The sequence below is a fragment of the Lissotriton helveticus genome, chromosome 5_1 (assembly GCF_964261635.1).
Source record: "Lissotriton helveticus chromosome 5_1, aLisHel1.1, whole genome shotgun sequence".
Taxonomy (NCBI): domain Eukaryota; kingdom Metazoa; phylum Chordata; class Amphibia; order Caudata; family Salamandridae; genus Lissotriton; species Lissotriton helveticus.
This window is the reverse complement of record NC_136065.1, coordinates 1,132,799,230-1,133,087,587: the sequence shown is the minus strand read 5'-3', so window position 1 is coordinate 1,133,087,587 and position 288,358 is coordinate 1,132,799,230. Positions and strand designations below refer to the sequence as shown.

The 288,358-nt window shown below is 46.1% G+C and overlaps 1 protein-coding gene and 1 pseudogene across 1 annotated transcript; both read left to right on the top strand.

Annotated features, from left to right (window-relative positions):
• The first annotated feature begins 142,627 nt into the window (after positions 1–142,627).
• SMNDC1 (survival motor neuron domain containing 1) lies at positions 142,628–255,999 on the top strand. Its single transcript, XM_078643759.1, has 7 exons — positions 142,628–142,760; positions 182,624–182,743; positions 204,697–204,839; positions 214,767–214,928; positions 249,533–249,686; positions 253,077–253,190; positions 254,976–255,999. Exons 2-7 carry the CDS (start codon positions 182,624–182,626, stop codon positions 255,054–255,056), a joined length of 774 nt encoding a protein of 257 aa, XP_078499885.1. The 5' UTR covers positions 142,628–142,760; the 3' UTR covers positions 255,057–255,999.
• LOC144753520 (ferritin heavy chain, oocyte isoform pseudogene) lies at positions 157,012–157,545 on the top strand (annotated as a pseudogene).
• Positions 256,000–288,358: the final 32,359 nt, after the last annotated feature.

Sequence of the window (288,358 nt, the reverse complement as noted above, 5' to 3'; positions counted from 1 at the left end):
ACTTTTAAAAAAAGCCTTGACGTTTTTCAAGACATTTTGATTGCGTAGCCGCACACCATTTCGACTTTGATGAGCTACAGTTTCATGTTCCAATTTCACTGATATAATTTTGAATACTTGTTTGAGGGCTTCTGATTACTGAATCCTTAAATGCGAGATGGCCAAACATAAGACCACTCACTGCATGCCAGTTAAAGTCTACATATAAAAGCGATTTGACTTTGTGCAACACTGCCATCTAACGGGCAAAGTGGTAATTTCATGCTAACATTGCCGAACACCTTTAATTGCGGTTGAGTATTGATTGATATCACAGAAGTGTAATTCTAATAATAATATAGCTATATAGCGCTTGCTACCCCGGATTAGGCCTTAACCCTTAAACCCAGCAGCTCGCTGCTTCTGAAAGAGGGTTCGTGGGCTGCATTCACAGAAAGCAGTAATTGCACACCATAGCAACATGATAAAATACATGTGCAAATGAGGTACAGATTGAAAGGAGTTTTTGCAAATTCTGAGATTGTCTTCTGATGGCCATCCTCAAGTTTGTCTCACATTTGGATGCCTAGGGTTTGCATTAGCACAAGATAGAGGGCGAAGGCAGCTTCACAGACAGTAGAAATATATTGCCTACATTTCAGTGTCTGTAGGGTGGATATGCAGACACTGGTGTGAGGAGGATGGTGGCAGGGTTACCTTTACAAATGTAATGAAGAATTTACTAGCAGAGGACTGGTGGTTAGAGTTTCTGAAGCCCTACCCTTTTGTAGATGGCCAAGTCTGGGGTGGAACTGCAGATTTCCTTTTGCAAGTTGAAGGAGGGTCTTTTAGGTGAGGGAAAGCCTTTTGTCTTACTCAATCACACTTTCAGTGCAGAAAACTCACATTTTGTTGTGCTTCTGTTGTTGGCGATCCAGACTGGAGGCTACCATGCTGTGTGGGGCATCGCTACACGAGGGCCTTATCCGGACAGCACCTATTATCAAAAAGAGGGAACAGAGGGGAGGGGGGGGGGCATCAAAGATTGGATCCTCCCAATCGGTTACTAGAACATGGCAATCTGGACATCAGAGTAACCACTAAAATTTCGAAGACTAAGAATGGATACCTTAAATTAGTGGTTCTGAACCTGTGGTCCGAAGACCCCTGGGGGTCCACGCCAACTACTCAGGGAGTCAGCGATTGCTTAGAAAATTAAATAATATTAACAGATTACTACAGCATGTATAAATAAAGAAGCAAATATAAAATTTAAAAATGTAAAACATTTTGTAACTGTAAAGGAATTCACAATTGAAGTCAAAACAAGTAAGTTTGTACCTTTAGATTGACTAGTGGGGTCAGTGCAAGTGCATCAAACAGAATGTTGTATGGATGATGAGTGGCCTCAATTGAATTCAGAAGGGCTCCAACCTTCCTATTTAAGGCAATTTTTTTTATTTTTACATTTGTTTGCAAATTAAATAACATATTTCATCATTTGTATATTTGTTTGATGAATGCTTGATTCTGTATTTTTTTTAAGTTCAAGAATTTTTTTATTGATATAAGAGGAAAACAAGGTGTCAATACAAAATACAAAAAATAAAAAGTATAAAATATTGAAAACAGTGGTAAACAATGCAAGCAATAAAGTTATAAATAATAATAAGAAGAAAATCCGGGCAATAAAGCTAAAGAAAGGAAAAGAAAAACATTAGTTATACAAACATGGAAGTACACAGGAAGAGTATGAAAGTGGTAAAATAAAGAAAAGAAGGAATGTAATGAGCATTTAAGGGGGTTTAGGGACTTCTTGCTGCGAGGGCAGCGGGTGAAACAAGCGATTGGCACAAACATCAAAGTAAAGCGTGACAGGAAGCCATAAGTCCATACGTCTTGCAGCCATGTGAGCTGGGAAAACTAAAGCAGTATCAAGTCTGTGATTATGGCAAACGTTATACCACCACGCCTTAAAGGAAATATTGGAAAAGTTCTTCCAATTGGCTGTGATCTGTTGAAATGCAGTAGCTAGCAATAAATCAATGATCTGAGGTTTTAGTTCAACATCTTCCCAACAAGGGGAAAGACTTCCTAGAAAAACGTTAGTATGAGAAAAAGGAATACAAGTATGAACAAGCATTGGAAATGCAATAGGTCTCGCATTAGAAAAGTTGGAGTTATTGGTCTTGTAAATGACATATTTTATTTATTTGTTGGTTTTTAAAATTGCTAAATTGATGGCTTTGTCATTTACAATGCCAATAGTTATAACTTTCGTGAATGTGACACCTATAGCATTTGGAATGCAACATGTTGTGTATTTACGTGACTTAGATGGCAGCTCTGGTCGTTAGGCCACATCTCTAGAGAGCAGGAGAGTGCAGCAGGGGAGAGAAGCACAGCAATGCAATAGGTCTCGCATTAGGAAAGTTTGAGCTATTGGTATTGTAAAGGACACATTTTTTATTTATGTGCTTGTTTTGAAAATAGCGAAATTAATAGCTTTGTTATTTACAATGCCAATAGTTTTATCTTTCGCAAATGTGACACCTATTGTAACACAATATGTGTTGTGAGGGTGAGTGAGGGTGAGGGGTTGAGGGTGAGGGGTTGAGTGAGGGTGAGGGGTTGAGGGTGAGTGGTTGAGGGTGAGTGAGGGTGAGGGGTTGAGGGTGAGTGAGGGTGAGGGGTTGAGCGTGAGTGAGGGTGAGTGAGGGTGAGTGAGGGTGAGGGTGAGTGAGGGTGAGTGAGGGTGAGGGTGAGGGGTTGAGGGTGAGTGAGGGTGAGGGGTTGAGGGTGAGTGAGGGTGAGGGGTTGAGGGTGAGTGAGGGTGAGGGGTTGAGGGTGAGTGAAGGTGAGGGTGAGTGAGTGAGGGTGAGGGTGAGTGAGGATGAGTGAGTGAGGGTGAGGGTGAGGGTGAGGGGTTGAGGGTGAGTGAGGGTGAGGGTGAGTGAGTGTGAGGGTGAGGGGTTGAGGGTGGGTGAGGGTGAGGGGTTGAGGGTGGGTGAGGGTGAGTGAGGGTGAGGGGTTGAGGGTGAGTGTGAGGGTGAGGGGTTGAGGGTGGGTGAGTGGTTGAGGGTGAGGGGTTGAGGGTGGGTGAGGGTGAGGGGTTGAGGGTGGGTGAGGGGTTGAGGGTGGGTGAGGGGTTGAGGGTGGGTGAGGGTGAGGGGTTGAGGGTGAGTGAGGGTGAGGGGTTGAGGGTGAGGGGTTGAGGGCGAGTGTGAGGGTGAGGGGTTGAGGGTGAGTGAGTGTGAGGGTGAGGGGGTGAGGGGGTGAGGGGTTGAGGGTGAGTGAGGGGGTGAGGGTGAGGGGGTGAGGGTGAGGGGGTGAGGGTGAGTGAGGGGTTGAGGGTGAGGGGGCGAGGGTGAGGGTGAGGGGGTGAGGGTGAGGGGGTGAGGGTGAGTGAGGGGTTGAGGGTGAGGGGTTGAGGGTGAGGGGGTGAGGGTGAGTGAGGGGGTGAGGGTGAGGGGGTGAGGGTGAGGGGTTGAGGGTGAGGGGTTGAGGGTGCAGGGTTGAGGGTGAGGGGTTGAGGGTGAGGGGTTGAGGGTGAGGGGTTGAGGGTGAGGGGTTGAGGGTGAGGGGGTGAGGGTGAGTGAGGGGTTGAGGGTGAGGGGGTGAGGGGTTGAGGGTGAGGGGTTGAGGGTGAGGGGTTGAGGGTGAGGGGGTGAGGGTGAGGGGGTGAGGGTGAGTGAGGGGTTGAGGGTGAGGGGTTGAGGGTGAGGGGTTGAGGGTGGGTGAGGGTGAGTGAGGGTGAGGGTGAGAGGGTGAGGGGTTGAGGGTGAGTGAGGGTGAGGGGTTGAGGGTGAGTGAGGGTGAGGGGTTGAGGGTGAGTGAGGGTGAGTGAGGGTGAGGGTGAGTGAGGGTGGGTGTTGGACAGGCCACATGAAGGGCCGCTCTCCCCCGGCCCAACCAGGCCCGAACCAGCCACGCAAGTACCACACACCACCATTGCACGTCCACCGTCCCCGCAGGGACCCCTACACTCGAACCTGTTGACCGCGTAGGCCGACCCACTACCGGCCTGCGCGCCCATCCTGGGCGCCATCTTGGACACTCCACCACGAGGCCGCCTGGCCCCCGATCGACCTCAACCCTGGGCCTGGCCAGGCCTCAGACATTCCGGCACCAACATCCACCCAGGAGGTGAGCGGGCTACTTGGTCAGTCAATGGGAGCAGGAGGTGTCGATGGCTCTCCCCCGCCAAGTGCCGCTCGCCCATCGCCTCCCCGGGCGCTGGCTCCACCCCCCTGCTGGGTGTCTGAACCCCCTCATCCCGGACCTCCCGACCTCCAAGTGCGAGGGTCCGGACATCAAAGCACACCAGCCCTATAACTGGGGCAGCTCCAGAGCAGGAGGGCAGTTGTATCTTGGAGTCGAGAGACGCAAAGAAGAACTCATCCTTGACGGGCTACTGGCGCTGCCGTAGCTCTGCCTTGTGCACCCTCGTCTTGCCTGCTGGCGCTGCCGCGGCTTTGGGAACCACCCTATCCTTCATCATCGTCGGGACCTGCTGGCGTGGCCGCGGACCGTTTGTAACCACCACCTTCATCGGGACCTGCTGGCTCTGCCGCGGACCGTCGTCTTCCTTCATCCATCTCGGGACCTGCTGGCTCCGCCGCGGCCCGTTCATCTACACCACCGAGCTCGAGGATTGAGAGCTATTTTCCATCTTTTTGGTAATAAGACTGTCCCGCTACCCTTTTCCCAAACAGAGACCAGAATAGAGGGGACCCCTGAGTCCAGACCTCCTTGTACCATCCTACCGTACGTGAAGAATTGTCTATAAAGTATCGTTGAACTTTATCATTGTGTGGTGTCCGTCTGTGGGGGGGAAGTTGCTTGTCTGTACGATTTACTGGAGACGGCTCTCCCCGGAGACCTCTCCCCGTATCCTCGGCCGACCCTCCCGGTCCGTCTAACATTGGTGGCCAGCGACGGGATCCGAATCACCGCATAAACCGTACAGAGAGTAGCTCACCCCACGGCGAATCACGATGTCAACTAAAGACAGCGGATCAACGGAGAAATTCCAGATGGAGAAATTGGGCGAGTACAGCCATCGTGAACTTAAACAGTTCTGTATCGAATTAGGTATCGCTACCACCGGACTAAATACCAAAGATGACTTTAAGCAGGCCCTGGAATCTTGGGCAGAAACCGGGGCTGCCGGAACCCCCGATCAAGACATCGCAGCACAAACCCCCATGGCCCCTGAAGAACGAAGAACGGGTCTCTCGCCAGACGAGATCCAGGAACGAGAAAGAACCCGACTACACGAGCTGGAAATGGCCCGGCTCAAAATGGACGTTGAACTAAAGTTGGCCGAACAGAAAATCAACTTAGAGCACCTGCGTCTCCGAGAAGAAAGAGAGGAGAAACAGAGACAAAGGGAGCTCGAGGAAAAGAAACTGGCATATGAACATGAGCGGAAATTAGCTGAAATCGACCTACGCAAACAGAATAAAGAAACAGGGGTGCCCGAGCAACCCCACACTCCAGGGGCAACAGAGAAGAAGGTACACATCCCCAAGGATGTCGTTCGAGAATACTTCCGAGAGGACGACATCCAGCAATGGTTTAAGGCCTATGAAATCGCTATGACTGCACACCGGATCGATAGAAGCGATTGGGGGGCCGGTCTGTGGGGGAGATTCCTCAATGAGGGCCGCGACGCCCTGCTGCAACTCCCGGACCAGCAGATGACCTCCTATGACCATATGAAAGCTGCACTCCTCACCCGCTATGGCCTCACACCCGAGATGTACCGTCAGAGGTTCCGAGACTGCACCCGCATCCCAGGTACAACTTGGGTGGACTATGTCAATTACTTTAGCCGAGCCTTCGAGGGCTGGATCAAAGGAAGCAAGGTCACAACCTACGAACAACTGTTCAATCTTATGGTATGGGAGCATCTGTCGAACAATTGCTTCATTGAACTTCGCCAGCACCTCCTCGACAGCAAGTTAACGGATCCCCGGCAGCTCGCAGCCGAAGCAGACCGGTGGGAGATCACCAGAGTGAGTCGAAATGGGTCCTCCGAACAGAACCGGAACAACAATGGTCAGCACCGTCCCCGAGGAGGTGGAGGCCAAGGACGCGGAAGAAGCAACGCTCCGGTCACCCCCACTACCAGCCCCACCCCCCCGGCCAACCGGGGCAGCACCCCAGCGCGACCGGGACATCGAGCCAATGTTACCTGCCATCGTTGTCAACGAGTCGGACACTATGCAAACGACCCAAACTGCCCCCAGTACCAGAGCCCAAGACCCCGCCAAGTAGCCGCTGCTGCTCTGGGGGAGGAACGGATCTCAGAGGAACAAGAAGAATATGAACAGGAACACCAAGAATGGGAGCCAGCCGCCATGGCTCTCGCCTGCCTAGGGGGGAGAGACATGGTCCCGCGGGTCCCCCTACCCGCTAATACCCAGAAGTACAGCCAATGGGTGGGCATCAATGGACGCCGGGCTGAAGCCCTTCGTGACACTGGGGCCAGTGTAACAGCGCAGCTAAAAATTGCCGCCATCCAGTCCTGGCAGCCCCCCACTACCCAGACCGAGGTACGAGCCTTCCTGGGCCTCACGGGCTATTACCGAAGGTTCGTGAAAGACTATGGTACTATCGTGAGGCCCCTCACAGAGCTCACGTCAAAAAATCAGCCCCAGAAAGTCAACTGGACCCCAGAGTGTCAAGCTGCATTTGAACAATTGAAAGCCGCCATGTGCTCCGCCCCTGTGCTCCAGGCCCCCGACTACAGCCGGGAGTTCATCGTCCAGACGGATGCCTCCGACCATGGCATTGGGGCAGTCCTGTCCCAAGTGAACACCGAAGGCCATGACCAGCCGGTGGCCTTCATCAGCCGGCGACTCCTACCACGGGAACAACGCTGGAGCACCATAGAGAGGGAGGCCTTCGCGGTGGTATGGGCCCTCAAGAAGCTCCGGCCCTACCTTTTTGGCACACCCTTTCGGGTACAGACCGACCACCGACCCCTGCAGTGGCTGATGCAGATGCGGGGGGAAAACCCGAAGTTGCTACGCTGGTCCATCTCCCTACAAGGGATGGACTTCACAGTTGAACATCGGCCTGGGCCCGATCACGCCAACGCAGATGGCCTGTCCCGGTTCTTCCGCCTCGACGAGAAGAGTCCCCAAGAGAATGGGTAACTCTCCCCGCCTTCAGCTGGGGGGGACGCATGTTGGACAGGCCACATGAAGGGCCGCTCTCCCCCGGCCCAACCAGGCCCGAACCAGCCACGCAAGTACCACACACCACCATTGCACGTCCACCGTCCCCGCAGGGACCCCTACACTCGAACCTGTTGACCGCGTAGGCCGACCCACTACCGGCCTGCGCGCCCATCCTGGGCGCCATCTTGGACACTCCACCACGAGGCCGCCTGGCCCCCGATCGACCTCAACCCTGGGCCTGGCCAGGCCTCAGACATTCCGGCACCAACATCCACCCAGGAGGTGAGCGGGCTACTTGGTCAGTCAATGGGAGCAGGAGGTGTCGATGGCTCTCCCCCGCCAAGTGCCGCTCGCCCATCGCCTCCCCGGGCGCTGGCTCCACCCCCCTGCTGGGTGTCTGAACCCCCTCATCCCGGACCTCCCGACCTCCAAGTGCGAGGGTCCGGACATCAAAGCACACCAGCCCTATAACTGGGGCAGCTCCAGAGCAGGAGGGCAGTTGTATCTTGGAGTCGAGAGACGCAAAGAAGAACTCATCCTTGACGGGCTACTGGCGCTGCCGTAGCTCTGCCTTGTGCACCCTCGTCTTGCCTGCTGGCGCTGCCGCGGCTTTGGGAACCACCCTATCCTTCATCATCGTCGGGACCTGCTGGCGTGGCCGCGGACCGTTTGTAACCACCACCTTCATCGGGACCTGCTGGCTCTGCCGCGGACCGTCGTCTTCCTTCATCCATCTCGGGACCTGCTGGCTCCGCCGCGGCCCGTTCATCTACACCACCGAGCTCGAGGATTGAGAGCTATTTTCCATCTTTTTGGTAATAAGACTGTCCCGCTACCCTTTTCCCAAACAGAGACCAGAATAGAGGGGACCCCTGAGTCCAGACCTCCTTGTACCATCCTACCGTACGTGAAGAATTGTCTATAAAGTATCGTTGAACTTTATCATTGTGTGGTGTCCGTCTGTGGGGGGGAAGTTGCTTGTCTGTACGATTTACTGGAGACGGCTCTCCCCGGAGACCTCTCCCCGTATCCTCGGCCGACCCTCCCGGTCCGTCTAACAGTGGGTGAGGGTGAGGGTTGAGGGTGGGTGAGGGTGAGTGAGGGTGAGGGGTTGAGGGTGAGGGTGAGGGGTTGAGGGTGGGTGAGGGGGAGGGGTTGAGGGTGGGTGAGGGTGAGGGGTTGAGGGTGGGTGAGGGTGAGGGGTTGAGGGTGGGTGAGGGTGAGGGGTTGAGGGTGGGTGAGGGTGAGGGGTTGAGGGTGGGTGAGGGTGAGGGGTTGAGGGTGGGTGAGGGTGAGGGGTTGAGGGTGGGTGAGGGTGAGGGGTTGAGGGTGAGTGAGGGTGAGGGGTTGAGGGTGAGTGTGAGGGTGAGTGAGTGTGAGGGGGTGAGGGTGAGGGGTTGAGGGTGAGTGAGGGGGTGAGGGGGAGGGGTTGAGGGTGAGGGGTTGAGGGTGAGTGAGGGGTTGAGGGTGAGGGGTTGAGGGTGAGGGTGTGAGGGTGAGGGGTTGAGGGTGAGGGGGTGAGGGTGAGTGAGGGGTTGAGGGTGAGGGGTTGAGGGTGAGGGGGTGAGGGTGAGGGGGTGAGGGGTTGAGGGTGAGGGGTTGAGGGTGAGGGGGTGAGGGTGAGGGGGTGAGGGTGAGGGGTTGAGGGTGAGGGGTGAGGGGTTGAGGGTGAGGGGTTGAGGGTGAGGGGTTGAGGGTGAGGGGGTGAGGGGTTGAGGGGGTGAGGGGTTGAGGGTGAGTGAGGGTGAGGGTGAGGGGTTGAGGGTGAGTGAGGGTGAGTGAGTGTGAGGGTGAGGGGTTGAGGGTGGGTGAGGGTGAGGGGTTGAGGGTGGGTGAGGGTGAGTGAGGGTGAGGGGTTGAGGGTGAGTGAGAGTGAGGGGTTGAGGGTGAGTGAGGGTGAGGGGTTGAGGGTGAGTAAGGGTGAGGGGTTGAGGGTGAGTGAGGGTGAGGGTGAGTGAGGGTGAGGGTGAGTGAGTGTGAGGGTGAGGGGTTGAGGGTGGGTGAGGGTGAGGGGTTGAGGGTGGGTGAGGGTGAGTGAGGGTGAGGGGTTGAGGGTGAGTGTGAGGGTGAGGGGTTGAGGGTGAGGGGTTGAGGGTGGGTGAGGGGTTGAGGGTGGGTGAGGGTGAGGGGTTGAGGGTGGGTGAGGGGTTAAGGGTGGGTGAGGGTGAGGGGTTGAGGGTGAGGGGTTTGGGGTGAGTGAGGGTGAGGGGTTGAGGGTGAGTGTGAGGGTGAGGGGTTGAGGGTGAGTCAGTGTGAGTGTGAGGGTGAGGGTGAGTGAGGGATTGAGGGTGAGGGATTGAGGGTGAGGGGTTGAGGGTGAGGGGTTGAGGGTGGGGGGTTGAGGGTGAGGGTGTGAGGGTGAGGGGTTGAGGGTGAGGGGTTGAGGGTGAGGGGGTGAGGGGTTGAGGGTGAGAGGGAGAGGGGTTGAGGGTGAGGGGGTGAGGGGTTGAGGGTGAGGGGTTGAGGGTGAGAGGGTGAGGGGTTGAGGGTGAGGGTGAGGGTGAGGGGTTGAGGGTGAGTGAGTGTGAGGGTGAGGGGTTGATGTTGAGAGGGTGAGTGTGAGGGTGAGGGGTTGAGGGTGAGTGAGTGTGAGGGTGAGGGGGGGGTGTGGGTGAGGGGTTGAGGGTGAGGGGGTGAGGGTGAGTGAGGGGTTGAGGGTGAGGGGTTGAGGGTGAGGGGTTGAGGGTGAGGGGTTGAGGGTGTGAGGGTGAGGGGTTGAGGGTGAGGGGTGAGGGTGAGGGGTTGAGGGTGAGGGGTTGAGGGTGTGAGGGTGAGGGGTTGAGGGTGAGGGGTTGAGGGTGAGGGGTTGAGGGTGTGAGGGTGAGGGGTTGAGGGTGAGGGGTTGAGGGTGAGGGGTTGAGGGTGAGGTGTTGAGGGTGAGGGGTTGAGGGTGGGTGAGGGTGAGGGGTTGAGGGTGGGTGAGGGGTTGAGGGTGGGTGAGGGTGAGGGGTTGAGGGTGAGTGAGGGTGAGGGGTTGAGGGTGAGTGTGAGGGTGAGGGGTTGAGGGTGAGGGGTTGAGGGTGAGGGTGAGGGGTTGAGGGTGAGGGGTTGAGGGTGTGAGGGTGAGGGGGTGAGGGGTTGAGGGTGAGGGGTTCAGGGGTTGAGGGTGAGGGGTTGAGGGTGAGGGGTTGAGGGTGAGGGTGAGTGAGCATGAGGGTGAGTGAGGGTGAGGGGTTGAGGGTGAGGGTGAGGGTGAGTGAGGGTGAGGGTGAGTGAGTGTGAGGGTGAGGGCTTGAGGGTGGATGAGGGTGAGGGGTTGAGGCTGGGTGAGGGTGAGGGGTTGAGGCTGGGTGAGGGTGAGGGGTTGAGGGTGAGTGTGAGGGTGAGGGGTTGAGGGTGGGTGAGGGGTTGAGGGTGAGGGGTTGAGGGTGGGTGAGGGTGAGGGGTTGAGTGTGGGTGAGGGTGAGGGGTTGAGGGTGGGTGAGGGTGAGGGGTTGAGGGTGAGTGAGGGTGAGGGGTTGAGGGTGAGTGTGAGGGTGAGGGGTTGAGGGTGAGTGAGTGTGAGGGGTTGAGGGTGAGGGTGAGTGAGGGGGTGAGGGTGAGGGGTTGAGGGTGAGGGGGTGAGGGTGAGTGAGGGGTTGAGGGTGAGGGGGTGAGGGTGAGGGGGTGAGGGTGAGTGAGGGGTTGAGGGTGAGGGTGAGTGAGGGGGTGAGGGTGAGGGGTTGAGGGTGAGGGGGTGAGGGTGAGTGAGGGGTTGAGGGTGAGGGGGTGAGGGTGAGGGGGTGAGGGTGAGTGAGGGGTTGAGGGTGAGGGGGTGATGGGTTGAGGGTGAGGGGTTGAGGGTGAGGGGTTGAGGGTGAGTGAGGGTGAATGAGGGTGAGGGGGTGAGTGAGGGTGAGGGTGAGTGAGGGTGAGGGGTTGAGGGTGAGTGAGGGTGAGGGGTTGAGGGTGAGTGAGGGTGAGGGTGAGGGAGGGTGAGGGTGAGGGAGGGTGAGGGTGAGTGAGGGTGAGTGAGGGTGAGGGTGAGTGAGGGGTTGAGGGTGAGTGAGGGTGAGGGTGAGTGAGGGTGAATGAGGGTGAGTGAGGGTGAGGGTGAGTGAGGGTGAGTGAGGGTGAGGGTGAGGGGTTGAGGGTGAGGGGTTGAGGGTGAGGGGTTGAGGGTGAGGGGTTGAGGGTGCGGGGTTGAGGGTGAGGGGGTGAGGGGTTGAGGGTGCAGGGTTCAGGGTGAGGGGGTGAGGGGTTGAGGGTGAGGGGTTGAGGGTGAGGGGGTGAGGGGTTGGGGGTGAGGGGTTGGGGGTGAGTGAGGGGTTGAGGGTGAGGGGTTGAGGGTGAGGGGTTGAGGGTGAGTGAGGGTGAGTGAGGGTGAGGGGTTGAGGGTGAGTGAGGGTGAGGGGTTGAGGGTGAGTGAGGGTGAGTGAGGGTGAGGGTGAGTGAGGGTGAGTGAGGGTGAGTGAGGGGTTGAGGGTGAGTGAGGGGTTGAGGGTGAGGGGTTGAGGGTGAGGGGTTGAGGGTGAGGGGGTGAGGGGTTGAGGGTGCGGGGTTGAGGGTGAGGGGGTGAGGGGTTGAGGGTGCGGGGTTGAGGGTGAGGGGGTGAGGGGTTGAGGGTGAGGGGTTGAGGGTGAGGGGTTGAGGGTGCGGGGTTGAGGGTTGAGGGTGAGGGGGTGCGGGGTTGAGGGTGCGGGGTTGAGGGTGAGGGGGTAAGGGGTTGAGGGTGAGGGGTTGAGGGTGAGGGGGTGAGGGGTTGAGGGTGAGGGGTTGAGGGTGAGGGTGAGGGGGTGAGGGGGTGAGGGGTTGAGGGTGCGGGGTTGAGGGTGAGGGGGTGAGGGGTTGAGGGTGAGCGGTTGAGGGTGAGGGGTTGAGGGTGAGGGGTTGAGGGTGAGGGGTTGAGGGTGAGGGGTTGAGGGTGAGTGAGGGTGAGGGGTTGAGGGTGAGTGTGAGGGGTTGAGGGTGAGTGAGGGTGAGGGGTTGAGGGTGAGGGGGTGAGGGTGAGGGGGTGAGGGGGTGAGGGTGAGTGAGGGGTTGAGGGTGAGGGGGTGAGGGGGTGAGAGGGTAAGGGGGTGAGGGGTTGAGGGTGAGGGTGAGGGGTTGAGGGTGAGGGGGTGAGGGTGAGGGGGTGAGGGGTTGAGGGAGGGGGTGAGGGTGAGCGGTTGAGGGTTGGGGGTGAGGGGTTGGGGGTGAGGGGTTGGGGGTGAGGGTGAGTGAGGGGTTGAGGGTGAGGGGTTGAGGGTGAGGGGTTGAGTGTGAGGGGTTGAGGGTGAGTGAGGGTGAGGGGTTGAGGGTGAGTGAGGGTGAGGGTGAGGGGTTGAGCGTGAGTGAGGGTGAGGGTGAGTGAGGGTGAGGGGTTGAGGGTGAGTGAGGGTGAGTGAGGGTGAGGGTGAGGGTGAGGGTGGGTGAGGGTGAGTGAGGGGTTGAGGGTGAGTGAGGGGTTGAGGGTGAGGGGTTGAGGGTGAGGGGTTGAGGGTGAGGGGTTGAGGGTGAGGGGGTGAGGGGTTGAGGGTGCGGGGTTGAGGGTGAGGGGGTGAGGGGTTGAGGGTGAGGGGTTGAGGGTGAGGGGTTGAGGGTGAGGGGTTGAGGGTGCGGGGTTGAGGGTGAGGGGGTGAGGGGTTGAGGGTGCGGGGTTGAGGGTGAGGGGGTAAGGGGTTGAGGGTGAGGGGTTGAGGGTGAGGGGTTGAGGGTGAGGGGTTGAGGGTGAGGGGGTGAGGGGGTGAGGGGGTGAGGGGGTGAGGGTGCGGGGTTGAGGGTGAGGGGGTGAGGGGTTGAGGGGGTGAGGGGTTGAGGGTGAGGGGGTGAGGGGTTGAGGGTGAGGGGTTGAGGGTGAGTGAGGGTGAGGGGTTGAGGGTGAGTGTGAGGGGTTGAGGGTGAGTGAGTGTGAGGGTGAGTGAGTGTGAGGGTGAGGGTGAGGGGGTGAGGGTGAGGGGGGCACAAGTCCTAACAAGGAAGCAAAGCAAACAGCCGGAGAAGAGAGAAAACGGCAGGAATCGAAGTAAAGAGGAGGATGCAAGGAGAGGTACAGAGGGAGTTAGCATAAAAGGAGACACGGCCGGCGGCCGTGAAACTGAAAGTACGGCCGGCCGGCCGTGAATAATTAGGGGATGAGCGCCCGCTGAGAAGCTGCCTTTGATGTGGTAATGCGAGGCAGGCAGGCAGGCGGCTGGTGGCATTGTGCACGCGCTTTTTAGGGCTTGCGCTTGCGCAATGACCTAAAAAGCACATGCACTTCAAGAAATCGCCAGTGGAATCGTGCTTGGGTAAACGCTGTTTAAGCCCCTATAGAGCTTCGCCAGCTATGCGCATGCGCACAGCAGGCGAGCCCTAAAAATTACATAAATTTGAGCCCAAACCTGCAACCAGAAATCATGAACAGATTTACATAGGAACAACATATGAAACAAAGTCGCCTGTGGGGAGGAGCAAGACCAGCATGTATGAGGAGTGTTTGGAAAGCGCTTATGAAGGTCAGAGGGCGTAAAAAGAAGCCTGTTGTAGATGAAGAACAGGGACTGTGTTAAGGTCGCCGCTCTCGAGGATTTGAGGATCTTAGTCCATATCTTGTCCCATAAAGAAATTGGCCAGGATGTGGTGAAATCATGTTCCCAACACTCCTCCACTTTAGAATTGGGCCTAACGGAGTCATTAGTATGAAGATATTGGTAAATGGAGGAAGCCCGGGGAGTAGTGCATAAAAAGGAGTGGAGTGATGAGGTAGGGGTGGGAGAGATAGGAGAAGAGTGCATCTGAGAAAGGCAAATGTAAGTTGTCAGTGCGGCTTCCTTAAGTAAGAGGTAATTACGGGTAAAGGAAGTAGGTAGACCATAGAGGGAGCGAAGAGTAGTGAAAGGTATGAAGGAAGATTGGGAGAAAAGCTGGGAAATCCATATCAGCCCCCTTCGGTGCCATGCCTTCCAAAAGAAGGGTTTGTTACGAATAAGGAGGGCAGTATTATGCCAAATGGTAGAGGAGAGAAAATCAGCAACAGTCGTAGGGGAGGTGGGAGAAGAAGATAAGAGCAATTTAGTAGGAATGGAAGAGGGTTTAAGTGAAAAAGAAAGATATTCAGCAAAAGAAAAAGGAGAGAGAAGAAGGCACTCAAATTTAGCCCATAAAGGACAAGGAGAGCTGGGATCTTGCAACCAGAAGGAAGCTTGTCGTAACAGGAACGCTTTGTGGTAGGCAGGGAAATCTGGGAAATTGACCCCGCCTTCTGATTTGGGGCGAATCAATCGTGCGAGGGACATTCTAGATTTTTTGTTATTCCAAAGAAAGGACATCAAAATGGAGTTCATCTTTTTGAAAAATTTAGAAGGAATGGGCACTGGAATGTTAGAGATAGTATAGAGGACTATGGGGGACAATATCATTTTAATAGTGTCGAGGCGACCCCACCAGGATAAGTAAAGAGGGTGCCACCTGGACGTTAAGTCCAACAATTTTTGAGTACATTTAGATAAACAAAGGGAAACAGTGTCTGAAATAGAAGAGGTAACATGCAGACCAAGATATTTAATATGTGAGGAGCTCCATGTGAAATTAGAGGCAGTAAAATCGGGTTTAAATGTGAACTTCGTCAAGGGTAAGATCTCACACTTATCATTATTACGTTTGTAGCCAGATATTCGGGAATAATCACTCACTTCAGCAAGGAAGGCAGGTATAGATTCAGCGGGATTAGAGATAAAGAGTAGGATATCGTCCACATAAGCGGCCAGCTTAACTTGGAAATCTGATATTTGAAAGCCATGAATATTAGGATTTTGACGGAGTTTAGATAAAAAGGGTTCTAAAGCCAAATGAAAAAGAAAAGGAGATAAGGGACAACCTTGACTGACCCCTCTCCCCAAAGTAAAAAAGGAAAAAACTTGGCCATTAGCACAAACCGCTGCACGGGGATTAGAATATAGTAAAGAAATTAAAGAAATAAATTTAGAACCAAAGCCAAACCATTGAAGGGTATGAAAAAGATAAGTCCATTCAACCCTATCAAATGCTTTCTCAGCATCTAAGGCAATCGCTGCAAGGGGATGGGGTAAGTGACGAGATTTGGATAAAATATTAAATAAAAGTCTGATGTTGTCAGTGATAAATCGACCCTTGACGAAACCTGATTGTTCCTCACCCAGAAGGTCTGGGAGAAGAAGGTCAAGGCGTGCTGCAAGAGATTTAGCAAATATTTAATAGTCAATATTGACCAAAGAGATTGGTCTATAATTTTTGCAATATTGAGCGTCTTTCCCTTCCTTAGGTATCAGACAAATGTGCGCGTCAGAGAAAGAACCTGATTAGGCACCTAAAGCGAGAAATATATCTATGAGGGAGTGTAGTTTTGGGATGAGAAGCTTCGAAAAATGAAGGAAGAATTCAACAGTGAAGCCATCTGGCCCAGGGGCTTTATCTTTTTTGAGATTTTGGAGTGCTGTAAGTAATTCTTGTTGAGAAATATCAAGCTCTAAGTGAGAGAGGTCAAGAGGGAAGTGGGCAGGTTTTTGTATGGTGGAGAAAAAGCGCTCTAGGGACTGAGAGGAGGGTTGGGTTTCGGAGGAGTACAAGGTTTTGTAGAAAGCAGAGAATTCAGTGAGAATGTCCGTATCCTTATGTTTAAGAACAGAGTGTGTATCAAAGATGGATTCAATATTTAATTTGTTATGCTTGACTTTCAAATAATTAGCTAATACCTTCCCAGCCTTATTTTTGCCTCCATAAAACTTTGCACTCGATTTCAATAAATATAGGGAAGCATCTTCTGTAGATTTCTTGTTAAATTTCATTTTGGCTTTAATCAAGGCTGTTAAACTATCTTGCGAATGAGAGGTGAAATAAGAGTGCTCTAATTTCTTAATATCAAGGAGAAGATCGGCCGTGAATTTGCGGGCAGTTTTCCGTTTCTTAGCCACATAACCAATTATAAAATCTCTCGCCGCAGCTTTGAAAGCATCCCAAAAGGTATGCTTGGGGATAGAAGGGGTATCATTGAACAAAAAATACTCATCCGAAAATTCAGTAAAGGAGGTAGTAAACTTGGGATCCATGAGAAGGGTGTTATTAAAGCGCCAACGCTTGGGTCCAGCTGATTTAGGAAGGATGTCAAGTTGAACTGAAGTGAGGGCGTGATCTGAGAGTAGAATCGGGCCAATCTCGGCATGAACAAGGGTCTGGGCAATATTATGAGTAACAAAAATGTAATCAATCCGGGATTGGGAATGGTGGCATGGAGAATAAAAAGTAAATTCTTGTGCATCCGGATTACACAAGCGCCAAGCATCGGTGAGCTTATGTTGGGAAATGGCTTGGGAAAAAAGTTTATGGGACTTGTTTGGAACGTAATGGACTTTGGAGTGTCTATCAAGGAAGGGATCAAGGGGCTGATTGCAATCCCCCGCTAGGATGAAGTTATCATCAATAAATCTGGTGATATGATGGGAGAAGGTATGCCAAAAAGCGGGGTCACCACCAGCGGGGGCGTAAACATTAAGAAAGGAATTGGAACACCCTTAAGAGACAGTTTAACATACGTCCAACGACCTTCAGCATTTGACTCCTGAGCAAGCAAAGAGTGGGATAAAGTTTTGCGACATAAAATAGCCACTCCATTACGCTTACCATCGCCTTGGGAATAGTAAACTTCACCCACCCATCCTTTTTTTAGTTTAGCAGATTCTACATCAGACAAATGAGGTTCTTGCAAAAATGCAACATCAACATTTAAACGAGCAAGGTGAGACAAAATTCTCTGTCTTTTAATTGGAGAATTAATGCCCTTAACATTAACAGATTGAGAGTAGCAAAAAAAAGTCAAAAAAAGAGCCCAGAGGAGAAAACAGGCAAGAGAGAGAAGAATGGTCTAGAGAAAAGAGGATAAAGAATATGATATGAGGTAGAAAAATAGAGAAGAGGAATTGCAAGTGAGGTAGCGAGATAAGTAGTGAAAGTTTAAGAAAAAATGAAGAAAGGTGATCTGAAATAAAAGAGGTCAAAGTCCAGAACAGATGTAAATCAATAAATAAAAGATCATAGGAAAAAGGAGGAGGGAAAAGGAGAGAAAGAAATATAAGGAGAAGGAGAAAGTGTAGGTTAAAAAGATGATAGAGAAAATCATTCGAATAAGTAGACAAAGGAGAGAAATGCAAGTGACAGATAAAGAGACATAAAAAGAGAAAGGGCAAAAAGGTTGATGAAAATAAGGAAAAGGAGACACCTTTGAACAAAGTTGAAATTCGGAAAGAAGCAGGAAAAGGAGAAAAAAGGGGAAGGCAAACATTAAAGGGAGGAAGAAGAACGTACTTACGAGGGGTGGAACCAGGGGAGGACAATCAAGAAGGAGAACAAACGAGAAAACTGAGGGGTGTGGCGCCAACTGGAGGAGGCAAGACATCCAGTGCAAGCGGACCATCAGGCCGGGGGGAACAGCACGCAATGAAATGTGGATTCTGTGAAAAAAAAAAAAGACAAAAGACATGAGGAGAGGGGAACATCAAGAGACGAATCAACGGAAACATAGTACCAAACAAGGGTGAAAAACGTATGAACAGGTCATATAAATATGAGGGAACAAAAAACAAGGGAATTCATATAAGGAGAAAGTTAGCGTGACAAGCATGACAAAGTCAACATGAACTGTGTGAACCAAATAAAAAGCAATAGCAACTCAGGAAAGTCATGGAGGGAAAGAAGATGAGGAGCCGGAAAGGTCCATGTCAGATGTTTGACAAGAATTTAGGGAGCTCCGAAGGCAAACAGGATCATCGTAGGTCGTCGTCTTGTTGTTATGAGTGACTCTGAAGAGGCAAGGATGGAAAAGGCCATATCTGGCGCCAATGGAACAAAGTTCTGGCCTCATATCCAAAAAAGCTTTACGACGGTTGGCTGTAGCTCTAGCATAATCCTGCGCAAAGAACAAGGTGGAACCTGACCATGTGAGGCGAGGAGAGGCCCTGACTGCTGAGAGGACTTTAAGAAGATCAGTATATTCCAGGAAATACATGATGACGCCTCTTGGTCTTGAAGAGGTGGAGGCAGATGAAGAGATGCGACCAAGCCTATGTGCCCGTTGGATGTTAAGCACGGTACTTTCTGGTAAGTGAAGGCGCTTAGGAAGGAAGGATTTGAAGAAAGCAATAGGGTCACTCCCCTCACAATTCTCCGCCAGGCCGTAAATGCGTAGGTTGTTGCGTCGATTACGATTTTCAAGCTCCTCGACCTGCTTCTGGAGAGAAGAAATCTGCGACTGCATGTGCGTAACCTTGGAGGATGACTCCTGGAGAGAGGAAACACTGCGCTCCACCGCCGTGACTCTTGCATCCATCTGTGACCAATTATCAGTTAAAACCTGTAACTTGGTATTGGTTTCCTCCATGAAGGGCCGAAGGGCGCGTATCTCCTCCAACAACAGCTCCATAGATACAGCTGAGGAAGAGCCCGTCGGTGATGGAGGATCCTTTTTGAGGCGTTTCGTTGTAGCCTTCCCTGAGGGTTGAGCTGGATGTTCCGCATTGGTCTGTGACATGGGGACAACAGATGCCTGAGAGGCTTCCAAATGAGCCAGCGCAGAAAACACTTTTGAATTTTTAATGAAGATGCGTCGTGGAGTCTTAGAAGCACGACCTGTTGCACCCCTATCCATAAGATGAGTATCACCTCCAAAGAAAAAAGCTAGCACTTGGAGCGCTCCATTTTTGTGAAAATCAACAGATGGACGGAAGGACAGCAGAGTCTGCAGGAGCACGCAGGAGGAAAGTTGGGATATCTAAAGAAAGACACTTCAGAGTGGCATGAGAATAACAAGAATTCACACAAGGTCGCAGAGAAATGTCCAGCTGGTCAAGCTATGAAGCCCTCATATAAGGATGCAAAGCACAAAATGACCGTTGAGATGAGGAATAGCAAATTGGCAAACAGCAGAAGAGGAAACATCCAATGGAGGAAAAAGAAAAGTCACGGCAGCATAGTCATTGAAGGCATCCTGAGGTAAATGCGCACCAAAGAAAAGGCCCATGTGGTGTGAGGAGCTGCAGGTATAAAGGTAATCCAGTAATCAGAGAGTACAGTAGAGATAAATAAACTGTAGCGAAAAGCCTGCACGAGTTGCTGCCGCAAGTGACACAGGTGAGGATAAAGTGTCAGGTGAAGGTAAAATGGCCGCTAAAGTCGGAACAGCTGAGGGCGACACTCATGAAAAGCTGAAAAAACAGGTCTAATGGCAGCAGCAGCCAAAATAATCAAATATTAGCTCATCGTGAGCATTCTGAGAGGCCAGAATCAACGCAGGAGGCCAGCAGGACCAAGAGAAGGCAGCGCGCTGGACGCGCGTCAGGAGCACAAAATTGCCGAAAGAAGCCTGAAATCAGTTCTGCGATGCTCCCTCCACTCTCCGGTAGTTCATTCTGCTCTGTTAGAGCGCCGGTGAAAGACGAGAGCTGATAAATCCCCCGGCCGGCACGGAGCGCTCACGTCAGAGCTGCCATCCACACTGGGCGCCAAGCCACGCCCCTTGATTCTGTATTTTTCTGCATTGTTCTGCAGTACAAATCAACAAAATGACTGAGGCTCGGGTCCACAGGGTCCAATAATGACTCAGTGTGTGTCCCAGACTCCAGTAATTATTATGTGGGGGTCCATAGAAGTCAAAAGGTTAGAAACCACAACCTTAAATCATGAACTGTCAGTTTCAAAGAAATTGGCAACAAACCCTCACCTACCAACCTGGATTGCATGCTTCATCATCGGGTTTGTCTCACATCTGCCTAACCTTCTTAGGGGGATGAATGGGCACCAAAGTGTTGCAGGGAATACTTTGGGTGGAGTTATAGGTACCTCCTTATAATGGTATTAGGATCCCACACAAGTGGTAATACATTACATGTAACATAGCTAGTCCAGGTGATATTTATTTTCAGATTCTATGAGAATATTAAAAGCAAATAAATGTGAAAATGTTAGGGATATCTATTAATCATGCATCCCTCTGGTTGACATGTTTCAGCCATTTTATTGGCCCCTACAGAGTCCATAGCATTCTACAATACCTGGATCCGTGTATTCAATATAGCTCAATCTGGCCACAAACTTTTAACCAACAGCGTGTGTGTAAATATGCACACACATGTACATCAAAGTAATACTTATGTCAGAGGTTGAGTCATCTCTGTTTAGGAACCCATTGAGAAACATTTTTTAAAAATTCATAAACACACACATACTTAATTCATGTCCGCAGGGAGCTATGGGTACTCCATGCAAACAGTATTGCACCACAGAATCTGTGCTTCCGAGACAAATGAAGACCAATGCTGGAAAACATAACTTGAAATGCAAAGAGTTGAACACCACTTTTAGTGCCACTTTGGTGAAGCCAAACTAGCTGTTATTCTTGCCTTCCTCATTATTTATAATGGGCATCATGGAGGGACGTACAGAAGTAGCCTTCAGCAATCAAAGACTGATATAGTTAAGAATGCCTGTCATAAGTGTGGATTATGGATTGCAGACATCTTTTCCCAGTAAAGAAGAAAGTATAGACTTGGTGTCAAGAGGACGTCCCGTCTTAGACCGATTGTGTGTACTGCCTCTGGATATTATCTTGGAAATGCAATGGACTTACTTTTGAAGAGAGAAGCAACCCATGCATTTGGAGGCCATGATAGCCGTCTTGTGCATCCCATAGGTGTGACATAAGAAAGAACATCATGATGTGACACATTGGAAATCATGGAAACAAGCCACACTCCACTGCACATCTGCTACATAGGATTCCTTATGGTATACTTTCTGTATCAAATACTAATTTCTCTGGAATGTATTATGATGCGTCTTCAGCCCATATTTATTATCTATATAATTCTGCTTAGTTACCACGTTATAATAGTCAGTTCTGGTACACAGTAAGGGAATGTCTGTGTGTATGGTAACCATATTGTACTTATACTGTAAACAAAAAAGTGAATTTATTTTTGTAAATACACCCAAAATATCAGGGTTAAGTTGAATAGTAGCAAAAAAGGGGGTTCGGGGGAAACTGACTATCGGTATCCTTGGAACCACCTCAGGCAGTTGTCAGCAATAGCAGTGTAATACACATGTGTCAAAGCAATTCAAGCAAAGTATAATACTTGAAGGTACTAGAGCGGGCTACATGTAAATGCAATGCATGCTCTCAAAAGAGATGGGCTGGAGTCAAGGGGCAGCAAATGTGGAGATCGTGTCACAGTGTAATGTGTAGTCAAGGGGCACCCATGTGAAACTACAGTCTCTCATCATTTAGACCATGGATGTGAGTTTATAAGCAATCTACCTACCTTCTACCAAGAGACTGGGGGAGTCAAACAAAGCAGGAAGGGCGCATTGATTTCACTTTAACACAGAAGCAGCAGAAGCACCCCTCCCACTTTCCACATTAATTGAACAAAGTAGATTTATAACATCAGAAAAGAAGTAAGGACATTAACCAAGAAGCAATACATCTTGGGAGTGGAGATAGATCCGCCTTGATAAGGTCAAGACCCCATTTAACCTATTTATCCACGCACACGCATTATAACTGTAAATGAGCACTATGGCAAATATGGGTCAAAAACAGGCACTTTTAGCTCATCGTTGACCTGTCTGGAGCAGAACAGCTTTGCAAGAGAGATATCAAAAAACACAAATAAAAATGTCACTTGGGTGCATTTTCTCCTGAGCAGTAACATTGGGGTTAGTGCCCACTAAAAATGCATCTGGGCTTCCTTAGCTGCTACCGAAGTGTGCAATGTGCTCACTCCTGGCCCTAAACAGCTGGAACATTTTCCAAGGATGTTGAGCCTGAGGGAGTGGGGTTTTCTATATCTGTCTCTTCATATGTAACCATAGAATAACCCCCACCAAAGGTTGTATGTCTCTTTGTTCATCAACGAAGAGAAATGTGAAGCAGTCATCTACATAATTAATGAATCAGTAAAAACTTTATATACAGTCAATAAAGAGTGTTAGTGAAAGTTTTATTTTTCAAATCTTTTCGACTTCCATCTATTTATTTATTAGGCATAAATCTTTACATTTCAGCCTTAAAAGTTAATATAATCCATCAATCGATATTTGATAAACTAGAACAAAATGTTTGTTAGAATCCATTAAAATCAGAGCCAAAATAGTAATAATGCAACCAGTGTGTTCCATAAATGAAAATACTTAATCTAAGGTAAAGAGAAAAGTTGTCAGTTCAGAACCCCTTTAAAGAGTTCTGATGAGAGCAAGAAATCTAAGCGCCAGCATGAAACTTTGGCATTACAAGATAACAGCAGACAGCTCACTAAAATCTAAGTTAGGTAGCCTCTCATCAAAAGAAGACATCAGAAACTCAAAGACGAGTCTCTAGACTGACAGACCGAAAAGGAATCTTGAATCTGGGCATCTGGGATTCTGAGATCTGACCTCTACTTTAGGATCATGCAATAATATAAACACAATAATTCTATGTTACATTATTTTCTTTTGTCTTCCTCATCTTCCAATAGAATATAAGCAAACTCCTGGCAATAAGCAAACTCCCCATTTTCTCATTAAAACATAATAGACTTCCAGACAGTCCTTGAAAAGTTACAACATTGTTGTCCTGTCGTTTGGTCTCCTCCTGGTGAAATCTTTACAAAACAAGTATCTATTCACCAGCAAGCAGTAGGCTTTTTAAAGTGGCAATATCTTCTATAATAATAAAAAAAAATCTTGTACAAAAAACTATTTAATCTGATAAACAGGTCTTTCAGTGTTCATGCATTGTTTGTCCCTTAACATGGCATCAACAGTTAGGCTACTTAATTCAGCACTTTATTCATGTGCAGGCCTACAATTAAGTATGGTTACCAACTACAAAATATACATTTAGCATATGCTTCGTTTAAACGTAAACTTGTGCTCATTATTTGTATGTGTATTTTGATAGCAAATAATATTCATGGCAGGAAGCCTATGCCACTCCTCTTGGTCCAAAGGCGCAGGCACTTACATGTGCTGTAGTTGCCACAGCCCCCTGGCCGAGTACACACCCTTCAGTCTCAGCCAAAATCCATTTGACAGTATGTGGGTGGCAAAGAAAAATATTTGCTTTGATACGCAAAAACAGCATTTTCCATGGAAATAATACAAAGTATATATTTTTTAATTGGCACAAGCTTGGCAGAGTTGGCTGGTAATTAAGAAGGTTCTTCAGTACATGGCCTGCTGTTTCAACAAGAATTTATTAACAACATTTCAAAATATGTTGGTAAGTTTTGCACAATTCAGAAAGCCCTAAATGTTTTGGAAAATAGAGTTTTTTTGCAGGGCTGAGAGAAGAAAGTGTTGGTTCCATGGCTATAGACAAGGACACCAGGGTGTCTTTCTTCAGCAACAATCTTGATTGGCCCAGGCAAGTAAGTGGTGTGGGGGTAGTTGACAGACGACGAGGAAAAATTAAATATAAAATATAGAAAACCACTTACCTTGCACTCGCTGCATCGCCTACCTAGGAAAGAGAACTGAAAACACTCAGAGACGAAGTCAACACCATCATCAGGACCATCATCAGGACACATTCTGAAAGAAAAAAATAATAATACTACCTTAGAAAAATAATTCCCAATGTCATGGTACAGGTGTTGGAGTAGCTGTCATACAGGGAAGTCAAAGAAAAGCTCTGTTCTGGATAAGTATTGTAATAATTGCAACGAGGAGGGGGCATTTAAGCAGGGTGTTAAAAGGGAGCAGGATGCAAGTAACTAAGATTTGCAAAAGGAGAGAAAGAGCAGCCCGAAAACATATAATGATATATAGGCCAAGTACCAGGGGGTGTGTTTGGAGAAAATGGAGGGTGGGCCTGTGGAGGTTGAAGCTGGGAAACAAAGAACCAATCAGGGATCACATTCAGGTGAGGGTGGTGATTTTAAGTAGCAGCAGGAGTGCCTTCTTGTAAGATTCCTGCTCCACTCAGTTCATTCATCCTTAGCGTTCCTCCACCATCCCTATTTTTGTTTCCTCTACTATTGGATTCTTACATACATGGTGTAATTAATCAACATGTATTTTCACCTTGCCGTTCTCACTACTGTCTCCTGGGTCTGGAATGAGAGAGAGTCTCCTGGTACTACCTAGGTTCGTCATCAGCCCATATTTTGGAGCATGGGAAAACTACAAATGCTCTTAAATGCACTGTATTTTCACATACTTTTAGCTCTGTGAGGGACTGTCCGGGACTATGTCGGAAACACAGCGGCTTGGTCAAGGACTGGGTAGAAAACGTACACAGAAAGAGTAGTACAACGCTGCCCAGGATCACACAGGAAGTCAGAGAAGGAAAAGGGATCCAAAGGGGAAGCCTGTACAAGTGAACAAGACGGCTAAGACTCAAAGAATGGGCACTCAAGAGGCAATTTAGCATTTAGAATAACTACACCCAGCATGGACGTGCAGACATATATACATATATATATATTTTTTAGACAATGTGATCCAAAATAGCTTGATGCGAGCGCTCCACAGCGTGTGCTCCGCCCAGGGGTCGGATCCTGACCCAAATTAATTTTTAGAACAAAGGAGGCGGCACAACCGGGTACTTTGGAAGCCTTTAATCCAACGTTTCACCCCACCAACACGTTTCAGCCAAACAAGGCTTTGCTCACGGTCAGTTAGTCCTTCTACTGTTTTCATATTTATACTAGCCCATATTTAGCCATTAAGTGGCATTATGGGATACGTAGTTTGGAACATTTCATAAAATTAAAAAAGAAAAAAGAAAAGACTGGTGCGCTTTACTTTTAACATAAAGTATGTCACGTCGAATGTTCATTGCTGTCGGCAGAGTTATTTATAGTTGATTGTCCTCATTTTGGGTTTAGTACCCCTGTTAGTTTTGATTGTTATTGTATTTGGTTAGTACCCATTTCAGTTAGGAAATTAGCTCATCTATTCCAAGTGTATATGAAGTTCCTTTCCGAAGTTTATGCCTCTTGGGCTCTTAGTTCTAAGTCGGATGATGAGGCGTGATTCCATCTGACACAGTTTTCGAACAGAGTCTCCCCCTCTTTCCATTTTTGGCAACATTCTGATTCCATAGAAAGTCATTGCTCTCCAATTTCCATTTTGACATCTGCTAATGTGTTTAGCAGTTGCATATAATAGCATGTTCAGATTTTTTACAGCACGGATATGTTCGAGAATTCTTTTTTTCAGCATACATGTTGTGCTTCCTATGTACTTTTTTTCCACATCTGCACTCTATCATGTACACTACATTTTTCGAGGTACATGTAATGTATTGTTCAATCTGCATGATTTTCCCATCTGCTTCTTCAATGTTCTTCATACTTTTTCCAATTTTACATGCCTTGCAGGTTGTGCAAGGTTGAAATCCCTTTCGTTTTTGTGTCAGCCAATCTGCTTTCGATTTCATCTGGAAATGGCTTTTAACCAGGAGGTCTTGTAGAGATGTGTTCTTTCTGTAGGTTATTGAAGGTTGTTTTCCAGCAATTTCTCCTATCTCAGGGTCCCCTGATATAAGGTGCCAGTATTTTCTCATTTTTTCTGCAATTTTGCCACTTTCCTTGCTATAGGTGGTAATGAATCTTGGGGGATCCTTATCCTGGGTTATTTTTGGTTTCTCTGGGAGGGTTTCAGCTCTCGTCTTCTTGTCTGCTTTCTTCTTGCAGTTGTTTAAGACACATTGTCTATACCCTCTGGATTCAAATCTTTTTATGCTCTCATTGATTTTAATTTCGGCGTCATCCTTCTTGGAACAGTTTCTCTTCAATCGTATAAATTCGCCATACGGTATGCTATTCAGTAGGGCTTTAGGGTGGAAACTGGTACCATGTAGTACACTGTTGGTGGCTGGTTTTTTTCGGAACAAGGTTGACTCTATTTTTCCTTCCGATACATATATTTTGGTATCAAGAAAATCGATTTCTTTTTTGCTAGTTGAGCATGTGAATTGTAATCCTATTTCATTGTTATTCAACCTGGAATAATATTCTTTGAATTGTTGATCAGTTCCATTCCAGATCAGAAATAGGTCGTCAATGTAACGTACCCATAAGATAATGCGGTCCAGATCGATTTGAATGTTACAATTCCATGCAATTGTCTTTTCCCATCAGCCCATGGTGATGTTGGCGTAATTGGGGGAAAAAGAAATCCCCATGGCTGTCCCACATTCTTGTTTGTAGAGCTCATTGTTGAAGAGAAAGACATTGTTCTTTAAACACATATCAATCATTTTAAAAAGCATTGTCGTATATTCCAATTCAGTGATGTTACGTTGTTTTAGGAAATGTTGGCATGCCGTGAGTCCTATATCATGTCTTATAGAAGTATACAAGGATACGACATCTATTGTTACTAGCAGGTGCCCTGGATCCCAAGTCACATCCATAAGAATCCTCAAGAAGTCTCCTGTGTCCTTTAGGTATGATAGCATGGTTTGGGCAATTGGAGCAAGAAAGGTATCAACATATTTGGAGACATTTTCGTATAATGAGTCGCACGATGAGACGATCCGTCTACCCGGGGGATTTACCAGAGTTTTATGAACCTTCGGTAGGAAGTATATGCAAGGTGTTGTGGGAAACTCGATCATTAAAAACTTTTTTTCATTGTCGTTAAGCAATCCTTTCGCATGCCATTTGTTTATGCTTTCTTTTAGCTCATTTGTCATTTTCAAGATTGGATTATTCTTGAGCTTAGAGTAATTCTGTTCCACATTCAGCTGTCTCATAGCTTCACATATATAATCCGTAGTCTCCATTATAACGATATTGCCTCCCTTGTCAGCGGATTTAATAGTTATTTTCTCATTCTCCATGAGATTTTTGATTGCTTGTGGTTCGACAGTTGTCAAGTTTTCCCTTGTTTTCTTATTTCTTAGTTTAGTTAGTTTTTCAAATTCTTGAGTCATGGCATCTGAAAATAGATCAATTTTGTTCCCTGGTGATAGTGTGGGATATTATCTGGACTTTCTTTTAAGCCCCGTTTCTGGTCTTTTGTTTGTTTGTATGTTCATTTGTCCCAGCATTTGTTCATCTGATATTGTGTCACTCTCTTGTTCAAACAGATTCTCAAATGTACGTCGTAGATATGGTAGTTGTTCAATCGTAGTGGAGGCAATTCCCTCTTCCAATGTCTCCATAACATCGATGTTTTCAATGCTGGGTGGTTTATTAGCGTGTATTTTTGCTAATTTCAATTTTCTAATGAACTTATACATGTCTATCCTCACTTGAGTATAATCGCAATGTGAGTCTGGGCAGAATGATAGTACCTTATTAAGTACGGTGTTTTCTGTATCTGTTAGTTGATGATTGGAGAGATTGATGATCAGGTTTGTTACTTCCGGTTCCGTAAGGGATACTGTCTTCTTACGTTTTGATCTGCGGGTTTTTCTGGTGCTGGCACGGGGGCTTGTTGATTTTGTGTTTCTCTTCCTCTTCCCCTGCCTTGATACATTCTCCTTCCCCTTCCTCCGCCTCGCGTTATGTTCATTTCCAGATTCATTAATCTCACCTCCTCTAAAAAAGACATCTTTTTAGTTTGGTTTGTATCTTTTGACAATTCATTCTCGCTCACATCTGACTCACTAGCACTTGATGCCATCTTTTGCATGGAGTAATTTCTTTTAAGATTATCATAACGTCTTTCAAATGTTAAAATTCTTCCATGTAGATAATCTTGCTCATCGCGTCTAAATTTGCGTTCTTTGCGTTCTTTGCGTTCTTTTTCATAATGATCTAGTCTTGCCTCCATTTCTTTCCTTAGTTTGGTAATTTCCTCTTGGTTAGTTTCCTTAGACAGTGTTTCTTCCAAATCCTTGATTTTCAGTGTTATCTCATCAATGTCAATCTTGGCATGTTTAATCAAGATGCGCATCATATTGAGTGAGCATTCAGTATTATTTTCTACCCACTCGTTCAATAGTTCTTTTTTAGTTTCAGGGTGTGTGGGCATTGTAAAGATCCTGAGTCCACGAGGGATACGTTTTACCTCAATATAATTTTCAAGGGCTATAATTTCCCAGCTTTTGTTAATTTCCTTCTTATACTGACGCTCCAATATATTTATTTGTTGTTCGGCGTTGTTTTGTCATTATCTGGTGTCTTTGTTTTGCGGTTACTTTCACCACTAATCTGCTCGCCTGTCTTAAACATTACAGACGCTTTAGAAGCTCTTTTGGCAACACGCGCTTCCATTGCTGTGTTTGTTCACTTCTTGGCGCACCTTTAACTCATAGGGTGAACAGCTTGTTCGTTTTTGTATTCAAAGGCGTTCTTCCCGGTCTGAGATAAGCTTGTAAGCCGACTTAGAACTAAGAGCCTAAGAGGCATAAACTTCGGAGAGGAACTTCATATACACTTGGAATAAATGAGCTAATTTCCTAACTGAAATGGGTACTAACCACATACAATAACAATCAAAACTAACAGGGGTACTAAACCCAAAATGAGGACAATCAACTATAAATAACTCTGCCGACAGCAATGAACATTCGACGTGACATACTTTATGTTAAAAGTAAAGCGCACCAGTCTTTTCTTTTTCTTTTTTAATTTTATGAAATGTTCCAAACTAGGTATCCCACAATGCCACTTAATGGCTAAATATGGGCTAGTATAAATATGGAAACAGTAGAAGGACTAACTGACCGTGAGCAAAGCCTTGTTTGGCTGAAACGCGTTGGTTGGGTGAAATGTTGGATTAAAGGCTTCCAAAGTACCCGGTTGTGCCGCCTCCTTTGTTCTAAAAATTAATTTGGGTCAGGATCCAACCCCTGGGCCGAGCACACGCTGTGGAGCGCTCGCATCAAGCTATTTTGGATCACATTGTCTAAAAAGTACGAAGCGGAGATGAGCGCCCGACTCCTGATGTTAGAAGAAAATTAATTTGAGACAAACGACACCCTCGCATTGCTGGGCGGAAGACATCACCGTGTGGCGCTGCTGATTAAAGACCCGCAACGAGGTGAGTGAAGCTATGAACTTTCTTTGTGCATGAAGTCAGAAATCGAAGCGGCTGAAAGTAAGCCTGTCAGAGGGACGCCGCGCACGTGTCACAATGTAAGGCAGATTGACTAACCTTAATAATCAGATACAGCAGGAGCGATGTAGTTGCTAATTTCACTCCTCCCTAGGAGCGGCACCTCAAGTGAGTATATATGTATAAACTCCCATATGAGGACCTCACCCAGGGAAGGGGAAAAGTGGAGAAATAAAACATAAAGGACTGGCAGCCAGAAACCATCTACAATGCTTGGCGACAGGAGGGGTACCATACGTTAGGTCTGCATTCAGGTTCCTGCATAAGGATACAAAGGACACTCAGAAATACACCCCTATATGATGCAGGCAGCTACTAATTATGTGGATGTGTTAATCACTTACTGGAATATGCTGCCACAATCTCCCATAGAAAAGATCTCAACAAAAAAAAAGGAAAAAAAAAAGTAAAAGTCATAGAAACCACAAGCCACCCCCAAGGGCCACAGGTCCAGGGAGCGAAAGTCTTAGTCAAAGAAAGATGAAGCTACTTAGCTCACATAACGACGTCTCTTCCGTCTCTGCGCTGTGAGTTATAAGCCTTGGTTAATCATCCGGAAACAATACAGCTTGCATTCCATGTGATTACTTAACGTACGCAATCCGAGCCTCTCAACAGCTCTAGGTCTTGATTAATCGCCCAACAAAGTGCATAGTTCCAAAAGAACGGAATACGAACAAAAATTGAGATGAGCAACAAAAAGTATCTCTGCTACAGTGTATCACTAAAATACAAATTATTGTAGCGAGGAATAGTACTGCGAAATTCTGGTCAATGTTTGTAAGGCAGGTCGCTTTTGGCTGTAAGCGTCTCTCATGCCCTACAGCGCGGCTTCCCCAGCGCGGCTCCTCAGCGCGGCTCCCAGGGTCAAAGTACAACTTTACCGCGATCTTCAAAAGCGACTCACAGAGCTATCCCGCGCTGTTCCTCAGCGCGGCTCCAAATCGGTCGACTCGAATACTTCAGACCCCTTGGTCTCCACAGTACAGAGACAGGTAGGCAAGCAGGTGACAAGCACCGAGAGCTGCCTACGGAGAACGGATATAGGAACCCAGGAAGGAGACAGAGGCGTGATGGAAACAAACAACAGACTACAGAGCAGGCATTCTGGGAGATGTAGTCTCATGCCTAAGGGCACCTAAAATGTGACAGAACCCCCTCTCAATGACCGACGTCTCGGCGGGCCACCAGGCTTAGAAGGGTACAAGGCGTGAAAACGTCTCAAAAGCCCAGGACAGTGGAGATTGGAGTGAGGTTCCCATGAGCGTTCCTCAGGCCCATACCTCTTCCAATCAATCTGATATTGCAGGACACCCCTCACTCTCCTGGAATCAAGTACAGCCCGCACCTCGTACTCCACATCCCCCTCGACGTCCAATGGCAAAGGCCTCACAGCAGCTCGAGTACCCTGCACATACGGTTTTAGAAGAGACACGTGGAACACGGGGTGTATGTGCCAAGAAGAAGGGAGTTGCAATTTCATGGCCACTGGATTGATCACGGCCACTATAGGGTACGGACCAACGAATTTAGGTTGTAAACGAGTATTCCCCTTAAACTTCAAGTGTCTAGTACTCAACCACACCTTATCTCCCTGTGAGTAAGCTGGTTCAGGGGTTCTCTTTCTGTCTGCCTGTGTCTTGTCGCGGTTTCTGGCTGCCGCCAGATGCTCTTTGGCATCCTGCATAACAGAAAGAAGATGAGAATGGTGCTCTTGAATAGAAGGATGGGAGGATAGACTAGGTGGTTCAAAAGGTAAGGTATTAGGGTGATACCCATTCAGGCAGAAGAAGGACGAACATCCTAGAGAGGAGTGAGTAGCGTTATTGTAGGCAAACTCCGCCATCCACAACAACGTTCTCCACTCCTCATTCCACTCGAGAGTAAAACACCTTAGATACTGCTCCAACGTTTGATTGAGTCTCTCGGTTTTACCATCCGTCTGTGGGTGATAACTTGTTGACAAACAAGCATCGATTTTCATAATGTCACACAGAGCCTTCCAAAATTTCGAAGTGAACTGTGTTCCTCTGTCCGTAATGAGAACAGAGGGAACACCATGCAACCGTACTACGTTTTGCAAGAAGACTGTGGCTAATTCTCCTGATGTGGGCAATTTAGTTAGTGCAATAAAATGACCCATTTTAGTGAGATGGTCTATGACCACTAAGATGGTGTTGTTGCCAAAACTGAGAGGCATTTCTACAATAAAGTCCATGGAGACAGTGTGCCATGGAGCAGGGGGTATCGGTATGGGCCGCAGTAACCCACTGCTTCGGTGATGTTGTGCCTTGGCTTGAGTACAGATAGGGCACCTGGCAACATAATCTTTGATGTCTTTCCGCATCGTCTCCCACCAAAAGTGTCTGGATGTGATCTGCAATGTTTTTTGTATTCCCAGATGTCCACTTAAGGAGGAATCGTGAGTCCATAGTAGGATTTGAGTCTGTAGCTCTTTCTCGGGTAGGTACAGTTGTTTATCTCTAAAGAGCAGCTTATCCCTAATCGTTCTCAGTAAAGGTTCTTTAGCTATCCAAGCTTGTACATCCACTGCATCCATGTTCTCTTCGACTTGTTTCAGAAAATCGGAAGAACATGTGATTGCTGAAGCAGACGGAAGGAAGGAAGCCTTCTGGAGAATATTGGGAGGGTCTTCGATTTCTGACGTTAGACCCTTCATTACTGGTTCCGGTCTTGAAAGGGCATCTGCCTTTCCAATCTGTGGACCTGGACGATATTTGATGATGAAGTCAAAGTCTGAGAAGAACAAACACCACCGTAACTGACGTGGGGTTAATGCTTTCGCGCTTTTAAAGAACAGGAGATTGCGGTGATCAGTGAAGATTTCAACAGTGTGTTTGGCCCACAGAAGGTGGTGTCGCCATTCTTCGCATGCCCTCTTGATGGCCAGCAATTCCTTGTCCGTAATGCTATAGTTTACTTCACTGGAGGACAATTTTCTGGAAAAGTATTCCACAGGATGAAGTTGGCCTGTATCAGGGTTTCTCTGCGAAAGAATTCCACCTATAGCATAATGAGAAGCGTCTGTCTCCATCACGAAGGGCTGACTGGCATCTGGATGTCGTAAGATGGGCGCCGTGATGAAGCAGTTCTTCAAAGCCTGGAAGGCATGTTCGACAGGGTCAGTCCACTTGAAGACCGTTCCCTTCTTCAAGAGATGAGTTAATGGCTGTTTGATCCTCGAGAAGTCGTGAATGAATCTCCTGAAAAAGTTTGAAAAGCCCAGGAAACTTTGCAAAGCCTTCACACAGGAGGGAGATTCCCACTGTAAGATGGCCTGTATCTTCTTTTGGTCCATCCTTAATCCGTTAGGGCCGATGACATAACCAAGAAACTCCACTTCTGTGGTATGAAACAAGCACTTCTCTAATTTGGCAAACAGCTCATGTTGCTGCAACCGTTCCAGTACTTCCATCACATGCTTCACGTGGTCTTCTCTTGTAGGTGAATAAATCAAAATATCGTCAATATAGACTATGCATGAGACGTCCAGCAATCCCCTCAGCACCTCATCCATAAAAATTTGAAATGCCGCAGGGGCATTGCACAGGCCAAAGGACATGACCTGATACTCATAGAGCCCATATTTGGTGCGAAAAGCAGTCTTCCACTCGTCTCCACGGCGGACTCTCACCAGGTGATACGCACCCCGAAGATCAAGTTTGGTAAATATTTTTGCGTCCTTCAATTGGTCCAGCAGGACGGGTATCAGAGGAAGAGGGTACCTGTTCTTTCTGGTTACCCTGTTGATCGCTCTATAATCAATGCATGTTCTCAGTCCTTCCTCCTTCTTGGGGATAAAAAATAGTGGCGACGATGCAGGGGATGTGGAGGGGCGTGTGAACCCTGTCTCCAAAAGCTGCTTCAGATATTGTTGAAGATAGGTATTTTCTGCCTCTGTAAGGGCGTATATCCTGCTACAGGGAATACTAGCCCCGGGTTCCAACTCTATCACACAATCGTATTCTCTGTGTGGAGGCAACTTGCTGGCCTCCTTCTCGCTAAAGACATCCTGGTATTTCCTGTACACTTCAGGAAGAATGGTGACAGCGTTGACCCTCAATGTTCTCTCTCCACTTGCTGAAGCGCTCGCAGGGGTTTCCATCTGGATTTCCTCGTGCATGCATTGAGGGGTACAGTGCTCAGCACAGTAGTCCGAGCTGAGGGTGATCGTCCGAGCTGCCCATTTCACCATGGGATCATGTTGAGTTAACCACTGCATTCCCAAGATCAGTCTGAACTGGGGTGCATCGATTAGATCAAAGGAAATATGTTCAAAATGATTTTGTCCTACTTGCATGACCAATGGGCGTGTATGATAACATACCGGCCCCGACGTCAAGTCTGACCCATCTACAGCCTTCACGGCTTCAGGTATCTCCTTCTGAATGCATGGGACTCCCAACCTCTTGGCATATTGTAAATCTATAAAGTGGCCCGTAGCTCCGGAGTCCAGCATTGCGTGTACCATAACGGGTGTTTGTCCTGGCCATTTGATGGTGACACACAGATTCATGTGAGGCACAGATGGTTGCATTGTGTTCGCCACAGTATGATAGACCTCTTTCTCTGCCTTTTGGCTCAAACAAGGGGTCTCTAACTTGTTTGAGCATTCTCGTTTCCCGAAGCAGTGGAAGGATAGTCGATTGCAGGTATGGTTCTAACACTTTTGGTCTTAGATTTGCAATCCTTAATAAAGTGTCCAGACTTCCCACAATACATGCAGAGTTTCTGATTGCATCTTCGCGTTCGTTCTTCGGGACTCAAGGGACCTCTGACCTCTCCGATTTGCATAGGTTCTGCAGAATCAGGTGATGACGCGCCCTCCAATACAGGTCTAGGTTTGGATATTGGAAATCGTACTTCATAACGATATTTATCGCCTATACGTTCCTGTAACCTGTGATCCAACTGAACCGTAAGATCTATGAGCTCTGCACATGTAGTAGGCATATTCACCACATGAGCTAGTACATCCTTTAACTCTCCTCTCAATCCTTGATAAAACAAAGAGATTCTCTTCTCGGATGGCCAATCAGTTTCAACAACAAGACGGTTAAAATTAGTTATATAGGACAGAAGATCTTGTGAACCCTGTTTGAGCGTAATCAGCTCCCTATCTAGAGAAAGCATATGTGCCTTGCGGTCAAACAGTTTACGCATTTCCTCACAAAACTCATCAAAATTGTTTAGTACTGGATCATTTCTATCGATCAGAGGAAACAACCAACTTACCGCGTTGCCTCCTAAATACGACAACATAAACGCCGTCTTGGAATGATCGTCAGGAAAGATAGCGGGTTTGCACATAAAGTGCAACTTGCACTGTCCCAGAAATGTACCAAATTTCTTAGGATCCCCAGGAACCATTCTGGAGGGGCCAATGGTAACTGCACTGGTTGTATAACCTGAATGGTGGAAGGACCTTGTACTCCCGGAGTCATGGGGGACTGAGTCTGTGCAGGCGGTAGTAAAGTAGCGTCCCTAATGTACTGGGCTCCTCTAGTACTGGTGGGACTGGCCCGTGCTATTCCAGCTATCTCACGTCTAAGGTTACTCATTTCGTTCCTCATATCATGATTCTCCCCATGGACTTTATCTACTTCCACCCTTAGGGCAGTAAGGGCTTCCAACACAGAGGTCAAGACTGTGTTGGTATCCATCGCTCAGGCCGTATGTGTACGTGGGCTTGTCACTCTGTCACAATGTAAGGCAGATTGACTAACCTTAATAACCAGATACAGCAGGAGCGATGAAGTTGCTAATTTCACTCCTCCCTAGGAGCGGCCCCTCAAGTGAGTATATATGTATAAACTCCCCTATGAGGACCTCACCCAGGGAAGGGGAAAAGTGGAGAAATAAAACATAAAGGACTGGCAGCCAGAAACCATCTACAATGCTTGGCGACAGGAGGGGTACCATACGTTAGGTCTGCATTCAGGTTCCTGCATAAGGATACAAAGGACAATCATAAATAAACCCCTATATGATGCAGGCAGCTACTAATTATGTGGATGTGTTAATCACTTACTGGAATATGCTGCCACAATCTCCCATAGAAAAGATCTCAACAAAAAAAAAGGAAAAAATAAAGTAAAAGTCATAGAAACCACAAACTCCCCCCAAGGGCCACAGGTCCAGGGAGCGAAAGTCTTAGTCAAAGAAAGATGAAGCTACTTAGCTCACAAAACGACGTCTCTTCCGTCTCTGCGCTGTGAGTTATAAGCCTTGGTTAATCATCCGGAAACAATACAGCTTGCATTCCATGTGATTACATAACGTACGCAATCCGAGCCTCTCAACAACTCTAGGTCTTGATTAATCGCCCAACAAAGTGCATAGTTACAAAAGAACGGAATACGAACAAAAAATGAGATGAGCAACAAAAAGTATCTCTGCTACGGTGTATCACTAAAATACAAATTATTGTAGCGAGGAATAGTACTGCGAATTTCTGAACAATGTTTGTAAGCCAGGTCGCTTTTGGCTGTAAGCGTCTCTCATGCCCTACAGCGCGGCTTCCCCAGCGCGGCTCCTCAGCGCGGCTCCCAGGGTCAAAGTGCAACTTTACCGCGATCTTCAAAAGCGGCTCACAGAGCTATCCCGCGATGTTCCTCAGCGCGGCTCCAAATCCGTCGACTCGAATACTTCAGACCCCTTGGTCTCCACAGTACAGAGACAGGTAGGCAAGCAGGTGACAAGCACCGAGAGCTGCCTACGGAGAACGGATATAGGAAACCAGGAAGGAGAGAGAGGCCTGATGGAAACAAACAACAGACTACAGAGCAGGCATTCTGGGAGATGTAGTCTCATGCCTAAGGGCACCTAAAATGTGACAGCACGTAAACATTACGGGCGCTTACCAGCTTATCTCAGACCGGGGAAAATGCCTTTGAATACAAAAACGAACAAGCTGTTCACCCTATGAGTTAAAGGTGCGCCAAGAAGTGAACAAACACAGCAATGGAAGCGCGTGTTGCCAAAAGAGCTTCTAAAGTGTCTGTAATGTTTAAGACAGGCGAGCAGAGTAGTGGTGAAAGTAACCGTAAAACAAAGACACCAGATAATGACAAAACAACGCTCAAACAACAAATAAATATATTGGAGCGTCAGTATAAAAAGGAAATTAACAAAAGCTGGGAAATTATAGCCCTTGAAAATTATATTGAGGTAAAACGTATCCCTCGTGGACTCAAGATCTTTACAATGCCCACACACCCTGAAACTAAAGAAGAACTATTGAACGAGTGGGTAGAAAATAATACTGAATGCTCACTCAATATGATGCGCATCTTGATTAAACATGCCAAGATTAACATTGATGAGATAACACTGAAAATCACGGATTTGGAAGAAACACTGTCTAAGGAAACTAACCAAGAGGAAATTACCAAACTAAGGAAAAAAATGGAGGCAAGACTAGGTCATTATGAAAAAGAAATTTAAGAACGCAAAGAACGCAAATTTAGACGCGATGAGCAAGATTATCTACATGGAAGAATTTTAACATTTGCAAGACATTATGATAATCTTAAAAGAAATTACTCCATGCAAAAGATGGCATCAAGTGCTGGTGAGTCAGATGTGAGCGTGAATGAATAGTCAAAAGATACAAACCAAACTAAAAAGATGTCTTTTTTAGAGGAGGTGAGATTGATAAATCTGGAAATGAACATAACGCGAGGCGGAGGAAGGGGAAGGAGAATGAATCAAGGCAGGGGAAGAGGAAGAGAAACACAAAATCAACAAGCCCCCGTGCCAGCACCAGAAAAACCCGCAGATCAAAACGTAAGAAGACAGTATCCCTTACGCAACCGGAAGTAACAAACCTGATCATCAATCTCTCCAATCATCAACTAACAGATACAGAAAACACTGTACTTAATAAGGGACTATCATTCTGCCCAGACTCATATTTCGATTATACTCAAGTGAGGATAGACATGTATAAGTTCATTAGAAAATTGAAATTAGCAAAAATACACGCTAATAAACCACCCAGCATTGAAAACATCGATGTTATGGAGACATTGGAAGAGGGAATTGCCTCCACTACGATTGAACAACTACCATATCTACGAGGTACATTTGAGAATCTGTTTGAACAAGAGAGTGACACAATATCAGATGAATAAATGCTGGGACAAATGAACATACAAACAAACAAAAGACCAGAAACGGGGCTTAAAAGAAAGTCCAGATACTATCCCACACCATCACCAGGGAACAAAATTGATCTATTTTCAGATGCCATGACTCAAGAATTTGAAAAACTAAAGTAAGAAATAAGAAAACAAGGGAAAACTTGACAACTGTCGAACGACAAGCAATCAAAAATCTCATGGAGAATGAGAAAATATCGATTAAACCCGCTGACAAGGGGGGCAATATCGTTATAATGGAGACAACGGATTATATATGTGAAGCCATGAGACAGCTGAATGTGGAACTGAATTACTCTAAGCTCAAGAATAATCCAATCTTGAAAATGACAAATGAGCTAAAAGAAAGCATAAACAAATGGCATGCTAAAGGATTGCTTAACGACAATGAAAAAAAGTTTTTAATGATCGAGTTTCCCACAATACCTTGCATATACTTCCTACCGAAGGTTCATAAAACTCTGGTAAATCCCCCGGGTAGGCCGATCGTCTCATCGTGCGACTCATTATACGAAAATGTCTCCAAATATGTTGATACCTTTCTTGCTCCAATTGCCCAAACCATGCCATCATACCTAAAGGACACAGGAGACTTCTTGAGGATTCTTATGGATGTGACTTGGGATCCAGGGTACCTGCTAGTAACAATAGATGTTGTATCCTTGTATACTTCTATAAGACATGATATAGGACTCACGGCATGCCAACATTTCCTAAAACAACTGAATTGGAACATACGACAATGCTTTTAAAAATGATTGATATGTGTTTAAAGAACAATGTCTTTCTCTTCAACAATGAGCTCTACAAATAAGAATGTGGGACAGCCATGGGGATTTCTTTTTCCCCCAATTACACCAACATCACCATGGGCTGGTGGGAAAAGACAATTGCATGGAATTGTAACAATCAAATCGATCTGGACCGCATTATCTTATGGGTACGTTACATCGACGACCTATTTCTGATCTGGAATGGAACTGGTCAACAATTCAAAGAATATTTTTCCAGGTTGAATAACAATGAAATAGGATTACAATTCACATGCTCAACTAGCAAAAAAGAAATCGATTTTCTTGATACCAAAATATATGTATCGGAAGGAAAAATAGAGTCAACCTTGTTCCGAAAAAAAAACAGCCACCAACAGTGTACTACATGGTACCAGTTTCCACCCTAAATCCCTACTGAATAGCATACCGTATGGCGAATTTATACGATTGAAGAGAAACTGTTCCAAGAAGGATGACGCCGAAATTAAAATCAATGAGAGCATAAAAAGATTTGAATCCAGAGGGTATAGACAATGTGTCTTAAACAACTGCAAGAAGAAAGCAGACAAGAAGACGAGAGCTGAAACCCTCACAGAGAAACCAAAAATAACCCAGGATAAGGATCCCCCAAGATTCATCACCACCTATAGCAAGGAAAGTGGCAAAATTGCAGAAATAATTAGAAAATACTGGCACCTCATATCAGGGGACCCTGAGATAGGAGAAATTGCTAGAAAACAACCTTCAACAACCTACAGAAAGAACACATCTCTACAAGACCTCCTGGTAAAAAGCCATTTCCAGATGAAATCGAAAGCAGATTGGCTGACACAAAAACTAAAGGGATTTCAACCTTGCACAACCTGCAAGGCATGTAAAATTGGAAAAAGTATGAAGAACATTGAAGAACCAGATGGGAAAATCATGCAGATTGAACAATACATTACATGCACCTCGAAAAATGTAGTGTACATGATAGAGTGCAGATGTGGAAAAAAAGTACATAGGAAGCACAACATGTATGCTGAAAAAAAGAATTCTCGAACATATCCGTGCTGTAAAAAATCTGAACATGCTATATGCAACTGCTAAACACATTAGCACATGTAAAAATGGAAATTGGAGAACAATGACTTTCTATGGAATCAGAATGTTGCCAAAAATGGAAAGAGGGGGAGACTCTGTTCGAAAACTGCGTCAGATGGAATCACGCCTCATCATCCGATTTAGAACTAAGAGCCCAAGAGGCATAAACTTCGGAGAGGAACTTCATATACACTTGGAATAGATGAGCTAATTTCCTAACTGAAATGGGTACTAACCAAATACAATAACAATCAAAACTAACAGGGGTACTAAACCCAAAATGAGGACAATCAACTATAAATAACTCTGCCGACAGCAATGAACATTCGACGTGACATACTTTATGTTAAAAGTAAAGCGCACCAGTCTTTTCTTTTTCTTTTTTAATTTTATGAAATGTTCCAAACTACAAATCCCATGATGCCACTTAATGGCTAAATATGGGCTAGTATAAATATGGAAACAGTAGAAGGACTAACTGACCGTGAGCAAAGCCTTGTTTGGCTGAAACGCGTTGGTGGGGTGAAACGTTGGATTAAAGGCTTCCAAAGTACCCGGTTGTGCCGCCTCCTTTGTTCTAAAAAAATAAAAATAAAAGCATATATATATATTACCTACTGGCGGTCGCCAGTAGGTATATATAGTTAGGATTTTTTCTCTATGGGATTTTTGAAAATTCTATGTCTAATAACTTTGGCGTTTGTGGACGGAATTGGCTGAAATTTTCAGGAAAATGGCACATTTTGTTTCTGAGCAGCCCTTGAAAATTTGGGGGGGGTTCGTCAAGGGGGGGCCGAGAAAAAAGGGGGGTCCCAAAACGTGTTTTTAACATTGAGTTTTCCATAGGGCGGTTGGCCTCACTTTTAGCCCGAACGGCTGAATGGATTTGCACGAAACTTGGCAAAATTGTAGGGACTGGTAGCCCGATGTGCCTTTTGTAGGTCTCAATATATGTGCTCCAGTGGATTTTGAGAAATTAACGTTTAAAAAAAGATATATATCTGTAACAGCGGACCTGGCAGCGTCCCAGGACGCGTACTTTACGCGCAACGGAGCTTTGTGAAGCGAAGCTGATTGGTTCTCCGGCGTCTGTCAACATTCCAAACAGTCCGTAGCGGCCGCCATCTTGTCTCTCGGTAGGATCGAGAGACAAGAGGAGGCCAAAGCGAAGGGGCAAATGACCATAAGGGGGCATAGTACATTGTCGCTCACCCCCTAGGTTTGATGTGGAGGTTTTAAAAGGGCCCCGCGGGGCAAAAAAAAATAAAAATAATAATAATCGAACAGCTGAATGGATTTGCACGAAACTTGGCAAAATTGTAGGGACTGGTAGCCCGATGTGCCTTTGCTAGATCTCAATATATGTGCTCCAGTGGATTTTGAGAAATTAACGTTCAAAAAAAGATATATATCTGTAACAGCGCACCGCTTCGCGTACTTTTCGCGTTACGGAGCTTTGCGAAGCGAAGCTGATTGGCTCTCCGGTGTCTGTAAACATTCCAAACAGTCCGTAGCGGCCGCCATCTTGTCTCTCGGTAGGATCGAACAGCTGAATGGATTTGCACGAAACTTGGCAAAATTGTAGGGACTGGTAGCCCGATGTGCCTTTGCTAGGTCTCAATATATGTGCTTCAGTGCATTTTGAGAAATTAACGTTCAGAAACAAGATATATATCTGTAACAGCGCTCCGCTTCGCGGAGATAAAATTATATGTGTATTACCTAGCTGTTGCTAACACCAGTTAGCGACGGCTAGTAGAATATAGCGACCATCTTGGGCCCCACTTTGCATGTGAGTGATATTTATCACTAATGACATGCAAAGTGGGCATGCCAAGATGTTAGCGACTGGAAACAGTCGCTAACATCGCTATCTCCTATTATCAACTTTTGGAAATATTCGAGATAAGCGCGAATATCTCCAAAAGCTACCACCTGCCCTGAGCAGTTCTTAGCCATGTTATCCAATGGGAGGTGGATAACATGGCTAAGAGCATTAGCTCGGTAATGCATGAATATCGCTGAGTTTTCAGCGATATTAATGCATTGCGGTCGTTTTTTATCGTATTTCCGATAAACCTTGATAATAGCAAGGTTTATCTGCGATAATTTCTGACGGTAAAAAAATCGTTGCTAAGCATCGTTAGGGATAAATATCGCTTAACTTTGGTAATATGCCCCAACGTCTGTTAACGTTCGATTCGAAGGAAATCAGGAAGTGTTGAAAAACATTGTCTGCGCTATCTTGTCTTTTTTCAAATGCCACACTTTTGTCGTGCACGGCAGCCATTTTAGATGCCTTGACCAGACCCACTCTGTGCACGCTGTCGAACCTTAGCATGGCTCCCCACCCTCGCAAGCATCTCCCCCAGGCAGTGGTCACCCCCGCTCTCTGTCTTATGCATGGGTAATAAACCTTCCCCCATCTGCGCTGCTCTTCCCTGAGAATCACACCCTGTGCCCGCCCGACACCTCCCTTTCGCCCTATTCACTACCGCACCCTCTGACACTCCTTTTCCTCTGTGTCCGATTGTCCAGGCTGGTCCTAGGGTATCAGCTAGCCCTGCAGATGTAGTTTATGGCCACAGCTGTAAAGAATCACCCCTCTTCAAAGGAGTTATAGTAGATCAAGGCCCACACTCGATGAGATCCGTCACAGCAGAAGCGTTGCTATTATCTGAAAACCATCCTGTATTGTGATTGGGGAGGGGACCGAGCCTGAAGCGGAAGATTCCAGGGATGACTCTTTGTACATCAAAGTTTTTACAATTATGTGTCACATTAAAAATATATAGCACTCCGACAAAGTAGTAAGATTATAAAACTTTAATAATTTATAAATATATACAAGAAAACAAAAATAGTAATAACATATAAACATTTTTAGGGAAAAACAACGAAGTAGCGGTCGGCTGTGCGAATAGTCCCAACGCAGCACAACGTCCAGATTTCCGGCGTGGGGCGTCGCGGGGGGTGGGTCATCAGTAGCAAACTGTTGTGCGAATAGTTCCAAGGCAGCAGAACGCGCCGAAATCTAGATGACACGAAAGTGATGTCTAGTAAGTTGCCACCCAGCAAATAACGGCGTGGGGCGTCGCGGGGGGTGGGTCATCAGTAGCAAACTGTTGTGCGAATAGTTCCAAGGCAGCAGAACGATGGCACCAAGGTGATGTCCAGTAAGTTGCCGCACTGGTTTTGGTATCCTACAATGCTGCTCCGAATAACGGCGTGGGGCGCCCCGGGGGAGGCGGCGTGAACGGGCCTCTCCAGGTGGAGTGTCATCTGTTGTAGTGGGGCGCCCCTTTACCGTTTCAGTTGCCATTCCGTCCGTTTTTGGTCCACTGTGTCAAAAGCCGCAATTCAGCTGAGTTGCGCCCACTCTTGCGGTGCAGCGATAGGCGGCTGTCACAGGACTCTCAAAATGGCGGCAGGCTGTTTCCTTTTTGGGCCTGGTCCACTGAAATGGCCCTGGGACACCTTGGAAATCGGACGCTTGTCTGCTAGGTCTTGGACCCCATTCTCGAAAGCGTCCCCTCCGCCTTGAGAATTCATCAAAAGTTTTGGGGGCTCCGACTCCTGCAGGCTTCTGGTGGGGAGCGGCTGCCATGATTGCTCGCGGAATGACCACGACTGAGCTACGAGATGGTGGTGCTCTCATGCTGACGCCAGCTTCAGTCTGAAACATCCAGAAACAAGGTGGGGCTTTCATCGTTTGGGAAAAAAAAAAGTTTTCATCCAATGAAAAGTGTTGTTTTTAGGTCACATGATCAAGCCTTCCATCATTAGGAAACCAAAAGTAAAATGAACCAATGAAAAGTTTTATAAACAAGTCACATGACCTGTTATGCGGCATAGGGTGTAAAATGCGGAGAAAATACGTTGGCACGTGAGGCGGCGTCAGTAGCGGACCGATGTGCGAATAGGCCGAAGGCAACACAACGCGCCAAGATCCGGATGGCACCGAGGTGGTGTCCAGCAAGTTGCAGCACTGGTGTGGCCATCCTACAATGCTGAAAGTCGGCGTGGGGCGCCCCGTTGGCCTGTGAGTTTGCGTCAGTAGCGGACCGATGTGCGAATAGGCCGAAGGCAGCACAACGCGCCAAGATCCGGATGGCACCGAGGTGGTGTCTAGTAAGTTGCCGCACTGGTGTGGCCATCCAACAATGCTGAAAGTCGGCGTGGGGCGCCCCGTTGGCCTGTGAGTTTGCGTCAGTAGCGGACCGATGTGCGAATAGGCCGAAGGCAGCACAACGCGCCAAGATCCGGATGGCACCGAGGTGGTGTCTAGTAAGTTGCCGCACTGGTGTGGCCATCCTACAATGCTGAAAGTCGGCGTGGGGCGCCCCGTTGGACTGTGAGATGGCGTCAGTAGCGGACCGATGTGTGAATGGGGCCGAAGGCAGCGCAACAATATTTTCGGAATAGAAGACACCACTAGGCGCTGAGATTCCAAGATCCGGATGGCACAGAGGTGGTGTGTAGCAAGTTGCCGCACTGGTGTGGCCATCCTACAATGCTGAAAGTCGGCGTGGGGCGCCCCGTTGGCCTGTGAGTTTGCGTCAGTAGCGGACCGATGTGCGAATAGGCCGAAGGCAGCACAACGCGCCAAGATCCGGATGGCACCGAGGTGGTGTCTAGTAAGTTGTCGCACTTCTGTGGCCATCCTACAATGTTGAAAGTCGGCGTGGGGCGCCCCGTTGGCCTGTGAGATGGCGTCAGTAGCGGACCGATGTGCGAATGGGGCCAAAGGCAGCGCAACAATATTTTCTGATTTGAAGACACCACAAGGCGCTGAGATGCCAAGATCCGGATGGCACTGAGGTGGTGTCTAGCAAGTTGTGGCACTGGTGTGGCCATCGTACAATGGTAAAAGTCGGCGTGGGGCGCCCTGTTGGCCTGTGAGATGGTGTCAGTAGCGGACTGATGTGTGAATGGGGCCAAAGGCAGCGCAACAATATTTTCTACAATATTTTCGGAGTAGAAGACACCACAAGGCGCTGAGATGCCAAGATCCGGATGGCACCGAGGTGATGTCTAAGTTGCGGACCGATGTGCGAATGGGGCCAAAGGCAGCTCAACAATATTTTCTGAAGAGAATACACCACAAGGCGCTGAGATGGCAAGATCCGGATGGCACCGAGGTGATGTCTAAGTTGCGGACCGATGTGCGAATGGGGCCAAAGGTAGCGTAACAAGATTTTCTGTATGGAAGATACCACTAGGCGTTGAGATGCCAAGATTCGGATGGCACCGAGGTGATGTCTAGCAAGTTGTGCCACTGGTGTGGCCATCGTACAATGGTAAAAGTCGGCGTGGGGCGCCCTATTGGCCTGTGAGATGGTGTCAGTAGCGGACTGATGTGCGAATGGGGCCAAAGGCAGCGCAACAATATTTTCTGACTGACACCACAAGGCGCTGAGATGCCAAGATCCGGATGGCACCGAGGTGATGTCTAAGTTGCGGACTGATGTGCGAATGGGGCCAAAGGCAGCGTAACAATATTTTCTGTATGGAAGATACCACTAGGCGTTGAGATGCCAAGATTCGGATGGCACCGAGGTGATGTCTAGCAAGTTGGTGTGGTCATCCTACAATGCTGAAACTCGGCGTGGGTCACCCCATTAGCCTGTGAGATGGCGTCAGTAGCGGACCGATGTGCGAATAGGCCGAAGGCAGCACAACGCGCCAAGATCCGGATGTCACCGTGGTGGTTTCATAGTTGAGAGGCACTTCATCTGCAGTGGGGCGCCGAGATCCGGATGGCACCGAGGTGATGTCTAGCAAGTTGCTGTACTGGTGTGGTCATCCTACAATGCTGAAATGTAGTGGGGCGCCCATTTACCGTTTCAGTTGCCATTCAGCTGAGTTTCGGCTGCTCTTGATGCTACAGCGACAGGCGGCTGCAAGAGGACTCTCAAAATGGCGGCCTGTTCTTTGGATTTGGGCCTGGTCCACTAAAATGGCCCTGGGACACCTTAGAACTTGGACGCTCGATTTTTTTTTCCTTTCCTGTACATGCAAAAAAAGGTAAATGCCCGGTACGTTACACGCTTCATCTGCCACGATGAACTCTCCAGAGGAACCGAAAAAAAATATAGTTGTGGTAACTATACCATGCATCGTCATATGGAGAGGTGGCACCAATTAATTATAGTGCTGCATAAAAGAGAGATTTGGAGGAGAACCCCTGACCTGCTAGTACATTCATCAAAGAAGTGGCACTGAGAGCTTCAGAGGCAAGGGAAACGGTCCCAAATATTTAGAAGAACTTTGGAAAGATTAAAATGACATGTTTAGATTGTGGTAAATTAATTTCATGTGGACAGATGAGTGTTACTCTAATAAATACAGCATATGAACATCATCATAGTCGGTGGTTGGTAGAGACATTTTGACTATATCCTGGACCTGCCCGTCCTCGCCCAAAATGGCGCCGGAATAAATGGGACTCGTAACTCCTTGTTGTGTACTGGTTGCAGAACCTTGAAATCACGAGATACGTATGCAGTTTTGAAGCACATGGCGGGCGGGGACGAGAATTGATTGAATATTTCGACATCCCTATTGATATTAAGTTCTGATGTGTTATTGATTACTGTACTGTTGAAAGTTCGAATTAACGTCACCTATGGTACTTGCCCGCAAATGTATATCTAGATAATTTTATTGTAACTGGCCCTGTCGTATTTTAATTATAAAATGTACGTCCACCGATTCCGTAACTGTTAGACACCTTAGTTCTTGCAACCTAATGGCCCGCCCGTTACGTTCCTCTACAGTGTAAATGTCTATTCATCATATACGATTACAGTTTGCTCCGTGGCAGGCCCACGTGGTTATAGGCTCGTATTTGTATAATGAAATTTTCACAATAAAGGTTTTTAAAAGAAAACATGGTAGTAGTATATACATTGGTAAAGTTTTTAATAATAGTCACTGTTTTAGAATCATTAAAAGGCAAGTGAAATAAAGCAGACCAATTACATGAAGGGTAAAAGGTATAATACGAAGGAACGCAGTAAAGATAAATGGTCAAGGGCTGTTGTGTTTTCTATTCCTGCAACATAAAGTGATCGATAAGAATCTCATATTCAGGCGTATCGGCGACTAAGACAGCAGGTCGACCCTCTTTTGCTCAACGGCTCCGTCATGGGACGAAGAAACGCTCTTTTTCTCGAAAAAAGAATATATTTTACTTGCAGGACAGTTGTAAAATTTCCGGGAAAGTACATTAGCCTGGAATATTATAACATATATTTAAGAAAAAATAATGTTCGGAAGTAATTAAAAGCGTAATTTTTAGGTGATATGACCAAGGCTTTCATCATTAGAATAAGAAAAGTAAAATGAACCAATGAAAAGTTTTATTAACAAGTCACATGACTTGTTATGCTTACGTTACGCGCTGCGCGCCCCGGATGACTTCCGGATGCGCTAACGCGGCGCGTCATATGACGCATTACGCGACAACGCAGGTCCAGAATATAGTCAAAATGTCTCCACCAACCAGCGGTCGAAACACAACCCCTTTCAGCAGGCTAAATAGTTCTGTTAAATGACAACAGAAGGGACAGGCAACAAGAACCATCAGTCAAAGAGGGGAGGGCTAGTTCTTCTCTACCGGGTTACATTGGGGCGCTACCGGAACTGATCGAATTGGTAGTCTACAGTGTTTCTGGATGTTTCAGACTGAAGCTGGGGTTAGCATGAGAGCACCACCATTTCGTAGCTCCGTTGTGGCCATTCCGCAACCAATCATGGCAGCCGCTCTTTATCGTTATTTTGGGCGGGGTGGGTGGCGGAGCCGAGCTGTTTTGCAGCCATCATTGTGTGGAGTTCAGTTCATCTCACTAGTTTTGTATTTGTCATGAGGGGTTGTTCCTAATGTTTCTATTTTAGCGAGGTCAAAAAGAGATCCCATTAGTGGCCTACTGATTTTGCTCGATTCCTTTTCTTTTTTTTTACACGATTTTTCGTTATCTGCAAAGACTAAACAGAGTATTGCGACTCTGTGTTTGTTTGTAAATAGAGAATGAACCAAAGAGAACTAATTCTAAAACAGTAAATACTTGGATAACAATCAATCAAATGGAGAGAGAAGCAGGCACGACGGATTACAACGGGGGCAAAGGCCTGCGTTAACTACCTTTCACTATCTGCAAAGAGAGAGTACTCCTAATAGAAATGAGGGGGGGGGGGCACCATTCAAAGCAGATCAGTGTGCATAAACACGAAAATGTTTTCACTTACCACGTACTTGACATTCGACAGCTTATGATATTTGCTATTAAAAAACCATTGAAATTCACTGAAAAAACCATAGGTTATAGACCATATATAGTTAGGAATTAGCATTTAAAAAACCTTATTTTACTCACACAAAACCATTGAAATTCCATATATAGTTAGTTGCACTAACTATATATCGCGCACCCGCAATCCACTGCTGATCATGTCACATATTACATCATTCATGACATGGTCAGTGACATCACTGATGACATCACTGATGACATCTCAAATGACATCACTGATGACATCTCATTTGACATCATTCTTGTGCTAATACGATAAACCTCTTCAGACTCTAATATAACCTTAGATACACTCAGTGTATACAGACACTCACACACTGCCACTCATCCATGGAGTTACTCACACACCCAGTCAGTCATGCAAAGAAACAATCTCACCTCCATTTCTTCAACTATACAGTTAAACACACCTTACTTATTGAAACATATACTAACACATATTTACTCTCTTATACAATCCCTGATACAAGTTCACAATGATCGATACAACCACTCACTCATTCAGTGGCTCTCATGCACAGTTATTTATATATGCCAACTCTCACATGTACTGTGTTTTACATATGTACTTACTATGACATGTAGCATTGAGATATCCATTCACTCATCAATACACTCATGCACACAGTCAACTGCCCATGTAGCTGTTTCCACATGCACTCTTGAACTCATACACCTAGTGAATAAACTGCTCACACATCTATGCATAGAGTCACACACCTTCCAGCCACCCCCACACAAACTCAATCTGCCATAGAAATACTTGGGCAACCAATTAATAACACATATAGCCTCTCGTATAGCTAATGATCAACACATGCAGCAGTTTACAGAACAACAGACATAATGATGCACAAATTAAGACAGTTTAGTCACTAACCCATGCACTCAGTGAGACACATTTAATCACTCACTCATACATTCAGTCATGCACCTACTAAATCCTTCGTCCAGACACTTATACATCTACTCATTCTTCAATATGTAAAACATATTTAAACTTTACAGAAACACACAGTCACTGGATGACGTCATCAGTGATCTCATCAGTGATGTCATTTGAGATGTCATCAGTGATGTCATCAGTGATGTCACTGACCATGTCATGAATGATGTAATATGTGACATGATCAGCAGTGGATTGCGGGTGCACGATATATAGTTAGTGCAACTAACTATATATGGAATTTCAATGGTTTTGTGTGAGTAAAATAAGGTTTTTTAAATGCTAATTCCTAACTATATATGGTCTATAACCTATGGTTTTTTCAGTGAATATATATATATATATATATATATATATATATATATATATATATACACAAAACAACATTAACAAGTGAATTGCAGTTACAGATACTGACTGCAAATACCCACATATAGGATATGCATGCAAGGGCAGGGTCTGTGGAACTGATACCTATTGTGATGTTATAAATGTAACTCAAAGACAATACTCACAGTGAACAAGAAAAAACATTTAGGTAGTCAGCTGTGCCCACGGATCCTGGCGATCAAACAGGAACACGCACGGCAGTAACAACAACGGGGTAGAACTAAACACAAGCACAATAGACAAGGAGCTAGCAAGGAGAAGTGCTTAACAGGAAAGGAAGAAATCAGAGGGCATTCTTGGCAGAAAGCAAGTAACAAACATACAAGGTAATAGAAGCAAGAAAGCAGGAATACAAAGAAAGCTAACTAGGAACTGGAACCAAGGATGTGAGAAGAAAGGCATGGACTGGAAAAAAGTCAATACAGAAGGAGAGGCTACAAGGGTACACTAGAATAGTGCTGAATCAGGAGTAAAGAAAACAAAGTAGCATTGAAGGCTGTGCTGGAGCAAGAACAAGGATTTAGCAAAAGCCAATGTAGAACTGCAGGCTGTGCTAGTTCAGGAACAAGGAAAACTGCTGCAGGCCAGGAACAAGGAATGCCAAGTCTCAAGAGTCAAGGTAGCACTGCAGGCAGTGCTAATTCAGGAACAAGGGAAACAGCAGCAGGTCAGCAACAAGGAATAGCTAAAGCTCAGGAAGCACAGGAAACAAGGATAGATGCTAAACTGGTACTCATGATGTGAAACCTTTACCAAGACAGTGTTAACGTGCAAAAATTACGAAATTCTGATCCAATACCATCACAAAATGTGCTGAATTAGTACATATAACTTGCCTTTTATTGCCACATCATTAGGCAACCCTGGCACATACTTTGTTCCTCTCCTGCCACAAACCTTCAGTGGCCCTGGACATGTCTTTAGTAACTGGCCATAACAGTCCTGCATTTAATTATAAGAGTGACTGGGTTTACCTTTGTGATTGTTCTGTGTACCCAACTCAGTACTTTGATGAGGAACTTATTATTCCTGAAACCAAACATGGAAGAGATAGGAATCATAAATATATATTTATCAATGATTTTCTGTATGACTGAGATAACTGCTTCAAGCTTCATCACAACACACTCTCTATGGAAGATGAGTTATAGTTTCTATTTGTGAGCCACTGTTAAATGAGTTAGCAAACAATTATATCACGTGATTCCTAAATTGGCAACTCCTATATACATTAATGGAACTCTCAAAGCATTACATATAATCATAAAAACATAGCATGTGCAACTTGGTTCTGATTTAAGAATCCATCTTGTACAGTCTACCTCAGTTAACCTTATGTGACAAGGGGCAATCCTATAGTCTTAAGAAAGTTCAAGTTAAATGGGACTGAGTCTTTATTTAGCAATTGCGGAGTTCATATGATTGTACCGACATCATCGCAGACTGCATCCCCTCTCAGCCCCGGTGCCACTAAGTCTGTTCCCCGACATTCATGGACACTCTCTGGTTGAACTTTGGTGGCATCTGAGTCTCTGGACTAGGGGGGTAGTCTTCATCCTCATGTAGCTGATACAAAATTGGTGGTGGAAACGAGGCTGTAGCATTCCACTCCTCCATGTATTGCTTCCGGATGGCTACTGCCCTCTGCATCATGCCCTGGAGGACACCTTCCACTGTCTTCCGTAACCTTTGCCATATTCCCCTTGGACATCGTCGAGGACCCGCTCAATCCCCGTGGCCCTACCTCAGTGGACCGCAAGTCACCGTCCCGTGGCGGTGTGCCTGTGCCAGCCGCAGTGCATCCAGGGCCACTGACTCTGTGCAGCTCAAGTCAGGGACCCTGTCTGATTGAATATTGGATGGCCTCTGGGACGATGGCCTTGGGTTTCTCAATGCCGTGTGTCTGTGGCCCTGCGCTGTCCGCTGCCTCCGGCCTCAACTGCAGTCCACCAGGGCTCACACATCAAATCGAGTCCTGATCGGCCCAGATGTCGCATCACCGCAGAAGGCACACGCCACCATCGCCAGGACCACCTCCAACCGCCATCTACCAGAGTAGAAACTGTATTACTGGCAGACTAACAGAGTTGCTCACACCTGTCGTGAATGCCATCATCTGCCTGATACCCTGCTCAGCCCTCCAGGTGCCACTGACTCAGTGCACCGCAAACGTTACTGATTGAGTTTTGTGCTGTGGAGAGGTTGCACAGCAATGTCACCACAGGCAGTGTGGGAGACCTGGGACGATGATGAGGAAGATGATGCAGGTGTAACACACCCCACTGCAGCTGCATCAGGTATATCCCGAAGAGACACAATCCTTGACACATGTGCGCGCTCAACTCTGGTGCCTCAACCTCAGTGCACTGCAACTCACAGACACTTCTGTTTGCATATTGGGTGACCTCTGTACTTGATCTGGCTACATCCATGTTGCTCAGCAGTTGTCTATGTTATGCTGGTGTATTCAGTTTCCATTTTAATGGTGTTCACTGTTCAAGTTGTTGCCAGCACCAACCACGTCATGCGGGCTGGCTTACACTCACCCCACACACACCCAGCACAGGCGTCACTGTACATGTGGCCCTGCCAATTAGGGGGCGGGTGCACGTGCCCATAGCCAGTTCCACATACTATTTGCGTGTGTCCCTGTGGTCATGTCGTATGCATGAGGGCCCTATGACATTACATTGTGCTGTGTACAGCAGACGCAGACATGTCACCACAGGCAGCGGGTTAGAGCTTGGACATGTAGCTTTGTCATCACCCACTCAATGCGTAAGAGGAGTGGACTGGGCCGTCATACACAGAGCCAACGAGGGTGTGTGAATGATAAATGTGTGCCCCTGGACGTGGTTCTGTACTGGAAATGTGCATATGCATGTGTCACTGTAGCAGTGTGGTTCTCCTTTGCGAGGTGTGGGTGGTCCCTGAAGGGTATTAGACACCCATGTATGTGATCTAGTTTGTCTTCCCCCACCCGCACCTGTTCAGCCACCTCTTTTTGGCATTCTGACACCTGGCATTGGAAAGGCAGGTGAGGCTCGGTGAGGTGTTATGAGTCAGCCGTGCTGGTGAGTGCTTCCTGCTGTGTGGTCTCTGCAGGGGCTGGGTTCTCCTCTATGTAGCTTGGCTGCCCTGGTGGTGGGTTGCCTGGGATGTCCATGAGCTGTTGTAGGGCGTCGGTGTCGAAGGTGTGGTGGTCCGCTCCAGCATCACTGATGAGTTGTCTGGTCTGCTCTGCTGGAGGTGTTGTTTGCCCCTCTGCAATGTGAAGGGGAGATGCATGTTGACATTGCGTTGACATGTATGTTGGCGCATTGTTCTTGTTTACATGCAGACTGTATGGCAATGTACATTGTGACTGTTTGGGAGGTGCTGGATGATGGACAGTGGAAATTTGGACTACATGACGGATGTGAGGTTGTATGCGTACATTCCCATCTCACAGTTTCATCCTTTGTTAGATGTAGTTGACCTGTTTCTGCGCGTGTACAGAGCCAGTTGTGTCCTCTGTTCTGCAGTGTCGGGGTTGCACATTGTACCACATTGTCGTCAATGTGGATGTGCTGTTCTTGCTATGTGTGTGTGTGCTGCAGTGTGCGACAGGGATCAGGAACATCATCCAGGGTCATTGTGGGTGTGCTACACATCATTGAGCATGTGTGCCCCATCTCCCCCGTCCTCCCAGTCCCTGGTCATTACTCACCCTGTTGCTGTTGTGTCCAGTCCGCTGGAGCTGTGTCTGGACTCCCAGCTACTTGCACCATCTACTTGCACCAGCTACTTCCACCATGACTGTGGCCTTGTTTTCCTCATGCTCCTCCTGTGGCGCAAGACTACCTTCTCCTGTCACCATTGCTGCCTTCCTGTTGGCAGCGGGTTTGTCCTTGGTTTGGTTTACACATCATGCCAGCGCCTCTTGGCCTCCTCCATTGATCTCCTCGACCCTCCGACTGCATTCACAGTAGTCCAATTGTGGATCAGTTGATGGCAGTGTTCTGTCACCTCCGTGACGCTGATCCCACCCCGTTGTTCCTTCGTGGTGGTCTGTGGGGCTTGTGGGGTTTGCGTTGGCTTCTACACGCGGTCCGGGTGCATCCGTTTTGCTAAGCACTTTGGATTGTTTTTGGTGTGTTCTTTTTGTTGTTTTTATAGTGTATTTCCCCGCCAGAGGTGTGCGATTTGCAGGCCTGCCGCTGTTTTTCGCTGCTTTTTGTATCGCAAATGGCCTCATCGCAACTTTTTATGCGTTTGTGTTTCACATTTTTGCGGCGGCGCGTTGACTTTATCACGGACATTTGATGTGTTGTCAGGGGCCTATCGCATGGGGCCTTCGTGTTGTGAATAATTAGTTAACACGCCATAATTTTACCGCGATAGACTGCGATGTCGAAAGTTGCGTTAACTTAATTTTGCAATGGTTATCACACGTTCTTGAGAATATCCCCCTATGTGTTTAGCATTAAATATCAAGAGATGTAGGATTTATTAGGATTCATTCCTTACTGTGTTTTAACAATATCAATGTCCTAGGTGAAAATACTGTGATGTATTTCAAGCAGACAAACTTATATAAGTGATAAGAAGAGGGACTTAGTCACTAAGAACCTTTGTAATATTTTAGGGTGCTGGAAAGCCAGAAGCAAAACAGCTAACCATCGCTGGGCCCTCAGATATTTCTGGGTTAATTGGGGTAGAGTGGCGTAAAACACCTCTGCTTTATGACCTCTTTACCTGTCAACGAATCGTAGTTGTCTTGTCAGCCTGCTTTGATAGTTTGTTCACCTGCAAAGCGCACCATACTTTTGTTGGTTTTCTCCTCTCCGGTGCCCTTGTGTTTACTTCCCTGTCGCCTTGTTCAATGGAGGCTGTCTTACTTGTTTATCCAGAGTTTACCAGCTCCAGTTATGAGGTATCTGATGCCTGGGTGTCTTGGGGAGCTTCACCGGTATCCAGGTCGATGCTGGCTCTAATGACCGCCCCACTCACTCAGGATTCAGAGAAGCATTTGTGTGAAAGTAGAGAGTATATCCTAAGAGCTCTTGCCACTGCCACTAGCTCTTCCCCTACTGTTCTGTGCCTTCAGGCACACAAATCCTCTTCCCATCACTATCAATGCAAATGTGGTGATCACCTAACAATATTCAATACAGGCATCAGAGGCTTGCTATACCAGAACTCTGACCTCCGACACCAGACCTGACATTTTCTATTGTGATGCCTTGCCGTACTTGTAATATATTATCCAAAATATTAGAAAGATATATTATAAACCAAACTTATTGGATTTAATAATTAGATAATTTGGCAAATACTTGAGGATTGATGAAGCATCATTTCAGAACATAGGTCTTTGTAGATTTACTTCTAATAACAAGTTTTCTAACAACAGGCTACTTTACAGAAGAGAATATGTAAACGCTTATATTCTTATTACCAGGAGGAAGGAGATCTTTCTCTTGATGACCAGACTCTGCCTGTGGAATTTGAAAGTTCCTGCTCTTGGGCAGTTAATGAGGCTCTAAAGCCTATCAATGAATGGCTAATCTTTGCGGCCTGAGTACATGAACCCCTTGGGAACAGAGGAAGTGATACATGACGCAAAGAACCAAGTTAATTTAGGGCCATATGTATCAAGCTAATTTTTACTCGCAAACTCTGCGAAACGCAAAAAACAGCGTTTGGGAATAAAAATTCGCTATTCGGAATGTATGTAGCCAACTTTCAATGCAAAATAAGAAATCGCAAAAATAGCGATTCCTTACGTTACGAGAGGCAGAATTCTGCGATTTTCCATGCGATTCTTTATTTTGCGATTAGCTAAGTTTGCGAAAATCGCAAATCGGGTAATCGCAAAATAAGGAAACGCAATGAAATGTATCAAAAAATCGCAATTTGCTAATTCTGGAAAATCGCAATTTGGAGAATCGCAATTACCACCAAGTGGGAGCAGGTGGTAACCAGGTGCAAAGTATAAAAGGAGGCCCACAATGCAACTGACTTTTTCCACAATGTCTGGGCTTTACGTGATAGCGAGGAGGCTGCGACTGAGAGCTGCTGCACAGAGGAGGAGACGCCAGGAGAGGATATTCCGTGCACGCATTTCCATCTTCCAGCGCACAGAGGAGGACCTGTACACGCACTACAGACTGGATGAAGAGAGTATCCTTGACTTAATTGAGGAACTCAAACCCTTCCTTGAACACCCCACACACAGGACACAATCCATCCCCACCCACATCCAGGTCCTGTGCTCCCTGCACCTCTTGGCATCAGGCAGTTTCTAGGGGGTGATAGCCACAGCAGGAGGGGTTTCACAAAGTGCTCTTTCGCGTTTTTTCCATGCATTCCTTGATGCCATGGTACAGAGGATGCCCCACCACATTTACTTCCCAAGCACCCCACAGGCACTTCACCAGACCAAACAGGACTTCTGTCAAATTGCCCAATTTCCCCATGTCATTGGATGCATTGATGGGACGCACGTTGCAATATCCCCCCATCCCACAATGAGTATGTGTTTAGGAATCGTAAATCTTACCATTCCCTGAACATACAGGTGGTGTGTGATGCTAAACACATAATCACGGACATTGTAGCTAGATATCCTGGCAGCACGCATGACTCATACATCTTCCGCCACAGTGGGATACACCGTAGACTCACTAATGGGGAGTTTGGCGAGGGCTATCTACTAGGTAAATGCATTTGAACAGTGGGCACACTTGTTAAGAATCGCATGTGCACTACAGTGTCTAACCATATACCTTCCTCCACTCAGGTGACACTGCGTATGCAGTTCGTGACTTTATACTGCGCCCTACCTCAATCCAGCCAATGCAGCAGAGTGGCGGTACAACAGCACACACAGTGCAACAAGAGGCACCATTGAGAGGACATTTGGGATTCTCAAAAGCAGATTTAGGTGCATACACAAGAGTGGAGGGGCACTGCAATACAGCCCAGAAACCTGTTGCAAAATAGTGGTCGCATGTGCCATCTTGCACAACATCGCCACCAGGAAAGGCACACCGGTGGAGATCAGTGAAGCAGCTGCTGGGCGCCAGAGGCGGGATGAGATTACGCGCAACTATTTTTAGGTAAGGAAAAATGACACAATGCTAAATTACAATTGTCAGACTGTGTTTTTAATCCTTAACATCAGGATTGTTACCGTCACACAGGCTGAGTAAAAAACAATGTCCTTCATAATGTCCAGCACATGTTAATGCACAGTGCAAATATCCCTTCATGGGCAAGTGCAGTAGTTAGCTGCACCCATCCGGTGGTCCCATGTATGTCTCCTTACAAGCGGCGCTGGCAGGAGGAAGCTCCTGTTGGTGGATGCACAGTGCCTCCTTCACTTGTTTCAGTAGCCCTACTGTTACGTCCACTACGGCGCCTATCCATGGTTGGTGGGGGGGTGGCGCTGCTCCGTACTGATAGGGCATCCTCATCAGTTGGAGTTAGGACTCCTGGCCCTGTAGTGCGGATTGCGCGCAGCTCATCTACCGCCGTAGAGATTTGGAGCAGGGCCCTTGCCACATCCTGGTTGTTGTGCGCCACCTCGCGCTGCATGCAGATGCTGTGTCTAGCAAGAATGTTGTTGGAAGAGGCGAGGCGGTTCACTGCACGTGTGAATAGGTCCAGCCGCTGCATCTCCCTACGTCTGGCCGCACGGTCAGCCCTGAGTTCGCCACAGAGTGCCTCCATGGCACATGTCATGCTCCTGTAGCCTGCCCTGACTTCCCTTTGTAGTGACTTGATGTTTTTTGCTTGCAGGCGCTGTACCTGCAACATGTTTAATTCAAGCCCGGCAAACACGGACCTATCCCCTGGATCTACACCACTTGGGGCAGCACGGGACCTGCGCCTGTTTGGGACATCTGGATTTGGCTCTGCACGGTGGCGCTGTTGTGGTTCTGGCTGTGTATCATTGGTTTGGGCAGCATCATCAGTGCCCTGGCCCTGGTCCTCCAAAGGGGGTAGTGGTCTCACAAAAATCCTCCTGCGGCGCTTGGGTTGGTTGACTGGACTAGCCTCGTCCTCACTTTCATCCTCCTGCGCAGCTGCTGGTCTGGTGGGGGAATTGCCCTGTCTCCCACTGCCTGTTGCCTGATTTGCATTAGATGCTGTGGACGTAAAAGCACACATTTAATTTCTATTCTGACTACCACTTGACAATAATTAAATTTCACTTTTTGGGATTACATGTATCTTGTTTTTCACTTTCCTGATGCGCACATGCTTTTGGGGACTGGCTGGGTGTATATGTACAAATGTGATGTGCATATGACTACATCTCCCAGAATGCATTGCAGTGTGTGTTTGTGGACCTGCACTGGATTACTACTTTCATCTTGCCCCAGGCTCGCTGTTGGGTGCGTGGGGGTAGTTGGGGAGGGGTCAGGGGTGTGATGGCATGCCTCTTACCTTGTCCTGGTCCTGGGGGTCGGAGCTGTCCAGGTCAGCCACACCCATTACACTCTCAGGAAGTAGTGTTGCCTCCACAAGTTCCTCCAAAGGTGTTGAGTCTGTGGCAGTGGAGGTCCCTGCACCAGTCTTCCTTGCTTGCTCCAACCTGGTAGCCACCTTCTCTTTGGAGCGCTGGCGCAAGTCGTACCAGCGCTTGCGCAGGTCCTCCACACTCCTATGTGTCACCCCAACAGCATTCACCTTTTCTTGGATGTCTGCCCATATGCGCCTCTTCCTTGTCTCAGTCACCCTCAGAGATTTTTTTTTCCAAAAAGCATCTCATGGCTTGTAACCATTTCCTGTATGAGGACTTCCAGCTCTGCTTCTGAAAACTTTTGTTTTCTCTTCCTCTGATTTTCTGCCTGCTGCTGCTGGGGGGTGTCCTGGCTGGGCATGTCTCCTGTGTCCTGCTTCTTGCAAATTCACAACAGTGTTCCCTCACAAACACTCCTTCACTCTGTGATTCAGAAACTCAGGTGCAGCATGGGTAGTCACACTTCCTGGTTGTGATGTCATCAAGCTGCACCTGGGTTTCTGTGGACTAGGGGTATGGGCGGACCGGAATAACAGGTGTGGAGGCCGGATGTATTGCGCTATTTCAGCTGTTTTTATTGTTCTGTAGGCAAACAAGAGGGGTTGCAAGGAGGTGAGGCTGGATGTCTCGTAGTCCGTTCTCGTCGTGTAGGCCGAACAGGGTTCCACTCAGCTGAGCTGTCCGTCCGGGTGAGGAGGTTTTCAAGTCTGCTTCTGGTCAAGGGTCGGGATCGGGTTTCGCCTCGGAGGGGAAGGAAAGAGAACAGGGCAGTTAGTCCTTATCGGCTTTTGTTCCGTTGGAGTACTGTCACCAACCACCGGGATGTGAGGGGACCAGAGAGAACGTGAGGGCAAGGATGGTATGGGAGGATTCAAAGAGGGGGGGGAATCGAGAGAGAGGAATGGGAAGAGCGTGCTGAGGTGAGAGGGGTGTGCAGGGGCTATAATACAAAGGGCTAAGTGTAGTGAAATGACCAACTATATACAGTGCAGGGGTGTACTGTCCGTGAGGGGATCTATATACAGCTAGTTTACAACGATCTACAGGGAGACACGGAGAAAAGATAACAATGTACTCACGTGCCCCGCCACAACTCTCCCGCGAGTTGCGGCCGCTCTCCAGCAACTTCCTGAGGACTCCACCACTCTTCGGTCCAGACGTCCTCCTCTTCTTCGCTTCCGCTCTTGCTCCTTCCGCTCTCCGTCTCGAGTTCTCCGCACGCTGTCTCCTGCCACGAGTCCGCCGCTTTGAATGCTCTCCTCTCTTCGTCGTCGGCTTTTCTGTGTGTCGGGCTGATGATGGGGGCGGGACTTCCGGTGTCACAGGTGTTCACTTCCGGTTCGTCGCGCGACCCCGCTGGTCGTTCCGTTTCCTGTAGGGAAAGAGAGAGAGTAGGATTCCTGGTCGTCAGGGACGCTGGAGGGTCAGCAGTCGTGGACTCCCTGCTCGGGCGTCGCCCTGTCGAGGTGAGAGGCACTCCCCTTCCACATCCCCTTTCCCTAGCTGTCTTTCTTGTGGGGGAGGCAGGTAGTGGATATCGAGAGAGATAGTCCGCATTGCCCTGTTCTGCCCCTTTCCGGTGTAAGGTTTTGAACCTATAGGGTTGTAGGGATAGGAACCACCGAAGCACTCGATCGTTGTGACCCCGGTTTCGGGCCATCCATTCCAATGGAGCGTGATCTGTGTATCGAATAAACTCACGCCCCTCCAGGTAATATCGAAGGCTTTCCACTGCCCATTTAATGGCCAGGGCCTCCTTTTCCACTACGGCATAATTCATTGCCCGAGGGAAGAGCTTTCTGCTGAGGTAGAGGATAGGCCTCTCCACCCCTGTCTGATCTTTCTGGGATAGGACGGCTCCCAAACCCTGGTCTGAGGCATCAGTTTGTAGGATGAAGGGTTGTGTGTAGTCGGGGCTAATCAATACCGGCTCGGAAATCAGGGATCGCTTGAGTTTGTGAAAGGCTTGCAACATCAGGGGAGTGGGCTGTTGTAGCACAGCCTCTGTTTGTGTGCTTTTCTTAAGCAGGTCTGTCAAGGGGACTGCGGTTTGGGAAAAGTTGGGGATGAACCTCCTATAGTAGCCTAACAGCCCGAGGAAGGCACGGAGGTCTTTTTTAGTTTGTGGGAATGGGATGGCCTGTATGGCCTCTATGTTGTTGTCCTGAGGTCTGATAACGCCCTCCCCAAGCAGATACCCCAGGTATTTTACGGTTTGGGCAGCGAGAGTGGTTTTGGCTGGGTTGATGGTAAACCCGTGTTTTCCCAGGGACGTGACTACTTGTTTCAAGTGGGCCAGGTGCTCTCGTGAATCGTCGCTATAAATGACGATGTCGTCCAGGTAGGCTCCTGCGTATTGGGCATGTGGTTGTAGGACTATGTTCATGGCCCTCTGAAACGTCGCAGGGGCCCCATGAAGCCCGAAGGGCATTGCTCTGAATTGGAACAGGCCATCCGGCGTGGAGAATGCCGTTTTTTTCTTGTCTTCCTCTTTCAGGGGAATCTGCCCGTATCCCTTGCAGAGATCCAAGGTGCTAATATATCGGGCTTTGCCTATCCGTTCTATCATCTCGTCTACCCTTGGCAAAGGATAGGTATCGAAACTTGAGATTTTATTGACCTCTCGAAAGTCTATGCAGAATCTCGTGGAGCCATCCGGTTTGGGGACTAGGACTATGGGTGAGTTCCAGCTACTGATAGACGGTTCTATGATGCCCATGTGCAACATCTGGTTGGTCTCTTCCCTGATAACGTTCCGGCGTGCTTCAGGGACCCGATAGGGCCGTTGCCTCACGGTTTTCCCGGGTTCCGTGTGGATGGCATGTTCTATGACCGTCGTGTGCCCAGGTAGGGAGGAAAAGACCACCTGTATTGGGGATAAGGCGGTTCTTAAGTCATGTCTGTTGCTTTTGGGCAAATCAAGGTCCAGACAACACTCAAACGGCAGGGGTTTTTGGCACTGTGTACTGGCCAGTACTGGCTGGGGTCCCTCCTACTTCTTCATGAGGTTTATGTGGTATATCTGTATCTGGTTGCGATTGTGGTCCAATTCAACTTCGTACATGACCGGAGTCACCTGTCTTAGTATGGGATATGGCCCTTGCCACTGGCCTAGTAACTTGTGGTCAGAGGATGGAATGAGGAGCAATACTAGGTCTCCGGGGACAAAGGACCTCACCTTGGCTCCCCGGTCATACAGGCGTTTTTGGAATGTCTGAGCGGTCATCATGTTTTGCCTTACTATCTCTCTGATTTGACCTAGGTGTGTTTTAAGGTTCGCAACGTATTCCGGTAGAGGTCGGGTGCGATCCGGCTCGGCCTCCCAGGCCTCTCGGGCCATATCCAATAGTGTCCTGGGGGCCCTCCCATACAAGAGTTCATATGGGGAGTAACCAGTACTGCTCTGGACTTTGCACCGTATTGCGAATAGGGCTAAGGGTAACATTTCTTCCCAGCGACGGCTCTCCAGTCCTAATAGCTTCTTGAGGGTGGTTTTCAGGGTGGCATTATACCGTTCCACCAGCCCGTCGGTCTGGGGGTGGTAGGCAGAGGTCCTTATCTGTTTGATGCCCAGGTGGGAACATACCTGGCGCATAAGGGAGGAGACAAAAGGGGTGCCTTGGTCGGTCAATATTTCACGGGGAAAACCCACCCGAGTGAAGATGGAGACAAGTGCTTTAGCTATGTTCTGGGTGGTAGGGTGGCGTAAGGGGACGGCCTCAGGAAAACGGGTGGCGTAGTCCACGAGGACAAGAGCATATCTACACCCGCTTTTTGAGGGTAACATGGGGCCTATAAGGTCCATCCCTACACTACTGAAAGGGACATCAATGAGAGGGAGGGGTTGGAGGGGTACTTTTGGGGGCCGGTATCGACTGTTCTTCTAGCATACCAGGCATTCGCGACAGTATTGACTCACTTGTTTGAACACCTCAGGCCAGTAAAACTTCTCCAAAACGGTTTGTCCTGTTTTATCGTCTCCGAAATGACCCCCTAATAAATGGCTATGAGCCAGGAATAGTACTTTGTCACGAAAGGGACCGGGAACGAGTGGCTGAGGGGGTTGTTGGGGACCGCCTTTCCTGTACAGCAGAACGTTCTTTTTGAAGAAATAAGGACATACTTGTAGTGGGTCTTCGTTTTCTAGGGCACGCCCCCAGGCGTCCTGTAACACCGGGTCTTCTTGTTGTGCGGCTCGATATTCTCGGTCGGTTTCCCAAGGATGGTTGTACACCTGGACAGGATAGGCTGTGGTGTGGGTCCTCTTCTCTTTCTTCTTTTGGCCTCTGGATTTCGGTATTTTGGTTGTTGGCTCTACGGGGGGAGGGGTTCGAGAAAAGGGAGCTTCGGTCCACCACCTCTCTAAGGAGTCCGTAGCGTCTTGTAGCAGATGGGGAAGACCGCTGTAGTCGCTACCTAGGATCACTTGTTCCGGTAGGTTTGGCACCAGCCCCACTGTAAGCGGGCTTCCTCCGTCCGTGGTGTATTGTACTCGGACCCTGGTGGTGGGATACCTCCTTGTGTCACCGTGTACACATTGGATGTCCACTGTACCGGTCACAGGCCCGATGGGTTTGGGCATCTCCTGGGGTCTCAGGACGCTTTGCCTGCAGCCGGAATCGGCGACGGCCATCATGGGGTGAATGTCAATCTTTACTGGACACCGGAAAGGAGGAGGGCTGGCATCTGAGGTAAGGCAAACATAGTTCCTGGCAAGCCCAACCTCCATGGGCTTTTCCTTCTGTGGGCAAAAGCGGGCAATATGTCCATGCCCCCCACAGTGGTAGCATTGAGGTCCCGGAGGGCTTGGTCGAGGCATTACCGGGAAAGGAAACAAGGGAACAGGGTCCGGTTTTCGGGGAACGGCGGGCCTTTGGGCCCGAGGGTGGTTTCCATGGGGCATACGGGGAGGGTGCTCGTCCTTTTTCTGGAATTCCTGTGCTCAGCTGTAAGCACTAGCTATCTCCACAGCGCTGTCTTGGGTCAAGCGGGCGTGTTGTCGCACCCATTTCTGGGTAGCGGGATGGAGAGAGGCCAAGAATTGCTCTAAACAAATTTTGGATAGTATGTCCTCCTTTGAGGCCGTGGCAGGCTTCAACCAGCGGTTGGCCAGATCCTGGATGCGGAAAGACAAAGCCCGGGGCGTTTCTTGGGGTCCTTCGCGGGCTTGCCGTAGCCGAACCCTGTACGTTTTCTCGTCGATCCCTAATCGTTCTAGGATGCAGGTCTTTATGTCCTGGTAAGGCATTTGTCCCTGTATATTGGCTTGTTGGTAGGCCGCCTGCAGTTCCCCCGTCAGCAGGGGGCCCAAGTAATGACCCCAGCGATCGGCCGGCCAAGAAGCGGCATGTGCCAGGCGCTCAAAGTTTGTGAAGAAGAAATCCGGGTCTTCTCCCGGGACGTACTTTTGTAGGACTACAGAGGGTATGGAGGCGGCTGGTCGTTGTTGTCCCATGACATCGGCTAGTCTCCCGAGCGCCTGATCCTGAGCGGTGCCCTGATCCTTCAGGACATTGTGAAGTTGGCCACGATCGTCTTCAGCCGTCTTGAGGAAGCGCTCCATCATCTTCCCGAGTAGCTCCTGGCTTTCTGCCAGCTGTTTAACCGCGGCCTCCATGCTTCCAAGTGTGGACTAGGGGTATGGGCGGACCGGAATAACAGGCGTGGAGGCCGGATGTATTGCGCTATTTCAGCTGTTTTTATTGTTCTGTAGGCAAACAAGAGGGGTTGCAAGGATGTGAGGCTGATGTCTCGTAGTCCGTTCTCGTCGTGTAGGCCAAACAGGGTTCCACTCAGCTGGGCTGTCCGTCCGGGAGAGGAGGTTTTCAAGTCTGCTTCTGGTCAAGGGTCGGGATCGGGTTTCGCCTCGGAGGGGAAGGAAAGAGAACAGGGCAGTTAGTCCTTATCGGCTTTTGGACCGTTGGAGTACTGTCACCAACCACCGGGATGTGAGGGGACCAGAGAGAACGTGAGGGCGAGGACGGTACTGGAGGATTCAAAGAGGGGGGAATCGAGAGAGAGGAATGGGAAGAGCATGCTGAGGTGAGAGGGGTGTGCAGGGGCTATAATACAAAGGGCTAAGTGTAGTGAAATAACCAACTATATACAGTGCAGGGGTGTACTGTCCGTGAGGGGATCTATATACAGCTAGTTTACAACGATCTACAGAGAGACACGGAAAAAAGATAACAATGTACTCACGTGCCCCGCCGCAACTCTCCCGCGAGTTGCGGCCGCTCTCCAGCAACCTCCTGAGAACTCCACCACTCTTCGGTCCAGACGTCCTCCTCTTCTTCGCTTCCGCTCTTGCTCCTTCCGCTCTCCGTCTCGAGTTCTCCGCACGCTGTCTCCTGCCACGAGTCCGCCGCTTTGAACGCTCTCCTCTCTTCGTCTTCGGCTTTTCTGTGTGTCGGGCTGATGATGGGGGCGGGACTTCCGGTGTCACAGGTGTTCACTTCCGGTTCGTCGCGTGACCCCGCTGGTCGTTCCGTTTCCTGTAGGGAAAGAGAGAGAGGAGGAGTCATGGTCGTCAGGGACGCTGGAGGGTCAGCAGTCGTGGACTCCCTGCTCTGGCGCCACCCGTCGAGGTGAGAGGCGCTCCCTTTCCACAGTTTCAGATTAGCAGATTCGCGAAATTCGCAATTTTGCGATTTTTTCCGTTAAGGAATCGCAAAATTGCGATTTTTTTAACTTAAAAAATCACTACTAGGGGAATCAAACTACATTTAATAAGATTTTTAAGGAATCGCTAATTTTCTGCGATTTCTTACATACATACCAGTTAGCTATTCTGAAATAGCGATTTCTTAAAAATCGCTATTACAGAATCGCTAACTGGTACCTTGATACATATGGCCCTTAGTTCCCATGGCAGTGCATGACCCATGAAGGCCTTTAAAAGCATGACACAGGACACCTGGAGCAGTATTACAAACAGGGAAGTCTTCCATAAGAGTGCATGCACACTCAAACACCTGCCATCCTCCCGGGAGGCTATAAGAAGTACTGGGGAAGATGAAAACTCAGTTGTCCCAAATATCTTCCTGTGAAGTGGACCCTCATGGGAAGGAGACCAAAATCTATGAGGGATATTCGTCCTATGAGGAACTGGGGTCAAGTAGACCCTGGGGACGAGGACCGCCTCTGCCTGAAGGGGCAGAAGGTGATGTTACTCAAACTGATATGTTTGAATACAAACAGGTGTAGTATCCAAGAGTCTGATTCTAAGGTAGAAGGCCTCAACATTTGAAAGCCAAGAAATGGCTTTATTTTAGCTGTCTCTTGCATAAAATTGCCTGTGTTTCAATGTTAGTCATTGGCGAATAAATTGCCCCTATATTTATTATTTTCGCTATCACAACCTTTCCTGTTTCAAAATGTTGACATGTATGCTTAAAGAGTAACTCATAACAGTCAGACCCAAAGCAACACGTTAATAATATTAGTAATAGTCTCCTTAGTACTCTTTGATATTTACCACTCAAATATCAGCTTTCAACATATTTTGGAAAATCAACCATTTTTCTCCAAACATCAGCCTATTAATTATTAAACTAAACACATTTTCAATTCAGAAACACGCTTTTCAATTTTGGCATACATATATTTATTCAACCAAGCAAAAGATTCTAATTTAGATCACTGGGCTGCCCACAAGAGAGCTATTTACAAGGTGCTAGAGCTACCAATAGCTCATGAGTCTGCTATATAGCAAAGAAAGTCCTTCAGCCTCTGTAGAATGAAGTTAGAGTGAGATTGCAGGTGTCACTAAAGGGCAAAGTTATCCTAACACAAGACACTGATTCAAAAATGGGCACTTTCTTGGCAAAGTATATGAACGGCCCCAAGAAGGGAATAGACAGTTTTTTAGGGCATTTCAGCATAAACAATTGGATATGGTGGATCTCCAATGAAAATTCTCGAATTGGCGGAAGAGGTCCAGGCCTCCGGTGCCTCCATGTCCTTTGAAATACTTTATTGTTGGTCCCAGTGGGCAAGCTCCTTCCTGCACTGTCGACAAAATATCACAGACCAGTAGTGCCCAAGGTGGACCCCACACTTGGGGATGTAGCTACTTTAAAAGCTGGACAGGCTGCACAATGGTCCTTGTACTGCGATCGGTTTGTGAAGGAGGTTGGGAGATCTGTAGTGATCTTCACACCAATAGATAAGGCTCAAATCTTAATATCAAAGATCTTCAGGAAGGATTTCACATGGACTGAAATAGGCAGAGGACAGGATGGAAGACAATTTAGAACTCTCTTCCACTCAAGAAGCCATGCCAGCAGCAGAAGTGGTTTCCGAGGAGCAACCCACACCCTAGAAGGTTATTACAGTAAAGATTTTCCCCTTTCCCTTCTAAGATTAGGTCAAGGATACAGGAGGTGAAACTGACCATCAAGACAACCAAGTGTCAGGTGGGGCAGACCTCTGTAGTCTACCTTGGGCATTAGGTGGGGAATGGGAAGACCCGCCCTTTGGATGTCAATATTCAGTCTGTGATGGAGTGGGAATTGCCTCCCACCCAGACCGAAGTGAGGACCTTTTTAGGCCTTACTGGGCATTACAGGAACTTTGTGGCAAATTGCAGAAGTGTTGTTGCCCCATTGACTGCATCAACCTCCAAGAGGCAGCCCAGCAACATGATATTGAGTTTGGGTTGTCAAAAGGTATTTGAGGATCTGAAAAAGGCACCATTCAATGTCCCTGTACTAAAAGCCCCTTACTATAGCCAGACTTTCATTGTACAGACATATGCCTCAACAAGGGAGTTGGCGTGGTGTTAGCTCAACTGGATGACAAGGGTAGAGAGTATTTGGTAGCCTTTATTAGTAGGAGGATACTATCCAGGGAACAGAACGGTGGCTATTGAGAAAGAGTGTTTTGCCATAGTGTAGGCCTTGCACATGTTCAGCCTGTACTTGTATGATACAGAAGGGGCATTCAACCTGGGTGAACGGTTAAGACCCCCATATACTAGTAGGGGTCAGTGGCTGTCACCACAGGACTTCATGTAGCCCTGAAGACGGGGCAGGCTGTCACCTACAAGGCATTGACCACGATACTGCAGGACTTCACGCGTCAATTTTTATATTTTTGTGTATTTTTCCCAGACAATGAGGTAAAGGGGGGATATATGTTGGCAGGATGGGCTATCTCTGTCAGGATGATGGGGAGATGCTATCACCTACCACCCTGCACACCACAAATACTCTGCGTGAGCACACTCACGATTGGTTTCACCATAGTCTTTTGTGCCCCAAGACAAGCTGGGGCTAGGGCAGGGAGGAAGGAAATTCCAGACACCCCTGGTGGAGGAAACTCCAGATGTGTGAAATCCTGCAGTATTGCGGTCATGGCATTGACCACGATACTGCAGGACTTCATGCATTGATTTTTTTCACGCCATTGCATGACTAACAGACTTACCATTTTACACTCTTCCTCATCGGGGCCCCGGTGCAGGAAAGAGGCATGCAGACGAAAGGGACTACCCCTCGCTTCCATCTCCCCTGCTGACATTATTACAACCGGTGCCTGCTCTTCAACCGCCTGTCATGATCGTCCAAAGGAGGCTGGGGCTGAAGGCGTTAGTTGTGCCAACACTTAGGGCTTCTTTCCCTGTCTGTATGATGCCGTGACTGGCGAGAGAGTGATGCCGACTTCATTATGCACTTGGCGCCCGTTAGGGAACTACAGGTCCCAGAAACCATTGGGATACTGGGCAGGAACGAAGATTGGGCACTGCCATGGTTTCGGTCATCTATAAAGCCCCTCCCCTTCCTGGGGTCGGGGCTTGAGAATCTTTGTGTTTCCTGGCTGGAGTTCCTGCTCTCTGTTGGATTGTTTCTCGTGCTGCTCTACCGAGGTGTTTCAGCGTTTCGCTGCGGCTGGAAAACTCGATGATCAAAGTGTGAGGCGGTAGTTAAGGATGACATCGTCTACGCTGCCGTTATCAGTGGTGACCTCAAGGTATTGTGTTTGCCCAAAGTCGGGAGCGAAGCGCAGGAGCACTCCTCCCGCAACCGTGACTGTATTCAGAAGCCCAGCCCCGCTGTGAGGTTAACAGTGTGTGAGCGTGGGTATTTTACTGGTACTCGCTGCGCTGTGTTCTCTAACAGTGGACAAGTACACAACTTGAGCTGTGATTTCCAACAGCATGTACTTTCAGATTTACTTCTTGGCCTCTAGCTACTAGGGAGCCTTGCCCCGGCTCTCACTTCGCAAGGAACTGAGGATCAGATGTAGGTAATTTCCATTTACCGATTCTTAAATACCGAATTTTACTGATTCGGTATTTCAGAATCGGTAAATGGTATGTAGGAAAAAATTCGGTAAAAAATACCGAATCGGTAAGATTCAGTATTTACCGAATCGGTAATTACTGATTCGGTATTTGCCATTCATTCCTATGGGCCTTGAAGCCGATAGGAATGAATGTCAATTACCGAATCGGTGAATACCGATTAGGTAAATTTGTAAAATAGTCAAGGGTGGCAGGGTGTCACTTTAACACCCTGCTGCACCCCTGATTTGTGCAGGTGTGCACATGTGGCATACATACATGCCCTAAGGGCATGTAGGTCTGTCACATGGCAGAGGTGTAAATGCACATTTCTGCATTTACATAGGAATTTGTTATTTACCACCAAATAATAGTTGGTGGTAAATAACGAATCCTTAAAGCCCTGAAGCACTGTTTACAGAGCTTCCTACATACCATTTACCGATTCTGAAAATACCAAATCGGTAAGTGATGATTCGGTAATTTCCGAATCGTGAAATACCGATTCGGTAATTACCAAATCGGTAAAATGCCTCCTACATCTCAAAAGGCTTTTACCGGTCAGTAACGGACGAATTCGGCCGTTACCGACCAGTAAAAGCCTACCTACATCTGGCCCTGAGTATCGACTATCAGGGCTTTTGCAGTATTGGCGGGTTAACTCTATTCCTGGATGTGGCTACTGAGAACATGGTTGTGACATTGTTCCCTTATCTCACATTTCCTCTCGTTATCAGAGAATTACCCCCAGAACCATGGTCACCATATGTCTCTCTGATGTATGAAGGTCTCTATATTATTTGAGCGGATTATCGTTTCATGCCAAGACGAGTTTGATTTGCTGCATAACTGTTTGTGAGTATGCGTAGCAGTCCTGTACTTTCTAGTTTAGTAGGTATGTGTGTTGTCCACAGTACTGCATCTCACACATCTTTCTTCTTTTCTGTATACAACACTTTCCTGTTGGGTGACTTCTGAAGATATACTGATATACTTGGCCAGAGATAGGTATAAGAAGACACCAGCCTGAGCAGCATAGTTTTTCTTTGTTTTATCCACTTCCCTTTTCCCAGGAGTGTTCCCTCTCAGAGCAGTGTGATAAGTACTCTATGGGAGTTTACACTGAGGGGAGTAGGGGTGCTTCTTCGAACCATCATCCCCGCAGGTTGGCTTCAAAAGGCTAGTGACATATTGTTGGACTTGGCCCTTCTGGCAGGTTCACCCCTGAACTTTTTGCTTTTTAATGGTGACCTGGTGATAGTGATTTTTGGTTTCTGCGCACTTTCACAGTGTCCCCGTGGAAAGTGCGTGCGCACTCTGAGTGCATGTGGTGAGATAGGCCTGCCCTCCCATAGGAATGCATGGGGAATGTATGTGTCCCTGGTAGCTCCTGATGCGTGGGGTGTGCAGGCTCGAGTCTGGTATGTGCGGACTCGTGTGATTGAATGCTGAGCAATGATGTATGCGGCGTGTATGTGTCTAGTGTGGAAGTGCCACTTCTAGACATGGGTGTGCGTGTGCAGTGAGTGTGCTGGTGTGTGATTGGCTGGAGCTGGCTGGTGAGCCTGGCTCCAGTAGTCTGGATGGGTCTGCCCCGGTGGTGAGTGTTGAGATTAGCATGTGTGATGTGAGGGAGTGGTGCACCTGGGACCTGAATAGGGCTGGGCTTTCCCCACACAATGCTGTGGTGCGTCTAATGTCCCTAGCCTGGCCAGTAAAAGGAAAGGGTGGTTGAGCACATCACAGTGCTACAAAACCAGCTGCGACTGGTTTTTCCACCACCCTGCACCCTGAGACAAAGGGATTTAATGTATAAAAAGGGGCTGTGTCCCCTTGCAATTTGTTCTATTCCTGGATCCTTTTCCTGAGGGGGGGCTGCTGCTGGGCGCCAGGAGGACCGCCACTGGGGATTGCCTCCCTGCCTAGGAGGACTCTGTGAGCTGGCTCTGGGCCCAGCCTTGCCCCCCCCCCCACCTCCTGAAGAACTTTCCTGGGACAATTTGACTTATAGCTCCTGGAAGCGCTCTCTTTGTCCTCCTGTGGGTGCTGGATTCTTTAACTGCAGTAAAAGCGCTTTATTTTCCTAGGAGCACAGCGCTGCTGTTTTCCCTCGCAGCGCTGAGCCGTCTGTCTAGAGGGACTCCCCGGCGTGGGGTCCCCCTTAGTGTCTGGTTCTTTGCGGCGCGGGTGCCCACCCAGGTCAGCCTGCCGCTTATTGCCCAGATTCACTGAATATACGGGTGCTGACCCCGTGTTTGCCTCCACCTGCCGGGCCGCCGCGCTGCCTACGACGACCCGGAAGTGCCTGAGGCGCGACCCGGAAGTACTGGGCCAAAGCAGGAAGCGGACGGGAGCCGACCCCGCGCTCCTGTGAGCAGCTGCAAGCCCGGCCGGAACCGGAGCAGAGAAGAAGGCGGCCGCATCCTGACCGGGGCCCCGAGGACGAGGGAGAGCCCCGGACCGCCTGCTGGAGAGGCAGGATTGAGAGGAAGCCTTGGAGGCTCCAAGGAGACCGCAACGTAGGAGCGCCCCGAGGAGCGGGAGCTCTCCAGCCCCAGCCGCCGCGAGACCCGGTGAGTGGCTGCAAAGGAGAGGGGGCGTTGGGGCACATTGCCAGTGCCCGCCCCTCCCCTCCAGTGCGGGGGCATTTTTATTGATTTCGAGCCTTCCAAGGCTCCACGATCCTGGGGGCATTTGTTGTTTGAGCCCTGAGAGGCTCCAAAGGAGGCATATTTCTTTTATCTAGAGCCCATGAGGCTCGAAGGGCTTTCTTATTAGCTCGAGTCCCCCGAGAGGGACTCCAACAGCGGGGCACATTTTGTTTTAGAGCCCACGAGGCTCCTGGGCATTTCCTGGTTTCAAGTCCCCAGGGCGGGGGGGGTATGGGGGGGGACTCCAACATCAGGGGCACTTCTTACGAGCCCTGTGAGGCTCGGCTCCGGGCATTTCCTTGTTTTGCGAGCCCAGAGAGGCTCGTGGGGGGCATATTTGTTTCATCAGAGCCCAGAGAGGCTCAGGGCACAGTTGTTGACCTCCAACGACGGCCATTTAATTGATCAGAGCCCACGAGGCTCACCCGGGCATTTTATTGATCAGAGCCTGCAAGGCTCACACATGGTTGTGGCCCTATTGGTCCTCAAGGCCCCAGAAGAGAGCCAGGAGGCACGCTGGTGCCAGGCTCCGTTACAGCTGCCCAGCACTTAGTGGGCAGCTGCTCCATTTAGGTTGTGAGCAATCTTTCTTTCCCTGCATATTTAGTCCCCCCTGACATTGGGACACAGAGGTCAGTTGGCCAAGGGACAGTCACAGGTTGTGACCTTATGTGATTTCTGCGCAATTGTTCTTCCTGCACCTCTGAATGTGTTTTGATGCGTCATGTGCCTTGTTCCTACACCTCTGAATGTGTTGTTTATGCATCATGTGTTCTCCTGTGCTGCACCTCTGAATGTGTCTTGATGTGTCATGTGACTTGTTCTTACACCGCTGAATGTATGTTTATGCATCATGTGTTTTCCTTCCTTACACCTGACATGATATGATATGATATGATAAATGGAATTTATTGATCGCACGTTCACCTATGGTTTATTGGTGCTAAGGTGAGAGGGCTGGGCAGTGCAAAGCAGAGTAAAACTAGTTGTGAGCTAACGAGAAGAGCCAAGTTTTCAGTGACTTTCTAAAGAGGGAGTAAGAGGTAATAAGGCGGAGTGGAGGGGGAAAAGAATTCCAAATGAGGGGTGGAAAATCTCAGGCCTCCATGTTTCTTACGTCTGAAGGAACAGGGAGTAAGAAGATTGGAAGCGGAAGAACGGAGGGTACGTTGAGGAGCATATCGGTGTAGAAGAGAGGAAATGAAAGAGGGTCCTTGAGAGGAAAGGGCTTGATGGGTCAGGCAGCCGAGTTTGAAGAGGCTGCGCTGAGCAACTAGGAGCCAATGAAGATTCTTAAGGAGAGGTTTAGTGTGGCTAAATTTTGGCAGACCATAGATCAGCCTGGCTGCCTGATTCTGAATGAGTTGGAGACGTTGTAGTTGGTATGCTGGTATGCCCACATATAGGGAATTCGCATAGTCGATGCGAGATATAACTAATCCCAGAATGACCTGCACAAGGGCATCTTGGGAGAGAAGTCTGCAGATTTTGCGAATGCGACACAGGTGGTAGAAGCAAATGGATGTAACTGAGTTAATTTGGGCCCTCATGGAGAGGTCCTTGCAGATGGTGATGCCTAAACTCTTGACAGAGTCAACCGGGGAAGGGGGAGGGCCAAATGCGGGTGGACAGAAAGAGGAGTTCCAGGGATTGTTGTGGGGGCCTGTAAGAACCAGCTCAGTCTTAGCGGGATTGAGTTTGAGCTGATTCTGGTTCATCCAGGAGCTGATGAAGTTCTTGACCGAGTGGACATTATGAATAGAGGATGGGGAGGAGTCGATGTTGAAAATGAGTTGCAAGTCATCAGCGTAGTTGAAGATGATCACAGATTGTTGTTGAAGCTCCCAGATGAGGGGGCGGAGGTAAAGATTGAAAAGAAGTGTAGAAAGCGAGGAGCCCTGCGGGACTCCACAAGTGAGGCACTTTCCTGCTGAGGAAAAAGGAGGGAGGGAGCCAGCCTGAACGCGATCTCGGAGAAAGGAGGAAACCCATTTTAGTGGTTGCCCCCGGATGCCGGCGTGATCAACACGTTCGAGTAAGATGGAATGGTCAACAGTGTCGAACGCCGCCGACAGATCCAGGAGCACCAAAGCCTGGAAGATGTTCTGGTCCGCTCCCTTTCTTAGCCTCTCAGACTGTTGTGATGCATCATGTGTAATATGTCTTGCCTATACCCCTAAATGTATGGTGATACTTAGGTGGTTGTTTTTGTCCTAGTTCAGATGTTGCTAGTGAGGTCCTGGTTCCCTGCGTGACATTTTCCTAAGGTGGTTAGGGTTGCGTAGGTGGTACTTACCGGTTACCAGTGGTTACTGGTTGTGTGCTTTATGTTCTATTTTGTGCTACAGTGATTATTAATATATGTGCTATGTGCTAATTATTATTCCTACAAGTGCTAATTCTACCAAGTACTAAGCCTAAAAGTGCATATTCCTGAAAGTGGTCCATGTGGCCCTGTCTTGTACATATCCCCTGTAAATTCTGCCCGTGCCTGTTGGCACATTGTAAAGTGTGTGTTTTTATCTAATGTGTTTTGGTGTAATACAAAGGCTATTTTTATATATAACCTTGTGTGGAGTTTCCTTGGTGGTGGGCCTTGGGTGTTGTTGCTGGGGGTGCGTGTGCAAACACTTAACTCACATTGCCTCCTAGTTTAGCCTTACTGCTCGTGTCACGTTACCAAGGGGGTGAGCAGGGGTTATCTTAGCGTGTAACTCCCTTGCCCTGACGTGGGAATGGTGGTCTCTGACTGACTTTGGCGCAAGCCCTGGCCAGCCAGGGATCCCATTTCTAACACATATCGATGGTTGGCGCCCCCGACACCGCCCTACCACGGGCTACGGCCACACGACGCCGATTGTCCCCTGCATGTGCTATACCTGGATCTCCAGCGACCCTGTATAAGTAATAGTAATTTGTGTCCTGATGATAATTCCCCAATTCTAATGGGGATCGAATCGTAGCCGACCTTTACATCTTGACTCCAAAATTGTTTCATTTAGAGTTTATGATGAGGCATAAGATGTGTGTGTAATAGTGACTGCCTGAATTTGTGTTTCCTCACAAAGTCACCTTGTACTTAAATGCCTGAGGTCTGGAAACCATCTGACTTCCAACCTTTTTAATCACTTAATTTTGTATATATTGTCCTTCTGCTCGTTCAATTGTGTTATACCTAATAAATGTGCTGATCTCCACTGAGGAGAATACCACCAAAGGGCTTATTGTGGTTCAGTGTGCCTTTGTTCTGATACCCTTCCTGGAGGGACTGATGTGCCATAAAATAACTTTCTAAATGTGGCATTCTCAGAATTGTGAATTAAAATCCAACTTTACCATGAAATAAAATGAAGTGAAAAAGAAATTTATAAAGTGCGAAAAATTCACCCGAAGGTGTCAAGGTGCTAGCTCATCAGACAGGACATACCGGACAGTTTTAAAACCACACCAGAGATTAAAAAGCCACGTCTTTAACGCCTTGCTGAAGGCCAACAAGTGTGTTTTCTCTTTTGATCTCAGTGGAAATGAGTTCCAAAGTCTGGTCGTACCGTCCAGAAAGCTCCTTCTACCCCAAGAACACTTTTTGGAACCTGGGGTTATATGAGTGTGAGCTGAGCGAACATGGCGGACAGGGATGTCTGGCTGCAAGTTCTGTTTAAAAAGGCACGTCCTGTGTCGTGAATAGCTTTACAAGCTATACAAAGAGCCCTAAACTTGATCCGTCTCTTCACTGGTAACCAGTGTAACTCTTTGAGCACCGAGGACGCAGATTTATGTGTTGGAATGTTCAGCAGTAGACGTGCTGCAGCATTTAGCACAATCTGCAACTTGGTCAAGCATTTCTGCCAAAGGTTAATGAACAGACCGTTACAGTAGTCGGCTCTAGATAAAACAAGAGCCGAGACCAATAACTTCTGCAGATCAGCTGGAAAACTGGAAGAATCCTTCTAAGTAATGTTGGTATATAGAAGGATATGGATGTGACCTGGTTTACGTGACCTTCAAAGGAAAGCAAGGAGTCAAACGTTCTTTACCTTAATCGTAGGATTAGGTAGCGAGCCCAACTCCGAAGGACACAAACCAGGGGACCAGATATTAGTGCGGCTGCCAAAGAGTAAGACTTCGGTCTTACTAGAATTCAATTTCAGACAATTAGTGGCCATCCAGTCCCCCACCTAGCGAAGACAGGTATGGAACTGAGCCGCTGTGTCTGCCAATGAACCTGTCACTGAAACCACGATCTGGGTATCAACGGCATAAGAAATAGCAGAGAAACCCAGAGATCTAATTAGCCTTGCCAACGGGACAACATAAATGTTTAAAAGGATGGGCACAACGAAGAGCCCTGTAGTAGTCCACACGCTAATGTGAAGTTCGGCGACTTGAATTCTGAAAGAGCCACAAACTGTTCCCGGCCAGACAAGAATGACTTAAGTAAAGCAAAAGCTTTCCCTTTAATTCCAATCCCACTTCCAATTGTTTTTGATGATTCACAGTATCAAATGCGGCAGAGAGGTGAAGCAGCACAAATGCTGCATTGCCTCCTGCATCGACTGTCTGCCTAATCAGTTCGGATGCTGAAATCAGAGCCAATTCATACTGTGGTTTTAAATTGCAATTCTTTAGACACCAAGCTCGATATTCCTGCCTGCTCCCAATTGAAAGATTTCATACATATTAAACTTAATAAGGTAACTTAATGTTATTCTATGAGAGAGGCTGGCATTGCAGTAGTAAAAAGCGAATGTAAGAGTTTTCACCACCAGGACATGTAAAGGTTAAAAGTAAATGTCCTGCTTTTTTTAATTATACTGCATTCTGCCCTGTGGATGACATATATATATTAAAAATGAAGATTTTAGGCCTTGGGAAAGATTTGTTTTGCCAGGTCGAAATGGCATTTTAAACCTGCACACACTCAGGCTGCAATGGTAGGCCAAAGGCATGTTTAAAAGGATACTTACATGGGTGGTACAATAATAATGTGAAAAATAGAGTACGGAGTTCAGCAGTGGGTCATAGAACACAGTGGAAGAGAATGAGTGATGATAGGTTGGTCGATAGTCCTCTAAGGAGGGGGTATTCCGCCTGTTGGAACTAGGACCCTCACACACCCAGCAAGCTAGGTGGCATGCTTCATCATATAGGCCTGCTCCTCATTGGGTGTGCGCTGCAATACCGGACGGGCACCCATAAAAGGAGCTCTTATTCGGAGATCTTTTATTCCTTGCCGTATAGGTGCTGTGGGTGTAAGGGGCATAGTATGTGTAGATGTAGTAGTCAATGTGCAGGATAAAACAGGGGAGGGAATCCTCTAAATAACTTTATTCTAGGAGGATCCCAGCCTGGTTAAAAAGAGAATAAAGGAGAGGTGATAATCTGGCTACTATGTGTCAGAAATGCGCTCTACTCCTAGATGGTCGACATGTTTCTCGGCTGTTAGTTACAAATGATCTGTGGCGATTCCTTAGGACCAAAAATGAAAAGAAAAACTATCTACAACTAGCGGTAATGTGTAAAACTACGTACCATACAGTGGTTCTACGGATACTGTACCCGCAGGTTAGAAACCAACCTCATCTATGTAAGATCGTGCCTCATCAGTTGCAGCAGGATAATGGACACACCTAGTGTTGTACCACCAGGATTCTTTTGGGAGCAGACACAACACTACTAGGCCGGTCACTTTTCAGGGGCCATCTCTAAGATGCCCTCTGAATGCATGGTATAATAAATCCCACACTGGCTTCTGTGTGGGTTTATTATGCTGAGACGTTTGCTACAAAACTTTCCAGAATTCAGTAAAGCCGTTATGGAGTTCGTAATGACAAACTCACAGACCATATACTCTTTATGCCTTTACTGCACTTACAATGTCTAAGAATGGACTTAGACACAATAGGGGTACAGTGCTCATGCAACTGTACCCTCACTAGTGGTGTAGTGCACCCAACTAGAGGGGTGTCTTACCTATACCATAGGCAGTGGGTAGCAGGCATGGCACACAGGTATGTGTGCCTTGGCGACTCTTCACTTTTCTCCGCACCAAAACATGCAGCATGCAATGGCAGTGTGTGTGTTAAGGTACAGCACCTCTAAGGGTGGCACAATATGTGCTGCAGACCTTAGTGGCCTTCCCTGGTCACAGTGCCCTTGGTACCCATATTTCCTTTTACAAGGTACTTACATGTGGCCAGAGAGGTAGCAATTGGGCGTACAGTGGTACAGTTTTGGGAAAGAACACAGGCCCTGGGAACCTGATTAGCAGGGCCCCATGGCACATCAAGTCAAAGTGCATCAGAAGTCTGGCAAAAAGTGTGGGTGTTACTGCAACAGAAACCCACTTCCCTACAGTGTTGCAGGCCCAATAGTAGCAATTCATTTACAGGAGCTGGGCACATTCAGTACCACTTCACTAAGGCCTTACAGGTAAATTAAATGTGCCAATTGGGTGTAAGCAAATTTCACCATGGTAAAGGGGGAGAGCACAAGCACTTTAACATTGGTTAGCTGTGGTAGGGTGTGCAGTGTCCTAAGGCCAGCAAAAATGAAATCAGCAAACATAGGATTGAAGGCAAACCTTAAGAGGAAAACCGGTCCAAGAATGTCAAGTTCAACATGTGTCACCCCCCATCCCCCGTGGAAAGCAGAGAGAACTATCAACCCTTATGGAGAGTTCTCATCGCTAAAGCAATCAGCACTGGCGTGGTCAGTTCCAGGGTGGTGTTTCACCATCAATTCCATTCTCTGTAGGGAGTTGGACCACCTCAGCAGTTTGAGATTCTCACCCCTCGTCTGCATTAGCCATCTGAGGGAACTGTGGTCTGTCTGAACCCAGAAGTGAGCCCCAAACAGGCATGGTCTCACCTTCTTCAGTGCCCAGACCACTGCAAAACCTTCACTTTCTATTGTATGCTATTCCCTGGGAAGTAACCTCCTGCTGATGAAGGCTGATGTTGATCTAGGCCCTCTTCAATTATCCGCGAAGAGCACTGCTCCTATACCATGCTCTGAGGCATATGTCTGCACAATGGATTCTTGGGAGATGTCAGGGGCCTTGAGCACGAGTGTCATGCATGCGGCCAACTTCAGGGTGTCAAAAGCATTCTGGCACACCTCCATCCAGATTACTTGTCTCGGCTGCTTCTTGGGAGTCAGCTCTGACAAGGTAGCAACAATGCTGCCACACCACTTGACAAATCCCCTGTAGTATCAGGTGAAGCCCAGGAAGGCGCTCACCTCTGTCTGGGTCGTGGAAAATTCCAAAACCAGAATGGTGACCCAATTTGACCGCAGTGCCCTGCCCTATCTAGCACTTACTGGCCTTAATAGTCAGGCCTGACCTTTGCAGATCCTGAAGCACTTTGCTGAGGTGGCACAGGTGGTCCTCCCAGCTGGAAATGAAAACTGCAATGTTGTCTAGGTAGGTGACACTGAAGTTTTTCAAACCAGCCAGGACCTAATTGATCAACCTCAAGAAGGTGGCAGGAGTGTCTTCAACCCAAAGGGTTTCATCCAGAACTGAAAGTCGCCCTCTGAGGTAGAGAACGCAGACCTCTCTTTGGCCCCCTCAGTCCAGGCGATCTACCAGTACCCAGATATCAGATCAACTGTTCTGAGGAACTTGACATCCCTCAACAGATCAATGAGCTAATCAGCTCACAGGATGTGGTGAGTGTCAGTACTACAGATTGCATTGAGCGCCCGGTAATCCACAGAATCGGAGTTTGGGGTTGAACCTGGAGGGGTAGGCTTTGGGACCAGCACCGCTGGACTGGATCAAGGACTGCTTGAGGGCTCAATTACCCCAAGCTCTAGCATTTTTTAGACTTCCTCCTTTTTGCTGGCTCTTACCTTCTCAGATAGCCTGTAGATCTTATTGAAATGAAATGAAATGAAATTAGGTATTTGTAAAGCGCACGGATACTCACAAGGAGTGTCCCGGCGCTAATCTAAAAAAACAGAAGCAGGAAAAGAGGCCCTCCCCAATACCAGGAGTTATTGTTGGAACAGCCACATTTTCAGTTGGTTCCTAAAAGACAGCAGGCCCTGAGCAAGTCTAAGGTGTAGGGGTAGTTCATTCCACAGACGAGCAGCTATTACCTGAAATTACCTTCCTCCTATCCTCGATCTTGTGGTGTTGGGGATCACCATGAGGGATTGTTTAGAGGATCTTAGGACCCGTTGAGGCTGGTAATGTTGGATCCTATTCCTCAGATAAACTGCGCCCTTATTGTGAAACAAAAGGGGTTGGTGATGGACGGAGCATCTGAACCAATCAAACACTTACACCCGGTCAACAGATGTGGGTTTAATCCATCACAGTTCTTTAGCCCACTCTGCCACCCCAGTTCAGACATGGCCATATGTAAATCAGTCTGACCCTGTGCTTCATGGGAACAGTCCAGCCCGAACTGCCAAGCCATGCCTTCCCTGGACCGGAAACAAGCTACCGAGGACCGGTTTCTGGCTTTTCAGCCGTCTTCAGCCCGGCTTGCTTGAATCCAGTGGCAAAGTGAGCAAGGGACTCACGTCTGAGCATACCCTGTCAACTTATGGCGAACAAAGTGGTACAAAAGGGGGTGGTGATGGACGGAGCATCTGAACCAATCAAACACTTACACCCAGTCAACAGATCTGGGTTTAATCCATCACCGTTCTTTAGCCCACTCTGCCACCCCAGTTCAGACATGGTCAAATGCAAATCAGTCTGACCCTGTGCCTCATGGGAGCAGTCCAGCCCGAACTGCCAAGCCATGCCTTCCCTGGACCGGAAACAAGCTACCAAGGACCTGTTTCTGGCATTTAAGCCGTCTTCAGCCCAGCTTGCTTGAATCCAGTGGCAAAGTGAGCAAGGGACTCACGTCTGAGCATACCCTGCCAACTTATGGCGAACAAAGTGGTACAAAAGGGGGTGGTGATGGAGGGAGCATCTGAACCAATAAAACACTTACACCCAGTCAACAGATCTGGGTTTAATCCATCACCGTTCTTTAGCCCACTCTGCCACCCCAGTTCAGACATGGCCATATACAAATCAGTCTGACCCTGTGCCTCATGGGAACAGTCCAGCCCGAACTGCCAAGCCATGCCTTCCCTGGACCGGAAACAAGCTACCGAGGACCGGTTTCTGGCATTTCAGCCGTCTTCAGCACGGCTTGCTTGAATCCAGTGGCAAAGTGAGCAAGGGACTCACGTCTGAGCATACCCTGCCAACTTATGGCGAACAAAGTGGTACAAAAGGGGGTGGTGATGGACGGAGCATCTGAACCAATCAAACACTTACACCCAGTCAACAGATCTGGGTTTAATCCATCACCGTTCTTTAGCCCACTCTGCCACCCAAGTGAAAGGCACGATAGGCGAGCACTAGGGCCTTAAACTGAACCCTCTTTCTCACCGGGAGCCAGTGCAGTACCTTCGGGTATGGCGACATACGTGTTCTGGTGCTTGCCATAAAATTTGCTCTGGCTGCAGCATTCTGGACAATCTGCAGCCGGTTGAGCAAATACTCTGGCAGCCCCAGATACAAGATGTTCACGTAATCCAGCCTGGATGTCATTAAGGCTTGCACTACGATCTTGCGGGATTCCATCGGGAGGAGGGGAAGAACATTTTTTACCATTCTTATCAAGCCGAAGCAGGTGCCAGCAACCGCTTGGATGTGGGCCTTCATCGCTAGGCTTGAGTCCAGCTTGACTCCCAGGTTTTGAACCATACAGACTGGGGTCGCGGGAGGGGACATGTCGCCAGGCCACCATGAGTTCCAATCCACACATGGGGAGCAACCGAAAAAAATGATTTCGGATTTTTCTGAATCACACTTTAGCTGGTTAAGTCGCAGCCAAGAAAAAACCGCTGTTAAACATTTATTTATCTTTATCTACCTTCCACGAAAACTCTCGCCTTTGTCACAAGTGAACAGGAGTTGAGTATCGTCGGCGTAGGAGATAATCTTAGCTCCATGCCGTTCTGCCAGACGAGCAAGAGGGGCCATATAAATATTGAAAAGAGTCGGGCTCAAGATAGAGCCCTGCGGGACTCCCACTTGCATTGGAGGAGTGGCAGCTGTAAATGGTGGAGACCAGATTTCTTGCTGCCGCTCCGTGAGGAAGGAAGCAAACCAACTGTACACCGTGCCCCCGACACCACACTCTGCTAACCTGAGCAAAAGCCGGTCATGGGGCACAGTGTCAAAGGCTGCGGATAGATCCAGCAACATTAAAACAGCACTTCCCCCTTTGTCCATTTGAGCTTTAATGGTTTCTGATACCTCCAAAAGGGAAGTTTCTGTACTTAGAGTGGCTCTAAAGCCCGAAAGGCTGTCATGAAGCACGTGGTTTCCATCTATGTTGTCTGTTAACACAGAGTTAACGTATTTCTCCGGGACTTTAGAAAAAAGGGTAGCAGGGAAATTGGCCTATAGTTGGATGCAACCGCAGGGTCCGCTGTAGGTTTTTTCAGGAGGGGGGATGATTTTAGCCCTTTTCCAGCAGCTGGGTACCGTTCCATGTCCCAGTGACGAGTTAAGAACTGAAGTGACTGCAGAGTGTAAAGGTTCCACAATCTTTTTCAGAATACTTGCTGGGCAGGGGTCAGAAGGCAAGCCCTACTTCAGAGTAGCCAGGATGTCCAAGTATTTTTCTAAGGAAATGGGGGGAATTGGGAGAGTGCACAACTAGCACCAAGAGGCAGGGCACTCCCTGTCTCATCAGTTTTGGTTGTGCCCGAAAGGGCAAATGACTGTAGAATCAGGTGGATTTTGTCATGGAAGAAGCCGGCCATCTGATGAACCCAACTGGAGGTGGGAGTGAAAGCCTTGCTTACAGCACTGGGAGATGAAAAATCTTTAACAATTTTAAATATTTCTTTACTTTTATACGCAGCCCGTTTTATTTTTAAGGTAAAGAGATGTTTCTTTTCAGCCTGCACATCAATAAAATAGGCTTTCAAAGCATGCTTATATATGGCGTTATCCTTAGAGTCGTACTTGGTTTGCCAGACTCTCTCTAAACGTTTGCAGGCACTCCTGCTTTTCCTGAGGGTCTCTGTGAACTAGGGCGCAGATGAACGGTCACTTGTGGCTTTACGCGTTGAGAAAGGCACCAACGCCGCGACCCGTTCTTCAAGCCATTGCTCTAGACCAATTGGCCACCATAAGCGTGGAAGGGTATACTCAGATGTGAGTCCCTTGCTCATTGCACCATCAGGATTCAAGCAAGCCGGGCCGACGACGGCTGAAATGCCAGAAACCGGTCCCCGGAAGCTTGTTTCCTTCCCAGTATAAGAATTGGCTTGGTAGTTTGGTTTGCCCTGTTCCCATCATGCACTGGGACAGGAACAGACTAATTTGCATGTAGCCAGGTTCTGAGCTGGGATGGTGCAGTGAGCTAAAAAACGGTGATGGATCAAGCCCTGATCTTTGGACTGGGTAAGAGTGGTCTGCTTAATTCAGACACTCTGTTCATCACCACCCCCTTTTCTGAATCATTTTGTCCACCATAAGCGTGGAAGGGTATACTCAGATGTGAGTCCCTTGCTCATTGCACCATCAGGATTCAAGCAAGCCGGGCCGACGACGGCTGAAATGCCAGAAACCGGTCCCCGGAAGCTCGTTTCCTTCCCAGTATAAGAATTGGCTTGGTAGTTTGGTTTGCCCTGTTCCCATCATGCACTGGGACAGGAACAGACTAATTTGCATGTAGCCAGGTTCTGAGCTGGGATGGTGCAGTGAGCTAAAAAACGGTGATGGATCAAGCCCTGATCTTTGGACTGGGTAAGAGTGGTCTGCTTAATTCAGACACTCTGTTCATCACCGCCCCCTTTTCTGAATCATTGCTCTAGACCAGGCACATCAATTTCTGGGTTTCCACTGACGAGGATCGGATGCTTACCCAGGGCTCTCCCCAGGCTATCAGGCGTAACCCCCTTAAATGGTCTGAAGGTGACAGAGCAGAGCTTCTCCCTAGGTTCAGCATGGGATGAGAACTTAGGGATTTTAAAACTCAGGAGGAAATGGTCCCACCATACCAGTGGTTGAGGAGCATCAGTTTCCAAACTGACGCTGGAAAATAATTGGTCTAACGTGTGGCCCTTTTCATGAGTGGGAAGATGAATATAAGGGGACAAATCGAATATCGCTTAAGATTCCCACAGCCGAGTCGCCTCGGGGTCAGAGGGATCATCCATATGGATATTCAAATCACCTAGCAAAAGGCAGTGTCTGTATTTAAATGAAATGGAGGAAATAACTTGAGACAGTGGCTCAATAAACTTGCCGCCCTGACCTGGTGGCCCATAAACCAGAATACCCACAATAGATTTATGATCCGATATAGTAATCACAAAACTGAGGCTTTCTGCATCGGTGATATCCTGAGCAGGGAGAATAGCACAGGACAGTGAGGATTTGAAAATTATGCCAACTCTACCCCTCTTCCTACAGGCTGATCCTTCCTCAAGATCTGGTAGCCTGATAGGATATCCCCTGTTATCGTGGCGTTCGAGCCGTCATTCAGCCAGGTTTCTGTTACAAACATAACGTCAGGGTCGGACTCAGATAATAAGTCATGTAGTTGGACCTCATGTTTTTTTATAGAGTGGGTGTTCAGGAGGAGAAATTTCAGTGGCTCGTTTTCCCGTAACCCCGAGCCCAGAACTGACCCCGTGCTCGCCTTAATCGCGCTTCCTTCTTAACAACTAGACCATTCTGGAAAGGAAAATGGCGGACTCGGGCAGGTCGGGAAAGCACTAGCGATCCGGTGCCCCCAACCGCAGTGAGTTTAAAGTGAATGATTAAAATCAGTTCCCGAAATTCCCCACAATTTAAAAGAGCCTCTACTCAATTTGCGATATAAATTTTATAAATAGCAAGTCTCCGTAATTCACACACGATAGCAGCAAAGTAAGTTTAAAAATGACAGGCACATAAAAATGACAAATGCAAAAACAACAGTTCATGGACAGAATGCAGAACAATGTCATACATTCACCCCAGTACAGAGATCTGGGCCTAAATCCATCGTTTTTTTGCTCACCATGCCATTCCAGTTTGAACCAAGCCATATGGAAATCAGTCTTGACTCTGTGCCCCATGGGAACAGTCCAGCCCGAACTGCCAAGCCAGGTCCTCCCTGGACTGGAAACAAGCATCCAAGGACCGGTTTCGGGCTTTCAGCCCTCATCAGCCTGGATAGCTTGATTCCAGTGGCATGGAGAGCACGGGACTCACGTCTGAGAATACCCGTCCCACTCGGGGTGACAAATGCAAAAACAACAGTTGATGGACAGAATGCAGAACAATGCCATACATTCATCCCAGTACAGAGATCTGGGCCTGAATCCATCGTTTTTTGCTCACCATGCCATTCCAGTTTGAACCAAGCCATATGCAAATCAGTCTTGACCCTGTGCCCCATGGGAACAGTCCAGCCCGAACTGCCAAGCCAGGTCCTCCCTGGACTGGAAACAAGCATCCAAGGACCGGTTTCGGGCATTCAGCCCTCATAAGCCTGGATAGCTTGATTCCAGTGGCATGGAGAGCACGGGACTCACGTCTGAGCATACCCGTCCCACTCGGGGTGACAACTGTTGTTTTTGCATTTGTCACCCCAAGTGGGATGGGTATGCTCAGACGTGAGTCCTGTGCTCTCCATGCCACTGGAATCAAGCTATCCAGGCTGATGAGGGCTGAAAACCCAAAACCGGTCCTTGGATGCTTGTTTCCAGTTCAGAGAGGACCTGGCTTGGCAGTTCGGGATGGACTGTTCCCATGGGGCACAGGGTCAAGACTGATTTGCATATGGCTGGGTTCAAACTGGAATGGCATGGTGAGCAAAAAAACTATGGATTTAGGCCCAGATCTCTGTACTGGGGTGAATGTATGACATTGTTCTGCATTCTGTCCATCAACTGTTGTGTTTGCACAAAAATGAGAGGCACACAATAATTCAGACACACTAGCAGCAGAACAGATGAAACAATGTCAGTTTCAGATTTTCGAGATCAGACATACTGTTCCCAGTGTCAATTTCATGGGTACACCATGTAATGATCCTCGGGATTAGGGAAGAGAGAGCGTTGAACTACTCCAACACTTGGCGATAGTCCCTCTGTTTCTTTTGGGTCAGGATAGGGAAGAGGATGACACCCTCCACTGACCCACCTGCTCCTTGGAAGAAAGACGGTCAGGGAGTGGATCACTCTCCTCCTCTGCTCCATCATCCGAGAACAGGAGCATGGGAACTTTTTACTTCTCAAAGTGGGGTTTGAGGTGATTGACATGCAGGACTAATTGGAGGTGACTGGGGGTCTTGAGGTCCACCAGGTAGGTGACCTCCCCCTTTGACTCTCCCATCCATAGTGTCAGGGGTCTAGCAGGGTGATCTGTCAGGGGACTAGCTGGAAGAGACTAGGACAAGACTGGATAACTGGAGTGTAATATAAACAAGAGAGTACCTGAAGGCTGGAATGGATGTAGGACAAAAGCAGGGGACTGAAGTAGGTTGAAACAGGCAGTAAATGGGGAACTAGAAGTCTGCAGGGTAAATATAAGTACTTATAACAGGAAGATAAGAGAGTGAAACAATAGACAAACTATCATAAATTATAGTTTGGCTGCTCCTCGGAAATGATCTCTCTGTGAGGTGAAGAGATTTTATACGAAAGCAAGGAGCAGGTCAATCTCACTGAGTTCTGGAAGACATCCAGCAGTTCCTATGGAGAACGAGCACATGGTGGTCCTCTGTGCCAAAGGCAAAAGCCTTGGAGTCTAACTGGCACCCTTTGAAGCTAAGACAATCAGAATTACAATATAACCACAAGACAGAACAATCTGTAACAGAACAAGGAACACCAAAACAGAAATTGGGCTCAGGGAAAAGCAGGACTGGAATTAGGGTCAGGAACAGGATCAGAATGCACAGAGCTGAAAAACTGAAAACAAGAATAGGAAGGATCTACACTCAAAGAAGGCAAGACAGAATTAGGCAGACAAACTGGAACACGGATCACAAGGCAAGGAGTCTACATACAACAGGGCAGATAAAGAAGAGTGCAACCAAGAGATTATTGTAAGAAGTTGGCCTGGTATATGATGTTCACTATTCTAGTGAGCACCTTGCACCAGTCCAAACAACCCTTATGGTGATGGTTGTAAAGTCAACCTTATAGACCAGCTATCCTAGAGGTAGCATGGAGAAAGCAGTCTTAGGCTAAAACTTCAGAGAGCATGTGAAGCAAGCTGTTTTACCATATGTAACCCCTTGAATACCAAATGAAAGTACACCACACAGGTTATATATAAAATATATATGTATTTATTATAAACACAACCCCTCTGAACTCTTTATGAGGTCAGAGGCTAAAGCACATAACCAGTTACTTAATTATCATACAATAAGTTGCACAATATACAGTAGAGCCCTAGGGGCACATAAAACCATATACTAAAATAGTGGTATAAGAACCACGTCACAAACACAGGATAGGCCTAGGGCCTAGGGAATCGCTGGGGCTACACTGAGCTAACAAGAGTTAGGGAGCAGGAGGCCCACAGGATGCGTGTGCAGTGTCTATTCACACACGCGAGTTACCATAAGGAAACAATGGGAACGTAAGAGTTAGAAACTAGTTCTTTTAGGACACTTCCGGGTGTACTAGGAGAAAGCCACTGAAAACTAGGACACTAGGAGAGTCAATACCTACAGGAGCACCGGAGTGCCCGCATTACCTCACCCACAGGAGCCGGGTGCATAGGTGTCGAGTTGTGTCGGGTTTCGTCGCTGATTCCTATGGAGACCTGTAAAAAGATGCTGCAGTCGACCAGGAGAGAAGTGTCTGGTTGGATCCAAGGGCGGATCGAGGATGAAAGCAGAGGGGACAGAGTCTGGGTCACTAGCCAGTGACCAGGAAGGAACCAGGCGATGTTGTGAAGCAATCAGGTGATGTCGTGAAGCTTGACTCTGCAGCCACGTGGACCAGGAGGCGTCGACGATGACCAGGAGCTGGATACGGACTGTCCCATGAAGGATCTCGCTGTTGGCTGCGTCGGCTTCCAGATTGGAGTCAACAGGCCTTGGCAAATGCAACCCACGCAGGAATCGAATATTCGCTTCGGGTTAGACCAGCAAGGTCTATGGGGCTTCTCCTTTGTAGGGAAGCAGGGGGCCACCTGGAGCAACCAGGCAGGCAGTTCAGGTTCAAAGGTTCGTCGTCACAGAGGCCACTAGCCAACGGGAAAGTAACCGGACAGACGCGTCGAGCACAAGAACACCAGCAGGCCCCATGCGGCACTCGTGGAGTGTGGAGGGCTGTGCGTCGGTGCAGAAGGTGCTCGGGGCTGGGGCTTCTCAATCCCCAATGCACAACTTCAAGGGTGCCTCAGAAACTGCACAAGTAGCAAAGAGCAGGCTTTTCAAGATGGCCGGTCCCAAGTCACTCGTCGCCTCCACGGGTCTCAGCTTTGCTGTGGCTGTGGATTGGGGTCAAAGAAGTCTAGAAGTCTGTCTCTTATCAGACTCTGTGCTCGGGCTCCGGCAGGAGCGTTGACAAAGTAAACTGCAGGTCGCTGGATGGTGCCTGTTTGCACAGGGTGGTCACTCCTTGACCACAAGGGAGATTCTTCAGTCTTCTAGTTGCAGTAGAATGTCGAAGGTCCAGAGTTTCATTACAAGTTTCAGTTCAGCATAAATCTAAAGTCTCTTGACTCAGCTCCTACCTATATACTAATCTGAGGGGATGGATTACCTGCTAGGTCCCTCCTATGGGTGGGACCAGGGAAGGGGGTGGTTACCAGTGCTTAATTTGTAAAATATGAAGTGCAGGTGCTGAAATCTTTGTCGGATACCACAACTATTTTTATCTGGCTGGAAAAGCCAGCATGATTGTCGGAAAATCTGAAAGTCACACCCAAATCTTTCTGAACAAGATTCTGGTAAGTCACAATGCTTGCAGCAGTGCTGCCATAGATGGGCTGCGGTACTCCACTGCTGACTATTCACCCAGGAGTATGGTAATGTTAGTTGCCTTCAAAGCTGCTGTAAGACGTCAGTGCCTTCACTCCATTGCTGACCATCACTCCATTTCCTATATGAATGCTCTGGAGGGGTTGCTGCTCCCCATTGCTGGGTGGGTCCCCAGGTCTAGGGTAACGTTTCTTAGTAGCACAGAGGAGCTGGTGCGTCAATCTTACTGCTGACTACCCCAGGGCCGTGGTGATGCTCGGTGCCTGCCTCTGTCTGCTACCATGGACATGCTGCTGACTTTGTCCCAGGGCTGTGGTGATGCTAAGTTCTTGCCTGTAGCTGCTACCAAAGACATGCTGCTATATCGACCCCACTGCTGACTGTACCCAGGGCCATGGTGATGCTTTGTGCCTGTCTGTAGTTGCTGCTGCATCTATCTCACTGCTGACTACCCCACTGCTGCATCTATCTCACTGCTGACTACCCCAGGGCTGTGGTGGTGCTTGCAACCCGCAGCGGTTACTAGCACAGCTGAGTTGCTAAACCGGCTTCCTGCCAGCGATACGCAGAGGCCTCTCAGCAGGAACAGTGTTGAGAAATGAGGAGAAATGCGCGTTTTCAAGACTTGTAGTTACCTGGTGAACACTATTCTGATGCTACAATTCAAATGTCTTTTGAAGATGTATGTGCTTATTGTTCTCTTCGCTAACACACCTAGATATCTGCATGACTGTCCTTATGAGTTTCTTTTCCCACTGTACAGCACTCTGCTATCTTTTGTAGCTAGGTTGACACTCGACAAATGCATCCCATAAAATAACTAAAAATTGAACAGAGCTCCCAGGACTCTAGTTATACAGCAGTCTGAAATGTGGTGGACCTGGTTTCCCATAACTTGTCGTGTGTTTGTTTGTGGTAACACAAGTTATGTGGGCATACAAAGAATTACAAAAGAGGGGACTGAAATTGTCACAGATCTTTGTGACATGAGCTACAGTGCCTGTTCAGACCATTAACATGGTTGCATAAACTATTTGGAGAGAAAATGTAGACTTTTTTTGAGAAATTCAGGAGAGAAAAGAGACTCATGAAAAAATGCCATGACAAATAAGACAGGCAAGAGGAAGTTAAAAGTTAACTGGTTCACTGGTGCTATGTAAAGCGCTCTGATAGCCGATTCGGGTCAAGTTCGCGCTATATAAAACTCTATAAAAAATAAAAAATAAATAAATAATGGCGGAGGGGGTAGAGGCCCGGTGGAAGGAGTAGAGTTTAGAAAGAGAAAGTACTGCGAGCATCCTCTGAAGCCAGAACACTAGAAACATCCCGGGGTCAAGGCTGCTGTCTCTCAGCCTGGTATAAAATAGATATTCTTTCTTCCACAGTTTGCGAGACCATTGAGAACCCAGTATGTTTATATAACATATCTTACCTCTGGAAGGGTGGGGGCGGGGCACATCCATGCACTCACTGGTGTGTGGGGCAGCAGTGGGAGGGCCCTTCCTGTGCTCGGTCCGGACACCCCCAGGAAATCAAAGGATGGGGCTCTTTCGTCCATAGAGGTAGAGGAGCGATTCATCCAGGAAATTATAAACAGGTTTGTTTTGGTTGGGGTTTTTAAAGCTGCCCTGCAAATGTGCGGTATTTGTCTTCGAAAATATAAAAATGCCAGTGTCCAGGGCTCAGTGACTCTTCGTACCCATCACGTCTCAAGGGAATGTGAATTGTGGGGCTTTTGGCGGGGGTGGGTCGTGGATGTCAACAGAACGGAAATAGTTTTTCGAGAGTGACGAAGAGTTGCAGAGCTGGTGAGCCCATCAGATTACGTAGGAAGTATTGATCATGTTGGGAGGGTGGATATCATTTCAAGGCGTGTGACAACTTCAAAAGAGGATTAGTAAATAAAGGTTTAACTTCTTACCGCCGTTACTCGAGGTGAGCCGGCCGGCGGGCTGGCAGAGACACACACTGGCTGCACTGCCTTTTCTCAGTGAATTGTGCGATTAGGCGCCCTGATGCTGCTTGCTACCAGACAGTAGTGCACTGTACTACTGGCTGAACAATGCCTGCACAGGCGGCCCTTCTCTCAACGTGATCGGGGTCGCCTTCAACGACGATGATGACTCGCGGTGAGCAGTTAGCTGCGGTGGTTATGTTGAGGGCGGGCGTGACCATGTGAAAAAAATCTGCGCGCGCTGCGCACACAGCTCCTACCCCCCATCAGAACCAAAATCCAGCCCGCCCAAATAAATCAGTGTGTGCCCGCCGCGGCCCGCCCACCGGAAGGTGGCAACACTGCAACAGTCAACCCTGCTCTGTGAACTAAGGGCTGCGGAGCGCGGCGCAATGATAAACATATATATAATTTATGAATCTGACTTAGACTGCCCCAAGTCTAAGTCAGATTCATAAATTATATATATGTTGATCATGGCGGCCGCGCGCCGCAGCCCCCTAGTTCACAGTGCAGTGTTTCTGGGGCTCAGGGCAGGTGAAGTGATTAAGAAGTGTCAACACCAGCCGTGACCAGTCACTGTTAACCACCGTGACTCACAGCAAACACGCTAAGTACAGACACGGTAAATTTTTAAAAACATCTATGTGTGACATGCACAGCAGATGCATAGACCCGGCCCTGATTATTAAGTGCCGGTGCTAAGCACCGGAAAGCACCGGCACAAATTAAGCACTGGTGGTTACAGCCCTTTCCCTTTGTCCAGTTTTGCGCCAGAGCTGGGGCTGGAGTGCCCCAGCAACTGGTTTGAACCGGGCTATGCATGGGACACCTTGTGTGCCCCAGGCAGTGTCTCATTTCATTCAGCCCTCCCTGCCCCAATACACTATGGCCTGTCTGGGGTGGTTCTAGCACCTCCCAAGACAGGAAACCTATTGTCCAAGCCTCCCTCGCTGGAAGGACTCCCAGCAGCAGGAGGTCAGACTTGTGTCTGTGGCAGCAGCATCCATTTTGTGATGCTGAGGCTCTGGTTACCTTTAACAGGGATTAACAGGAACAACATGTCTTCTCCCTCTAGAAGGGTGGAATGCTACCCCCGTCACCAGAACTGGCGAGGGGGTAGTATTCCAAAGCGTATGACACCTTACACGACATGATTTGATAAAGCCAAACCAGAGTTAGCATTTAACCGCGAGGATTATAATGCACTTAAGAGTATATGGTATTGTCGTGTATTTCTATAGGTTCTGAATCGATCCCCCTATTCCTGACCCTATTCTGGTTAAACTACCTAGCTAGTTAACTAACAGTCAGCCCATGAGGCAAGAAATCCCCCATGATGCAGATACCGTTATCTGACGCAGTCACACTACGGCACAGGAACGTGTTATCTGATTAGGTCATAACGCTTGAGATCTAATTAGACAAGCGACATTCCTCCAGCCCCTGATAAGGCATACGACGTTCTCATAACAAATCAAACCTATGACAACCTGGAAAATCCGTGCGGCCATTGTTTTGATTTCACAGAGAACTTTTGCAAAAGAATGTGCTAACGAGCAAGTCGTATGACATCTTTATTGACGTACCTATGTCCATCCTTACGTCAATCTCGGCACCTTTAAGGTATAAATATTGCCGACCTTGCCCTATGCAAACACACGCGTGGTGACAAGACGGAGCAGCCATACTTGCCGAAGCCGAGAGCAGAAGCAGACCCCGCAGGCAGCAGCCCCGCCTTCCTGACGCGCTGAGAGACGCGCTGCTATCTCAAGCCGAGAGACCCAGCACCGGCGCTTCTGGGCAGCCCTCGCAGGCAGCCTGGAATATCGAGAGCAGAGAAAGAGATACCATTCCTCATTCATCCTAAATTCCAGGTACAGAACTGAATAACCCCTCCTAGAGAATTCTTTAGTTATTCACTTGGCAAAAACAAACTTAACTTAAACTGTAACTTTCTATTCCCGCCCACGCATTAGACTTAGGTCAGGTACACGGGGTAGGCGTATTTAGAAACACCAGTTGAGTACGTTTAGTCAAATGTATATGTGTATGTAAATATATTTTAATCATTTTAAAACATCATATGGCTCAGAAACCATATCAATGTTTTTACAGTATTATTTTATACTATTGCTTTTAATGTATGCACTTTACTTAACTATAAGTATTGCAATAATATCGATCCATTTCTCTTGTACGAGAAAAGAGACTGATCAATAAATAACATCTTTTATTGAACACGCCCGGCTCTTCCTTTTCTCTACATTCTGGTGAGACTAAGAATGCACGTACTGACTGAGTAAAATAATTGCCTTGTGCTCACACGACTCTTGAGATTGACTCTTGATTAGGGGAGAGCAAAGTTGTCATGTTCTATGGTTGTCAGAAACTAAATCCCTTCTTGTCTAATCAGGGGAGTTAATCCTTCCTTGAACATTCGAGAAAGTTTCTAGCGAACTCTGAGCTTAGCTGGCAAACCCAAAAATTAAGTCTAGTTTCAACAGTAGTAGACCTAGTTAACGTCTGGCCTAGGCCTTTACTGCTGTAGGTACTATTCCAATGCGCAGAGCCTATTGGGAAAATAGGAGCTACACTACATGGCGCCCAACGCGTTTGGAAAGGGCGATAAAACTAACGTAAGACATTTAGAGTAACTCAGTCGTGCTTTCTCACTCAGACCCCTTTTCCCAAATACTCCAAAGACGTCTGGAGTGGGTGAAAGGTTATTATATCCTCCAAAACCTCGCAGGAGGGAACTCCTATGTATGGTTCTTGGTCTAGTCAACGTTGAAGGATAAAACAGTTCCAGAATATTGTGCATCTAATCTCTGTTTCCATAAGAAACCTGATCTGCAAACAAACATAATACCATCCTGTCTGTAAAATGGCAGAGAGTGATGATGAAAGAGAGGCAATTAGATTAGCTACTGAAATAGCAGATGCTGATGCTACCATGCAAACAGCAGACCCGGATATAATACTCATCCAGGTCGCCAAAAGGAGATCTATAACCTTAAAACTTATAGAAAATGGACTGACACCTAGAGGTCACAGTCATATTCGTAATTGAGGCACACGAATATCGGCAGACAGAGGTATACTATACATGGATACATTTTCCAGCAGCAAATGCTGTAACAAAGTACTTCCACTATTACAAAGTAGAGGAACCTCCTAATGAGTACACTCCTTTCGAGGAGGTGGAAGTACCACTCAAATTCCAAGAGCATTTGCTCTTATTTGATGGCGCCCTAAAACATAACAATCACATTACAAGGCTCGGTCCTTTAGGAAGACCAGGAGCAACGTGGCCGGTCCTAGCCGGATACACACCACATCCAGACATCGAAAGAATGCCTGCAGCAGAGCTGTTAATACAGCTAAAACAACTACTAAAAATTCACAGACAATTAGTTCAGTATGTAATGCGGACTTCAACAATTCAGCCAGCGATTAAACTTCCACAGCTGACCCCTCACCAGGGGAACACAAATAAAATTACACCACAGAACATCCAATCCTGCCTAGGTAAAGTTCCAGCTAAACGGGAACAAATACCATTCTGGTTGGCACAGAAAATTACCCAAATAGAGGCGGTGTTTCCTGACACCACCCCACTAGAAAAACACAGGATTCTGACTATATGTCTCCCAATGGGAATCGCACCACACATTGAGGACTGTGACACTTGGGGTACAGTCTTTGCTTCCATCTACACAAAAACGCACGGTGTTCCATCCATTTCGGTAATACCAGATGTGCTAAAACAAATTCAAGATGAATACGGTCCAGAACCTGCTTTAACTCTTGGTATGAAATTACTAAAAGACTTCAAGCAGGTCTCGGCTATATTATTAGCCAACATAAAAGGTGAAGCAGCAAACGTGGCGATCCGCCAGAGGTTAAAAGAGACAGATATAGCAGACCAACCAGCTGAAATTGCCAGAATCATAGAAAAATCCTATGAAGAACTAGGCAGAGATAGTCTAGGTGGAATACCAGTAAAACCGCAACTGACTACAAGTCCAGAAAAAATATTTTTTAATAATAATAATTCACCGAAAAAGAACTGGGATGGAAACAAACAATCCAATCCCAAAGAAAAGAAATTCCAGTCCAGAGGAAGGTCTCCTAGGCGAAGAGAGAAATCTCCAAACCCGAGACAAAGGTCACCCCAGAGTGACCCCTCTGGGAATAGATATAACCTTAGAAATAGGGATAATATTAAAAAACCTGATAGATATCAAGACATTGATACACGTCCCTCTCAATCTTTTCAGAATTCCTCGCAGAAATCGGAAAGAAGAGGACGATCAGAAGAGCACGCCAAGTCCAAAGACAAGGAACCTGCTCAACTGGGTTAGCCCAGGGGTACAAGAACAGCCCGGGGGTATTCTCAGCGAGAGTAACAGAATTACTACAACTATATGATGATGAAGCATTATCTTATGTCGATGACATTTACTTAACAGATGATGACTTGGAGACTCACTTGAAAAGAGTGAACACCATAATACTTGGTTTCGCTGCAGAGGGTTACAAATTCAACTTCAAAAAGTCCAGAATTGCCCATCTGACAGTCCTATTCTTAGGATATGAGCTATCAAGTGAAGGTAAAAGCCTGGCAGACAATTTCCTAGAGAAATGTGCCGTTATCCAAGCTCCTAAAACACTAAAAAACCTACAGTCAATTTTAGGCTTCCTAAATTTCGGAAGAACATACATTGCAAATTACGCAGAAAGGGTGAAACCCCTTTACGATCTAATTAAACCAGACTTTAAAAGATCCAGTTGGACTCAAGCACACACAGAAATTTTGAGATCCTTACAAACAGACATGCTAATTAAAACAAAATTAGAAACACGTGATAACACATGCAACCTTGTGATCCGAGTCATCCCAGGGAGATGCGGATTCACATACCTGACCTCTAATGAGGGAGAAAAGGTACCAATTGCATTCAAATCACACTTGTACACTAAGGCTGAAATGAAATTTAGCCCAACGGAAAAAATTCTTACAGCAACACAGACAGCTATAGCAAAAGAACGAGCCCTGGCACAAGGTAAACGAATAATAATCGTGACACCAATACCAGCCTTAGAGGCGGTAACAAAGGCAAGCATTCCAAATGCTAAAGCACTCCATCCAAGATGGATACAATGGGCTAACTCTCTTGCTGCAACAGACGTGATGTACGAATTTGATCCTTATTTAAAAACACAAGAATTTCTCCAATATGAATTTGAATGTCCTCCGCCAACCGAAATTCTGCCTCTAGATGACTACGGCTGTATAATATATACAGACGGATCAGCACAACCCGCAGTAGGGGGTAAACAAGCTTACAGTGCTGCGTGCGCGATTGTTAAAGGTCGTTGGCACGAAGGGAAATTTAAACCAACCCTCACTAAAACACAATCCTTAGGAGATTGTACAGCTCAGCGAGCTGAATTACTAGCATTCAAGATGGCGCTTGAAAATACCGATCGAGAATTCCCCACGTTCATAGTGTGCGATTCGTATTATTGCGTTCAATCTTATAATGAATACTTGCAGATCTGGCTTCAGAATGGTTTCAAGGATGCGAAAGGTGGAACAATCAAGCATAAAATGCTCTGGGAACAAGTAGCTCTTTTACAAAAAGAACTACCAAAGACTCACGTGATACATACACTGAGTCATCAACGTGATGGCGTTCACGTTGCAGGGAATTCATTGGCTGATGAGGCCGCGAAGGCAGCTGTGCAAACGGCTTCCGTAGCTGCCGTCACCCGGTCAAAAACAAAAATAGACAGCGAAATATTACAAGCTGTCAGCGCTTCAGAAAAGGATTCGATAGAACCACTCCCTAAAGGCTTTCCAGTAAAATACTCATACATAACTGATACAAACAATGTTCCTTTTGCTCGAATCCCTGGAGTGGGGGATAGGGCAATTCCAAACATGGAACATAGGTTAGGACTGATAATAGCGGCACACGAAGGGCTTGCTTCTACCCATGCTGGCGTCTCAGCCACTGTATCATTATTAAAACAGAGATACTGGTGGCCACAAATGAGAAGACAAACAAGGAACTATGTTCTAGCATGTGAAATATGTCAAAAAATGAAAGTATCAACTGTGAGACGTCCAGCACAGACGCCCCTTCTAATCTCGGATAAACCATTAGCCTGTGTTTATCTAGACCACTGCGGTCCCTTACAAAGGGATGGTAACTATAAATATATCTTGGTCGCAGTGGACTCATGCACGAGATTCATATGGATGTGGCCCCAGCGAACGGCTGACGCCAGAACTGTTATAAAAGATTTGCGAGTCTTTATCGGCACATACGCAATTGGCATTCTGCATTCGGACAATGGTCCTGCTTTTAGCTCTCGGGCTTATAAGGAGGCCATGGTCAGCATGGGCGTGCAATTGCGGTACTCTTGTCCATTTCACCCTGAGGGGAACGGAATTGTTGAAAGAAAAAACCGTGACATAAAGCAATCTATAACGGCAAAGGTATTAGGTTCGGGAGCTGGGTGGGTCAAACATCTAATAAGTGTCCAACGTAGTCTAAATAACTTGCCAAGAAATTCTCTGAAGGGATTCAGTCCGTACGAATTATTATTCGGAACTAGGATGTTGATCTCTGACCTTGATAGTCAGACTTCAGTGGTAATAGAAAAAATCTTTGATGTCAAAGACCGTTTGGCTATTTTGCAGGACTTAAACAAAACAAGAAAAGACCTGAGCAACATACAGTTGAAACAACAGCCAACAACCACTGAAGAATCACCACCTGTCCCAGCAAGACCTGTCTGGATTCCAAAAGTCGGGGATCTAGTCAGGGAAAAGATCGCGGTAAAGAAGGAATTTGGGCCTTCTTACAGAAAAGCAGTTCCTGTCTTGTCTGTCAACGGGACAAGATCAGTTGTACTACCGCCACTTGCTGGTAAAAAGGAGAACCGAGTTGTATCCATCGACCTGGTAAAACCACAACATGTGGCCGATAACAAACAGTAGGCCAAGTGGACTCCCAATAAGTAGCAGAACACCAAGGTTTGCTACCAGCACAGAGGTCCTAACAAAGAGGCTCATCACATTCGAAACGCCTAAAGAAGAACAACAAGGACTATGCAACAATGCAATAGAACTCAGACCTCTGAAAACCCAAATAAAGACATTTAGCAGAGACACACCAATCTACAATGAAGTTCCAAGTGAAAATGCAAGAAACAAAAATCCTGAACCAATTGGAACAATTGACAGAACTGCATCTGGTTACTTCATCAACTTCGATGATTCCTCTGAAGGTTTCAGCGAACAAAAGACACAGCCATCATCAAAATCCTTTAAAGACAAAGCTAAGGAACTTTTGAAACAACTGAAAGAAACATATCTGGTTACTCCATGGATTGAATTTTGGGTGGGTTTTGGTGCATTTATCCTCATACTTTGGCTCATCATGGTATTTACCTTGGGACGCTTCATTGAGGGAAAATATGCTAAAATGGACACAGCAAGTCAGAACATCAACTTGGTCCTCAAACCACACACATCTTCACACGTCGAGAAACGAGAACTTTCTTCAGAACTTTCTTCAGCCAACTTCACAGCAATTCCAATACCTGGTGGGGTAGCCTGGGACAACACTGACTATGAAATTTATGGTCCGGTCGAGATCCTGAAATATCCACACCAAATCAAGATCTCCTTGAGTGACTTTGCAAAACCAAACTCATTTGCTGATGATTGGGACTTTGAAAGTATAAACAATATGATGTCTGACTTAGTAATGTCTGCTAAATTTACAAAACATGATTATTTGCAAGGTTCTACAAATTATGATAGTATGTATTGCTATAACCATTATGGTAACCATTTCTTGCATAAATCTGCACAACCTAGAAATGTTTTAAATTATAATCAATGGGAACATTGTGCTACACCTCCAAAAGGGAGCTCTAGAACCGTTTATGACAAATATTCATATTTTTCAGGTTTTAACATAACTAATGCTGAAACATTTTATTACAAATTGTCAAACAAGACAGGGATGAAAACCATGATAACCAACACGAAATTGATATATTCAGATTCATTCTTTGAAAAAATGAATACTTTTGGATTTGATTATTGGGACAAAAATGTTGATTTGAAAAGTGTTTGGGGTACAAAAGAATGGCAAGTACAGGGTATAGAAGCTTTGTTTAGAGCCTGCATGATCCCAGAACAAATGATATTTTTAAATGACACTGTTCAACAAACCACCTGTCTTGGCTTAGCCAAAATCAAAGATTTAAATAACCTGTCTATTCCAAAGCCAACAATGTTTAGCAATAACTCTGATACAGATGAAGAAATAGACATAAGCCATATACTTAACCAGAACAGAACACATCCTGATTGGAAACAATGGTTGATCTGGCCCACAGATACAAATAACTGTCAAGATAGATTCCTGAATAAAACACAGGGTTTCAAAATGACCAGGCCAGACCCTAGATATCCTCAAAGACATCACCCAGGGATAATAACAACCTACAGTGTGGGCAAATTATGCCTTCAATGGCTACAAACTTCCACACTGCCTGAAATTAAGCAACACCTAACTTTACTTACTGATGGTGCTGACTTGCGTGATTTCATACTGGGACCACGCAAACAGCGTCAAAAGCGTTTCATAGCAGCCTCTGTATATGCAGCATACAATGAGGCCTGGAAGGTTACTCAAATTGAAACAGCAGAGAGAATACGTGAAATTGATCGTATTAATTTGGAAAAATCACTTTCTGTAGTGGACAATGGGTTAATGACTCTGTCCTCCAGAATATTTTCATTGGACAGCATTGTGTCTTCAGCAATCGACATATTATCGCAAGACTTACTGTTATTACAACATGGTCAGTCGCAATTGCGTTCTATTGTACAGCTTGGCTGGACGTTACAAAATCTGCGTTCAGGCTATGTGCCTTGGCGTTTAATCAACACAACGTCACTATTCCAAATCTTTAACCTTACTGATAGACAAATCGGTATGGCGCAGAAGGGTGCTGATTATACAATCTTGAGCATTGAAAAACTAGAAAGATTACCAATGACAATGTCAGAACGACCTGTCAGTGAATGGATAATCCACGGAATCATAAATATTCCAATCTCAACCTTCAGGTTTCAATACTGCCAAAAATATATACAGGCTGGCATGTACGAGAAATTGGGAAAGGGGTACCTTAAAACAACTTGGAACCTGCCCTATTCACATGCATGTGTCAGTAACAAAGGACAGAAAGTGTTTCTTAGTGGCAACAATTGTGCTATGTCACTAAGCGGCACGCTTCTGTGTAACGGTATTAGTTTGCACGGAGCCTGTGAAGGGAATTCATACAACCTTTCATGTCACCAGCAAGGCGCACCTGCAACTGAAATAGAACCATTCTTTCAAAGACTCTATAATGGGAGTTACATTCTTATTGTAGACCGCAGATGTTGTAGTCTTATGCCCGGGACTCCTTATCTCGTCACCACGACGGCGAAGGTCAAGTGCTGTGGACGTTCTTTGTTCCCCAGCTCCTTACCAGACAGGGAGGCAAGGGCATGGCCCGGTTTGAAAATTACTTCTATTCGAATAGACACTTTAAGCAGAATGAAAACAGTGCTTCTTCAGACGCCTACAAGGCTCACGTCATCTAAAGAAACGTATGATCTACAAGTCGCAAGGACGACTGCAGAGATACATACATTATTATCAACTAATTCCCCCGTACATTTCGCGGAAATCCTGAGCGAAATCTTAAATATTTCTGATACCACTGGGGTCTCAAAGGTATTTAAGACAGTATTTTCGATGGCATTAACACCATTCAAAGCCATACTGGGTATTTTTCCAGATTTCGTCCATTCGATTTTTGGCGGACTTCCCCTGATCCTGGGACTAATTGCAGGAATCCTATTCCTAGTCCTTATTTTTCGTTATGGCAACCCATGTCACAGATCAAACTCTCGCGACAATGGAAGATACGATCCTAGCCATTGGATACCGGGACCGGATATCAAAAATCCTGGGACTCTCCCGGCTTAGAGACCTAAATATGACTTGGTTTCTATCATTTCGACCAATGTGGCAAAGGTGTGTTTTACCTGTACTAAGGTGTCTGCTATGCGGAGAAGAATGCGTGTTAGACACCTGTCTGACGCTACAATCGGATGCGCCGGTGGATGCAGATACACTGTTGGTTCCTACCAAGGTTCACGCACTGTGCTGCCCTCAAAGGCTGCCAATTCTGATGACGGCATTCCTGGAATCTTCACCACTACGATTGAAGAGTAGTGAAGTTCAAGATGAAAGCAGCATCGAACAGGTACGACCTTCTGTCAGCAATGCAAATCAGAATGTCAATGGAGACAATCATGCGCACGAATGCATGGTTACCCCTATTTCCGACTTAGTGGAACTTTCCCATGAAGCTGTTGACAGTTTTTTCGAAAGCCTGAATGATATGATGTTCTCTCCGGAACAGAAATAGAGACTTTTGAGTAAACTCGCACACGGCGTTCCCTGAATTCGGCCTTCAACCTTTAAAAATAAAAGTCACATGAACAATTACAATCCAGTTCACGGACAGCAACTTTTTTCAGCAAGCCCTTAAAATATTTTTCTATATATTTTTTCCCCGGGACACTGATCTTCTGCTTAAAGTAAGAAACTATTCCTAGAGAACTAAGATTTCTATTTTAGATACTTTATATAGACTTTAGCTGCCCGCTGGTATGTTCACAAATATTTTATTATGTGATGAAATGGTCTCGACCTTCCTTTCTGTATAGCTATATTAAGAGCCATTTCATGTGTATTTCTCATATACCAAAAAGCAATAATGCATTACAATGCGTGCTTACTTTTGCATTTAATTCATTGCTTAAGTGCATACAATATATATGACTGCAATTTTTCAGTATATTTGAAAATTTCGAAATGCATTTATGTATTTTGGGGTGGTAAGGTATACACTATACTCTATAGTATGTTGTACTATGTTATACTATGCATAGATTAGTAGATATGACCATAGTTAGCGTGGAGTGGGTGTCGTGTATTTCTATAGGTTCTGAATCGATCCCCCTATTCCTGACCCTATTCTGGTTAAACTACCTAGCTAGTTAACTAACAGTCAGCCCATGAGGCAAGAAATCCCCCATGATGCAGATACCGTTATCTGACGCAGTCACACTACGGCACAGGAACGTGTTATCTGATTAGGTCATAACGCTTGAGATCTAATTAGACAAGCGACATTCCTCCAGCCCCTGATAAGGCATACGACGTTCTCATAACAAATCAAACCTATGACAACCTGGAAAATCCGTGCGGCCATTGTTTTGATTTCACAGAGAACTTTTGCAAAAGAATGTGCTAACGAGCAAGTCGTATGACATCTTTATTGACGTACCTATGTCCATCCTTACGTCAATCTCGGCACCTTTAAGGTATAAATATTGCCGACCTTGCCCTATGCAAACACACGCGTGGTGACAAGACGGAGCAGCCATACTTGCCGAAGCCGAGAGCAGAAGCAGACCCCGCAGGCAGCAGCCCCGCCTTCCTGACGCGCTGAGAGACGCGCTGCTATCTCAAGCCGAGAGACCCAGCACCGGCGCTTCTGGGCAGCCCTCGCAGGCAGCCTGGAATATCGAGAGCAGAAAAAGAGATACCATTCCTCATTCATCCTAAATTCCAGGTACAGAACTGAATAACCCCTCCTAGAGAATTCTTTAGTTATTCACTTGGCAAAAACAAACTTAACTTAAACTGTAACTTTCTATTCCCGCCCACGCATTAGACTTAGGTCAGGTACACGGGGTAGGCGTATTTAGAAACACCAGTTGAGTACGTTTAGTCAAATGTATATGTGTATGTAAATATATTTTAATCATTTTAAAACATCATATGGCTCAGAAACCATATCAATGTTTTTACAGTATTATTTTATACTATTGCTTTTAATGTATGCACTTTACTTAACTATAAGTATTGCAATAATATCGATCCATTTCTCTTGTACGAGAAAAGAGACTGATCAATAAATAACATCTTTTATTGAACACACCCGTCTCTTCCTTTTCTCTACATTCTGGTGAGACTAAGAATGCACGTACTGACTGAGTAAAATAATTGCCTTGTGCTCACACGACTCTTGAGATTGACTCTTGATTAGGGGAGAGCAAAGTTGTCATGTTCTATGGTTGTCAGAAACTAAATCCCTTCTTGTCTAATCAGGGGAGTTAATCCTTCCTTGAACATTCGAGAAAGTTTCTAGCGAACTCTGAGCTTAGCTGGCAAACCCAAAAATTAAGTCTAGTTTCGACAGTAGTAGACCTAGTTAACGTCTGGCCTAGGCCTTTACTGCTGTAGGTACTATTCCAATGCGCAGAGCCTATTGGGAAAATAGGAGCTACACTACAGTATGGCTATATCATAGAGCAGCTATAAGGACACGGTTCCAAAAGCTACAGACAGGCTCAGCTCATGCTAGAGCCTCATCTCACATAAAACCAAGCACTCTGTCTTCAGGATTGTTAAGGCCTGACATAGGAGTGACTTATAGGTATATATGTGTCTATATATAATGGTAGGTATTGGAATACTATACCTAAGCAAGGGGTGATTACATGACCTTGCCCCAGCTGAGTGATCAGCCAGTTGTGTCAGTTTGGATGGCCAGCCAGGGGTGGCATAAGATATGCTGCAGCCCCGGGTAGGCCTTAGGTGCACCTATGCCCTGGGTACCTATGGTACACTATACAGGGACTCACAAGAGTGACCCATTTCCCAATTGGTGATGTACCTAAAGTACATGGTATGAATTTAGAGAGAGAACAGCTGGGCTGTGGGTCTGATAGCAGGCCCACAGCCACATTAAAGTTGAAAACCAGTGAAGCAAAAAGTGGGGTGACCATAGGAAAGCAGACCCTACTCTCCTACATAACCCCCCCCCCAAACACAGGGACATTAGACTAACCTTGACCAGTTGTGTCTTCATGTTCTAAGTGGAAATACCTGGAGAGACCATCTGCATTGCCATGGTCAGTCCCTGGTCTGTGTTCCACTGTAAGTCCATCCCCTGTAGGGAAATGGACCACCTGAGCAGTTTGGGATTTTCACCCTTCATCTGATTTAGCCACAAGAGGGGCTTATGGTCTGTCTGAATTTTGAAGTGAGTGCCAAACAAGTATGGCCTCAGCTTATTCAGGGCCCAAACCACAGCAAAGGCCTCCCTCTCAATAGCTGACCAACGTTTCTCTCTAGGGATCAGCCTTCTGCTAATAAAAGCAATGGGCTTGTCTTGACCATCTATATTCAATTGTGAAAGTATAGCTCCCACCCCCAACTCAGAAGCAACTGTTTGGACAATGAACTCTTTGAAGTAATCAGGACTCTTCAGAATAGGTGCAGAGCACATGGCCTTCTTCAGGTCATCAAATGCCTTTTGACAGCTTACTGTCCACTGAACTTTCTTTGGCATCTTCTTTGAGGTCAAGTCATTAAGTGGTGTCACAATGGACCCATAATTCTTAACAAACTTTTTGTAATAACCAGACAGGCCCAAGAAAGCTCTGACCTGTGTCTGGGTGGTTGGAGGAGCCCAGTCCTTTATGGTCTGGATCTTACTTTCCAGTGGTTGAACCTGACCCCCACCTACAAGGTGGCCCAGGTACACAACCTTACTCTGCCCTATCTGGCACTTAGTAGCCTTGATAGTTAGGCCTGCCTTCTGCAGGGCCTCCAAAACCTTCTTCAGGTGGATCAGGTGATCCTCCCAGGTGGAGCTGAAGACAGCAATATCATCTGGATAAGCTGCACAAAATTCATCCAACCTAGTGAGGACTTGGTTCACCAACCTTTGGAAAGTGGCAGGTGCATTCTTCAAGCCAAAGGGCATCACCACAAATTGGTAATGACCTCCTGGGGTTGAGAAAGCAGTTTGGGCTTTTGCATCCTCAGCTAACCTAATTTGCCAGTAGCCTGCTGTCAGGTCAAATGTGCTCAAAAACTTGGCAGAAGCCAATCTGTCAATGAGCTCATCTGCCCTTGGAGTTGGGTGGGCATCTGTCCTAGTGACAGCATTGAGACCTCTGTAGTCTACACACAACCTCATCTCTCTCTTACCATCTTGGATGTGAGGTTTAGGCACAAGGACTACTGGACTGGCCCAGGGGCTCTCTGAGGGTTCAATAACTCCCACCTCCAACATCTTCTGTACTTCCCTCTTAATACAATCGCTGACATGGTCAGGCTGCCTGTAGATTTTACTCTTCACAGGTAGACTGTCACCAGTGTCCAGCTCATGGGTGCACCAGTTTGTCTGACTAGGGGTCAAGGAAAACATATGTCTGAAGGACTGTAGAACTTGTCTGCAGTCCTGTTGCTGCTGGTCAGTGAGGCTGCCAGCTAAGGCCACACCATCAACTGAGCCATCATCAGGGTGCTGAGTCAGCAGGTCTGGGAGAGGGGCACTTTCTTCCTCCTGCCCCTCATCTGTAGCCATGAGCAAGCCCATGTCTGCCCTGTCAACGTATGCTTTGAGTCTGTTGACATGGAGCACCCTGTGGGGGTCCTGGGAGTTCTAAGTTCTACCAGGTAGGTGACCTATCCCTTTTGCTCAACAATTGTGTGGGGTCCAGACCATTTGTCTTGGAGTGCTGCTGGGGCCACTGGCTCTAACACCCACACCTTCTGTCCTGGCTGGTACACAGTCAGCACAGCCTTTTGGTCATGCCAAGCTTTTTGAAGTTCTTGGCTAGCCTCAAGGTTTTTAGAAGCCTTCTTCATATACTCAGCCATCCTGGAGCGGAGACCATGCACATAGTCCACTATGTCTTGTTTAGGCTTTTTGAGAGGTGACTCCCATCCTTCCTTCACCAGACATAGGGGTCCCCTTACAGGATGCCCAAACAAAAGTTCAAAAGGGCTGTAGCCAACTTCCTTTTGGGGGACCTCTCTGTAAGCAAACAGAAGACAGGGTAGAAGGATGTTCCATCTTCGCCTAAGCTTTTCAGATAAACCCTTGATCATACCCTTCAAGGTCTTGTTAAATCTTTCAAAAGGCCATTGCACTGTGGATGGTAGGGTGTAGTGAATTTGTAATTCACACCACACTCCGTCCACATTGCAGTTAGATACCCAGACATGAAGTTTGCACCTCTATCTGAGACAACCTCCTTTGGAAAACCCACACTTGAGAAAACTCCCAGGAGGGCTCTTGCCACAACAGGTGCTGTTGTGGTCCTTAGGGGAATAGCTTCTGGATACCTGGTGGCATGATCCACTACCACCAGTATAAATCTGTGCCCAGAGGCTGTTTGGGGATCCATTGGTCCAACAATGTCAATCCCTACTCTTTCAAAGGGTACCCCCCACCACAGGTAGTGGTATAAGGGGGGCCTTTGTTGTGCCACCTGATTTGCCACTGGCTTGGCATGTTATGTTATGTTATGTTATGTTAAAATATGTTTATATAGCGCTCGGCTACTCTAAAAGAGTGTCCCGGCGCTTTCCACATGAAGCTACAGTGTATAACAACATAACAAGAAAAAAAACAAAAGCCCAGGGGAGAACAAAGAAGAAAATCCACCTAAACAGAAAGGTTAAAAAGCCAAGTCTTCAAATTCCTTCTGAATTGAAGCAGGGTGGGAGTGCTGCGAAGTTCCAGTGGAAGCGAGTTCCACAGCTGGGAGGCCTTGAGGCTAAAGGAGCGCCCCCCAATCCGGGCCTTCCTCACGCGAGGGACCACAGCCGTGAAAAGGGATTCCGAGCGACAAAACTCCTGGGTATCTTCTGACATATGGGGCCAGTGAAAGTGAGGGACAACCTATCCCAAGTCTTGTTCTGGCCTAGATGTCCTGCTAAGGGAATATCATGGGCTAAGGTAAGAAGGAAACCCCTAAATGCCAGAGGTATGACCAACCTCCTGGAAGCACCAGGCTTGGGGTCTCTAGACTCTGAATAAAGGAGTCCTTCATCCCAGTAACCTCTGTGGGTACCTGTAGCATTCCCAGCAGCCTCAGAAGCAGCTTGCTGTCTGAGGGGTTCAAGAGAGGGGCAGTCTAACTGTGCCTGCCTCAAGTCTGACCTTGAAGGTCCCCCTGTCCCAAGAAACTGAACCTAGTCAGGTTCAAGTTCTTCTAGGTCAGTTCCTTCAGGGGTCTCACAATCAGCTTCCTGAGAAGGCTGATCTTCACTTGAGGGCAGGGGGAAGGCACTGCCTTAACCCTACTGCTCTTTCTCTTGGGTGGTACTTGGTCCATAGTTACAGGGTCCAAGACCTGTTCAGTTTGGTACTTTTTGGCCTGTGACCTGGTCACAGCAAGGACATGAGCTGATATGCCTAACATCTCTGCATGAGTCCTATACTCCACTTCTGACCATACTGAGGATTCAAGATCATTGCCCAACAAACACTCCACAGGGAGATCTGCACTTACCACAACTCTTTTGAGGCCAGTTACCCCTCCCCAGGAGAAGTTAACGACTGCCACACTATGTGTAGTAGTGACATTGCTTGCATTGGTCACCAGGTAATTATCACCCAGTACAATCTGTCCAGGGTCCACAAAGTTAGGTGTCACCGTGGTGACACTGGCACATGTGTCCCTGTAGGCCTGAGCCACTTTATCAATAATCTAAAGTGTTTGCCTGTACTTGCCCAGGGTACTGGGACTCACAGTAGAGGACATAGCCATGTCCACATTACAGACAAGAACAGCCTGAGTTGGAATCCTGACTAGGCCAGAATTCATCTCAGTACCCATGGTTAACCCCACTATAGCCTTGGGTTGGGAACTACCACTGTTAACTGTACTAGGGGGTGCAGATGCCTTACGGGCAAAAGTGGTAGGGGCTGTCCCCTTTTTGGTGCACTCACTGAACCAGTGAGAGGCAGATTTACATAAGTTACACCAAGGTTTCTTTTGGCCATCTTTCTTCTTTTTCTTGGAAGTTTGGGACCCCCCTCATTAGAAGTTTGTTGGGGGCCTGAAGAAGACGTCTGGTCTTTTGATTTCTGATCCCCACCTTTTTGGTCTGCCTTTTTCTGATCACCACCTTGGTTCTGGTTTTTCTGCTCAACCCTGGTTCTGGCCCACTTGTCTGCCTTCTTTCCCAATTCTTGGGGAGAGGTCAGATCTGAGTCAATCAGGTGTTGGTGCAACAACTGGTTCTGACAATTGTTAAGAATTTGTTCTCTCATGATCAAATTATACAATCCTGTATAGTCCTTAACTTGACTTCCCAGCAACCAGCCTTCTAGAGCCTTAGTGGCACAATCAACAAAATCAGTCCAGTCCTGAGTCTGTGTCTTCTGGGTATCTCTGAACATCAACCTGTACTGTTCAGTGGTTATGCCAAACCCATCAATCAGAGCACTCTTCAGGACAGTGTAATTGTTAGCATCATCATCACTAACTGTGAGGAGCTTGTCTCTTCCTTTTTCTGAAAAGGAGAGCCACAAGATTGCTGCCCACTGACTTTGGGGTACCTGCTGTACTTTGCAGGCCCTCTCCAAAGCAGTTATCCATTTGTGGATATCATCCCCAACTTTGTAGGGGGGCACAATCTTACTCAGGTGTCTATTGTCATAGGACCTGTCTTTATCCTTAGGGATATTGCTGCCACCAGTGGGTTCTAACCCACTTAACTTTTGCTCTCCAGCAAGGGCAAGTCTCTCCTTGGCGAGGGCAGTTTCCTCCCTCTGGATCCTCAGATTGACCTCCTTCATTCTTTCCTGATGTTCTCTCCTCTGAGGAGAAGTCAATCCCCTCTGAGCAGAGCCATTAGAGTGCCTAGAAGTATTAGAGTGGTGAGAGTCCCTGGAGTGGGACCTTCTCTTCCTATACCTCTGATTAAGTCCACTTGGAGGCCTGAATTGGGATAGTCCATCCTCAGCCCCATGTAGGCTTAGGTTAGCCTGGCTAAGTCTCCTAACTTGAACCTGACTGCCTACCTCTTCCTCAGAATCTTCCTGAACCACATCCTTCTCATCATCTATGACAGTGGGGTCAGGGGCATCTCTGTTGAGGGTAGTACCTCATCTGCATTACCTGAGGGGCCTGAACTAGAGGCTTTCTGAACATCATACTCTTCCATGAGTTCTATCAGGTGCTTGAGGGTAGGGTTGGAACCCTGTTTTAATCTTCTAGTTGTGCACAAGTGCCTCAACTCATGAAAATTAAGGGTGTCATATCTGGAAGGTATCCTTAAAGGATCTACCTCCACTGGGAGAGATCCACTTGGTTTTGCTCTCAGAGACATGATCCAGTGAGGTGTGGTGTGTGCACCTACCTACACTAAGTATAACCTACTAAACCTCTCTCGGAGTTGTAGTCAATGTGTGCTAAGCCCTTTGGTCTACAACTAAGTTCAGTAGAACTTAAGTTGTATAAGTCTTGTTATATGTACCTATAGGTACCTAATGCGATCTTTCAAATGATATCTTAAGATTACAATTGGTAAAACAACAGCAAGCTCTTATCCCAACCGCTGCACACCAATGTGAGAAGTTGGCCTGGTATATGATGTTCACTATTCTAGTGAGCACCTTGCACCAGTCCAAACAACCCTTATGGTGATGGTTGTAAAGTCAACCTTATAGACCAGCTATCCTAGAGGTAGCATGGAGAAAGCAGTCTTAGGCTAAAACTTCAGAGAGCATGTGAAACAAGCTGTTTTACCATATGTAACCCCTTGAATACCAAATGAAAGGACACCACACAGGTTATATATAAAATATATATGTATTTATTATAAACACAACCCCTCTGAACTCTTTATGAGGTCAGAGGCTAAAGCACATAACCAGTTACTTAATTATCATACAATAAGTTGCACAATATACAGTAGAGCCCTAGGGGCACGTAAAACCATATACTAAAATAGTGGTATAAGAACCACGTCACGAACACAGGATAGGCCTAGGGCCTAGGGAATCGCTGGGGCTACACTGAGCTAACAAGAGTTAGGGAGCAGGAGGCCCACGGGATGCGTGTGCAGTGTCTATTCACACATGCGAGTTACCATAGGGAAACAATGGGAACGTAAGGGTTAGAAACTAGTTCTTTTAGGACACTTCCGGATGTACTAGGAGAAAGCCACTGAAAACTAGGACACTAGGATGGTCAATACCTACAGGAGCACCGGAGGGCCCGCATTACCTCACCCACAGGAGCCGGGTGCATAGGTGTCGAGTTGTGTCGGGTTTCGTCGCTTATTCCTATGGAGACCTGTAAAAAGATGCTGCAGGCGACCAGGAGAGAAGTGTCCGGTTGGATCCAAGGGCGGATCGAGGATGAAGAGTACCTGAAAGCAGAGGGGACAGAGTCTGGGTCACTAGACAGTGACCAGGAAGGAACCAGGAAGGAACTAGGCGATGTCGCGAAGCAATCAGGTGATGTCGTGAAGCTTGACTCTGCAGCCACGTGGCCAGGGGGTGTCGACGACGACCTGGAGCTGGATACAGACTGTCCCACAAAGGATCTCGCTGTTGGCGGCGTCGGCTTCCGGATTGGAGTCAACAGACCTTGTCAAATGCAACCCATGCAGGAATCGAATATTCGCTTCGGGTTAAACCAGCAAGGTCTATGGGGCTTCTCCTTTGTAGGTAACCAGGGGCCCACCTGGAGCAACCAGGCAGGTGGTTCAGGTTCAAAGTTTCGTCGTCATAGAGGCCACTAGCCAACGGGCAAGTAACCGGACAGACGCGTCAAGCACAAAAACATCAGCAGGCTCCACGCGGCACTCGTGGAGTGTGGAGGGCTGTGCGTCGGTGCAGAAGGTGCTCGGGGCTAGGGCTTCCCAATCCCCAATGCACAACTTCGAGGGTGCCTCAGAAGCTGCACAAGTAGCAAAGAGCAGGCTTTTCAAGATGGCCGGTCCCTCGTCTTTCGTCGCCTCCACGGGTCTCAGCTTTGCTGTGGCCATGGATCGGGATCAAAGAAGTCTGGAAGTCTGGCTCTTGTTGGACTTTGTGCTTGGGCTCCGGCAGGAGCGTTGACAAAGTAAACCGCAGATCGCTGGATGGTGCCTGTTTGCACAGGGTGGTCACTCCTTGACCACAAGGGAGATTCTTCAGTCTTCTAGTTGCAGTAGAATGTCGAAGGTCCAGAGTTTCGTTACAAGTTTCAGTTCAGGATAAATCTAAAGTCTCTTGACTCAGCTCCTACCTATATACTAATCTGAGGGGCTGGATTACCTGCTAGGTCCCTCCTATGGGAGGGACCAGGGAAGGGGGTGGTTACGCCCCTTTCCCTTTGTCCAGTTTTGCGCCAGAGCTGGGGCTGGAGTGCCCCAGCAACTGGTTTGAACCAAGCTATGCATGGGACACCTTGTGTGCCCCAGGCAGTGTCTCATTTCATTCAGCCCTCCCTGCCCCAATACACTATGGCCTGTCTGGGGTGGTGCTAGCACCTCCCAAGACAGGAAACCTATTGTCCAAGCCTCCCTCGCTGGAAAGACTCCCAGCAGCAGGAGGTCAGACTTGTGTCTGTGGCAGCAGCATCCATTTTGTGATGCTGAGACTCTGGTTAACTTTAACTGGGATTAACAGGAACAACATGTCTTCTCCCTCTAGAAGGGTAGAATGGCGAGGGGGTAGTATTCCAAAGCGTATGACACCTTACACAACATGTTTTGATAAAGCCAAACCAGAGTTAGCATTTAACCGCGAGGATTATAATGCACTTAAGAGTATATGGTATGGCTATATCATAGAACAGCTATAAGGACATGGTTCCGAAAGCTGCAGACAGGCTCAGCTCATGCTAGAGCCTCATCTCACATAAAACCAAGCACTCTGCCTTCCGGATTGTTAAGGCCTGCCATAGGAGTGACTTATAGGTATATATGTGTCTATATATAATGGTAGGTATAGGAATACTATACCTAAGCAAGGGGTGATTACAAGACCTTGCCCCAGCTGAGTGATCAGCCAGTTGTGTCAGTTTGGATGGCCAGCCAGCGGTGGCATAAGATATGCTGCAGCCCCAGGTAGGCCTTGAGTGCACCTATGCCCTGGGTACCTATGGTACAATATACAGGGACTCACAAGAGTGACCCATTTCCCAATTGGAGATGTACCTAAAGTACATGGTATGAATTTAGAGAGAGAACAGCTGGGCTGTGGGTCTGATTAGCAGGCCCACAGCCACATTAAAGTCGAAAACCAGTGAAGCAAAAAGCAAAAAGTGGGGTGACCATAGGAAAGCAGACCCTACTCTCCTACAATTATGATCAATGGCTAACACAAGAACAGGTACACAGGTAAACAAGGGACAGAAACAGATACTACAAATTGCAAAAAAACAGGAAAATGGGTATAGGGAAAGGGAAACCGAATCAAACAAGCCAGTGAGAACAGCAGCCGAAATACAACAGAGCATAAGAAGACTCAATGGAAGACAGATGCAAGTCGAGGCACTCTGCGCTCAATATGCAGAAACACCTGGAGACTAAGGGAAGGGGCACAGGTGCAGGGAGAAAGCCAGGTGCCAGGACTTAACCAGGTGCAGGGAATCAGGGAACCACCAATGAAGGAAAAGCTGAACTGGGGCCTGGAGAAGGGAAGACCAGGGGAATCAGGAGACACAAGACAGGGAATAGGAAAACCCGGAACAGTCTGAATTGGAACAAATATAAACAAGGCTCCAGAATGCAAATATTAACGGATCGGAATAACCCTAGGATCCAGGAACAAATCTAATGAACAAGGAACCACCACCAGGATGTGATATAGGAAGGGTCTGAAGAGAGAGAGAACTACAAGTAACATAATGCATCAGGGAAGTGGAACAGAAACCTGGACTAAAAGGTGAAGCAAAACTATGATGTGTTGATGTGTATATTGACCTATCCAGATGTAAAGGCAAGTTCATAAAGGGCCCTTGTGAGTGACGTCTAGTGGCAGGATGGCAGAATTCTGATACATAGGGCCCATACCATAGGTCTTGTAGGGCCCGGGACTCCACAGGCTCCTTCACCAACACTTTTTGGCCAGGCCGAAACTCGACCAGAGTGGCCTTCTGGTCATACCAGAGTTTCATAACCTCCTAGTTGGCTTCCAGATTCTCCATTGCCTTTTTCCAGAAATGCTCAATCTGGGTGCAGAGGGCCAGCTTGATCACAGCTTGCTCCCAACACTCTTTTACCAGGCGGAGAGGCCCTCTGGTAGAGTGAACATACAGAAGTTCAAAGGGGCTGAATCCAACCTCCTTCTGTGGTACCTCTCTCTAAGCAAACAACAGGCATGCCAGGAGGACATCCCACTTTTACCTCAAGCCCTCTGATAGGCCCATGGTCATGCCTTTCAGGGTCTTGTTGAATCTTTCCACAAGCCCATTGGTCTGGAGATGATAGGATGTTGAGAATTTGTATGTTATTTCACACTTGTCCTACATGGACTTCGTGTATACTGACAGAAAGTTGGTACCGCAGTCAGGTGTTACTTCTTTACGAAACCCAACTCTAGTAAATATCCCTATCAGTGCGGATATAAGAAGTTACAACGTATGCTTTTACAACGCAGCCTTTACATCGCAACTACCATTACATTGCATGATTTTACAACACATGCCATTAAAACGCATTTTTAAAAACTACCATTACAACGCATACCATTACAACGCATAATACTTTTAGGGCAACAGTAGGGTAAGTGTTGGAAAGAGTAGGGTTGAAAATCACTATACCCACTCCAGTGAGTGTGTCACAGTAGCGGAAGTGTTGGATAGTGTAGGGGTAAAAATTACCTAGTGTTGGATAGTGTAGGGGTAAACATTACTATTCCCACTCCAGTGAGTGCAAGAGTAGGGAAAGTGTTGGATAGTGTAGGGGTGACAATTACTATTCCCATGTACCCCAAAACCTATACCCACCCTATTACTAAAAGAAATCTCCATTACTTACCTTATAATGTGTTGTAATGGCATGCTTTGTAATAGTATGCTTTGTAATGGCATGCATTGAAATGTCATGCGATGTAAAGGAAGTTGCATTGCAACAGGTGTGTTGTAAAGGTAGGTAGTTGTGATGACTGCGTTGTAATGGATGTTTCACATCAGTGCCGTGGCCACTGTGGATGCTGTCGCTATCCCAAGAGGTATAGCCTTCGGGTGGCAGGGTTCACCAAGATCAGGATGAACCTGCCCTCTAGGACTGTCTAGGGTTCTAAAAGCCCAGCAATGCTGATGCCAACCCTTTCAAAGGGATGTCAGTGACTAAAAGGGGAACTAGGGGAGCCTTAAGCTTTCCTCCTCCACTCCCACTGTCCTGGCATGAAGGACAGGGCCTTCACAAGCCACCTCAGGTCACCTTCATCCGGGGCCAAAGAAATATGGCTGACAAGCCTGCCAAATGTCATGTTGTACCCTAGATGACCTGCCAGGGGAACATCATAAGTGTTGTGGTTCCGCCCACTCAGCCCATGCACCGCAGAAACGAAGTGAAGTATGCACCAATCCCCTCTTCCTGCTCATATGATACCTCACAGACACACACAACTATAAGGATGCCAATGAACCTGAAAAGAGGGTGGTATTAAGGTGACACCAAGTCTTCCACCCTTGTTGTAGAGAAAAAGACACTGCTCCCGTCTCCTCGCCTCCGCACCTATGTACACAGACAGAAGGGAATACAATTCACCAAAAGCATGATAATCAAAGTACTCCCTGACCCCCAATAGCAATGAACATGTCCTGCCACCACAATCACCACAGCCAGCTTACCTATGGCAAATGCAGGCTTTGCCTCGATGAGACACCGGACAGCAGCTGATATTGAGTCCAATTCAACTCCAGGGACTCAGTAAAAAGACTCGAAATATTGTATTGTGTCACCCAGTCAGAAGATGATAATATAAGGGGAAAAAGGAAAAAATGCCCGTAAAAGCAGGAGCACACCAGAAAAAACCCCTTTAGAAGTGGTTTATGTAAGGGCAGATAAACAAACCCCAGCCAAGGAAAAGGATAAATATTCGGCTCTCGGCACTCGCGGAATGACCCGAAAAAAGGGTCACTTCCGCATAAGGAGGTGGTGCGGTAAAAAATAGAGGACACGTCACGAAGCCGAAGCCCCGCGATGACTCGCGTGATCTCCGGATTCACCGTAAGCACAACAACCCACTCCCGAGTGCGGAGGTCGTTAGGAGCCCCTAACTGAATTGACCTCCGGCAACGAGTGCCGAAAAACGGACTGGGACAACGGAACAAGGGACAAGGGAAAACTCCCTAACTAACTAAGAGGGGCAAAAAGCAAGAAGGGAAGGGGAGGAAAACGGGACTAAGAAAAGAGCCAAAAATACTCCAAGGGGAGTCACGAAATCCAGTCCTCACGAGCCCGTGAGGACAACTTGCCAAACAGCCAAGGAGTAAGCAAATTCTGCACACAACAGCCAGGAACCAGGAACCTACACAGGAAGCAATTACTAGCAGGGAAATAAAGGTAGGACAGGCTTTTAACCACTTCCTAGACGATCATGTGATGGCAGGCCATGAACACCAAAAAAGGACTACCCCGGCCCCGCATCCTAACAATAAGGCAGCTCCAGTAGTAAAATCCTGTAGAAAGGTCCTGTAGCACAGGGGGACCACCAACATATGGGTTTCTCCATCCTCAGGAACCTTAGGCTCACTGTACGGGAGACCATTCTTCCAGTAAACCAGGTCATCGCCAGGGGTGTCACCAGCTGCCTGTGCCTCCGCCTGCCATCATCTCTTTGGGCAGAGCACTCCTTCTGTGCTCCGCAGAACTCATCACTGGTAGGACCTCCTTCCTTCTACCAACTGAACAGTCCAAGTAAGTTTCCCAGGGTGACAATGTCCTCTCTTGTAGGTTCTAGGATGTTGCCTTCAGGCTCAGCCTCCTCCCGGACACTGGAAATTTCCAGAATGGGTTTACTGTGCCTCTTGCCCTTTGTCTTTTTGGCAGGTACCGGGGCCATTTTTCTGGCTCCAGGTTCTCCTGACTACCCTCTCAGGTGGCTAAAGACCGTATGGTTAGGCACAACCACTCATGCAACCCGGACATCTCCAGGAGGTACCGGAGCTCCACTCTTTCTAGATGCTGTGCTCCATGTCACTAGCGAGTAGACAATCCACAGGCATGGATGAACTCAGAGTTACCCTCAAGGAACCTGAGACCCCCATAAAAAGGGAATGCATTAGAGACTACCTGCTCTGAAGACAACAGATGACACCAGATTGTAGTCATACTGGCTCCTATGTCTCTCAGAGCCTCCCGCTGCACAATGATGATGACTCACTGCCTGTACTTTTTAGTGTTGCTCAGCATGTGGACCCTTGGCACCATCTTGCTGTCACCCAGGGCGCACTAGGGTACTCTCTGGACTTCTCCCCATACTAAATGGATCTATCTCCTCCCAAAATATTATGCTTGCCAGCCCAGTTGTTGACCCACCAGTGGGGGGGGCTTTCCCTCTTTGGATACTGGGCATCACCCTTGAAGTGCCCGATTGCATAACACTGGGGGGTGAACTTCCATGAGGGCTTATAATTGCAGTCTTTTCTTCTTCTGCTCAGGTGGGGAATGGGAATTCTGGCTTGTGGAACTATTTTGGGGCTCTTCACAGAACTTCTTGCTTTTATTTTTCTCCCCCTCCTTCTAATGGTGGGGACCCTGTCCACCCTTTTAGTGACATCCCCCAGATACCTTCTTGTGGACCCTGGTGCTGAGCCAGCCATCCGCTTCCTCAGCAAGCTCCCTGGGATCAGTGAGCTTACTATCAATCAGGTGTTTGTACAGCTCTGTAAAACAAGACTGAACATGTACTCATTTTCCATCAAATGATATCACCCTTGGTAATCTTTCACTTCACTGCCCTTCACCCAACCATCCAGGGCATTGCAAGTGGAATCCACACAATCCCCACCGAACAGATGGGTCAGCTTCTGACTGTCCCTAACCTCTACCTGACTTTTCTTTTAGCAAGGCCACACTTTCTGAAAAGGGTGTCCTTTATGGGGGGTGCCTCATCCTGTCCCCCTAGATATGTGCCTCCAGAGACTTGCCCCTCAATCCTCTTCAGGGACCCTATACTTCTCTAGAGCAACTGCATAGACTTCAAACTACTTATCGATATCATCCCCCCACAACAAAGTTAGGCACCAGATCCTTGGGAATGTGGACCCTCTTGTCTCCCCAGGGCACTGTGGGTACGCTGCTACCATTACTGCAGGAACCATTTGTCTTTCCTTAAGTTCCAGCTCTCTCATGCTCACCTAATGAGCCAGAAGCAATATCCATTCAGCTATGACTCTTTCTTCTTCAAGTTTTTCTTCCTCCATCTTGAGTTTGGCCATATGTAGCGTAAACTGTCTTTGAGGTGTCCTCTCTACAAGCTCCTCTGGAGGCAGACGTTGAAAGGACATACTGCTTTCCGCTCGCAGTGGGATTTCCAGTTCAGGAGACTAGTTATCACTCTCTCCAGTTACCTGTTTCGAGTTCCTCTGCTTGCTCCTCCACATCATCCTCCCCCTCCTGGTCATACTCTGCTGCTGCCAGTGATTGATGAGCTTCCACCCAGGCCCTCAGAGACTTCTGGAGCTCCAGCTTCCTAGTGTTACTTTTCGCTGGAAGTCCCCTCTCCTTACAGAACTCCTTGAGTGCAACCACAGTGCAGTTATCCAGGTTGACCAGCTCAGATTCCATCCTAGCAGGTGTAGGTTGCACTAAACGTTAAAAGTACTTTCTACTTTTTAAACACACTGCACCCTGTCCTAGGGGTGACTTATATGCATAAAAAAGAAGGTTCAGGCATGGTAAAAAGTTTGGTTTGCCAGGTACCAAGTTCATTTTTCACTACTGACGGATAGCCCATCCTGCCAAAACCTATTCCCCCTTCGTCTCACTGTCTGGCAGCAGTACACAAAGACCAACTACCAGCTACCCCTAGTCATGAGACCCAGGATACAGGTTGTAGGCAGCAAATGGTTGGGACAAGAATATTACACCTCTCTAGAACTTGCATTTTCTGGATTGTGACATAAAATCCAACTTTACCATTAAAGAAGGTTTTAAATTACAATTCTTTGGTCACCAAATTTGATATTCCTACCTGTTCCCAATTGGAAGTTATTACTTATTAAATGTAACAAGGTAACCCAATATTATCCTATAGGAAAGGCAAGCCGGGCAGTAGTGCAAAACAAACGTAGGAGTTTTTTACTACCAGGATATGTAAAAGTTAAAAGTACATGTCCTACTTTTTAAACATACTGAATGGACCATGTCGTAGGGGTAACTTATATTTATTAAAAAGGAAGGTTTAGGGATGGTAAAAAGTTTGTTTTGCGGGTTCGAAATGGCAGTTTAAAACTGCACACACATAGGCTGCAATGGCAGGCCTGAGGCATGTTTAAAAGGCTACTTAAGTGGATGTTACAATGAGTGGTGCAGGCCCACTAGCAGCATCTAGTTTACAGGCCCAGGGGACATGTAGTACCACGTTACTAGGGATTTACAAGTAAATGAAATGTACCAATTGGGTGTAAGCCAATTTTCACCATGTTTAAGGGAGAGGGCACTTTAGCACTGGCTAGCAGTGGTAAGGTGTTCAGAGTCCTAAGGCCAGCAGAAAAAGTTAGAACAAAACAAGAGGGTTGAAGGCACAAAGTTGGGGAAAACCACACCAAGGTTGTCAGTTCTAACACTATTCTTCTTGATCTTGGCCTAATGGCCATAGGGGCAATGGCCAGGTTAAGACCTCTACTTTTCGGGCGAGACTGTGGTACACCAGAGAGCTGAAGATATTCATGGAGGCAATGCACGATGTTCTGTCCTTGGTTGGTTATAAATGTTTTTATTGGTTCAGGCTCATTCGGATTAGCCATCCTCCCTGGGTCTGTCCGAACTGTGGACCTTCCCTCACTCCATCACAACTGAGGCTTCAAACATAATCAAATGCAGCTATAAGACTCCCTTCTGGAAATCATTGGTCATGGGATCTACAAGTGGTTCTCTAAGTAGGGGCTTTATTTAATCAGTTCCCATTTCTGAACAATGCCTAGACTCAATTTTTATAGCATCTGCCTGATACCTCAAACTAAGATATGAAATTCTATGTCGGGAGTAGAGTTGATGAATATGAATGTCTTTCTCTACCTTTATTAACCAGCAGACTTGAAAGAACATCATTAATTAAAAAAACATTAAACTACATCTGACACGAACCAATGGGACATAGTTATCCATAGAAATAGTCGCCAAATCACATAACAGTCCCTGGTATAGATATGTATGATATCCCTTCCTGATCCTCTTTCTTCACTGCTCATCGGTTAAGTCGAATGGCTAACTTAGCTGGGATTTTTCATAGTGCCTGGTTAGTATTCACATTTATTGTGGTGTTTGTTTATTTTACTGTTTCTCCCGCGCAGTTAGCAATTTCAGTCCAATCGCGTTTGAATTTGCTGCCATGTAAGTCTTCTAGGTGGTGCTGTTTCACGACACTGAAGAAGCCTGTCAGGACTGCAGCGGCCTGTCAGAGAAGCCTAGTGAGTACTCACTAGGAGGGAAAGTGGTTTTAACACCCAAAATAGATGCAAACATTTGTACATGTTTTAGTAAATACATGAAGGGTCTTAAAATGGGGATTTACCGCTCATTGACGGCGTGTCAAGATAAGCTCTTAGATGTAGTTGGACCCCTAACAAAAATTATAGAACTAGCGGAGTAGTTTAAGCACACAAGGACATCCATGCCTACAGACATTGTGGCACGCTGGGCACAGAGGACATTTGTCTATTAGGTAACGCAAACTGCGCATTACCAGCGGAGAGACGCAGGTTCCTTCTCATAAAGATTGACCCAAGTTGGGGGAGTTAGCTACTTCTGAAACAGGGGCAATAGCGCAGGGGAACCTCTTTGGGGAACTTTTTGTCAAGGAGTTGGGCAATTTGTGGCCATTTTCTCAGCCCTAGATAAGGCCCATACATCTATTAAAATATTGTTCCCAGAAAGGTTTTTGCCGGGGCCGGACAAAGAAGGTGCTGCTCCTCTGGCCACTCTTTTCAGCGAGGCTCGTCTAGAAGGGCAGCCCAAGTGGAACAACAATGGCATGATGGACGCCAAGGGACATTCTTGCACAACAGAGGCTCAGGGAGCTGCAGTGTGCAGGAAAGTGGAATATTACGTCGTATGGCTGGGTGGTCTTACCATGTAATATTATCACAATACCCCCAAAGATGGTCCCTGGATTCACACTAATAAATCCTTAGCTCAGTCCTGGTAGAGTGGCAAGAGTAGTTAGGCTTTAATAGAGGAACGTGTTAAGCATTTCAGAGTACCAACACGGATGCTAAGTAATTGACACGACTTAACACCAATTTATGAAAATAGACTGTAATTTCATCTTGATTTAGACACCAAAATGGATTGAATATCATACATATAATGGGAGTTATACATTTTTAAAGCAATATTAAATCAGTGCAGTAAAATATAAAGATAAAAAACATTGCAGTCAAAGGCAAAATCCAATAGTTACAATCGGGTTCTTGCATGTCGAGTAACTTGGATCCCTTATAGAGGTAAGTTCATGCAGGCCCCAGGACCAGGCCACAACAGTCAGATCAATTTTATCTAGCCTGTGGAGTCCAAGTGCAGAGTGTTCTGACTGTCGTTTGTGCTGAACGGGAGCTGGTGGTGCTGTTTTTACCGCTTACACAGTATTGCAAGAAAGAAAATGCAAAAACACAACAGGTACAGAGCTGCTGACATCAGAAGAGGGTTGCACAGTGTTCTCTGTAGCCACAGTGTGGGAGTCCAATACCGGACTGGTGACCAACGAGCTTTGGCAGCAGTAAGCACAACGAAAAACTTTGGGAACTTCACTGGGTCCAAGGAGTAATATAGCAGACTGAGACTTCGGAGCAGGAAAGACCACAACTCACACAATGCACTGGACCACTTGGATTTCAACGATTCCTCGGAGGGCTCGATGGCCAGCGATTCTTTAGATCTGGTGAGCGTTTTTACCAGTAGTTTGCAGGGTATTAGTGCCACTAGTCCAAGGAAGACTAAGGTACTTCTGGCTTCCACAAGGGTCCTTCTCTTCGGGAGTGTCAAGTTGTGGCCAAGGACGATGGTCATTCACTCAGTTCCAAGTCTGCTGCCTCAGGGACAAAAGTTCCTGCTTTTGCTTTGTGCAGGTGGTCAAAGTACTGTTGTCGGCGATACAGGTCTCCTCTTGGCCCCTCCCTGAAGCAAGTAAGTTGATCTGATGTTCTGGTAACGGGGAGGGTCTGTTAAATCCTAGATTTAAGGGAATTAGGGATGTGAGAGCTAGTATCCAATGGGTAGCTAGTCCCTGCTGATCGTCCGTCCCTGAGGTGACTGCATCCAGCAGTGTAGGTCACTTTTCCTAACCAGAACCCATTATTTCTGCCTTCATAAAGATGGCAGGTTTCAATTTTAGATGTACAGACCAGGCTGCCCACCTTAGCGGTCTGGGCCTCTGAAACAAAAGGGGCAACTCAGTAACCCAGGGACCTGTACTGCATACATTTAAAAAAAAAGTTGGCCCTTATGGGGAAAGTGTAGCCTTTGACTTCCACAGCAAAGTGTCAAGAAGGGGATACAAACACCTCTAACACAAATAACTTAGCATTACACATATTTATCTTTTTATTTTATTTTGGAAACTTTTTCTTTGATTGTTGACGGTGAGAATTAAAACTTATATTGGCTATATCAAACACAAGGTACTCCAAAAACAGGAGGTGACGGCGTAGTAAAAGTGACTATAAGTGCTGAAAGTGCATGCGTGCTATGTACAGAAATATATACATGTGGCTGACAGGAATAATAGTGTTAGAGATCAACACCCGCTAAGTGAGTGTTGATAGCCACCATCAGTTTCTTGAAAAACAGTCCTCATATAATGATATAATGTTTTTGTCGATGTTTTGACCCCTGGAATTAGATTATTTAAAATGGGGTCATCATCAGGACGCAGAAATATATAGGCGACACCAACTGATTGGGGCAATTAGTCCACCAATCAAGAGAATCTCTAAACATCAGTCTTCAACGAGTTTTCAAAATAGGTATCCATACATGCTATTCTGTATAGAAGGTATATAGGCACTGTGAAATCATGTGTACATCCCTGGGTCAGTGTGAAATGGACCTCAGGGAGGTTGCTCAAGTCAACAAATTCCCTGCAGAAAAGTGCACTATTGTATTGTATGTGACCGGAGTAGCTGAAGTTTGGAAAGGTGGCCATTAATCATCAAAATTAAATCTGTTTTCAAGTGCGCTTTAGTCTTGCACTGCAATTTCTCTTTCCTAACTTTCCAAACATAGGCATCTCTTCTGGCCATCAACTGGACTGACACATAAAATAGTGCACTTTTTTCTGCAGGGAAATCGTTGTCTTGAGCAACCTCCCTGAAGTCCATTTCACACTGACCAAGTGATGTACACATGATTTCACTTATCGTCACTTTCACTCGCCGTCACTCCCCTTTTATTGGATCACCTTGTGTTCGATAGAGCAAGTATAAGTTTTAGTTCTCACTGTCAACAATCAAAGAAAAAGTTGCTAAAATAAAATTAAAAGATAAATATTTTATGCTAAGTTATTTGCGCTAGAGGTGTTTGTATCCCCTTCTTGACACTTTGCCGTAGAAGCCAAAGGCTATACTTCTCCCATAGGGAACACCTTTTTGTTAAAAATAATCGCATCCTAGAGGTGTAGCCAGCCTTCCTGGGGGTGTACACCTCCTGCATAGCTAGTTTCTCACCTTGCTGGGGTGCAAGCTTGCACGGTCAAGGGGAGGTCTGTTTCCTCCTCAGGGGGACAGCCCAGAGACAGAAGTGGTGTAGCCTTTGAAGCTCCCGGCTCTGATGTGCCAATTCACTAGCCATCTGGGGAGGAGGGACTAGTGACCTCCTCCCTGCCCAGCCTTTGTCTCAGATTCCTGGGAGTGATCACACTACCTGGCAGGAGGTCTGAATATTGCCTTGGTGGGAGAAGGCACAGGAAAGTGTGGGCTGGTCAGCCAGAACACAGCAAAGCTGGGGGCAACCAGTGGGTAATCTCTAAGGTGGATGTATGACTAAACATCTACTGCCTAAACCACGAATTCCTAAACTACGTAGGCTAAACAACGATCAGTGCTAAACCACTACATTTTTAACAGCGAGTTCCTTTACCACGAAAAAATCCACCTCGTGCCTGTCCAATAGATGGCACTATTGTAATAACAATACAACCACAAATTATTTTTATATTGCTCATTACCCTTTTTCACCACCACTGTGTTCTTTTTAATTCGCATATTAGTTTCATTTTGTTTAAAATAAATGTAATAATAGATGATTTGAATAATAATCATTTGTCATTTGATGATGCTTTTATCAACGTATATTTTAACACCCGTCATTCTCGCTTCATTGAGATGCTTTCATCCAAAAACACAGGGAGTGAATTAGCACTTAGATTCGTTTTCTTTTTCACTTTCCCCCCTAATTCTAGTGAATTCCATGATTTTTTGAACTCCCCTCCTATTGACATACTTAAATTCCCGAGTAACCTGATCAAATAAGCCCTGGCGGTGAAACTGTCGAAGATATGTTAACAATACGAGCCTTTCTTTTTCTTGTGATTTATGACAGTATGCGCGCAGCTGCAACGCCCACATTGTGTACTAAGCAAGAAAGAGCCTATTTAAATTATATTTAACTCAAGATACTAGCGTGTTACTACTCACTGGGATGATATGTCCGCACACTCCAATGGCTTCTTGCCTCGTGAAGGTACTCGGATGTGGATGTGTTGCCCAAGCTGTGTCTCAGCTTGCCTATAGTCCCAAACTTGAGCTGAGCAGCATAACAGGAAACACTTCCGGTACAGTCAAATATCTGTGTTTGACAAACCAGGGGGGCAACAAAGACTGCAGGTTGTCTGAGAAAATAAGGGGCACATCTGTACATCGATGGCGTAAACCACAAACATGGCAGTATTTTGAGGGAAGTACGGCATGGATCACTAGTGAACCTCAGGAGCAAGGGGCGTCCGAGAGTCCGAGTCGTGTTTAAGAACGTCGTGGTTCAGGAATTCGTGGTTCGGAATTCCTCGGTGTTCTTACTTCGTTGTTCAGGTAAATTGTGATTTACACTTCGTTGTTTAGGATGTTTCCCCTCTAAGGTACCCTCTGGGTGCAGCATGTCATGTCACGCGGGGCAGGAGAATCATGTCAGAGGTGAGAAGGCAGTTCTTTGATACCAAACATGGCTTATTTTAGTGGTATCATAAAAGAGCTGCCGATCTCGAGAGTGCCCAGTTGGCATCCCATGTTATCCTATGAACCGCTAACACATATAGTGGTTTCCAATGGGAAACACCAGCAAAGGGACATATAGGTTTGCACTTACATGTCCACACCTTAAATATATTGCACCCTGTCTCCTGGGCTGAAGAGTCCTTCCTTAGGTGTGCTTTATACACACTAAAGTCAGTGTATCAAACTTTGCCACACATGGTGAGGGCACAGTCGAGTTCGAGCAGTTTGGACTGCTCCGGCAGTGTCCAATGGCAAACCTGCTGTCAGTAGGTTGAATGGGTCACCCATGGTGGCAAAAACTTGCGCTGCAGTCCTGGGGACACCTTTACCACCAATGCCTTGGATGCCACTGGTACCATACCCTAGGGACTTATAAGGGGGTAAAGCTTTTGCCAATTAGTGATTTCCAAGTCAAACATAACAGTTTTAGGAGAGAGCACAAACACTGGGGTCTGGCAGCAGACTCCAATGCACTATTAGAGTGATAAGCATCAGCATTTAGAGAAAAAAGTGGGGTGACCATACAAAAAGGGGCACTTTCCTACACAGAGGAAACAGACTGGGCAGAGGTAGAGCAAATGCTCCAGGAGGGTTTACAGGCAAGCAATTTCCTTTCTTTCCCTCAAGAACTCGGGGGCGACTACAATTGTTTGTAAATATGTGAATCACCTTGGATCCATGTGTTTTGGAGCCAGTTCAAAGGTATATCATGGAATCCAACAGCTCCCTGGTGCAGGTAGTACGACGAAGCCCTTAAGCTTTTCAACTCAGGAGATAAGCCTGAGAGATATGGAGGTGATGGATCTTTTAATCAAAGCCCCCATTTGCAGGTCAGTACTATACTGAGCAACATTTTCTTAGTAAAGAAAAAAGACAAAGGCTTCAGTCCATTCATAAACCTAAAGGAATACAACAAGTGACCGGACTTAAAGAATGTGTATCCGACCGTTCCTATCTACCCTCCTCACTGGCGGTTCCTCCAATTCTGTTGAGGGGGAGAGATTTAATAATTCCAGACACTCCCTTTCAGCCTATCCTCTGCCCTGTAGTGCTTCACTAATCTCCTCCTGGAAGTTCTCAGAATGAGAGAAACAGTAGCAGTCGGTATATGGGCAAAGTAGCGGGGAGGTGGGAACCGAGGACGGACAGCAAAATAAAATAAATAAAGAATAATAACTTACCTGCATCCACACTCTGATCTGGCTCCGTGAACTGCAGGCACAGGCTCCCAGAATCCCCTGTGACCAATCCTGACACCGCATGATAGTAGCATCAGAATTGGCCTGAGCACATGGATGTGTGCTCCCAGGTAGACTGGGAGCCTGTGCCTGCTCTCTCCAACCCAACAACGCAGCTGGGGTTGGAGAGTGCTTCAATGCGCTTGACAGTTTTGGCTTGTTTGAAACAGCTGGCCAAACCATCGAGCGTTTATTATCCTTTTATTTTTTATATTTTTGCTGCTACCGGGGGAGGGGGGTAGACACTACTCTGCCATAGTGGAGGAGCTGCCACTGGAGAGAAGTTTGCCTGATCATATATCTGGACAATATCCTATTGATGGATCAGTCTTAGCACCAATTAGTAACATATTTGACCATGACAAGTGCACTCCTGGAAGAATTGGCATTTGTAATCAACAGCCAGAAGTTGGAATTGAATCTGTCTCAGAAGATGACCGTTCTGAGTTTCTCATACATTCGAACCTAGACACTCTGAGTCTGCTGGAATTAAAAGTCTCCAAATAAAGAAGGAACTGGCGCATGTGTTGAGATGACAAAGACATTTTATCTGCCAGTATTGTGAGACTATTATCTTCAGTGATCCAGGCCATTTTCCTGGGTCCAATGCACTACAGTGCTACAATGACTCAAGGTAACGTATGTCAGGAGAGGACTGGCATACCTGGAGCTGATTTCCATGTTGCCCAATGTCAGGACGGAGCTTCAATGGTGGATAGATCACATAGAAGCCTGGAATGGCAAGGCGATTTTCAGATCCACACTGGATATGATCATAGATTTGGATGCCATCTGTCAGGCCTGGGGAGCCAGGTGCTGCAACATTTTTATGTGGGGCAGATGGATGGAGGAGCTGACATTGCTGACATTGCACATTGTTAGGAACTCCTGGTCGAATCCTTTGCAATCAAGTCCCTCATCAAGGACAGGTCTTGTGCTGTATTCTCTTTAAGTTGCACAACATGTCAGCAGTCCAATACATCAATCATGTGGGAGGCACTTGTTTGAAGGCCCTGTTGGAACTAACAAAAGATTTCTGACATTATCGCCTGCAATGACAGATTTTGGTGACAGCAGAATATCTTCCAGGAATCCAGATACAGTGGCAGACAGGAATTCCAGATATATCACAGACATCAGCGATTGGCAACTGGATTGCAGAATCTTCTTAGCCTTCATGGACAGAAGGGGACCATGCGATTTGTACCTGTTTATGTCCAAACTGAATTATCAGTTACCACAATAGGTGGAATGGCTCCTGGATCCGGAGAAATAGTGGTGAATGCTTTCCTTCAGGATTGGTTAGGTGGCCAGCTCTACACTTTTCTGCTTTTTTCTGATGATTCCCGGAGTAGTGGCTCAAGTCAGGCATCAGACAGCATTGTTGGTCTCACCAATCTAGAAGTTGCAGGCCTGGTTTCCGACTGTGTTGGAGCTCTCATGGAATCTTCCGATAGAGTTGCCCTTCTTTCCTACGATGCTATCGGGTCATCAAGGTTGCCAACATCTGTTAGTATTGCAGGTACATCTGAGACTCATGGTGTGGAGGATTTCCGGCGATGTTGGAAAACAGCAAGGATACAGAAGGATAGACACATTTTATTAAAAAAGCATTGGCCGTCGGTACCATCAAGAGGTACTGATCAGCATGGAGAAGATGGGTTTATTGGTGTGTGGAGAGCCATCTGGATCCCATGGGTTTAGAAACTGCAGATATCTTGAATTTCTTGGCAGACCTAGTGAAGTCGGGTCTAGCTTATCGCATGGTGAACTCTTTCTGGTCGGCCATATCTGCTTATCATTTCCCCATTAACAATGTTCAGGTGAAGGAACCTAGATATATAAGCTGATGAAAGACATCAGACTCACGAGACCTCTGGAATACAGGTGGTCCAGATTGTGGGATGTAAATCTAGTACTACAACTTCTCTTGAATTGGCAGGATAATCAGTGCCTTTCCAGAAAGGAACTCGCCGCTAAGCTGGCTATGCTGTTATGCTTGATTCTGTGCAAGAGTTTCAGATGTGAAAGAGGGTCTTCACTCCAGAAGGTGTAAAGTTTACCTTCTCTAGGAGGACAAAGGAGAATACTGGGTCAGTATCCTACCCTGCTTTTACTGATAAACCCAAATTGAGTGTAGTTAGATGCATTTAAGCATATCAAGACATGACGCAGAGATAGGCCAGTAGGAGAGAGACAGCTTCTTATCCCTCTAAAGAAACGTTTCAAGGTTGTTTCCTCTCCTTCCACTGCAAGGTGGTAAAATAGATCATTGTGGAAGCAGGAAACGATGTTCAAATGTTTGAAGCACACTCTACAAAGGGTGCCCTGGCATCCAAGGCCACCCAGGTATGTGGTAGATAGAGGATATTATGAACGCTGCAGATTGGTCATCAAAATCTATCCTTAAGAGGTTTTATTTCAAATGAATTTCTGAAGCCTCAGCTCTGGTGGTAAGCTTTAAACATGGATAACCCTCATCTCCAGTCCTGACATAAACTGAAAAATGTCCAAGCTATTGAAAAGGAAAGTTTCAGTTCTATTAAGGACACAGGGGTGAGGATTATTCCACCCAGAGATATCACGGAAATATCTTGCCACCGCCCCCAGGATAGTTTCAGCTTAACAGTAAGTAAAAGATGATGAATGTCTTCATAGTTTTGAGTGATAGGTTTTGACTTATTTTGATGACGCATTGGCTCTTGTTCTGGTGACGTAATGACCCTGTGAATTCCTGCAATGACTTAACAGATTGGTATACGAGCTCCTTACAGAGATATTACTTACCCTTTCTCTCATAGGTGCTGATCAGAAACTCAAATAGGGGTTGCATGAAAGGTTAACTTCCTTGCTTGAATTAGTGAAACAGAAAGGGACATCATATATATATATATATCTATATATATCTATATATATATATATATAGATATATATATATATATATATATATATATATATATATATATATATATATATATCTATATATATATATATATATATATATATATATATATATATATATATATTACCTACTGGCGGTCGCCAGTAGGTATATATAGTTAGGATTTTTTCTCTATGGGATTTTTGAAAATTCTATGTCTAATAACTTTGGCGTTTGTGGACGGAATTGGCTGAAATTTTCAGGAAAATGGAACATTTTGTTTCTGAGCAGCCCCTGAAAATTTGGGGGTGTTTCGTCAAGGGGGGGCCGAGAAAAAAGGGGGGTCCCAAAACGTGTTTTTAACATTGAGTTTTCCATAGGGCGGTTGGCCTCACTTTTAGCCCGAACGGCTGAATGGATTTGCACAAAACTTGGCAAAATTGTAGGGACTGGTAGCCCGATGTGCCTTTGCTAGGTCTCAATATATGTGCTCCAGTAGATTTTGAGAAATTAACGTTCAAAAAAAGATATATATCTGTAACAGCGGACCGGGCAGCGCTCCAGTTCGCGTACTTTTCGCGTTACGGAGCTTTGTGAAGCGAAGCTGATTGGTTCTCCGGCGTCTGTAAACATTCCAAACAGTCCGTAGCGGCCGCCATCTTGTCTCTCGATAGGATCGAGAGACAAGAGGAGGCCAAAGCGAAGGGGCAAATGACCATAAGGGGGCATAGTAGATCCTCGCTGACCCCCTAGGTTTGATGTGGAGGTTTTAAAAGGGCCCCGCGGGGCAAAAAAAAATAAATAATAATAATCGAACGGCTGAATGGATTTGCACGAAACTTGGCAAAATATTAGGGACTGGTAGCCCGATGTGCCTTTGCTAGGTTTCAATATATGTGCTCCAGTGGATTTTGAGAAATTAACGTTCAAAAAAAGATATATATCTGTAACAGCGCTGCGCTTCGCGTACTTTTCGCGTTACGGAGCTTTGCGAAGGTGATTGGTTCTCCGGCGTCTGTAAACATTCCAAACAGTCCGTAGCGGCCGCCATCTTGTCTCTCGGTAGGATCGAGAGACAAGAGGAGGCCAAAGCGAAGGGGCAAATGACCATAAGGGGGCATAGTAGATCCTCCCTGACCTCTTAGGTTTGATGTACCATTTTGCCAAGTTTGGTGTAATTCCGTTCAGCCATTCAGGCTGTAGACGTATCTAAATGTCCTATGGAAAATTGCATGGGGAAAACACATTTGAAAGTGTTGAAATTTAGAACCAATTAAAATGTTACTTTGGTTTTGTATTTGTGTGTGATGAAAGTTAATTGGTTATGTATATATCTAAAATGAGAGGAAACCACAGCCATTTTGTGATACTACTGTCTGAGGTACATTTGTGAGGAATTTTTGGTGCTCAATTTCTGGTGTTTGGTTTACACAGTACTAACACTTCTACTTTTAAAAAGGTGAGTTGTTAATTTGTAAGGGGAACTATGTTGTACACTTTAAGATAATTTGAAAAATGTTTTCTGTTATTTATTTACAGTCCTTCTGTTATACTAAATACTTGATAAAGTTAGTTTTATATTATGTATTACTAAAAACGATAAATGAAAGTGATTATTTTTTTCTGCAATTTACAGCAAGCAATTTCAAAATAAAATGGCTCACAATGAAGAGACCGTGGCAATTTCTTTTGAATTATCCACTACATTTATTGAAATTGACAGCACCAATAATGAAGTATTCTCACAAGGAGGAGATGACTTGAATGATTTTTTGGATCAATCTCTTGATGGCGAATTTATCGAATGTTTGGAGACCATAGAGTTACAAGAATCATCATTGCAGACTTTTCATGAGGAGATTCCAGATGAGATGATTGAAGAGGAAATTCCTGATGAGGACATGTTACTAGTTCTTTCAAATTTTGAAAATTCAGAAGAATAAATTTATATTTAGAAATACAAAAATTGTTTGAGACATTATTCATTTTTATTTTTAATTTATGAGGTTGTAGCGAAGTGATTGTAGTATAAAATTAGACTTATAGTATAGAGTGGAACATTTTTATGTTACATGGTAAGTTTACTCATATTTACTTCCCTTCTCCCACTATATTATCTCCAATGTGTATTTGACATCTCTTCTTCATCTCCGGCCTCCTTTCTCTCACTGTCTGTCTCTGATGCATCTTATCGCTGCCATTTTGTGTAATTACAGAAGAGAGTAAAATAAAATAGTTCGGAACGTGAAAAGGGGGCAAAGTAGAGTACCCCTCACCCCCTAGGCCTTCTCAGGCGGTCCCAAAAGGATCAGTTTCTGCTTTCCTGAGAGATTATGGTATGAGTTCCATATACCACAATAACTTGCATTACAACATGCAAGATATCTATCTCTTATTACCAACTTTTGGAGATATTCGCGCTAAGCGCGAATATCTCCAAAAACTAACACCTGCCCTGAGCAGTTCTTAGCCATGTTATCCAATGGGAGGTGGATAACATGGCTAAGAGCATTAGCTCGGTAATGCATGAATATCGCTGACTTTTTAGCGATATTCATGCATTGCGGCCGTTTTTTATCGCATTTGCGATAAACCTTGATAATAGCAAGGTTTATCTTCGATAATTTCTGACGATGCTTAGCGGTAAAAGATTCGTTGCTAAGCATCGTTAGCGATAAATATCGCTTAACTTTGGCAATATGCACCAACGTCTGTTAACGTTCGATTCGAAGGAAATGAGGAAGTGTTGAAAAACATTGTCTGCGCCATCTTGCCTTTTTTGAAATGCCACACTTTTGTTGTGCACGGCAGCCATTTTAGATGCCTTGACCAGACCCACTCTCTGCACGCTGTCGATTCGTAGCATGGCTCCCCACCCTCGCAAGCATCTTCCCCAGGCACTGCTCACCCCCGCTCTCTGTCTTATGCATGGGCAATAAACCTCCCCCCATCTGCGCTGCTCTTCCCTGAGAATCACACTCTGTGCCCGCCCGACACCTCCCTTTCGCCCTATTCACTACCGCACCCTCTGACACTCCTCTTCCTCTGTGTCCGATTGTCCAGGCCGGTCCTAGGCTATCAGCTAGCCCTGCAGATGTAGTTTATGGCCCCAGCTGTAAAGAATCACCCCTCTTCGAAGGAGTTATAGTAGATCAAGGCCCACACCCGATGAGATCCGTCACACCACACGTGTTCATACTATCTGAAAACCATCCTGTATTGTGATTGGGGAGGGGACCGAGCCTAAAGCGGAAGATTCCAGGGATGACTCTTTGTACATCAAAGTTTTTACAATTATGTGTCACATTAAAAATATATAGCACTCCAACAAAGTAGTAGGAATATAAAACTTTAATAACTTATAAATATATACAACAAAACAAAAACAGTAAAAACATTTAAACAACGAAGAGACCGTGGCAATTTCTTTTGAATTATCCACTACATTTATTGAAATTGACAGCACCAATAATGAAATATTCTCACAAGGAGGAGATGACTTGAATGATTTTTTTGATCAATGTCTTGATGGCGAATTTATCGAATGTTTGGAGACCATAGAGTTACAAGAATCATCATTGCAGACTTTTCATGAGGAAATTCCTGATGAGATGATTGAAGAGGAAATTCCTGATGAGGACATGTTACTAGTTCTTTCAAATTATGAAAATTCAGAAGATGTTGCCTGGGTGCCGCACTGATTTGGGTATCCGGCGTGGGGCGTCCCGGGGGGTGGGTTGTCAGTAGCGGTCTGTTGTGCGAATAGTTCCAAGGCAGCAGAACGCGCTGAAATCTGGATGTCACGAAGGTGATGTCTAGTAAGTTGCCGCCCAGCAAATAACGGTGTGGGGCGCCGCGGGGGGGGGGAGGCAGTCCAAAGTTCCGTTAAAAGGGCAAAGGAAAGATTCGGTGGTTTGAACCATCAGTCAAAAAGGGGAGGGGGTGCAACAATTTTTCCTACCGGGTCACACTGTGCTTTCACCGGAACTGAGGTCTGCAGGATTCTAGTCATTCAAACTGAGGCTGGCGCCAGCATGGGAGCGCCGACGTCCCGCGGCTACAGTTTCGGCACTCCACGGGCGATCATGGCAGTCATTCCCCATCGGGGGTGTCTGCGGGGGTCGGGGACTCCCGCGGCTCCTCTAGAATCTTCAAGGTCGTGGAGGACTACGGTGGTGGAGTCAACCAGTGACCAGGCCATTTCTTTATGCTGGGCCCGCTCTTGCCAGGTCGACCGCCATTTTGAGAGTTCGGTAGCTACTGGCGATCGCGGGGTCAAATGAGCGGACGGGCTCCACCCTGCCGGGCGAGACGTTGCAGCATCGCCACAGTGGAAGAACCCTTTTTCGGGCGCCTGGAGCGCTGAGGGTGCAGCTGGGAAGCCTCCACCTGGGGAGGCGGGAGAGGCCTGTTCGCACCGTCTCTCCCTCCCAGTGCACCCCACGGCGTCTCGCTTGAGATTTGTTATGGCCGGACCAGGCGATGAGGACGAGAGGGGGGGGGGGTCGGAGGCATGTGCAAGACATCCCCCCCCAGGGTTGTTGCAGCAATTATTCAAGAAAGAAGAAATGTCCCGTCCGTCTTTGGGCCGGACCTCCGGTGGATGGCGGCCGGACGCCCTTTGCTCTGGCCCCATGAACCGGTTCCTTGGCTCATCGGCTGCAGCCGGATCCCGTCGGCCCCAGCCCCCGGCCGTTGGTGGCCGGACCGGGAGAGAGTGTGGAGGGACAACCTGCAACTCTCAAGGGCCACCGCGGCCGGACTGGGAGAGAGAGGGGAGGGTCGAGGACACGGACATTCCCCCCCCTGAAACTCTCCAGTGTTGTCAATCCCCCTGGCCGGGTCCCGCTGGCCTCGGCCTCTCCTCCAGCTACACCCTACGTGATGATCTCCTGGCCGAGGCGTGGCAGCAGGACCCGCCTTATATGTGTTGCTTCCGGCTGGGCGTAGCCGAAAACCTGTTGCCCTTTGGAAGTTTCTAGAATGGGGCGGATGTCTGCTGACTTCTATCTTTCCCAGTTTGCCGTTATTTGGCCGTGGCAGGCGGTGGGACAGACACGTTTTGGGGCAGTGAGGGGCGATGTTTTCAGGTTTTTTATTACGGGCTTACTTCTAACGTTTCTTGTTTCTAGGACAATAATAGGTTTTATCATTACGTATTGTTATCGTTTCTTTGTTTGTTATTTAATAAAAAGTTCATCAGTGGCCTACTGATTTTCGTTTTCCTATTCTTTTGTTTCCAGGTTGTTTCATGCTAAAGTTTCTGTTAACAGGATACAGTGATCACTTTGTTATTATTGCATATGTCCTTTTCACTAGGGGTGCTCTCTGGTCGGGCCAGATGACCTATCTCTAGTAAATGGTCCGGGTGAAACAGGTGCATCAATGGGGAGTAGATAGGCATGACAGATTACAACGGGGGAGAAAGGTCCGCATTACGTACCCTTTCACTACTTGCAAAGATTTTCCTACGTTTATTTGCAAACAGGGAATACCTCAAAAAAGAACTAATTCCCAAACAGTCAATGTTCGGACAATCAATCAATCAATGAGGAATGAAATAGGTACGACGTGTTAAAGGCTTGCGTTACCTACCCTTCACTATCTGCAAAGGGAGAGAGAATATTCCTATTCTTCCTCGTTTGCAGGCAGAGAAGATCCTTAAGAGAACCAACTTCGAACAATTCAATGCTCGATTCAAACAATCAACAAGGGGTACTGTGAACACAAATGAACGCCGCTTATGTACATACACATTGCTATTTTCAACAGGTTGTTCCTAATGTTTCTATTTTAGCGAGGTCAAAAAGAGATCCCATTAGTGGCCTACTGATTTTGCTCGATTCCTTTTGTTTTTTTACACGATTTTTCGCTATCTGCAAAGACTAAACAGAGTATTGCGACTCTGTGCTTGTTTGTAAATAGAGAATGAACCAAAGAGAACAATCAATCAAATGGAGAGAGAAGCAGGCACGACGGATTACAACGGGGGCAAAGGCCTGCGTTAACTACCCTTCACTATCTGCAAAGAGAGAGTACTCCTAATAGAAATGAGGGGTGGGGGGCAGCATTCAAAGCAGATCAGTGTGCATAAACACGAAAATGTTTTTACTTACCACGTACTTGACATTCGACAGCTTATGATATTTGCTATTAAAAAACCATTGAAATTCACTGAAAAAACCATAGGTTATAGACCATATATAGTTAGGAATTAGCATTTACAAAACCTTGAAAATTCACTGAAAAAACCATAGGTTATAGACCATATATAGTTAGGAATTAGCATTTACAAAACCTTGAAAATTCACTGAAAAAACCATAGGTTATAGACCATATATCGTTAGGAATTAGCATTTAAAAAACCTTATTTTACTCACACAAAACCATTGAAATTCCATATATAGTTAGTTGCACTAACTATATATCGCGCACCCGCAATCCACTGCTGATGATGTCACATATTACATCATTCATGACATGGTCAGTGACATCACTGATGACATCACTGATGACATCTCAAATGACATCACTGATGACAACATCCAGTGACTGTATGTTTCTGTAAAGTTAAAATGTGTCTTACATATTGAAGAATGAGTGGAAGTATAAGTGTCTGGACAAAGGATTTAGTAGGTGCATGACTGAATGTATGAGTGAGTGATTAAATGTGTCTCACTGAGTGCATGGGTTAGTGACTAAAGTGTCTTAATTTGTGCATCATTATGTCTGTTGTTCTGTAAACTGCTGCATGTGTTGATCAGTAGCTATATGATTAACTATATGGGTTACTGATTGATTGTCCAAGTATTTGTATGGGAGACTGAGTGTGTGTGTGGCTGGCTGGGAGGTGTGTGACTCTGTGCAGATCAATGTGTACTTGTATCAATGATTGTATAACAAGGTAAGTATGTGTTAGTATATGTTTGAAAATGTAAGGTGCTCTATGTTTAACTGTATAGACAAGAAAATGGAAGTGTCATTGATTCTTTACAGGACTGACTAGGTGTGTGAGTAACTCCATGGATGAGTGGCAGACTGTGAGTGTCTGTATAGGTGTATGAGTGCATATGATAGTGTTGTAAAGATGAGTGATTGTATGTATGAATGATTGTATGGGTGAATGAGTGAAGGTGTGTGTAGACGTAGGAGTCAGTGAGTGCGTATGTAGTAACTAGTATTGGTGTGTCAATGGTTTCAAAAATTATATTCTGTATTTAACACTGGGTGAAACAGAGGTTATATTAAAATGTGAGGAGATGCATTGTATTGTCACATGAATGATATCATCAGTGATGTGGTCATTGATGTCAAATGAGATGTCATCAGTGATGTCATCAGTGATGTCATTTGAGATGTCATCAGTGATGTCATCAGTGATGTCACTGACCATGTCATGAATGATGTAATATGTGACATCATCAGCAGTGGATTGCGGGTGCGCGATATATAGTTAGTGCAACTAACTATATATGGAATTTCAATGGTTTTGTGTGAGTAAAATAAGGTTTTTTAAATGCTAATTCCTAACGATATATGGTCTATAACCTATGGTTTTTTCAGTGAATTTTCAAGGTTTTGTAAATGCTAATTCCTAACTATATATGGTCTATAACCTATGGTTTTTTCAGTGAATATATATATATATATATATATATATATATATATATATATATATATATTACCTACTGGCGGTCGCCAGTAGGTAGTTATAGTTAGGACCTAGTTTCCATAGGAAATCCGCAACATTCTATTTGGAATAACTTTGGCGCCAGTTGACGAATCTTCGCGAAATTCTGCAAAAAGATGGCCCGCTCCGCTCCTATCCTGAAAGTTTCGGGGTGATTCGTCAAGCGGGGGCCGAGAAAAAGTTTTCCATAGGGACATTTAGCCGCGGCTACAGCCCGAACTGCTGAACAGAATTACACCAAATTTGGCAAAAAGGTAGAGTTTGGTTCGCAGATCACGCTTTTTGTTAATTGGTGTAAATCCGTGTGGTAGTTCCTGAGAAAATCAAAAGTAAAATCATAGATATATCTATGGATGAAGTAGGGTACGTGTATCCACCGAGGATCATACGCGTATCCTTACGAGCACGAGCTGCATGCTAATTGGCAGTCAACTGTCTGTCAACACTCCAAACCAGGAAGTGTTAGCCGCCATCTTGTGTCTCGGCAGAACGGAGGTACAAGTAAACTGAAAAACAAGTGCGCAAAAGGCGCAAAGGGGGCAGGGTAGAAATACCCTGACCCCCTAGGCCTTTTATAAAAAATCGCGGGATGCGCGTATCCCGTGAAAAAAAAAAACCTGAAGCCGGCATTAGTGGTAATTAGCCCCCGGGGGGCCAAGTCCCGGGGCAATGTGATTCATTATAATGGGCGGCCCAGAGGGGCCCCCAGCCCCAGGTACCGCCACCCCCGGGGCTTTAACAATACGTATGCGGGGGGCGCACGGCCCCCCCGCGGCCCCAGGGACTGCCACCCCGGGGCTTCTTTTTTTTTATAATAATGGGGGGCCCAGAGGGGCCCCCCAGCCCTGGGGATCACCACACCCCGGGGCTTAAACATTATGTATGCGGGGGGCTCACTTCCCCCCCGCAGCCCCGGGGACTTTCATCCCCCCGGGCTTCTTCTTTTTTTTTAAATAGAAAAAAAAACGTGTGTGGGGGGCTCAAGCCCCCCCCCCACACGCCTCGGGGACCACCACCTCCCCGGGGCACTAACATTTTAATTTGGGAGGTCCGTGACGGACCCCCCAGCCCCAGGGACCACCACCCACCGGGGCTTTTAAATGATGGGAGGGGGCCGCGTGGCCCCCCTCCTGGAGCCTTGTGGTGGCCCTGGGGACCGCCACCCCCTAGGGCCGGCTCCTGCAGTGTCCCGGGGTGCCCACCCCCGGGACACTGCAGTTTGCTAGCAAACTGCTTTGGTTTTTGGAAGAAACCAAAGGCGATTGCTTTTCTACATGGGGAGCAGCATGTTAGCTGCTGCCATTGTAGAAATGCGATGCCGCAGGATGTGGGGAGCTGGCTGGGACCGTGGGGGGATTGGGGGCACCCACGAGGAGGGCCAGCCCCGTGGATGGGGTCCTCTGGCCTAGTAGTGGCCCGGGAGGGGGGCCACGTGGCCCCCTCCACAATTTCTTTTTTTTTTAAAACATGTAAAACGGCCCCGGGGGGTGGGGTCCCTGGGGCCATAAGAGGCCACAGGAGGGGGGCAAGGCAGCACCCCTCCAAAAGATAATTTTGTTTAAAAAAAAAGGCCATGCCCCGGGAATGGGGTCCTCGGGGCCAAAAAAGGCCTCGGATGGGGGCCACACAGCCCCCTTCCCCAAAAATACTGGAGGTTCCTGGTGGTCTAGTTGGCCCACAGGGACCCCCAGTATTAAAGAGGAATTAGTTGCCCCTCTGGAAACGCGCAAGGGGGGCTGCGTTGCAGAGAGGTGTAATGAGGCCACGCCCCTTTTTACACCTCTCTGCAACGCAGCCCCCTGGTGCATACTGGAGGTTCCTGGTGGGCTGGTTGGCCCCCAGGGACCCCCAGTATGCAAGGAGACTTAATTCCCCAACTTAGAACGCGCTACGGGGCACGTTTGCACAGTGGTGAAGGTAGGGGGCGGGGCTTGAGGTGAAATGTGTGCAAACATGCCCTGTGGCACGTTTTAAGTTGGGGAATTAATTCCTCTTCAATCCAGATGTCCCCTAGGGGCCAACTAGCCCACCAGGTACCTCCAGTAAGCGCCACGGAGCTGAGTTGCAGAGTGTTTTAAAAAGGGGGCGTGGCCTCATAACACCTCTCTGCAGCGCAGCTCCCTGTTGCATACTGGAGGTACCTTCCTTCACTATTGAGCAAAATATTCCTCTAAAATCAGCCGAACTACGAATTCCGATTTACTCACCTGTTATCACGAGAGACCTCAGTGCTGCATCTTTGAGCCCAGTACGGACCCTGAAAAGTAAATCTAAGCGTACTTACCAGTAACTTGTATTTCCTTCCATAGGAATCTATTGTGTGGTTTTCACCAGAAAAGTTTCTAAGTGTCTATTTTTGAAACGTACAAATATTCCTCTAAAATCAGCTGAACTACGAATTCCGATTTACTCACCTGTTATCAGGAGAGACCTCAGTGCTGCATCTTTCAGCCCACTACTGATGCTGAAAAGGAATTCTAACCGTACTTACAGTAACTTGAATTTCCTTCCATAGGCTAACATTGACTGGTTTCACTTGAAAATTCTTCTAAGTGCGGAGTTTTGGAACTTTTACAAAATTCCTCTAAAATCAGCCGAACTACGAATTCCAATTTACTCACCTGTTATCACGAGAGACCTCAGTGCTGCATCTTTGAGCCCAGTACGGACCCTGAAAAGTAAATCTAAGCGTACTTACCAGTAACTTGTATTTCCTTCCATAGGAATCTATTGTGTGGTTTTCATCAGAAAAGTTTCTAAGTGTCTATTTTTGAAACGTACAAATATTCCTCTAAAAGCAGCTGAACTACGAATTCCGATTTACTCACCTGTTATCAGGAGAGACCTCAGTGCTGCATCTTTCAGCCCACTACTGATGCTGAAAAGGAATTCTAACCGTACTTACAGTAACTTGAATTTCCTTCCATAGGCTAACATTGACTGGTTTCACTTGAAAATTCTTCTAAGTGCGGAGTTTTGGAACTTTTACAAAATTCCTCTAAAATCAGGGAAACTACGAATTCCAATGTACTCACCTGTTATCAGGAAAAACCTTAGTGCTGCATCTTTCATCCGACTACTGATCCTGAAAAGTAATTCTAAGCGTACTTACAGTAACTTGAATTTCCTTCCATAGGCTAACATTGACTGCTTTCACTTGGAAATTCTTCTAAGTGTGGAGTTTTGGAACTTTTAAAAAATTCCGCTAAAATCAGCCAAACTACGAATTCCGATTTACTCGCCTGTTATCAGGAGAGACCTCAGTGCTGCATCTTTCAGCCCACTACTGATCCTGAAAAGTAGTTCTAACCATACTTACCAGTAACTTGAATTTCCTTCCATAGGATATCATTGCCTGCTATATAATATATGTATAAATGTAAAAAAAATATAAAATAAAATAAACTATTATTACAATTTCAATATTTTTTAAAACATTTTTTTTCAATTCATATCAAAAATATGTAATGTAATGTAAAAAATAAAATATCTAAAAATAAATAGTTAAAAACAATGTAGTTACTCAGTATAAAAAAATATAACAATTAATACATTTAAAAATTATCATTTACAAAACCTTTGAAATTCACTGAAAAAACCATAGGTTTCAGACACGTTATAGTTAGGAATTAGCATTTAAAAAAACCTTAGAAATTCACTGAAAAAACCATAGGTTTCAGCCACGTTATAGTTAGGAATTAGCATTTAAAAAACCTTAGAAATTCACTGAAAAAACCATAGGTTTCACACATGTTATAGTTAGCTGGACATTTCACTATTACAAAACCATTGAAATTCCCCCGTTATAGTTAGTTCAGCTAACTATAACTTGTGCGCCCGCAATGCACTGCTGATGACGTCACATATTACATCACTCATGACATGGTCAGTGACATCACTCATGACATCACTGATTACATCTCAAATGACATCACTGATGACATCACTGATGACATCATCCTTGTGAAAGAGTGGCAGACCTCCTCTCACCGTAATCAAAAAACTGGAGATACCAAAACCAGTTACAACAACCTATTCAGTAATTCCAACATCTACATACACATACACTCATTCACCAACAGTTCTATATAGTCACTCATACATGTACTCACTCATCATATGTACTCATACACCTATACATCCTGTTACACACCGACACTCATCCATAGAGTTACTCACACACATACTTCCACATGCAAATAAACCATCAAACATCCATTTACTTGCATATACAGCTATACACACACCACTACACTTACTTCTACAGAAACGTACACATACTTATTCTATTAAACAATCACTTATAGAAACACATACTTATTTATACAGGAACTCTTCCAATCTCTCACTCTAACATATACTCACTTATATACATCAATTCTCACATATACTAGTTTAAAACATATGTAGTTACTCATAAAGATACTATTGAGACAGTCATTCACTCACTAACACACCCATACACACACTCATCCACCCATACAGTCCTGCACACATGCTGTCTTCAAAACACATACAGTGAGTCAGTCATTCATGCATCTATGTGCTAAGTAATACCCCCACCAAACCATACAGACACTCATACTGATACTCAAAAAACCAACTAATAATCCATATAGACACTCATGTAGCTACTCACCAACCCATGCAGCCACTTATACACAAAGTGAGACACTGATACAGATATTTACATATTTAAACATTACTCGCTAATACCTGTATTCACTAAGATACACTTAATAAGTCAGTTATATAATCAAGTTTACAAAAAAAAACATCCATTTAGACACTTATTTACCCATTTATTCTACCATCGTCCTTTAGATATACATATATAAAAAATATTTATTTTTTTAGAAAGATACACATTCACTGGATGATGTAATCAGTGATGTCATCAGTGATGTCATTTGAGATGTCATCAGTGATGTCATGAGTGATGTCACTGACCATGTCATGAGTGATGTAATATGTGACTTCATCAGCAGTGCATTGCGGGCGCGCGAGTTATAGTTGGCTGAACTAACTATAACGGGGGAATTTCAATGGTTTTGTAATAGTGTGCAGCTAACTATAACATATGTGAAACCTGTGGTTTTTTTCAGTGAATTTCTAAGGTTTTTTAACGTGGCTGAAAGCTATGGTTTTTTCAGTGAATATATATATATATGCAATAGACCGTTCTGTGATAGGACGACTGTTACTATGGATACCTATGTCCCAACGATTCATGGGAGATGTAGTTTAATGTTTTGTTTTTTAGGTCTCGCCTGTCGATGCGCATGCGCATCGAGCAAGCGAGAGTATTGGGACTTATCCACTCTTTATCCACACTGCAAGGAATCGTGGCGATTCCTTGCAGTGCCCGTGACTTTTAAGCTCAATGCGCATGCGCATTGAGCTTAAAAGCGCGTGCACGTCCGTCTTTGTTTACCCGCTCCCCTTCCCGCCGTCTCGCATTTCCCCTGCCGCATCAAAGGCTTTCACGGCCGGCCGGCCATGCTTTCAGTTTCACGACCGGCCGGCCGTGTCAATTACATTCCAATGCCCGCTCTCCCTGCTCCGCCCCCTGCTCCGGCCGAGACGCATTTCTCCTCCCCCCTCCCCTCTCTTCCCTCCGTCTTGTTTCCTTTAGCTGCCCTGGATGATCTATTCTTACTCAAACTTGCACCGCTTTTACTAAATCTTACCCTTTTAACCTTCGCGATGTTTCCCCCTTTTTACCTCCAGTGCTTGATATATCGTTCTCCCCTTTTTAACTCGGTTTTGCGAGGTCTCCGTTTATTTATCCTCTTGCTGGCTCCCCTTTTCTTTACCCCGCCCGGTCCGGAGGATCTCCTCTGCCATAGCCCGGTGCTGGATCTGTCCTCGTTAGCCCGGTGCTGTAATTGCCACGCTCCCCCTTAGCCCGGTGCTGGATCGCCCTTCTCTTATCCCACACATGAGTTGCCCGACCGTGCTAATCCTGACTGCATGAATAAAATCCAGCACAGGCAAACGCACCCGTTCTCCTACTGTAACTTCAATATACTCGCAGGCTCGCCACCTCACCCAAACGTGCTCCCCCAAACAACGCGGCCTGCCACGCAAGGACATCAAACCTGGTTGCTGGTGGTCCCTACAGCTGCTTGAACCAGGTCCCGAGCTACAAAGAAACTCCAGCATTCAGCACCTCCTCGCCTCACCGCCTCGGTCTGCCTCTCACCTTCGTCGGCATCAGGCCTCCGCCCGCATCCCATAACTGCCATCTTGGGAGCGTAGTGCACCACAGGAAGGTTAAGGCGATCTCGCCCTCCAGACTTCTCCCCCAGGACTGCCGCCTCCGCAGTTTTCCGCTGTGAGTCTGCACGCCGAATCGCCTCCCAGCCGCTCACAAACAGAGTGCACATCTCCCGTTGCCGCAGCCGGTGGAAGTCTCCCCCTCAGTGCGCTGCCGTCATTTTAGATGCGCAGCGCCCAGCGCTCAATCGGGTGATTTTGCTGCACTTACACCCTTGTAACAGCACCAATGCGCCCCAGCAGCAGTCCAGCTCATGCACCAGGATTTCCGCAACCAGTTTTGCAGTAAGGGGCCACCTTAGAATCGCCAACCCCTCACCCTCAACACCTCACCCTCACTCACTCACCCTCAACCCCTCACCCTCAAACCCTCACCCACCCTCAACCCCTCACCCTCACTCACTCACCCTCAACCCCTCACTCTCACTCACTCACCCTCACTCACCCTCAACCCCTCCCCCTCAACCCCTCACCCTCACCCTCACTTACCCTCAACCCCTCACTCACCCTCAACCCCTCACCCTCAACCCCTCACTCACCCTCACTCTCACTCATCCTCACTCACCCTCAACCCCTCACCCTCACTCACCCTCACCCTCACTCACCCTCAACCCCTCACCCTCACTCACTCACCCTCAACCCCTCACCCTCAACCCCTCACTCACCCTCACTCTCACTCAGCCTCAACTACTCCCCCTCACCCTCACTCACCCAAAACCCCTCACTCACCCTCACCCTCACTCACCCTCAACACCTCACTCACCCTCACTCACCCTCAACACCTCACCCTCAACCCCTCACCCTCACTCACCCTCACTCACCCTCACTCACCCTCACTCACCCTCACTCACCCTCACCCTCACTCACCCTCACTCACACTCACCCTCACCCTCACTCACCCTCACTCACACTCACCCTCACCCTCACACAGTGCAATAGTTCTCAGACCATTTCAGTTAGAGCTTTTAGAAATGTTTATGGCTTTTTTTATTTGTAATACTTTAGCATTGGCTACAGGAAACAAAAATGCTAAACATTTACAAAAAAAACCCATAAACAATTCTAAAAGCACTAACTCTAATGGTGCGAGACCTATTGCATTTCCAATGCTTGTTATTAATTATGTTGTTTGGAGTCTGCTTAATAAAGGCGACGGAAGAAATGCATAATCCTCGCCTCTGTGCCCATAATAGAATTGAAACTTTTTTTCTCAATAGCTAGGAAATTTGTCATTCTATCTTTGAACTATCTAAGTAACCAGTGGGGCCTAGTTATCTATCACTCAACACTGCCCTTGGTTCCAAGTCGCTATAGCCGTCAAGAATGAGATACACTTGCTCTTTTCTGCCCCACTTAGTCACTCTGGGGTAAAGACCCACTAAAATCTGCGGGAAGTGCACAACAGGGACTGCCCTAGCACTACAGAAATCCGATCCCCTCAGATGGTAGTATCGGTGCTAACACGATTTTAGCATGACGGCTGGAAACAAAGGTCATAAATAGTTTCTGAAAGAAACGAGCAGAGACAGCGAGTGACTACTATGCAACACGAGTGACCTGATTATTATTATTTTTTTAATTTTTTTTTTATCAGCTACTGTGCTGATTTGGCAATTTAAATTTCTGAGTACTATTCGATTTTAAGGTTGACTTTTTTTATTGATATATTTGGCAATGCCTATCGCATGATATTCTTTTTTATGTGTATGTTCTATGGACTGTGTTCCGAAAAAAACATCCTTAGCACGGAAGAAATTGAACATAGGAAAAAAAGAAAAAACAATAATTTATCGAGATGACCTTTTCCGGTAAACCCTGCGTCACTTTAACGCCAACACCAAACATAACAAATCGTCCTTTGTCATTGCTGCCTAGGCCAGGCAAAAAAACGTTGTTCTTCGAATAATGCTTCAGCCTGACTCTAAAATGGCCTCGGGAAAACATTGTCTCACAGGTTAGACGTACCAGCCTGACGTACTAAAGTTCATGATGTCTACCCAGAAGTACATTTGTTTGTGTCACATGGTCCGTGGAAGTCTCGCGAGAAGTACTGGAACGGAGAAATAGAGACGAAGCCACCGATTAAGGCCGGTTTCGGAGAGGAAGAAGGTGCCGTGAGCAGAGGCCAAATACCCGCAGAGGTGAGGATTATCACCGGGTAGGGTTTTGCTGTATGTACGCCAAATTACGGGGACATCTCAGTGGCTGTGGGAGGCCTCCGAATGGCTACTGCGTTTAGGCTTTGATACAAGGTCCGTAGGTGCATGCGAAATATGAACGATGGCGAGAGCCAAACTGCCGATTACACCGTCGAGTGCGGGAGTTTAGACTGTCACGGGACTTCCTGTGTCACAGTGGGTTGTGCAGGGAGCCTTCGTAATAAAAGGGGAGCCACAGGCGTTTCCTCGCTCTGTTAACTCTATTGTTATATATATATATATGTGTTACTGCTATCATAACCGAGCAGGATTTTGTCCCCACCAGAGCCCAACTAGGCTATATGAATACTCCGAGGTCTCTTTCTATGTTCATTTTATGGGGCTAAGATGACTTGTTTCTCCTAACGTCGCGACTTGTCCTAAACAAAACGTTCTGCAATCCTAATCTCTGTTTTACAAAAATTACCTGTAATTGTTTCTTTCTCCCTTAACAACAAATCTTCTTCAGTCTCGGGTGGATGAACAAGCAGGGCAAAAGCAATACTTGTACTCTGCTTCGAGACATCACCCAGTAGCAACATGTTGACCATAACATATCAGAATTGTGCACTACTAACATTTTACGTTTAATGAAAATGACTTGTAATTTCTTTATTATGTCTACTCTAGTTGTCTCTGAAATGTTAACAGTTTAATTTATTGTCATTTTGTATAAATTATGTCTTTTATTGATTTGATTGCCTTTGTAGTAGTTTGACACCAAACGGAATGTTCCATATATTGTAAAGTTAATATTTATGTATTTATTATGAGCTATCTCGAGGATATCTTAAAGTATCACGAATTTTGCTGTCCTTACATTATTGTTTGTTATCCTGGATAGTAACATACCTTAAATTCTCGATTCTGTATAGAGGGCACACTTGAGATGGTTGTCTTGCGTTAATTGTCTAGAATTTATCAACGTTAAACTTGTATTTAAAATTGATTAGATAAAATCAATACATCAGGTATGCTGCACCCCACTAACTCCAAAACCCTCCAGGCGCTGTCTTTACATGATTGCGCTTTTCCTTCTAACACGAGTTTTTAAAATCTAAATGTCACTCTCAAATGCCAGTTACCAAGGCGCATTTGTTTTTTTAATGCCTTAACCGCGTCGGTTTTTCCGCCACGGTGCGAGCGTTCTGAAGAGTGTGCGGGGCTGCGTCGGCTGACGGCAGCACTAGAGAGGTAGTTCGTTGGTCAACGGCAGCACGCAAGGGGTTAAGGCATAAATCCTGGGTTCAAAACCCAATTTAAAAAGGCCATCTATTGAGACTTTAGATTACAACTGCATAATTCCCATTAGTGTTCATGACCGACCCTAACAAAGTGCGTGACCCGACCAAGAGACACATAAGAGCACTGTTTTAAATGAAACAAGGATCCGGTCTCCAGGGTATCTTGTGTAGTATTAATTATGATGGTAAGTTCAGGAGTAAAAGTACAGAGAGCCCCACCAGGAGTAGCCTTCCTGCTGCTCAGCCCATACACCAACTGCCAGCCTCAGTCATCCAACATTCCACACCACATTCCCACTGGCTGAGCAGCAAATACAACACATCTCCTTTCTTTACGGTGAACAAGAACACAATGCAAAGACATGAAGATGGCTAAAGGTCATACAAGTTAAGATCAAAACAAAAAAGACAGTACAATGAGCGTGCAAATTAACATCCAAAGGGCAAAGCAAGCACAGAAGCATCTAACAATTTACTTGAATGTTAACAAAAGAAATGAAATGATAGAAAACAAAGCCTACTCACAATAATGAAAACAACAACTGGGCAAGATAAAAACTCACCACACATCTTCTCCCTTTCCACACAAAACCAAACAAACCTGCGTTCTACTACACCAACCGAATCCCATACGCCACAAACATACCAGCTGGCCAGGCTGAAATGAACGTGAACATACAAAGAACTAAACCTAAACGGTGCAGAAGAGATCACCCCACAGCAAAACGATTACACTAACGTGAGGCCATCCTACAACCACAAAAGTGGAAGGAATACATGAACAAACCCCACTCAAAACACCAACACAAGTGGGTGATAGCCAAAATCAACCACCAACCACAAAAACGTGACAGGCATGAGTGACTCCTATCTAGTCAACTTTAACACAATGCCAAAAGGGTGATATGCCTAAATCAAGCCGCACCCACAAAAATAGTGGGAGACCAGAGAGGCTTGGCACCTAAAAGCCTTCTCTCACACACACCACCGGGACCCTCTTACCCCACAACAACACCAGGGTGGTAACCCAGAGTGACCCAACACCTAATGTCATCTCACATACTACACCAACAGGGTGCCTTACCTAAATCAACCCATACCCACAGAAATAGTGGTAGACTTGAGGCTTAACACCGAAAAGCCTTCTCACGCACAATTCCAACGGAGAGGGATTCACCAACCCCTACAACCACGCCAAGGTGGCAACCCTGAGTGACTAAACATCAAAATCTCAACTCAAACACCATACAAACAATGGGTGATTCCAGGGCGGACTCGATCGCCACGCAGGCAGTGATCTTAGCCCTTGATGCCAAGATGGCATTTGACCTAGTGGAATGGCATATCTATTTGAGGCTCTGTCGCACCTGGGATTCGGACCCCGCTTTATTGCCTGGGTCAAACTGTTATACGCTGACCCGGTAGCCCAGGTGGTAGCGAACGGACATATCTCGCGAGTGTTCCCATTGGGGAGGGGCACGAGGCAGGGTTGCCCTCTATCGCCCTTATTGTTCGCGATTTCCTTGGAACCCCTTGCTACTCTTATAAGGACCTCGCCCCTACTTAAGGGCATATGCTGGGGGGATGGTTGGGAAGATAGACTGTCTCTGTATGCAGATGACATGCTGATCTATTTAACGGCCCTACTGCATCTCTGTGATACGCACGGCAGGATATCCGGGTATAAGTTGAATTGGAGTAAATCGGAGCTGTATGTTCTGACGGGGCAGGCCCGACCCTCGACGCGGGGTGTCCTCTAAGGTTAGCGGGTTCGTCATTTAAATACTTGGGCATCCAGGTTACAAGAGACTCCACGGAATTTATTGACAAAAATCTGAAGCCCCATTTAGACAGACTCAAACAAAATATTACCTACTGGTCAGGACTCCCGCTAACACTCCTGGGAAGGGCGGCACTTTACAAAATGATGGCACTGCCTCGTTTTTTGTATGTCCTTGAAAATACACCTTATCCGGTAGCCCCTTGGTTTTTTCAAAAAGTTGCAGCTTTGATCTCCAACCTCATGTGGGGGGCCCTCCCGGCGCGGATTGCGCAATCCAAATTGCACAGAGGGTGGTACGACGGTGGTATCGCCTTACCTAACTTAAAACTGTACTATTGGGCGGCACACCTTAAACCCATCAATCAGTGGATACACGTCTCACAGGCCGAGCCAGCGTTTCAGGCAGACAGGGCGCAGTTGGGCACTAACAGCCTACTGGGCCCACTGTACGATAAACGCAAAAGTCGCGCCTTACTTGGGCCCACCAGGCTCACGGTGCACCTTTGGCATACGGCGACGGCTGCCCTGGGTTGGAAGGGGAAGATCACCAACATGACCCCGCTGTGGGACTCTCGAATATTAGGCAACCTGAGAAATAGTAAGGGGTTCTCGCACTGGGACACCATAGGAATATCCACGGTGGGTGACCTCTGGGAAGGGAACGGGGTGATTCCCTTCGATCGCCTGAAAGAACTATATGACCTTAGCGAGAGAGAGCTCTATAGGTACATCCAGATACGACACGCACTGCTCACGACACTGCCCCCAGACACGGTCTTGCCCGAATCCTCCCCGCTGGAAGACCGCCTCCTCACTGATTTTATGATTGAACGCGCAACATCGCTAACGTACCGCAAATTACTCAACAACTTACCGGATCCGACACAGTCATTAAAAACCAAATGGGAGGGGGACACCAGTGAAATGGATGAGCATGAGTGGAACGAGGCACTCGGGTCTCCTAAGGAAGTGGGCATCTCTGCACGTTTAAGGCTCGTACAATTGAAAATACTACTCAGGGTGTATTACACTAGGACTATGCTACATCGCATCAACAGGGTACAACATCCTTACTGCCTTCGTGGGTGCGGGGAGGAGGGCACATTTTTCCACACCATATGGGACTGCCCCCGGATTCAGGAATACTGGAGACAAATACTACGAACAATCTCACAAACACTAGAACAGTCGCTGTTACCTGAACCGAAACGATGCCTCTTGAACGTGTGGGAGTCATCTGACCTCTCTAGGCACGGGCAACTCTGGGCCACAGTGGGACTGATGGTGGCTAAACGGGATGTCGCACAACACTGGGGAGTGGCAGATATGCCAACCAAGCCACAATGGTGCTTAAATATGGATAGAGTCATGATAACGGAACGGGCGGTCTATTCTAACCGTGCCTGTCCGGGAAAGTGGAATAAAATCTGGACCAAATGGAATGAATACAGAGGGGGGATCTGTGATCCCTTACCGGAGGAAGACCAAGATGAGTCAGAAGAGGAAGTGGGCTGACACCATAAGCGAAGAGTCGGGGGGAGGGACAGCTAGGGGCAAGATACATGACTTCTTTACTTTAATACAAGCGGGGGTATCTGGGTGGGGTGGGGGGTTACGGGATACACCAGTTGCAAGGAGTAGGTATTCGAGCGTACCCATGACCCCCAGGGCCCTTAGCAGCAGTGGGTGAGGGACTACCGTGGGACACTCTCATGGAACGCTTGACACTTGACTTGTGCTTCCCAGCACGCGGCCGCATTACTATTCCTAACGTTTAAGTTACTCTGTTGTTGTTTTGTTACAAAGCAAACAAGCATTGGCATTGCCAATAGGTCTCGCTTTTGGGCCCTTATAAGTAGTTATGCAGCATAATTTCCTTGTTGCAACAACATAAAATGTTGCATGCATAAACACTTAGATGGTCCCAAAAGCGAGCCCTATTGGCTATTTGCAATGCAATAAGTCTTGCATTTAGGCAACTTTAAGCTGTTGGCATAGTAAATGACAATGCCTTTTCAATTTATTGTAAAAGTAAACATTTTTGAAAGTTATTGTCATTTACAATGCCATTATGTTCAATTTAAGTAAATGGGAGACCTATAGCATTGCAAATGATTGTTATTTATGATGTGTAGCCTGGCGTTGCGCGTGTGAGTGGCGTTGCGCGTGTGAGTGGCGTTGCGCGTGTGAGTGGCGTTGCGCGTGTGAGTGGCGTTGCGTGGGTGAGTGTGGTGTTGCGTGGATGATAGTGGGCTTGCGTTGGTGTGAGTGACGTTGCGTGTCTGTAAGTGTTGCTGTGTGGGTGAAAGTGGCACAGAGCCTTTGATGTGGCCTGGCGCAGGAGAAATGCTGCTGCTGCTAATTAAATACAAGAGCGGCCGGGAAGCGGCCGGGAAACACAAGTACGGCCGGCCACATAATTAGGGGAGGAGAAGCCGCACAGCACACGCTGGGAGAAGCCCTTTGATGTGCTGTGCGGCCGCGATGCGCGCTCTGTGCTGGGGGAGGGCCATTAGCCTGAACTCGCGGCAAGATCAAACGAAGGGTGGGAGGGACATTGAGGAACAGATGGCCATGAAAGTGTATGGGCCAAAAGCGCGTGCCTGTGGCCACGTGCACTCGAAGAAAACGCCACGAAAAAATGCGGTGGTTTGACAATCAGTTCGAGCACTTGAATTCTCGCCATTTCCCATTCCTTCGGAATGGTAAAGGACGAGACCTAAAAATGAAAAACCAATAACTAACTGAGACATTGAAACGTATGATGCACCTCTGTATACCACAGCAATTTAACGGTGTATTACAATGAATATGTACATGTAGACTTTTTGCTGCTGCTCAGTACTTGACTAATCGCTATAGCGGCCAGCCCGACGGGTTGTAGGCGTTCCGCTGTGTAACTTACTGGTGCAATAAAGGTTTTTGGAAAAAAATAAAAAATAAAAACAATGGGTGATTCCTCCCACATCCACACACAAGTGGCAACTCTGAATGACTTTATGCCTAAAAGTCAACTAGCACACAACAGTCATTCTTATGAACAAACATTCTGACTGTAACCTTCCAAAAACACAGCACCAGCAGTGGTTTCAGCAAAGAATGACACCCCTTCCGTGACGTTTACAACATTCACAGCAAAGCACCCCATCCAAGAAATTAACAATTTTTTTTTTTAAACCATACCTATTCAGCTTGTAATATGGTGCATAAACTTTATTTTCATTTCCAAACATTTCTTTGTAGCGAGTTTTTCAATCTTTGTATTTCATTTTTCCATATTCTATACATTTCATTTCACATGATGTTGAGTCCCAATGCATTTCAAGCATACAGCTCTTCATCAGGGGATTTCTTTCCCTTGAAAGGTTCGCCTTGACTTTCAAACTGTCAAACCGGTGCGTATATCTGTGTTTTCCTCGCTACCTCTGCGTTCAGTTTCGCTAACTCTTCAATGATCAGTAATATTAGATCTAGTGAACATTTGTTCAGTATTGCTTGCCAACGTTCTGTGAACCTTGCATTGTTTTTACATAATGTAGATTTTAGAGAAATCCTTAGACCGCGTGGAATTCGTTGCGCTTTATGATATTTGATTAAAGTGCTTGCGTGCAATTTTTTTTTTTGTGTATATTTTTATTGATTATAACACGAGTAAAAATGTACATACCGGGTGTCATTTGGTGGTACATAGTACAGCGGTGAACGGGCGAATGAATTGAGGAAATACAGTACAATCATAGGTATCCGAAAAATATCAATACCAGCTTAGAGCTGAGGCAAAACAATACGATACAGATAACCATAAGCAAACCTCATCAGAACCCGCCCACCAGGGATACAGGATATGCAGATTGGCCATTCGACACCCGGATATGAGAGACAAAAAGATCAGGAGAAGATGCCGCATCTCTTGTGAAGAAGGGAAATAGAAAGGCCATAGAACACAATAAAGGAAAAATTAAAAAAAAAAAAAAAACCTGCACCCCTGCGGATGGCTACGACCTAACCCACTAGCAGCGTGCCTTTCGCCCCCTAAACTACACCCCAGGTAAGGAAAAAGATGGAGGAGGAGATGTATTACAAAACGATACGGGCTCCCGGACTCCCCTCCCCCCCCCGCCAAAAGCAGACATCCCCTACCGCGGTATTAAGCAAGTTATAACAGACTAATAAGCAAACCAATAGGGGAGCCACCGACAGAGAAAAGACCGTCCCGCCCAGCCCCCGGCACCACAGAGACAGCAAATCCCTTTTCGATCATAGCAGTCACACCAAACCCAGACAATAAGAATTCCATCTGGCCCTCACTCCCACAGAAACAACCCAGCTGAGCCAAAAGAAAGTCATCGTACCGAATTCAAGTCAAATTCAGTCCTGGCCCTTACGATCCATTGCACAAACCCCATCCAGTAGAACCAATATAGTAGCAAAAGAGTCAGTGTTGTTGAAAAGGGAGATAAATATAGCCAAAAAGAGTCAAAATGGTTAAGTCTCGAAGTCCATCAGAGACACGAAAGTCAATCCAAAAAATAGTAGTGGTGGTCTGCAGAAGAGAAGGAAGAAGTGAGTCCTGTGCGGGCGACGACTTTGCCGATCTTGCTAGGTGATCAGGGGCTCCAGTAACGTAGCGCTGTAATCGTGCGGGCACAATCGGCACCAGGTTCAGATCATAGTCAGGGGTTCTCCTCTCGAGGTAGATCAAGCGTCGCGGGGGTAAGCGTATGTTTCAGGTCTAACACAAGGCTGGAGTCCGGTCTCAAACAAACAGTCTCGAGGCGTGCATTCAAATTGTGGAGAGCAGCCTCCATTTGCAGGCGAAGAGCCCCGATGGCGGCCATTATGGTCCCCAGGGTCGGTCCACACATCGTCCGATCCATCTCCGCGTGGGCGATAGAAAAGCAGATCTTCAGCCCCGGAGGCCGGCTACTCCGGGGAAACCAACAGGCGCGGAGTGGACGGAAGCGACTGGCGACTCACAGGCTTGGCGACCTTTACACCACTGCCGAGAGCGGGGACCCACCCCCGGACCCCGAGGGCTGCAACAGGGTCCCGGGACCTGGCCCCCACCCACTGCGGCAACCACGTCTCGTCGCTGTTCGTCCAGTATTCGCAGGGACCGAAAACCACCACTGGGATAGAGAATATGTTCCAATCCGATGACACCGGACTCTGCCAGGCACCCGCGGCCGATTTTGTTCAACTGAAACACGGCTGGGTCAGTACTCGTGGTCCCGGCTTACACACTGGAGGAGGCCCAAAAATGAAAGACGGTGTAACTTCGTCAATAAAGGCGATAAAAACTCCGGGATTGCCCCTCTGGGCTCAGCAACCATTCAGACACACGGGAGTCTGGCGGGAGGTCAGGATGAAGTTCAGGATAAGTCCGCCAGCGAGGGAGGTCGACGGAGCCGGGAGCTTATGCGGCCATCTTGGATGCTTGCGTAGCTCCTCCCCCTGCATGCAATTTTTGATTTACGATCCTTTTTGATATGTTTTATTGTGGCTTCTTTAGACCCGGTGCTTATCGAGGAAACAGAAGAAATTATGGCCGAGCACCGGGTCTAAAGAAGCCACAATAAAACAACTTTTATACATATCAAAAAGGATCGTAAATCAAAAATTGCACGCAAGCACTTTAATCAAATATCATTAAGCGCAACGAATTCCACGCGGTCTAAGGATTTCTCTAAAATCTACATTATGTAAAAACAATGCAAGGTTCACAGAATGTTGGCAAGCAATACTGAACAAATGTTCACTAGATCTAATATTACTGATCATTGAAGAGTTAGCGAAACTGAACGCCGAGGTAGCGAGGAAAACACAGATATACGCACCGGTTTGACAGTTTGAAAGTCAAGGCGAACCTTTCAAGAGAAAGAAATCCCCTGATGAAGAGCTGTATGCTTGAAATGCATTGGGACTCAACATCATGTGAAATGAAATGTATAGAATATGGAAAAATGAAATACAAAGATTGAAAAACTCGCTACAAAGAAATGTTTGGAAATAAAATTTACAAACAGTGGTTTGAAAAAATTGAGTAATAATTGAATGAAAGAAAAAGGAGTGCAAGGAAGGAGTGGTCCCTGTGTCCGCAGGAAACACATGTCAAACTATTGCATCTTTATACCCTAAAGACTCAGTAGGGTACCTACCTATGCACCAACGACGTATATGAAAATTGAATAAATAAACTAATACAATCAACTGAACCCAGAGTGCGTTGCCACACCCCAAACATTAGTGATTCGTGAAGCCACCACTCTCAGAGCAGCTTGGAACACACGAACACGCCAGCCTCGATGAATCACTATGGCACGGCTCCAGGCATGCATGTGCGGCACAACGCTTCATAGCTTCACAGCTCCAGAAGCTCTTGAAGAAGCGGCTCACGCTGGGACAATAGTTGAGACCGCGCACAAGCAGGAACCGTGACTTAGCACCTAAAAGTCAACTCGCACACTATACTAACAGGGTGATCTGCCTCAATCAACCCACACCCACCAAAAATGGGGGTAGACCAGAGAGGCTTCGCACCTAAAAGCCTGCTTATACACAACACCAACCATGTGGGATTCATTTACTTACACCCTCAACCATACCACAGTGGTGTTAACACTGAGCGACTCTTCACCAAATGTCAACTCACACACAGTCATTTTCAGGACCAAGCATCCTGACTGCTAATTTCACGAACACCACCAAAAAGTGACTTAATCCATGCACTCATCTGGATACACCTGATAACTTAAAAACTCTCTTACAATAATTAAATATGCTTAAGCATACAGTAGAATACCCTTCCCATGAAGTTAACAATTTAACGAAGCACCCCAACCATTAAGTTTACAGTTTTCCTTTGCCCAACACAATGAAGAGTAAAAGTTGTACTAAATTTGGCTATCATAGTAAGGGGGTGCCAGGGTTCCCAGGGTGTGCTTTGACACTGACCCTTCAGTAGAGTGGTCACTACCGCAACGAAGGCTTCAGCAAATCTCCCAAAGAAACGAGGATGTTGCTCCACCATTTCAAGACAAATGCTTCAATAAACATTGAGGAAACAGTCGGGGACCCATCGATATGACACATGGAAGCGCAGTCCTCACCAAACTTCCTGGTGTATGCCAAAACAACATGCCCACCAAGTGACCTAGTTCTCTCCTCTGCCACAAATGCTCATTGCTCGCAGACGGAGGAACAAAAATATCTATGCAGACCAGGCTTCCAGACACATCACAGTTGCAAAGATGGCAGGACGTAATCTGGGAGCCTGCTGGGTGGCACCAGGCACATTGGTGCTGCACAGCGTACGGGCTTCTCGCCACTACATTTGGCTTGCAGCATAAACGTGCACCAAACGTTAATGCACTGCACGCACTCCAGAAGAGATGTTACCATCTATGCGCTTCACTCACTAGACTCGTGTTCCTCAAGCGCAAATTCGCAGCACAATTTCTGTAGACTGGTAGGAGAGATGTCACAGGTTGTCTCGCTGGAACTCCACGCACCTTTCTCGTCATTGCACCACAAGAAGACTCCGCATCCTCGAGAGTATTTTGACTAGGTAAGCTTTATTCACACTTCTTAAATAACGGTCCACTCCTCCTCCGAGTCTCTTTCCCTTTAGATGGCTGCACTAGAACACAATCCACCTGACAACTGCCAATTCTGTAAAGCGTCAACGTCCGCCAACAATGCACATAACATGTGCCAATTGATCTCTATAGGCTCCTCCATGAGCCAAACCTCTAGTAACACAGCAGCACTCCTTACTGTGAATTTCCCAGGGTCACTCAAATCTGCCGATTGATCTCTGTAGACCTCTTCATGAGCCAAACCTCTATTAACACAGCAGCTCGCCTCACAGGTTCACTACAAAAGTCCAGGAACACACAGCAGGATCTGGCACGCCTAGGTTGGGGCTGACTGGACTTAAGGTCACTGGTGGGGCTCAGGGCTGCCAGCACAAGATTTATCCTGAGCTAACACAAATATCACTTTGCATTCAAATGACAAATTACAAGTCGTTATTTGTTGTCTTCTTTTTCTTTCTTTATTTCATATGTAGGTTGTTCACAAAACCTTCCTAGCCGACACGTGTTTCGTCTGATAGGGAGTTAATCCACAGACTTCTTCAAGGCTGATATAGGTCAGTCCAATCTTTAGTTTCTTATTCAACACCCCTGCTACAGCGTCATGGGGGTGCAGCTCTCCTCTTGTTTTTTTCACGTTTAATCGGCCCGTGGATAGCAGACACGTGTTTCGTCTGATAGGGAGTTAATCCACAGACTTCTTCAAGGCTAGAACAATACAATTTTGTAATCTTTAGGAAAAGTTTCAACATGTGAATTTTTTATTTTTCAAGGTCAAACTTGCCCAAGAAAACAACTTATGATATCCCAATTAAAATAGTGAATTAATCAGCATCAGAGTGCTGTTGTGCTATCACCAAAAGACAACACAAGGTGAACTAAAACCATGTGGATGAATAGTAGTCACCACAGACAGAATGAAGATTGATGTGTAGTGAAGAGAAACCACCACCATAAACTGTTTGGTGTGTGCGGATCGCGTCAACAATCTATTAAGCGTCCGGTGTTCATGGCCCAAGAAGAATCTCAGCATGCCCCTATTAGCTCAGGCTAGAGAGAGATATAGCCCCACATGCATCATGCTCACCCAAAGTTGTGAGCAACGCATGGATACCTGATATAGGTCAGTCCAATCTTTAGTTTCTTATTCAACACCCCTGCTACAGCGTCATGGGGGTGCAGCTCTCCTCTTGCTATCAAATAAAATCACAGTTTAAAATTTAAAGTTAACTTTACTATCCACTTGCGTGTCCAAGGCCGAATCACAGTTTAAAATTTAAAGTTAACTTTACTATCCACTTGCGTGTCCAAGGCCATACTCAATCTATTTACATAAAGTACTCACTTTTTTTCACGTTTAATCGGCCCGTGGATAGCAAAAAACAGTCTCTCTCCACTTTATATTGTAAGGGTATTTTCCTCCTGTAGTTGAACAGACAAGGTCCTATTCTTTAGAAAATACTCGTTTCTATTCGCATTAAGGACAAACAATCGGTAAGTCGGGTAAAGCGGTTCTCCGCCCCCCGACCCTGCCTTGTTTCTCGTAGGGCTTAACCCTCTAAAGTAGTAACACAACGATAAGCCGGGTACAGTCTTTCTCCCCCCGCACCTAGCCATGTGTCAAGTCGGGATTAGCCCACTCGGGTAACAACAGACCATTCTCGATATAATTATATGTTACACGACCCATACCCACTAGAAAACGCTACTCGTGTACGATAAATTAACACCGTCACGGGTGCTATCCATGTACGCAGAGTCTCACCTTAGGACGGTATCTCGTCCTCCATACAGGGGTTTCTGGCGTGCAGCACCCGCGCCATGTTAGAGTTCCTTAATGTACCCATATCCGGTATGCAACATAGAAGACGGACCGGCCAACATAGAAAACGGAACGGCCGCTTGCAGTGTAGTTTTTTTACCGAAAAAGCCACGCCATCTTGAAATGTATAGGTTTGTATATGGAAACTGCCCCAGAACCTATCTGTTTCTCGTAATAATTCTTTTTATCATGTATTATAAACTCCGATATTTAAATTCTCAGATTATGTTTATTTGCATCAGGGCTGCCAGGTTGCTGTTACACACATCACGCTTAGTTTCAAGAGGAGATTCTTCATTAGGAAGTTACTTCAGGCTTCAAGTTGCAGTATATTAAGTTTCATTTAGTCTCAGGTTCCATGCAGATCTTGCACGCAGGTTCTTTTAAAAATCGTCGCCAAAATGGTGTAAATAAAACTACGATCCGGTCTCCAGGGTGTCTTGGGTAGTATTTATTATGATGGTAAGTTCAGGAGTAAAAGTACAGAGAGCCCCACCAGGAACTGCCTTCCGGCTGCTCAGCCCTTACGCCAACTGCCAACCTCACTCATCCAACATTACACAGCATCATCTCGCTCCAACATTCCACACCACATTCACACTGGCTGAACAGCAAGTACAACAAGCACTTAATGCTTGATAACAATCCAGTATCAATGTTTCTCTTAGTGTCTGCCTCCCTGTTTCTTTCGGCTTGTTGGGGCCTCTCGTGTTGATTCAGATAATACAAAATAATTCTCAGCCCTTCTCTTTCAATAGACATACCACCCAGATCAATAACTCAATTTTCGAAATGGGGCTTCTAATAAGACTATCAGTTTAAAAGTGCACAACTCCTATTGCAAATAACTCACCCTAATAAAGTGCTTGACGTTCCAGGATCTGTAGTACCTAGTTGACCCCAAAGGAGAGTACTTGATACACCAAGCTGAAAGACCGATATCCGTTTTCATAGAAGTTCCTGTCTAGAGGCCTGTTCTGTTTTGGTTTTTACTTTGAAGCTGGAGTTAAAATTATTTTTTTTTTTAAACCAACAAAATCCGACCTTTGCTAAAATAACGCTTTAAAAAAAAAGACCAAAACATCATAAATTTCTAATTTTCACTTTTTTTTCAGTTGTGAATTTTCCCAAAACAATTCTTAAAAACCTTCCCTACCTTTGCTTCATAGATGCTGTCTGAGTTTTTTCCCCTGCTGTCACCTGCTTGCATGGCACTTCCATTCTAAGCACCCCATCACTTGTTAGCAGTGTATGGTTATGACTTCTCCTTCCCTAGTGTGTTTTATTTATCTAATAATGCATGGATTTTTTGTCCATTATTTATATAATTCTTTATCTCTGATCCTCATTTTTGTTTATATTTATTTATTTACTACATAACAATTGTGTGACATGACAATCAATTTGGTGTCATAGAGGACTTGGTTACGCAGCTTACACGGGTGCTGACATCACACAATGAAATGTTCTAGATAGATGAAAGAAAGCTGCAGAAAGAACCTGTGAAGGAAAGAAGCGAATTGTAAGTCAAAAGCTTTGGTGATTAATTTCCACCTACAGAAACAGTCTTTCCTCAAGATTACATCAAAGATTTGGAGAAGTTAAATCATCAAGGACAGTAAAGGCTGCTTCCACTTTTACAGATCTGTTTTTTCTTCACATCTACTTTATACCATCAAAACGGAAACCTTCAGTCCTGTAGTCTTTCAGTGACACCACACAGTATTGTTTCCTAAACATCGTTTTCTAAATGAGTTCCCAAGTAAGACAGAACTTTCATCAGGAGTGTGAAGCTGCCATCAACCGACAGATCAACTTAGAGCTGTATGCCTCCTACGTCTACTTATCAATGTCTTATCATTTTGACCGCGATGACGTCGCACTTAGGAACTTTGCTAAGTATTTTCTAAAGCAGTCGTTTGAGGAACGTGAACATGCCCAAAAGCTGTTGAAGCTGCAGAACCAAAGAGGTGGCCGTATCTTTTTGCAGGACATTAAGAAGCCAGACCAAGATGACTGGGGGAGTGGGCTGAATGCCATGGAGATTTCCTTGCAACTGGAAAAGGACGTCAACCAGTCACTTTTGGACCTGCACAAGTTATCGAATGATCAGGATGACCCACAGTTGGCAAACTTCTTGGAAAGTGAATATTTGGATGAGCAGGTGAAGTCAATTAAAGAACTGGCTGATTATGCAACTAGTCTGCGCAGGATGGGAGCACCACAGAATGGCATGGCAGAGTACCTTTTTGACAGACACACCCTGGGTGAAGAATCCAGTTAGATGACTTTGGACTCTTTTTGATTTTCTTTCTCTCTTAACCTCAGTCGAGTGAAAGATTTGTATAGGTGTGTTACCCTGTTTGTTTAAAAATAAAATCTGTTAAACAACCTTGTACAGCTTTTGGAAGATGCGTCTGTTATTTTGCACATTACAGTTATGTTTCAGGACTAGTTTTCAGTTTGTTTATTGTGCCCACACTATAGAGCATCTTCAAACAAGTCTCCCTATTAAGAAAAAGCCATGTAGCTCAGAATTCTATATTGCATGTGTATACTACCTCAAACTCTCTCTCTAAGATTTAAGACCTCAGACCTTGAAAAGTGAAATACTTGGGAATTTTCTGTGCTTTTGAGTACCATCTTGTATTAACGGCTTTTTTGAGAACTGTTTTTGGTCTAAAATTGGTTTGTGTGAATAGTGAGTTGAAAATGGCTTTTTAGCCATTGCCACCAGTATAACCCCCCCCATCTATCTTTACTCGTACTTCTGGATTTACAGAAATTCAACAAATCTCTCCACAGCTTGCTAAGGCTAAATATTCGCAGTTCGTTGAAAATTGTATAGAATTGTGTGTTTTTCCTTTTTCTTCTGTAGATGTTCTGATTATGACTAAGAGAGATTCAACTTCCATGCTAGCAAGACCACTCCTGTTTGGAAGCTCTCAACTATTTTTAGAGCTTTGAGATTAAATGGCTTCTTCAGTCAATGGTAGAGGACAGAAATGCAGATGTGAATGTCAGATTGGAGTGACCATGAGCTTAGAGAGTTGCAGATCTTTCTGACGCGCAGTGAAGTCCCTTAGTTGAACTTTCTCTCTAAACTTGCTTTCCTGACCTTCCATACTAGTTGCAAGAGGCAATAGAAGTTTATTGAGGTGGTTAACCTGGGATCTCTTCATGGGTACCAGCTTGTCTTTGTAGACCACAGCTCAAAACATTCTTTTGTGAGTTAATGGCCCTCTTTGTACACAATGTGTTGACTTTAACAGCTGGAGAACATGGTTCTGATTCCAGAACCAAGAGATTCTTGCCCAAGAGATCTATGAGCATTCCTGATTTCCTTCTCTCAGCTTCTAAATATGTATAATATAGGAACAAGCTGCACCATGTGTTGTCCTAATAACCTGTTAGTACCCTTTGACTTCCACCCACGGAATAACCTCCAGGATTTCATATACTGCAGCACACCGCACATCTCCCATTTGGAGGCGTTGTAAATGTTCTTACTATTGCCCAATTTCATGGTGCTCTGTCTACTGTTCTCAAAAGACTAGACGGCTGAGTTTACCTGGCATTTAAACATGTACACTCCATATCACACATCAGAAGGGTTTCCGGTTCACTGTGCCGCTTTTGTTTGTGTAATCCAGGCTCCGCTGTACCCTACCTGGTTTACTGAATGGGTGATTGAATATTCCTCTTTGGACTTCCTGTGGAACATGAACGGTTAACATGGCATTGATGGATACCTGAATTGGTCTTTCAATGACCGGAACAAGGCCTTTCAAGAAAGAAATGGGGAGGGATCACCTGGCAAACCAGATTTTCAAGCTGGACAGGTTTGCCTTCACTCTACATAGACTCAGCTGGAGTTCTAAAATCGTATTCATACCGGGAGGCAGGTCTGTTTCTATAGACGTTAGAAGATTGTAGCTGCAAATTAAATTAACTTTGACTGTATGCAGAGATCGTGTGTAATGTTTGAATGCTCTACTACATTGTTCCTCCCTATCTTTGGCATTCCTCCAAAAGATTGTTTAAAAAATTGCAAAAAGGGCCAGAGATGGAGTTTTAAAAATGGTAAATGATGCACAGCAAATTGATTGGTTTCACCCAGTTGCCTTCTGTTGTTTACAGAAACTTTAACTGCACTCTGTAGCTAAGATTGGGACTTGTCCTGTCTGTTTTACAGTTTTTAATAGTCTGGCATATCAGCGTCTTCTGGATGTTTGTTCATCCTGTTTTTGAATTACTGATTATTGGTGTTCTATGTTCTAAGGAAGGTTATGCTTAGTCCAGCATAGGGATCTAAATGTCATCTGCACAATTGTAGCCGATTGTTGGCAAATGTAAATTTGTTCATACTTTTAACTCTAGCAGTTGATTTATTAATTTGGAAGGTTTTTGGCCATAGCTGTTTCCTTAATGTATTCCGATGAAATCATTTTTGAATATCTAGACTTGGTCCATTTTTTATTTTTTGGGGGGGAACTGTTGGAATATTGTTTTGGGAACTGATTCTTGACACCTCTTCAGAATAGAGAAAATCCAATACCAAGATGGTCCACAAAAACGATTGCCCTTTTCTTCGGATCATAGAAAGTATAGACTACCGGGACAACAGAGCTAAGTGCCATTAGGGTCTTTAGAGTTGTCTCTCAAAACCATATTGCAGATGAGGCGTATGACAGAAGGCATGCATAGTTAGGGTGCAAATTGGGATCACTAAGTGAGCTCAGCATGGTTTTGAGGCAGATCCAAAGACGGGGAACCTATGCGGAATAGGAATAAGTGTCTTTTCTTTTGCTCCCTTTCCATCATTCTACATGTATGAAGTAGCCCAGGGAAATCCGGCAGTTCTTGGGATTGGCTGTTCTTTTTAAGGTGGGCACTTAGTCCCAAATTGTTAGGACCGCACCTTTTTTGTAAGATCTGCAGTACTGCTTCTGAAGACTTTGTCCATTACTTTAGTGGTTAACCCAGGAGCCGGAATTTAAAAGGTTGTGACATATTAGCTGGGTTACTCTATTTTTTGTGAGCTTTTTAAGTGAGACTTAACAGACTTCCCTTTGGCTTGCACTTTGTTGTTTGGAAGGCACCACGTTTGTTGGGATGAAAATTCTCGTGCATATTGATGAACGTGTACCCCTGCCAGAGTGCCCCCAAATGTAATGATATCTTGATCCCTAGTGCTGACCCTTCCTGTCATTAGCGAACATGGATTGTGTGCTTGTGCGCACCATGATAGAGACCCATCTCGCTTATTGTGGTGTTTGTACCAGGAGGGACACCGAAATTGCTTCCCTCTCCAGGAGTTAAGTAGCACGAGCGCGCTGGTGGCAGCATTCCATGTAGTGATCCGTAGAACTGAGCATGCCTTTTTACAGGTGTCACTGTAGTGAGATTTAAATGCTTACTCGTCTAATTTCCACTGCTGTGTGCTTAACTCCTCAAGTTAGCATGTAGTGTTGTGCAGAGTGTGTTGCACCCATGTGCTGGGCATCTGTGTGCATGTGGATGATACAGCAAATAGATGATTCTGGGTTCCATTCTTGAAGACACAGGGCTGGCTAGAGGAGCATTGGGAAATAGGAGCTCCGCTCCTCTAAGACAGATATATGGATTGCAGCATTGCTCTGAGCTTGGTGGGACACATGCTGGAGAAAGGAGAGCCAGGCTTCAGAGGGTGCTCTTTGATTCAGAGAGCGGTCACTGGAAAGGAGCCCGAGTACCTCTCGGGAAGAAGATGGGGCTTATAAGAAAATCCTAAGAGTGTGCCCTGGGGTAGCCTTTGGATACACCCATCACTGTGGCTGACATCCAGTTGTGCTTCTCTAGTCACTCCAGTGGCCTGTGTTGTGGGGTTCCTGCTGTAATAGAATGCTTTCCGGAGGAAGGGCAGAGCAGGCACTTGAAAGGAAGCGGACCTCCAACACAGCCATTCCAGACTCTCACCTTCAATAAAATTTGGATCGCTAAGAAGGGGAGCTTCAGGCCTGCAAAATGTTCCTCTAATCAAGCAGTCAGGGGGGCTATGTGAGGAGGCTGAAGCTCTGTAAAATGTCTGCCTGTGAACAAGGCTAGAAGCTAAGGCCTGTCAGCCTCCAGGCTGTGTGAAGGAACATTACCCAGGGGCATCCAGGACCACATGCTCCTGGAGCATCTGTGTGCCTACATGCCAAGCACAGTGATCCCTGTGTGGACGTGGAGAGCTGGAGGAAGTGAGGTCTAGTCCTCGCTTCCTCCAGCTCTCGGTCCTGGATGCCCCTGGGTGGTGATCCTTCACACAGCCTGGATCCTGGCGAGTGGATCCTTTTAGAGGTGTGAGATAGCTGCTGCACCAATTGGGTCTTGGCTGGGTGCAGGGTTACGTTGGCAAGTCCAATATGCCAGAGGAGATCTGCTGTGAAGAGAGCCAGGACCAGTACTGCAAAGATAGGGAATTGCCTGTGTGCAGTGTGAGTTGGCCACCCCGTATGCCAAAGGGGGCAACCGTGAAGAGGAACCTGCTGTTTTGCCTATCGGGCCATCGCCCAAGCGAAGAGCAGGTGGTGTGACCCCCTTATGCCAGAGGGGGGTCACCAGAAGAAGAGTGGGAGTGCAGCCTGGTGGATGCATAATCGTGGGGAGAGGCCGCCATATTGATGCGTACGGGCCAAGTGCTGAATAAGGATTGGAACCAAAAACAGCTGACAATCCCTCCAAACTCCTTCCGCCAATTCCCACGTCCACCCGAATGAGAAGGCCAAAGGAGACCTACTGTTGCATCAGAGGAGAGGTGCAGAAGAGATTCTCTCAAAGACTTTGGTCAGACGATCCCTGCTGGTGCTGGGAATACTGAGCAACGTGCTGGAAGCCCCTAGGAGAACTTGTCTACTGAATAGTGCTCAGGTGCTAGAACACATTTGACTTTTGTAGCTGAGTCTTAATGGGATGGGACCCCTGTGACTTGGACTGCTAGAGGGGCCTAACCTAAATATTGCCTATAGTGAATGGAGAATGGCCACCAGTGAGAGGGAAGTGACACTTGGGGAACTGGCACTAAACACTAGAAGTCTGACCTGGAGGGGGGCTGAAGAGTGTGTGAATTGTTTGTGTTCCATATTTCAGTTTGTATACGTATATAAATGCTACTACTGTCAATAAGAAAGTATATGATTTTATGGCACGACACTGATGCCAATATTATGCAATCTCCTTTTATTGCCAGCTCACGCAGCAGCAACAACTAATAAGAATTTAGAACTTTGAAAACATTCTAAATATCTATATAGTCCAGCAATGGCAGCCATCTTCCTTCTTTTATTGCTGCTGATCACAAGACCAGTATCCTTACTCTCTCCTTTCAAATTATCTTATTACTGCCTTTAATATAAGCTACTATATGTCTATTTAGAATACATTAGATCATTGCGCTGTATTTTGCCTATTGTATGCCTACTTGATGCTGTTTTATTCACTTAAGGATTATCTCCCTTTCCCTTTCCTTATATCTTATGCCTTGAGCTCCCCCTTCCTTTACGCTTTTCAGCCACGTCTCCCATGTCTCCTGATCCAAGACTCTGTTCCCCTGTCTCTCAGAGACATTAATTTTACAACTTCACCGCTAAGCGGCCCAATTTTACAAGACGCGACGGGCCTCGCTCGCTCCAGCACGGCCCGCACGCTCTGCATTCTCTCAACGCGGCTCATGCAACCGGCCCAATTTTCTTGGCCCGGTTTTCTATATTTCAATGAAAGCTAACCAACATTAAGGCAATAACTAAGGTCTCTCCTCAAGACCGGTCCCTGGGTCACAACAACCCTCGTTTCTCTCCCTGTGCGGCCGCAATTCCCAACCCGACCGCCTCGGGACCATTTTCAAAGCAGATTATAAAACAAGCAAGTAAACCTGACGGATTAGAGGAAAGGCCCCTTCATAAACATCAGGCACGTCACCTTATCCTTCATTTTAACAGCAAACCGTTACAATTCGAAGGAGAGCTTCATCCTACTACAGCTACCCCCTGCTGGCCACATTTTTTTCCTAATCTTATTAAATAGGAATTTTAATTGTTTATATAGGCTCCCTATATAGTTAACCTGTATTTAATTATTTGTAACCAAAACGGTGGGTTGAGGGTCCAAGGGAATATTTAACGACCACACAGTTATAGCCCCCTAAACACGATATGTACTAGAAAAAGAATAACTGTGGGTCTACAATGAATCTAAGTGTGTCTAGATGACTATGTGTACTCCAAGTGTGTTAGTGCGATATCCTGTTGTGTACTCTACTATGTGAAGAGATATCCATCAGTTACTCTTCCTTTACCGCCCTTTCATCATTTGGACCACTTCCCAGAGTGGAGAGTCTCTGTTGTTGCCACCTCACTTAATGTTGAATGGAAATGGCTAGTTCTGTTGAATAAAGGACACAGAGAACTGGTGGCTGGTATGCATTAGTAACTGAAAGCAGTGCATGAAAAAGATGTGAAAAAGAAAAAGTGCTCTATTAAAATTGGAGAGTGAACGCAAACAATATTTTATTCTGGTGCCATCCACTTCCAAAGGGATAAAAACAATTCAGTGCAAAAGGCCAGTAGGTTCAGGAGATAGCTACTGACTGGATGTATTGGTCGACATGTTTCTGCGGTTATTTAAAGATCCAAAAGGTATCTACCGCTTCTTCAGGACCTATGTATTTGCTACTGCTTCAAACTAAAGTAGAGAAAAATTGATACAGATATCACCTGTTCAATCCTGGTAGTCCTCCTATGTGTGAAGGAGATGTCCCAGTGCGCAAGTCATCAAGACACAGACAACCTAGATAAAGACACATAAAAAAATAGAATAACAGTACTACAGTTAGTATATGTCATCTAATGTCATTAATTTTATGCGAAACAATTACTCGTTATATGGGTTCTGTTCGGCCCATCTCCAACATATCCTCTAGCTCACCTCGGATTCAAAAGGAACGTGCTTCTCCTCACCTGGCAACAGCTCAGGAAGATAGTGCACCGCTCTATGATAGAGAAATAAGTATGTAGAGTCATAACAAAAACCTTCGCGAAAGCTAGACAAGAAAGTGCTCTTATTTGGTAAATGAAAAGTGAAACAACTCATTTCCTTCCAGAAGAATTTTTTACGGTAAATTATATGCTTTTCTACTAGCTATCCCACAATCACACGTTGCCTCACCGTATTTGATAAGAGCCTTTGTCATCTCTGCAGTCTCATGATTTATCGTGAAATGCCCTCTTTCCTCTTTATGAATCTATGCGGAAAAGACTGGGGCCTTGCATATAATCCAGGCTCTTCTATTGCTTATTACAGTGTATGCCATTTCTCATGTTTGTTTCTTATTCATAGCACTCTAGCACTGCAAACGCTGTGAAGCGTGGGCGGTACATATCTGTGTTATCCTCTGTTATCTTCTTGTCTACAGAGTTCATATGTTACGATGCTTAATGAGGTTGTAAGAACCCCAGTAACCCAGTGAGTTCATTAGTAGAGTTTCCAGGATTATAAAGACTTTCCGGAGCCTGGAGACCCCGCGAGTGAAGGTTCCTCCCTGCATTTAAGTTGGGCGCGTCTTTCTGCAGGCTCCGTGTCAGATCCCAGATCTGTTAGACAGATGGAGAGAGGTCCCGACATAGCGGTCCTCGTGGCTGCACAGTGGGAAAAAATGTGGGCATCAATCATAGCGGGGCCATACTAACCTATTGCGCGCGTTAGTATAAGTGATATATTTACTGGTGGCAGCGTACACTTACCTGCCCGTCGGTACACCTAGCAGCCATCTGGGCTGTATGGGAAGGTGCCGGGGCCGCGTCAGTGGGCGTTTTTTGTTTCTTACACTCTGACATTTGATTGGTTCAGCGGAGCATCAACCCCACGCGACTGGGAATCATGGGGATTGTAGTCTGCTAGTCCTTGATTATAGGCGCGTTATCAGAAGAAGATCTGAGCCTCATGGGGGACGTAGTTTTATAATCATGCAGTCCACGATTTCAGATTTTTTGTTTCTTCAGCCCCGTCTCTATTTCACATTATTTAAGGCTAAATATCAGGCGCATATGGGCATTACGCTATTTTGAGGCGAATAGTCTTAATTTTATGGACAAAATCATGTGTGATTTCGTATGACCCTTCCTTCTACTATCTCCATCGGTAGTCTAGCGCGGATCTTTAAATTTCTGCATATTGTGATATGGCCCATCTCTAATGCCCTCTCAATACTCCCAATATGACTGGCATTTAATTGTGTGATTTTAGTAAAACATATTTGGGTCTTTTCAGGGAATCGTTATCTGTATTCAACCTGGAGACTCTTTTTATCACGTATGATTACTGGCATATCTATATTCCCTTTGTGATTGGCATTTCATTAGGTGATTTAAGCAAATCGTCTTTGGGTCTTATCAGGGAATCTTTAGCTGCATTTGACTCAGAGACTCGTTTTATCACATGGTAGTACATAGGGGCAATAAAGCTCATATAGTAGGTGTTATAGAGCAGAGTGACAATTCAATCTGGGCATCATGGTGTATAGAAAACAACTGGCATATACGCCTGTTTAATCCTACGTCGGCCGCTGATATGTGTTACGGGTAAGTGGTGGTACATTGTAAACTGTTGGTGTATATTATTAAACAAGTATACACTATAATGACATCCATGGAATGTCCTCGTTGAGGCCGGCCTTGTCAGTGTTTAATTTGTACACCCGCTTCTGTTCGATTTTGAATAGGTGTTTGGATACATCAATGATGTGGGCTGGGATGAGTGGTTGCTCCAGCACTGTCCATTGGAAGTCTGTTGGTTTGTGCCCCACCTCTAAAAAATGGTTGGTTAGTCGGGTCGCCTGTTTTCTGCAACGTATTGTACTTTTATGTTCTGAAATCCGGGTTCTGATCTTTCGCTTTGTCATCCCAACATATCTTAGGAGGCATGGGCAGGTAATCAGGTAGATCAAATTGCTGCTGTTACAGTTTGTAAAGCGTCTCTGCTCCATGGTCTGCTAGTCCCTATGTCAATGCTGGTTGATTTCTTTGTTTGGAGGCAGGCCGCACAGTTCCCACAGGGGTGGTGTCCTGTCACTGCTGGCATGTCCCAAAGTGTGCCAACTTGATAGATGTCTCCAGCACGTGGTCTTGTGTGTATCAGCTCATCTCTGATACTCGTGCCTCTTTTCAATGCAAAGAGGGGTTGCTCTAGTGTGTCGGGACCAGTATTCAGGATCTTCCAGTGTTTTCGGATTATCCGTTGAATTGCATTTGATCTGGTACTAAAGGTGTTGACACAGGTCATCCGATCGTTTTGTCTCTTTGGTGGAGAAGGTTCCAGTAATGCTTCCCGATTATTGTTGGATGCCCTTTTCTTTGACATGCGGACCAGTTTCTTGGGGTAATGTCTTTCTATTAGCTGCTCTTCTAGGTCTTTAGCATGCTTGCTGAAGCTCTCTTTCGTGGAGCTGTTACGTTGTACACGCAAAAACTGCCCAAAGGGCAGATTGTCACGGAGTGATTTAGGATAAAGTAAAGTAAAGTCCACATTTGTATAGCGCACAATCACCCGTAAGGGTCTCTAGGCGCTAGGGGCCGTCGGGAAGGTTAAGCGAGCTATTGCCCAGAGTCACATGGTGCTGGGCTAACCTGCCGCCGGAGCCGGGGATCGAATCGTGGTCCCCAGATTCCAGCGTCCGTCTCCCTGGCCGCGGCGCCACACCTCTCCCCGATGGCAACTTCCGTACTGTAAAAGTGAGTTGCGAGACATGGGCTACGTGTAGAGCTCCGATCTTAGTCCCTCTGGTGCTACAGTAATTAAAAGGTCGAGGAAAGTGAGTGAATGTTGGTCATGTTCCACAGTAAACCGTAAGAAGTTGTTCCGGTTGTTCAACCATTCATGGAAGATCATAAGGTCTGGCACACTGCCTCGCCATACCACCAGGATATCGTCGATGTATCTTTTCCAAACCCGTACTGATGTTAGATACGGGTTTGTTGCGTGTAGTACATGGTCCTGCTCGAATTTATGCATGTATAGGTTCGCCAGGCTAGGGGCAAAAATACTGCCCATGCTGGTACCAGATGTCTGTAGGTAATACCTCTCCTCATATTGAAAGAAATTCTCTTTCATGGCTATTGATGCTAAATTCATTATTGGAGAGACAGGCGTAATGGAATCCAAGTCACTTGCACCTAGAAGTTCTTCAATCACCTCCAGGGTCTCATCCTGGGGGACGGAGGTGTACAATGACTCAACGTCAAATGACATGAGTAGGTCTAACGAGGCGTCAAAGTCAATCTCCGGGAGTAGCCTCAGCAGGTCTTTGGTGTCTTGCAGATAGGTTGGCATAAGTCGCACCATGGGTCTCAAGAATACATCAACAAAAGTAGAGAGCGGTTCCAGTAGAGAGCCAATTACCGAAATTATTGGGCGGCCAGGAGGCGGCCTCTATGCTTTGTGAATTTTGGGAAGTACATAGAAGTACGGCATTACCGGATGCGTTGTGCGTATAAAAATGGATTCATTTGCAGTTATCCAGCCTTCAGAAAGAGCTTCCACCAGATGACCGATCGTCATTGTCAATCTTGGTGTTGGATCTTCTGTCAGGAGTCGGTACGACCGAGTGTCACCAAGTTGTCGTAGGCACTCATTCCTGTAGGCGGTAGTATCCATCAGGACTGTTGCTCCGCCCTTGTCTGCGGGTTTGATCGTAACTGATGAATCTTTCGTCAGTTCTTGTAATGCCTTCTGTTCAGCTTTGGGAATGTTGACAAAAGGTTTCTGTGTTTGCTGGAACAAATTGTGTACATCATGTTGGACTGCTTCTTCAAACGTTGTTACTTTTGCTGGAACAGTGGCAGCAAGAGGAGTAAAGGTGGATGGACTCCTGAGCCCTGTATTCTGTTCATTTGTTCCTCGTTCGTCATTCTTGGAAAAGTTGAAATGGAGTCGTACTTTTCTAAAGAATTTTGAAATCTCAATCTGGGTTTGAAAAGCATCTCCCGTGGTCGTAGCCACAAAACCCAAGCCTCGGTTGAGCACTTTCTCTTCAATTGGCGTCAATATCCGTGAACTCAGATTCACTATGAGCCCATCCCCGTGCCTACTTGTTCTTGGGGTATCTTTTTCCCGTTCCGTAGGTCCATCGACTGTGGGGGCAGATTCCATTGCACTTGGCCTTTCGGAGCTCGCCGTCTGCCCCGCGGTCTTCCTTGGCCAAACCCTAAAAAAGGAGGCAAATTCTGACCTGGCTGGAAAGGTGCAGGGCCATATGGTCCCATATGTTAAGGAAATGGAAATTGGCCTGGAAGCCAAGGATTCGGAGTCCACCAAGGGTTGAATTGTCCTTGGTTTTGGTTATACCCTCTTCTTTATCTTCGATTACCCCTCCCTCTGTTGTAATTCAAGGAGGATCCCTGGTTGGAAGAATCAGAATCGCTGGAGGGGGTCTTCTGATGTAGAGGTCCCATAAGTGGAACCCCCTTTCCTGCCATTCCTATTGAAAGGTGTGGGAACATATGTGGCACTCGTGTAGGGGTAAATCCTTTCTTTAGAAAAATTGGCCAAGTCTTTTTTGCATTTTTCTAGCTTTGAGAGCAAGATCGAGTCTTTAAACTCTTTGTTGGTCTTGTTGCTCTCATCTTGATGTTTGGTAAAGAGTTTTGCCGAAATTGTGGTTTTAATTTGGCCCTCTAGCGTCTGGATTTCTATCAGGATCTTATCCGCTGCTTTCTTTGCTGTTTTTGATAATTAAAACGAGCCAATCGCGCGTGCATTTCCATGCGATCAGATACCAATCTCTCTCGACTTTTTTCGATGTATTCTTGAGACCCATGGTGCGACTTATGCCAGCCTATCTGCAAGACACAAAAGACCTGCTGAGGCTACTCCCGGAGATTGACTTTGACGCCTCGTTAGACCTACTCGTGTCATTTGACGTTGTCATTGTACACCTCCATCCCCCAGGATGAGACCCTGGAGGTGATTGAAGAACTTCTAGTTGCACGTGACTTGGATTCCATTATGCCTGTCTCTCTAATAATGAATTTAGCATCAATAGCCATGAAGGAGAATTTCTTTCAATATGAGGAGAGGTATTACCTGCAGACATCTGGTACCAGCATGGGCAGTATTTTTGCCCCTTGCCTGGCGAACCTATACATGCATAAATCCGAGCAGGACCATGTACTACACGCAACAAACCCGTATCTAACATCAGTACGGGTTTGGAAAAGATACATCGACGATATCCTGGTGGTATGGCGAGGCAGTGTGCCAGACCTTATGATCTTCCATGAATGGTTGAACAACCGAAACAACTTCTTACGGTTTACTGTGGAACATGACCAACATTCACTCACTTTCCTCGACCTTTTAATTACTGTAGCACCAGAAGGACTAAGATAGGAGCTCTACAGGAAGCCCATGTCTCGCAACTCACTTTTACTGTACGGAAGTTGCCATCCTAAATCATTCCGTGACAATTTTGCGTGTACAACGTAACTGCTCCACGAAAGAGAGCTTCAGCAAGCATGCTAAAGACCTAGAAGAACAGCTAATAGAAAGACATTACCCCAAGAAACTGGTCCGCATGTCAAAGAAAAGGGCATCCAACAATAATCGGGAAGCATTACTGAACCTGCTCCACCAAAGAGACAAAACGATCGGATGACCTGTGTCAACACCTTTAGTACCAGATCAAATGCAATTCAACGGATAATCCGAAAACACTGGAAGATCCTGAATACTGGTCCCGACACACTAGAGCAACCCCTCTTTGCATTCAAAAGAGGCACGAGTATCAGAGATCAGCTGATACACACAAGACCGCGTGCTGGAGACATCCATCAAGTTGGCACACTTTGGGACATGCCAGCAGTGACAGGACACCACCCCTGTGGGAACTGTGCGGCCTGCCCCCAAACAAAGAAATCAACCAGCATTGACATAGGGACTAGCAGACCATGGGAGCAGAGACGCTTTACAAACTGTAACAGCAGCAATTTGATCTACCTGATTACCTGCCCATGCCTCCTAAGATATGTTGGGATGACAACGCGAAAGATCAGAACCCGGATTTCTGAACATAAAAGTACAATACGTTGCAGAAAACAGACGACCCGACTAACCAACCATTTTTTAGAGGTGGGGCACAAACCAACAGACTTCCAATGGATAGTGCTGGAGCAACCACTCATCCCAGCCCACATCATTGATGTATCCAAACACCTCTTCAAAATCGAACAGAAGTGGGTGTACAAATTAAACACTGACAAGGCCGGCCTCAACGAGGACATTCCATGGATGTCATTATAGTGTATACTTGTTTAATAATATACACCAACAGTTTACAATGTACCACCACTTACCCGTAACACATATCAGCGGCCGACGTAGGATTAAACAGGCGTATATGCCAGTTGTTTTCTATACACCATGATGCCCAGATTGAATTGTCACTCTGCTCTATAACACCTACTATATGAGCTTTATTGCCCCTATGTACTACCATGTGATAAAACGAGTCTCTGAGTCAAATGCAGCTAAAGATTCCCTGATAAGACCCAAAGACTATTTGCTTAAATCACCTAATGAAATGCCAATCACATGGGGAATATAGATATGCCAGTAATCATTCGTGATAGTCTCCAGGTTGAATACAGATAACGATTCCCTGAAAAGACCCAAATATGTTTTTACTAAAATCACACAATTAAATACCAGTCATATTGGGAGTATTGAGAGGGCATTAGAGACGGGCCATATCACAATATGCAGAAATGTAAAGATCTGCGCTAGACTACCGATGGAGATAGACGGAAGGGTCATACGAAATCACACATGATTTTGTCCATAAAATTAAGACTATTCGCCTCAAAATAGCGTAATGCCCATATGCGCCTGATATTTAGCCTTAAATAATGTGAAATAGAGACGGGGCTGAAGAAACAAAAAATCTGAAATCGTGGACTGCATGATTATAAAACTACGTCCCCTATGAGGCTCAGATCTTCTCCTTCTGATAACGCGCCTATAATCGAGGACTAGCAGACTACAATCCCCATGATTCCCAGTCGCGTGGGGTTGACACTCCGCTGAACCAATCAAATGTCAGCGTGTAAGAAACAAAAAACGCCCAGTAACGCGGCCCGGCACCTTCCCATACAGCCCAGATGGCTGCTAGGAGTACCGACGGGCAGGTAAGTGTACGCTGCCACCAGTAAATATATCACTTATACTAACACGCGCAATAGGTTAGTATGGCCACGCTATGATTGATGCCCACATTTTTTTTCACTGTGCAGCCACGAGGACCGCTATGTCGGGACCTCTCCATCTGTCTAACAGATCTGGGATCTGACACTGAGCCTGCAGAGTGACGTGCCCAACCTAAATGCAGGGAGGAACCTTCACTCGCGGGGTCTCCAGGCTCCTGAAAGTCTTTATAATCCTGGAAACTCTACTAATAAACTCACTGGGGTTCTTACAACCTCATTAAGCATCGTAACATATGAACTCTGTAGACAAGAAGGTAACAGAGGATAACACCGATATGTACCGCCCACGCTTCACAGCGTTTGCAGTGCTAGAGTGCTATGAATAAGAAACAAACATGAGAAATGGCATACACTGTAATAAGCAATAGAAGAGCCTGGATTATATGCAAGGTCCCAGTCTTTTCCGCATAGATTAATAAAGAGGAAAGAGGGCATTTCACGATAAATCATGAGACTGCAGAGATGACAAAGTCTCTTATCAAATATGGTGAGGCAACGTGTGATTGTGGGATAGCTAGTAGAAAAGCATATAATTTACCGTAACAAATTCTTCTGGAAGGAAATGAGTTGTTTCACTTTTCATTTACCAAATAAGAGCACTTTCTTGTCTAGCTTTGGAGAAGGTTTTTGTTATGACTCTACATACTTATTTCTCTCTCATAGAGCGGTGCACTATCTTCCTGAGCTGTTGCCAGGTGAGGAGAAGCACGTTCCTCTTGAATCCAAGGTGAGCTAGAGGATATGTTGGAGATGGGCCGAACAGAACCCATATAACGAGTAATTGTTTCGCATAAAATTTGACATTAGATGACTTATACTAACTGTAGTACTGTTATTCTATTTTTGTATGTGTCTTTTTATCTATGTTGTCTGTCTTGATGACTTGCGCACTGGGACATCTCCTTCACACATAGGAGGACTACCAGGATTGAACAGGTGATATCTGTATCAATTTTTCTCTACTTTAGTTTGAAGCAGTAGCAAATACATAGGTCCTGAAGTAGCGGTAGATACCTTTTTGGATCTTTAAATAACCGCAGAAACATGTTGACCAATACATCCAGTCAGTAGCTATCTGCTGAACCTACTGGCCTTTTGCACTGAATTGTTTTTATCCCTTTGGAAGTGGACGGCACCAGAATAAAATATTATTTGCGTTCACTCTCCAATTTTAATAGAGCACTTTTTTTCTTTTTCACATCTTTTTCAGGCACTGCTTTCAGTTACTAATGCATACCAGCCACCAGTTCTCTGTGTCCTTTATTCAACAGAACTAGCCATTTCCATTCAACATTAAGTGAGGTGGCAATAACAGAGACTCTCCACTCTGGGAAGTGGTCCAAATGATGAAAGGGCGGTAAAGGAAGAGTAACTGATGGATATCTCTTCACATAGTGCGATATCCTGTTGTGTGCTCTACTAACACACTTGGAGTACACATAGTCATCTAGACACACTTAGATTCTTTGTAGACCCACAATTACCATATATACACTTAACCTAGTTTATTTAGTTACCTAAAGAGAATGTCTGAGCAACAGTTAGACTCATTAGTTGAATGTAAATTGGAGAAACTGGTAAATAGGGCTTTAGGCAAATTGACTGGGGTCGTTGGATGACGCCATCAATACAAAATTAGAAGTCCTTACAAATAACCAATACCAACCTGCGTGCTCTTCCTGGCCCGAATAAATCTCAGAAAAAAGGCCATCAGATGACCACCCTCAAAAACAAATCGAAGAAATCTGAAGGGGTCCTTGAGGTTCTACCGGATGACGCCGGTGATCGACTCAGTGTGTTCGACACTGTGGATGGGCATGAAAGAGGCCTGGTTGTCCCTATCTCCAGTGAGTCTGATGACGACCACTCCTACCAGCCGGAACTAGAATTGTCCTGCTCTTTAGAGTTCAACTCTGACTACGAAGACTTGCCCACGACCAGAAAAGGGACATCAGATGAGGCATCAAAGGCCTCTGGGTCTAAAATGGGGATTCTTGACCAACTTGGGGACAACATGTTTGATCCCCTCATGATAAAACATTCCCTGTCACCTGAGTGGACCCCTCCCAGCATGTGGCTGACTATATTACCTTCTGGTTGAGAAGGGAGATCCCTAAAGAAATGAGGTTAGACTACGATCAGAGTGCCCCCAGCCATCCCTCCCAGATAAGATAACCGTAACGCCTGAACTCGACCCAAAGTCCTGCCGGGACAGACTCCTGGACATTCCCCAAAAATGGCCCTGCACCCTTCAGATTCTCAACATATTGCTTAAGTATTCTGAACAATGATCATATTGTATTCAATTCAACAATAGTTAATAGTTTTCCCAAGAAAAAGTGATAGAAGGCTCTTCAGTTGAAATCAATTCTTTATTCAATTTTCTGTTAAAATGGATAGCCAACGCGTTTCGTCCGCTACCAGACTTATTCAGGGCTTTATTGGCATCATAACAGTTGTAATTCTATTCTTTAGATCCTGGTAACCATCAATCAATTTTTGAATTAGTGATGAAAAAAGTTCCAAAGGAAAGAAATTATTCAAATATGGTCCCTCATGCGAAGTGTAAAGCCGCAAGTAAGCACGATCCATCTAACGTGTGGTCATCTGACCACATGTTAGACTGATCGTAATGCAATATGTTGAGAATCTGAAGGGTGCAGGGTCATTTTTTGGGAATGCTGTTGAGGGAATAGGGGTATTTTCACCTTTTCCCCTTTAGGAACGTATGGGGATTGCGCCCCTGGTTACTGGAACCTTCCTTTTGAAATCTGTGGTATTTCAGTACCGGTGCAGGCAAAATTAGCCTTGATCCCTAAATCTTTGTTGCCAGACTCCTGGACATTACCAGCCCCTTACCAAAATATTTGAGATGGCCGAGACGGCTTACCTGAGCAAAACTCGGGTCGGCCCAAAAGAGCTGCGAGAGTGGGCGCGGAGAGCTGTTTGCCTCCTTGGGAGCTCGAACACGGCTCTTTCTAAAGAGGGAAGAAAAAGCATCCTCTTGAAGCTCGACCCCCAAACTAAAAGAGCTTGCCAATAAAGAGGGATCCTTCTTCCCACGGCCATCTTTTTGGCGACGAGATGGCGAAATACTTGGAGATCTTCAGCTCCATACAGAAGTCCCAAAAGGAGATTATAGGTGGTTCATGATAGTTTTTGGAAGGGCCGGGCTAACAAGGGGTCGGTTCCCCGGCCGGGTTATACCTTCCTTAAGACCCTACATGGCACGAGGCAATAGGTCCTTCAAAAAGGGTCTATGGCTCTTATTCTAACTTCTACCCCCAAAGACAGAGAGGCCGTTTCCGAAACACCAGAAGCGACAGAAGACAGAAATTTCTCATCGGGTACGTCATATGAAAGACCTTTCAGATTCCCGTATAAAGGTGGGAGGGAGACTAGCCCAGTTCTCTGGAAACTGGAGCTTAGTGACTCAAGACCCTTGGGTGCATCAGACGGTCAGGGGATATCAAATATAATTCAGACACACCCTTTCAAGACAAAATCCCAAGGGAAATCACCTTTTCTCAAGAGCACCCAAAATTAATAACAAAGGAGGTACAGGACCTATTGGCCAAAGGTGCCATCAAAGAGGCAACCGATCCAGGGGTTGTCTTTATTAGCAACATCTTTTTGGTGGCGAAAAAGAACCAAGAGAGGAGGCCAGTTATTAACCTCAAAGATTTAAACAAATGGGTGGTCTAACGACACTTCAGAATGGAGGGTATATATCTGTTAAGAGACATTCTAAGGAAAGGGGATTGGTTAACAAGATTAGATGTCAAGGACACTTACCTTACTATCCCGCATCTGGCCTCCTCACCAAAAATACTTCCGTGTCACATGGCAAACAAAATCTGGGAATTCTCCAGCCTCCCTTTCGGACTGTCCTCAGAACCTTGGTTTTTTACAAAGGTACTCCGACCGGTAGCAGCCTGGCTCAGGGCAAAGGGTGTAAGGTTAATAATATACCTAGACAACATCCTAATAATGGGTCAGTCCAAGGACATCGTATCCCTCCATACTCATGGACAAAATAAATCTTAGAGAAACTAGGATTTGTAATAAACCTAAAAAGTCATACTTAATCCCAGCTTAAGAAACTCAATTTCTGGGTTTCATCGTATACATCCTTCACACAGAACTACGCTTACCCAAAGAAGTTTAAAAAGTTGCGCACGGAAATGAAAGTCTTATCAGAAAAAATTATTACACTAACTGCGGCGGCAATTCCGCTGCGGTGCAGCGGTTTAGCGCAGTGGGTGGGGCCACATCGGCCAACGGACGTGCGCAGCACTACGAAGGTAGTGTGCACGACGGCTGTTGGCCGACGCCAGCAGCGAATGGGCTAAAGAGTTTAGCGAGAATCTTGAGTCTCCTATCCTCAACCATCCAAGCCATATTCCCGGGCCCACTCTACTATTGAGCCCTTCAAAGACTAAACAAGAGATGCCTTCGCATAAATTACACATATTCTCAAAATGTATCCCTAGATCAGGACTCAAGGGAGGAACTAGAATGGTGGCTCAAGAACGCTCAAGCCTGGAATGGCAGGGCACTTTTCGGGGAGGAACCCAAAATTGTAATAGATTCAGATGCAAGTGTAGAGGGTTGGGGAGCGAGATGCAGAAGTTCTTCCACAGGGGAACGTTGGTCAGACCAAGAGAGGCACTTCCACATCAACTGCTTGGAACTCCTAGCGGGCTCCTTTGCAGTCCGCATTTTCACTCAAGAAAGGATGAAATGTTGTGTGATGCTTCGCATGGACAACATTTCAGCAGTCCGATATGTGAGCAAGATGGGAGGACCACATTCCAAAAGCCTAACAAAGGAATTTTGTGGTTACTGTTTGAGCAAAGGAATTTCGGTTGTAGCACAACACATTCCTGGTTTGAGCAATGGAGTAGCAGACTGGTTCTCCAGGAACTTCAGACACACCAGCAATTGGAGACTGAACAGGGAGATATTCCTACATATCCAACACATATGGGGTCCTTTCAACATAGATCTCCTTGCAGACAGATTGAATACTCAACTGACAGTTTTTCAGCTGGAAACCAGACCCTCAAGCTGCGGGGGTAGACTCCTTCCTACAGGACTGTAGAGGTCTAAGGGCATATACCTTCCCGCCATTTGTCATGCTACTCGGGTTCCTTCTACAAACACGCAGATTCAAGGAAACCGTAGTAGTAGAAACTCCTCTTTGGAGATCCCAAGCCTGGTTCACTGTGATTCTGGACATGTCAGTAGACTTCCCCTTACTTTTACCGCATTTCAAGACACTAATTCTAGGTCCTCTAGCGGAAATCCATCCTCTGATAGAAGAAGGGTCCCTCACACTGATGGCATGGAAGATTTCCGGAGACCATGGGAAATCTCTGGCCTTTCGCCAGATGCTTTCAGACTCAAATGAGTCCTGGGCACCTGGCACGAGAGGCATATAGACTGGCATGAAATAAATGGATTTGTTGGTGTGTTCAATGGGATATCAATTCCATTTCAACTGATGTAGTCCATGTAATAAATTATCTAACAGAACTATTTGAGTCAGGATTGTCTTATAGGATGGTTAATGTCTATAGATTAGCCATTTCTATTGGTCATTGCTTGATAGATGTATTACCTGTCGGTCAGAATACTTTAACAGGGATGTGAATTCCTATAGCCCGACGCCCAGGACATATTGTTTGGGGTCAAGAGCAACAAGTTTTAATATGCATTTTGTCCTTGGGACAAGCAGGCCCAACCCCCTGCAGCACAAACCCTTTGGCTACCAGTTTGCAGTACCACATTAAGGATCAAGGAAGGGCACTGCCTGCAGTTAAGTTAATATTTGTGTGCATATATTAATGCTGTTTAAACTTGTATCTATGGTTAATTAAATGAGAGCCTTTGTTATTAGGCTGAGCGCTCTCGGTAAATGTAAGTTCTGTCTGCACTACTGACAGTGGTTCCAGTATAAAAATGTGGACACGCGATTTCAAAGTTCAGCAATATGAGGCTATGCATAATGCTCCCAAAATGCTCTCTGATTAGATGCAAATATTTGCAGAAGCTTGAAAGCAAGATTAATGATCCTTTGCTTTCTATATAGAATGTTCCCAAAAAAATAAAAGTAGGTAAACATTTATTTTGCTAAACTACAGTAAAATTTCAGGTACCATTTCTTTGCAGCATCATTTAGTAACATGTGTTGATGCATGCTAGTATTTCCCCCAAATATTCATATTAGAAAATCAGTGTAACCAGTTTCAATAAGATTTTGGGAAACATACAAATAAACAAGCATTGGCAAAGCCAGTAGGTCTGAAATGGTGGTCTGCTTTTTAGTTTTGGGAATGCGTGACTTGTTTTGGCATGGTTTTTGTAAAACCTTATTGATGTGACAGCTGCCGGACCCTCACCATTATAGTAAACATTGGCAAAAGAAAAAATTGTGTTTCGCTTCCAAAATGCACACACTGCCACATTAATTACTGGCACTGAACAAAACTACTTTGTGTGCCGATATGCTCCTTGTGAAAGAGCAGAATGCTGTCACTCACCATGAAGCCAGCCGATACAGAGAGAATTTTAATAAACACAAAAGGTCATGGTTAATGCCAGACTAAATTAGGAGCCCAATTATTACAGAAAGTCTCAAAAGTGCCCCCTTGGTATATGTCCTTGCATTAAGGGCTGCTATATGGCTTTCGTGAATTCACAAGAATTTACAGCAGTAGGGCAAGAAATAGTACTCCTAGAAAATAATTGTGAACTGCATTTTAGCATGTGTAGATTTGCTCATGCGAAAACCTGAGTGTTTGCAAGTTTATTTTCCGTCCAACCGCTTTTTTCCCAACTCTGGAAGAAGGTTTACGTCTGCCATTGTCAGGAGTAAATTTCCAACATTTCTCAGTATTGGAAAATGTTAGAGAAAAGTAGTTGAAAACCCTTAAAACATGCAAGTTAGTAGGTGTGCAGAGACTCAAAAGGACATTCCAACCCTGGAACTATTGTTTACCACTACCTTCAGTCCCAGCATGTAGATCTGCGGAAACGTAGCAACATAAAGGGATTGCTAGTATTCAAACACTACTATGGTATGATCCCTGGCATAATCAGAGAGGCTATATAAGAGCTCTTATATAATGAGATTGCTGCCATAATTTGTCGCCGCACAACATGGCACCAAAGGGACAAGTGGATTTTGTTACAGGACAAGTAGATTTAGAAATCAACCTGCCCCATGGACAAGCAGATATTTTAATAAATTCCACACCCCTGCTTTAACCAGGAAGATTATGAGAAGCGTTAGGGTCCTCCAACCACCCATACCTAAATACACCTCTTTGGGATGTTAAACTGATCTTACAAATATTAGAGAACTGGGGTGATAACCAATATTTATCGCTTAAAAAACTCTCATACAGGGTGAAGGGACGGGTGAAATCGTTTGTGGACCTCAAGGCTGAGTTTGAATTGGGAAACTCTGAGTATTTTCGGTACGTTCAGATTAGGCATGCATTGACGTCTGTCTTCCCGAAAGGGGAGATGGTACCGGAGTCTACCCCTTTAGAGGATCGTATTTTGGATGGCCATATGCCTGACAGTACCATTTCCCTAGTGTACAAGAAATTGATTAATCAAAGGGCGGACCTTCACTTGCGTCTGCGAGACCAATGGACCAGTGACGGCCTTGAGCTTGATGATGAGGACTGGCAATCGGCGGTTTCTTCACCAAAAGAGGTGGCGATTCCGGCACGATTGAGATTAGTCCAGCTCAAAATACTGCATCGAATATATGCCACGGGTCCCCGAATGGTCCGTATGGGTTTTTCGGAGGAGGGTCTGTGTCGTCGGGCTGTGGTCAGCTGGGGACGTTCCTCCACATCATCTGGGAATGTCGGGAGGTATCGTATTATTGGAGAAGGGTCCATAAAACGATGCAAGAGGTCACGGGTGTGGCACTCTTGCCGGAACCCAGGCGTTGCCTATTAAATGTTTGGGAGCCCACTGATCATAATGTAGCACAAACTCAGTGGGTGACCCTAGGTGCCATGGTAGCTAAAAGGAACATTGCACAACTATGGGGATCCCCAAGGCCTCCTACACTTGATGTTTGGGTGGAAAACATGGATTGGTGCATGTTCAGAGAGAAAACAGTGTACTGGCCTCTGGGTCGCCCCCGAAAATGGCATAAGAGTTGGGCCCCTGGAACCGATATAGAGGAGATATATGTGATCCACCTGAGCCTTTGGTCCTCGATGTCTTGCTTTCCCCCTGACCCTTTGCTATTGTTGTTTCTGATGCTCCCTTTTCCTCCCCCATCACTGTAATATTAACTGTAATGATGGATGATATGACACTCTACCCTCGTTAGGTCTCTGCAATCTTGGATCCTGTATATGGCTTGCTTTGTTTTGTTTATTCAATAAAAAGAAATATAAAAAAAAACTCTTACAAACGACATCCATCCTATGTCTGGATTCCTTTAGAAGCACATCTGATAATAGAGCTTTAGATGTCACCAGTAGAGCATACCAACCTGAGGGAGTATGTTTCTATATTAAAAGAAGAACTAAGACTCTTATATCAACTATTTTCTACCCTTAATTCACAGGAAACCCAAGACTGTGTGTGGGGCTATGCTTGAAAGAATATGAAAAGAGAAATCTTATTCTGAGAAGCAGCGTTGCACAACTAATAATATCTCATAAAAGGCCTCACAAAGCAGTTTCGCCCTCTACTTTAGCTAGGTGGGTGAAAGAGGTTATGATTGAAGGGGGTGTTGACACTTCTATTTTCTGAGCACATTCACTTAGTGGTGCCTCAGCCTCCAAAGCTTTCATCTTGGGAGGAGTTTTACAGGACATTATAAGAGCGACCGATTGGCAAAACAAGAGCATTTTCAAAAGTTGTTACTTTAAACCAACGCCTAATGGGATTGATAATGTTTTGAATGCACTTTGAACTTGCATAATATTGGCCTCCGTGTCGTGCCATAAAATGTAGATTTTCCACAGCCTGATGAGCAGAAAATCTGGATTTTATTAAGGACACAGAAACTAAGATTATCCCACCACTGATACCCACCCAGGTAGAGTAACCTATTAATACTTTCTTTCAGAGTAACGAAGTTTGGACACGGAACGTTGGTTCTACTCGATAAATTCTTCAGACATTTCTTTGGGCTTAAAGTTCATCTTGTTCGCAGCACTAGAAAAGAAGGAAGATGACTGCCTGTTGCTGGACTATATAGATATTTAGAATGTTTTCAAAGATCTCAATGTTTGTTAATTTGTGCTGCTGTGTGAGCTGGCAATAAAAGTAGATTGCATAATCTTAGCTTCTGTGTCCTTAATAAAATCCAGCTTTTCTGCTCATCATCCTGTGGAAAATCTACATTGGACATTTTCATTTGGTTTGTAAGCTTGTGCTCACCCCCTGTATCTACCCTCCATGTCTTCCTTCCCAGGAAGCCTTGCATTGCTCAACCACTAGAGTAAGTGCTTTTGGGGTAATTGGCCCGATTGCTCAGGGTCCGTAGTAGGTCCGGCCCTGGGACTTCAGAAGTAAAAGGCCTCCACCTCCACAGTTGGGCCCAGTAGCTCCTGCTTACCCCATAGCCCTGTTAACTGGGTTATGACAAGTGGTCATACATGTATAGGAATATCCCTTATTTGCTGGTTTGGCTCTTACCTACATTTCCGGAGTGGAGGAGAAAGAACAAGGGAGGCAGTTAAGGGTGAGATTGAAAATCTGGACAGAGGTAGGACAGTTGAAGTGTTTTCATTGACTTAGTGCTACGATATCTGGTTTTGAAAATGCTTCCTATCCACCTGACTTGATGCATGTGTGATTTTGAAGAGCATTGCCCTTACATTCAACAGTATTTGTCTTCATTTCAGAAGCCACGTTACTACTGTATTTGTTCTTGGTTTGGAGGCAATATTTGTAATTGTTCTAATTTTGTAATTTGTTTTCCTTTTAAAACACAGCCTGGAGGTCTGCCTCATTTACCGGTCAATGCTACTTCATTAATGTGGCAAAAAACGTTTACGCACAGTTCTATTAACTATGTACATCCACACACTTAGACGGCTTACAGTTATTCCTCTGCTGTGGGTAACTAAGGTTTATATCCACTAGATTGTACTAGTGCCGCAGAGTAGGAGAAGAGTCCCAGTACTGCAGATGCCTATTCCAAGGTCTCTATTAAAATAAGCTGCCATATTTTCTTTATACATGCTGATATTCTGGTTTTCTCATGAAAAGGTAAGGTATACAAATCCCATCTATCTGCAGGGAGAGATGCCATACAGAACTTGATACTGTGCTTAGAGACTTCTGAACTGGAATTATCCGATCGGGTGGCCTTTAGTAGTCTACACTTTAATGCAGATGAAGCCCCCAGAAATAAGGAAGAATCCATATTTGGACTTCTTAAAAGAAATGTTCATTTACCATTTATATGGACCGCAGTGACAGTTTCCCCATTGTGCTGGTTAGCCTTCCTCTGCACTGCATTATTCTTTTTCCTGAGATTGGTCTGGACAGCCACATTGAGATCTTAATATGAACACTACAAAATGCCAAGGATGAGGGAAGCTTGTTGAGTTGCTGCCACCTCTGCTGTAACTATTCTGTTTCCGCCTTACTATACCTTTTCTGATGTCTAGGCGCAACCTGTTTGCTGTATCTTACTAAGGCATGTGAAAACAACTTTTCTTAAGAAGAAATGGCTTTCACCAGTGCTGTGTTGTTTCCCCACTTAAGGCGATAATAAGTGCAAGAAATTGTACTTTCATTTTGTGATAAATGGAACCGTTTTTACAGACTCAAGATAACTAAAGTTAATCTGCACTATATTGTTATTTTAGTTATTGGTTTAGCAGTATTTGTTAGGGACAACTTAAAAGGTATATTTCTAGATTGTCAATTCTATAGACTTAAATAAACACGGACATGGATCAAACAGTACAAGTTTTGTTTTTGATTCACTTGAAGTGTGTGTGTGTGTGTGTGTGTGTGTATATATATATATATAGGGTTTTTTGTTTTTTTTGTTTTTGGTTGCTTTTTCTAACACTTTTATTTGCTCATCAGATGGCAGAAGAACTTGCCAAACAGTTAGCCAGCTACAAAGCGCAGCTTCAGCAGGTGGAAGCTGCATTGTCTGCAAATGGAGAGAACGATGACCTTTTAAAGCTGAAGAAAGATTTGCAGGTGAGAACTGACGGCTTAAATGTTTTTCTTTTTCATTAATCTGTAGTGTGTTTGCACTTTAAGATGATGAATCATTTGTTTCATTCTCTACTAATCAATGACTCTTTGTTGCACCATTGCCAAATTCCTGCCCATCATTTCCTTGTAATTCCCAGCAACACAATTTATTTGGTTTTGTGAACATTCCTGCACAAGAATCCATGTTAATTTGAAACTGATCAGTGTGTGTAGAGACAAGGGAGCGGTTGAGGATCTATAGCATGATGTATCTGATTGAACCTGGATAGGAAAGAGCAACCCAGATCAGTGTGTTTTGTTTGTTTTTGGTTTAAAATCTCTGATCGGAAGAGCATGAGCCTTCACTAAGAGGGCTAAAGTTCCACATTAAAAAAAAAAAAAGTAAGCTTACAAGAACAGGACTTTGTTTAAGAGAGTAGAGATCGGTGCCCTTTCAGTTCCAGTACTTTGTTCAATAGTTCCCTTCTTCAAATGTGTACGGTTGTTCCTTTCTTATCACACTTTTGTGAACCTATTTATATGCATGTCTTCCCTTAAGATTTGCCAATCACTGATGAGCGCATTTCTTCTCCTTGCCAGGGCCCCTTTCTCCAATGCCTGTCCTGACCTATGTGCCACTAAATCTTTCCACTTCTATCGCTTGAGCTGCTATCTTTTCTGCACCTGAGAGGTACTCTTCTATCAAAAACCATAGGCAGGGCAAGCATAGCAGACTTGTATTTGCAGCTGATTTGAATCATTTGCGCCTTGGGAAACAGTTTTCTTTTTACTCTGCATTGCATGATGTCTGGATTGACAACACTTCAGAACTATTGTCAGTTAGCTCCTATTGCGAGACCCTCCTACACCACCTGTTCAGAAGGAACATTTTGGCTTTACACATTTGAAAGTGTGTTTTGGAAAGGTAATGGGAGTTGCAAGGATTTGAAGTACTGGACAACCAATTGATGCTAGCTGAAGTTCTGAATGTGTAGTGTAGAAGAGTGTGTAGACTAGCAACCCTTTGAAGCCAAGGAACATCCCTCCAGTAATAGAAAGAACAACTCTGTTCAGGTAATCTTTCCATAATAACTCCAACATTTACAGATTCCCTTTTCACCCTGATGATATCATGACCTTCATGTGCACTCAAAGGACCATGCATATCTGCAATGCAGGTATTTGAGGTCCTACTTAGATTTGCAACAATCAGTTATACATAGGACATAAAGCCATTGCAAATGGTGACATAAGATGCCCATTCCTGTATCCACTCATTGTCCTTCATGCGGGTGACCCAGTCCGAATGCAGTAGGGCAGTGGTTCCCAAACTTTTGACTCCTGAGGACCCCCATTGAGTCACCACTGGAAGCCGGGGACCCCCAAGCAATTTGTACGAGTTAAATTTCAAATATTAAAACAGTAGTTAAAAAAAAAAAAACACACGTGTTCACACAAAACAAATGCTCAAAGTACTTAGGATTTTGGGGCCAGATGTACGACCATTTCATTTAGTGCCTCGCAATTGGCGACACAATGCAAGTGGCAAATTGCGAGTCGCTAAATGAAATGTACAACAGTGTGTTTAACACTGTTTGGGATTCCCAATGGGGTCGCAAATTGCGGGGCTCATTAATATCAACGAGCCTCTCGCAATTTGCGAGCCCATTGGAAATGCCTGCCCTTCCAGGGATGGTGGCCTGCTGGGCTCAGCAGGCCACCATGTCTGGGACTGCTTTTAAATTAAGCAGTTTTTTAAAAAATGCAGCCCGTTTACCATGCATTTAAAAAAAAAAAAAGAAAATGAAATGTTTTAGTTTCATTTTTTAAGGGCAGGCAGAGGTCCCTCGGACCTCTGCCTGCCCTTAAAAAATAATTTTGCATGCATTTGCAAAGGGGAAGGGGTCCCCTGGGGACCCCTTCCCATTTGCAAATGCATTACCATCTACTTGAAGTAGGTGGTAATTGCAAGTGTTTTGCAACCGAAAAACATTTGTACATGGTTTTGAGACTCGCTATTTGGAAGGGAATACCCCTTCCAAATAGCAAGTTGCAAAACCTATTTAGCGAGTCACAAACAAATTGCGACTCGCGAAATAGGCTATGTACATGGCCCAATAGGTTTTTGCATGCGCAAATGGGTTCACGAACCTATTCGCGCATATAAAAACGGATCGTAGATCTGGCCCGTAGTATTTTATATTGAAAGAACTCTGTCACATGGATTTCATTTGTTTTATAGCATCTCTCATACCATTGTAGGATGCCAGAGCACTTTACATCACACACATATAGAGACATTGAATCATACATGTAAATCAGTGTGTATATAAAATGTTACATAAGGTAAAGGGGACTACAAGGATTACATGTCATTCATACTGGTAGGCATTTTTAAAGAGTGCTTGGTCTGGAAAAGCACAAACTCAGGATTCAGAACATAACACAGTGGCTAGTAACATTAAAAATGTATTTCCGCCCAAATAAATCTTTTTAGCAGCATCAGGATAATGAATAACTGGGGAAAACATAAGTTACTAACTGGTACCATGCAGTTTGCAAGCAGCTCTTAGATGACAGTTTATAGGCCCCTCTGCTAGATTACGATTGCCACTTATGAAGTGCACAGTAACAAAATAATCTCTGTGACAAAAGCAGTAACCACGAACATATGCACATAAAATACTGCTTTTCTAAAATGCATGTTACACGTTCTTTGCAGTAGGCACATTAACCCTCTGTGCTACATTAGTCAAAGTCAAAGCTGCCACTGAACAAAACTCGCCTCTCTCAACAGCAGGTACATTAATCACTGGCATTATCTTGACACTTTTATTGTTGCTGGAAAGCTGCTAATTACACAAGAAACGTTTCTGTGCTTTTAAAACTGCTGCCTACGGACCCCCTGGGAATGTGTCACGGACCCCTGGGGGTCCGCGGCCCACAGTTTGGGAAACACTGCAGTAAGGTATCCGATATTTGTAGTCACCCATAAATCCCTGCTTCTGTGGTTCTGTAATATGCCATAAGTACTGTTGTCTTTTTTTTCTTCAATATCCCCCCACACTCCTTGAAAGGTGATTAGCATCCCATGGCAATATGGTAGATGTGTTTCAGCAGTTGGGCTGTGTGTATGCCATCATTAGGACCAAAGGTTAAGTAACCTTTACTGAAAATTATTTTTTGTCAAAAACACCTCCTCCTCCTCTACCTCTACCGCAAGACTGGAATAGATGAGCTTCCTGCATATGTATTAATTTTAATTTCCATAAAAACAAAACCTTGCTAAACCATAGTAACCAATTTGTATACATAGCCTTATTTGCAATACTATCTGGGCGGACCAAAGGAAAACAAGGAAATGTCCAAGGGATTATTCTTTCTGATGTAGCCACACAATGGAGGAATAATGGCTCACAAACACATCAGCAAATAAGGAGAATTGCAGCTGCAAAGGTGATGAACATAACACATTACCCTTAAGAATGCAAGTCTTCAGTCAAATAGGTCTGTTTACTGCTTCTAGGCTGCATAAAAGGCAAAGGCGGGGCATCAACGTCCATCTGGTCCAGTGAAAAGCCTCCATTATATAACTGAACTAGACACGCCTGGCTCCTTTTTATGGCTGAGACACCTTGTTTTTATCCTCCTCTTGGCCCAAAAAACGCCTCAACATTGTAGCATTTTAGCTACTTTGCCTGGCGGTTGTTGGTACTGTAGGGAGAGAGTAAATTGTTGAATCCTTGCTGGTTTGTAGCATCTGAGCAAATTAGCAGTGTATCTGTTCTCGGCACAAAGTGAAGTTTTGTGTGTTACCACAGATCCAAATAAGTTTTAAAAATATGGTTCATATTACTCATTGATGACCGGTTTCTTGCACAATACACAAACCCAATCTGTACTATATACTGTGGCATTAGTTCCCTATGCAAATATGTCAACATGCATGTATAATGGAGTAGTAAATGTAGGCATTTTCCATTATACTGTATAATGGGACTATGCTTGTTTATTTAAAATAAGGAACAGAGCCCTAACATTCAGCAAAGTATAGCTGGCGACAAGTGGAATAGTTTGTCAAACATTCTCGTTAATGATCTCGCCAACAAATGCTATCCAAGTACATGTTTGACAGTTTTCTCTGGTTAATCTTCACGACGAACAGTGCCTCTTTGTTATTGTGCACATTCATACCTCTTCAAGCTAAGCCTCAATTGTGCATTAAAAAAGGGCCCAAATAGTGCATCTTTCTCTATGTGCTACCAACAGTGCACTGGCAGACTAATGTGTATTCTAAGTCCATGCTAGCTAATATGCTTTCATATTGCCTGTGTGTGTGTACAGAATGAAGTTCGTTGCTCACTGTAAATTCTGTATTGTTTTTAGTTGCACAACATTTGGCAATTAGCCATTTTTTATGACCGGCAGTCCCCAGTGCATTGAGGTGGGTGTAATCTAATCTATCAGGTCTGTGTGTCCATATATGAGCAAATAGTGTAGGTAATTGGTGTGTTTAAAAGGGTCTAGTATGCACCCTTCTTCGTTTGAGAGGTTTTTTTTTTACATTGATAAATTTGGGTTTAAAAGTGTTAACCCATAAAAACCAGATTATCTTCATTATTTTCAGACTCTAAATTTATGGCAGTGGAGTGCCCCAGCCTTTGTACTTCCTGGACAGAATCAAAACACTCTTGGTTCGTTCAAATTATATACAAATCATGCAAGAAAATCAATACATTTGCATCATATGGATATTGAGTTGCAACTCTCCTTATTAAATCTTTCCCTTGTGCTTTCATATAAAAAGTCGTAAAAGGATGGCGATTTGTTAAAAGCTTATTTTGCTAAGTCCCAGAACTGTGAGCATCATATTTGCTGATATCGAATGTGTGGAGGTTGTCTTCCAACCTTTAGTGCTTATTCATTCTAAAGCCTGAAACCGTTCTCATTTATAGGAAGGACATCATAATTTGTCTGACAACCAAAATATCCCTTGAACTGCTTTTCAGCACTCCATTGAGAAAAGCATCCTCCTATTGCTGATTTAGTCCTTGAAAATGAAAAGAATGAGGGTGTGGGCAGATTTCACAAACATGTGACGGCTGCAGTCTTGCTGCTTATGAGGTTGTAAATGATGCCAGCAGTGAGTTTTGTTAACTCTATGCTAAACAAATATATAGGTGACCTAAGCATTATTGCTAAACCTATAGCATTGTTCTGAATATTGGAATTATTCAGTAATCGAAAACTGAATTGCAGTAGAGTCTAAGTTATCCGCAAGAAAAGGCAAGTTACTCAGTTAATAGATGATTGTGTCAAGGACTGTAAATCCATAATTATCAGAGAAACACAACACATATGTGATTCCAGTGCCCCCTGATCATTGGAAACCTCCGATATTATTGGCCTAACCTGCAAAATCCAGTTTCCATCCTTTGCTTTACTTGCCTACATGTTATTTCTCCATTACGATGTTTAGCTTTCCGAATTTTCTTTTTTCCTTTTTGAGGAGGTTTACCAAAACCATCTTTAACTTCAGTGGTCCATGACGTCATTCCCTGGGCTTGTAATTAGTTCCGCTAGTCTTTTGAGGCTTGCAAGCCAGAAAAATAAAAAGAAAGCCTCTTTCTACTTTTCTGTGACGTTTGGCTGTTCATTCATCTGTAGGCGAAGAGAATGCTTCCAAGTTTTACCATCTATTAAGACATCAATCCGTGGTACATCAAAAAATAAAATAGCAAACATTTTGGTAATACCAGTATTTGTAACATACCATTATTTGTAAAGCGCACAGCTACCTCCGAAGTGGTGTCCCGGTGCTGGGGGCCCTCGGGAAGATTAAGCAAGCTATTGCCCAGTCAAATGGTGCTGGGCTAACCTACCGCCGACACCGGGGATCAAACCGTAAGCCCCGTAGTCCAGAGTCAGGCACCCTGGCTGCTGCGCTACACCTCTTCCAAAACTTCTCAACATTTACACCCCTTAGTCTTCATAGTTTCAAAGCCTTCATCGCTGTGAGGTAAAACTCAGACAGTGAAAATGGTTTCTGCTGGAGGTATTTTTTCCAATGAAGACTTGCCTGTTGGATATTTATTATTCTTTGAGGTGACTCTTCAGCAGGTGTAGGGGGTAATTCATTCCAATGTGAGATTCACTGATGTCTGTAGATCAAGATGCTTACTGTCTTCTAGTTAAGAACATTTCAGCTTCCCAAGCTTTGCAGTAGGTTACATGCCTTACTTTTAGCTTCATTCTTTTCTCAATAGTGCAGAATCTTTCATGACATAGTTTCAAGACCAGTTGGTCTTGACGTGGCACACCTTTACCCTATTTGTAAACGATTGGCTGAATGGAACCACTCCTCTTCCTCGACATTGATTGGTATTTAGATGGTAATGTTTATAGATTCTTGTGAGACTGATCCTTTATATACCTGACAATTTCACCTTCGTAAAAGATTTACATCAGCTTTGTAATTCCATAAACTCATAAGTCCTGCTGCCTTTTATAATGGGGTGGTCCCTTTGGAAAGACTGAATGATAACTCATGAAGCAGCTAGCTATCCATTGGGATTAGCCTGTAGATCTTTGTGAGTCACAGAACAGCAGTAACCAGTCATGTTACACTTCAGTTGTTTACATGGACGTTAGAGCTTCTGAAATTTTGTTTCATGTACCTTAAATTACAGAAACAGATGCTTCACAATGTCTCTGGTTGCTCACTTCTACACACATTGCCATGACTAGTGGTATCAACTTTCTGTGCCCATAGGCCATTTGCTAACAATCAAGTCTGAACAAATCTTTAAACTTCTATTTACCACAGTAGGCAAGAATGGATCCTGCTGTAATTTTTGTAAGCGAGCGATGAAGCTTTGGTATTGGTCCCTATTAACAATGTTCCCTCTTGATTTCTTTGTTGCAGCATGGAAACAGATTCTCTTGAGCACAAGAATGAGAAATTGTAATGACAATCAAGTTCTCTCATTGCGTAGACAGTTGTGGCACCCTGCCCTACTCCTCTCTCTGGCTAAACCTGTATTTCTCCCTGAAGTCTGCTCAAAATCTTCAAATTCACTGAAGGGGTTTGTTTTGGTGGGTGAGACCATTAAACATTCTGCAGTTAATGTCCGGTGTGTGTGATCCAGTATTCTGCTCACTATTAGGTGAATGTTTAACACTTCTGTGCTAATGGTCCCTTTTATTTTTACTGTGGTTCTTGGATTGTCTGTCTCTTAGCAGGTTATCATTTGTTAAATGGTTATTTATTTTCCATGTTATGGTTTCTTGTTTCTTTTGCAGCTTAGATATCCTGTTACTTCTGGTTTCTCTAAAACTTCTGCTTAGTAATCAGGGTTCAAGATGGTGTGATGGTGGTTTACCATGGACGCATTCCCACCTCAGATACTTGAAAATATTGTTTGAGCATAATTTTTTAGCTCAAACTGTCTTGAGTTTTTTATTTGGACCACAAAGATGTGTCTTTGGTCAACAGAGGCTTTCAGTTTTCACCAGGGATTGTAGTTACTTGAGATGGAAGGAGAGCAATTATTCCAGTGCTCTCTTCGTCAACTCGTGTAAGTACTTCAACCAAAAGGATCCGTGTTGGCCAAAAAGTTTCGACTAGGTGGGATGCTTGGAGGAGGAGTTTTGAATGCAAAAGACCCGCACCCAAATGTGCCCCTCTTCAGTTGTGTTAAAGTGATATGTTTTGTAGTGGTTTCCAACTCCACCTTAGACTGTAGTAGTTAGTAACCCGTTGTGGAAGGGGAAGAGCCAGCACCAAATCTATTGGATTTGCATTTGTTACAATTTTGTTCTCCTTTTTTTTTTTTTTTTTTTTTTTTTTTTTTTTACTACTGACATTCTTTAATTCTGTTCCTTTTTGCCCACTAAGCATATTTCCTTGAAACCTTTTCTCATACTCTGAGGTGCTCACAGACCAACGTTGCAGGTAAGATTCAGGTTTCTTGAGAGAACTTAATCTATTAATGAGTGTGCAAGTGGCTGCTCACTATGACTATCCAACATTGGAAATCTAGATTATTCCATATCTCTGAGAAAATGCAACACTTACAGCGCCCTCTGTCCTTGAGAGGATGTTAAAGGGCTTTACAAACAAGTTGTAATATATTATTACCCGATTACAATTGGTACTCCTTTTAGCTACCTTGGAAGGATGAAAGACTGAATGGACCTACCTGGGATTTGATCCTGCGATCCACAGGTTACGCAGATCTTGCAGCTGGCTCTGTACAGAAGACTGGGTAAGCAATATGCTCTGGCCACATTGAAAAAGTTACTTTTAGCAGGAAAACAGTATTGTATTTTTCAGCTCATGCAAACAAGGAAATGAAGCAGCTAATTATGAAGTGTGGCATATATGTGTATCCAATAATTATACTAGTGAAAATGCAGGATGTTTTTAGATGGACCAAGCAGTTCTTAGTTATGAGAACATTAATTTTTTCATACTTTGTTCTAGTTAGAAGAGGACATTTAATTTCCTAGTTAAGCAGCCTGTTCCTGATGTAGTTTTCTTCTTATGAGATGGTTCTTGCATGAAACTGCCACAATAGTTCATCAAAGGCTGCTTAAGACCTTTATGATCAATTAATTCTTCAATAGTGTATTTGTATAATTCTTAGCCATTAAATAGACCTGTTACTACTTTTAGTATTGACCAAGTAAACCATTTTCATATGTTAATGTTAAGAACATTGTCAGACTGTTGAATACAACAAAATAACATAAGTCCCATTCTCAGTTCACTTATCTTAAACCAGTTTAGGTTATTACTCGTAAGACTTGTAAAATGGCTAGATCAGCACGATTTCCCCATCTGCATACTGAATAACCTAACTTTGGTACAGAGAGGTGGTAGGCAGCCTCCCCACTGGGATAAAGGTAAAGAGATTGTTAACCCCTGAACAGGAATCCACCATAGTCTGTCATCGCAAAATGTTGAAAGGACAGTGGCCACCCTCATAAAGGATACACTTCTGGTCCCCTCTTCACACAGCTCTGATGTTGATGAACACCTCAATGATAGTAGGCTCACTGACGGAAAAACACATGGATGCTCAGAACGTACAATCAGGGGGGGGCTTGGGTAGGCATCATGGCTTTCCAAAGTCTAAAGAGGGTGGGGCACAGCTTTAAAAAAAAAAAGTGTGTACGGTACTTTCTGCCTAACATGCACCTTACTAAGCACAGACAACAATTTTTAATAAAGCGATCACTACGTGGCATGCTCTATGTAGTGTATTTTATGGTGGTATGGCGCACTGCAAATCAGTCTCGCGTACCGCCATTGGCTAATGGCCTTTGGAAGGACAACATGGGGCATGCCATTGCAGTCATATGGCACCTTCTTGTCCTGTTTTGTCTCGTACCACCCACTATGCTATTTAGCTAGTTTGATCAGCTATGAGCGATTTTCGCACGTGGCCATATTGAGTTTCATCAAGAGTGCACAGCTGTGCAACTGCCCTGCATCTGTATCCTGTTGAGCCCTTTTTTTTTAATAAACATTTTTATTAGCGTTTTGTAATAATTGGTAAACAGTACATAGATTGAAAATTAAAGGTGCGCACATAATATGATTAACCATACATTGATTGTTTACATTTTCATGCTGTTTGTCACACTCCCTCCCATATATATTGCCAACATGTCCACGTCAAGTACTGAAAACATCATAGTGCCCCTGACCAGGTTTCCCTCTGTGTACATAGACCACTTTTTCCGCTATCATTGCACCGCCCATTTCACAACACCATTGACTATAGGTGGGAATCAACCTCGCTCCCCAGTGTTGAGCAATATTTCGTTAAGCTATCCTCATACCCAACTTTGCCCAGTCTTGGGCCGTATGGTTAAGATCTGTCGGTTCCCAGATATTGAGAAGACATCTCTTTGGTTCCGGCAAAACCCTAGCTCCACCAACCTGTGAGATTTTGCACATAACAGCTCCCCAATATGATTTGATCTCTGGGCAGTCACACAGTATGTGGTAAAAGGTACCTAGCAATCCACATTGCTGCAAACAGAGTGGTGTGTCAGTCCGATCCAGTCGGTGCATAGTTATTCGTATGTAATAGTTTCGGTGGAGGATTTTTAGTTGCTTTAATTTTAATTTGGAGAGTATTGCAAACTTCTCAAGGGGATGCGATTGGCAGGAGGCAATCTGTCTCCTCCAGATCCCCAATGTCGGGTTGCCACCCTTCCCTTAGAATTTATGGGGGGGGAGGGGTCCGGTTGGTTATTTATAATTTTGCAATAAGTTTGGGAAATGTTTTTTTTCAGTCTTGTGGTCCGCCAAGAGTTTATCCTTTAACAGTGAGGCCTCTGGTCGCTCAGTTCCTGGTGGGATAGTCCACTTGAGCGCGTGTCTGATCTGCATATAGAAAAGTTTCTATTGATGCCATTCCATACTTTTCTTGGAGCTGAGAGAATGCAAGGACCTTGCCCTTACTCCACAGATCCCCTACCTTTGAGATACCTATTAGGTCCCACTGCCTAAAGCCCTTAGTATTGCGTAATCTGCCTAGTCGATGGGTTTCCCAGAGTGGTGTGGCCTGTCTTAGAACCCCTTCTCAGCCAAGTCCGCGGAGTGCAGTGAACCATACTCATACAGTGTGTGCTGTTGGACCCATTAGGGTATTTCCCCGAGACTTATTATAAAGTGCTCCCATAACCCCCTCTGCACCAAGGACATACCTATCCATATGGAGCGCCGGTTACTCTTGTGAGGCGTGAAGCCATTGGTTTATCACGGTAAGCTGTGAAGCCCAATAGATTACTTTTATATTTGGAAGGGCGATTTCGCCATCATACCAACCCTTCACCAATTTATGCATGGCTATACGGGCGGGTTTTACAACCCCGAGGAGATTACTCACTTCGGCTTCAATCGCTTTGAAATAGGTGGGGGGGGGGCTAAGGATGAGGTCTTTTGTAGGACATGCAGGAATCTAGGGAGTACCATCATTTTGAAAAGGCCTGCTCTTTTCCAACAGTGTAAGTGGTAAGGACTGCCAATGTTTAACATCACGGCGGAACCGTTTTAGGGGCTGCAGGAGGTTTTTCTCGGTAAACTGCATGGGTTGGGGCGTGATCTGAAGTCTCAGGTGTCTAAACCCCCCCGTCTGCAACCTGTATCTCACAGTTCTTGGTAGCCACTGAGAGGGACCACTAAGCACATATAGAAGTGATTTTTCCCAATTAATGGTATAACCTGAGACTGCCATATGCAGCACAAATATCCTGGAGGCAGTTAATGGATTGTGCGGGGATGCCATGTACAGTAGCACGTCATCCGCATATAATGAAATGCGATCCTCCCATCCTTTCGTCCATTTTAGCTCCCTTATGACCGGGTCCCATCTTATCCATGCAGCCAACAAGCTCAAGCACTAGTGCGAACAGGGGCGGCGATAAGGGACATCCCTGTCTTGTCCCCCTTCCCAAGGGGAAGTCGGCTGAGATGCGCCCATTCACCACCACATGTGCTAAGGGTTTTGTGTACAACAGCTGGACCCATGCGCAAAACTTGGGGCCTAAGGATTGCGAAAAGAAAAGGCCTTTTGACTAGATCAAATGCCATATGTGCATCTAAGGAGAGAATGACAGTCCTCCTTAATGAATGGTATGCGTGCCATGACACTGTGCAGTTACCTCCGGTTAAGTGCCGTGTTGCGGCACGGCATGAAACCAGATGGTCCGGGTGTATCAGCATTGTGAGATTGGTTGTAGCCTCACGGCCAGTGTTTTAGCCAGTATTTTGGCTTCTGTATTTAGTAGTGAAATTGGCCGGTATGATGCGCATGCCTGCGGCGGATTCCCAGGTTTATAGATTGTCACTTTTGTTGCTAGACATTGATCCCTATGTAGTTCTCCTCTTTCTAGGCTATCTTCATATATTGCAAGCAAGTGTGGCGCGAGTTGACTTGCTGCTTTTTTTTTTTTTTTTTAGTTCGATCGGTATGCCATTAGGTCCCAGAGCTTTCACAGTGTGTAGTGCACCTATTGCTAGTGTCAGTTCCTCTGAGGTCAAATCTGCCTCCAGTTCCCGAATTTCGTTAGGTACTAGTGTAGGCATCTGGATATCTATTAGAAAGGGCAGATTGTTGGCTATTGTGGCTGCATGCGTATATATTGTCTCATAGTGGAGCGCTTACACGTCAACTATCTGGTGTGGGTCTGTAGTGATCTCTCCATTATCTAATCTCAATTGTGCCACCCAGCAACTAGCCTATTCCCGTCTATCTAACCAGACTAGGAGCTTGCCCGCCTTATTTCCAACTTCATAAATAGTGTGCTGTGTCTTGGTGAGCCTAGTCTTTGCCTCCTCCCATACATTGTTCCTGTATTCATGTTTGGCCAAATTTAACTTTTGGACCGTGGTGCCATTGGTATCTAAATCGTGTTAGTCTTCTGCTTGGCCTACTCCCGCTCCAGGGTCTCCAACTGTTGTAGCTTGTCATGTTTATGGCATGTGATTAATGAGATTGCTTGGCCTCGCAGTACCGTCTTATATGCCTCCCACAGAGTCGTTGGGGATGTGACTGAGTACTAATTTTCCGCAAAATACTTTCTCATGGCTGTAGGGAAGAGGTGTGGCGCCGCGGCCAGGGCGACTGACGCTGGAATCTGGGGATCAGGGTTCGATCCCCGGGTCCGGCGGCAGGTTAGCACAGCACCATGCGACTCTGGGCAATAGCTTGCTTAATCTTCCCGACGGCCCCCAGCGCCTAGAGACCCTAACGGGTGATTGTGCGCTATACAAATGTGGATTATTATTATTATTATTATTATTATTATTATTATTATTATTATTATTATTATTATTATTATTATTATTATTATTATTATTATTATTATTATTATTATTATTATTATTATTATTATTATTCCAAATCTTGGTGTTTTTAAGGAACCCAGGGTTGACTGGAAAGATGCGCCGTCGTCCCAGGTCATGAGATATGTATTTGATTAAAACAGGTGAGTGGTCGGAAATACCCCTGGGCAGGTGTGATATCTCTATTTCTCTCTCCAAACCCATCGCCAGTGTGAAAATATAGTTTATTCTCGAACTGTTATTTACTCCCGAGCGGGTGGTGTATTGCCTCTCTTGTAGGAACCTTTTATCGCCAAACATCTGAGACCAAAGGCATCCATGAATTCTGCTAACCGGAGGCTTGTGCCGCTTTGCGTTGATCCCTTTCTTATTGGTCTGCCATTTTATTTGTTTTCATTTGATCAGTGAAGAGGACCTGCCTGACGATAATTGGCAAATCATGCAAAATTGTGTAGTGCAGAGACACTCTGCTACAGTTCGTAAATTGTCTAAGAAAGAAGTATGCTGTGGTTAAGATTAATTTCTGTGGATTCTACCTGCCATTTATCTTTGCGACCAACCCGCTTAACATTAGTGTTGTGGAGAGAGATTCCATGTAGCACAAGCCATTTTTTTCTGATAGATTCTTTTGTGTGTGAACCTGTTTGGGAGGAATGAGGACTGATTTTGATTTTAGTCTGACCTTGTGGGTTAAGTTTGTTTCAGCGCTGCTGACTGAAAATGTGGATGTGCTTTGGAGTAGACTCCATTACCGATTTTAAGTGCCGTTACCTACTTCTGTCTCAAATTAGTTATGACTCTATGGACCTGTGAATAGTGGAGTTCTATACACCATCCACTCCCTAACCCTTGAGTGTGCAGATCCTTTAGAGTGCTATGCTGGATGGGATTGATTAACACTGCTGAAAATGTTGCCTATTGCACAAAGCCATGAACTTGAAGCCTGCAGACCAGACCGTTTTAGGATCCTGCTGGAGACTATGTGGAGATAGTTGTATTGCCTGCCTTGCATCCTCTCCCATAGCTTTGCTTAACTTGTCCTGTTCTAAAATAAGTGGGTGGGATTGTGAGCCCAAAGGCACAAGGGAGCTTTAAGACTGCTTCATTTAGACCTGGTATTCTTTTTCTCATTTTTTCCCACTGGAGTTTTATATATAACGCAAACTTGACCCAAAGGTATCGGAGAGCTTTACATGAGTACCAGTTGTGTTACACAAACACGCATTCATTTTTGTTAGGCACAGGGAGATTAAGTGATTTGCCTAGAATCGCAGAATGTTGAGCGTCATTGCCGAGACTCGAACCCGGTTCCCCAGATTTGAGGCCGACAGCCCTAGCCGTTAAACCACATTTTGATCGGCTTATGTTTTTAATGGCAATTGTGTGACGTGTCTATCTAGACTTGGAAAATATTTGGGAGAGAAATGACATGACTGTGAAAGAAAGAAGGCTTGACAAGTTTATTTGAGAGGGAAACTGCAGCAACACCTTTTACCTAAATGTAGAAGGAAATCCACAAATAGACTGCCTGGACCTTGTTCCCTTCCCACCATTTGCCTCACTCAGCTTGCCATTTCATGTTGCGAGTTTCTACTTTGCAGTGTAAAGGATGGGCTACATTTGGTTGCACGTTCAAAGGACAATCCCTTTGTCTGTGGCCACAGTGCATTTCAGTATTTATATTTAACAAAAATCAGCATTACACTTTTTAAAAATTTATATTACCAGAAATAGCTTACATTAGGCAAAGTAGCAGTAGATAGCGACGTATAAATGATGAAATGCATAAATGAGTTATGCTCTTGGGGTTTGAGCAAATAATGCTGTTTTGTAGTGAACACACAGTAAAACACCAACAGTGCTTAACAGTAATACAATTATACATAGTATTGTAATATAGTTTCCCTATTTACAGTTTCAGAATATTACTTTTCATTAGTCTTTTTGTCCCAGTCTCTTGAAGACTTTAAATCAATTAGCATCCCTAAGGTAACTAACTCACTACTACTTTTCATACTAGATGTCAATGTTGGTACCCCATTGCTATTCAGTCAAAAGCTGAATAGCAATCCTGTAGGATTTCGGAACACAAAAGTGCGTCTCCATAGGGACACTGTAAAAAGTAGTATGAGCTGTGACTGGAGCTGGTGGGAGAATGAAGCCAGTACAGAGAACAAGCAGGATAAGCAGGAGCTGGGAAGGCAACAAAGGGCTACAGCTGGCATACAAAGGGTAAGCGAAAAAGGCAAGAGCAGTAGCAGAGAAGATGAGAGGGAAAATGATAGCTTTACCAGCCCCGTGGTAGAGAACAAAGCATGATACATATGTAGTGCTCAAATGTTATGTTCTCAGCATTCTGCACATGCATATTGTAACGTGTCTTGAGCAACATCATTGTTGAAGTTGACTTGGTTTGCTGAAATCATCTTTGAATTTACATACAGAATACATGCTATTTATGTAATGTATGCTGTTTGGCAGGTTGTCTTGGGAATAATGTATATAGTTGAGTGCCCTATGCTCACGGGCTATTCATTTGTTGAAGCTTCCTCAGGATATCATTACTTGCTGCATGCATTAACAATGTATCATTAAAATAAAATAGCTTTCGGTTATCACTTGTGGACTACCTTGAATGCAAGGTAAGTTGTATACCATTAGTTGTTGCCTATATTAACATCTACACAATTGTGACAGCAGTGCCACAACTTTAAAGATCTTTGCAGATGCTACAGATTGTATCTGTTAACAAGTACTGAATGGTACAGTGTACATTCTGTACTCTTGGCCATTTTGCTGCCTAGGTCTGACCATAAAGAAATAAGCATAAAAATGTATTCTGTGTGAATGTTGGGGGTTGGGATTAGGACCGCATATTAACTGACCCATATAATGATGATATACACCTAATAAAATCTGGAGCTGAACTGTATTAGACGAAACCTATCGCTAAAGCCAAATTAATGTATATCTTTTATCTGTTTTAACTCACTGTAGATTCATTATACAATACTCCCTTGCACTGTTAGTTGGTCTTTATTTTCTTCTTTCTGGGGTATGGTTGACACTTTCCTAAATCTTACCTATTTACAAAAAGTTCTAAAAGTTATCTACTGACTAAATGTATAGCCAGTCAATAATTTTTAGAAATGTGTAAATAGCTTCATTTTCAATCATTACAAAAGCATAACTTGCCATATATTGTTGGTGGGCTTCTCGCCAATGAACCTTTTTGTGTCTATATATCCGAAAGAGACACGTTAGTATTAGATTCCTTACCTTAGAATATCCCCAGGCGTCAGACTGGAACCGGAAACTTTTGCGTAGCAGTACCCTTGCGCGTCGTCAGCGGCTCCGCGTCCGTCGTCAGCGTCGTGGGCGCCGTGATGACGTCGTCTGAGTACTTAGACGCCGCCTCCGCGTGCTGACGTCAGTTCTTCTTTTTTCCGCGCCAGCAAGCGCAGATCTGGAAAAAGCAGTAACCCTAGTCATTTTTTGACTAACTTTTTTGATCGCTTTTGATCATTTCTCGAAGTCTTCGACTCCGACGGTGCCGTAGGGATGCCCGGCTTTAAGCACTGCGCGGATTGCGACCGCCTGATGTCGGTCACGGATCCTCACCGCCGGTGTTTAACTTGTCTCGGCGTCGATCACGACGACAAGGCCTGCTCCGATCCCTGTCCCGCAGGCGACTCTAACTCCGTCAGTCGGTCCCGCGCCGCGAAAGGTCTCGGTCCCATGGGAGGTCGAGGGACAGGTCGCGGGCTCGGAGCCACCACAGCTCCGAGAGTAGGCCGCACTCCTCAGGGTCGAAGTCAGGTAAGAGGCACAAGAAGTCCAAGCGGCGTCATGGCCCCCCCCCCCCCCCCCCACCCACGCGGCTCCGACTGAGTCGCAGGCGCCGCGTCCAGCCCCATACCCGGCGGTCCCTGGGCTTAACGCGACGCCGGAGGAGATTGAGCGCTTCCTTATGGCCATGAGGAAACTCTCTCCTCCGACGGGCTCCGTGGCGCCTTCGGGCCCAACGGACCCGTCTGGGACCCCTAGCGGGTCGGGGGGATCGGCACCGACGCAGTCTGGTGCTACAGCCCGACGCCTTCGGGCCCGGTGCCGCAGGTTCCCGCTATCCCGACGGCGCCGGCGCCTTCGGGCCCGGCGCCAAGGGGTTCAGTTGTTCCGGCGCCGCAGGACGCCGCTGGACCTCCTTCGGGATCTGGTTCGTCGCCGGTGGACCTTACGACCTCCCCGGCGTCGGACCCTCAGGTGTCGCCTCCGGCGCCGTCCTCGGGGGGCGCCGTCCCCGGTCCCACCTTCATTCCTGTTCCGGCTCCGGGACGGCCCCGATGGGCGCCGCTCCAGACGTCGTTTGGAGATTTTCACTTCTATGAATAGGCCCCATTAGTTGAGGACCATGAGTTTCAGGAGATGGGTACTGAGGAGGACTGGGAGGGGTCTGAAGACCCTCTGACCAGAGAGTGTCAGTCTCATGAGGACTGGACAGGAGACCTTGGGGAGGCCAGTGGCCTGGACACCTCTCCAGACACTGGTTTTGTCTCCCCTCCTACCGGGGCTTCGGAGGAGGGGGCAACCTACAGTGTTGTGCTGATGAGGGCTGCCAAGGCCTTGGGCCTTGAGCTCCCCGTCGCGGCCGTGAGGACTAATCTCCTCACTGAGGTTCTTAAACCGCAGTCCAGCTCGGCCGAGCCTCTGCTGCCCTTTAATGAGGCCTTGACCGACGTTCTTCTGGGCACTTGGTCCAAGCCTGCTACGGGTTCGCCCGTAGATAGGAACGTGGCCACCGCCCAGCCCCGGGCGACCCATGTTTCCTGTTCACCCACCCCACCCCCGAGAGCCTGGTCATCCAGGCCTCCAATTCCCAGACCGCGTTCCCGTCGGCCCCGCCGGACAGGGAATCCAAGAGGTATGAGCAGTATGGGGGAAAAGATCTTCTCATCCCTTAGTCTGGGTCTGCGGTCTTCCAACACCGCCTGCCTCTTGGGCCATTACACCCACTCTGTGTGGGATAAGGTCGCGGAAGTGCTGCCAGAGTGTCCGTTGGAGGTACGGGCCAAACTCGGCCAAGCCCTTGTGGAGGGCCGGGATGCAGCCAAATATTCCATCAGGTGTGGGCTGGATACCACTGACTCGCTAGGTAGAGCGATGGCAACGACGGTGGCGGTCAGACGCCACGCCTGGCTGAGGTCCGCCAACTTTTCGGCAGATGTCCAGAACACACTCATGGACATGCCGTTCGATGGCCGTCGCCTCTTTGGTGACAAAGCAGACCATGCGCTTGAGCGCTTTAAGGACTCCAGGGCTACGGCCAAGTCCTTGGGCCTCTCGGCCCCGCGCCAGCAATCTGCTGCTTTTCACTCCGTTCGTGGCCACGGAAGGGGTGCGCCCACACGTGCCGCCAGCCACGCTCCGCAGGGCAATACCCAACGCGGTGGCGGCCGTGGGAACCGCCGTCCGGGCGGTCGTGGGCAACGGCGAGGTCAGTCCACACCTTCCCCCGCAGCATCCGCCTCGAAACCCTCCTAGTCCGTGCTTTCAGGCCCATGTGACGCCAGTGGGGGGCAGGGTTCGCCATCACCACCTCCACTGGCGCACTGTCACATCGGACAGGTGGGTGCTGCAGATCGTCCGAAGGGGCTACTCCCTCCCCTTCGAGGCGACTCCTCCAGCCATGCCACCGCAGAACCACCGTGTATCGGGGGATCATTTGCGATTTCTGCAGGAGGAAGTTACGGCCCTCTTGGCCAAGGGGGCCATCGAGCGCGTTCCTGTGCCAGAAGTAGGGTGTGGTTGCTACTCCCACTACTTTCTGGTACCCAAGAAGGGCAAAGGGGGCCTACGCCCTATCTTGGATCTACGGAACGTCAACGGCTTCCTCCGGAAGGAGAAGTTCAAAATGCTGACACTGGCTCAGGTCTTAGCTGGCCTGGACCCGGGAGACTGGATGGTAGCGTTGGACTTGCAGGACGCTTATTTCCACATCCCCGTCCTGCCTGCCCACCGGCGCTACCTGCGGTTCATGGTTGGCCACGAGCACTTTCAGTTTACGGTGCTCCCCTTCGGCCTTACCAGCGCCCCACGGGTGTTCACAAAGGTGGTCGCAGCTCATCTGCGCAGGTTGGGGGTTTCAGTCTTCCCCTACCTCGATGACTGGTTGTTGAAGGCGGGCTCGCCCCAGACAGTCGTCAGCCACCTCCAGACTACGGCAGACCTCCTGCACCAGCTGGGGTTCTCCATCAATGTGCCGAAGTCACACCTGTGCCCCTCTCAGAAGCTCCTCTTCATCGGAGCAGTTCTAGACTCGGTGCAGTTTCGGGTTTATCTGCCCGAACAGCGGGTCCGGGATATTCAGGCTCTGATTCCCATCTTTCAGCCGTTATCCCGGGTCTCGGTCAGGTTGACGCTGCGGCTTCTGGGGCTGATGGCCTCCTGCATCCTACCGGTGCATCACGCCAGGTGGCGGATGCGGGCTCTGCAGTGGGACCTGAAGTTTCAGTGGGCCCAGCATCAGGGCAACCTATCCGACCACGTCCTGATCTCTGAGGGCACTGCGAGACAGCTGCAGTGGTGGCTCACGGACCGCGATTGGGTCAGCGGCAGATCCCTCTCCCTTCCCCAACCGGAGCACGTAGTTGTGACGGACGCGTCCCTCCAGGGCTGGGGAGGCCACATGGGAGAGGCGGAGATCAGAGGCCTCCGGCGGAGGCCCGGCTCCACATCAACCTGTTGGAGCTCAGGGCGATTCGTCTGGCACTGAAGGCATTCCTCCCCTCTGTCCGGGGGAGTGTAGTGCAGGTGTTCACGGACAACACCACTGCCATGGTATTGCAACAAACAAGGCGGGGTGGGGTCGTGGACCCTTTGCCAGGAGGCTCTTCGCCTTTGGCAATGGCTGGAACGCCAGGGCGTGACCCTGGTGGCTCAACACCTGGCGGGTTCTCTGAACGCCAGGGCGGACGAGCTCAGCCGTCGGTGCATGATGGATCACGAATGGCGTCTGAACTCGGATGTGGCGCAAGGCCTCTTTCAGCGATGAGGAGAGCCTTGGTTAGATCTATTCGCCACCGAAGAGAACGCGCAGTGTCATCAGTTCTGCGTGTTGGAATTTCCAAGGCAGCACTCGCTCGGAGACGCTTTTCGTCACGAGTGGAGTTGCGGTCTGTTGTACGCCTTTCCGCCTATACCACTTCTGCCCAGAGTGCTGAAGAAGATCAAGCGCGACCGGGCCCAAGTCATCCTTGTGGCTCCGAACTGGGCGAGAAGGTACTGGTATCCAGAGCTACTCAGTATGTCAGTCGATCCCCCGGTTCGTCTGCCTCTTCAGGAGGACCTTCTGTCGCAGCAGCAGGGGACGGTCCTCCACCCGAACCTGTCCAGTCTCCACCTCCATGCTTGGAGATTGAGCGGCGACAGTTGAGGCCATTTGACTTGCCTCCTGAAGTTTGTAACATTATTCTGGCAGCCAGGCGTCCCTCCACAAAGTTGGTATACGCCTGCAGGTGGAACAGATTTGTGGCATGGTGCACAGCAAAGGCTGTGGATCCTCTCAATGCCCCTCTTTCTGAGGTTCTTCTCTTCCTTCTTTCTCTTGCCCAGCAGGGCTCTGCTCTGGGCACTCTCAATGGCTACCTTTCTGCCCTTTCAGCCTTTCTCAGGCTGCCCGATCAACCTTCTTTGTTCAAGTCCCCTATTGTAAACAGATTTCTTAAGGGCATCACACACACGTTTCCTCCTGTTCCGTTTGTGATGCCTCAGTGGGACTTGAACTGGTTCTTACTTTTCTGATGTGCGCTCCCTTTGAGCCACTTCACAACTGTCCTCTTCGCCTTCTGACTTTGAAGACTGCTTTTCTGGTTGCCATCACCTCTGCCAGGAGAGTGAGTGAGCTCCAGGCCCTTTCTTGTACTCCGCCTTTCCTTTCTGTCCATCCGGACGAAGTGGTGCTGCGTACCAAACCTTCTTTCCTGCCCAAGGTTGTCACGGCCTTCCACATCGGGCAGTCCATCACATTGCCAACCTTCTTCCCGCCACCGCATCCCTCTAAAGAGGAAGAGCGGCTCCACCGTCTGGACCCAAAACGTGCGCTCTCATTTTACTTGGATCGCACACGCCAGTTCCGGGTGGATGACCAACTCTTTGTTGGTTACGTGGGCGCTAAGAAGGGGAAAGCGGTGCACAAGAGGACCATCTCCCGGTGGATCATCTTGTGTATCCAGGCATGCTACTCCTTGGCTAGAAAGGAGCCCCCTGTTGGATTACGGGCTCATTCCACCCGAGCCATGGCGACTAAGACTGCCCTGGGCCGGGGGGTGCCCTTACAAGACATCTGTCAGGCAGCTACGTGGGCATCGCTGCACACGTTTGCAAGACACTGCTGCCTGGACAGCCAAGTCCGGAGGGATGGCTTCTTTGGCCGTTCCGTCCTCCAGGACTTTCTGGTGTGATTATTGGTTCGCAGACCCACCACCGGGGTTGGTATTGCTGGGGTATCTATTCTAAGGTAAGGAATCTAATACTAATGTGTCTTTCGGATGCACAAGTTACTACTTGTGTAACGATATATCTGTAAGAGACATTAGTTAGTATTAGATTCCTTACCGACCCTCCCATCCTCCCCGTTCTGCGAACCAATATCTAGGGTTAGGGTTGTCCCCTTTCAGGGCCCTAGTTTCAATGGCACCAGTATTGGTTTTTGACATGGCTCTGCGTTTCTGGCGCAGAAAAGCTGTGTCTAAGAACTGACGTCAGCACGCGGAGGCAACGTCTAAGTACTCCGACGTCATCATGGCGCCGTCGACGGACGCGGAGCCGCAGACAACGCCTACCGACGCGCAAGGGTACTGCTACGCAAAAGTTTCCGGATCCAGTCTGACGCCTGGGGATATTCTAAGGTAAGGAATCTAATACTAACTAATGTCTCTTACAGATATATCGTTACACAAGTAGTAACTTGTGCTTTAACACTTAAAAAAAAATCTGATTATAGTTCATTTGACTCATGATGCACTTTTGACTCACTTCTGCGTAATGTTTAAAAAAAGCTAGTTCACCTCAATTAAAATGTATTTCTTTTTTTCAGGAAGTTATAGAACTAACCAAAGATCTCCTTTCCACACAACCATCTGAAAACCTTGCAAGCTCAGACAATTCTACCACTGATCTGCCTGCAAATTTTTGGCAAGTTGGTGATCGATGCATGTCAGTCTGGAGCGAAGATGGACAGTAAGTGCAGAATACCAATTCCTATCAGTTGTTATGACATGCAATCCAATGGTAAGATCATTTTCTTCAGTTTAAGGTTGTCCTTGTGATGATAAGAATGAACGATGATGGGAAAGAGGTTCCCTAGGTCTGTAGCATGTTAGCAGTTGTCAGTAGGTAATCAGTCAGTCAATCCAGGTGTATTTCACCCATGCGGGTATTCAGACACTGAGGTCCAACCTGCTTGGTGCATCAGTTGAATAGCCGGGTCTTGAGTCCTCTACTGAACTGAAGAGAGGGTGATGTCCAGAGATGAATGGGGAGGATGTTCCAGGACTTTGTGCTGAGGTAGGAGAAGGAGCGTCCTCCACTGTTGGTTTGATGGATGCGAGGGATCCGGCTAGGGAGAGAGAGGTGGATCAAAGGAGTTTGGTGGAAGCTCAGTTGGTGGTTGGTTTATTCTCTTCCAGGGGATCCTCATCAAAGTCATAAGCATTAGAATATTCCCGCCCATGTGCGGGACCCCGGAAACACTATATTATATGTGCCCCATATATATATATATATATATATATATATATATATATATATATATATATATATATATATATATATATATATATATATATATATATATATATATATATATATATGCAATAGCAGCCAAATAAAGAACAGAGCTGAAATATGCTGTAAAGAATTTCCACCATACATGAGTAATAAGCATTAGAAAACATGAGAAAAAACAACACAAAGTTTGTTTTAGAAACTGTTTTAATGCTCAGAAAGCAGTAGAAATTCTCATAACTCACTGGAAGCATAGAAAGCTCCCAGGCTGCATTGCAAACACACAGTCTAAAAAGACTGAAAAGCTAATCTGTAGCTGCATAGCAATAAACTGACACCCTGCCTTTAAGGCACCCATGACCCCCAGTATCCCATCATGCCTCAGGGGTGACAGTTAGGTCAGTTCTTTCCGGTTCCTTCAGAGAAGGACCCTGGTTACACAGCTCCACTAATTTTTCTGTTTTTTGACAGGAAAAAGTCTTCACTTTTAACAATTTTTTGCTCTTACTTGACATTTAACATCTAGTCAAGTAAGATACTGTCTTTTTCAGTCAGTTTTGTGAACATTTTCTCCTGAGAATGCCTTCACTCTTTGACAAATGTCCTTCTTGTGGCAACAAGAAGGCCAAATCAGACAACCACGCCGTCTGTATCCTGTGTCTGCCTGAAAATCATGATCCAGGCACCTGTCCTCATTGTGAGCACCTGTCTGGAAGAACTCTCAAGGACAGGGAGAGGATTCGCATTTATGGCCTGGCTCACAGGTCATCAAGAGGAAGATCTCCGGTGAAGAAGTGCTCCAAGAAGGCTCATGCATCTTCAAAAAAGAAGTCTTCACACCCTTCACCTTCAGCGTCGGGCTCGGCGCTGAGAAAAGAACCACCGGTGGATCATCTATCTTCTAAACTACCTTCGATGGCGGGCTCGCCGTCGAAAAGAAGACCAGGTACGTCGACGACGTCGAAGGATCCAGTTCCATTGTTGAAATCCCCTCCGGCGTAAACCGGGCGACGGCCGACGTCGAGGACTCCGCCGCCGTCAACCGGGCGACGGTCGGCGTCGAGATCCAAGACCCCCTCCGCCGTCGTCAACCAGGCGACGACCGGCGTCGAGGGAGGTCACTCCTCCGCCGTCGTCATCCAGGCGGCGACCGGCGTCGAGGTGTGACCCCTCCGCCATTGTCGAAGAAACGACGTTCGGCGTCGAGGAGGCAGTCTCAGTCGGTGTCTCGTCGGCTCTCGGCGTCGGGTGTCCAATACCCCTCTGCCGTCGTCGCACAGACATTCGACGTCGAGGCAGAGGACTCCGTCGACGGCTGTTCATCACCGTTCGACGTCTAGGCAGAGAGCTCCGTCGACGACGGGACATCGTCGTTCGACGTCGAGGGAAAGACCTCCGTCGACGACTGGGCATCGTCGAGAGAAAAGGCTCCGTCGACGGCCGGTCATCGTCGTTCGACGTCGAGAGAAAAGGCTCCGTCGACGGCCGGTCATCGCCGTTCGACGTCGAGACAGGGAACTCCGTCGACGGCTGGTAATCGCCGTTCGACGTCGAGAGACCATAAATCCTCACATGGTCAGTCGAAGTCAAGATTGTTTGACCCGCCGACTCCCCGAAGGCACTTGACGGCGAGGGAAGATCGCTCGACGTCGAGGTTTTCAGATGTGGTTATGGTAACGGAGTCAGCTTCCCGTCATTCCACTTCACGGTCCTCTGGCTCCTCAACTGCATCTTCGAAGTCCAGAAGTCCGGTGTGCAAATCTCCTGAACGTCGGCCAGACCCTTCGGCGGAGCGAATCAGGCTATCACCTAGATGGTACAGGTCTTTGGACCATTGGAGAGAGTCTGGGGCTACAAAACGTATGCAAGAATATGCCAGCCCTAAGCACAGGTCGCCTCTTCAGGATCTGGTAGAGGAGATGGACAAACGTAGTCCTCCCAGGCGCACATCACCTGTGAGAACACCAACCAGATCTCTCAAAGTCCCGATCTCCCAGACAAGAACCTCGTTCAGAAGATCGGATCAGATCTCGCTCTCCTAGGCGGGAGGAGCGTTCAAAAAGATCACGGGAGAGGAGGCACAGTACTCACCGTAGACGTCGACGAACTCCGTCTACTTCATCTACCTCTTCTACCAGGTCTTCCAAGAGGGACTACTCCCCTACATTGACGGACAGTCCTACGTCCAGATCCTCCCCAGTGGATGACATTGGCACGTATTTAGATGTCTTGCAAAGGGGAGCTCAGAAGCTGAGCATTGAAATGTCTGTCCCTCAGGTTACGACGACGGTCATTTTTGAGACTCTACACAAAAAAGCGATCTCCCGTCCTCTGCTGCCATTAGTCCCGGGAATTATGGATCCTGTCAAGGAGGTTTTCCTAACTCCGGCGGCTATCAGAGCGGTGCCAGCCCGCATTCAGAAGAAATACAAACCGGTCTCTTCTGAGCCGGTTTTTGTAAAATCTGACCCTCCAGCAGACTCTGTGATTGTGGCAGCGGCGAGGAAGACACACGCAGTTGCCGGTTCCTCTTCAGTCCCACCAGACAAGGACAGCAAATCTCAAGACTCCTGGGGTCGCAAGGTTTGCAACTCAGCTGCTTCCACTCCTAAGGTTTCTAGTGCGGCTGCGCTTCTTGGTCGATACGACAGAGCCTTATGGGACTCTATGGAAAGGTTCAAATCCAAGCTGCCAAAGGAAGACCAGCAGGATTTTGAAGAGACTGTGACTGAAGGATGTCTGGTGGCGAATCAGATGATAAGCACGGCTGCGGATGGTGCTGTCCTTGCGGCGCATTCCTATTCACATGGGGTTTGTGCCAGGAGGTCGGCATGGTTGCGCCTTACAGGCCTGAAGCCGGATGCTCAGCATCGCATCCTTAACCTCCCTTTTTCCGCTCTCTTCGGGGAACATGCTGACGAGGAAATGACCCGAATGAAGACTGAACTGGACACAGTGAAAGCGGTGGGCTTGGAGAAGAAAAAAGAATTCAAGCGCCGCTTCAAGACCAACAGGGGGAGAGGGGCTCAACAGAGGGTTCAAACCCCTCAGTGGTCCCAAAATAAGAGCCAAGGGAAATCCCAGTTTCGAGGTAAACCCGGCAGAGGTAGAGGAGGTCACCAGCAATCCTCTAACACCACAAGAGGAGGAAAGGCCTGAGCAGTGGCTTCCTCTGGCGCCGTTACCCACTCCAGTGGGAGGAAGTGCTTCACAACACCTGGCAGAGTGGGTCAGCATCACAAAGGATCAGTGGGTGCTGAATATACTGCGCAATGGATACAGGCTACGTTTCCGTGCGCCTCCGAAGAGCATTCCTCCAAAGAGCGCCTACCCTCACCAACTAAGCTTGCTCCGAAGAGAGGTATAAGTCCTCCTGCAAAAAAGAGCGATAGAGGAGGTTCCTCTCGCGCAAAGAGGAAAGGGAGTTTACTCCAGATACTTTCTTGTCCCCAAAAAAGATCAGGAGGACAAGTTCAGACCAATACTCGATCTGCGACTTTTAAACAGTCATCATCAGAGAAAAGTTCCGCATGTTAGCGCTTCACCAAATATGCCCACATCTTCAAGTCGGAGATTGGATGTGTTTGGTGGACCTGCAAGATGCGTACTTTCACATCCCAATTGCACAACAACATCGCAAGTACTTGAGGTTTGTCGTAGGGAACAAACACTACCAGTACAAAGTGCTACCCTTCGGGCTCAAGTCCGCACCACGAGTCTTCACCAAATGCATGGCAGTGGTGGCGGCTTTTCTGCACAAGATGGGGCTCTTCATCTACCCATACCTGGATGACTGGCTCCTAAAAGGTTCATCTCCGGTACAGGTAAAGCACGATCTACATCTGTGTCTGCTCCAGTTGCACAAGCTCGGCCTCCATGTGAACCTGGAGAAGTCAGTCCAGCGGCCTACTCAGTCAATCCACTACCTAGGCTCCGTTCTGGACACAAAAGTGGGAAAGGCGTTTCCTTCGGAGGAGAGACTTTTTTCCATGAGTCAGAAATGTGGAATCCTGCTACAATCTCGGCTTCCGACAGCCCGACAAGTAGCATCCCTGCTGGGTTCCATGGCGTCCTGCATCTTTCTCATCCCAAACGCCAGGCTGAGAATGCGTCCTCTACAGCAGGCTCTGGAGGATTAGTGGGACCAGGCGACAGGACTTTGGGAGGATCGTATCACGCTTTCCCAAGCGACGAAAGATGCCATCAAATGGTGGACGCGGAGAAAGAATTTGCTGGTGGGGGTACGGTTTCACCAACCTCTTCCAACCCAGTCTATAGTGACGGATGCCTCTCTGCAAGGCTGGGGAGCGCACATGGGTCCGCTTCAAATTCAAGGCCAGTGGTCTGCGCAGGAGCAGACATACCACATCAATATGCTGGAACTCAGAGCGGTATTCCTGGCTCTCAAAGCTTTTTTTCCAGAAATAGAGTCCAACTCAGTCCTAGTTCAGACGGACAATACGACCACCATGTTCTATCTGAACAAACAAGGAGGCACAAGGTCTCGCCCACTTTCTCGAGAGGCTCAGGCAATCTGGCATTAGCTCCTCTCTCGAGGCCTCACGGTAGTGGCAGTGCACCTTCCAGGCGAGTTGAACGTAAAAGCAGACGCACTCAGCAGGCACTTCGAAGATCAGCCCGACTGGGTGCTAAACGACGAAGTAGTAAAGCTTTTTCGTTGCTGGGGTCGTCCAACCATAGACTTGTTTTCAGACGACAAACTCCAAATGCCACGCCTTCGCGTCTAGGTTCCACCGGCCAGGGACTCAGGGAAATGCTCTACTGATGGATTGGTCAGGGACATTCGCTTACGCGTTTCCTCCCCTGGCTCTGATTCCGAGAGTAGTTTCCAAGCTCTGCAGGTTGAACATGGAAGTGATCCTGATAGCTCCGGATTGGCCGCGGCAGTGGTGGTACCCGGACCTTCTACATCTGTCTGTGTGTCCACACAGACAACTCCCTTGCAGGCCGGACCTGTTGAGCAAGATGAACGGGAGGATAATGCATCCCAACCTCCCATCACTGAACCTAACAGCATGGCTCCTGAGGTCCTGCAATACGGACATTTGAACTTGCCTCCTGAATGCATGAACATTTTAAAAGAGGCTAAGAGACCTTCCACGAGAGCGTCCTATGCGTTCAAGTGGAAGAGGTTTTACTTATGGTGTAGGGATCATCACCTAGATCCGACTAAAGGGCAGGAGGACGTCATCTTACCATACCTCCTTTCCCTGGCAACTGCTGGTTTAAAGTACGCTTCTATTAGGGTGCATTTGTCAGCCATAGTAGCATACAGAAAATCACCTGATCAGATTTCTTTCTTTCAGGTTCCAGTGGTTAAGGACTTCCTCCAGGGGTTGAAAAAAGTGTATCCCCCTGTGCGAAACCCTTCTCCTCCATGGGAATTGAACCTGGTTCTATCCAGGTTAATGTCACCTCCTTTCGAGCCCATCCACAAGGCCTCTTTGCAACATCTCTCTTGGAAGGCGGCCTTTTTGGTGGCGATTACCTCTGCGCGCAGTCAGCGAGATTCAAGCTCTCTGTGCGAAAGAACCATATACTGTTTTTCATCACAATAGGGTAGTCCTAAGGGCTCATCCATCTTTCTTGCCTAAAGTCATTTCTGATTTTCATATAAATCAGTCCATTTCCCTCCCTTCGTTTTTTCCAAATCCTACGACCCCAGCCGAGCGCTAACTTCACTCCTTAGATCTTAAGAGAGTGCTCAAGTTCTATTTGGAAATGACCAAAGGGATTAGGAAATCAGATCAACTGTTTGTGAACTATGGTTCAATGCAAACAGGTTTTCCAGCAGCCAAGAGGTCCTTCGCGAGATGGATTGTCTTGTGCATTAAATTGGCTTACCAGCTTGCATGCAAACCTTTATTGGGGTCACCCAAAGCGCATTCCACTAGAGGGAAGGCCGCTACAGTAGCTTTTTTGCACGACATTCCAATGTCCGAGATATGCAAGGCTGCTACATGGAAATCAGTTCATACCTTTACGAGACATTACTGTCTCGAATCTGATTCCAGGGCCGATACTCAAGTAGGACAAGCCTCTTTGAGGAATCTATTTGGGTAGCCTACGGCCTGTACAAGCTTAGTGGTTACTAGGCTTAATATGGTTATTACTGTATTGTTACTCCTTTGCCCGCAGGGAGATGAGGTGAGGCTCGCTATTCTATTCTAATGCTTATGACTATTGATGAGGATCCCCTGGAAGAGAAGGATTAGTTACTTACCTGTAATCCTAGTTCTCTTCCAGGGGTATCCTCATCAAAGTCATAAGCAACCCTCCCGCCTCCCCGGGCAAAGGACGTTCTTTAATAAGGAGATATTGTTAACCTATCTGTTACTGGGTTTATTTTCAGTCTCCGAAAAGAACTGACCTGTCACCCCTGAGGCATGATGGGATACTGGGGGGTCATGGGTGCCTTAAAGGCACGGTGTCAGTTTATTGCTATGCAGCTACAGGTTAGCTTTTCAGTCTTTTTAGACTGTGTGTTTGCAATGCAGCCTGGGAGCTTTCTATGCTTCCAGTGAGTTATGAGAATTTCTACTGCTTTCTGAGCATTAAAACAGTTTCTAAAACAAACTTTGTGTTTTTTCTCATGTTTTCTAATGCTTATTACTCATGTATGGTGGAAATTCTTTACAGCATATTTCAGCTCTGTTCTTTATTTGGCTGCTATTGCATGTGTGTATATATATATATATATATATATGTATATATGTATATGTATATGTATATATGTATATATATATATATGTATGTATATATGTGGGGCACATATAATATAGTGTTTCCGGGGTCCCGCACATGGGCGGGAATATTCTAATGCTTATGACTTTGATGAGGATACCCCTGGAAGAGAACTAGGATTACAGGTAAGTAACTAATCCTTCTGGTTCTTTGTGTAAGGCTTTGGAGGCATGGGTCAGAATCTGGAATAGGCATCTCTTGTGGACAGAGAGCCAGTGGAGTTTCTTCAAGTGGGGGGGTGGGTTATGTCTGGGGAGATCCAAGGAGGAGTCTGGCCGCTACGTACTGGATGGTCTGTAGTCTCTTGAGGTGAGTGGAGATTCCTGTGTAATGTGCGATGCCGTAGTCCAGGCGGCTGGTGGTGAGTGCTTGAGATGGTGCATCTTGCGGAGATGGGACATGGGAGCCATTTGAATATCTTTCAGAGCATGTGCAGAGTGAGGAAGCAGAGAAGGCTGCGTTGATCTGATTTTTAATGGTAAGTTTGCTGTCCAAGATGCTGAGGTTCCGGGCGTGGTCCGTGGGGGTGTGTGGCACTCTGTGTGTGTGGGGGTGTGTGGCGCTCTGTGTGTGTGGGGGGGGGTGGCGCTCTGTGTGTGTGTGTGGGGGGGTGTGGCGCTCTGTGTGTGTGTGTGGGGGGGTGTGGCGCTCTGTGTGTGTGTGGCGCTCTGTGTGTGTGTGGCGCTCTGTGTGTGGCGGCGCTCTGTGTGTGGCGGCGCTCTGTGTGGCGGCGCTCTGTGTGGCGGCGCTCTGTGTGGCGGCGCTCTGTGTGTGTGTGCATTTGCGAGCGATTAAGCTATTGGCATTGTAAATGACAATGCCACTTATTTATGATAAAAAAAGTCATGAGCAATGCCAATAGCTCTACCTTTAATAATGCCGAGACCGTTGCATTGTAAATGATTATTATTTTCCTTTGTTTTAAAAGTTGGATATGTCATCTACCGGTGCAAAGGTTTTAATCCACTATACACTTAAAGTAGTACTTGGAATGGGAAAATGTCATAATTGGGTAGTGGGAAGAATGCCTTCCTGATAGATAGCACATTCCAAACATACAGGTGTAGGACTAGAAATGAGAATGTGATATTTTGAACTTATAAAAAAAATGTTAAATGGAGAAGTATTATTTGCTGTTAGTTTTCCACATTATAGTTTTTTTTACGTGCAAATGTTTGAGTTTGCATTGCACTTCTCAGTTTCATTTCAGGCCATTGAGTTTAGGTCCTCCATGTGTCCGATTTTAGTCCCCAATTCCAGTGTGGTTTGTAATTTGCACTAGAATTGTGTCTTTTGTTTCAAGATACTCGGGCATTCTCAGCATAGATACTGTGCCATAGGGACTCCTTGCTATATATATATACCTTTGCTAATGAAACGGCATTCACATTATTTCCTGGTACCCAGATAGTGGTCCTCGCTAATGAGACCTCCAAATGCCAAGTTTAGGGTATTAAAGCAGAAAAGAGCCTTGTTAAAAAATAAGTTTAGTTCCATGCTGTTAGTGCCTTTACATCTGCGAGATTTGCCATGAAACACTTCACATCTAACTTGTCTGGAAACCTTTTCCAAGCACCTTCTTTCTCCTTCATTTTACATAACACATTTAGCCCTTTGAAATGGCACCACGGAAGCATGGTGAACGGGGCTGATTTGTCAGAGGCAAAGATCAACCATTGTTGTATAAAATATATAACAAATAAAATATCAGCAGTGATATGAATAGAATAGCAATCCTCTTCTGTGATAGAACTGCAATAGGGAAAAGTGGCCTCATTAGCGATGATATGGTCTTGATCTAACGTCAGCTAGTAAGCTTCATTGACCACAAAAAGACTCAGTCTGTGATGACTGTAAATCTCACATTTTAAAGATCTTTTGTTTCGATTGTGCATATTCTATTGCAACCACAGGGTGGCACCGTTACCCTGATTTGTGAACTGGAGGAACACAAAAATGTAGTTGAAATAGCATTACGGTGAGTAGCAAACTTCAGGCTACCTTGTAGCTTTAGGGTTTGTGAAATCCGTTATAAAGATAGCTACAACACTTAAGCTGCGGATGTTCCTCATTCATTGATTCAGGTCATAAAATGTGTTTGTACTCGAGTCCACGACAGCAAACGTTTAGGCTGTGTCATCAATTTTTCAATTTTGTGCAAGTAAACACTGGTGGGTTTGGTACAGTGGGTAAGGAGAAGCGTTTGGACGTTGAAATGGGAGTTCATGGGCGGCACTTTCACTCTCCGCCTTAGATGTCAACTTAGAGCTGCTGGTGTAAAACAAAAAGCAAGTGAGTTTACCATGAATAACATTGAACATTTGATGTATTTGCAATCGGTGGTTTTTTTTGGATAGTTAATGCACATTTGAGTGGAGGTTTTGTGGACAAATCATATCCTGTTAATCTGGTTATTAGTTCTGTCACTTTAAGTAAGCAGCTGGAAACTAAGCAAGCTGTTTTTAAGTTTGTGTCTCTTGACATTTTTATCTGTTGCAGATCATGTTTAGAAGTAACAAGTTGAGTCCACATGTCGATTCTAAATAATAGTGTAGTTATTGTAGGGCTGAGTTTTAAACCATTACTCACATGCTTACAGCCGTGATATCTTTACAGGTGGTATGAAGCAGAGATCGAAGAAATTGATGAAGAGAACGGGACAGCAGCTATCACCTTCAGTGGTTATGGCAATGCAGAGGTCATACCGCTTCTTAACCTCAAGCCTGTGGAAGAGGGAAGGAAGGCAAAGGAGGAAAGTGGAAATAAACCCATGTCCAAGTGAGTAATCTGAATATAGTTATGAGAATTGTAAAAGTAGGTCCATTTATATAGTATAACCTGTACTAGACAAATTGTTTAATGTATGTTTAAATTGTTGTATCAAAAAATGCAGTCCATTACATTGGTTCTTTTGAATTCTGAAGTTTATATTTCATTTTCTTTAACTTTTGATGATAATAAGCCTACTGTGAAACAAGCCCTATGCGAAGCCCAAGCAGCTGCTCGTTAGAGTGTACTCTTTCTATGCCAAAGGCACAGAAGCCAAAATTCTGCTTCTCTTGAAATCTTAGAACTCTTATTTCAGTACTAGTAGGTGGTTTATGTAATGATTGTGTTCACCTTTTTTATTAATTATTAGGATTCATTTAGTTACCTTGAGACTGAATAGTATGAGCATTTTACCATTTGAAAACTTGCCTGTCAATACCCTGCGTTCAACATCCAAAGCAAGGCACTGGTGTCTGGCCTTTGAAACTCCTAAGCCTATGATCACTGTGAAATATTTTTTTTCTGTAGCCTCCATATCCCAGCATTCACATTTCTCTAGATGGAACCACTGACTTCTCTTGAATTCTTGAGCTATCCTTTAGATATGAGAAATCGTGCATCCAAGTTGCACATTAAGGCGAAACTCCCAGGTCTGATTTTGACTGGAGAACAACTGTATATAATAGCCATTTTTAAGTAAGTGTCTTTTATTGGTATCTCCTTGCTGACAATCTTTTAATTGCATAGTAGAAACAAGCATTGATCATTATTTTAAATCATGACTGCTTAAATGGGGAAAAGGAGACTTGCATTAAAGAAATAGTTTGACCTGTCATCACAGTCCTAAAAGATGTTCGATTCCCTTCTGACATGTTCCTTCATCCCTGAAGCTCAACTAAAAAGTAGAAGGGGCTCCATACAAAAGCCTGTAAGAAAAATGTAGAAGTTACTGAGGTCTGCCTAAACCTTGCACTAAATCCAAAGCGAGCAATCGGATTTCTTGTGGCTCCTTTTCATTGCCTGCACCCGTATCTGAGGGAGATGGTGATAAAGTTAGCTGGGGATGGAATCTGCCAGAAAGACTACGTCTCTATGTACATCACACCCTTAATGATACCATGAAGGTGATGAGAATTAACATATCAAAGTTCCACCTTTCTGTTTCAAGATCCCTCAGACATTTGTCCTTTACAAGCAGCCTTCCATCACACACTCCCACCGCTGATTAAGTCCAATATAGAATAGTTGCTTTTTAAGAACTGGAACCCATGGGTGCTTATCTTCATGATTTGGGTCCAACAGGGATCTTTAAGAATTAGTTTGTGGTATTGAGTCATCCATCAGTGTAACTCTCCATGTTTTGAAATTGACTTTAGTCAGGCTGGCACTTTCTTTAATGGAAACCCTGTTCTGACTGAGCATACAACAAAATTGTGACACATTAAACTGACACAACCAGGTCACTCACTTTTTCAATACTGGTCCATCTTTTGCTTAGGATCAGTGGATTTGGATGTTGATGTACAGTTTTCTCTTCAGTTAACAAATGCTATTGGCAGACAAAGCCACAGTCATTCCAAATTGAAGCTTAGTATGTTCTGGACAACCTCTTTGATCAGTAGAGGAACCCTCCACAGAAGGTTTATGTAACACAATTATTCACTGGTGAGCAGTTTGTGTTGCAGTCTGTACCCATCCTGTATGATGAATATTGTGTAAGATGTGTGGTTAGGCAAGATTTGTTTCTCTGACGCAGCCATTTTAAAGAAGTCAAATGCAGTCTTTCTGCATCGTATAGTCCTAAATGTAGAATAGTCTGTCTTCATGCAGGGTCCCAAGAAAAGTGTATATGTATATATGTGTATGTATGTATACATGTATATATGTGTGTGCCTGTGTGTGTGTATATGTATGTATGTGTACATGTATGTGTATATATATATATATATATATATATATATATATATATATATATATATATATAATTTGTTGTGGGGGGGTTTGTGGCTTGTTTTTTTAGGTCTCCAGAAGTAAGTGTGTATGTATATATAATTGCCTTATGACGTTTGGGGTAGCTACCTCCGTGTTGAACAGTCTGGTGGCACCTCTGAAAGTCTATTACGGACCAGTTTTGACGTAATTTTTCTGGACCACATTGCACATCTAGTGTAGCAATGTGCCCTATAGTAAACGCTAACAGCTTGGACATGTGATTCAGCAGCAGACTGAAGTGAAGGGAAAGGTGCCTGTCAGTACAAAAGTGGATCAGCTGGATTCAGCATACACTGTATTTCTGTGGAGACCAGCAGCTTCCATTGCCGAGCATGCAGTGTACTGGGAGTTCACCTCAGTTTCAGTTCTGTTTTTTCCATCTCATGCTGACTGAATCGCAAACCCTCCTTTTTTTTTTTCTGAGGGTTAATTTTTTGGGAGAAACATTTATTCACTGCCTTAAGAAATAAACATCTTCCCTACTTTAACTCCTTCACAAAATGTTTTCTTAAAAAAATGCCTTACATTTTTGTGATGTGACTCTCCCGTGGGAGGAAGAAGGCTGTTTCTAACCACATGCCCTATATGTTTTCTGTTTAACTCCCTCTTCCCAACTTCAAAGATTGCCATTTTTGTTAAATGACAAAAAGAGCCCACAAGGACAGGGTGAGTTCACCTGAGAGGGAAATTGCAGGAACTAGAGTGGACAAGGAAAGAAAAGCTGAGCAGAAAATAGGGGCCCCTCCAGCTTCCTCACATGAAAAGAATCCCTTTAAAGACAGATCCAAGGAAAAGAAACACCCTAGACGTCACCCCCACTCAAGTTTCAAGATTAAGTTTATTTGATTTAGTTCTCCACTGAGAACAACAAATATTAAAAAATAAAAATTAAATTTCAGTAGTAACATTGTTATTCTAATACAAATATTACTCCGGTTAGGGCATGGACTCCTTTAGCTCTTCAAATAAAATCCTTCTCCCTTGAAACATCCTTTCGGGCGTGCAATGGGAGATTGGATCCTGATCGCCCAGCCATAGCTACGTTTAACCGAGTAGGTCAAACCTCCATCATTGATTACCTTATGGTGGATGCCAAAAATTGGGACAAGCTAAAGGAATTTAGGGTCGTACAAAGACATGATAGCGACCATAATGCACTGGTTTTAACTTTTAAGCCGGGGTCCTTTGGTCTAACTAACCCTGAACCCAAACCTGCGGCGATGATGCCTCCCCTCATGCTGGCTAATAATAGAAGGGTTAAATGGCCTCACCTAGCAGATTCACCATCTCGGCTAGCAAAAATTTACCAACTTGTAATCCCACTTATTACCCAGATGGGTGATCCATCCTGCAGGTATCAGGCAGTGGAGACACATAGGTAGTTAGTTACGGTATTGGGGACGTGTTCTACCCTGTAAGTGGAACTAAAAGGCGAGCCCCGAAATCCCACCCCTGGTTTGATGATGCATGCAAAAAACTAACAAAGGAGCTACTGGCGGCAATCAAATCTAAGGATAGAGTGAACATTAGGGCAACCAGACTGCTATATAAAAAGGAGCTCGCTAGGGGCAAGAGGGAGTGGGAAGAAGCCAGGTGGGAAGAGCTAAGAGGCGCCCTACTAGCAAAAGACGCCATATTATTTTGGGCAATAGTTAACTCTGGTGTAAAAGAGGGAGGGGAGGCTCTTCAACCAAACATTGCTCCGTCAGTTTGGGAGGCGCACTTTGCTGCGCTTTACACTAGCCCTGAGACTGACACTAGTGAACATTTAAATGGGGCAGAGACATTGGCGCCAGACTATGCCCTCCGGATGTCCCAAGTCCCAGACCCCTCGCATGAGTATCGACTGCGGGGGGCCTCAGACTTGGGCTATCCGACAGGTCAGTGGGACGTCAGGGCAAGGATGGGCCCTGGAGACGCCGAGAGTATCTCAGTTAAAGAGGTGGAATCGGCGATCATCAGGCAGCTACCTAATAAAGCCCCAGGCCTCGACAGATTACCAGGAGATCTTTTCCGCTCCCAGCCAAAAATCTGGGCGCCGTACTTGGCTGTACTATTTAATGCTGTCCTTTGGGGAGCCAAGCTACCGGATACCTGGGCAGGAGCCGAGATTGTCCCAATCTTCAAGAAGGGCTGCCATCAAACTACCGCCCGATTAGCCTCTTAGACACTTCGCAGAAGCTAATGGGCCGAGTCCTCCTGGACAGATTGCTGGGGTGGATGGAGGAGCAAAAATTATTGACTACCCTACAGGCCGGCTTTAGAGCTGGAATCTCGACCCTGGACCAAATTTTTAGGTTGCAGGTCCTCTTTTGGAAGACAGCGAGAGTAGAGGGTGGCAGCCTCTACCTGGTCTTCGTAGACCTGCGGGCTGCTTTCGACCTTGTCCCCAGGGAGAGCTTATGGAGGGTACTGAAAGAACTAGACCTCCCGCCCTATCTGCTAGATGTACTGAAGCGCTTCCATGCAGGGAACTACGCCAGGGTGAGATGCAGGAAGAACGGGGAATTATCAGCCCCCTTCCCCGTGAACAGAGGCGTACGCCAGGGCTGCGCCCTGGCTCCCACGCTCTTTAGTCTTTATATAAATGGGCTAGTGGGTGAATTGGACAGGGTCAGGGACAGTGACGCTCCATGGTTGGCCACTGGCTGGGTACCTGCTCTGATGTTCGCAGACGTCACTTTGCTGTTGTCTCGAACATAATCAGGTATCCAGAGGGTCCTGGACGGTTTTGTATCTTTTTGCGCTCTGAGGGGATTAGAGATAAACTTAGCAAAGACGAAGTTTATGATCTTCCATCCCCCAATGCACTCGCCCTAACCCTGTACTAAATGGTGTCCCGCTGGAAAGGGTGAGAACCTTTGTCTACTTGGGGGGTTACCCTGACTGAAGATTTCAGTTGGGGCCCGCAGGTATCCAAATCTGTTCTGAGGTTGGCACAGTTCGGAGGGGGCATTGGCAAGTTTCAGAGAACAACCCTGTTTAAGCCAGTTGCCCCAGCCCTTGAGATCTATGGGGCGCAAGCTAGACCAGCTGTGATGCATGGCGCAGAACTCTGGGGCCATAAGAGTACACCAAGCCTTCTTAAGGTGGAACAGGCCTTTATGAGGAACCTGATAGGTCTCCCCCAGAGCACTCCGCTCACACCCCTGGGACTAGATCTAGGCCTAGAGTCCATATCAGAACGCCTAGCTGCTCAACCTCTCCTGTATTGGAGAAGGCTTTGGACAGTACCTGAGCTCGAGGATTATAGAGCTGAATTCACTGAAGTCTGGGGGCAGTTAAAGATCAAGAATATCACTTGGTTAGCCCATATCAAAGCCCTTGCACATCAAATTGGTATGCCCCAATTATGGGAGTCCCCGGAGGTGAGCTGCCCAGGAGTGAAGAGAATAGAGCTCTTGGCCTCCATAAGACATTACAATCTAAGCCTTCTGCATAGCTCGACAACTCTGGACAGTTTGTCTACAGAATTTTTGCAGGTAAAACTCATGTCTAAGAGGGAGGAGTTTCTGGACTTAATACAGCCTCCCCTTGCAAGAAAACTTTATACACAATTAAGGCATGGTTGCCTACCTATTGGGGCATTTACTTGCAAATGGAATGGACGAGAAGAGGGAATTTGCCCAGCCTGTAACAACAATAAAGAGGATATTGTTCACGTTTTATTCCTCTGCCCAGCTTATAGCACAATAAGGAGATGCTGGTTGACACCGTTATGCAGAAGTCTTGGTTTAAGGCAATGTGTACAAGCTGTTAGAATTTTAAGATATGACACCTCCTCTTTTATTGTGTTTGCAGTATCCCGTTTTTTACATGGTATGTGGCGCAGAAGGCTCACTCTAATGAACTGCGAAAAACTGTGATCAATTGCGATGTTTTGATACCATTATCTTGATAACCTACTGTTTAATAACCTTTTAACTATGCATTTTTTTAATTATTTATGTATTCTATTCCGTGTATGTACATATTTTATCTGTGCTTTTATGGTCTATGACCGCAATAAAGTTATCAAAGATAATACAAAGTAAAGAATGTTTGGGCAAACGAATAACATGTTCTAAGTCTTGCACTCCGCCTTTACATAGGTCACAGACACTGGACGCTTTTTCCTTTGGATACCACTTAAATGTAGAGTATTTCAAAGGCAGTATCCCAAGACGGGAGTAGTATAATACTTAGCCTCACTCCATGGTTTAAGTTAAAAAAGATATACTGTTGCGTTTTCTTAAATACAATAGTTTCCGCATATTGTTTATCCAATGATAGTTTGAGCAAAGTTGGATATCAAGATCCATTCTTAACCATGGCGTTAAATGTTTTAAAAAAAAATTCAGATGTGCTGGTGACCAAGATTTCGACATGTCGAGAGTAACATTTTAAGTTAAAAAGCGGTAGATACATTTCTACAAAATACTTCATTCGACAATTCTTGCTCAAACGTCTCAATTTTTTGTAAGATTCGTAGGGTCAAGTTGTTTCCATTGACTTATTGGAATATATTCTATTGCATATGATAATACTGATGGAATCTTTGAGCTATTTACTTTTAAAAGTGAAGTCTCCCTGACCAGTGGAGGAGTAAAGTCGTTGGAGAGCCCCAAGGTGGACATCAACTTTACGGCCCAGGTTTTGTAAGTGGGGCAGGTTTTGCAAAGATTGTGAAAAGGTTCTCCCTAAATATGTATATTCCTTTACAATTTCCAGTAGTTTTCCCCCTAGAGACCAATTGTATTTAACATATTGCTTCCTTCCTGGCAATGGGACGATTTTTGTTTTAGTGACATTAGGTATTAGTTTTCTTCTGTATATTTAGTGAATGACTGCAGATTCCTTTGCAGACCAAATGGAGCCAGATCTAAGATGACTACGTCAAGGAAGCCTGGCTGAAGACGGCTGAAATGCCTGAAACCGGTCCTAGGAAGCTTGTTTCCGGTCCAGGGAAGGCATGGCTTGGCAGTTCGGGCTGGACTGTTCCCATGAGGCACAGGGTCAAACTGATATGCATATGGCCATGTCTGAACTGGGGTGGCAGAGTGAAGAACAGTGATGGATCAAACCCAGATCTTTTGACTGGGTGTGAGTGTTTGATTGGTTCAGATGCTCCGTCCATCACCACCCCCTTTTGTACTAAGTCGTCTGCATACATCAAAGTGTGAATTTTATAAGATGCAATTTTAGGTGGAAAATGGTTCACCTAATTGAGTCTTTTTTGCAAGTCACTAAGGTATAAAGAGAACAGTATGGGAGCTAGGAGGCACCCTTGCCGCATGCCGTTTGGTGTAAGGATTGAGCTGGTGAGACCCTTCTCCCTCCCCATTTGGACTTGACACCATGTCCCTGAGTGCAGTGCTATTAAGTGAAGGAGGTTATCCGGAATTCCCATTCTTTGGAGTTTTTTCCATAGCATACCTCTGTCTACCCTGTCAAATGCAGTCGTAAAGTCGAAGAAGACTGCCCACACTACCTGAGATTTATTGATGACCTATTTATCCATTATCGTTAGTAGCACTGCTATATTGTCAGTGACTGAGTGTTTTGTTCTAAATCCGGCTGATTTACTGGAATGGAACCAGATAAAAATGCCCACTCTTTGATATTATCAAAGACAGCAGCCGCAAATATCTTCCCAGTTGAGTCTAGGAGAGCTATCTGCCGATAATTGAAGGGCAGACGCCTGGAGCCCTTCTTGTGGTTTGGAATTACAATGCTCCCCTTCCAGGACTTTGGGATGTCCCCTGTTTCGAATATGTAGAAGAGTAGGCGGCCCACTCAAAATACTCCTGCCATTAACAGGAGCATCGGTCAGTGTCCAGGCAATCTGCAAAGTCTTGCATCAGTGCGTTTGTCATCGATGTCCACTTCGATGTCAAGACCGCTTCCTTTAATTAAACAAATTATGATACCAGTGCATCACAGACCGACGTTGACACAGTTGAGTGCGAAAACTCAACACCGCCAGACATTCTACGGTACCATACTCTATGGCAAGACTACATATCCCAGCACCGAGAATCTTTCACCAGAATCAAGTAGAGGCATTCAACAGCATCTGTTTATTTAGTTTTAGTCCATTCTGATGCTGTCATTCCCATAGATGTACCCGTTTTTATAGAGAGGCCAGGCTGGTCAATCTGGCAAAAGATGCTCTGCAAGTGCCTCTTCAGCCTTTAAATTTAACTGCAATTCCTAATCCACATGTAACACACCAAGTTTTCACTCCTCTGCCACCATCACTACCATTGCCACAAGGAACTCTGAGGATTCCAGAACCAACTACTCTTTCTCAATCTCAGACTTCTGTCCTATGTGTGTAGGAGAAGACCATCTGCATCTCTGAGCCTGTCTAGATGTTGCACAACAGATGTGTCATACACCACCTGCATCTCCACTACATTCTTTTCCAGCGGATGACATCTTGACCTTTCATGAGGTTCTCATCATAGTTACAGCAAAACTGTGCATTCAGATTTGATGACCTTGTATAACAGGCTGTCATTAAGGAGACTTTCCAAATAACAAGCATCTCCAAGATCTATTCTTCCTGAGTTCCTTGTTTTACCGAACTAGCAACGGAAAAGTTCCTTGCTCTAGGTAACTAAAGTCTGCAGCATTGGAAGCTCTTAAAAAATAAAAGCCAGGATCCAGTGTTAGGTGGGTAAGACGCGAAAACAGATTTTGTTCTAGTTTATACAGTATGCAATAAGCATCCTTCAGCTCCAGAAACATTAGGTCAGAGGCATGTGTGGCTGTAGATACACATGCTTTGCATACTCCTGCCACCTCGTGTTGGGGTCTGAATGTGTGCAAGTTGTTTTTCTTCAAAGGAAAGTCTTTTGTGTCACCGAGGTAAGGTGACTCTTCCTCTTGGTAATACTGTGCATGGATATCTACTCCATTGTTTGTTTTCTTTCCGCCATTGGATTTGGACATGTATTACGGCACTCCAGTTTGAAACTTTTTCGAGATCCTTTCGGTGCATAATCCATCCTACCATCAACATTGTTTCGAATGCATTTTCCCTTCCTCACTTATCAAAGTTTAGAAGACTGATTCTTCGGGTTGGCACTTTTCAATCACGTGTTCAGGCTACCCTTTACTCTCATTCGACTCCATCGATGGTACTCTGCTGATAGAACGGACTCCATTTTGATTCTGCCCTCAGTGCAATTATAAGTACTGTCGGACTGACATTCACAAGGTCTCTAATATGTGCTTATCACCTGAAACAGAGAAGATTGTGAGGTCTGTGTATTCTTTTTATTTTTTTTCCAAGGCCCTGAGGGACCGTCTGGGACTGCGCAGTGAAATGCAAAGATGTGACATTGAACCACACACCTGATCTCTTCGGACAGGAAGATGTTGAACAAGAAGAGATTTTGAGGCTTCTGCAGCAGAAGAAGAGGGAACCTTTTTTGTTGGAGTTTTGTACTCTGACTAGGAGATTGATTTGGTGTTGCACAATCTGGCGCTCGGTCAGGGTGCCCCCTAGTACTAAAACCCCTCGCCTACCCACAGTGATTTGGTGTCGCACAATCTGCAGCTCGGTCAAGGTGCCCGGAGTACTAAAACCCCTCGCCTACCCACATAAAAACTGTTTCCGCAAAGCAAAAGGCTTCCGGGCCGCCACTGCCATCTGGGCATAGTCAGCACAGAGAATCCACTTCAGCTGCACCGCTGCCGGGCTTTGCACCAAAAGCCCAGATAAAGCTTTCCAGATCTGCACCGAGCCAAAATTCCACCTCTTTAGCTTCAACCGCTGTGGTGCCGAAAAGTAAAACTGATTCGGTTCTGTAACCCTAGGAACCAAAATCTGCTCACGCTACACTCCCCCTACCCTATTTTGGAAACCATGCAGGAGAGACTCTGTCCCAAACAAAAACTGATCTATATCCATCCAGACATTAGCCACATTGTTTCAAAGACTATATCAGTGCCTTCTACCAAGCGGCAAACCTCTCTTCAAGTAACCATTAATTTGCCACTGCTCATAAAGAAGAAAAAGGAAAAGGCTAGTCCTCTGCACATTTTTCTCCTACTCGCATACATACCACCACCACCGCTTTACCTTCAGTACTGCATTCATCACAGAATCTCTCTACATACAGACTCAAATGCAGATGGGGTGGAATGATGACACATTGCTCACCACCACCAGATCCCTGGCAGGATTATGACATTGACCCCCCCTCCCGGGGAATAGAAATTCAGACCTATACTCCACCAAACCATCACCTCCTGATGATACTTCATCATACCAAGAGCTTATTGCTAGTGCAGCAGCATATCATGGGGTTACACTGCATGAAAAATCCATGGAAGTTCCTTGTTTGAGACATTAACTTCCTGTTTGTGGTGCACAATTTTTTCCAATGCTTAATGGCATGACGCGCCTCGCAGATTACATTTTTAAGGATTCTGCATGGCTCAGATTATCTCCCTTAGAGTAGATAAGAAATATATGGAGCTGCACCATCTGACACCATTTTAATTCGAGGCCAGCTTTCACCAGATTCAATAGTTTCAAATTCCCCTAAACAGGCTAACTCACAAACTACAGCTGACGCACCACCTCCTGATTGTAGGAGAATGCCCCTTAATGCATGGTTATTCCTACCCCATTTTTTGCCTGATTATGACGCTCTTTGACTGAATGTGCACTGGGTTCCTGCTAACCAGGTTCCCAGTGCCTGTGTTCTTTGCCAGAACTGTACCTTTGTTTCCACAATTGGCACACCTTTGACGAATAAGAGCCGTGCAGCACATAACGACTGAAGACACCCACTGACTTGGCCCCAACCATACCGGCCTGTCTGCAGCCTCAAAGATCCTGCGAAAACCAACCGCTTGTCCTGCAGCCTCCAAAAACATTTGAAAGGACTGCTGTCTTCAACAAAGACCAGATCTCCTGAGAACAGCTTTCCTGTTCCACAAGAAACTCAAAAAGAAAGACCTCCTTGACCTGTGGAACCGCAAAACTCTTACTTCCAGATCCACCACTGCACCTTACTTCTCTGGCCCAAGTCCAAGTGGCCCACCAATCCCAACGAGATTCCCCAGCGATCCAGAGTCGCTTGTGGGCTGACCCTCCTGGACTCTGCGACTACACCTGCAGCCTTAAAACGAGGGACCAACTAACCGCGGCTAGCTCAGTAAGGCTTTTCTGACCTCAAAGCACTCCCCTCCACCTGCAGCCCCCATGCCTTGAGGAGCCCACCAACTGTGTCCCAGAGGCCCACAACATCCGAACTTACCTGCCCAGCCTTTGGTTTCCTTCGTCCCTCCTCTTGGTCCAAGCCTGCCGCCTTTGTTTGAGATTGTGTCCCATTGATTTGGGTGCCAGATGCTGTGTTGGCACTCTGCAACCTGCTGCCCCAGTGCCGCTGAGGGTATGTTTGGTGTAGCCTTGTGCCCCACGCCATCCTGCCCCCCACACCAAATGCTTGTCTTAACCCCTGGAGGTTTATTTATTTTATTTATTTATTTGAGTTTTATATAGCGCGAACAAGATCTTTTCAGATATCAGAGCGCTTTACAACAAGGGGCTAGTAAAAACAAGAGAGCAATTAACAAGCTTTTGCGCGACAGATAGTCGAGGTAGTAAATGGGTAGTAAAAATAAGGTAGATAAAAGAGGGAGCATAAACAATCAGTTAAACAATAATACAAATAGTCAATCTGATGAACAAGTATTACAAATAGTCAGGAGTCTCAAAGTTCCAAAGTTAGGTACATGTTCAGGTGAATTTAGACCTCCAACTCTGCTTTACTTGCCTGTAATTGGCAAGATTTTGAGTGGCCCGTCTTCATTGGGCTCCTGACTTCGAATTAGACCTCTGCACCCGGCCGCACCAGTGTCACTGGTGGTTCAGTCTTGGTGTTCACTTGAACCTTGTCTTGTGTCGGCCTAAAACCCCGAAGACTGGGTTTGTGAGTAAAGTTCTTACCTGTGAAACTCCATTCTTGTTTTTCTCCCATAGGATAGCATTGCTCATTTGAAATATTGCACAAAGTGTATGCTTTTCTTGATCTACATGGATCTCGGCTGGTCGCTCTCATTCTTGTCTGGCCCCCTCCCTCTGGAACTCTCTTACATTATCTCTGCGTACTGAATCTTGTTCTCAAGTTCCGCAGAGAGGTTAAATCCTGGTTATTTAACCAATAACTGCCTTCCCATATTCTTCAGTTGGTCCTCCCCCTTAATCTGGTCCCTAGCGCCGGGAACCCCCGGGTAGCTGTGCGCTCTATAAACCTAAATATAATGATAATAATCTACAAAGTATTGCTATTTCCAAAAAATCTATCTTGCTGTACTGAAGTCCTGCACTAAGTATTCATTTACTGCATTGAAAAGAATTGCCAGTTTGAAAACTGCACTTAACTGCAACTAAGCTTCTTTGGTTCTAGTAATAAAAGTAACAGTATTAGTTTTATAAACCATTGATCTTGGATTTAGTCATTGAGTGTGTGCAGTCATTTCTTGGCTGAGTGTGTACAACAAATGCTTTACACAGCCTGCTGATAAGCCTAACTGCTTGCCTCCACTACCAGAAAAGAGATCATCAGTATTACCTACTTTAACCTCTGTAAGCCTCTAGGGATCCACTGGATTCGGTCCCTCCTATCTCTTACTTTGGTGTAGTATATACAAGCCAGACTCCTACACAGATAAGGACTCAAAACGTACTGATGTCGGGCAGACTTGTTGCTGTGCAATCTGCCAATCATTGGCGGATTGCAAACAAGCGGGGATTAGTAGCAACATATGACAAAGCTCACTGGGTTGAAATGGATGAACTCCTCCCATTCCTTCCAGAAGAACATAAAAAGAAAGGGCAAGAACTGAAGGGAAGTTAATTTCAAACTCCTCGATTAGATGCACACTGTGGATGCTGCCTTCTGAGGCATCAATAAGTGTCCTTTTACACAGGCATTTCTGGCTGCGTATCTCTGGTTTTAAACCAGAAGTCCAGCAAACTTTACTCAATGTCCCATTTGATAATCCGCATCTCTTCGAGCCAGAAGTATATGAGGCCTTAGAAAAGATGAAAAAGGACACAGACGTTGCCAAATCCATGGGGGCACTTAAAACACCAATTCCTCAGGGCTCCTTTTGTTGCTCCTCTTACAGACACGGTTCCAAAGCGACATGTAGCGATGCCTCTGCATCTTCTTCAGATCGCAAACCCACACCTCTCCATCTAGAGGGTATTTCAGAGGCAATTATAGAAGTAACCTCAAAGGTCTGGGAAGAGGTACACCAACCAGTAATGCCCTATCCAGTAACAAACAGTGACTTCTATATCCTCCTCTAGACCCCTCTCCCCCCTCCCTATCATTCTATACCTGTCGGGGGTCGATTGCAGCAATTTCTCCCTACCTGGCAGTCCATAACCTCCGACTGGTGGGCGCTGGACATTATCCAACATGGTTATTGCCTGGAGCTCATCAACACTGCTCCCAATATTTCACCTCACACCCACAGACTTTCTGGAACGTCAACAACTGCTCAAGCAGGAAGTGCCATGCACTCTTACTCAAAGGAGGTATAGAGCCAATTCCTCTATAACATCAAGGGTTGGGGGGTCTATTCCCTATTCCCTGTACTTCCTTATTCCCAAAAGGGACGGCTTCCTAAGGCCCATTTTAGATCTACATCCTCTGAATCACTACATACAATCAGAGCACTTCCCTATGGTCTCACTTCAGCAGGTGCTTCCACTTCTAGAGCAAGGCAACTTCATGTCAGCAGTAGACTTGAAGAACATCCCCATTTACCCAGCACATCGCAAATACCTCCGGTTTGTGATAGCAGGAAAACATTACAAAATCAAGGTCCTTCTATTCAGAGTCGCTACTGCTCCCAGAGTGTTCACCAAATGCGTAGCAGTGCATTTACGCAGACCACATTTCTGTCTTCCCGCATCTAGACTACTGGCTTATCAAAGCCCGTACACACCTTCTGTGTTGTGAAAAAACACTCAGATTACCATAAACCTCCTGCATCAATTGGGGTTCACTATCAATGTCCAAAAGTACCATCTTCAACCTTCTCAGCTGCAACCATATCTAGGGGCTATGCTCAACGCTCAAATAGGTTTAGCCAGTCCAAATGTATTCGAAATTCAAAAATTTCAAACACTGCTACCACAATTTCAGGCCAATTGATATTTAACAGTCAAAACGTTCAAGTGTCTTTTGGGAATTATGGCATCATGCATCACCAGTGGCTCGGGCGAGACTAAACATGCGTCCTCTACAGCAATGTATAGCACAACAGTGGACTCTAGTGTTGGTAGACAGCCGCACTCCTCGCTCTCTGCAATGGTGAAACACACAAAACCTGTTAAAAGCCCGGTCGTTCATTGACCCTGTGTCACAGCTCGTGCTAACAGCAGACATATTCCTCATAGGGTGGGGTGCTCACCTACACAATCTCAACAGTTCAGCGTCTCGGAACACCAAACACCAGAATCTCCATATCCACTACCTAGAGGTTCAAGATGTTCACCTAGCGCTGAAAACATTTCTACCTCATCCCATAGGCAAGGTTGTCTTGGTCTGGACGAACAATATGAAAGCAATGTACTATATACAACAAGCATTGCAACTGCGAATTTTGGAGCTATTGGCATTGTATATGGCAATGCCTTTTAAAAAATTAAAAGGCATTGTTATTTACAATACCAAAAGAAACACCCATTGCATAGCACAGTGTCCGGGAAGACGGCGCTGCACTCATTAAAGTAAAAAAAACAGCAGTCCAGGGGGAGGGGTACGAGCCCCGCACACACTTGCTCTGTCCTGAGGGACCCAGCTGCAATCAGCTTTGAGACGTCGGGCGCGATCAAAAGGCACAGCCCCGAGACAGGAGGAGACGCAACACGCACCCCCCCCCCCTCCTGCACCCCACAGGGGTCCTACCTTGGCCCATCGTCCCTTCACTCACCCACTCATCTTGCCAAGTAATAAATACAGAGCACCTCCACTCATCCGAACCTATTTCACATGAATAAACACACCACTCGAGCCCCGAATTTTACTTGCGTGCCCCGTATGAACACAGTCCATACTCGCCCCCTTTCTCTTTATGAAACGGACCAAACACTGCTCACTTACACACCAGTCTCTGCTGTTCTTAGTCACATGCTCCCCAAAACCCCCTCAATTCCATCCTCCCTCCTTCACCCATACCTAATTACGTCGCCCTCATTCTCCCGTCGACCATTGATTATTTCCTCATGCTAAAATACACGTACGGTGGGTCGGTGCGCGGGCGGCGGTGCCCCCGAGAGGATGGACAAGCAAGTGGAGACGGTAAACCGGTGCCCGAACTGGTAAGGCGGACAGAAGCGGGGGCAGCACGGTGGCATGAATAACGGGCTGAATTTTCTGTAGCGTTTAGAATTGTATCTTGCGTGAACCCCGTACCTCCCCGCACTGAATACCTCTTTTTTTCAACATTAGCTTTTGTCGTGGTACAATAGCTGAGTGGGCGGAGTGCCTCCAGCAAAGTCAGACGTTAGTTGTTTTACAGAGTTGAAAGCGATAAATAGCTGGCTAAAGAGTGCACCGAAAACTCGCGAGGCATGCACAAGTTCCGCAGCCTAGCTCGCAACAAGAGGTAGCAGCGCGAACAGCAGAAAGCAACTTCCGCAGCACTAATACAAGGATGCACTGATCCAGCACGATCTGTTGGTGAATCCATTCTTCAGCCGTGACAGAGTAGGCCACTTTTGAATTTTATTTATCCATGTTTAGATTAGAAATTGTAAAAGTCTAGAGTAAGGTTTGTGTTGAAGTGATCATAAAGTTAGCGTCCTTTCACTCAAGATTCATTTTGTGGTGACACAGTCCGCTTACCTCATATGGAAGAGTGCCCTTTATCAATCAGTTTTGAGCCGTGGATGCAGCAGTTCACACCAAAATAATCCCCAAACTCGTCCAGACCCTTCCAAGAACAGGAGACGAGCGTGGCCGCGAATGTGCTGCAAATAAAAAATAAAAAAGTGAGCGGAAGGAAAAGTAATAGACGCTGGGCTGGGGAAGTCGTCCCTGAATGTTCTTTGAATGCGTCGTTAAAGGGCTTTGCTCGGACTCGCATCTCTGGCAAAGACAACTTTTATTGCCCTGCTATATTACACATCATAAAGATGAGAAATACCCTCACAATACCCGAAAAGCAGACACAGTCCGGATGGGCTGGACGAAAAGGAGAAAGGGCTTAAACAAAAAAGCCGCAGTTTCAATCCAACCACTAGAGCTTGTTATGCAGCCAAATTGAAAATGTTTTTTTCTTTCATAACCAAAATATTGATCCACTCAATGCATCTGTACAAAACATTATTTGTTACCTTTTTGCGTTTACAGCGCTCTGGCCTTGCTTACACTTCCATACGTTTACATCCTGTGCCAGTGGCTGCCTGTCTACAAAACAGGCAACACTTATTGTTCAAAGTGCCTGTTATTAAGGCTTTGATGGAAGGTCTTAAGAGTAACACCACCCAGAGTCCCACCTGCACTCGCTTGGAATCTCAATATTGTTCTCACAAGACTTATGGGTCCACCTTTTGAACCCTTACACAATTCCCCCCCCCTCAAATTTCTAACTTGGAAGGTTGCTTTCTTAATTGCCATCACTTAACTATGGGGTGCAGGTACTTACTCAGAAGAACCTTTTTACCAGCTACATAGGGATAGGGTGGTTCTTCGTCCCAACCCAAAGTTCCTTCCAAAGGTAGTGTCCTCCTTGCCACATTAACCAATTGGTTGAACTGCCTGTTTGCCTCCCACAACCAGATTCTGAAGCAGAAAGCTCTTCATACACTAGATGTCAAAAAAGCATTAATGCATTGTATTGATGGAAGAAAAGACTTTCGCAAAAAAACTTTGTTGCTTTTGCACCCCCTCATAAAGGAAAGCCCATTTATAATTTCTAAATGGATTATTAAATGAATTCAGACATGCTATATCAAAGCTGAATTAACTGTAGCTATACCCCCTAGGCAACACTACTCGCAGAATGGGAGCATCTGTGGCTTTGTTGGGCAGCATCCCCATAGCTGACATTTGTAAAGCATCGACATGGTCTACACTTCTCACTTTCACTAAGTACTATCGTGTGAATGTTCTAGCATGCCAACAAGCTAATGTAGGACAGCTGGTACTACGTACACTTTTTCAAACAACTGCAACGTCCACTGGTTAGCCACCACTCTCTGATGACACTGCAGTCTATTTACATCCACACATGCCTCGAACTTATTGTGACTTACCCTGTAAGCATCTGTTCTTGGCATGTAGTGCTGTAGGTTCACATGTGCCCACCCTCCTCCCCGGACACCTATGGTCATTTCAGTTCTTAACTATACTTTCATATGAATGGACATCTCTTTACTGATACTTATGTATACTCTGTTCTCACCCCCTTGCGGTAAAACAATCTAGCAATTGGAGTCCATGCTCATGTACACTCTTACCAAGAGGAGGAGTCACCTTACCTCGTACTCAAAAGACTTAAACGAAAAACAACTTGCACACATCTGGACCCAACACTAGATGGCAGGAGTATACGAAGCATGTGAATCTACAGCACTACATGCCAAGAGCAGATGCTTACAGGGTAAGTAACTTAATCTAACCTCCTGAAAGGGAGAGCAAAATGATGGATGCAGGTGGTTGGTAAGTATGTGGTTCTGCAGCTACACACCTAAAAACAGCAAGTGACTCTGCACTTTAGTAGATGTGATAGACTTTGTGGGAATCCTCCTGCAAGTTTGCAATAATATAGACTCCTGGAGATTCTAAATGAAGAGAGAATGGATCACTTGTACCTGTGTAACCAGGGTCAGGTATGGTGGCCCTCTTAAAAACCATCATTCGCGTACAAAGGTGGTTGTGCGGTATATCTTGATTATCCGCAATATTTAATGTGACCGCATCATCAATGGGTTCTTTTTGCACATGCCATCCTCTACCTGGAGGTAGACCCACTGGTAATACCGTAGTGATGAAAAGTGCTAAAGTGAGGCGAGTTAAAATTGCCTTCTTCTCCAAATTTGAAAATTCTTTAATTGGAGATGTGGAAACGTAAAATCAAGGTGGTGCGTATAAAGACAAATTACTAATCTAATGCACTGGTTTGTCCATGTGAGTGGTTGACATGTTTCAGCCCTATATGTGCCCAGCCAGGTCGGGGGGCTTTCTTCAGGACCTTTGGTTAAATAAGGTTGCTAGATAGGCAGCATAAATAGGTACGTCATTGACTTATCATTCTTCTATGATCGTTACTGGTTAATACCTATAACTTGTTTTCCCTTCTGTGGGCCTCCTCTGGGGACCGGCGGGCTTTTTAACCTGTCGGTGTCTGCTTCTGAGACTTGTGCTCGCTCGCATTCCACCAAGGGGCAACCCTGGTGGGTGAGGGTTTTTTTAATAAGAAAAACAGCATTTTCCTTTCCTTTTCCCATGGAGAATTTTTCCTGTCTCTAAATTCTCCCTGCTGGGTTCCCATTTTTTTATTGATAAGGCGATATTGGATTGTTGCTTCTCCAGAAATAATTTCTTAATCATGAAAAAAAGTATCTGTTCAAGATATTTTATGGTGCCTAAGAAAGTCTCCAAACAATCATTCCAATCCATATTAGACCTCAGACAAGCCAACCAAGTGCATCAAGTGACACAAATTCTGAATATTAGCACTGCTTTAAATGTATACTTCATTGATGAAAGGAGACTGGATGTGTTCTGTGGATGTATGGGGTGCTTGTTTCCACATTCCAGTTGCAGTGAAACTCTAGAAATCTTCCACCTTCCTTGTCAGCAAAACCCAGTACCAGTACAAGTAACTGCCTTTTGGCCTCAAGTCTACCCCAAGAATATTTTCAAAATGCATGGCAGTGGTGCAGCTTTTCTTTGTTCGTAGAAAAGGGATATTTGTCTACCTATAATTTGGACAACTGGCTGATGAAGGCTCACATACAATGCCAGGATAAAAGGACTTTGACTACACTTTAGAGTTGTTAGACCACTTAGGGCTATGGGGGAGTTTTTTGTTTTTGTTTTAAAAAAAAAAACTTTATTCACAGCTGCAGTATCATAAATTTTCGCATTACAGTACACAGTGTCAACACATCAGCCGGTGTTTTCTATTTTCACTCCGTGCATGTCCCCAACTTATTGTTTCTCAACAGTGATACTAAACAGGAGACCTTGAGCATTAGTAATATACAATTCTGTCTCATTTCAACATCATATGATACAAAGGTATTGTCTCAACATCCCTTCACCCTCCCGCCTCCCCTCACCCTTTTGTGTACATGAACTTCCCATCTCCCGGCGGTAGATCAATTTTCCCATCTAAAGTGTGCTCGGACGTATCTGGCTGATGTAGGCGGTAATGTATGTTGCCTTGTGGGGCATTACAGGTAATAATACTAAGAATGAGAATGACTGGGGCACTCCCTCACTCATTATATTCCGTGTGACTTTTCCTGTCTAGGTCTCCGGCCCGTTCCCCACACTCTGGTTGAGGTCCTCGCTCTCCAATGTAATAGGCATAGCCTCCCATTCCTGGGAAATTGGAAATTTCCGGAGGCCACGTGTTTCCTCCCTCCGAAGTGTCGTCCCCTCCGCCCTTCCCCATTTAAGTACTTCTGCCTGCCAAAGGAGTATTCCTGGGGGTCTAGAAGACTTCCATCTCATTGTGATCATCCTGAGTGCCAACAGCAGTGCTAGGTCCAGTAGTTTCAATTGGACCTTTAGCGCTTTAGGTCGTCTGCGCAAACCCAACAGACAGATCCTCCGGCACCGGCAGATTCGTGACCATCCGTAGCGTCCGGCACACCCCCAACCAATACTCCCGGAGTCGTGGGCATAACCACAACATATGTAAGAACCCAGCCAGGTCCTCTCCACAGCGCGGACAATTATGGGGAGAGTCCGGGAACATCTTATGTAGCCTCATAGGGGTCAGGTATGCCCTATGTAAAACAATCGCTTGTATAAATCTGAACCGGACATTGCGAGATACCCGCCTGGGATGTTCTAGTATCGTGGCCCAGTCTTTTTCGGACAGCTCCTGACCCGTGTCGTGCGCCCATGTCCGCATAAGCGCGGTGAGTGAGACTGCTGCATGCGCCCTAACCCCCGTGTACAACCATCTCACTAGGTGTCCTCCTGGTCCCATGTAGTATAGCAAGTGTACTAGTTCGTGTTGTGGGGGTTGTAGGCGTTGGGGTGCCCATCTGTGTTGTATGTAGTGCGTGACAGCGGCATGTAGTAGGTACAGTCTGGGGGGGGGGGGGCACCAGTGGCCTGTACAAAGGCCTCATGAGTAAGAAGGTGGTTGTCTCCAAAAAAGTCCCCAACTCTTTCCACGCTCGCCTCGTGCCATGATCGAAGCGCCCTGTCCGTAAGCCTGCCTTGTGGCGTCGGAACACCCAACCGAGGAATGTTAGCCGCATACGCCTCAGCCGAGGACGTATATGCTAAGGCTTTCCGCCAACATCTCAGAGCTGTGCGCAGGAGCGGGTGGCACTCCGCAGGAATGCGGCTCTTCGGGAGTAGCAGGGCAAGCAATTCTCCCCGGCTCAGTCTGTCAGTCGTATAATCTATTTCGTGCAGGTTCCGTCCCGCCGTCCAGTAAGATAGCCATTGAAGTTGGCTAGCATAGTAGTAGCCTCTAAAGTCAGGGGCCCCCAGCCCACCGGCTCTGGTGCCCAACTGTAGTTTACGAAGGCCAATCCGTCGTCTCCCCGCCCCCCAGATCAGAGTTGTTAGGAGCGAATTGAGGGTGTCAAAGATAGACTGTGGCAGAATTACCGGTAGATTAACAAAGAAGTAAAGCATGCGGGGGAGCATGACCATTTTAGAGATCGCGATTCTTCTCATGATCGAAAGTGGCAGTGTCGTCCAAAATCCCACCGAGGCGCGGAGACGGGCTATGGGTGAGTTAATCTGGAAAAAGAAATCAAATCTTAACATATCTAGGCGCATCGCTCAATACAATCAAAGGAGAAGTGTCTCCTTTAACGGAAAGTGTATTTAATATACATTTTTAATGTCTCAAGTGATTACATGCCACAGGACCAACAGAGATGTCACCTCCCTACTAGGATCCATGGCATCTTGAATTTTTTTGGTACCCAGGTCCCATCTCCATATGAGAAGTCTACAACAATCCTTGGAATACCAATGAACACAAGATGGAGATTGGGAAGACAATCTCCTTAAATCAGAGAGTCTCAACACTCGTTTCCTGTGGTGGCTCGGCCAAGAAATCTCAAAAGGATTCCTGTTGCACCAGAATGTTCCAACTCTGACCATAGTTGCTGATTTTTCTCTAACTTGATGGGGCACGCATTTATAGAACCACTCAATTCATGGTCGGTTGTCCCTGCAACAACTTCTTTACCACATTGACGTTATTGAGCTCGAGGCAGTCCACCTCGCCGTCATTGCTTTAGAACCAATGCTATCTACAAACTGATGTACTCTTTCAACAAACTGGGAGAAACAGGATTGAGAACAATGTAAGAGGCTTTGGCAATATGGCATTGGTTGAAGTAGAGCAAACTATCTCTTCAAGCAGTACATCTGCCAGTCTCCAAAATCCCCATGTAGACCTACTTAGCAGATTAGTTATATGATGACCTTGAATGAGAAGTCGACAACTATATTTTGCTGTATCTTTCAAGACTGGAGTTTCTGCCACCACACAAAATGCCAGGTATATATATATATATATAGATATAGATATAGATATAGATATAGATATAGATATAGATATAGATCCAGATCGTGGAACCCACAAACAATGGGCAATGCTAGTTTGGTGACTTAGTTGAACAGATTTATTGCACTTTTCCTCCAATACCAATGCTACAGTCAGTGATTATCAAGTTTAAGCGGTCTTCATCTACCAAGATCTTGATAGTGCTGGAGTTGCCAAGACAGATGTGGTTTTCAGAGCTACTTCTACTATCGCTCCTACCTCACAAGAGGCTCCCATGCAACCACAATCTAATTTTCAGAATGGAACAAAAGAGCCTCCATTGCATCATACAATCCTTAAATTGGGCAGCATGGCTTTTGAGGTAATAGAATAGGGACACTTTAAATTACCTCCAGAGTATGAGATTTCTCAAGGAAAAAGATTTATTTGGTGCCTTGCCTGAAGTCATGATCCTCCTTTCCTGTCCGGCAGATGTAACCATTTGCTGCATTTGGCAAATTCTTAACGCCTGTTATTTTCAGTTAAAGTGCACCTAGCCATTACATCTGCAAGGAGAGAGAGAGTGAGTGAGCTACAGGCTTTATTGTCGACTACGCCCCGACTCTTCATAGTAGGGTAGTTTTAAGAACAAATCCTTAACTTCCCAAGATTGCATTAGACTTTAATGTTGATTAATCAAACAGGATTTATAAAGGGCTGCTAATCACCTGCTAGAATATCCAGGTGCTGGGAGCCAAGCTGTTGGGCATACTCAGTTGAACGACGAGGTCCCGAGTCCCCTTCTGAGTTCCTAATGATAGGGTGGGGTCGGAGGTGGAGAGGGAGGCCGTTCCAGTACTTTTCTGTAAGGTAGGAGAAGGAGCATCCTCCACTATTGCTTCCGCAGATGGGGGGGTGGGAGAGGGCGGCAAAGTGCAGGTGTCCTGGGGGGGTTGGTGAAGCTCAGGTGGTTGTTGGTGTATAATGGCCCTTGATTGTTCAGGGCTTTGTAGTGTGGGTCATTATCTTGAATTGACATCTCTTGGGGATGGGGAGCCACTGGAGTTTCTTTGGGTGTGAGGTCCGTTTAGGGAAGTAGAGGATGAGTCTGGCCGCTGAGTTCTGTATGGACTGCAGTCTTAATGTAAAATTTATATTCCTGTATTTTCCCCATCCTTCATCTCCAGCAGAGTTCTATATTCACTAAATTTAAAAAATAGTTCAGAGGTTGTATTTTCACACCACTAAAACCCTTAGATGAACATTTCATCTCCTCGTAAATTATGGTGCCTTCCGAACAGGATTGGTGTGAGGCGAGGGTTTTTGATCCTTTACTGTGGATGACTATACACTGGTGATTCGCCAACGATAAACACTGCAAATGGGCTGTGGGTGTTTAACACCAGTGTCCCCCTTCTAAGATAATGCCACTGCAACACAGCAATGGTAAGGGGCACTTGGCTGGTTGCATATGTGCACGTTTAAGGGCTGTGTGTGAGACAGCTGCCTCGTGCAGCCCGATAACTCTGCAGGGTTAGTTATTGAGGTAGGCCTCATAATGTTGGTAAGCACCAATAGGGAAAGTCTGTATGGATTACTGTCTTGTCTGCAGTGACACTCCATTTACACCTATGAAGAAGACTGCCTTAGAGTGCAGTTTTGCTTCCATTTGGCTTACAGAGACCAGCGATGTACTCAAATGGGATGGAAAACAAATACCAAACCCAAATCTGAGAGTTCCAAGACACTATCTGTACAAATTATAGGTCCTCCAGGTTGTCCTATTTCTCTGGCTCAGCTCTGGATCAGAGCACAGGCCTCTTGTCACCCTGCTGTCCTAAGTTAATTATATTTCTCTCCAGCAGTGGGAACAAAGGCCTCTCCACACAGAGGGAGCAATTAACAGTTGCTCCTGAGAAGAAAAGATGTTGGGATGAAGGATCTGTATCAGTTAATTAGCTGTCCCTCTGTGCAGTGTGCTTGGGTTTGCCTGTCCTGGTACAAAGAAGGGAACGCAGGTCTCTAGATTCTCTGAAGATTTTGTGGGAAAGGCCCTGGCAGTGATGTCGGCGAGGGGCAGGGCTGAGGCCATCCTAAGAGATATGACTAGTGACTTCTGCGGGATGCCATTTTGAATTGTCCCAGCATGCTGTGCAGAAGCGTTTGGACAGAGGCAGAGCGGTTATGTGGCACCCCAGGCTAGTCCAGGTGTGTCTAGCTTCTAGAACCTTCTGCCCCCTTTTTCTGCTGGATATTGGCACTGGAGGTGGCAGCCATGGGCATCTGGAAGGATTAACCTCCTGATGTCTAGAAGACTTCATACTATGACAACCGTTGACCCCGGACCAGGGAAGCTGATACCCTTATGGCCCTTAGGTACTATTTGGGGAAAGAATTGGACTACTGTGCCTAGGAAGAGATAAGCTCCAGATGAGAAAGAGCAGGCAGGCTGGTGCAGGGAGCTAGTGGAACCGGCTTCCTGCAAAGTTCGCCATCTTGGAGGCCTGAAGAATGTGCCCAGGCGGCTAGGGCTTACCACTAGGAGCAAAATGGCCCCAAAGTGTGTAAAACCAGGCCCGAGAGATCAGGAGAAGAATTTGAAGTGCTGCTGGCGGGACAGCCAGAGGTGGCTGCCTCTAACAATTTGAGCATGTGGGGTGGTGCCCAGGTGGGACTGGGCACCCACAAGATAAAAATAAAAAGGAACACAAGAGAAAAGCTCTATGCAGCAAGCATAAACAAGCAGCCAGAGCCTCTCATGAAGAAAAGAAATGAACAACCACTACAAGGAGTGCCCTATAATGTCCCACATGGCAGTTTTGAAGCATAGAAAGTGTAATGTGGTGACCCCAGGATGGCAGGGAGCGCTTTGGGGAGGGCGCCAGCTCCCCCACAAAGGAAAACCCACGAATTATTGACCCAAAGTCTGAAGGTTCAAAGAAGTGTGACCAACCTGGGATTCTCATCCCTTTGCAAGCACTCTCCAGCTGGAGCATGTGCTCTACAGCTGGGAGTGCTGCGCCTTCTAGGGGCTAAGGTTATGGCTGTAGTTATGTGGCCTAAAGGTTGTGAAATAAGACACAAACACCTGGTTCATGTTAGAAAATATTTATTTAAAAGTGTTCTCCATGACGGTTTGACGAGGTCTTATTGAAAAGTATTATTCACCATGGTCTTAAGCAATGCCGCATTCAGAGAAGCAATGTAATTGTAATGCTGACTAATTTATATTCCTAAGGGTTTGCATTGTTTTATTAATTATGTGAGCACCGTCATGCAATATCAGATTATCTATAAGTGCAGAAGGGGATGTCATGCTGATAATCTGGGTACATGCAAGCATCAGTTGTGCTTGACTATTCTTAATAAGTGTAGAGGGATTATGGTTACTAAAGTAAGTGATGGAATGAGTTAGTACCATAACTTGATTTCAATCTTGAAATAGGACAACATTGACCTAATGTAACCTGACACCCTGGATAGTTATGGTTCATTGTACGTGAGGGGGTGTACTGTGAGCTTAAGGTATTTCTATCAGCCTTATGTAAATTACTGGGTATTAGTGAGCAGTGTGTGCGTAATAAATGTACTTTACTTTTCTAATGAAAAAGCACTGGCTGGACAATTATTTGAGTGTTATTACTGCGGGCCAGCTAATAGTGAATTTTAGCCCACACATCTCCCTTGAGTAGAATAAGGACTGCTCTTCTTTGCTACCTGGAAAAAGTCAAGCGCAACAATGGGGTGTTTGGTTCCCAGTGGATGGCGAACCATTGCTTGTCCAGACCACACAACTAATGGCCCTTTTCCTCATAATTAGCATCTTTCAAACATGCTATTGCTCGGTGGATTGTATCCTGTATTACATCTTACCTTGGCAAACAAATCTCTTCCTAGTAAAACCAAAATACATTCTACTAGAAAGAAGAGCAGTCTGCTACTTGAGTAAAGAATGTTTGTCTTTCTGAAATCTGCAAGGCAGCAACTTGGTAATCAATTCATGCGTTCACTAGACATTGTCTGGATAAAGATTCCCAAGCTGATACTTTGGCAACTGTGCGTAATTTATGTAATTAGCCTGCCCATATGTTCAAGGCATGTGATCTGTAGATCGCATGCTTTGCTTACTCCTGCCATTTAGAGTTTGCGTAATCTCTCTACCTTGATAGTATTGTTCTCGAACATGTTTTCTCTTTCCGCAGTTTGATTAGCATGTCAACAAACTTTGACATTTCGACCGCAAGATCTGCAGGCGGCCTTCTGGCCCATCTGCATCCGTTCTGCTCCTCGTCGATGGAACGGGCTCCATTTAAATTCTGTCCCTTTTGCCACGCGAAATATCCGTGTATGTACTCTCATCCGGTGTGTAATTTGTGCGTGTCCCCTGAGCACAAAAAGCAAGACTGCAACTCGTACCGGTCCTTCAGGTTAAAAAAAAAAAAACTCTCAGTGATTGTCTGGCTCGACGCCGAGAGATGCAGCGGTTGGATGTCAGACCGGCCTCTTCGGCAAGGACTCCGAATAAGAAGAGGTATGAGGTGGCAGAGGAGGAAATGCCTTCAGCTGTGTCTGACTCCGGATCAGACTTGCAGATCGACCTCGAGGAAGATAATGTGCCGCAGTGACAAGGAGATGAGTACCGACGACACCTTTGGCCCTTCCCCAGCCCCACAACCTTCCTCTACTCTATCCCCACCCCCTCCCCACACCGTCCCTAAGAAATCTAAGGCTTTGGCACCACATCCACCCCAAGGCCAAGTTCGGCACTGAGATGAGGTTTCCAATGCTCCGCCTCATGGCTCGGCACCGACACTCTCTGAAAATCCTTTCGGCTCGGGACCAAGTCTGCCAGAGCCTACTTCCGAGCCAAAATCTTCCAGCTCAAAATCAAAGATGGGTTTCGAACCCAAACCTTCGACACCGAAAATCAAGAAACCTCCCTCTGAGTCGAAACCCTCCGCACCGAAAGGACATTCAGAGTCCACTCCGAAAGCTTCGGTGCAGAGTAGCAAAAACTTGCCTACAACACAACCACATCCAAACATACACTGAACCTCCTAAACTGGATCCTGTATATTCATCCTGACACAGGGCATATGCATGCTAAAACAACATCTAAACACAAGCTTTCTGTGGATAATAGCCCCTGCAAAATTCCTCTGAAGAAAAAAAGTGTAGGCACTAGTCCTTTCCGTACACTTCCATCTCCTCCTACCTCTCCACCATAGCTTGATCCATTACAGATTACACTGAGTCAGTCTCCTCTACCTCATTTTCACAAAGGTGACACTGACGATGCACAACTACCAGACCCTTGGGTGGACTACACAACTGATCCTCCACAGGACAGAGACCCAGATCTTTATCCTGCCAGGCCATCTCCACCTGATGACAATCTGTCTTACCAACACCTTATTGCTAGAGCAGCAGAATGCCATGGGGTGGAGCTACGTAAAGTCTTTAGAGGAAAGAAAATGTTCTCTGACACACTCTGATCCCATAAGTCCAGTCAGACACTGCCTATGCTCAAGGGTATGTTAAGGCACACAGACGATATTTTTAAAGATCCTGTTTCTGCCAGTGTCCTTACCCTAAGGTAAATAAAAAATATAAATGTTCCCCCACAGATCCAATTTGTATTAATGGTCAGTTGCCACTTGACTCTTTAGTGGTATCAAATGCTAGAAAGAGGGTCAACTCTCAATCATCTGGGGATGCCCCTCCTCCTGATAAAGACTCTTTGGGTAAACTGGTGGCTACGCAAGCAGCTATTCAATGTCATATCGCTAATACATAGTGCTTATTAGCAAGATACAGTAGAGGCCACTGGGACGAAATGGAACGATTACTTCATTTTCTCCCAGAGGAGCATAAGTCAAAGGCTCAAGATTTAGTCCTGGAAGGCAAACTCATTTTTAATGCTTCTATCAGATGTGCTCTAGATGCAGCTGACACCACAGCTAGAGAAGTAAATACTAGCATCTTACTTCGACAACACGCGTGGTTGCGGATATCTGGGTTCAAACCTTAAGTCCAACAAATCCATCCTAGATATACCCTTTGTTAAACATCTTTTTGGCCCTGAAGCCGATCTAGCGCTAAAAAAAAAAGAAAAAGGACACTGACGCAGCAAAATAGATGGTATTCTTCAATCTCCCTCTAATAGAGGTTCCTTTTAGCGCTCTTTTTATAGGGGAGTGTCCAAGTCCACAGGCACTGACCAGAACTTTTCCTCCTACAAAGGCTATTTCCAATCCTCTTTTACAAGAGGATTTTGCAGAGGAGGTTATAGGGGAATAGTCCCAGGGGTAAGTGTTAAAACAACACACCTCACACTTCCATTTTCTCAAGCAAACAGTGACTTCCCAATACTTCCCTCCGACTATTATACACCTGTCTGAGGAAGACTTCAAGACTTTCTCCCCATTTGGAAATCAATAACCGACCAATGTGTGCTTGGAATTATCTAACATGGTTATTGCCTGGAGCTTATCAACAATCCTCCAAACATTCCTCCTCGATCTCGTAAAATATCACCAGGCCACCAGCACTTGCTTCAACAAGAAGTGCAATCTTTATTATTCAAATCGGCTATAGAACCAGTTCCACTTCAGTACCAAGGGTCACGGATTTATTCCCTTTACTTTCTCATTCCCAAAATGACGGCTCCTTGAAACCTTTACTAGATCTCAGAACACATATTGTTGGAGCAGTAACTCTTCAACAAGTACTTCCTCTCTTGCAGCAGGGCAACTTTGTCTACTCTAGATCGAAGGACACCTACTTTCATATTCCAATTCATCCCGCTCATCGCAAATGCCTTTGGCGTCACCACAGCCCCCAGTGTTCACCAAATGTCTTGCAGTAGTAGCTGCTCATCTCAGAAGACAATTAATACATGTCTTCCTTTACCTCGCCGCCTGGCTTGCCAAAGTGGGCACTTACCAGAACTGTATTCTAGACACTCAGACAACAGTGCACCTACTTCACCAGGTTTTACAATAAATGCACAAAAGTCTCACCTGTGTTTGGCACACGTGCAATGTTATCTGGGAGCTTCCCTCAACACTCTTCAGGGCTCTAGCCACTCCCAATGTAGCCAGAAATCACAATATTCAGGCCACACTATTACAATACCAACCCAACCAATCATTACCAGCCAGAGTCTTTATGCAGCTGGTGGGAATGATGGCATCCTGCATTGCAATTGTACCTCATGCAAGGCTTCACATGCGTCCTCTGCAAGAATGTCTAGCGAGTCAGTGGAATCAGTCACTGGGTCTATTAACTGATCTAGTGTTGGTGAACAGCCAGACTCCTCGCTCTCTGCAGTGATGGAAACCTCTAAACTCAGCAAAAGGCCAGCCTTTCTGAGACACAATTCCACAGACTATACTGACAACAAACTCATCGTTAACAGGCTGGGGTGCCAATCTTCAACATTACACAGTACAGGGACTGTGGTCGGACAATCGCAAACGTCTCCACATCAGCTACCTGAAACTTCTCGACACGTGGCGCAGCGATATGGTCGAGGGCGAGCGTCCCGGTAAATTGTTGGCCAATACTTTGCGCCCCCGCGGGAATCCGCTTACATCACTGAAATGACTGGCCCTAACGATATCCCACTATATTCTACCCCGGACATTTGTGGCCATTTTCTTTCCTATTATAAAGCGCTCTATACTTCCAAGCTCACTGGTGATCTGCGCGACCAGGGGGATTACCTGGCAGAAGTCTCTCTGGTGTATTTAGAATGTTACATGCAAGACTTTCTGTTGGTTCCCATCACTCCGGATAGTATTGTGGAGGCCATCGACGCCTTACGTGGCTCTTCGGCTCCCGGTCTTGACGGGTTTTCCGCCGATTTTTATAAGGCTTATAAGGACATCCTGGTTCCGTGGTTGGTCGAGGTCTATGCGGCGGCGCTAGAGGTCGGTATCCTTCCCCCCAACGTTCAGAGAGGCGGTCATCATTCTCCTTCCCAAACCAGGGAAAGATTCTAAACTGTGTGGCTCCTACCGACCGCTGTCGTTGTTGAACCTAGATTCTAAAATATTGGCCAAGGTCATAGCGATTCGATTGCCTTTATTGATGGGATCTATCATTTCACCAGCGCAGTCGGGATTCGTATCCCACAGAACCACCTCCCTTAATTTGAGGACCTTATATACTGTGTTGCATAGGATTGACTCTTCCACGCCCGCCTCTGCTGCATTTCTGGATGCTGAAAAAGCGTTTGACTCCCTCGAATGGCCTTTTTTCTTGTCCGTCATGCGCTGTATGGGCATGCCAGGCTGCGCCTGAACGGCACTCTCTCCGACCCTTTCCCCTTGTCTCGTGGTATGAGGCAGGGGTGCCCTTTATCCCCGCTCCTTTTTATTTTGGCCATGGACCCTTTGGTGCAAATATTCTAGGAGAACCACTTGCACCGTGGCCTTCAATTTCAAACGGGTCCCCTCTTAATTTCATAGTATGCGGATGACACTGTCCTCTGTTAGGATGCCCCATATCAATTTGAAACCACTGATTTTGGAAATCATTAGGTTCGGCAAGTTTTCAGGGCTCAGTATTAACTGGCACAAGTCTGTTATTTTCCCTCTCACCGATAGCACTACTGCCTGGCCTTGCGAGTTTCCACTGGAATGGTGCAGCGACGCGGTTAAGTATTTTGGTGTTCATATCCATCTCGACACTGCTACAATGCTTAGACTTAACTATGGCAGCGCGATTAGCTCGATGGAGTCCCAGATCGTGAAATGGCTACGTCTTACGCTGCCTATGGCAGGTAGGGTTGCTATAATTAAAATGGTGGTCCTGCCCCGGTTTCTCTACCTTTTTAATAACATCCCTATCCCCCTCACGAAGACCTTTTTCATGCAACTGCGTACGCTACTACTGCGATTAGTGTGAGGGGATAAGACTCCCCGAGTCTGCTGGCACACTTTGCCATATGATAGAGGAGGGTTTGGGGTTCCAGATTTTTATTTGTACTACCTGATAGCACAATGCTGCTACGCATATATATGGTTTCACCCGGATGCACGCGTCCCGTATTTAAAGCTGGAGACAGATTTGTTACTCCCGCGCCAGCTCGTTGGTATCCTCCCTTCGGGATTCCCCGTGATCCGCAATATGTTCAAACGGTCTCTTCCACATGTTGGGCAAGGGACAGACTACGTAGGTTACAGGGATTTGAATCGTTCTATTCTCCAGAGTTACCTCTGCCTAACCCTTCTCTGCTCCCAATAACGGGGGAAACCTTGGTCCAACGCACCCTGGTGAAATTTCACGTTTGTACACTCGGAGATTTATTCACTGATGGTCACGCCTTTTCGATATCGGAGGAGGCCCAATTTAGTGATCGCTCCTTTATGGACACCTTTGTCCTGACTCGTGTTCGCTCCGCACTTCGAGCCATTTTCCCTTCCTTCCCTTCTGCCCCTGAGCCGACCCCTCCATTGACGTTGTTGATACAGAGCCCTGCTGGTGCGCATTTGATCTCAAGATTATACAAAAAGTGTTGTGTGATCCGGTCAGTATCTGATACTAAGGTGCGGGCGGCCTGGGAAGTGGACTTGGGTAAATCGGTTATCGACGACCAGTGGGAACAGTGTCGTGGGCCACCAGGGAGGTCTCCTTGAACAGCAGACCCAAACTACTCCATTTTAAGTTCCTTCGCAGGATGTACCACACTCCCACACACTCATAGAATAGACCACACCAGGCCCCACCACTGCCAGAAGTGCTTGTCTCACTTTGCCCACCTCGCTTGGACGTGTCCTAAAATACATCAATATTGGACCCTTGTCCACTCAACGCTGGGGGACATACTATCCATGCAGCTTCTGCCCACTCCAGAGATTGCTCTGCTTGGTTATGTGTCCAACTTCCCTCGGAAGGTTAGAAAGCTAGCTGCCTTGGGCTTCCTATTGGCCAAGCGAGAGATTGCGTTATTGTGGGGTAGCAGTAGAGTCCCCACTCTGCAGGCATGGCTCATTAGCTTGGCATTTTGCAATGTTAATTGTGAGGCACTTTCCACTTTAATTCCTAGTTCGTCCAGACCCGTGGACATATGGGGCACGTACAGAGATTACATAGACAGGTGCAGGGCGACACAGGGCTCACAGGTGGCTGATGGCATAGTCCCTGAGGGGGTGGGTTAGGTGTCCACTTTTAGGTACGGGTTGAGGGTATTATCGGTCATTGCTTATGGTCATTATTGCCTCACTGCCGCCAGGTATGGTTCTCCTTACTGTGGAAGAAGAGATCTCCTTCTATTTTGAACTACTGTATTGTTTGGTCTCTTTCGCATTGTATGTGTTCAATATTTGATCATACCTCACCACTTGCTCCCATTGACATATGTGACTGTATTATTATGCTTGGTTTGCTACATGTGAAACTTGTCACCATTGTTGTTATAATCTGCATTGTGCCATCATTACAATTATGTGTAAAAACTGGAAAATAAAATTAAAAACAAAAAAAAACTACCTGGAACTTCTAGTAGTGTTCCTAGCACTCAGAGCTTTTCTCACCCAAATTGTAGGCAAGACTGTCTTAGTTCCCACAGACAACATGACACCAATGTACTACCTACAGAAACCGGGCGGGACTCACTCTCTCCAACTGTCTCGCCTTGCACAAAGCATGTGGAAATGAGCGATTCACCACAAAATCTGTCTCCTAGCAAACCACCTTCCAGGAGTAGACCACCTGATTGCAGACCTGCTCAGAAGACACAGGCGGCAAGTACACGAGTGGGAACTTCACCCCCAAGTTCTTCTCCCCTATTTACAAAAATGGGGGTTGCCACAGATCGATCTGTTTGCCACAGTACACAATGCAAAATGCCCAAGCTTCGCATCCAGGTTCCCACACCCAGCATCCAAGGGCAATGCCCTATGGATGAATTGGTCCGGGATATCTGCTTACGCTTTTCTGCCTCTCCCACTAATTCCATTACTAGTTCGGAATCTCCGACAAACGTCCCTCACACTAATCTTCGTATTCCGCCACATGGGCTTGTCAACCTTGCTACACCACCCTTTTAGAACTCTCAGTGGTTCCACATCAAGAGCTACATCTCACACCCTGTCTCCTCACTCATAGCCATGGAGAAATCAGAATTCCAAATCCCAGAAAACTCAACCTAGCGATTTGGTTCCTGAAGTCATAGTTTGGTTATTTACAACTGCCACCAGACTGTATCAATATTCTCAAAGAGGCTAGAAAGCCTATTACTAGAGCATGTTATGCAGAAAAATTGAAACAGTTTGTCTGCTGTAACAACAATATCAATCCACTTGATGTTTCTGTACAGATAACGTATCTGTTGCATTTACAGCAGTGTGGACTAGCTTACACATCAATTTGTTTACATCTAGCAGCTGTGGCTGCATACTTGCAAAAAAAAAAAATAGACCAGTTATCTCTGTTCAAAGTACCAGTGAATAAAGCCTTCATGGAAGTATTAACAAGCATTTGCAATGCAATAGGTCTTGCATTTACGCGAGTTTAAGCTATTGAGATTGCTAATGATGATGGTTTTTTTTTGTTTTTTTTTAACCTATAAAAGGCATTGTCTGGTAACAGATCAGCAGTAAAAAAGACAATTTCATAATCATAACAGGCAGGGCAGAGACTGGGTATGTGCCAGGCAGTGCTTCATTCAGTGCTTTAAATGGGCCGGTACTCACAGGTACTGAGTACCGGCACTTCTTTACTGCGGGGAGGAGAGTACCGGTACTCATGAAAGGTAGGCTCATTGACTGCTAGTGAGCACAAGGCTGTCAGAGAGGAACTTTTCTCTGACACCCAAGGCGCTTCTGTAGCCCTGAGCTCAGCCCCAGCTGAACCATTCAGGGTGGACTCATTGTATAATGTCTGGGTGTTCACCACTATTGGAGGGTCCATTCTAGCCCTGTGCTGTCAATCATATGCACTGTTGTGGGTAATTGTGCAATTTCAGAAATTTAGGCAGCACGCTGACAGCGGCAAGTAAGAAAGCCATGGGAGGTAAGGAGTTTAAAATGGCTTTAATCCCACCTGCGTCTGTTGAGCGAGGGTCTTCATATGTCCTTGTGTTTCCCTGCTTGTGTGTGCCTGTTTTTGTTTAAGAGAAAAGCAAGAGGAAGAGAATCGGGACACTCGAGGTATTTTAAAGGAAATTAGTGGAATGCTTTGTGTTTGCATGTCTGCTTGTTTCTGTGGGTGTGTGTTTGCACGCTTGAGAATATATAGCAGCAGTGTGCCAAACAGTAAAAAATAACAGTGTGGCATTGAGAAGCTGCAAATTCAGAAGAAAAATTATTGCATGTGGCTCTCATTTTGTGTAAGGAGTTAACCCGTTTTGTTTCTATAAACTCATTTCTCATGTGTTTTGGTATGTGCTACAACTGAGTGCCACTGGTGGCAGAGAAGGGTTTTGGAGAGAAGGGAAAGGAATCAGAAACCTAGGGCAGCGTGAAGGTGATTTAAAGATTCCTTTAAAGCTGGCCGTTCACAGGCTGTTAAACAGTAAGGTGGATACCTACAATTTCAGAAAAATATGTCAAAAAGAAGCGTTCCAGGTCCCCGCACTTATGCAGGACTCTTCTACATTTGTGCCTTCAGTGAGAATACTTAAGACACAGAACTAGTATTACAAGTAAGTAAGAGTTCCTTGCACAGTATAATTTTGCGTCCTCTCTGTGTACATTGTACTGGTGATCACAAGGTCACCACTAACCACCTTAAGTCATGGTCCATTTTATGAATACTTAGTCCCACTGCCTTGACTTTATCATATTGCGAATATAGGGAAACCATGATGAAAAGAAAACAATTGATCAAAGTCTATGGCTAATTTTTTGTCTTTTAAATGAGAAATTTAAACAGATGGTTTTACTTTGAACTTTCAGAAAAGAAATGATAGCACAGCAACGAGAATATAAAAAGAAGAAAGCGTTAAAAAAAGCCCAGAGAATGAAAGAACTCGAGCAGGAGCGTGAAGTTCAGAAATCAAAATGGCAACAATTCAACAACAAAGCCTATTCAAAGAACAAAAAGGGCCAGGTTTGTACAATCTTCGAATCTGTAAGAAGCTTTGAAGTGGAACTAGATTACATTACTTACTGAAACGCAAATGCATTGACTGCTATTGTCCACTTGATTACTGCATACTTTGTTCCCCACACAGATCAGTGAGCATTGACAAACACAATATTTTTCCACACTTATTGTACTCTAATTTGGCATCATTTTATAAGCCTGCCACTGTAAATTCTCATGCTAAGAAAACCTTTACAGAGTTCCTAATTTGGGGGGAAACTGCAAAGGCAGATTGTTGCAGAATCCCAAGGCTGATCAGTGTCATTTGACCTCATGCCTCTTCCTTCCCTCCCCCCACTCCCCCCACCCCAATCCACTCCCCCCTACATTACCAAGGTTGGACTGGCTGGGCTTCGGGCTTTTCCCAAGGAGGTTGGAAGGTTGGGGCTGGTTTTGTTAGTGGGGGGCGGTTTTGCAGCAGTTTTTAAAGCACTGCAAAGTTCCTTGTATGTTCAGCAGTTTGTGGGCAACAATAAAAGTTGCAAGTTAACTCTAGTGATAATGTACCTGCTGGAGAAAGATGGGAGTTTTGTCTAGTGGTAGTTTTGACTCTTCGAAGATAGCGCAAATGGTTAATATGCCTGCTGCAAAGAACATGTACCATGCATATCCAGAACAATCTTTTATGTGCATAACTCAGTGGTTGCTGCTTTTGCCACAGAAATTCTTTTGTTACTGTGCCATTCAAAAGTAGCAATCGTAATCTGAACTATCCTTCACGAGCTGCATGATGCATGTTAGAAATGTGTGTTTTCCCCCAGTCTTTAATTATGATGTTGCAGAAAAAATAAAATGGTTTGTTTGGGTAGAAATAAATTCTTATTAATTATGTCAACCCTAACCACAGTTATGTTCTGAATCCTGATTTTGTGCTTCAGCACTCCTAAACAGTGCCTACCAGTAATTGATGGCATGTGAATCCTACACTTTGTAGTCCCCTTTGCCTCATGTGACATTTCTACACAATAATTTACACATGTATGATTTATTGTCTCTGTATGTATGTATGTGTGTGTGGTGTAAAGTGCTCAGACCCCCTACGCTGGTATGAGAGGTGTTCTTAAACAATTAAAATACCTGCGAGAGAGGGGCAGTGGAGAGATGAGACACTGTTGGAAAGTGATATGGAATCATTAAGCCCCAACAAAGGATGTCATACCCTGGTGAACAGTAAGGTCATCATTTACTTTGCTTTAAAGCTAATATAAATGAATGTATAAGGACAGATTTTCCCCAAAGTTCTTTGGAGAACACACCCCACCAACCCTACATTGTAGTGGTCCGTTTGCTGTCTGCACTTGCTATGCACAGTACATAGGCTGGTCTGACAAAATTTGCTGGGGGTGCTTTGGGTTGAAGCAAAACCAAAGAGGATGATGGACGGAGTGTTGGGTATGCCCAGACGTGGGTCCCTTGCTCACTTTGCCACTGGATTCAAGCTATCCTGGCTGATGACGGCTGATTAGCCAGAAACCGGCCCCAGGATGCTTGTTTCGGGTCCAGGGAAGACATGGCTTGGTAGTTCGGGCTAGACTGTTTCCACGAGGCACAGGGTCAGACTGATTTGCATATGGCCATATCTGAACTGGGGTGACGGAGTGAGATAAGATGATTGATTAAACCCAGATCCGTTGACTGGGAGTGAGTGCTTGCAGTGTTCAACACTCCGTCCATCATCCCCTTTGGTGTTTTGGGTTCCCAGTCCGGCCCTTCTACTTTGGTGTCCTTAAACTTCTGTCCGGTTCCTTTTCAGCTCTATTTTCACACTGATTGTTTTCTGCCTTTCTTTTCTGCGATGCGGCAAGGCCTCATGAAAATAAATACTTGTTCCCAAAAATTTGCACCAGTACCCACCACCTGAAACCTCACGTACAAATTAACCACTAAATTAAAGGCTGCCGTAGGTGTTTGAGCACCCTCAAATCCTAAGATAACCCTTTTCACACCTGTGGTTCTGCTGGCAGGGAAAGCAATGGTTTGGAAAGACATTCATTTCATGGAGTAAAAGTGTTCATCGCTTTAAAGAGGTGATCCCTTGATGTACTGTAATTGTGCTTTGTCTCATTTGACAGCATGAGATTAAACATATGGCCATTGGGTAGATGACCAAGGAATGTCTTGCCAGTGAAGACCGATTGTCAAAGGGAAGATGCATAACTAAGACATACCCCACAGCATCCTTACTGCAGTTACTAAAACAATGATTCTGATTGATACTTCTAACTACTTATTACTCGGGTGTCTGACTGAATCTGCACTTTTATAGCATTTCTCTGGCATGCCAAAAGATGGCAGTAAGCACCTCCTATGTGCACTGACTGTAAAATCCAATAAAAGAAAGATGGATCCTTAATTGCTGTGTCCAAGGGGTAGATTTATTGATTAAATGAAGTTACAAGGTGGACATCTGAAGAGGGAGAGTAGAAGATAGTCATAGATTCCGTGTGTTTTAATTTCTTCAGTATATTTAGCCTCTTAATGAAAAACACCGGTACACTCTGGAGTACCGCTTAAACTCTTTAGGTGAACCCTTACACTAATTACTGCACAAAGTTGTATAGGGCCACTCGCGTATGCTGTTGGAAACACATTAACATTTTATGGGTTGCCTATGTAGCTTGAGGAATATCAAGAGAAGTTACGGAAACAACTTTTACACTCCCCTGTTTGTTTTTCGATGAGTGCTGATCTTAAGACTCATTAATGCTTCCCTACAGTACAAATCATTTTTATTACTTTCATTATTATTGCTTTTATTTGAAGCTGGGCAATGATGCATTTTTGATCATTGCAAAATAAAAGCCTCTTGCTAACTTATTTTTTTCTCTTCCCCACTGCGGTTCCTTATATGTAGTGCACCATTAAGTGAATGTATTCTCTTCAGTGTTTGGAAGAGAAAATGTAGGATTAATAGGAAACATGTAAGAAATTAGTGCTGCATTGCTAACGTTTAAGGACCACTAAAGTTTCAGAGCTCAATTAAACTGTATCATTTAGAAGCAGTATGCACAGTACCAGCATGTCCTATGTCAGATTTAATAACCATTCTTTGCTGTAAAACTTATATCTGCCGTGCTCACATATACGTTGATGAGTGCGTCTTCGTCAACTCATGATGAATTTTAAATCGGAGCTTGTATGGTCTGCGTTTAGCTACGTGATCTTTGATCTTGATGAGGTGGGTAATGTGATGGCCCTGTCTATCTTTCAGGAATAACTAGGTACTGGAGCACTGAATCCATAAAAGGAGTCCCTTCTGTATTATCCATTCATGTACTTTCTTCACAAAGCAGCTCAGTATTGAATCCTGCCTCAAAATAAGTTTGCTTTCATTTTTTTGTATTCTCTCTACAGGTTAAAAGAAGTATATTTGCCTCCCCTGAGAGTGTAACTGGCAAGGTTGGAGTTGGCACATGTGGCATTGCAGACAAACCCATGACACAGTATCAAGACACCTCTAAATATAATGTAAGGATGTATCACATAGTAATTGGGGTGTTAAGTAAATCTGTTTAGAGCTTAATGTTAAGGTTACGCTGTTTTTGTAGGTGAAATTTTGCGGTCTGAACACTTTCTAGATTCACATGCTGTGCATGATTCAATTTAGACATTGTTTCTGGGAATTCTTACTAAAAGTAAGTTTGACTTTGAGCCAGATGTGGAGTTCATATGACTCATGATGATGATGTCCATAAGGTCCCAGTTCCTGTGTATGTCTTTAGCATCTTTGAATATATATTTTTTGTGCTTGTGCTTGTGGGTTGGGAAGGAGGAAAATGTAGTATTGTTTTCCTGTGACTTAAGAAAATTGACACTTTTTTTGGTCCATACTTCCTGTCTACCTTGGCATAAATACTCTCCTGAGCAAATGGCCCCCTATTTGTTGGCCCCAGGTGAGGAAATATAAATTGTATGTGGCCAGATAAGAACCAGAGATGTTTTTGTTTTGTTTTCTTTTTTTTTTTTGCAGTTTTATATAGCGCAAACTTGACCCGCAACCGAATCGGGTATCGGAGCGCTCTACATAGCACCAGTTACGTTACATGAGAACACACATTCATTTTTGTTAGGCATGGGGAGATTAAGTGATTTGCCCAGAATCGCAGGATGTTCAGCGTAGTTACCGAGACTCGAACCCAGTTCCCCAGGTCTGAGGTCGAACGCCCTAGCCGTTAGGCCAACTCCTCTCCCTGTTGGCCTATTTGTTGCCAGTCCAATTTTGTCACGAAGATCAGCGAATATCTTAATGTCACACCTTTAGTATATGGCCCTCCCTGTCTTTGCCCTTTCATGCTCAAGCACCACATTGTATTTTGTAGTCCATAGTCCCGACTGCTGCACTGTCACATAGTGGGGACAGGAGGTGGGCTAGAAATCATTTTTCATTTTCCTATTCCTGGCCATCAGCTTTGCACAACCTTTCAGTTTGTGTAAAGAAGTCAGCGGGCAATTAATGTCACAATGAAAAACAAATCCAGACCAGTAAGTCTGTGGAGCATGTTAAGTTCAATAGTGCCCCACGGGGAGATGGGAGATTCTGCTTAATTGGGGGTCTGTAATTGCCACCTCAAAACTAGACCTGTTCCACTGCAGCACAGTCTACCCCGCTCCTAGTGCTCAACAAACTCGATACCAAGAGTCTTGACAATTTCATCCTGCCATTGACCATATTTGTGTAGGTTGTGTGGGTGGTGGATTGTTTAGGTTACAAGAGATGTTTATTTTTAAACTGGAACTGTTCAGCTGTAGCATCAACTTACTGGTTTGGTTAGTGTGGATCCCAAAGACTATTGAAACAGCGAGCCAGATATAGAGCAGGTTTGGTACACTCTATTGGATATGCTTTTACCCAATAGGCTCAAAGTTTGAGTAAACATACTACTAAAACTGAAAATTTAGTATTTGGAACAGCTTGGTTAAGCATCCTTTTAACTTGATTTTGATCAGTAATACAAATATTGTACCGTTACTTAAGTTCATCTTGAAGTAGCAGTATTTTTTGGTAGATCATGGGAGAAAACCTTAATGAATAAATTTACGGAGGCTTTTCTATTGTAGTGGCACTTCAAGTCAATATGAATGAATCCATAAATAAATTAAAGACTTTTAGAATTTGTAGCAAAGATTTTTATTTTTTATATTCGCAGTTATTTTTTGGGGTAATTCCGAATCATGGTAAACTACAAACAGTCCAATAAATTAAATATTTTTTCCCCTACTGAACGTTTTAAATCTTTCTGTTCTCCTCTCCAGATTTGCAGATCCCTTAATGACAGATGCCAGGGCAAGTCGCGGGACCTTGAAGCTTTGCAGTCATCGCTAACATCATGCTGAGTGGTCGGATTCGAATCTTAAGAGCTAGCTGCACAGAATCGTTGCAGCCTTGCTTAGCCCTCTGACCTAAATATGCCTGGAAACTATCTAGTAAACTCTAAATGAGAACGCCTGATGCTTTTTCCTACATTGTCTACAGAATAATTGTTGCCATCATTTGGCATTAGGTGGTTGTATCCATTTAGGCCACTGGGAAAGAAAGTGTCTGTGTATTAATTTAGGAAACCATGTGTGACAAAACATTCTTTTGTTTTATTTCCTTGTGTTTGTTTGCTTTTTTGTTTCTTGTTTCTCAGAAATACTATTTCCAAAACTGTGCTGGAAAAAACACTTAGCTGACGTACAGCCCTGTATTCAGTGTAGATCATTTTCTTTGTAAAGATTAAGTCTGTTTATGATTAAGTGATTTAGAACTTTCAGTATTGAACTGTTTAGCACTGGTCATTAACTGACTGTATTTTATGTGCCTGTAGCTGGATTTATTTTAATTTGGTCGATGCACTGACTGGTGGGAGTGCCCTTAACCCATCTAGTATTCCAGCTCATACTCCATTCTTCCAAAAGTCAAGTGGACATTCATGTAGACAAGGGGCTTCTTTAACTAAATGGCAGAGTAATTTTTATGACGCAGTGTGACTTTGTTTTTCTATGTTTAATTTTTATTAAATAAAATGTTTTAAAATATTAAAAAACGGGCAGGTTGCCAATGTCTGGTCTGATCCTTGTAGGATTCAGGCGATAAATGGTTGCAGCAGCATCGTGGTGACAATGTGTATGATGGATTTTTTTGTAATGCAGTGAAATTAAATATTGGGATATGGCACATATGGTGAGTTACCATTACTGTAAAACACTATAAATGATGCCTATTGAAACAAAAGATTGCGGTCAATTTTATGTTGTTGAGACACAGATAATTAAAATAAGCATTGCACAGTGTAAATGTTTTTATTTTTGTGTATTTCTTGTATTTGAATTGATGATCAAACCACTGTACAGTATTTAGCAAAAAGTGCTTTGAACCAGATATTGCCGTAACTCTCATAGCAGCTTATCTTAATCTAACCGTTTGATTGCTAGTATTTTCCTTTACCTAATCAGATTTTTGACCAGAGCCTCAGCCCCATTCCAACGTTTGTCTTAGGAGAGTAGTGGATGTGGGTGAGAGTATGAGAGGTGGGGGTTAGAAAATGACTTTTTGCATATGTCCCAATAGCTTCTTAAACTATAGAAGGATAATAGTTAGCAGGATTGAAACTAGAAGGGTGCCCATTGGTTGGGTATAGATGTCCTCTGTCATGCAAGCTATTCTGTAGTGTTCCTCTCCGAACACAAAATCTCACATTGTGGATTACCATGTACAACTTGTAGTGTATAAAGAAATTATTTCACATGCATCATACATTGTACTGTAACATTTATGTAATGTCTACTACTCCTGTATGGGGCGTGGAAGCACTTGCCTACATTGCTACCTCACTACAGCACGTAGGGTGTTGGTTTGGAAGTGTATTGTCTTTGTTTTGATCCTGTGTGACAAGTGTTTCCATGTTGTGTGTTGGGACCACTGAGGTGCAGTCACTTTTTAGTATTATCTTCATAGTCTACTTAGCTGCTTACTGGACTGTGTTGCCCATTCTGAGATTTTGTTTAACCCCTTCCACACTGATGACGAGCTGGGCTCGTCATGAAGTAGCCTCCTCGCACGCTCATGACGAGCCCAGCTCGTCATGAATAAAGGGGTTTACAAATTCTCAGCACAGGAGGGGAATATGCTGAGCATCCATGGGGTTAAGGTTTTTATGGTTCTGATTGGGCATATGTACATGATATATATCCTATATGAATAATACCCCTCCATACAAACAAAACAGATATAGTCCTGTTTAAAACAGCTAGATAGAAACCGTATATTCATTGCACACTATTTTCATTACTCACAATCTCCCTACCACCCAATAAAAGATAACTCTGCGTACATTTGAAGGAAGTTTCTCATCCTATTTCACGTTGTAGGTTACCTTTTCCATGATTGACAAATTATTTATAAATCTGGTTCATTCTTATATCTTAGCGTTGTACTGATCTACTAATACCTGGGCACTGGTCTCTTTCCTGCCAACAGGCCTTTTTTATCTATGTTCCAAAATGTGGCTATCCAATAGTTTAGGTTTTTAGGAGCCTAATACCTCCCTTTAACATAGGTATGTATAAAATATATATATATTTTATTAATGTTAACAAAGTACCTATCTGGAATGTTAACAAATATTCTTAGCCACCTATAGAAGATTTGGTAACCCAATTCATTGTAAACTCATTCAGTTTAATCCCAAATCCCTCAATTCGTTGTTTTTACTTTAAAATATTCACTTTCACCTGATGTGCAAAGTACCTGTATCCCTAGGGAAGGGAAATGGGGTATTCTTCTCATTAGTTCCCAAACTAATTCAAACCATGGACAGCTAAAAATTCTGTTCACTTTAGCCTTTTATTCAGTCTTTAAAAACACTAAAACTAAAGAACATTAAACTTGACAGGCCTATCGTACTCATTTGACTGATCACTGAAAATAAACTCCCACCCTGCAATGTTTTTAATTCGTAGTGTATATAAAAGCTACCAGTCTTGTAATGAGAAGCTGTTTACAACCATGTTATCCTTCGCTGCGTTTACACTTCATGATGTATGATCAGTGCCTTTTTTAAATCCTTAATTTTATTGTAAATTCACATATACATTAACTGTTTGATAGTTGGAGTAATGTGTTGTCTTTATATTGCTTTGCCCACCACTAACCGTTTCAGCTCATCCCTCAAGAAACGTTTGCATACTGTCAATGTAAACTTTTGTCTAGTATTGCAGCAGTTTAGATTGAACGGTTACCTAAAACTCAAAAGGAATCCTATGGGGATTTAGAGTTTTGTCTTTATTAAGAAGATCGGTGCTCAATGATTCTATTGATGTGGTCGTCATCATCCATTTTTGGTGGATGGGAATGATTTGCTTTCTTAAACTCTGGTCCTTTAGTTAATAGTAAAAACTTGTGAAACAATGACTCCAAACATAAGATGCGCTCATCCAAACATTTAATCAGTTTTTGGTTTGCTTCTGTACTCAGTCTTCAGTCCTCCACATCTCTCCCTGGGAATCAGTACTTCGCTTTATTATCACAAAGCAACAAGTTCCATCAGCAGGTTCTGTATATTAACCCTCTGGAATTGCCAACACCTTTATCCTGAACTTTAGACTTATTCAGCCTGAAAACAATCTGTTCAAGGCATATGGGCTGCAGATGGTACATATATGAATAGATCGCCATCTGGTTTTGGGCTCGGATGATTGCACTTATTTTTCTCTTGGAGAAGTCTTTTGTAGTCACGAGGTTGGTGACTCCTCCCTGGGGTGACAGTGCGCATGGGCATCTGCTCCATCCTTAGATTGTTTTTTTCCGCCATCGGGTTCGGATGAGGATCGAAGCGCTCCGGATCGACTTCGAGAAAAACGTTATATTTCTGCGCGTATTTCCTTTCTAATTCGACAGTATTGTTTATAGAGCGCGAGTTCATTCCCATTTCGACGCGCTTCGACGTCAACACCAAGGATTTTCAACTCTACGTTGACGAGACCGGGAGGCCTATCTCGACGTAGTCCAGCCCGGAGTCCATGGAAAGGACTCCATTTAAAAAATGTCCAACGTGTGGTGCTAAATTCCCACACAAGGACCCGGTCATAGGAAGCTTGTTTCCGGTCCTGGGAAGGCATGGCTTGGCAGTTCGGGCTGGACTGTTCCCATAAGGCACAGAGTCAGACTGATTTGCATATGGCCATGTCTGAACTAGGGTGGCAGAGTGGGCTAAAGAACGGTGATGGATTAAACCCAGATCTGTTGACTGGATGTGAGTGTTTGATTGGTTCAGATTCTCCGTCCATCACCACCCCCTTTTGTACAGCCTTTATTCCGGTGGCATGAAGTTTTTTTAAAATAGGTGCTGCATATTTTGTTAAAATGGTCCTGGACTTTTTTATATGTGGGTGCCATGAGAGAGTAGAATCTATAGTGACTCCCAGATAAACAAATGTATTGACTCTCTGTAAATTAACACCGTTAAGCATATTACCCTTACAACTTTTATGTGGCCTAATAGCCATGTATTTTGTTTTTTGCAGGATTTATTTCCAGTCCTTTTAGTTTGCAGTAGACATCATCAAGTTCATTCAATAAATGTTGCAATCCCCTGGGAGTCTGTGAGGGCAAAATGGTGTTGTCTGCAAATGTCAGGGCGCATATATGGGTACCACCCAGTTTTGGGGAATCATGGTTTGTTTTTTGTGAAAACTCAACCATGTCATTGACATGAAAGAGAAACAGTGTGGGCGCCAGGACACACCCCTGGCGTACCCCCTTCCCAACCGGTATTTCCTCTATGAGCTCCCCACCTTGTCCCCAACGCACCCTGGCAAAGTTTTCTTCGTGGAGTCTGATAAGCTGCACCAATATGTTTCTTGGGACCCCTTGTTTCAATACATTTACCCACAACAGGTCTCTGGGGATTGAGTCGAAAGCAGCCTTTAAATCAATAAAGGCCACATACAGATTACCTTGTCTTAATTTGGTGTATTTCCAGGCTATAGTTTGTAGCCTAAATACCTGATCAATGGTACGTTTTTTTTTCCTAAAGCCTGCCTAGCAAGTTGACAAAATACTGTTGTCGACTATCCATTCATTTAGCTTTTCTAATAAATGGAGTAGACCTTTTGGGTGACATCTATTAGACTAATGGGTCTATAATTTGCGGGATCCTCTCTATTACCTTTCTTATATATTGGGACGATCTCCGCACCCTTCCATGACAAGGGTGTGGTAAATAAATAAATAATACCCTATTTTTGAATGAATAAATGAATAACAGATAGCTCAATAAATAAGAGTCAAGATTCGAGGTAGTAGGAGTTTTGCAGGTTTAATACAGCATAAGGACAGGAACAGGACTACCTGCACAGGAATAGGATGGCAGCGCTGCCGGGGACAGGATCGGGAATGACGGCGTAACTTTTAATAACAGTACATGAGCATATATACATAACGCAAACACATAGCATTATATTTCAATAGGCGTAGCAGTGGGTGGAGCAATAGGCGTGACGCGTAGCAGTCGCGAAAGATAAGGGTGAAAAGAGGTGTAACAGGGCGTATACATAGACATGTGATGCAAACGTAACAGAATATGTCATGAATGGGGCGGAAACCATGGAGGGGGCTACCTAAGGAGCCGGGACCTCTAACCTGATGGTACGCGCAAACTGGCAATGACGTATCACTAGGAGAAGCTGGGGGCTATGAACTCTGTGCTAGGAGCAGAGACTGAAGTCTGGAGAGTCAGGGCGACATGTACCTAAGCAGTATCTAGTATCTGATGTTTAGGGAACATGTTGATATAAACTAGAAGTCAGGAGGGGAAAAGCTAACAGACTCTAAGACTGGACCATGCATTATTCTACATGTAGTGCGTGATGAAGAATATTAAATGACCATTAATACAGTATTTCTCTAACGTGGGGCCGTAAAGGCTAGACAATGACGGTAACTATTGATGCGATTCAGTAGCTTAGGAATGCAGAGAAGGAGGGCTGTACTGATAACTCGAATCATAACATACTCTTGGCAGACTCAGAGGCAGGGCCAAGCTGAACCGGGCACTGCGAGGCAGGAAGTAAGTGAAGGGTCAAGGATACAGGTGGGGGTTGTATCGCTCCTCAGCGAGGCTTCAGGAGACAGGAGACAGGAGCTGAATCTGGTGTCCGGGCCCTTTTGAGGCCTAGAAACGGGGACTTTACAATGGAATAACGTGCACACTGAGAAACGTGGCAACGTAGCTTTACATAGGCCTGATATTCGTAGTATTCACGAGAACTGGAAACTGCCATACTAGAGGTGGACACAACTGTAATTGCGTCTTGAATCGAACATGGGGAACATTGCGTCTTGAATCGGAATGGGGAATACATATGCATATTTAATCATGCACACATAACATATGATGGATGACACGTAGGGACACAGAACATGGCAACATTTACTTTTCCACATTCCCTCCTTGTCCCTACGTTTCCATCAGGAAACATCAATATTCATGATACCATCTATCATTTCATACAGTATCATTTGCTCGTCTCGAATTATCCTGGAACGGGATTTAGAACGGGGCTTGGGACTAGGAATACATGATGTAGCACAAATGCCGCAAATCGCAGGGCCACATTGTATACAGAGGCAGCAGCTGAATATGATCGCTACTGCAATACCTAGAAAGGACAAGACTTTCCATCCCCAGGCGGAAATTATATTCCAGAACCAACCGGACCATGTCCAGGTGCCTGGATCTTGGTGTAACAGATGGGCAATTTTATGGAGTCTGGTTATAGCTGAATAAACAGACGGCGCGTTATTTGGAATGAAAATGCAGCAACTAGATCCGATGACTCTACAGGCCCCGCCCCTATCGGCCAGTATGACGTCAAGGACGAGACGATTCTGTAAAACGACAAATCTCATAGCAGATTGCTCTTCAGTTAAGTTACCCAGAGCAGAGGCAGTCTCATTGACTACAGCTTCAAGGGTTCTGGTTAACCTACGGATTAGTTTACTATTCTGGATAGGTCCTATAAAGAAAAAGAAACCTCTATTGAAATCTGTATATTGTTCTAGAGCAGTTTCAGTATAATCGACAATGGGGGACTCCCTTCTATGTCTAATGTGGACTAGATGTGTGTTTCTATGATAATCAGATGGGGCTAGGAAAACTGGTGGCAGTAGGAAGGCAATGTAACAGGTTCCCTCCCAATCGAGGGGCAGACGAACATATGCAGTTTGACCACAAATAAAATAAGAATGACGTGAAGCTTTGAAGATAGATTTCCCACTGTCACTATACTTGACAATAGTAGTACAATCACTATGTCCTACGTGTACGGAACCATTATTTCGGACACATAATTCGCCTTTGACTGGTAGTACTGAAATTGCAGGTAAATCTGGAGTGGAATCAGACTGAACATTCAGGACCATGAAATTCGAAGAATAATTACCTAAATTATACACTTCATTTTCTAGATCTAACCCGATTCTGTGGGGGAGACCTTGCTTGTCTGGAAAACATGTACTGTTAAGAAAAGACATATCTGTTGAGGATGACGTTAACGTGGACCATGCTCCACACGAACCATTATGTGAAAACGGATAAGGAAAAAGTGGCAGAACTCCCTTCGGTGTCTGGAAAGGGGGGAGTCGACCACATACCCAACAATTAGTGGCATTGCTGGTCTGGTGTGAATAATGTAACATACGGATAAAAGAATTATTTCGCATAGCGAGGCGGTAAGAGTTCATGAGGAGGCAGATCACTAAACATATGCTCTACTGTAGCATTAGCAGACTTATTTACATGAGAAACTGGGAAACACAGGTAAAATGCGTAACTGGTGCAGGAAATCATAATGCTGAGAAATAATATGAAACATAGAAAAACGATACACCGAATAGAGTTTTGACTAACTCTCTCACTATGGGGGTCTATTTTATACATGTCAGAAACAGTCTAACCGTTTCACCTAGGGGAGGACTTAGACAATCAAACTGGCTGACTTATTTTACTAGACAGGAGTTTCAACTTATACTCCTGTTGCGGAGTTTTCTCTAACAGGGGAGGGTTCGTAGCAATGTCTTTTGCGGGACAGTCCTTAAGAACAATATTTTGGCAATCCTTCAAATCCTGGGAAATGTTCTTTGAGACGGGTTTCAGTCCATAAAACTTCTTTATATGTGAAAGGTGCACCCAGCCTTTGCGACCCTCCAACTTCACGGCTGTACGGGTGGCGAGGAGGACCTGTCGGGGCTCCTTCCAGCGTGGCTCCAGCGGACTTGAGCGGTCAAAATTCCGGACAAGGACCATGGATCCTGGAACGATTTCATGCGGTGCCACCTAGGTATTGTCTGGAAATGCGGCGGCAACCTGTGAACGACAAGAGTTGAGGGCAGACATCAAGGAAGCTAGGTAATCTGTCAGCATATTACTTGAAACATCGGTAATACTTCGGGGTCTAGGAGTACCCCACATGTTAGGGGGGCGGCCGAAAACGACCTCATACCGGGACAGACCTGATCTGGAATGTGCGACCATGCGCATATAAAACAGGGCAACTGGCAGAGCTACTAGCCAGTCCACACCTTTCTCTTTACATACTTTTGCGATGCGGATTTTCAGAGTCTGGTTATGTCTCTCTACGAGACCGGCTGCTTCAGGGTGGCGTACACAATGGAACTTCCACTGGTACCCTAACAAAAGGGAAACATGCTTCATCAACTCAGATGAGAATGGCTGGCCGTTGTCAGAATATACGACTCTAGGGAGTCCATAACGGGGGAAGAACTCACGAACCAACTGCTTGGCAGTGGTCGCAGCTGTGTAATCTGGGACTGGATATGCTTCTGTCCACCTGGACAAAGCGCATACAACTACAAGGACATACTTGAAACCTCGACATCGCTCCATCTGAATATAATCCATCTGGAGGACTTCAAAAGGGTGGTCAGGAGGCTGGAATCCACCTTGTTCCACCGGGACACTTTTACCTGGATTAAACTGACAACATATCATACAGGTACGGACTTTTTGCTTGGCTGCAGCTCGTAAATGCTTGTTGAACCAAATGTTCTGGATACTGTCTAACATAGCTTTTTCTCCTAAATGTGCTGGACTATGTGCGGTATTGATAATGACTTGAACCATAGAGTCGGGGAGAAACCATGTGGCTCTACCCTTCGTTAACCATCCTTGATCTGTCTGGACCCCTCCTTGTTCGGACCATTTCTTGATTTCATCGGGAGTAGCGTGTAACTGGATATCTATGACATCTTGAGTAGGGTCCTTAACTGTCATGCATGTAGTCGGATCTGGAGTGTGTGTTATGTTAACTGGAATGTCTGGAGTCTGTGTTGTAAGCTTGGCTGTGCGATCTGCTAGATCGTTACCCTGGGAAGTAATGTCAGTAACTTTCGTATGTGCTTTGCACTTCATGATAGCAATGGATGTCGGTAAATGTATGGCATCTAACAGAGCTTGAATAAGGAGACCATGCTGAATCTTGGTTCCATGAGAAGTCATGAAACCTCTCTCCTGCCAGAGCACTCCAAAGTCGTGTACGACTCCAAATGCGTAGCGCGAATCTGTGTAAACATTAACTTTCAAGTTCTTAGCGTGTATGCAGGCTTGTGTCAGAGCAACTAGCTCTGCTGCTTGAGCGGACAGGGTGTCAATACGGTGTGTTTCAATAACTTCGGTGTCGGTAGTCACTGCATACGCGGCGACTAGTTCTCCTGTACTTGTTCTCATACATGAACCATCCACATAAAGTGTCAGGTCGGGGTCTGGTAACGGAATATCTGTCAGATCTTGTCTTGGCTTTGTCGTAATGTTAACTACTTCCACACAGTCATGTGTGGCAGAATTCGAAGTAACTGATGGTAACAATGTAGCAGGATTTAAAACGTTGCAGCGTCTGATTTCTATGTGTGGCTGGAACAGTGTCAATTCATAACCTGTTAAACGTGCAATTGTCAAGTGCTGAGTCTGTGTTCGGTTTAAAAGAACTTCCACGGAGTGTGGAACTTGTACTGTCAGGGAGTGTCCTAAGACTATGGAATCACTTTGTCTGATAGCTAGTGCTGTGGCTGCAACTGACTTGAGGCACGCAGGCAGAGCCTGGGCTACAGGATCTAATGTGCTCGAAAAATAAGCACATGGCTTGTATTGTCCTGCTTGATCTTGTGTGAGAACAGATAATGCTGTACCTTCGCGTTCTGTGACGAAAAGTGTAAAAGGCTTACTGTAGTTTGGTGTAGCTAGAACTGGAGCTTGACATAGGGCTTTCTTTAACTCATTGAAACTGAGTGTATGTTCAGATGTCCAAGGGAGGACAGTCGATACGGCTGCCTCCTGTGTCGTTAATTGTATCAGTGGCTTGGCTAGGAATGCATACTGAGGAATCCATTGTCGGCAATAAGAAGTGAGGCCGATAAAAGCACGTACCTCCTTCTGGGTCTTGGGCTGAGGAAGACTCGCTATTAACTGGATACGGTCTGGTGTCAACTGCCTACCCCTCTTGGACAGTAAGTGTCCTAAGTAGACCACTTGCTGGACACAGAATTGAAGCTTAGAAGGGGACACCTTGTGCCCCATCTCGGCTAGGAAATACAAGACTGTAAGGGATGCTCGCTCGCAAGCACGTTCAGAACGAGCTGTGATCAGTAGATCATCGACATACTGGAGCAGGGCAGTGTCAGTTGGCATGTGAATGTTGTCTAGTTGTCTCTTGAGTGCTTGACTGTAAATACTAGGACTTTCTGTGAAACCTTGAGGAGCTCGTGTGAACATATAGCTCCTTCCATTTAAACAGAATCCGAAAAGAAACTGGCTGTCTGGATGAATGGGAACGCTGAAAAACGCGTTCTTGAGGTCTATGACAGTGAAAAATGTGGCTCTGGAATCAATGGCTGTCAACAGGGAAGAGATATCTGGGACAACTGGGTACTGCGGAATAATACATTTATTAAGTTCTCGTAGGTCAATCACTAATCGATATACTGGGGGTGCATTTGGATCAGTACGTTTCATGACTGGAATGATCGGAGAATTGCATACATTGGAGTCAGTTTCTACAACTACTCCTTGAGCGATGAGCTCGTCAATAATTTTGGATAAGGCTGCTACAGCCTCAGGTGGTAATCTGTACTGTCTGATTCGTGGTAACACTACACCTGGCTTGAGAGTCACACGATGGGGTGTGATTTGCATGTAACCTACATCAGTTGGACCTTGCGCCCATAAATGCTGCGGAACATTGGACAATCTGGGATCAAAATCTCGTAATACATAGTGACCCTTAAAGTCACGTAGGAACAATCGTATTCCCTCTGGGGAACAGCATATAACTGCACCTAATTCTTTCAGTGTTTTAATGCCTAACAGATTTTCTGGACATGACTTAGTAAGTAACAGATCAGTGGTACGGGACAATGGACCTACTTCTAGAGTAACTGGCTTTGAAATTTCATTTACGATAGGTTTTCCTGAAAATCCAAGGGAAACATTTCTTGAGCCTGAGAGCGGAGCCCCTGGAACTTCGGCGTGACTAATTGTGGTCCTACTTGCCCCTGTATCAATCAAAAACTTTCTGTCTTTCCCTAATACTTGACTGTGAACATAGGGACCTTCTTGATCTACAGGTATCTCGATGAGAGGCAAGCCTACCTCCCTCTCTAGGCTGTTTCATGAATACTGCTGGTACTCTGGATACTCAGACTGTGCATACTGGTACATCTGCTGTGTAACATGCTGTGTTGCAGCGATAGGCTGCGGAGCTGTAACTGTCTGTGGCGCATTCTGTGAAACTTGTTCTTGTCTAGGCGGACGTGATCTTTCTTTAGTCTTACCGGTAGCTATGTTATGTTTCAGAACTGCACACTCATTTATAAAATGACCTGGCTGTTTACAATAATTGCAGTTCCCTTTAACGGGAGCTGCAGGATGACTGGCTTGATTTGGACCCCTCTTCTGACTGTCTTGAGGAACAGATTGTGCAACTAGTACTTTCATTTTCGTGTCTTTCATACGTTTTCTTTCGTGTTCTTGCTCTTCTCTGATTCTATTCTGGTGGTATTGGAGCATCTGCAACATCTGGGACGGGGTATTAGCTTGCCAGGTACTTTCGACTTTCAAAACTCGATTTTTAATTTGTGGGCTTGAATTCTCGACTAATTTAGTAACAAAAAGGTGAGGGTATGACTCACTACTTGTCTTGAGACCACTGTTGATGCTAAAACATTTCTCAAATCTAGAATAAAAATCACTAATGTCTTCATCCTGTTTCTGTTTACAGGCTGAGATTGCATCCCAGTCTTCTTTTCTAGTTGTCAATAACCTAGGCAAAACTTGTATTAATAATTCCGGTAATTCTTTACATTTCGCTCCAAGACCGGTACCTGGTACTCGTGCCTTATCTTCAGCTTCTAGAACTGCCCAATCGATCTTTTTCTCTCCCACCTCCCATTCTTTTTCCTTGAGCTTTTCATACACCACTGCGGGCAGCAGAACTTTTAACATTTTAATTATATCTGGATACGTGTATTCTCCCATACGGAGCATGTCTTTTAATTCCCGATGGAACCCTGCTGGATCTTTATCATGACAGGGGATTAATTTCTTCATCTCTAGGAGTTCCATCTTTGTAATCGGAGTGTAAACAAACACTCGTTCTAGTTCGCCACCCGTTCCTCTAACTGGGTGGACTTCTCGTAACGGATTCTGTCTCTCCATGTAAAATGGTTTACTTTCTGGGGGTGAGACATGAACAAAATGCGGGTTCAAAAACGTTCTATATTTGTGACGCTGTTCTAGAATGACACTAATTAAATCGGTACCTAAACCTTTCCATCTATACTGGAGTAACTCGTTCAGGATATCATGTAACGGGCCTGGATCAGAGTGCTGATCCTCATACAATGTAATGAGGTGCTGAATCATATACATACCCGCCAGTCGTTGCTCGGCTGGGGGCATTTTCAGAAACATTTGTGCCACTATTTCGTCTGGAAAAGTGGTAGAATCAGTAATCCATCGGACTGCTGATCGGACTAGTTCTTGTTCATGCATGGTACTCAACTCACTGTAACCGATTCGTGATTTCAGAATGTGATCGGTAGCTTGGAATACTTGTTCTAGAGAACCTTGTTCTGGTGCTGGATGATGAAAAGTAGACTTGTGTTCTAGGCGTAAATGGCGATCTGGAAATCTAGATTTTCCTACATACGCTATTCTGTCGGGATTCTCGTCCTCTACCTCTTCAGTATCAGAGTTACTTTCTTTCTCGTTTACTTGTGCTGCTTTACGTTGATCGTGTAACCTTATTATTTCTTTACGAATTTTCTTGTACATACTGTCCATAGCACTGATAGTCTTGTGCTTACCCTCGGCTATACTATTACTCCACTTCATCAGGGCTCTCATTTCGGCCTGATTTTTGGACGGGTAATCTTGTTCTCTTATTAGACAATTAATCAGAAACTTTAATATCATGAGCTGGGTCTCAGCTTTCCTTTGGGACATGACATCACTAATACTTTCTGGATCTTCCCCTGTACGGATGAAACGATATATTCTGTCTAGATCTTCCTTCATATCCGGTAGGGTGACTAGATACTCGGCCACATTCCTTACGCGTAATGAATATAAAACCATATCATCCTCGCCTGGGACTGGGTCATAGCAGCATTCGGCAAGGGATTTTCTTATTTCTGCAACAGACTGATGTCTGGGCGTACGTTGTGACGCTTGCATATGTAATTCGGCTGTCGTTAAACGCTTATGTGGCGGCGGGGTTTGAGGAGGACCTCCTCCTGCGGCCCCTAAACTAGAATCATCAACTGATGCTTTTCGTCTTTGCACCGCAGGAAGTTGAGATGCGGGCTGGACTTGTATGGCGGGCTGGACCGGGGGGACCGTAACAGGTACTCCGGTGTCTGGAGGAGCGGGAAGTGCCTGATTTACAGGGACTGGCGGAGCGCGAACAGGATTTGCATATTCTGGGACTGTGTCGTCCAAATAGGACGAGATGAAAATATCAGCTGCGGTCGGTTTGTGACGTAGCTTGATCGGAACTAATGGTGGCGGGAAGTTACTGGATGCCTCCGGGGTTGCTTTTGGCAGGCCCTCGGCAAGAAGAGGGTACATACCCTTAATGAGGGCATGCCTCTGTCTGTCTGACTGTTCGGTTTTAACTTGTTCACCTATCTCGATTAATTCTTTTTCTTGTGCTCGTTCTGAGGATTCTCTACTTAATTCCGACTTTCTGATTTCTTTTTCGGTTCTTTTATGAGCTTCTTTGCGCCATAACTCGATGGCATCTTTCTGTGACTGTCTGGCTTTCTTTTTCCATAATGCCTCTTCTACTCGCATGATGCACTCGGCATCCCATGTACCCGATACGGGCCATCTATACTTTTCTTCCAACTGTTTGGTATACTCTACCCATAAATCTAGATATAGTATGGCACTTATGCCATGCCTCTGATACATAAAATGACCTGGACTGTCCCTAGGCGGAACCGGAACTGCTGCTTCCAGCAGACCCTTTCTGGTTTTTAACTGACGTAACTTAGAAAACAAGGGCATGACTGGACTGTAATCTAGACACAATACAATACACAATGAACACGATACTTATTCCCCATTCATACCACGACATTAAAATACATGAAGAACATTTAAAATAACAGTTCGAACAGAATACTACCTGGAATACGGAACACAGAGTACATGAATTTTCTCGAGAACAGAACTGACTAGAACAGAAACCAGATGCACTGCTGAAACAGTACGAAACTTACCGGTCTCATAAAGAGACACGTCAGGACCCGCATCCACCGAAGTGGACACTTCGTTTGTGGGTCTGTGTACCACCAACCCATGGACCAGAGTAAATTAAATCGACCCTGTCTAGATACCACCCCAGTAATGGTACTCACCGGGCAGCAAGAACGGAAGGCCTCAGACTGGACTGGACTGCTTCGACGACGGACGACGAACTTCGGACTTCAGTTACGGGTGGACCTCCGGATACCTCGGACCTTGGACTCTCGGCTTGGGCTCTGGTCGGGACTCGCTGCGTTCCTCCACCGTCTCGTTTGGATGCTGGACCGCCTCCTCCGTCTCCTCCGTGGGCCTGAGGGATACTTGAAGCAGAAATATCTGCCGGTGCGCAGAAGAGTTCCGTCACGACTGCAGAGGGTCAGGGGGTCGGCGTGGCTTCACCGACGCGTGGGGAAAGGGCAAGTCCCTGTTCGGGCGCCATTATGTGGTAAATAAATAAATAATACCCTATTTTTGAATGAATAAATGAATAACAGATAGCTCAATAAATAAGAGTCAAGATTCGAGGTAGTAGGAGTTTTGCAGGTTTAATACAGCATAAGGACAGGAACAGGACTACCTGCACAGGAATAGGATGGCAGCGCTGCCGGGGACAGGATCGGGAATGACGGCGTAACTTTTAATAACAGTACATGAGCATATATACATAACGCAAACACATAGCATTATATTTCAATAGGCGTAGCAGTGGGTGGAGCAATAGGCGTGACGCGTAGCAGTCGCGAAAGATAAGGGTGAAAAGAGGTGTAACAGGGCGTATACGTAGACATGTGATGCAAACGTAACAGAATATGTCATGAATGGGGCGGAAACCATGGAAGGGGCTACCTAAGGAGCCGGGACCTCTAACCTGATGGTACGCGCAAACTGGCAATGACGTATCACTAGGAGAAGCTGGGGGCTATGAACTCTGTGCTAGGAGCAGAGACTGAAGTCTGGAGAGTCAGGGCGACATGTACCTAAGCAGTATCTAGTATCTGATGTTTAGGGAACATGTTGATATAAACTAGAAGTCAGGAGGGGAAAAGCTAACAGACTCTAAGACTGGACCATGCATTATTCTACATGTAGTGCGTGATGAAGAATATTAAATGACCATTAATACAGTATTTCTCTAACGTGGGGCCGTAAAGGCTAGACAATGACGGTAACTATTGATGCGATTCAGTAGCTTAGGAATGCAGAGAAGGAGGGCTGTACTGATAACTCGAATCATAACATACTCTTGGCAGACTCAGAGGCAGGGCCAAGCTGAACCGGGCACTGCGAGGCAGGAAGTAAGTGAAGGGTCAAGGATACAGGTGGGGGTTGTATCGCTCCTCAGCGAGGCTTCAGGAGACAGGAGCTGAATCTGGTGTCCGGGCCCTTTTGAGGCCTAGAAACGGGGACTTTACAATGGAATAACGTGCACACTGAGAAACGTGGCAACGTAGCTTTACATAGGCCTGATATTCGTAGTATTCACGAGAACTGGAAACTGCCATACTAGAGGTGGACACAACTGTAATTGCGTCTTGAATCGAACATGGGGAACATTGCGTCTTGAATCGGAATGGGGAATACATATGCATATTTAATCATGCACACATAACATATGATGGATGACACGTAGGGACACAGAACATGGCAAAATTTACTTTTCCACAAGGGGATAGGCTGACCCTTATTGATTGTGTTGCATAGTAGATTAAGGTATGGACCCCATACATCCAGGGCATGTCTAAATAAATTTCCAGGGATTTTGTCTGGTTCCGGCGCTTTAGACTGCTTAATAGCAGCTATAGCTTGTTCCGTATCTGTACTACTAAAGTGTAAGGGTTCATAATGGCTCGACTCCATCAAGTCTTTAATGGTGCCTTGATGCTCGCTTACTAAGGGCCCTGAACATGCATATAATTGTGCAAAGTGGCTAAACCAAGTTTTAGGGTCTAGGTTGTGGTCCTGGACCGGAGTGCTAATATTGTTGCCGCTGGCAACAATCCTCCAAAATAGAGCTTGATAGCCTATTTTTACAGCAGCTAGCATGTCTTCCCAACTGGAGTCCTCCCAATTTCTGCATGCAGTTTTTAATACCTGGTTACAAATTTTCCTTTCTAATCGAACCTTCCCTGGCTCTTTCAGCCTTAGTGCATTAAACAGTTTCTGCTTCGCTTTCCTACAGTCCTCATTAAACCACGAATTAGACCGGGATATACTATTGCTTTTTATACATTTTCTACTCCCTGACTTGGTTAAGTGGGGTTTAATGTTTTCGATTAGTGATGAATGAATTTGAGTAATCCGTATGGGGTTCGAACCTTGGTTTAAAAGAAAAGAAGAAAGATCATAAAAAATATTATACATAGAGGTGAGGGGTTCAAGTTTTCTTAGTATAAGGGGCCATTTAACTGCCCTTTTGTTATTGCACATTATTGGTTGCAGATCCCCTTGGTCTAGTATAGGCAAAGTCTGAAGGTATTCCCCCTTAAGATCTAAGCAAAGCGGGAAGTGGTCGCTTTCCCTCCTAGGCTCTACCCTAAAATCGATCACCAACTGCTAATGTGCAGCACTGATCATAATACAATCAATACAGGAGGACGATTGGCCCCTTGAAAACGTGTGTGACCGCTTAAAATCAGAGGGGCATCTTCCGTTGCAAGACCGTAATCCTTTTCCTACAGGTAAGGTCCAGGATCTGTAATGGGGAGACAGTACACCCCATCGGCGTTTCGGTTCTGAGTAGGGGGATTCCCAATGCCAGGTCTTCCTCGTCAAGGACAGTTTCCATACCATTTAATGGCTCACAACTACAATTAAAATCACCACCAATTATAATCAAGCTATCAGATGGAATTAGATCAAGGATTTCTTCTAATTGTTTAATTAGCGGTGACTCTTTAGAGCGGTCTCTCAGTTATATATATATATATATATATATGTGTATATATATGTATATATGTATATATATATATATATATATATATATATATAAAGTAAAGAGATCCTCAATTTATTAGGGAATTTTAAGCTTAGACCCTGTATATCAGTAGAGCCAGTGGGCACGGTTTGGATTACAGCATTTACATGATTTTTAACCCATATTACCAGTCCACCCGAGGGTCTTCCTCTCTTAGGAGTTTCAGCTTCTATGCTAAAAGTCCTGTAGCCCTCTTTATAAAGTGGGTCCAGTGCCCATGTCTCTTGGAATAGACACATTTCATTATTATCTACATAGTCCTGCCAATCTGGTTCCTGGAGTTTTTTTGTAAGCCCTGCTATATTCCAAGATAACATTTTCACTGGGTTTACTTCAGGAGCACTACTCTTAGACCTTCTATCACCTTGGGCCTTCGATTTATTAGGTCCTTCTTTTGCAAATGGAATAGACCCTACTGAAACAGTATTCCCTGGTTCAGGGGTATCGAGGGGGGGCTTAAGAATATGTTTAGGCTATTTCCGTCCTCTGTGCAGCCTGCTATTTTGTTGATCTTATTACTCCCTTGAGGAGCTTCCTTTGTCAAGATTATAATCTCCTCTAAACTGGTGTTAGATCTTAGGGCTGGGTCCTCACGATAACCTTGGCGTGGACTTGCCCCTGCATTCCCCCAATTTATTCTATGGGGCAGTCAATCGTTGACATCCAGCATACTCAACACATTGAATCTATTAGTTAATGGAATTGGACTATTTGTAAATCCTGGGTGACTCCCGTGTTGTCTTCCTTCATTGCCCCAGTGGAACATACTTGGTCGATAAAAGTATCCCAGTGGTAAAACTTTAACGCCCTCAATATTAATCCCGAGTGTACCTGCCAAGTCTAGAATACATGATTCAGAAAAGGGGGTGGTGATGAACAGAGTGTCTGAATTAAGCAGATCAGAAAAGGGGGTGGTGATGAACAGAGTGTCTGAATTAAGCAGACCACTCTTACCCAGTCCAAAGATCAGGGCTTGATCCATCACCGTTATTTAGCTCACTGCCCCATCCCAGCTCAGAACCTGGCTATATGCAAATTAGTCTGTCCCTGGCCCAGTGCATCATGGGAACAGGGCAGACCAAACTACCAAGCCAATTCTTCACCAGAAAGGATACAAGCTACCGGGGACCGGTTTCTGGCATTTCAGCCTCTTCGGCCCGGCTTGCTTGAATCCTGATGGAGCAGTGAGCAAGGGACTCATGTCTGAGTATACCCTGCCACACCTATAGTGGCCAAAAACGATTCAGAAAAGGGGGTGGTGATGAACAGAGTGTCTGAATTAAGCAGATCACTCTTACCCAGTCCAAAGATCAGGGCTTGATCCATCACCGTTATTTAGCTCACTGCCCCATCCCAGCTCAGAACCTGGCTATATCCCCGGAAGCTTGTTTCCTTCCCAGTACAAGAATTGGCTTGGTAGTTTGGTTTGCCCTGTTCCCATCATGCACTGGGACAGGAACAGACTAATTTGCATATAGCCAAGTTCTGAGCTGGGATGGTGCAGTGAGCTAAAAAACGGTGATGGATCAAGCCCTGATCTTTGGACTGGGTTAGAGTGGTCTGCTTAATTCAGGCACTCTGTTCATCACCACCCCCTTTTCTGAATCATTTTGTCCACCATAAGCGTGGAAGGGTATACTCAGATGTGAGTCCCTTGCTCATTGCACCATCAGGATTCAAGCAAGCCGGGCCGAAGACGCCTGAAATGGCAGAAACCGGTCCCCGGAAGCTTGTTTCCTTCCCAGTACAAGAATTGGCTTGGTAGTTTGGTTTGCCCTGTTCCCATCATGCACTGGGACAGGAACAGACTAATTTGCATATAGCCAAGTTCTGAGCTGGGATGGTGCAGTGAGCTAAAAATCGGTGATGGATCAAGCCCTGATCTTTGGACTGGGTAAGAGTGGTCTGCTTAATTCAGGCACTCTGTTCATCACCACCCCCTTTTCTGAATCAAGTCTAGAATACAGCCCACCAGTATTGGGGACCTAAAACTTAGTACAACACAATCTCCCACCAAATCTTTTCGTGACTGGCCGACCCATGCAATCCTTCTCACCATTTTAAACTCTCTAAATAAGTGGTCTCCAAGCCCTGTTTTGCCATTCAAGTAAAGAAGTGCCTTATTTTTAAGTGAAGACCAGTGCTCATCATCTTGACTCATAAGCTTGGGGACATTTGCCAAAATGATGGTATAGGGACTTGCCTCTGGTGGAAGGTGAAGAGATGTTACAGAGGGCATACTTTTTCCCACTCCCTGTAATCTCCCTGTGGTGCCCTGGGGCCCTATCCTGCCTCTAGGGTCAGGGTGTAATGGGGGGCTTACGGTGTGTTACCGTTTCCGTAGACATTGATAGTGTGCGCGTTGGGCCTGCGGGAAGCGGTCTGGGTGCAACACTCCGCTCTATACCGCGTTGTTCTTCGATAAGTGTTTCCCTTAATGGGTTATGATGTTCTTTACATAAGTGCTTTTCTAGTTTGCTCAGTCTGGTGTCTATTACTTCCAGTTTCTCTAGGACCGGGCATATCAGAACTAGCAACCTTTCCTCCAACAACTTAACAAAATCTAATTTGTCACTAGAGAAGCTATAACTCATTGCTGATACAGGATGTTTGTCACCACTCGTAACCCACTTGTTAACATCTGGATCCACAATAGTTTCCGTTGACACCCCCGACCCATGGGCAAAGTTTTTATTCCTGGCCTGTTTTGAGATCTGGTGGCTTGTCTTGGGTGCACTGCAAGCTTTTTAGGTCTCGCGACCTATCCGTGCATTGAGCGGAGCGAGAATTCAAGTGCTCAAAAAGCTTGTCAAACCAAGGGCTTTTTGCTGCGGTTTTCTTTGAGTTCACGTGAATCACGTGACCAAGCAAGCACGCGCATCAGCCTCCCTCCCTCCTAATTGCATTTTTTCACGGCCGCACAGCACATCAAAGGGCTTCTCCCAGCGTGTGCTGTGCGGCTTCTCCTCCCCTAATTATTCATGGCTGGCCGGTGGCCGGCCGTACTTTCAGTTTCCCGGCCGCTCTGCATTATCAGGTACGTGTTGGTGACGATTTACACAGAACGCTTGTTTGTACTACTTGCCACTTCTTTTAGCTCCGAGTAAACCGACATCTTCCCCTTTTATTGACCTACATTCTTACATTTTCGTCCATCATTCAAACGGCTGAAAACCGTTTCATATTTTGCAGCGCGTTATACATGAATTTCGGTAACCGTAACTATTTCTTCTGTTAATAGCCAATGCTTGCCCCAATTAGTAACTTGGTATTGCATTGTAACTCAGATTAGTTAGTTAGCTGTAAAGCGCCTTAATCGTGGAGCAACACGAACACAGAGTCAAACAAGGCGCAGCAGAAGAGCTAGCTCTGTATGTATGCTTCCGCTACTCCGGCTGTAATATATAGTTTTCTGTCCTGAATTTGTTTTTCACCAGTGTGGCATGCTTCGGGTACAACAATGGAGACCGCGGCTTTCTTTTCCTATGCTTGGCTCGCCCATAAGACAAGGACATGAACAACATGAAAGGCAAAATTATTTTGTTTACAAAGAGACACATCGCGCTAGAACTTTAACAATGGCGGCCGCATCCTTTATTTTGTTGAGTGTGGCTGTCAAAATACAATCAGTCCTTGTACGGCAACATTCTAAATTATATTTCCCATCGTGGCACGCCGCAAATAATACTACACAATGACGGCCGCGTGTCTTCTGTGCACTGAATGTTTGTAACAACAAGCATTCCCATAGCCAATAGAACTCGCATTAGGAAAGTGTAAGCTATTGGCTTTGTAAATAACAATGCTATTAATTTATATATTTTCAATGCCAACACATTAAAAAAATAATTGTCATTTACAATACCAATAGCTCACACTTTCCTAATGCGAGACCTATTGGCAACGCCAGTGCTTGTTATAGATTGATCTCTCCCTCTAGTAACTTGCGGAGCCCTTGACTGCCGCATACGAGTGAATGGGGGAGAAGTAGATAGAGTTGGGCAAGGTGTTGCAGCCATCCGTGGGGATTGTACAAGACTCTGTTGAGAGGTAGTTATTGCACAAGGAGTTAGAGAACTCACTGGCTCCATTACGGAAAAAACCTGAGCAGGAGCAGAAAATACCAACTGATTTAATGGGTCTAATGAAAGCCTCCTCTCAGTGAGCTCGATCTCGTGTATTAACATGGATTTGGCCCGCGAGAGAAAGGCATCTAGGGTACCCACTACCCCTGCCCCAGGGCCCCCCTTGCGTGTATTATTTGCTCATTATCTGTATGCTCTGATAAAGAAGAGTTGGGCTAGACTGTGTACAATACTCACAGACTGGGACCACTAAGCTGGAAACTACAATATGTCTTCCAACACAAGAGAGATTAGAAATAGACAGCCAACTTGTCCTTCCCCAATGTCCAGTAAGAACAAAAATTGCTGGCTTACTTTTGCTTCACTTTATACCTTATCCAATGGTAAATGTTAATGGGCTGGGCTGGCCCGGCCTCTGCCGGCTGCTGATGGCGCAGACGGGCCCGCCCTTGGCCCGGGCATGCCCACGCGCGTCCAGTGCCGCAGGAGGCACCTCGTTGTTTTAAGCACCTCCGGGCGCTTGCTGTGACGTCTTGCTGTGCGTGACCCCTAGGCACTCTGGGGAATGTGGTTCCCGGTCCCCTGTCCCCTCTGGCAGCGGAGATGGCGGCAGTTCGGCGGGGCTCCACCAATCCTATGGCGGATCTAAAGCACCCCCAGCAACAGTTTGGAGGAGCAGGTAAGGGCAGCAAAAGAAAGATCGTCCCCTACATTTTAGAATTTGTATGCTTTAATTTCATTCTGTGGGCTACATTTGTTAGAAAGTGTAAAATTATACTGAAAAAGCTGTGCTGGGCTTCTCTCTTACTCTCACTGTATGATCACACATTTTCTTCACTGGACAAGAGGGGCTATTTGAGGATGTGTGACTACCCCTTTCTTAAATTTTGGCGATTTAAATCTCTCTCCACTGTCTAGATCAGTGCTTGCTACAGTAGCTTTCAAACCAGACCCTTCCGCTTTTACGTTTGGTTACCACTTCCAATGCATCTTCACGCCAGCAGACATCTAATTGCCAACTGCCTAAGCTGTGGGTCTCAGTATCACTTCACATTGTAAAACTGAAACGAATTTGGGCCTTCCAGTCCTGACACTGATTCCACAACTTTGTCATAGACTCATAAAGTCGATCCGATGCTTAGATATGTGACCACGATGGATCTGCTGAGCCTTGTTTTCCCAACCCAAACAGTCTTCTGACCAAACCACTCCTTAACAGGGGCATTTCAAGCCAGGAAGGTTAAAAAGCTTGCCTGTAAGTTATGAATGATTGCTTGTGGCATTGGACGCTCACAATTATAGACTTGTAAGGTAGTCTGTGCATATGAGTACTATTTCAGAGTTTTCATCAATGATTCTTCTGTCCAGCGTGTCAGTCAGCTGCCATTCTCCCTCCATCTTATCTCCCAAGCTTGAGAAATGGTGATTGGTGGCAATGTCTCTTAAGTGACTGTAAGTCTTCATGAATGGGATGGAGAACTTGAAGCATGATCGATGCTGGTGGACTCAGGACTTGTGGATATGGTCCTGGAATTTTAGGTCTTGGAAAAGTTGTGTAGAAAGAGTTTGAGTGAATCTAAGAAATTTGCCAGACTTTGAGCAAAGGATGTTGTGGAAAAGATGCCGCTCTAGACATCATATGGAGGAGATATTGCTAGGGTGAATAGTTCAAGCAAGAGCATTTATGTTTCTTCCAACTCTGCTTCACCTGCAGATGGAAATTATTGTATATGAAAATTTCCCCCCCCAGAAACATCTTGGTTCAAATTTGTTTTCGTCAATTGACTAGAAGATGGGTTTTTCATGTATGTAGCTGTAGAAGAACAATATGTTTGTGTGAAGACACCATGTCGACGGAGGCATGGCCCTGTGGAGACTCTTGTTGACAAAGATGCTATCGTCCCTCACATAGTAATTGATGGAGCTGGTGAAAGTTTCATGAAACCAAAACTGCTGCTGGCGAGGTGAAGCTGCTGAAGAGGTTGTTGACAATAGTGCAAATGGTGATTCATGAATATACAAGTTGGTCACCGTGGGAAGGCCTGAGATTATGCGGGTGACCATCTGAGCAGTAAACCGCCTTCGACTGAGAAGCAGCCACAGAGAATATAGGTGTGACACTAAGCTTGTCTTCAGAGCTGGACGACTTACCCTACTTTTCCTCAGCTGGGATCAATACCAAACTCTTCCACTTTTTAATAGGTGGAGGCTCACTACAAACATATCCTTGAAATCTTTAAAGCTAAGCAAAGTATCCTTCTGCGATCTTGGAGCCTTTTCAATGAAAACTTTTGTTCATTTCAGATTTCTGTCGTTTGTTGAGGATGAAGGCAATAAACACAGTCTAAATGTCGGTCAGATGCATATATTCATCCCACAGGTTTGACAATTTTAAAGAGTTATTTCTCGAATTTAATTTATTTCAGTCATGATAGGGAATATATACCCCAGGACCAGTCTCCTAAAAAAAGAAACAAATATAAGCAATGTGTTTCTAACCTGCTGGAGGGAAAAGAGAAAACCCCAATCGAGGAAATAACAGAGGAAAAGTATAAGTGTTATCTGACAGAAATGCGTCTTCAGGTCAAAGCTGCTTAGATTTCCTCCACTCACTGAATATAAAGTCTAAGGCTAAGGAAGCCTCTCTGAGGAGTTGAGATCAAACCTTCTCCTTTGCTAGTGCGTAGATAACAGAATGAGGTAATTGCTTTTTAACATAGATTCCAAACCTGACTACAGGGTATAATTCAAATGTGGAATCTATGAAAGATCCAACGATGAAGAAGAAAACAAAACTGTCATTTTTACAGCCCTTTCTTGCAAAGAAGGAGTCACCCCTTTTGCCAACCTATCAGGCGCTTCTCAGCAAAGTAGTTAGGGGTCATGGAACTGCGTTTTCCAGATTATTGGCAGAAAACCCCAAGAATCGCTGTCTAATTTTAAGCGTTATTGGCACGATTGTTTTTGTGCAGAAATGGACACCTTCCTGCACAAAAACAATTGTTGGAGGCGTTTTCCTCTTTCTATGTGTGCTGCTGAATGTATCACACATAGCAAGAGGAATTAACGACGAGAAATTAAACGTATTTCTCCTAGTTATGCCTCATCTGGGGAGGCGCACAGTTTTGACGCCTTCTCAGGTTTACTGATCCTTGTAAATCTGGGAATGTGCCAAAACCCATGGGTGGTGCATGGGAAAACCCATCGCAAAACCAATGGAATGCTTCCTTGAGGTAGAGTGAGGAAACTCCATATCTATGCGGCCATGCAAAGTCACTCAGGGTGACTTTGTGTTGCCTCATAGATATGATTGAGAGGCCTGGGCCACCGGAGCGTCATACAAAGTGAAGCTCCAGCGGCACAAACGTCTTGTAAATAAGGCCCTGAAGGATTCCATTAGAGAAGTCAGAAATTAATAAGTCTCCTTGCTGCAAGGGGATGCTCAGTAGCAAAGGAGTGGAAACTGTAGTTATTTCTTGAAGTTCCTCTTACACAGACTCTCCATGGTTCAACAGAAGCCTTGACTGGAACATGACTGCCATTTCAATCATTACGTCATTCATTCTGGTGACCTATATGCTAGGTTTCTTTATTGAAACCCCTAAGTCTAGGTGGCCTCATCGACACTCCTTTGTTCAGGTCATTCTCTTAGGTCATATTTTCTGCCTACATTACTAAATAAGCTCTTTGTGAGGTCTTGTGACTACAAGAGACCATTGTATCTTCCATCTTTATTCCAATGCCTCTCGGAAAACAAATCTTCCACAGAGCAGGTCATCTGGTGTCATGGTCACCTAGTGCCATGGTTGTCAGACGGGTAGTGTAATAGCTATACGAAAGAATGAAGGTGTGGCCTTCGGGATGCATGTCTTCAGTGGTCTGACCCTCTGAAGCCATTTTTAGGTCTCGTGACCTATCAATGCGCATGCGCATTGAGAGAAGCGAGACTATAGGGCTTTAAACAAAGTTTAACTAACTGTGGCGATTTGGTGCTGTGCCCGTGGCTTTTAGGTCAATGCGCAAGCGCATTGACCTAAAATGCGCGTGCACATCATCAAATCGCCATCTGTTCCCTCAGGCGCACTCCTCCCACACCTTTGAAGTGAAGCTTAGCTTCACTTCAAAGGCCCCTGCTGCTTAACACCCTCTCCCCACTCCGCCCCCTCCCCTGCCCGCCATGTCGCATTTGTCCTCCCCCCCTTCTCTGCCTTCAATCCGTCTTGTTTTACTTTCTGTGTGTTCACTAGTAGTCACACCCTACCACACCATCCATAGGTTTACAAGGCATTTTGTTCGACTGACTTGTGATGCGCTTGGTGTCCTGGCTTTGTTTCTTGGTGACTTATACTTTTTAAACTTTTACGTATTGCACCTGATTATGTCCAAGTTCCTCATAACTGTTCACTGTCCGTGAATGTTTTGTCCTCTTAAATCCTTAATCTGCAGTGATTTATGGATTGTCCAATGGTGTATGACGGGCATACGAGTGCTAACAGGCTGGCTGACCTTCAACTCAATGGAAACTGATTGCAGGTGTGCTGCCTGCTCACTTGAACCCTTCCTATAGCCATCTGACCTCAGGCGCGCTGCTTGCACACTTCCTGCTCACTTTAACCCTTCCTATAGCCACTTGACCTCAGGTGCTGTGCTTGCACACTTGAACCCTTCCTATAGCCGTCTGACCTCAGGCGCGCTGCTTGCACACTTGAACTCTTCCTATAGCCGCCTGACCTCAGGTGCGCTGTTTACACACTTGAACCCTTCCTATAGCCGCCTGACCTCAGTCACTCTTTCCTGTTACCCACATGGCCCTCTTTGAAGGATGGTCCCTCCCGATGCCTAGTCATACTAACCTATAGTTCATATGCTGTTATAGCCCATTGATTACCTCAAACAGGGTCCACCGTGGCTAGTTCATGCTGTTCCAGAGATTCTGGACGTCACCAGCAGGGCTTTAAGTGTGCTGGGTCTTACTGGTGCTCAGCACTGTCGGTGCTAAAAAGCAGGTGCTAGGCGGGTCCCTATTGGGCTCTCCATTTTTGCCCTCACCCTCCGGATGAAAAAAAGAAATCTTTTAGCAGTACCACCCTTCACTGCCTTTGACGTAACTTCAAATAGACTCCATAGAGTTCTTTCACAGTCCCATCATTTCAGAACTGAAGCTTTTCCAATGTGCTCTACTACGAAGCCACCATGGTTGTTGCTGCACGAGTCGCGCAGGTGCAACTCCATTCGCTTACATTTCAGTTATTTTGCAGCCGTATAAATGTCGTGTTATACTGGAAGTCTCCTAACATCTGTACTGGAGCTCGAAGCCATCTCCTCTGCGTTCGGCTCTGTTCTGATTACCTCTGAGTCCTCCACATCACCTGTTCTTTCACTTTCGCTTTCTCGTTATATGCCCATATACATCTCCCCTCACACTCACCCTCGCTCACCCTCACCTTCACTCACCCTCACTCACCCTCAACCCCTCACCCTCACTCACCCTCACTCACCCTCATTCACCCTCACCCTCACTCACCCTCACTCACCCTCACCCTCAACCCCTCACCCACCCTCACCCACCCTCATCCTCACTTACCCTCACTCACCCTCACTCACCCTCACCCTCACTCACCCCCACCCTCACTCACCCTCACTCACCCTCAACCCCTCACCCTCACTCACCCTCACTCACCCTCAACCCCTCACCCACCCTCAACCCCTCACCCTCACTCACCCTCAACCCCTCACCCTCAACCCCTCACTCACCCTCAACCCCTCACCCTCACTCACCCTCACCCTCAACCCCTCACCCTCACTCACCCTCAACCCCTCACCCTCACTCACCCTCAACCCCTCACCCTCACTCACCCTCACTCACCCTCAACCCCTCACCCTCACTCACCCTCAACCCCTCACCCTCACTCACCCTCTCTCTCCCTCAACCCCTCACTCACCCTCAACCCCTCACCCTCACTCACCCTCAACCCCTCACCCTCAACCCCTCACTCACCCTCACTCTCACTCACCCTCACTCACCCTCAACCCCTCACCCTCACTCACCCTCACTCACCCTCACTCACCCTAAACCCCTCACCCTCACTCACCCTCAACCACTCACCCTCACTCACACTCAACCACTCACCCTCACTCACCCTCACTCACCCTCAACCCCTCACCCTCCCTCACCCTCACTCACCCTCACTCACCCTCACTCACCCTCACTCACCCTCAACCCCTCACCCTCACTCACCCTCACTCACCCTCAACCCCTCACCCTCACTCACCCTCAACCCCTCACCCTCACTCACCCTCATTCACCCTCACTCACCCTCACTCACCCTCAACCCCTCACCCTCACTCACCCTAAACCCCTCACCCTCACCCACCCTCACCCTCACCCTCACTCACCCTCACTCACCCTCACTCACCCTCACCCTCCCTCACTCACCCTCAACCCCTCACCCTCACTCACCCTCACCTCACTCACCCTCACCTCACTCACCCTCACTCATCCTCAACCCCTCACCCTCACTCACCCTCAACCCCTCGCCCTCACTCACCCTCACTCACCCTCACTCACCCTCACTCACCCTCAACCCCTCACCCTCATTCACCCTCACTCACCCTCACCCCTCACCCTCACTCACCCTCACCCTCACTCACCCTCACTCACCCTCCCTCACCCTCACTCACCCTCACTCACCTCACTCACCCTCACTCACCCTCACTCACCCTCACTCACCCTCACTCACCCTCACTCACCCTCACCCACCCTCACCCACCCTCACCCTCACTCACCCTCACTCTCCCTCAACCCCACACCCACCCTCACTCACCCTCACTCACCCTCAACCTCACTCACCCTCAACCCCTCACCCTCACTCACCCTCAACCCCTCACCCTCACTCACCCTCAACCCCTCACCCTCAACCCCTCACCCTCACTCACCCTCAACCCCTCACCCTCAACCCCTCACTCACTCACCCTCAACCCCTCACTCACCCTCAACCCCTCACCCTCACTCACCCTCAACTCCTCACTCACCCTCAACCCCTCACCCTCAACCCCTCACTCACCCTCACCCACCCTCAACCCCTCACCCTCAACCCCTCACCCTCAACCCCTCACCCTCACTCACCCTCAACCCCTCACCCTAAACCCCTCACCCTCACCCACCCTCACCCTCAACCCCTCACCCACCCTCACCCTCACTCACCCTCACTCACCCTCAACCACTCACCCTCACTCACCCTCACTCACCCTCAACCCTTTACCCCTCCACTCACCCTCACTCACCCTCAACCCCTCACCCTCACCCTCACCCTCACCCTCACTCACCCTCAACCCCTCACCCTCACCCTCATCACCCTCACTTCACTCCAATACCGCCCCTCACCCCTCACCACCCTCAACCCTCACCCTCACTCACCCTCACTCACCCTCACTCACCCTCACTCACCCTAAACCCCTCACCCTCACCCTCAACCCCTCACCCTCCCTCACTCACCCTCAACCCTCACCCACCCTCACTCACCCTCACTCACCCTCAACCCCTCACCCTCACTCACCCTCACTCACCCTCAACCCCTCGCCCTCACTCACCCTCACTCACCCTCACCCCCTCACCCTCACCCTCATTCACCCTCTCCCTCACTCACCCTCACTCACCCTCACTCACCCTCACTCACCCTCACTCACCCTCACTCACCCTCACCCACCCTCACCCACCCTCAACCCCTCACCCTCACTCACCCTCACCCACCCTCAACCCCTCACCCACACTCACCCTCAACCCCTCACCCTCACTCACCCTCAACCCCTCACCCTCACTCACCCTCAACCCCTCACCCTCACTCACCCTCAACCCCTCACCCTCAACCCCTCACTCACCCCTCACTCACCCTCAACCCCTCACTCACCCTCACCCTCACTCACCCTCAACCCCTCACCCTCACTCACCCTCAACCCCTCACCCTCACTCACCCTCACTCACCCTCACTCACCCTCACTCACCCTCACCCCTCACCCTCACTCACCCTCAACCCCTCACCCACCCTCAACCCCTCACCCTCAACCCCTCACTCACTCTCACTCACCCTCAACCCCTCACCCTCACTCACCCTCAACCCCTCACCCTCACTCACCCTCAACCCCACACCCTCACTCACCCTCACCCTCACTCACCCTCACCCCTCACCCTCACTCACCCTCAACCCCTCACCCTCACTCACCCTCAACCCCTCACCCTCACTCACCCTCAACCCCTCACCCTCACTCACCCTCAAACCCTCACTCACCCTCACTCACCCTCAACCCCTCACTCACCCTCACTCACCCTCAACCCCTCACCCTCAACCCCTCACCCTCACTCACCCTCACTCACCCTCACTCACCCTCAACCCCTCACCCTCACTCCCTCAACCCCTCACCCTCACTCACCCTCAACCCCTCACCCTCAACCCCTCACCCTCACTCACCCTCACTCACCCTCACCCACCCTCAACCCCTCACCCTCACCCTCACTCACCCTCACTCACCCTCACTCACCCTCACTCACCCTCACCCTCCCTCACCCTCACCCACCCTCACCCTCACTCACCCTCACTCACCCTCACTCACCCTCACTCACCCCCTCAACCACTCACCCTCACTCACCCTCACTCACCCTCACTCACCCTCACTCACCCTCACTCACTCACCCTCACTCACCCTCACTCACCCTCACTCACCCTCACTCACCCTCAACCCCTCACCCTCAACCCCTCACCCTCAACCCCTCACCCTCAACCCCTCACCCTCAACCCCTCACCCTCAACCCCTCACCCACTCACCCTCACCCTCACTCACCCTCACTCACCCTCACTCACCCTCAACCCCTCACCCTCACTCACCCTCACTCACCCTCACTCACCCTCACCCACCTTCAACCCCTCACCCTCACTCACTCACTCACCCTCACTCACCCTCACTCACCCTCACTCACCCTCACTCACCCTCACTCACCCTCACTCACCCTCACTCACCCTCACTCACCCTCCCTCACCCTCACCCTCACTCACCCTCACCCTCACTCACCCTCTCACACTCACTCACCCTCAACCCCTCCCTCACCCTCACTCACCCCTCACCCTCACTCACCCTCACCCTCACCCTCACTCACCCTCAACCCCTCACCCTCACTCACCCTCAACCCCTCACCCTCACTCACCCTCAACCCCTCACCCTCACTCACCCTCACTCACCCTCAACCCCTCACCCTCACTCACCCTCACCCTCACTCACCCTCAACCCCTCACCCTCACTCACCCTCAACCCCTCACCCTCACCCACCCTCACCTCACTCCCCCTCAACCCCTCACCCTCAACCCCTCACTCACCCTCACTCACCCTCACCCCCTCACCCTCAACCCCTCACCCTCAACCCCTCACCCTCAACCCCTCACCCTCACCCTCACCCACCCCTCACCCTCAACCCCTCACCCTCAACCCCTCACCCTCAACCCCTCACCCTCAACCCCTCACCCTCACCCCTCACCCTCACCCTCACCCTCACTCACCCTCACTCACCCTCACTCACCCTCACTCACTCACCCTCACTCACCCTCACTCACCCTCACTCACCCTCACTCACCCTCACTCACCCTCACTCTCCCTCACTCTCCCTCACTCACCCTCAACCCCTCACCCTCACTCACCCTCACTCACCCTCACCCTCAACCCCTCACCCTCACCCACCCTCACCTCACTCCCCCTCAACCCCTCACCCTCAACCCCTCACTCACCCTCACCCTCACTCACCCTCAACCCCTCAACCCCTCACCCTCACCCTCACCCTCAACCCCTCACTCACCCTCCTCACTCACCCTCAACCCCTCACTCACCCTCACTCACCCTCACTCACCCTCACTCACCCTCAACCCCTCACCCTCACTCACCCTCACTCACCCTCACTCACCCTCACCCTCACTCACCCTCACTCACCCTCACTCACCCTCCCTCACCCTCACTCACCCTCACCCTCACTCACCCTCACCCTCACTCACCCTCACCCTCACTCACCCTCACCCTCACTCACCCTCTCACCCTCACTCACCCTCAACCCCTCCCTCACCCTCACTCACCCTCAACCCCTCACCCTCACTCACCCTCAACCCCTCACCCTCAACCCCTCACCCTCACTCACCCTCACTCACCCTCACCCACCCTCACCCCTCACCCTCACCCTCACTCACCCTCACCCCTCACCCTCACTCACCCTCACCCTCCCCTCACCCTCACCCACCCTCACCCTCACTCACCCTCACTCACCCTCACTCACCCTCACTCACCCCCTCAACCACTCACCCTCACTCACCCTCACTCACCCTCACTCACCCTCACTCACCCTCACTCACCCTCACCACTCACCCTCACTCACCCTCACTCACCCTCACTCACCCTCAACCCCTCACCCTCACACCCTCACTCACCCTCAACCCCTCACCCTCAACCCCTCACCCTCAACCCCTCACCCACTCACCCTCACCCTCACTCACCCTCACTCACCCTCACTCCCCTCAACCCCTCACCCTCACTCACCCTCACTCACCCTCACTCACCCTCACCCACCTTCAACCCCTCACCCTCACTCACCCTCACTCACCCTCACTCACCCTCTCACCTCACTCACCCTCACTCACCCTCACTCACCCTCACTCACCCTCACTCACCCTCACTCACCCTCCCTCACCCTCACCCTCACTCACCCTCACCCTCACTCACCACTCACCCCTCACCCTCACTCACCCTCAACCCCTCACCCTCACTCACCCTCACACTCACCCTCACCCCTCACCCTCACTCCACCCTCACCCTCACTCACCCTCAACCCCTCACCCTCACTCACCCTCAACCCCTCACCCTCACCCACCCTCACCTCACTCCCCTCAACCCCTCACCCCTCACTCACCCTCACCCTCATCACTCACCCACTCACCCTCAACCCCTCACACCCCTCACCCCTCACCCTCACCCCTCACCCTCAACCCCTCACCCTCACCCCCTCACCCTCAACCCCTCACCCTCACCCCTCACCCTCAACCCCTCACCCCTCAACCCCTCACCCTCAACCCTCACTCCCTCACTCACCCTCACTCACCCCTCACTCCCTCACCCTCACTCACCCTCACTCACCCTCACTCACCCTCAACCCTCACTACCCTCACTCACCCCTCACTCTCCCTCACTCTCCCTCACTCACCCTCAACCCCTCACCCTCACTCACCCTCACTCACCCTCACCCTCAACCCCTCACCCTCACTCACCCTCAACCCCTCACCCTCACCTCACTCCCCTCAACCCCTCACCCTCAACCCCTCACTCACCCTCACCCTCACTCACCCTCAACCCCTCAACCCCTCACCCTCAACCCCTCACCCTCAACCCCTCACTCACCCTCACTCACCCTCAACCCCTCACTCACCCTCACTCACCCTCACTCACCCTCACTCACCCTCAACCCCTCACCCTCACTCACCCTCACTCACCCTCACTCACCCTCACCCTCACTCACCCTCACTCACCCCCCACTCACCCTCCCTCACCCTCACTCACCCTCACCCTCACTCACCCTCACCCTCACTCACCCTCACCCTCACTCACCCTCACCCTCACTCACCCTCTCACCCTCACTCACCCTCAACCCCTCCCTCACCCTCACTCACCCTCACCCTCACTCACCCTCAACCCCTCACCCTCACTCACCCTCAACCCCTCACCCACCCTCACCCCTCAACCCCTCACCCTCAA

Excerpts from the sequence above, each read along its gene's own strand:
- SMNDC1 (XM_078643759.1), top strand. The coding sequence starts at position 182,624 with ATGGCAGAAGAACTTGCCAAACAGTTAGCCAGCTACAAAGCGCAGCTT. Across the intron at positions 204,840-214,766 it reads GTCTGGAGCGAAGATGGACA|GTGGTATGAAGCAGAGATCG; the intron begins GTAAGTGCAGAA and ends ATATCTTTACAG. Across the intron at positions 253,191-254,975 it reads AAGACACCTCTAAATATAAT|ATTTGCAGATCCCTTAATGA; the intron begins GTAAGGATGTAT and ends TCTCCTCTCCAG.